This window comes from Myotis nattereri, assembly GCF_964212035.1.
Source record: "Myotis nattereri genome assembly, chromosome: 13".
Lineage (NCBI taxonomy): Eukaryota > Metazoa > Chordata > Mammalia > Chiroptera > Vespertilionidae > Myotis > Myotis nattereri.
The window spans coordinates 38,741,712-38,945,266 of NC_138088.1; the positions used below are offsets into that span (position 1 = coordinate 38,741,712).

The following is a 203,555-nucleotide window of genomic DNA, read 5'->3' on the forward strand; positions in this document are numbered from 1 at the left end:
CGTGCGGGCGCGCACGTACAGTGCGATTGAAACTTCGTGGCCCATGCGCAGAAGTCAGTATTTTGTGGAAGAGCCACACTCAAGGGGCCAAAGAGCTGCATGTGGCTCACAAGCGGCAGTTTGCCGACCACTGATCTAATGGTACAATGTAGACAGTGGAAACAGTTGGGAGGCCACGGGCTTGCCTGGTGCCTTTAACTCACTCTTCCTGCACTGGATCCAGGTCTGCATGGTGTGCATTCATTTCCTCGTTCAGCAAATATCTGTTAAAGTGCTGCTGCGTGCCAGGCACTGTGCCAGGCAGGAAGGAGTCAGGGAGTGGTTGGACCAGGAGTGAGAAAGAGAAGCCGTGAGGCATCACTGTCATTTAACATATTTCTTGTTTAATCCTCAGACTAAGCCTGTGAGTTCCTATCTTTATACCCATTTTGTAGATAAGGAAACTGAGGAACAGAGAAGGTGGATATTAAGTCAGGGCTCGTAATGGCAGGAATTCAACCTAGACAATGTGATGCTAAAACTCGTGCTCCGAGCCATTCTTTCATCTCTCAAAATTGAATAATTCGGTCCTGATAATTCAGTGTTGACTGGAGCACTTTCTTTTTATGCAGTTTTTCAAAATCTTTCTGGTGCACCATCAGGTGGGTGTGGGTGCTATTTTGCAGTCATTCTGTAATAGCCCTGCAGTTCTTGTCACATTTGCCCACAGAGATAAAAACTTCACTGTAAAGCCTGCAATGCTGCTATTAACGGTGTTGAGAATGCGAGTGGGTCCTCTGAGCAGGTTACCAGGGAGTAGTAAGACTTCAAAGTAAACATGGACAGGGATGGAAAATGTCGAGTTCCCTCGCTTGTAGTTTTTGGCTTATTTATTTTCATTTTATGGGAACAGGCCTGTCAACTCTAAATGCATCTGGCTCTAACAGAGGAAAAGAAAGGAAAAGCAGGAAGTCCATTTTTGGCAACAATCCGGGCAGAATGAGCCCTGGGGAGACGGCATCACTTAACAAAACATCTGGAAAAAGTAAAGTCACCTTCTTTCGATACCTTTGCTCGATTCCGCATGCTGGATAAGTCCAACATTTTACTGTCGAAGCACTTCCCTTGAACTTTTTCTATATTTTTTTTTTATTTCCATGAATGTTTATGTTATCTAAGTGTAGTAGAAACATTTTTCAATTTTACATGTTTAACTTCCTAAAAAATAGCACTTCACTGAAGATGTTCTAACAGTGTTTGCCTCAATAGGGAAAAATTGGAACCACCTTGGAACATTCTAGTGGTTCTTGGAACTGCTCTCGTCACCATTATAACTCCAGAAGATATATCCATTTTATTACTAATTACTTTTTATTATAAAAGTAATAAATTCTCATAGTTAAAAAAAAAAACTCAAACAATATAGGGTACGATTAAAATTCCTTTCTATTCTCAATGGCTCAGTTCTAGTCCCCTGAGGTAACCACTGTTAGGTTTATTGTGTTTTGTTCAAGAAGAATAAGATTCTTTTTAAGATGATCCCAATGGGATACAACCGAGCATATTTGTATAACTTTTATATTGCTGTAACTTTCCAAACAGCTTTCTGAGCATATATCTACTTTATTCTCCTTATGCCTCTGTGGTTTTCCATTGTGTATATACTGTCATTTAACCACTTCCTCACTGGTAGAACATTTGGATTGCTTCCTGGTTTTTTTGTTGCTGTTTTTTCCTTATAACAAATGCTAAAGTGAATACCCTTGTACATATATTGCCATGTATTGTTCAAATATATCCACAGGATAGATGAGGCAAAGGATTTCCAGGCTTTTAACTTAAATTGGTGCTTCTGCACTCATTTTAAAGCTCAATAACTATCATTTTGTTTCGAGGTGGTGGACTAACTCAAGTATAGCATAACACTACTGTAGCGTAACTGAATAGTGTAACACCATTAAGATCTACTCTGATGTGTTACATGGTTATAATTGTTTTACCCAGATGTTGTTCAGATTTATCTTTCTAAAACATTTAAAGTGTCCTGCACTAATCTGAGGCTAATCTTTTGGGGGGTTTAGGTTCCTATGAAGGAATGCGACAGGCCTGGGAGGAGTCTTCTTCCCCCCTCAGCCCAGCCACGTCCCTCAGCGCTATCATTAGAACTCCCAAATGTTACCATATCTCATCGCTGAATGAAAATGCCGCCAAACGTCTGTGTCGCAGGTATTCTCAGAAACTGATCCAGCACACCGCCTGCCAGCTGCTGAGGACTTACCCGGCTGCCACCCGCATCGACTCCTCCAACCCCAACCCTCTCATGTTCTGGCTGCACGGGATACAGCTCGTGGCACTCAACTACCAGACAGATGGTAACGGCCTCTCCTCACCTCTCTCCTTCTGGTCTTATGTTCCAGGAAACATAGTTCAACAAACAACATTTTAGTTAAGAGGGGCAAGATGCCAGACTGGGGCACCCCATATGTAAGAGCAAAAATACCGGTGCATTTGATACTGAATTGTGCCCTTGATGTTTCAGAGTTAAGGTGATAGGAAAGAACCTTAAAGAGGTCCCTAGTAATCTCTTGTTCTTGCTCCCTTTTTAAAGCATTTTTTTAAACATAAGGCTACTCTTTTGTGTCTTTAAATAAGACCCTGTTTAGGGCCGTGTCTAGTTTGTGTCTAAAGACCTTTTGGGGCAGAGAGTTACTAACACCCTTTGGTAAGCTGTCTTGCTAAGCTATTCCTTGCAGTGGATAAGTAGTTGTCACTCCAAGCAAATTGCATGTTAGCTTCTTCTTACCCATTGAGATTGAAATGGAGAATAATGGTCATTGCTCCCAGAGTAGCTCACATGGAGAAAACAAGTGTGCGAACCAAGAAAGCAGTGTTAGTTTTTCTCCACTGTTGAGGAAACTCTCTTAGCAGGAATACCTGATGAGGCCTGACGTCCAGAACAAGAGCTACCATTCATTGCACACTTACCGTGCGACAGACACCGTGCTGAATTTTCCTTGACCCCCTATTATCTGATTTAATCTTTGCAACAGCCCTAAGTGGTGGACACCTTTATGATCCCCATTCCTCAGATGAGCAAACCAAGGCACAGAGCAATTGATTTGCTCAAGGTCACAGAATGACTAGTAATAATAAATTCAAGGACGCTGGGAGTGGAGAGGATAAAGTATTTTGCTTCTACTTGGTTATGGGGGCAGGAAGGGAGCTGCAGAAGATAAAGAAACAGTCGATGAGGAATGTTTCCTCGAAGCACCTTCAGAAGCCACAGTCTTTCCTTGGGACAGCCAAGCGGCCTTCCCGTTCCTCTCGCGTCACCTGAATCAGATCCTAAGCAACTGTGCTGACCCGCCAGCCACAGCATAGCCCTGTCTCCAGCCAAGGTCAAACCACCTTTCGCTCTCGAACCAGCTAGCCACCTGGTACTGGTGCCAACAGTGCCCATGTGTGGCTGACCCTGCCGACGCATTTTTATTTTTTGTTTGCCCTTGTTATATTTGCTTCTTTCCATTGAAATTAAATAACACGATGCAGGTGAAGTACCCTACTTAGCATAGTGGCTGGCACAGAGAAAGCATTCCACAAACGTTAACGATGATGAAGTGTTTTTGATAAGTTATGAAAACAGTAGGATTTGGACTCGCAAGTGGAAATAATAATGAAATATTTTCAAAGTTGTAAAAGTTTCTTTTCAATCTGTCCCAAGTGGCTTGCGGGCTCACATCTCTGACCCTGTCTGTAGCCCTTCGGCGCCCTTGGTTATTATGATACTGAAATATTTTAAGTCAAGTGAAATCACTAGCAAGATGGTTTTCTCAAGGAAATGGAAATGCGTTTGGTTTTGGATGTGCCCGCTCTCCTGGGCGTGCCAAGGCTGGTGCAGACACACTGGCTCCACCGATGGCAGAGGGAGCCGCCGCTGAAAGGAGCTGCCCCTCCTGGCTCCCTCCACCACCACACTGAGGAAAGGTCCCGAAGCACACACTGAGGCTGCAGCTTGGCCTTCACTCACCCCTGAAGGCTTTGCCTCTCTCCCAAATCAATCTGGGAGTACATGTTCGAGCTCCCTCCTCAGGGGAGACAGATGGCTCTATTGATGGTTCATCCTCAAGTTTCTCCACAGAGTCTTCCAGCCCAAGAGAGAGTGCTGCCATAACGCCTCTCGGGTCCAGTGCCGCAGGCAATGATTACACGCATCCCCACGCTGGACAGAGCACAAGCCACAGGCAGTTTCACCGTGTTCACCTGTAAAAATGGTCTTCATTTGCACAAACTGGGCATAGAGCCTGGCTAATATCTTGCACGCAGTAGGTGCTCAATAAATGCACGCTGAGCTGAAACAGACTATCCCCCTCTGCCCTACTGCAGTCTGAGCCTGTGGTTCTTGGGTTTTTAGGTACTTTTCTGTGGATTGCAAGTCCAAATAGATCAGAGTCTATTGGACTCATTATCTTTTAATTTTTACAAAGAATTCCTAGATTAGGGAGCACTTGATTTTCCATGAAACATCCCAACCAAGTAACAGAACCCTCTCCCAGTGTCCCTCTAGCCTCCGACTGTGTTCCATGGATCATCGGCCTTGCCACTTCCTGGATGTCAGAGGACCCTGATGCCCCAAAGGAGTGTCCATTGACTTAGGGTCATCTCTTCCCAGAATTTCTAATGGCTCCATCATGTTTAAGAAGGTCTGCGGTGATCTGGAGCCAGGAATAGCCCAGGTCTGCACTCAAGGAAACCAACTCTTGAGTTTGGAAACTGACTTGAGCCTGGTATGCAAACCTGGTGATGGCTGGCACCTGTCCCTCGGCATTCTTTCCACCTAGAGCAGAACAAGTGTAAGGACATGCGACCCCATCAAAAGAAACGCTGTTAATATGGATCCTGCTTTCCTGAGTGATTGTCAAACTCTTTATGATGACTTTTTTAGCCCCAAAATATAGGCATCATTATTATGGGAATGGTGCCTACGTAATACAAGGTTTTTAAATAAATAGGAGACCATAAAGGTACTGATAAGCCTGACCTGCCTCACAGGCATTGACTGAGATGGGCAATCAGGTGACATGGAATCATGCACCCTCCTTCACTTGCTGACAGCAGGGGTTTTACTAGTAAAACGATAGCCCCAGGTGGAGTCCTGGGGCCACACCTAGGGGCAGTTGGAGGGCTAGATTTGAGGTCCCAACTTTATTCCAAAATGAGCAGCTCCGCCTGCATCTGGTTTTACCTGTTGGATTACTAAATGAGATTAGCCTCAGCTGGTTTGGCTCAGTGGCTAGAGCAGCCATGGGCAAACTATGCCCCTCGGGCCGGATCCAGCCCGTTTGAAATGAATAAAACTATTGAAAAAAAAGACCGTACCCTTTTATGTAATGATGTTTACTTTGAATTTATATTAGTTCACACAAACACTCCATCCATGCTTTTGTTCCGGCCCTCCGGTCCAGTTTAAGAACCCATTGTGGCCCTCGAGTCAAAAAGTTTGCCCACCCCTGGGCTAGAGTGATGGCCCATGGACTGAAGGGTCCCGGGTTTGATTCCAGTCAAGGGCACGTACCTCGGTTGCAGTCTCCATCCAGCCCTGGTCGGGGCCTGTGCAGGAGGCAACCAATCAATGTGTCTCTCCTCTCACATCAATGTGTCTCTCTCTGTCTCTCCACCTCCTTTCCATTCTTCCTTAAAAAAAAAAATCAACAGAAAAATATCCTTGGGTGAGAATTAACAGAAAAAGAAAAAGTTTGGGAAAGTACAAGGATAGACATAGACCTCCTAGGATCAGACTTCATACCCCAATGGGAGTTGACATCATAATCATAATTTATTACCTACTGTTCATTGAGATCTTCTATGTGCCGAATGCTTGGTAGAGACTTACACACGTTTTCTCATTTATGACACGCCTGTCGGGTGTACACTGTGCGGCTCAGTTGTTGAGATTGGATCAGATTGCTGGGGTTTAAGCCCCAGCATCCACCACTTAGTAACTGTGTGCCTTGGGTTCTTTCACTTCTTGTGCCTCAGTTTCCTCATCTATAAAATGGGAAGCACTGATGTACGTCAAGTGCGTGGAATGGGGCCCGGTACACAGTAAGAGCACAGTAAGGGTGAGCTGCTATAATTTTTAGTAATATATATCCATTTCACATTCATCATCTCTGCATGAGCTAGCCTGCTTCGCTCTCTTAGCCATCCTAGCCCAGGTCTATGTTCCTCTGTCACAGGGTGGCCTGAGAAGAGAATTCTCTCGTCCTGCAGGCAAGACAGCCTCAATGAATCAGTCACATCAGGACTGGACGGACCTGAGAGGTGGGGTCCAGGGCACTGATTTTATAGATAAGGAGACCGAGCCCACGTAGCTTTCCTATGCCTTAGACATCTGACCCCAAGGATTCCTGCCTACAATCCCAGCCAACCCCACGTATACGGAAAAAATTTTACACACGAGACATGTGGAGGCTAACTTCTTATTGCTCCGTGGTGCTCACCACACTTTTCCTTGATGTCGGTCCATGTAGCACAGTTGGCTCTGCACATGGAAGGAATCTATCAGAGGGAACATTTGTCAGGTGTGCCTCATAAACCCTGTGTTCATCTGGGCAAACTTTCTACAGACTTGCGCCATCAGATGAGCATTCATGTGTGTCAGAGCCCAAACCAGTGCGGGAGTCCAACGTTCATCCAAGAACCGTGCCAAGTAAAAGCTGGCCACAGACGACTGGAAGCCGTTATGAGGGTTCCCAGGGTTTACGATGGAGGGGATGGATCATGGACATGATGTGAATCACATGTGATAATAATTTTTTTCATATTTAACTGCAATTAAAAAGAGGTAGAAGTACTGTAATTTATGGGTTGAAATTGAGATTTCATGGAAAGATATATTTTTCTGGCTTTTCTCCCAGTCTGTCTTGGATTATTAAGATTTTTATCTTATATTTGCAAAGGCAAGAATTGGCCATACAGTTGTCTGCATGGTTTAGTGTTCGGGGATAAGAAAATGCCATGACTATTCCTTATTAAAATTCTGTATAAAATGAGGTATTGCAAAGATTTTTTTTTTTCAGATGGATGTTGTAAATTTTGATTTGCAAAAGGAGTTTTTAAAAGGCAGAACCTGGGTGGGAGTGAGACACTGGGCTTATCCCATAGACTGAACCCCGAAAAGACAGGGATCTTGGTCATGTTACCTGTTGTATCTCTCGTACCTAACAACCTGCCGCATGGTAGCCACTCAGTCAGTCCCTTCTTCATGCTTAAGCTTGGGGAAAATTGATACAAAGTTCTTTTGAACTTTACTTTTTTTAAAATATATTTTTTATTGTTGATAGCATCACAGATCTCTCCCATTTTTCCCCCGTCACCCCACTCCTTCCCCCATGTCTTCACTACCCTATTGCCCATGTCCATGGGCTATGCATATAACATGTAAGTTCTGACCTTGACATTCATAAGCGACAGAGTAACAAGCCATGCTGACTTTGTTTTGCAGATCTCCCTTTACATTTAAACGCTGCCATGTTTGAGGCCAACGGTGGCTGTGGCTATGTGTTGAAACCCCCAGTTCTATGGGACAAGAACTGCCCCATGTATCAGAAGTTTTCTCCCCTGGAAAGAGACCTGGACAACATGGAGCCCGCCGTCTACTCTTTGACTGTAAGTGTGGCGCTGTCTCCAGGAGATGGCAAGGCGCTTCCGCCTTCCTGAATATGCGTTGGTTTTGGATTCAGGGCGTTGCATAGTTCTCGTGTCACCGTTCTGTCTGTGCAGATTTAGTTCCCGGAAGGATTTCTTTACCTGTCACAAGCGGTGGCTGTGGCTGAGGTATGCTGTCACCAGGCACTGCATTTGCCAGTGCCCCGTAGGTGGGGCTGCTTCCCCTGCATGCTGATGGTGGTGATTCTGTCTTCCAGGGCCCACAGCACCATCATTCTGATTTTCTCCCATAAAAGTTGAGCTCCTTGTTAGAGCAGGTCATCTTAAACTCGAACAGGCTCTCATAAGATCAAACGGGCATCAATATACAAATCAATTAAATATCTTTCCTCCTTGCAATTTAAACTGTATCGTTCCTGGGCCTTTCCTTATTTCTTTTATTGCCTAATTAACCCCATGTCAAAACACCACAGACTGCCCTTAACAACAGCCCCCGGCAGCTCATCATTCAACTTTATTTCCCCATTCTGTCGCTACCTCTTAGCGGACAGAGAACAAGACCTCTGTATGGCTAATCGCTGCCCTCCAACCTTAGAACTTGTCCGTTTCCCTCCAAAGGAAGAATGCCAAGCAGCCTCTGATTACCCCTCTCACACCCTGGGAGAACCACACTCCGGTTTTCCCACCACCTCTGCTGTCTCCTTCCCGAAGACCAGGGCAGGGGGCCTCCTCTGGTTGACCAGATTAGCTAGACTCGAGTAGACGTTTAACTGTGTACAGAAGGCTGTGGATAAATTTTTTAAAACATTCCCTGTGACTTGCTGGAAAACTAAACCATTCAAGAAAATAGCTTTCGCCAAACTGGTTTGGCTCAGTGGATAGAGCGTCGGCCTGTGGACTGAAAGGTCCCAGGTTCGATTCCGGTCAAGGGCATGTACCTGGGTTGCGGGCACATCCCCAGTAGGAGATGTGTAGGAGGCAGCTGATCGATGTTTCTCTCTCATTGATGTTTCTAACTCTCTATCCCTCTCCCTTCCTCTCTGTGAAAAATCAATGAAATATATTTTAAAAAAAAGAAAGAAAATAGCTTTGAAGTTATAAAATATACACCTAAAACATCTTGAACAGAATGTTCGCAACCAATTTGTGATTGCATTCCGTAAAGTCTCCCCATTTCCCTGTGCCTTCTTGCGAAACTTGATTTCATCTTAATTGCTTGGCTTTGAAGATACTTGAACATTTTGACAGTTGAAAGTGACAGGTGAATGCTGGTGACAAAAGAAGCTTTTCCCATGATTCCAGGCCTGTGGTTGCAATCACTTCCTGCTTTGCGGGGGTGGGGGGGGCGGGGGGGGCGGGGTAGGTTAGCAGATTTATTCACCGTGGACCTCGTCCATTCCAGAGTGTTCTTTGTGGAGGGAAGCAGTGAGGTGCAGAGGTTGCCTTTGTTTCTTTTTCATCTTCAGTGACCTGGTCCTTGCTTCCTCCCTCAGATTGTCTCTGGCCAGAACGTGTGCCCCAGCAACAGCACAGGAAGCCCGTGCATCGAGGTCGACATCCTGGGCATGCCGCTGGACAGCTGCCACTTCCGCACAAAGCCCATCCACCGGAACACTCTGAACCCCATGTGGAACGAGCAGTTTTTCTTCCGGGTTCACTTTGAAGACCTCATATTCCTTCGTTTTGCAGTTGTGGAAAACAACAGCTCGGCGGTCACTGCTCAGAGGATCATCCCACTCAAGGCTCTAAAGCGAGGTAGAGTAGCATCATCATGCTGTTAGTAATTACTGTAGCCCAGCCCGCGTGGCTCAGTGGTTGAGCATCAACCTAGGAACCAGAAGGCCACAGTTCAATTCTCTGTCAGAGCATATGCCCGGGGTTGTGAGATCAATCCCCAGTAGGGGGTGTGCAGGAGGCAGCCAATCACTGATTCTCTCTCATCGTTGATATTTCTATCTCTCCCTTCTTCTCTGAAATTCATAAAAATCTGTAATAATAGCATAATATGCTAATTAGACTGGACAGCCGAACAACCTTCCAGACGAAGACACAGCGGCGGGGGCCGAGGCAGAGGTGGTTAGGGGCAATCAGGCAGGCAGGTGAGCAGTTTGGGGCAATCAGGCAGGCAGGCAGAGTGGTTAGGGGTGATCAGGCAGGCAGGTGAGCAGTTAGGAGCCAGCGGTCCCAGATTGTGAGAGGGATGTCCAACTGTGGGATCGGGCCTAAACCGGCAGTCAGACATCCCCCGAAGGGTCCCAGATTGCAAGAGGGTGTAGACCGGGCTAAGGATCTTCCCCCCACCCCCTGCCCATGCACAAATTTCATGCACTGGGCCTCTAGTATATTATAAAAATAAAAAATAATTACTGTAGCTCAGTGACAGGTGTCATAGAGCTCTTTAGACCATTCTCTCTACTTTTGAGTGTATGTTTGAGATTTTCATTTTTAAAAAGTTGAAATAAGAGGCAGGAAAAAAATAACACAAATTTGAATACTATTTAAGTACATTTCATAACAGGTTTTCTTTTACGTTATCCTCAAATTCGAGGTATTCACATTTCTGAGGAAGTATGGCCTCCCCCGCAGCTGCTGATGTTGAGAGCTTGGTTGGTCCTTCTTCCCTCACATCCCTGCCCAATAGTACCCACTGCACCCCTGGAACTTTTTTTTTTAAGTAACTTCATTTTTTTTTTATTCTCACCCAAGGATATGTTTATTGATTTGAGAGAGAGAGGAAGGGAGAGGAACATCGATGTGAGAGAGAAATATAAATTAATCAGTTGCCTCCCATACGTGCCCCAACAACACCCTGATGGGAGATGGAATCTGCAACCTTTGGTGCACGGGACGAGCTCCAGTCAACTGAGCCACTGTACCAGGCCCCCCTAGCACTTTCCAAGCTGAGACTGAAGTGAGCAGAGGAAACCAAGAGGAGGACGGTAGAGGTAGTGGCTCACTGGCCGAGAGTGGAATCAGTGCCTGGCAGAAGTTCAGTGTTGGAAGCCAGGGATGGGTGCTGGGGACAGAGCAGGGAGGATGGAGAATCCTGAGCAGAGGCGGAGCTGGTGGCTGGTGGACTGGCTTTGCTGTGGGCCTCCGGGGAGCTTCTGTGGCCGCAGCTGTTGTTCCACTTATTTATGCATTCATTGGTTGATTCTTGCATGTGCCCTGACCAGGAATCGAACCCGCAACCTTGGCGGATCGGGACTATGCTCTAACCAACTGAGCTACCCAGCCAGGGCCTCTGCCTACCATTTTGCGGCAGAGCTCCGCAGTGCATGGCTAACAGGCTTTTCCCAATTCTGCGTTATTCCAGGATATCGACATCTTCAGCTGCGAAACCTCCACAATGAAGTCTTGGAAATCTCTAGTTTATTCGTAAACAGCAGAAGGATGGAAGAAGTCTCCTCTGGCAGTTCCGTGCCGGCCTCTTTGGTAATTAAGCTCTGTTTCACTCAGCATGTCTGTGGGGATTGCTGTGCTGGAGGTAGGCTTGCTCATGATACAGGAAGGTGATCATTAGGTAGCTATGGAAATAATAATAATAACTGGCATTGGCACATCTAAGCACTTTACATATATGAATTCACCTAATCCTCTCAATAGCGTTTTTATGAAAGAGCTTTGAATATGGTCTCCGTTTTACAGATGAGGAAGCTAAGAGCTAAGTACCTCGAGGTCACACAGCTATAAACCCAAGTTCACCTAGTGCTAAAGCCCATACTCTTTTTGTTTCTTTTTGTGTTTGTTTTTTTAATATGTTTTTATTGATTCTTAGAGTGGAAGAGAGAGGGAAAGAGAGATAGAAACATTGATGAGAGAGACATCAATCAGCTACCTCCTGCATGCCCCTTACTAGGGATCAAGCCTGCAACCTGGGCATGTGCCCCTGACCAGGAATTGAACCCAGGACCTCTTGGTCCATGAGACGATGCTCAATCCATTGAGCTACAGCAGCTGGGCCAAAGCCCATTCTCTTAATATGAGTCAAAAATAACGTGTAGGGAAGAAGTTAATTAAGCAAACCTGCTAGGGAGCAGTCAGTTCTCCTAGAAACTTTAGGTTAGACCAGGAAAATCTTTTGCTTCTTCAGTGGTCCAGGGGTGGGTGCCAGGTGAGCAGGGTTGGGGTGGCAGCCAGGTGCTGCTGTTGATACATAACTGCCCCCTGGCAATTGGGGAGATACGGAATCTGCACTCGTGGGGATGAGAAGGGTACACTCTAAACAAAAGGTGCCATCACTGCAGAATCAGCATTTTAACAAGCTCCCCAGGTAAGGTTCTTGTCCATTGAGATTCGAGAGCCATAGGACCTGCACTCACTCCAATAATCCAGGGTTGATGACTAAACCAGTGACCCCACTTTAATAAACTGGTTCATTCCATTATGCTTACTCTTTAAAAATTAGTTTAAAGGCTGTTCATCGATCCCTCTTTACACACTTAACAGCCTGATCACTGTCATATCAACCTTACACTTTAACGTAGTCCTAACAACCCCTGGAAAGGCACCTTCTATGCTCACGGTGGCGCTGACTCGACCACCGCCGCTGCCACCATCAGTTAGCCGGGCTTTCTTCTCCGTTTCTCTTTCCCTCCCCTCGTTAGTTTCTTCTCTCTCTGTCTCTGACCTTGTTTCCCTAACTTCTCCACCTTTTCCCTTCAGTGTGTGGCCAAGGTTAAAAACAGCACTTTGGCCAAAGTGGAGGGAGGTATTGCCTGCCTTGTGCAGAGGACTGGGAACCAGGGACTGGGCTGCCTGGCATCTAAGAGCAAGAGCCAGATGCTTTCAGAAGGCAAGGCAGGGCTTCCTGCACAATCCCGGGTTGGTCACCCTCAGTACCTATCAGAGCTGCAGATGCCACACGTGCCATGAAAGAGCCGTTTTTCCTCGCAGTACTTCTGCTGACACCAAATGTGTCGTGTCTTTTCCAGCGTTGCTTCTCCAACTCCCCGGCACCAGCTGGCTGACCTAGCTTTTGGTTCAATGCTGACACTATCTACCTGGAGTTAGATCAGACGCTACAAGTTAAGGGCTCAGTCCTGCAACAGTACCCACATTTCACATGCCAGTTGCAAGTCCCTCCTCCGGTTCCGTAATTTGCTCAAATGACTCTCGCAGAACTTAGGAAAGTGCTTTACTTACTAGAATATTTTGTTTATCATCTTACCATCCAAAATTCTTGTCCAGCGCCCTCAAGAGAGATGGAACTCAATAACACTGTTGGATGTCAGTTCAGAAATAAGGACTAATGTACATTTTAGATGATATCAGTTCCATACTTATGATGGAAAGAGATAGTGTTTTGTGAAATAAATTAATAGTTTGGTGGTATGCTGCTACACATCCTCACTAGACTATTAAAGAAGACACACCATCGCTTCTTCAACCACAAAACGATGGGTCAGGGTGGGAGGGATGCTAGAATGGCTCTGTATTGACATGTCCCTGTAAACACCTCTAAGAATGAGCACCTCAGTGGTGAATATAGCCTAGAATTTGCATCCGAATGAGAATGAATGAGAAACCATGTGATCTTCCTTAACAGATGTTTAGTACAGAAGAAAGAAAATGTCTGCAGACTCACAGAGTCACGGTGCATGGGGTCCCAGGTCCAGAGCCCTTCACAGTTTTCTCTATTAATGGAGGCACCAAGGCAAAGCAACTTCTCCAGCAAGTAAGTGCACTGAGCCTGCATGTGTGTGACTACATACACACAAATACACAAAAGTCCACATTGACGATTTGCCTTTTGATTATTTATGATATCCAACCTCGAGATCCACCCTACAGGTGACCTGAGAGGTCTCGGTACCTCTAAACAAGCTACCTTAACCTGTAGAGAAGAATTTCTAAGACTTCTTCAGCCACATGCAGAACACTGGGCTCTAGAAGGATAAAGACCAGGATGAGTGGCTCTCCAACCTTGTGTACTGTTTCCCTCTGAGCCTAGATTCAGGCCTCATAGTCCCTCTTAATGCAGAGCTTACTAATCAACCAGAATTTGCACACGAACTGAATGAAGTCTGCTTGTCATTCTAGGAGTTGGGTCAAATTCTTACAGCATCAGGATGGACCATATAGGCCAAGACATCTTCTGCCCCTCCAGCCTCAGGCCTCCATTGCATGTTGATCAGCCACCTTGTCCCCCTCCCCTGGCACTCGATCCTGACTTTTAAAGTTATACCCCTCTAGTGGTACGAAGAGGCATGCAGGTCCCAAAACAAGAGGATGAGAGCCTGTTAACCCAACCCCCATAGCAGAACTGGCCTAAGTCCTCTCGTGTTGGGCTTCTGCCCTGGATCCCCTGGGGATCTTGGTGGCCTTCTGCTGGCAGAGACAGTGCCCCTCAGGAGGACTTGTAAGAGGGAGAGAGCCAGACACACAGAACAGCATCCTGAGAGGTAGGCAGCCTCTTAAAAGAGCAAGTGCAATTCCTGCTCTCTTCTCACTAGGAGTGCCACTCCTATGTGGTACAGTAGCCCAGTATCCTTGCAGACTGTTTCATCCTTAGCCCATTTCAGAATCCCTTCTTCTTCTTGGAGGTAGGCCGAGGGGAGCTGCGGCCGAGGGACCAACTGTGGAGCCCCCTCTGAAGTGAGGGCATATGACGCACTGCCCCTGCGATCATGGAAGGGTTGGGGGTTAAAAACCCATTGATGAACCACACATACTAAGTGTTAATAAGTAGTTCTGTCCTTTGAGGGGTAGTCTCTATGGACAGGCCCACTTCCCCCAAGATCTTATAATTGACTTAGATTCAGAGAAAACAGCTCCCGTGTCAAATGTCATAGACTGTCTAACAGAAACTACTCCCAAGTTGGGGTTGTTTTGGGATTTTTGTTTTTTAAATCAATCAGTCTATGAACTTTAGTGTCTGCTATCTCAAAGCACTGTTGGGGTTTGGGGGACTCTATAAAATATGAAGTTATAAAGCAAGGAGACATTTCCATGGACCACCCATAAAAAGCAGCCCATTACTTCGTTGCCACCCCATATAAAGCAGCAGTGGGGAGGGAGGGACTGCTCCCGGCTCCTGGGAGCCTTGCCCCCGTGGAATCCAGAGCCGAGCACCTGTTCCCAACCAAGGGCTCGGGGGAAGGGAACAGCCTTCCTGAGACCCTCCTGCCCCCTCCATCCTCAGCTCGTTCTTTTCCTCCAAGTGAGACGCAGCAGCAACAGGTGTTGAGGAGAAAGGTGTTGACTTCACCAGGCCAGATGGTGGCAGCCTTCTCTTGGCACCCACTTTGCCTTTAGCCTTTTGTCAGGAACCTGTGCGATGTGAGCGTGAAAGGGCACATCAGCAAGAGGAAGTGCAGTGATGGCTCAAGGCTATTGAGTTCTCATGCTGTGCCCACGCTCTGCTTTATAAACAGTGTCTCGATCATACAACAAATCATAAAATGAAGAGGTTGTACTGTGGAAGCAGAAAAATAATTTTCCTCCCACCTCCTAAGTTCTCCTGGCTGGACCTATAATCAAATTAACATAAGACTGATTAACAGGAGAAAATAACCAATCTATCACGTATGTACACACGGGGGTTCTATAAGAATATGAGACCGGAGGACAGAGGGGACTGTGAGGTGTATATGCCATCGTGAGCTAAGGAGAAGGCGGGTTAAAGTTTGGAACTTCAAAGGGCAGGAGGGCAATCCACATGGAGATGGAAAAGCCAGAGTTTGATAGAGAAATGTTTGCTGGGCCATCTTTACCAATGGGACACAGAGAGGACTTTGGATCCATGGGCCTTCCTGGGCTCCTCCCCATCACCTAGTTCATACTAAACTGTAGTTATCTATGATGATACCTCCCTCCTGGAGCACATCCTCTATCTACATTCTCTTAGGCAGTAAGGGGGAAGGTTGAAGGGTCTCTCTGAGTCTTTTTTATTTTTTTTCTTGAAAATAACCAGTCTAAAATAATCAGTGTCCCAAAAGTCATGTTTGGGGGAGGCACATTCTGCTTCCCCTCAGTACTCTTCCTGTTCCCCCTTTATAGAGGGGGAACTGAATCTGCAACAGGTTAACTATCCTGCCCAACACCTCGCAGCCAGTAGGTATTGAAGGCGGGCCTCGGACACAGTCTGCCTGGCTCCCCAGCCTTGTCTCGGTCACGCTGTTTGACTGCCCGGGTCAGGAGCCAACAAAGAAAACGGGCCTCTAGACACACAGTTAAGACTTCATTGGAAGGAGAATTACCAGGAACTTGGGTCAGAATAGAGTCAACAACGGTGGAGGGATAGTTCTCGGTAAAAGCTGGACTGGGTTCCTTATCCTCTTGGTCCCGTGTTGCAAGATTACAAAGAGGTAAATTCGTAGATTTACAAACCTACAGTTTTTCAATTGGTAGGAGCTCTCACTCCAGCAAGCGGGAAAAACAGTACGCTGTCTGGTGATGATGAGTACATTGTGTTGTTGCCCAGGATGCACATAAACAATTCTTTTTGGACTTAAGAGAATTCTTAGACCTTCCAAAGAGAATTATGCAACACTCCAGAGTAGGTTTCGCTTATAAATTACACATCAAAGCTCCCTGGGCTCCATGAAAACAGGCTTGTTTTGAATTACCGTTTTTGTGAAATGTGCCTTTGCTTTATCTTTAGATTCTGACCACTGAACAAGACACCAAACCTATTGCCGCAGACTACTTTTTGATGGAAGAAAAATATTTTATATCTAAAGAAAAGAATGAATGCAGAAAACAGCCGTTCCAGAGGGCCATTGGTCCCGAGGAAGAGATCGTGCAGATTTTAAGCAGCTGGTTTCCAGAAGAGGGCTATGTTGGCAGGATTGTCTTAAAAACCCAGCAGGAAGTAAGTGTGTCTGAGTGCAGCCTACAGGGTAACAGCTCTGTGTGTAATTCACCACCCGCCACTGGCCGACTCCCTCAAAATCAGAATTTCTTCTAATTCCCACTTGATTTCTATTCTTCTTCTGAAGTGTATGTGGAGAAATGATTTTATTCTTTTGCACATCTTTAGAATGTTATCTCTTAAGTTACAGAAATTCAGCCTAAAGGTCATCCCTTCTAAAACAAAGCGAGCAAGAACTCTGTGGATTCCTTATGCATGTCATCAGCTATTTCGTCGGCTGTTTTATTTGTATGTGTGAGAAAACATTGTCGTGAGGGTCACAGAACTGGGTAATTCGAGGCCTGTAGGCATTGTTGTGCATTTTGGGGTTGGTTGTGTTCCTATTAGTGCCTACTAAAGTTGTAGCTAATAAATGGCTCAGCACTTATAACTAAAACAACAGTATTTTTTTTTAAAAAATATTTTGTAACTTCACATAAAGTAAGAATAATTTCTCAGCTTTGATCAGAACTCGTACTAAATATCGTTATGTTCGCTGATACTCCCATGATAGCTCCCGAGAAGGAAACAACACAGCACCAACTCCAGACTGGTTGGCTTCTCTTGGGGTTTGTTGATGAAGCCCTTTTTTTTTTTTTTTTTTTCTGAATAAACCAATAGAAGCCCAGTAACTTCCTGCCCAGTGCACAAAATTCATGCACAGGTAGGGTCCCTAGGCCTGGCTGGCAATCAGGGTCAATGAGGGCCTGCCTTCCGACTGCTGGCTGGGGCCTTCCTTTGTTTCGTGCCGCCCCCTGGTGGTCAGCACACATCATAGCGAGCAGTCAAACTCCTGGTCTCCCAGTCGAACTCCCAAGGGGATACTTTGCTTATTAGCCTTTTATATATATAGATATCATGTGAAATACCACCTACCCCCATTCTCCGATTGGTTAGATATATCATAATCAATGCCATCACATATGCAGCAAAATCTCTAGGAATTAACAAAATGTAATGGCCACAATCTTTGAAGTGGAGGAAAAGAGTGGTAGAACAGTGTATGTAGTAAAGTACAGTCTCATTTTAGGTAGTAAACATAGACAATAACTCTCCCCCACCAGTCCTTAATAGAATGAATGGAGTCCAAAAACTTCAGTCATGTAAATTCCATGACTGCAAGGTTAATGCAATGATTGGGGCAAGCCTGTGTGGGTGGTTGGCAAATCTTTTCTGGTCCTGGCTACAGTTTGGTGCCATCTGGTGGCAGTTACCCATTTGATTTTAATATTCATGGGGACAGTTCTGGGTCCTGTGTGGCTGATTTTAACTTTCAGGATAGTGACAGTGGTCTTGGGTTCTGGCCAGTTAGCACCATTTCAGTGGCCTGGTCTGAGGAGATTAGGCTTGTAGAGTGCTGGAGGTCGGGGAACTCCCTGCCAAATCCTCCCTCCCTGAGATGGGTTGCCTACTGTTTACTTGCTTTGTCTCGCCTTCCCCTCCCTGCCACTCCCTGCAGAAGGTAACTGTAAACTACCCTCTTTGTTAGCGGGACTAACAAAGAACAGGAGTCATTTGACAATCATATTACATTTAAATTCACATAATTCCAGGGTTTCCTTGTATCTGTCTATTCACATATACAAAAATACATCTATATAGCCATAGCAGATGTTTAGAACATATGACCTAACAACAGTGGGTTTTTGTGTTTTTTGTGGAGAATGAGATGGGAGAGAGAAGGAAAAAGGGTGACAGTGGGAAAAGTTTGTCTTTTTATCTCTGTGTTTCTGTACTATAGATGTCTCTAACTATATAGGTAATATATATAATTACATATGTAAAGTTCACTGGAAGCCAATTCACCAAAAGCCAATCAACCTGATAACTAATTATCATGAGTATTTAGTATTTTGTTGATGTTCGTTTCTTTTTTTTTAAGAGATCAAATCCTAATTTTTATTTTATTATATTTTTAAATTTTATTTTTTAATTGCAGTTTACTGTCAATGTTATTTTGTATTACTTTCAGGTGTTGCAGCATAGTTGTTAGACTATTGTACACTTTACAAAGTGTCGATATTCATTTCAGTGTGACTTACCTCCAGCCATCATGTCCACCTTTCACTCTGGATTTTGTTCATTTAAGCTGAATGTCAGTTTCACGCTTCACACTGTAGATGTCTAGCATTTCTTAAATGCTCAAGCTCTATGCGAGATTGGGGGGTGGGGGGCTTTCTCTTAAATGTAATTTGCTGTGTTCTTATTTGGCTTTTGGTAATTGGCAAAATGGTATATTGTCTTTTTACAAACTTACCTACAGTTGATTGGGCTCATAATCCACAGCTAATAGGAGCAGATCTACTAGCTTGTTCTGGGCCAGACCTTGTCAGTCTGTCTGTATCAGCAGAAACAGTACTTTTTTTGTCTAAGACATGTATGTCCTTCTAGAATAATTTATGAAATATTAACTAACATACAAACTAGGAAGCTAAGAAGTTATTTCCACATTACCAAGATGCATTTCACATTTTTGTTCGATGTTTCTTTCCTTACTCTACATCATCTCCCCATTTACTCACTCTTTTCTTCTCTTTTAATAAAGAACCTGGAAGAGAAAAGCATTGTTCAAGATGACAGGGAGGTGATCTTGAGCTCGGAGGAGGAGAGTTTCTTTGTCCAAGTGCACGACGTTTCTCCAGAGCAGCCGCGGACAGTCATCAAAGCGCCGCGCGTCAGCACCGCACAGGACGTCATTCAGCAGGTGGGAGCCCTCCCTCACCTCAGTCCTGTCCTCCGTGTACATTATTGGGACAAGTCAGATGCCAGCCCGTTCTATTAATGAAGTTCCTAGACCAGTGGGGACCTACAAAAGGAAAGTGGGAAATAATAGTTTATTCCTTCAACAGATAACTTGCCTAGTATCTACATGAGTCAGGCCCCGGGTGAAGCACTGGTGAAAATGTTGTAGGACGTGGCTCTGCAGAGTAGTCATTTCATTTTCCCAGAAATGCCGAAGCCAATACCGAATGGCCATCTTCAGAGGGCAAGCAGGCCTACTCTGACCCTCTCCCACCTCTAGGTCCTGCTTCCCTGTGTCCATGGTTTCAGAAACTGTATTTCCTTCCTTCAAAGCCTTATCCTGGTTTGCATTCATCAAACACCCTTGAGAAGTAGGATAGTATAATGGTGGACGGCACAGACTCTGGGTTAAAAGGCTCGAGGTTCCAATCCCAGCTCTACCTCTTACTAGCTCTGAGACCTTGGGCAAGTTATTTAACTATCTGTGCCTTAGTTACAGTGGTATGCTTAAAAAAGACACTCTGATTTGTAGCATTTGTTGATTTCTGTTGTATAAAAGCTCCCACCATATCTGATTTTACTAGCCTGTTTCATATGGCTCCCACATACCACCATGTGGTAAGTTACCACTTAGATAAATGGTGATAGCATAATAGTATTTCGCTCACGGAGTTGTTGTGAAGATTAAGTCAGTAATATATGTAAACTGTACAATGTCTAGCACATGGTAAGCACAATTTAAGTGCTACTCACTATTATTGGTGATTTGGTTGGTATAGACTTTGAACTTAGCTTCTTTTGTTGACCTTTGTGCCCCCAACGTATCTGGGACATAGTAGGTCCTCACTAAACATTTTTTTTAATGTATTTTATTGGTTTTCCACAGAGAGGAAGGGAGAGGGACAGAGAGTCAGAAACATCAATGAGAGAGAAACTTCGATCAGCTGCCTCCTGCACACCTCCCACTGGGGATGTGCCCGCAACCAAGGTACATGCCCTTCACCGGGATTGAACCTGGGACCTTTCGATCCACAGGCCGACGCTCTATCCACTGAGCCAAACCAGTTAGGGCACTAAACATTTGATGACTGAATAAATGCATAAATGAAAGATAATCTTGCATGAAATGAAAAGTGAGGCCAACTAAGTTCTAAAATGCCTTAACATCCAAGATTCTGTGGTGAAGAGGCAGTCCAGTGGGACAGGGAGTCGTCTGAGGGTCTGGGGTCTGTCCCTCACTGTCGCATGACCTTCATGTCTATGAGCTTTGGTTTCATGCACACAATCTGTTTCCAGTATTTATTCTATTGCTTCTTTGCTTCTCATCCTCTGGAATCTGCATAAGTTCCTCATCTGAAAGGGGGGGAATAATAATGACTAAACATGGAGTGTTGTGAAGCTAAACCATAATGTGGGAAAGCATGTCATAAGCCACAACCATACAGATGGAAAGTGAGGAGTAGGATAACATGATCTGAAAGATCCCCATCGTCTCTAAAAGCCTGTGATTGTTTGCCACCTTCGAGTTTCATTTATAATGAATGCAGGAGTTGGAGACACTGTCTTTATCCAGTTGATTGTAACTTATCTTTCAGACCTTATGCAAAGCCAAGTACTCCTACAGCATCCTGAGCAACCCCAACCCGAACGACTACGTACTTTTGGAAGAGGTGGTGAAAGACACAGCCAACAAGAAGTCTTCTACCCCCAAGTCCTCCCAGCGGGTCCTTTTGGATCAGGAGTGTGTGTTTCAAGCCCAAAGCAAGTGGAAAGGAGCAGGAAAATTCATCCTTAAGCTAAAGGAGCAGGTGCAGGTAAACTTCAAGGTTATTTTACTCTCTTCACCAGTTATTTGATATTCATAACTAATTTGTAATCAAATTTGAGAGATAGTGAAATCTAGGAGAAAGTCAAGAAATTTACGGGGAGAAGATTGTTTGGCTTTGTTTTCACTGCAGGAAATGTGTTCCCCTCTGTGGTTAAGCAATCCTGAGAGGGAAGGCCCTCAGTCATAGACGGGGAAGCGAAGGGGGCCCTTTCTGATATACTGCTCCCTGATTGAGGATGCCAGCTTTAACTTAATACCAATGGAGAGTTCTTTCTTCTCATAGGCATCCCGAGAAGACAAGAGAAAAGGCATTTCTTTTGCAAGTGAATTCAAGAAGTTCACCAAGTCAACTAAACAGCCCCGAGGACTCACATCACCTTCTCAGGTCTTGGTTTCGGAAAGTGTCCAAAACAAAGAGGAGAGACCTGTGGGTGGCAGCGACACGATGGACTATCGACAGTGACAATGGGCAGCGTGTTTAACCAGGTACACTACGTCTTTGCACCATTCTGAACCAGAGGCCCACTTACACTACTTTGTAAGGCATAATTTGTACAGTATCTTTTATCTTTTCCAAATGAGGTGTCCCCTGCGGGAGGGAGGAATGGTACCACAAGAGGAAAAGGGCTCTGAAGATATACGTACCTTCAGAAGTTATCATTGTAGACCTCCTTTAAAAAAAAAAATTTTATATATATATATATAAAACTTGATTTCAGAGAGGAAGGGAGGAGAGATAGAAACATCAATGAGACACATTGATTGGCTGCCTCCTGCACGCCCCCTACTGGAGATCAAGCCTGAAACTCAGGCATGTGCCCTGACCAGGAATCAAACCTGGGACCTCTTGGTCCATGCGACGACACTCAATCCACTGAGCTATACCAGCTGGGCAGACCTTATTTTATATAGAACTCAACAAAGGATCTAAGAGGACAACCAATTTTCCCAAACTACATCAGCCATATTTCATCAGCCATAGAATTGTTTTGATTATTGGTCACTCAAACACTCTTGAAGGGCTGCTGTGAGTCATCCAGCTTTCCTTGCTTTGGCTGTCCAGTTTTATGTTATTCTAATTGAGGTTTGATTTGACCTCAACAAACTCAACTCCTTCTGCCTCATTTAAAAACTTAAACTCTGGCATTCGGAGTGTGATGATTAAAAAGAAAGCAAAATAACGTAACCGGCTCCATCTTGCAACAGCAGTAAATTACACCCTCAGTTGCCAGCTCCCTGTGTGGTATTCACATGCAGAGTACATTTCATATAAATTATTTATATGGAACCTGAATTTTTTTAAAAAAAGAAGCATATGAGGAAACCAAACGCAGATCTCTTCTTTTAACTTAGTTTCCTAATGAACCGAAGGGATTGTCAAAGCGCACTGTTCACCTGTTGGGTTGTGGTTCTCAGAGTTAAAATTCACCAGAGACCACATGAAGGCGCTGCTGGTTGTACCGCAAGGCTCCCTCGTTCGTCTCCATCACAATCAGGACCTTCTTATATTAAACTGTAGGCGCTCACAGTTGGCCTCTCTAGACAAGGCCAGCTTTGATGTGTAACAGCCCAAAAGAAAGCCTGACACAGAGAGCCCACGTTTTCACATTCAAGGACGAACTCCTACAATAACTGGTGTCTCATACCACTTACAAAGCTCTTTCAAAACCACAGACAAGGCCAAATCCAGGAAACCTCTTCCTCCAGAGTATCTGCCTACCCCGCTATTCCCAGGGAGGCGGGATTGTTCCAGTTAAGCAGACTCATTGGGAAGAAATCTCCAAAGGATGGCAGCGTCCGTGTCACATAGCGTCAGATAACGGCGGATGTGCACAGAACAGTAAAGCTCTGGGCTGTCCCATTTCCTGTTGAGGTACAGTTGGTATCCCAATTGTTTAAAAGTTCCGGACTCACTTCCTTTTCTGTCATAACCAGCGCCTTCTCCAAAAGCCAAGTGAGCTTTAGGATTAAAGCACCGGTGTTGAACCGCCCCAGCTTTTAGGAAGTGACTCACTGTGGTAGTGGGTCTTTGAGCAGGCCCTAAGGACAGATCGAAATTTAAAATACTGGGCCCTGGCCGGTTGCTCGGTTGGTCGTGATGCACCAAGGTTGTGGGTTTGATCCTTTGTCAGGGCACACAGAAGGATCAACCAGAGAATGCATAAATAAGTGGAACAAAAATCTCTCTCTCTCTCTCTCTCTCTCTCTCTCTCCCTCTCCCTCTCCCTCTCCCTCTCCCTCTCCCTCTTTCCCTCCTTCCCTCCCTCTCTCTTCCTCTCTCTCTCTAAAAATCAATCAATAAAATTTTTATACTGTTTTCTGTATATCAAGAAGTTAGCAACAAATAAATCATAGGTGTGATGTTATACATACCTCTCTATTATAACCTCTGTGACAATACAGCTAAATTACACTCTGCACATAAAGAGCCCTCGTGCTACAAGATTACATTAAGTACCGAAGAATACAACTCCACTAGAAATTTGACTTAAAAATGACATGCTTGGCCGATCAATGATTCTCTCTCATCATTGATGTCTCTATCTCCCTCTCCCTCTCCCTTCCTCTCTGAAATCAATAAAAAATTATATATTTAAAAAATGACGTGCTTGTATCCTAGCAGGTTTGGCTCAGTGGATAGAGCCCCAGCCTGCGGACCAAGGGGTCCCAGGTTCAATTCTGGTCAAGGGTAGGTACCTCGGTTGCAGGATCCTCCCCGGCCCAGGCCCTGGTCGGGGTGTGGGCAGGAGGCAACCAATCAATGTGTTTCACATTGATATTTCTGTCTTTCCCTTTCTCTTCCACTGTCTCTAAATATCAATCAAAAAATATTCTCAGGTGAGGATTTTTTAAAAAATGATGTGCTTGCTATAGTGAGCATTACTGATTTCTCCTATTTGAGGAGAGTAGGGAGAGTGGGGGTTTAGATAAATGTCTTTGGGCTCAGTTTTCAGCAGACATTCAGAATCATTCAGTTGACTGCAGCTTTACTTGAACTTGGGGAAGCTTCTCTTTAAAACCTGCCATCGGTGCACCTCTGGGAATCCGTATTCCACGTCATGAGCTCCTTTATGAATGGTGCTCCGAGCAAGAGCACTTGGAAAAAGAAAGGGCCTTTCTGTCTGTTCTCATCAGAAAACAAGCTTCGTATTTTCAATGCATTCTGCTGACATATTTCATGTTTGTTCTAAAATTTTCCTCCCTCAAGTGTCGAGTTCCCCCTTAATAAATATTGAGAATTTTTACATGAGTATTTACCTACTCTTATCCGAATAAGTACCGTTGTTGAAGGAATTCCACCTTTTAAAAAAAGTTGAATAGTTTGATTGTGATTAAAAAAAAAAAAAAGAAAAATCTTTGTGAAGAATGTGGTGTTCTGGGACAGAAAAAGCCTCATGGTCCACCTCCTGGGGACATCATGTTATAACACTGAGTGTATCAGACGTAGTCTGTCCCCCAAATACAGCCACCAGAGCTGTGGGTTTCTGTTGAACACTACACGCTTGCTGCACTGTAAATGCTTCTGCTCCTCCGTTCACAATATACTAACTAGCCTGTGGATGCAACTTCACAGGTGAAGACCTTTTGGCAAGAAGTTAAAGTCAAGAACGAGCGTGGTGGAAAAATACGTATTTTCCTTGCTTTCATTCAACTTAAACTGGAAACTGATGATTTCTGGACTGAAGCTTTCATCACACACGATGTGAGGTCCACATGGAGGACAAGCGAAATGGCACAGGGCTAGCTACCAACCATTTTCCTGATGAATGAAGCAAAGAAGCCCAGGAGAGTGTCCTTTTATAAATGTCAACAGTTGTTAAAAAGGAAAAAAAAAAGAAACATGACTAAGCTTGCAATAACTTAGAACAGGGGTCAGCAAACTTTACCTGCAAAGGGCCAGATACTAAATATGTTGAGCTTTATGGGCCATATGGTCTCTGTTGCAACAACTGAGCTTGGCTGAAATAGTGCAAAAGCAGCCGTAGGCAATACATCCATGAATGAGGGTGGCTGGGCTCCAATAATACTATTTAGACACTCAAATGAATTCCATATAATTTCATATGTCACAAATGTTCCTCTTTTGTCTTTTCTCAATCACTTAAAAGTGTAAAAACTATTCAGGAGCCATAAACAGGTGGCAGGCTGGATTTGGCCCCAGGCCATAGTTTGCTGAACTTGGAAAACTGGGAACAAGGGGTCTGAAAACAAGCAAGCTAGTTTAGTCATGCATTTTATGCCTGAGAATTGGAAGCTTGGGGGCATTGCAAATGTAAATATGTCCTATAAGATTCATTAAAGAGGAATTCAATTTAGTTTCCATATTTTGTACCATAATGTACTCTTCTTTAGGATTGCTTTTTACTTATAGAATGATGTTGGGGTTTTTTTTTAAGTTTATTGCTTGTATATTCACAAACTATTCCACTTTTGGTTTTCACAGAATGTATTTAGAATGATGTGTAATTTAATATCTACTGAGTTGTGACATCTTATGAAGAAACCTAACCATTTTTTAAAGCAAAAGTAGATTGAGTTGGTGTTTAAATTTATTTATTTTGTAAGGTTTGTACTGACACTGTACTTACATATTTATTATACATAGCTTTCTTGATATTGCTTATGGATTAGAAATATTAGTGAATCTCTCTCACTATTTGAAGACAAACCTGCTAAAGAGAAAATGGACGCTCTGAATACCTGAAGTAGTCCAGAATTTCATGTTTGAAAAGCTCCATTTTCCTTTCTGATTAACTGAAGATCTGTGGACCCAAGTCATACTTGTCTCTTAATGTAAATTATTTTTAAAGCCTTGCTGTACAAAACTATCATGTAAATGTAAAGGTTGCTTATTCTTGGTGTGGAGCAAATTACAACTTTTAAAATGAAATGTGTGTTCCTCTAAAGTAAAATCCAAATTTTATCTTTCTATTGATACTAAAATTTGACATTTTTCTTCAAATTATAAAACACACTAAAAACCCTAAACTTTGCTTTGAGAATTTTTTTTAACCAGTTATGAAAAAGAATTAAACAACCTCAAATCCTTCACATATTCTAGAAACAGAAGTGTTCAAAATATACTGCACAGCGTTCATGTTATTGGCTGTTCTGACTCAGCCTTCACACCAGCAGAACCTCGTCTGCTGGTCAGCAGAATTCAGGCTGTTGCAATTTGATGTCTTTTGCGCAGAGCTACAGGTTTCTTTTTAAATCACATAATCAGTCTATGGCAAATGCACAACGCTGTCCATTTTTTAAAATATTCCAGAAATACTTTATCAAGCTTCTATAAATTAATAGGCATTTTTTTCCCTCTGGTTTGGCTTACCATGTATTGAAAACGGAGTTACTGGCCTCACGGGCTAGAGTTGAGTAAAACAGCAGAGTAATAAAATGAGAAGCAAACTAGTCTCCCTAGGTTTCCTACTGGGCCTTGACTCTCTTTATCTCCACCCCACCCCAGCCCACAACCTTTCACGTAGTTGATTTGGCTGTAGCACAAAATCCGACACACCATGACACTGAGCATGGGTTTCAGCCAGCGAGTGAACCGGCTTATGGCCTGTGCCGCAATTCAACTTGGTGTTCATTCCATTTTGAGGTCAAAGCACATAATCTATTGTATTGCATCTTTGGGATTTTAGGAAGGCATACTGTTCAAAAATGTAAAAGGTTGCCTGGCTGGTGTGGCTCCTTTGGTTGAATGTCATCCTGTGCACCGAGAGGTCGCTGGTTTAATTCCAGGTTGTGGGCTCAATCCCCAGTAGGGGGCGTGCAGGAGGCAGACTGTTTCTCTTTCATATGGATGTTTCTCTACCTCTTCCTTCCTCTCTCTCTAAAAATCAATAAAAACACCTTTTTAAAAAAATGTAAAAGGTCTCCTCTACTATTAAAACTAACCAGCACCTACCTGGTGTTTGCCAAAAACATGAAATTTTTATTGATGGCTTATCTGAATTATACAGCTATATTAGTATACCAAGTGAAACTATCCTATTATGTAGAATGCATCTACAATAGCCACACAGACTATACCCATTACCACTTCATACTTTCCAGACTAAAAATTTCAGTACAAACTTGTATCAGTAAAGCTGATATGGAAAAGAATCCAAATATGCAAGCTGGGTTTATTTGAGGGAGAAATATTTGAAGTTGCTTCACTAAAAACGAAAGGAGAATGAATACAGTCACTCTGTTAGGTAGCACCAACTTTAAAGCAAATCTATAGCTGGCAAGAAAGGATTCGAGTAGAAATCCACTATGATCTACGATGCTGGGAGAAATAACTTCCTCTGTCACCATCGGGAATTAGTTGCTTTGCAAAAAATAAAATGATGCAAGGGTGGTAAGGAATTGAGGGTAAATTTGCATAAATCCTGTAGGAAGTGACACTTGGGGCAGGAAGAGTCCTCTTGAGGGAATACCTCTTTTCATGTCATCCTTAGTAAGTATCAGTTACTTATAAAGATTCTCCAGGTGGGGGTAAATATGGGGTCTAGACTTCACAAAGGTGAGTTACAGGTACCTTGTTCTTCATCAGATTTTGCCTTCATAGAAGCCTCTGAAGACACTGGGGGCTCATTCATGAAAGTGGACCTCCCCTACTGTAATATATGTACATCCTCCCTCCAACATTCCTGTTGACCTCTCCTTGCTCAATTCTGAAAAGTAGTCGGAGCTTGCATACTGGTCTGGTAAACTTGAGTTAACTCTAAGACAAAGCTGCACAGCTCTGTTCCCAGGCAAATGTAAGAGCAGTTTTCCTGGCTGGTGACTGACCTTGTACGTGGCAGAGAGGCAGCCTGTAGGGAAAGTGCTCACTCTCCAGTGGCTGCCTCCGACTCCTTTCAGCGGCTTCTGTCACATCAGCAGTGAGGTGAGAAGAGGCGAATGCCGGCCCTTCAAAGGTCATCAGAACCTGGAGATCGCCTCTTACACAAAGTCCGCACTTGGGTCAACATTTCCCCCGACACAGTGGCTCACTAACAGTTTGTGTGTTCTCTGCCACCTCCATGCATCAACTTCTTAAAAGCAACTCTGGATTGATGGCTAGGTATTCTGACAGAGGAATACCTGAAGTGAATATTTCTGAAATACTTGCTGAATCTCCCTGATTATCCAACTATTCATATAGGTCTCTTAGATCCAGAATATACTGTGCTCAAGCCTGCCACCAAGCAGGCCTCTGAACCCCCTACATCAGATGACACAGGTCTCCGAACTCTGAAACAACTCTGACACTGAACTGGGTAATGTCGAATTTTGTGCATGTGGATGACTTAACTGTTGCAAGGTCATGGGAGACAGGCTGTCTGACTCCATTACCCCACTTCACCTTTATGTGCCTAGCAGTGCTAAGCACATACTAGGTGCCCAATGTGTCTAGTTTAAAAAAAAAAAGAATAAGGCTGTAGTTTAGTATAGCCTTAAGGTGTCTGTTTGTGTGTGCCTATGTTATTATTAATGACTGACATTATTCAGTTCTGAAAATGAAACTCAATACAAGGCTATGTAAGTAAATGCACAAATATTTTCATCCTCAAATTCATATAGGATATTCACAACCTATATATATAACTTTATGGTCCTGTGAGTCTCTAAATATGTAACAAAAGGCTTAAAAACATAATACAAGTGTGAAATAGTTGAATTTCTATTTTAAAATTTACTTTTCACCTAGTTTCTACTGCCAAAGTGAAATATAAATGTTTGTGTCTATATTTGGGAAATAAATAATTTGTGGCCTGTATTGGTGACTTGTGCTCTGATATGGAAAGATGCTTTGGTCATCCAACTATTCCTTAAATTCCTGAACTTTGTGCTATGTCTAAAAGGTGGGTTAAAAGCAAATATTTATATGTTGAATCATACATTTCTCATCATTAATCAAGCTTAAAAAATCTGATCTTAGAAAAGCTTTTTAAAACCACATACAAGAACATGCTAAGAGATTATATGCACTGTTAAAGCTAGATTCCCACTGCAGGAATGATAATGCAACTTTCTATTTTCATTACTTCATGACAAAAAAAAGAGCATTAAGCACTAGACCAAAATCATTGGCTTCTATAGCTCTGAAGCAGTAACTGATCTACTCACTTGGACTGCTGTGATTTTTTTTTTAATTCTCATATTACAAGACTAGGAAGCAGAAAAAGCAGCTGTTTTATTCAATTTTTCACAGGAGAAATTTTTATAACCTGGTCATTAAACACTTATTTCACAGGCCATTCTTAGAATATGGTAACAGCTGTATTATATTGCTTTATAATTATAAGAATAAGGCATTTTACCTATACAGGGACAAAAGAACAAAAAAGCCCTTCCCTGGGTACCCTTAATCCTTAAAACAGAATGGTAAGATGTGGGGCAGTTCTTCCCCTACCACCCTCCAGAGCATGCCAGAAAATGCAAAGAACTCTGAAGACCAGAATCACATTCAAACTTTCTTTGAAAGTAGCCAGAATGAGCACTCGTCCTTTTTTCAAAGGTCAGGTGAGGTTCCTTCTTGAAGTGTACCTACCATCCAGCAAGAGCCAATGAACCTGGTGTCCAATTTCAAGCTATTTTTTCTTTTCTCAAAAATTTTCATAGAAACATACTCAAATTTAGAATTTTTTCTCACTTCCAACTATGGTGGTGTAATAGTAATAGATTTATTTAGTTATAAAGAGTAGCTAGCTGAACTGTAAAAAACAATCTCACCGTCTTATTCTGTGTTCTCTGCCCTCCTTTTAATCTAGCAACTGCATCCCAATAAATTCAGTGCAAAGATTTTTAAAAAAACTAACTTAATATGTATATCAAATTTCAAAAAGGCAACATCATTAAGAAAGAAGTTTCCAAACATTAAGGGAGGAAAAGGCATTGGATTCTCCTTTCTCAATGAAAAGATGTTTCGGAATTAGGGCAGAATCCTGGACCACACAAAGGGTAACTCTTCCTCCTTGGTGAATTTCCCTGGGAAGTTTCCCTGTACAAAAAGAGAACCATTATCTTAATGTGCGTCTGCACAAATACACAAGTGCACAGCCAAGTCCACTGGCTTTTCATCCTTCTGCTACCGTAGCGATGTCTTCAGATATTTGGTGAAATCCAGAGGCAACTGAGTATCGGCTTCATTGCAAAGTCTTTTGGTTAGCTGATTTAAATCTTCATTCAAAAATGAATCCCCTTGTAAAACTTTATCCTGAAGAAATATTGAAAGTATGAGTTAAAAGTTCTTATGCCAACAACAAAAGCCAAGCTGTCAGCAGAGCTAAAAATGGCAACAGCTAACACCAAACCAACCACATGTGAACCGTAATAATGACGGGGCTGTTCCAGGCGTGGACATACCCTACACTGAATGAATGAGACAGTCCCATGACTGTCCCTATAGAATTCCAACCCCAGAGATCCTTCCTACCATCACCAACTACGCATGAAAACAAACAAAAAAATCTACCTATAAACACTTAGGCAAATTGGAATCAGTTATTAAGAGATATATTAGTTTAGTTTTGATTTCATCTTCTAAAAAAATAATGAAAAGTACCACGTACCTTCCTTTTGGAGCTTGAAGTTTCCACAGGAGGATTGAATGTCATTGCTGCCATGCTGTAAGCCTCAAAGAGTTCTATAGCAGATCTACAGTCACAAACAGAAACCCACAGTCACAGAGACACCACCACACTGTGTACCTTGAAAATAGTGAATCGTACCCAGAGAATGACTCACTATTCTAAATCCATCCATTAAGATACAACATGAGCCTGCTTTTGAAACCAACAAATCAACACACACAAAATAAATCCTAAATTCCCAGGTGTTGACAACATTATCCAACGAACTCCACCTCCCAGGGGTCTGGTATACATTTAGAAACACGGGCCTGAACAGAGAAGGCTGAAAGAAGAGCTCAAACTCAATGTGACCAAATCCCAGCTCAACCACAGTTATGTAAACAATATGCAAGGAGTTTCACTCCGTCACAGGAACCAGAAGAGCAAAGCACGGAGCCATCCTCCTTGGATTCCAAACAGCTCAACCCTTCAGTTGTTGGCCTGGATTAAAAACCAGGAGAACCACTCTCCAGAGAGAATAAATGTCTATAACTGTGGCATGTAAATGAGTCCTTAATGATTTGGGGTTGGTTCAGGCGATGAGGTGATTAGGGTCACACCCCAAGCTCCACATCTGGGGAAAAAACAGCAGGAGTCTCCTTTCTCAAGCCTTTGGGATGAACCAGTTGCTCATCTTCCTCCAGAAAAGGAAACCTCTGGCATAAATGAAGCAAATGTTCAAGAGCTCTGACCAAAACTTGCCATGGGGGAAAAAAAGTAATAAAGAACTGTTTTCTCCCTTTTGAAAACAAGGCTGGAAGACCGGTAGAAAGAATGAAGGAAGAAAGTAAATGGCCATTTTTATGACCAAAAGTTATCTCTATCCTACCCAGAAGTAAAAGGATTTATGGAAAACTGCAGAGTTTAGCCTCATTTAGAGGGGTAAGCAGCTAATTACTGCCATGTAAAAACAATATAGCCCCATCTGGCCAAACCTCCCAGAGTGGGATCCAAGCTTCTTGCAGGTCAGAAGGCCAAGAATAGAAACTGCTGCCTCCTGGGCGAAGCGTTTCCAAAGCACTTTCCTCAGTTCTCCCTCCCTGGCCCTCCCAGGACCATTCAAAAGAAAAGGAATCGCACTGTATTGGACTGATGGATCGTCACATATGCGAATACAGTACTGTCTTACTAACAGTTGAACTGGAGTCATGGGCATATGAGGATTCACTATTCTATCTACTTATCTGTATGTGTGAAAAAAAAAATGTTGTGATTACCTGAAACAAACAAATAAAATCAGAGTCAGCATGTTTTCTCTCTAGAACAATTCAGGAATATAAGTGAGACCTAATCCAGATAACCAGCTAGCACTTTACATGTTAACTCTATTACGTTATAAAATAGACTTCCCCCAGTGCAGAGCTATCAACGGAAATGTATGGTTCAATAATAAGGCGATGCTAGCTACTACCTTCGGCTCAACTCTGGTTTGAGTGCTTCAGAGCCTTCCAAAGGGGCTCCCGCGATCAGGTGAGCTGCCAATCTCCGCACTATGGGATGGAAATGCCGCTAAAGGGGAAACAGGACAACATTTGTACAGGTCAGTGTTTTATAAAACACTAGCTACAGTGAAGATTTTATTTAATAAGCACTAATTTAAAAAAACTATAGACGTATATAGATGTATATAGGTGATTCATATATGTGAACATAACTACGGGAAAACACTGCCTTTGGTCACAGGATTACAACACAAATCTGATGAGCAGGTCACCAGTGACGCAGCAGTGTCTCCCTTTGACAGTAGGAAAAGGAAAACCAAAAAGCAACTTCTCTTTCACAGGGAAAAAGTGCGTTTACAGCCGGCTTCCTGAACCATATTTCCTGAGTCTCACTGTAACGCCGGCCACACCACAGGGCCACAGCGGAGGTGACACCCTATCGACACTGGCGGGTGGGCCTGTAACGTCTCCTTGGATGGGAGCCAATGCAAATGTGTCTGGGACGGGAAAGATTCCAACAGATTCTACCCCACAAAACTGTCGTTTTCAGCTTCCTTAAAAAATGTATTTCAACATCTTAGAGTAGGAAAAGCAAAGTGAAATGTAGGCTATTAAAACACAAATTCTAGGAAAGGCGGACCCAGAACAAAATAAACTAAGTACTCTGGCAACAACAACTCCTGGGAAAAGCTGCACACAACTGCTCGCACAGTGAGAGGGAGGGGCAGGCTTACCCGCAGCGCGTGCAGCTCCCACAGAGCCGTGTTCTGGGCATTGCAGTACTCGGGCTCGTCCAGCTCAGGAAGGAAAACCCCGCTTCCCTGAGACTCATTGTCAAGCAACAGGTCTGTTTTGGGGAAAGTCTGCAAAAATGTCACATAACAAGGATTAATTAAATTAATGTTATTAGTTTAAAGACAGTTACTGGGTTCTGCACATTTATTTATACTTAAATTTGATTTGGTTTTATGGCTATAGAAGAGCTATAAGCCCATGAACTTCATACCCAGTTTTAACTTTGTAAATTTAAGCTTATACCATATAAGAACAAAAACTGCAAAAGATTATTTTCTTGGCTTGCTCTGAAAAGAATTTATTTTATTTTGCAAGAGAAAATAGAATATTCTTTTCACCCAGCAATCCCACTTTTAGGAATCTTTCCTAAAGAAATAATTACATTAGATGCACATAATGCTATTCACTATAGCATTATTTGTTAATAGCAAAAACAATCTGTATGCCAATGAAAAGAAAAATACAAAATATAAAAGCCAGACTGTCTGAATTTGAATCCCACCTCTGCCACTTTTTTTTTTAAATATATTTTATTGATTTTTTTACAGAGAGGAAGGCAGAGGAATAGAGAGTTAGAAACATCGATAAGAGAGAAGCATCGACCAGCTGCCTCCTGCACACCTCCTACTGGGGATGTGCCCGCAACCAAGGTACATGCCCTTGACCGGAACTGAACCTGGGACCTTTCAGTCCGCAAGCCGACGCTCTATCCACTGAGCCAAACCAGTCAGGGCCCACCTCTGCCACTTCTTAGTAGCAGCATCACTTTAGGCAAGTCACTCCTCTGGACCTCACTTTTCCCCATCTATAAAATGGGAACAATAACAGTAGCTACTTCACAAAGTTCTCATGAAAATTAAGCAAGTTAAGTTTTGTAACACATTTTCACAGTGGCAGTCACATAGTAAGAACTATAGATGTTAAACAAACAACCTCATTTACTCATTAAAGAGACAAGGTAGTTATATTTGTACTGATACAAAAATGTGTTCATCACCATTAAGTGTTAAAAAAAAAAAGCTCTGTTGTTTGTGTGTGTTTGGTGTGTTTATACATGAATTTTTTAAAAAGTCAGCAGAGCCCTGACCAAACCGGCTCAGTGGATAGAGCGTCGGCCTGTGGACTGAAAGGTCCCAGGTTCAATTCCGGTCAAGGGCATGTACCTTGGTCGCGGGCACATCCACAGTAGGGGGTGTGCAGGAAGCAGCTGATCAATGTTTCTCTCTCATTGATGTTTCTAGCTCTCTATCCCTCTCCCTTCCTCTCTGTAAAAAATCAATAAAATATATTTAAAAAAACAAAAAACCTCCCATTAAAAAAAAAAAAAAGAAAAGTCAGCTGCGATACCCACCAAATGGTAAAACTTGTAACCTCTGGAGAGTGTCAAAAGGGGCCGAATGCTTTCCTTTTGTAACTTAACGGACTTCCTGTATCATATGATTTTGTTACAGGTGTGAATTACTTTTTTTAATGTTTTTATTGATTTTAGAGAGAGAAGAAGGAAGTGAGAGAGAGACAGAAATATCAATGAGAGAGAAATAAACATTGATCTGCTGCCTCCTGTATGGCACCTACTGGGGATCAAGCCCATAAGCTGGGCACGTGCCCTGACTCAGAATCGAACTGGTGACCTCCTGGTGCATGGGTCAACACTCAACCACTGAGCCACAATGCCCGGGAAGGTGCGAATTACTTCTACCTAAATAATAATGTAACGGGGGAGTGGAACGGATGGACATACACATACACCAAACAAAACACCATCGTGGCACTGCCAGAACTTAGCTCTCTTCAGTGTATCACCACTCACATGCATTAATATCCTGTTAGTTGCTAAAATGCCAATGCTTGAATTGGGAAGGACATGAAGACCAAGGGTGCAGAGGCGCTTGATGAAGGCCAGGGCTCGCTGCTGAGAAACCTGCTTTCTGCGCTTGGTGAGCATGACATCGAGGCACTGGAGCACAATCTCAACCCCTTCATTGGTAGCACCTGAAACAGCAAGACAGACCCTTCATTACTTCTCCATGATCCAAGTTCACCTACCCCAGAGACCCAAGCTCAACTGTCACAGGTCCCACATCAGGCCATGACACAGGGCTGTACTGCATCTCCAGTCAATTCCCCCCGGTTCTCGCTCTCCCCGTCTTACATGAGGTTACATACACGTGTGGCCCTGGCAGGCCAGCACTTCATACACCAGTTCCTATTTCTCATTGTTCACTGGCTATCACTCTGGTCACAACATATTCTTAAAGGAGCTATTTATTAAAGACACATTATCTAAACATACGTACCTGCATGTAACTTGAACAGTGTTTTGTAGAGATGTGTATAGAACTTCATTGGATCAATATTCAGAACATCACCTTTTGAAATGACAACAAACAACAATTAGAAATGTTACAGCCTCCAAAGCTAAAGCAAACAAAACTTGATTATGAAGATATCTGACCTTGCCCAGAAAGAATATGAAAAGCGGTCTGGACACAATGAAGACTTTCTTGATAGCTTAGGTCCTTAAAAAAAAAGAAAAAAAAAGATATTAAGAAGAATAATACCATTTATATCTTAAAAAGTAATTCATTAATAGAGATACTTACACCAGACTCAATGAGACTATGTAGAACTACTAATAAATCATCAAAAAACTCCACATTTATAAGGTGAGCAAACCTAAAAATCAAACAAAACATAGTTAAAAGGAAACCTAAGAACAGAAATAAAGCAGCCACAAATTAAACTTGACTTTAAATTTGAAATTTTAATATTCCTTATTCCAAATGATAGCTGATAGAGATGATGGAGAAGACTGTTACTTCTCATTCATTCAGACTGACCTTTTGACAATCTATAGTTGGACACTATACTCAGCAGGAACATATGAGGCACTAAACAAACTAATACAGTATTTCAAAAATACTTCCGCCCTGGGGAAGAAGTTGCTAAGAGCAAACAACTTCCCCGAAGAAAATTTACCGGGCGTCCAGCACTGTTCTATGCCCTAAGAGCGCAAGCAGCATCAGCTTCCAGGAACACGGATGGTGGGAAGAAGGAAGGAGGAAAGATTCTGCTATTTATCAGAATATGGACCCCATGAAAGCTTTAAAGGCAAAGAAGCTGGGGCTGGTGTCAAGTTCAGGCTCTGCAATGTATTACCTTTATGATCCTAGGTTAAGTCACAGGACTGGCCTGGGCCTCTATTTCTAGAAATCACTGAGATCACCCACTAGAGTTAAAGAGAAAGAATCATGGGAGCTACTAAACGTCAGAGGACTCTACACATTACAAAAGAGTAGGCCCTGAACCAGTTCAAGGATGTCTCTTCAGTATTAATGCAAGAGCCTTTGACACCATGTAAATCTTAGAACAGGAAAGGACCTAGAGGTCACACATTCCCCGTCTACTGGTACAATCTTTTCGGGATGCAGTTTGGTAATATTTATCAAAATTTAAAATGAACATACCCTCTGGTTTAACAATTATATAACCCAAGTAAATGAGAATCCTTCCAGAGCAGCCAAATAAAAATAAAGCAAGGAAAGGCTGGTGACGAAGAAAAAGAGAACTGAGAAGGACACGAATCATCATTAGGAAACCCTGACCCAAACTCATGGTTACTTCGTTCTTATTTACTTAGAAACAATCTAAAAGGTTTCAACCTACACAGCCCTTACTTGGCAAGACCTTCTAGAACTGCTGGCAGGAGAGGGGACCTCTGGGCCTTCTTCAGTATTCTGAAGTAAGTTACAAACACAATATTCAATGTCTCCGTGTGCTGGCCAAAGGAACAGACAACATGTCGTCAGTACAACCCAGTACACTTTCTCCTGAATTACTGTAACTATCATCAAAGCTCAACCTTTTTACCCCTACCCCTCTCTCCCAACAATGCAATCTTAGCTTTCACAAAGTGAAGCTTTAACAGAATGAAGGTACACATCCTGTGATTTCATAAAACCAGCACTGATCACATGATAATTTCTTGTACATCTCATATCTAAGTCTCATGAAATAAACCAAAATTATATAACCATAAGTTGAAATAATAAGTCCCTAAAGTAGTTTAACAAAACATTTTAAAAAGCACTGGACAGCGATTTTCAACCTTTTTTCATCTCATGGCACATATAAACTAATTACTAGAATTCTGCAGTACACCAAAAAAATATATCTTTTGCCAATCTAACAACAACAACAAAAAAAACACGTATAATTCTGATTCATTCACACTGGATAGGTACTGTTTTGCAGGCTGCTGTCTTTTTTTTTTTTACAGTCTAAGGCAGCGGTTCTCAACCTGTGGGTCGCGACCCCTTTGGCGGTCGAACGACCCTTTCACAGGGGTCGCCTAAGACCATCCTGCATATCAGATATTTACATTACAATTTGTAACAGTAGCAACATTACAGTTATGAAGTAGCAACGAAAATAATTTTATGGTTGGGTCACAACATGAGGAACTGTATTTAAAGGGCCAGAAGGTTGAGAACCACTGAAAGGGAAAACAGGTCAGTGCCCCTGACTAAATAGTCAGGTGCTGCATGTTTAAAGTTTCTTGCAGACACCAGCTGCAAGTCGCTGGTCTAGGGGAACTGCCTACCAGTTTCAGTTTTTTCTCAGTACTCTCTGAAGCTTCCGCCTCCCGAAGCTCTCGCTCTAGTTTCTCTTCTGCTTTTTTCCACTGAAAATAGATTGAAAAATAAAGAGTATATATTATCCCATTGAGTGAAAACAGCAACCTTCAGAGAGATAAAATACGGGAGTACTGTGAAACATACAATAATACCACAGATTCTCTATGAATGCAAACATAAGCAAAAGCAGAAAAGCATGGATAGGAAGCATACACCAACCAAACTTACGACAGTGGTGGCCTCCTGGGAGGAAGGCACTAGAAAGACATAGGGAGACCACAGGGGATTCTAACTACACAATGGTTTCTTTCTTTTCAAGAAAAAAACTGAAGTCTTCATATTTGCTCATTCAGAAAGGGGAATACATGGGATGTGCTATATTATTCTCTGTAGTTTTCTATAATTTAATTTTTTTCAAAAAAGGAAGAATATGCTGAGCCCAGAAATAATTCTGATTGTTAAATCATCTACAACACAGAAGCAAGTCATCACCAAAATTTCCCAAACTCCTTTATCTACAATGCGTAAAGCCAGATACTATATAGAAATTCAACAAAATATCTATTTGTTTCCACTTCCTTCCGCTATAAGAGCAGCAAACAATGGTTGCTAAGCTGCCTGAGCCATAGAGGACTGCCTGAGAAACAGTTTCCTTCCCTCATGTGAGGCTGATAAAGAGCTGGGTCTTTGTTTCCCCACCATAGTTATGTATCCAACTTCCGTTAGGATAATATGGTATAAATAATGAAAACATTTACCTTCATTTGTTTAGTGATTAAGTCTAATTTGATATTTCTGTCATGTTTTCAAAATTTGTAGACACATGCAAAAATGGATATCCTGGAAATTACTTTTTATTTTGTTTTTATAAGCAATTTGATAACCCTAGTAAACTGTTTAGAAATGTTGGAGAAACGATAACAACAGATAGTGGTAGTGGTAACTAACGTTTATAAAGCATGCCGGGCTCTGCACGCTGCCTGGTGCTTTACATACATTATCTTATTTCAACTGCACAAAGACTCGGCAAGACAGGTACTATTAATTAGCTCCATTTCTCAACATTAAAAACAAAAAAATGTGTCCAGGGGCTAATAGTAAATAAACAAAGGTTTCAAATACAATAAAGAAACATGATTCAATGAACAAAAACCCACTTTGTTGCTAACTTCCCCAGAAGACATCCTGTCTGTTAAGGAAAGACCCTGGTGTGTCACAAGGAATCTCAGATGAAGGTAAACGCCAGCATGGCAAGAAAATCTTTTTATCTATTGCTCTTCCAGTAAATTATCAGTTTAAATGGATTTAATAAAGTATTTCTTTGTAATAACTGGGAAAATTAAATTCTTTAAATAGTTATAATTATGATTTTACTTCTTATAATTTTAATCTAAAATCAAAACAAAAAAAGAAATAAATCAAACCTTTCTCTGCATTCTTGATAGATTTTTTCTCTTTTCCTTAAAAGTCATGAACTTTTTTGGTTTATTAATGTCCTCTGTATCTTTTTTCACTTCTACTTCCTTGATTCTTAGGCACAAGAATGTTTTTAGCATCTAATATTGAAGAAGACACAAATGTAAGTATTAAGTTTATATTGCCTTAAAAACTATTTTATACAGAAAAATATGCACTTAACAATGTTATTTTCTCCCTTCGTGCAAAGATAGAGAAAAAAAACACCTTTGAACTATCTTTTATCACATTTCACATAAACATGTTATCTTTTTGCTAAATATATTTGATAACTTGTGTCTATGAAAGCACAACTACTATTTGGCTAAATACAAGTAATATTATTCTGCAGTTTGATGACAACAACGAAGAGAGAGCACATTCCTTGGTATTGACAGACAGGATTCAAAGAGTAGACAGGCTAGAAAAAGGTTTGAACCAATATTGGACGAGGGGATATAAATTAGGTATTACTTTTTATTTTCTTTTTTAAAATATATATATATTTTATTGTAGAGTGATCAGATCATATATATATTTTTATTGATTTCAGAGAGGAAGGGTGAGGGAGGGAGGGATAGAAATATCAATGATGAGAATCATTGATTGGCTGCCTCCTGCCCGCCCCCTACTGGGGAACGAGCCCACAACCCAGGCATTGTGCCCTTGATTGGAATCAAACCTGGGACCCTTTAGTGCACAGGCTGACACTCTATCCACTGAGCCAAACTGGCTAGGGCATAAATTAGGTATTTCTAAACCAGCTTTAATTTCCCATTTACCAAATGGAAAAATGTTGATCACATGATACAAACTTTCAGTTAGAAGATATGTAAGTTCTGGAGATTTAAAGTACAGCATGGTGACTACAGTTAGTAATACTGTGTCATATACTTGAAATTTGCTAAGACAGTAGATCTTCAGTATTTTCACCAAACAGGAAAAAAGGTAACCATGAAAGGTGATGAATGTCTTAATTAACTTGATTGTGGTAATCATTTCACAATGTATACGTATATTAAATCATCACATTGTACATTTTAAAAACCCAAATTAAAGAATGCAGTTTATAATTCTAACATCACTAAAATGAAAGTGTTTCCCTGTGACCAAGTTTCATGTTCAAGCCTTATGATCTGATCACTCTACAATTCTGAATAAAGACACCAAATATGTTCTCTACTTAAGTACAATATTTATAATTTTCGCAGTTCAACTAAAATTATCAGCTTTAATGAAAGGGATCTGATGGCAAAGCAAGGCTGAAATTAGGAACTAGAACAGTAGAAATTGTGAGCTAAGCAATCAAAACTATATGACGAGATTTCATTTGGGGAATTAAGTATTTTCCCTTTCTACTTTACACACTTCTATAAATAAATACCTCATAGCAACTGAAAATTAACTTTGTAATTTAAAACAAACCGTGTAAAGTAAAATGCAAAAAACTTACCTCTGGCCTAACGTCATAATTTCTGCCCTTCACAAATCCAGAAATCACTTTGATTACTCCAAGGGAAGCTTGGCCTAATTTATCTTGCTTAAAAAGTTTCTTAACTGCCTCGCAGCACATTTCAGATATCTGAAAAACAAAATGTCACACTAAACTGGCGTTTCTCAGCCTCAGCACTCCTGACATTTGGGGCCAGAGAATTCTTTGTTGTGGGGAGCTATCCTGTGCATTGTGAGATATTTAGATGTCTGGCCTTTATCCACTACAAGGAAGTTAACACCCCAACCACCACAGTCCTGACAATCAAAACTGGGGGTCGGCAGAGCCTGATACTCCCTGGAGGGCAAAACTGCCTCCTATTCAAAGCCACTGCACTAGACTTACAGGGATCAAATAGTTTTCTTAAAGAAACACTGTTTAGTAAAGTGATTCTATTTCAGCTCCAAAAATTTTTTGAGAGAAAAAAAGCCATAAGGTCTATAATTTTCTGTTAAGCCCAACAGCAACAATCGTTTAGAGCAGCCCACCGATTTTGACAGGTCATTCATGAGAGGGACAATCAGGACGATGATGTTGTTGTGAAAGTTGAAATGAGGCAGTGCCACCAACAGCTCACACAGGCTCTTCACAGCCACTTCTGCCAGTCCTTTGTATGCCTTTAAGGAAACTACATTACTTTTCTTCAGCTTCCTTTGCTTCCAGTCTAATAAAAAGATAACTCTAATTACTTACTTTACTCATTGGTCAAAACTTCAGCTAATTACCTTTCTTTTACAGTAATATGTGATAATATTAAAACTCAACCTACGACGCAAATTCTTAAATATGAGTTGTATCTATCCTTAGACAAGACAAAGGTCATCATCAAAATGTTTCTACACCATCCACCCTCTGACTCTAATCACAATTACCAGAGTCTTGGCTTTCCATGTTTTTTAAAAGATACATCTATCAGCCAGCTGGTGTGGTTCAATGGCTGAGCATCGACCCATGAACCAGGTCACAGTTCGATACCCAGTCAGTGCTCAGGCCGGGGTTGTGGGCTTGATCCCCAGTAGGGAGCGCGCAGGAGGCAGCCGATCAATGATTCTCTCTCATCATTGATGTTTCCATCTTTCTCTCCCTCTCCCTTCCTCTTTGAAGTCAATAAAAACATATTTTTTAAAAAAAAACCACAATAAATTCCAACCATTTATGAATTAAGACACATACAACTACTTACTAGGTAAAGGACTGCAACAATACTAATCACTGACAAAATACAGTCCTTAATACAGTCTAGGCATAGTTGTAAGCACTTTGTATCTATTAATTCATTTGCTTTTACACAACAATCCTGTGAGTTAAGGACTAGTATTATTCCCACTTGACAGCTAGAAAAGAAGAAGCACAGAAAGATTAAATGATTTGCACATGCCCTGACCAGTTTGGCTCAGTGGATAGAGCGTCGTCGGCCTGCGGACCGAAGGGTCCTGGGTTCGATTCCGGTCAGGGGCATGTGCCTTGGTTGCGGGCATATCCCCAGTGGGGGGTGTGCAGGAGGCAGCTGATCGGTGTTCCTCTCCCATCGATGTTTCTAGCTCTCTATCCCTCTCCCTTCCTCGCTGTGAAAAATCAATAAAATATATTTTTAAAAAAAAATGATTTGCACATCACATAGGTGTTAAGTGATGAGCCCAAGATTTGAACCCAGAAAGTCTGACTCGAGACTCTGCTCCTGACCATACACTATACTGACAGCCAATACACAGCACAGGATAGAGAATTCACCTTCCTGACCAAAGCTAAGTATGTTACATGCTTTCAAGATGTTTAATATACCTTTAACCATTTGCTCCAGATTTTCCAAATAAAATTTATATTGGCTAACAAGCCCTTCTTCAAATTCTCTTAATTTTTGGGTTTCTTTGCGGATCTGAAAAGACCAAAATATCAATCACGTTTTAACATCAAAATATTGAAATCCAAAAATTAGCACAAAATGTTGAGTGCCTAGTATAGTAGGTCATGTAAAACCAACCAAACAATACAAACAAACCAAAAAAAAAACAACCAACCTATTTCTCCCATCTCTAGCTCTCCAAACTTTTCAGCTTATTTTCTATAGTACAGTAATTATAGTTAGCATACCTTGGTAGATTTTTCTGCTTCTGTTAGGGGCCGAATTTTATATGAAGGAGTAATGTCTTTAAATAACTCCATCAGAGAAATGACCACCAGCTTTCGAACAGTAACAGCCACATCAGGATCCTGTTCCATCAGCATGGAACGTAATTCTTTCAGTTTTTTAACCTGTTAAAAGAAATTACTCATCAGGCTAGAGAAATAATAACAGAACAATCGTGAGCAAAAGCAAAAGCAACAGTTCCACATCTGGCCCAGTAACTAGAATTCACACAATGACTCCAAGAGTCTAGTCAAGCCATACACAACTCAACACTGCCACTACTGACAGATAAGTCACTGAGGTTACAAAGTAACCATGTTTTTGTTAAACAAGTAGTTAGAAAAAATACAGACTTAAAAAATAGTTTAAATTTGTTAATTTACCTGTTTTAAGAAAATCTTTTTTTTTTTTTTTAAATATATTTTATTGATTTTTTACAGAGAGGAAGGGAGAGAGATAGAGAGTTAGAAACATCGATGGGAGAGAAACATCGATCAGCTGCCTCCTGCACATCTCCTACTGGGGATGTGCCCGCAACCCAGGTACATGCCCTTGACCGGAATCGAACCTGGAACCTTTCAGTCCGCAGGCCGACGCTCTATCCACCGAGCCAAACCGGTTTCGGCAAGAAAATCTTCTTAATTGGATTTTCTTAATGCAAGTGTGTCCTATTTCACTAAAAATACTTTTTGAAATATTGTTATATATGCACACTAATCATATGTTGTATAATCACACATATACAAGTTAATCAGGAATTAGTACAATGTATCCACAGGTAATTAAGCTTCAGAGTTACTCATGTAACGATATTTGTAGATGCAATGCAGAAGTAAAAAATTGATTTCAACTAATGTGCCCATTGCTTTGATGAAATACTATTGCCCGCTGGAGTGGTATCTTGAGAAGCAACACTGGCTGATTAACAATGCTTGCCATAGCAGGGAGCAGGACAAGTATGTCACCTCCATTTGCTCGCCCTAACTTTTATGAAAAGAGCATGAGGCTCCAGAGTTAGAAGACCTGGGTGCCAATCCAGTGGCTGTTAAACTCTGAAAGAAATCACTTGAGGTTTTAAAGGATCTATTTTTCAGCTGTAAGATGAGATCAATAGCTCTTGTCTCCATGGTTTGACAATAATTAAATGAGATGATACAGATCAGAAATATCCCAAATCCCCCTCCCTGGTTCTGCTCTCCTGGCTTTGTTAGAAAAGGACCATTACTGCTCCAAAGCATCCCCACAGGAATTTTTTCTATAAATGTAAATAACCTACTTTATTGTCCAATAAACAAGTATTTGTCATAGGAGGATGCTGGGGGCACCAATATAACAAAAATAATAGTATCACTTTATATAACTTCATGTCTATCATATCATTCAATCATCACAACAATGTTTTAATATGGATACCATCCCCCTTTTAGAGATGAAGAAAATGAATCTTGGCAAAAAAACTTACCCAAATTCTAACACACCGTACTTACAAGAGCCAAGACTACACCTTGGATTTCTTGAGTTAACAAGTTATAACTATCATCACCTTCACTACTGTACTCATGGCCAACGATAATTCATTATAACTTTCTGATCCATTTCACTTAAATATTTTATACTTATAAGTATTCCTAAACTACTCTTGTCTTTTGTGTGCATGTTTCTTACTATAAACTCTACAGTCAGTCAAGCAAATTTGTAAGTAGGTTCCTCCTCCCTAGTATAATTAATTTGTATAGACTTACCACTATGAGTTACAACATTAAATCCAATATCTTCATTTAGAGACTCAGAGCATTTATGAAACTTTAGTGAGATTACAAAAGAAATGAAGCTCAGATATAGTATTAGGCTAAGGTTCTGTCTGCTCTCTCATTCTAACTCAGTTACTATGTTTTGCTAATGCTTTTCCTTTTTGTGTGTACTTTAGGTAACAAGAGAATCTTAAAATATTAGACATTTAGACCATATCTGATGTGAAGAACCTAAGGAAATTAAAAGTGCTTACATTATTTTCTGGGTCTGATAATATGGCAGATGCCAAGGCTGCAATATGCAGTTTCTTCTCCTGTAGCTTCTTCTTTCTCTCAATTAAATGCTCTTCAATGGTCAGCTCGCGAATAGGATCTTCAATAATCTCTGAAACAGATTAGGTTTTCCCTCTTAAACATTCCTTTATTTACAAGTGTCCAGGAACCTTATTTCATATTCTCTCAACAATCATAAGGCATGTACTATCAATAGCCCCATTTTATAGGTCAGGAAACTGAGGCAAAAGAAAAGTAACTGGCCTATCCTCATAAACCTAGCAGAAATGGGATTCAAATCCAGGCAGTCTGACTCCAGAGCTCATATTATTAATGACCATGCTAATGAACCCACAAGAATTCATATTAATTAAGGAGAAGGACAATCTGATTCAGTTGTTTTAAAAAGTACAGAAGAGTCTTTTTTCAACTCTATTCAGTCCTTTGCACTACACAAAATATGTTCACATTAAGAAATTCATAGGGAACTAGTATTTAATAAACACACAAGTATAATCGGCAACAAGTCTATGAAGGATGACTGAAAACCGTAAAATAGTTGACTTATAATGTCATTTACACTATCAATGAGGTTCGCGAACAGAAGTAAAATTTAACCAGCTTGTTCTGTCATGAATTTCAAAGCAATATAGTTTCAAACAATAAAACATGTTCTTTCCCTTAACTTTAGATAGAAGTATGCTAGCTTTTAGAAACCCACATGTAATCAAAGCAAAATGATTTCATACCACAGAATCCATTTTTGTAATTTAAAGCTAAATAGTTAATAGTTATTTATAGGCAGGTCCTTCACTTACAACTAAAAAGAATTCAAAACAGTTCAATTAACAAGACCCTTCATGCATGCCTACACATTACAAATATTAATTGCATAAATTTTTGCATAATAAAAAGCAACAGCCAAACCGGTTTGGCTCAGTGGATAGAGCATCGGCCTGCGAACTCAAGGGTCCCAGGTTCGATTCCGGTCAAGGGCATGTACCTTGGTTGCAGGCACATACCCACTGGGGGGGCGTGCAGGAGGCAGCTGGTCGATGTTTCTCTCTCATCGATGTTTCTAACTCTCTATCCCTCTCCCTTCTTCTCTGTAGAAAATCAATAAAATATATTTAAAAAAAAAAAAAAGACATAATGATCATTTAAAAAAAAAAAAAAAAGCAACAAATTCCACCAGATAAAACTTTCAAAATGTGAAAAAATGTTCACAATGACCTTGAAATAATCAGTACTTCAAAATGCACATTCCAGATTTTACCTAAAATTGTCTCACTTCTATTATACAAAAAATGTAATTCTCAATTAACAATTTAGCAGCTATAAAGATGTATCCCATTACCTTCCTCAAGTTCCATCTCTTCTTGATCCTCTTCATCTTGGTTAGTGTCAAGAACTATGGAAAATATGTATATTAAAAATGTGATAATATAGTTAAGTGGTGAAACTATCAAGAAAAGCATAGAAGTGATTAAAATAAAACTCAGGAAAGTAGTTATTTTTGTGAGGAGGGAGCAATTAGTGATTGAGCGGAGCACAAGGGAAGTTTCTGAGTGCTGGCAGTATTCGTTTCTTCCCCAGATGGTAGCTTTATGGGTGTGTTTTTTGTGATAAACCATGTAACTTCACATCTTTGATTTCTGGATTTTTCTGTGTGTTGTATTTCACAAGAAAAAAGATTCATATAAGAAAAAAAGGCTAATAAAGGAGGACTAATATGCTCTAATTTTAGAAACAAGAGAATTTGCTAAAATACTCTAAAATCACCTTAACCATATAGCTTCAGTTATACTTACAGTACAATAGACACCTGAGATAATCAACTGTATTTCTGGCCAAAATCATCAGCTTGCTATATGACTAACTGTAGCTACTTCTATTTTGTAGATATAGGTAAAAGTCAAAATTAAATTAAATTTTTATGGAAAGAAATGTGATATTTTTAAGGAGCTAAAATTGTAACTGATTTACCTGGCTTTTCCCTGGTCTGTGGGATTATACCACTTTTATCTTTGATAGGAAGCAAGTGAATCAATTCCTTCTCTGGTGTAGTTTGCAGAGATCGTGGTATTTTTTCATATTTATCTATGATGTTCTCATGCTTTCGTTTCTTGGCGTGAACAGGTTCACTGTAGAAAAAAATTTAATTTTCAGTTTCAATATTTTAAAAAGGAACCTAGAGACCTACCATTTTTAAAACACAGAAAAATTAACCACTAGCCAAACCTTCACTAGGTATATAAATATTAGCACCTAAACCAAGCACTTAAATAGTAAATGAATAAATTAATTTTATAGTCTATCACAAAGACTCAAACTATGGCTATATCTAGTTTTCGCTTTAGATGCAAAATTAAGATGAAAGCTACAGCAGATTCTTTTTGAAGAATATGCCACAGAGTTAACAGGGACATCATGCTATACTGCGTTCCCCAAAACTTTCAGAGCACAGCACAGACTTAGGAGTTAAAAAGATCTAAGTTTAAATTTCAGATCTACGAGTTGCGGGGAAGCATCAGTTTCCTCTCTGTAAATGGAAATAATACCCACCTCACAGAGTAAGGAGGATTGAGATCACTGCCATAAAGAACTCGGGAATGTTCTGCCAATTCCTCAAACAAAGAATAGCATTCTTCCCCATTCACTATTCAGACTCAGACGAAATAAAGATGTACACTAAATAAAATCAGCTTGTTTTATTCATGAACGTCCTTTATTTAGGAAATAATCTGAATAATAAATAGGGTTTACTCTTTGTAAACATTGTGTTCAGAGCTGAAGTTCTGCACTAACCACCTAAGTAAAATTCAGAACCAAGTTTTTAATGCTGAAAGGATGTGAATGATTATTATCTAAATGAAGTATTACCTAGAAGAAAGATCTCTTGTTAGAAAAGATGCTCTTTGTCCTAAATCCTTCATTAACTGTAAGTCATCTTCATCCATCATATCTAAAGGTAGGGCTTCCTCTTCTTCCTCCTCTTCCCTCTCAATCCTTTTACCTGTTACACACAAAATCAGAAATATGTATTAGAGATGTAGAAATTCTCCATTTTTGTGTCTACAGCAGGAAAAACGTATGCTTTTCTAATACCTTAGCCCAGTATTTCTAAATGGGAGCACTAGTCATGTGATGGGCAGGACAATTCTTTGTTATATACAAGAGTATCGTGGGCTAAGCAAAATGCTAGCATCTTTGACCCCTGAAACCTAAATGCCAGGATCATTCCCAGGTAACTCTAAGAATAAAAAACAAATGTCTCCACACTTTCTACAATGTCTTCTAGCACATTTGAGAACCAGTGACTTAGCCCCTTAGCCTCATCTGATTGCCAATGACTTTCACTTCCATTCCACTGCAGCTGCCCCCTCCAAAGGCCACGTCCCTAATCCAAGTCCTCACCCCCCTCTCTGACCACACAACCTTTTGTTCTTCCAATCTCATTCAGTTACTTCCACTGCACCTCTTTTGGCCAAATACAATTATTAACACATCATGCTTTTTATTTTTAAAATATATATATGTATTTAATTATTGATTTCAGAGAGGAAGGGAGAGGGAGAGAGAGATAAAAAACATTAATGATGAGAGAGAATCATAGATCGGCTGCCTCCTGCACGCCCCACACTGGGGATCAAGCCTGCAACCCAGGCACATGCCCTGACTGGGAATTGAACTGTGACCTCCTGGTTCATAGGTCAATGCTCAACCACTGAGCCACGCCGGCCGGGCCCACATCATGCTTTTTAAATTCTACAGAAATTTAGATGGAAGAGATATTTAGAAGTATCTAACTCAACCATCACAAGTTTTTACAGATTAAATACCTGGAGATTAAATACCTGGCTAATTTAGGGTCACATTGCTATTAAGTAACAAAATCAAGAGAAAAAGCCTGAGTTTCCTGGCTTCCATGCCCATGACCTTTTACATATCACAATAATATGTTGCCAAAAAATCAAACTAAATAGGTCAGGATTCAGAGAATGAGAAGCACATGGGAAGACTGAATATTCCGGTATAGTCAAATATAACTACTCTGAAAGCATCAGTAACACTGTAGAAGAACTGGTCTGACTAAAAATGGTCATATTCCCTACCTGTTTTGAGTACTTGGAGTTCTTGGGCAGTTTTACCAAAATAACTCCAACATTTACAGCTCAATTTTACTCCAAGTTTCCGAATGAAAAGAAAGCCAGGCGTTCAGAATACGAAATGAATTTCGGCAACACTGAAAAACACACCGGAGAAAAGCAGTGTTCTTACCTTAGCTAACTGCCAGTGGATGGGAAAGTGGCATGGCATGCTGCCTGGCATTCACTAGTATTTATTTACAGGGCCCTTCTGAGTTTGTGATCCCAGGCACTGTATCCTCAGATCTGCTTTCTAGACATTCCACAAGCAGAGGCTAGCCTCGCTCTTTCTCACAGGGAGTACTATATTGAAATGTTTTCCTCTGCTGACTCTAAAATTAGAACGCATATAGGACTACTATCCTTACCTACTCTTAAGAAGGATGTGTGACCAAGAGTGATTAATAGAATGCAATTATTGGAACATTTTAGAAAAGCACTTTAGAACAAATCAATGGAAATTAGAGCACACGAACGCTATCACAATTACCTGGTCGTTTTTTCTTCGGGTCCTCCAGTGGAATGGGTTTCTTAGACACAGCATCTTTTACAGCTTGCCTTAGTTTCCTCTGTTCTTTTCGGTACTTCTTGAGATTGCTTTGTTGTTTAAATTGCTTATTTTTTAGCTTGTTTTCAAGTTTGACTTTACTAGTTTTTAGCAACTTCCTAAAGCTTGGGACCTGTTTTTTATTTCTTCTCTGGAAAACAATAACAGGAGGAATGCTGCATAACCAATAATTTATTATTATTTTAAAAATCAGATTAAAGAGAATTGATTATAAATTTCATTAGACCAATTCCACAATTCTAATGTCTCACAGCCAAGATCTTGCATTTAAGAGCTAAAACCAAACTAAGGCATTTATCCGATAGAATGGCACTTGAGCCTCAGTTATTCAACCATGGGTCTTATTGTGACCAGAATCCACAGCTGCTCAAAAGGGTCTAAGACACCACCCCCCACCCCACCCCCAAAAAAAGGTTAAGAACCATGGTGTAATTGCAAATGGTTATTCAAGGCTATCTTAACTACATTAGCATACTCAGAGCAAAATGCTGGCTATCTTTAACAATAACTGACATTTACATATTACTTTACTGTTTACACTGTTCTCCAACATTCTACCTCCAACAGCCTAGTTAAGCAATGATTGCCATTATCCTGACATTACTGCTGAAGCTATGGCTTAAGGATTATTCGACGTGTCAAAGACCCTTAAACTAAGAAAGGCAATACTGAATTCCGGTCTTTGGGTTCCAACTCTCTTGATTCAGAAATCCAAACCCTAGGGCTAATTTTCTGCAAGAACCGGAGCAAAGCACTTGCTTTCCTATCTTCTTACCCTTTGGGGGGAAGGACTCGTTTCGAATCCTATGACTCACACTATAACTCCACTGAGAACAGGACCCTGCTTCTCATCTGTAAAATAAGGGGTTCGAAACACAGTCTTGAAGGAACCCTTCAATGTCTGACATCCTAGGGATGCAAGACTCGGTGCTCGTCTCATCGTGGCTACCGAAGCCGAGCGTGATCACAATGGGCAATGAAGGAAGACGCAGGTGTAAGGGCCGGGTTGCGGACGACGCCCTGCACCAAGAGGGAGCCCCGAATCTAGGCCACCGCCCCCTAAACAAGAGCGAAAACCGCCAGGAAAGCTACACCAGGCAGCGACTCTCAGCCAAAGGGACCCCTAAACCGCGGGGGCCGGGCTTCTGAGGACCCTTACCGCCTTCATCCTTAAAGCTGAAAGGCGTTCCGGCGCCACAAACTCTCCAGGGGTAGGGATGATCCAGAAATCCTGATGGGGAGACACACGTGCCGCCGCCGCGACACTGCAGAACGGAAGCTGCTGCTGGCCCCGCCCCTTCTCCGCCGGAAGTGGGGGCGGGACTTCCGTGGACCGGCTCGGGCGGACGCCCTCTCGCGGGGACAATCTCACGGTCCGGGCCAGACATCGCCGGAGTGTCCCGGGGCGGATAATCGACTGGCTCTGTGAATCTAAGGGGTCACCATCGAGAGTCCTATAGCCACCTGGACTCTTTCCGGATTTCCTTAAAAGTGGGAAGTTGGGCTCCTCATCTGAGAACGAAAGGACTCGATGTGTCAATCACCTCTCTGCATTTTGTGCCTCTCCTCACGTAGGTACCTCATTGTTGTGTTAGACTGTTTTTTTGGGGTGTTTTTTTTTTGTAGTCTTCTTCCGTTAAGTCTTGAGGGCCGAGAGAAACTTACTCTTTCTGTGTAATGCCGGCGCTTTCCTGACCCTTGACCAGCTCTCCGGGCGTGTTTGTGCAATGCCGAATTTCCCAGGACCTTCCGGCGCTCACAAGTTGGTGATTCTTGAATTTTTTTTTTTTAAACACTTTTGCCTTCATAACTATTGCCTGACAGGTTACCTCAGTGAGATTCATGTGCATTTCAGTATTTTGCAACTACATTATTACCTTTGTGTAAATGGTATTGCCTGCTTAGCAATTCCGCCAACATTTTAACAGGTAGGTTTATGCACTGCAAGAAGAAGAACGTGTTTTTCAAAATGACTGACTCTAAGAGACCTTTCTTCATGCATAAGTTTAAGAATTCCACTTCGGATTATTAAAAAAAAAAAAAAAAAAAAGACCAAAAAGAGTCTATGGTTCTTGAGCACATTTTGGACACTGCGTCTGGCCTGGCCATCCTGAGCCAAGTGGGAAAAGCGAGCAGAGGCTCAAAAGATGCTAAGCTTCCTGTGGGGGTGGGTCTTAGGCTGAGAAGAAACCTCCCACTTTCTGTATCCCACCCCAAAAAGCAAGAATCCCATCTCTTCGGAATTCTCCCCATGCCTTCCAACCTCCCCAATTTCCCCCATGGCTCTCTGTCCCGACACCTGTTCGCAGCAACAGCAGAGCCTGTCCCAATGGAGCATTACTTCATCAAGCAAATTGAAAACGTTTGCCTGTGGTCTTCCCAAGTGTCTGAATTCCTTCCCAAACAACAACTTATCCGTGGTTACTCCCATCGTTTTTGGCCTTCCCTGCAGTCTCACCCATGGAGAGGCACCTGCATTTCAGTTCAAAACCAAATACCAGCTTTATCAGACTCCTTTATCACTAATTATCCCTTCTTTCCTATATTCTTTCCCTCCCTGATGGGCCCTTCCCCTTGGCCTATAAACATTCAAATCTCTCCCATCCTCAATTATTTTTATTTAAGGACCCTATCTCCATAGATAGATAGATAGATAGATAGATAGATAGATAGATAGATAGATGATAGATTTATTTCAGAGAGGAAGGAAGAGGGAGATAAAAACATCAATGATGAGAGAATCACTGAGTGGCTGCCTCCTGCACACCCACTACTGGGGATCGAGCAGCAACCGGGTGTTATGCTCTGACTGGGAATCCAACTGCGACCTCCTGGTGCATAGGTTGATGCTCAACCACGGAGCCACACTGCCCGGCAACTGTACCTCCTTTAAACTGTTTTATCTTCCTCCTTCTCAGCTTGTCCTTACTTCCAAAAAATTAATATTCTCCTGGTGTCTCCACTTCCTCTTTCCTATTATCACAGTCCAAGCCTGTCCTAGCTTTTTGGGAAATTAAGTCATACTTTTGGCCCATTTTAAGTTTATATAATCAGCTAAAATCTTTGGATCATTTTAAAGCAGTTGTTGCCAAGCTAAATCTCTCCCATCTTGAATTTGAGCAATCTATTATTTGAACACAAACTTAAAAACGGAAGTTTACTAACTTAATCTTACTGTTTTTTCAGCTTTGTCTCGTTTCCCATTCACTCAACCCATTGCTAAGCTAAGTTTGGGCTGTAGATCCTCTTGGTTCCTCCAGAGCTTTCCTGGACACTTGGGCTGAGAGGGATCACTGGGTTACCCCAAACTAACTTCACAGGGATTATACCCAGAGGTTCCAGAGAGCCCTTTTCTTTCAGAGGTCTGTTAACCCATCTGGCTCTATTGATAACATCCCACTGAAACTGTTCTCATGAAGGTCACCAAGAGCCTCTACGTTGTGAATTTTTTCTTTTTTACGTGTGCATGGAATCACGTCATTTGTCTCCCTTCCTTTCTTCCTTCCTTCCTTCCTTCCTTCCTTCCTTCCTTCCTTCCTTCCTTCCTTTTTTAATCTCTCAGATCTCTCCGTGCCATTTCTCCCTTCTCACATTGGATTTTTGACTCCCTTCACTCCCCTCACAGCCCCTACTCCAGGTTCTCTTACCTCCATTCCTTCCTTCTCTGGCCTCTTCAATGTTGACTCTCAAGGTTCTACCCTTGGCACACTTGGCTACTTCTCTTCTTGTGCTTGCTCTCCCGGCATGATCTCACCCATCTACCTCAGTGGTTCTCAACCTTCTGGCCCTTTAAAACAGTTCCTCATGTTGTGACCCCCAACCATAAAATTATTTTCGTTGCTACTTCATAACTGTAATGTTGCTACTGTTATGAATCGTAATGTAAATATCTGATATGCCAGATGGTCTTAGGCGACCCCTGTGAAAGGGTCGTTCGACCGCCAAAGGGGTCTCGACCCGCAGGTTGAGAACCGCTGATCTACCTATTGCAGAGATTCTCAAATCTTTTGTCCAATTCATATCTCGTTCTCAAGCTTCAGTCTTCAAAGTTCAGTCCTATAGCCACCTGCTTCCTGGACATCTCCACGAGGTAACCATAGAACTTCAATTTATCATGTTTAAAACCAAACTCCAAACTACTTTTTCTCACTTGTCCCTCTTCCAACATCCCCTATTTCATTCATTTACCCACACCTAAAATCCCAATATTCCAGAGATCTTTGGAAACAAGCCAGGGATTTCTTGGCCACTCACATATTACAATTCTTTCATTTTCTGTAAACAAACTGGATTCAAACTGTCACTAAGTGGAATGGTACATTAAGGTTGCTAATGTTCCAGTCCCATAAGACAATTTATATGTTATAACAAGGGACCTTGAGGAAACTAAAAATGCATAACAGGCGTGAAATAGATGCTTTGTATTTCCTGGTGAAAAATTATCAAATGGTGCCAGATTATAAATGTAGATATCCAAAATCACAACATTAAGAATTTGAAAGTATATATGTCATGGTCTCTACCATTGACATTATTAAAATATACTTAAGAAAAATAGACAGTTGAGAAAGATAATTATGCATGCCCAAATAGAGATTAATAAAAGAGATTGCTTAGGTGCCAAAAAGATAAAGAAAAGGTGTTTTGGAGGAAATAACAGAGCAGTGTATGCTTAGGTGTACCCTTATAGAAAGAATCAAGTTCAAATATTTGGGATAGCATTTGCAAGTAAGGTCACACAGGTAGTACAAATAATTTATATTGTGGTCCATCAGGAAGTTAGATTAAAATAGCTAGTAACAATTGTAACTAATGATTAATTGTTAAACTAAAATTTTTAACAAAAAAAACTAATAACAAAAGTAATAGTAATATAGCACATGTTATTGGTGTCCCATTGACATCCTGTAGGGACTTTCCATTCCATACATGCCTAAAAATCCTTGCAGCTTTCAACCTGAGAACATTTTCTCTTTTTCTCAACCCTGCAGGACAGGGCATAGTGCCAGGAAATTTTCACCTTCAACCAATGACAAATGTAAGTAGAAGGGCAAATATACCAATTATGGTAGACTGAAAAATGCCCTCCAAAGGGTTCAGGTCCTAGTACCTGAAACCTGTGAATATTACCTTGTATGACCAAAGTTGTAATTAAAGATCATGAGATGGGGAGATGATCCTGGATTATCAGGTGGGTCCTAAATGCAATCACATGTGTCCTTATAAGGGCTGGGGAGAGGGAGATTACACACAGACAGAAGAAGAGTAGGAGGCAATGTGACCACAGAAGCAGAGATTTTCATAATGTAGCCAGAAATCAAAAAATGCCAGTAACCACCAGAAGGGGGAAGAGACAAGGAACAGATTCTCCTCTACAGGCCCTGCTGACAGCATGGTTTTAATGATAATGATTTTGGATTTCTGCCCTCTAGATCTGTTGTCTTCAGCCACAAATTTGTGGTAATGAGTTACAGCAGCCATAGCAAGCTAATACACCAATATTTATGCTAATAAATATACCAGGGTCCTCATTCCTCAGAGGTAGCACAACTCTATGGTGCCTTCACTACACTGTCTCCTGGAGATTCACAAGAGGATGGAGCCCCACCTGCAGAGGTAACCTAGTCAACAGCCTACTCTATTACTTCACTTCCCAGTCTCACTTCTACATCCTGCTAGCAGAAGTTCCTGGACTCTTCTTCAAAGTAAATCGCTTGCACTCAGGTCTTTGTGTATTGGTTTCTAGAGTCACCATAACAATATATCACAAATTACATGACATATAACATAATTTTATTTTCTTACAGTTCTGGAGGTTAGACATAAAGGTGTTGGCAGAGTTGATTTCTTTTTAGGGAAACAGTTACATTTTCTCTCGTAGCTTCTGGTGACAACTGGCATTCTTTAGCTGGCAGGTACATCACTCCAATCTCTGCATCACTTTCTTAGGCATGTATGGAATGGAAAGTCCTTACAGGATGTCAGTGGGACACCAATAACATCTGCTATATTCATCTTTACATAGCATTCTCTCCGCTCTGTGTCTTTACATGGATATCTTCCCCTCATGTAAGGACAATCGTTATATTGGATTAAGAGTCCACTGTAAAGATCTCATCTCAACATGACTACTTCAGCAAAGATCCTCTATCCAAGGTCGCATTCTATCCTGACCAGTGTGGCTCAGTTGGTTGGAGCATTGTCCTATGCACCGGAAGGTCATGGGTTCAATTCCCTGTCAGGGCACATACCTAAGTTTCGGGTCCGATCCCTGGTCAGGGCACATGGGAGATGCAACTGATCAATGTATCTCTCTCACTGATGTCTCTCTCTCTCTCTCTCTCTTGGATCCTCCCTCTATGAAATCAATTTTTAATAATTAATAAAAATAAATAAGATAATGACGGTTAGGATTTTTAACATTTGGGGGCAGTACACAATTCAACCCATAATACCTTGACTCAGGGTCATATTCAGGGGTATCCAATGTAAGTTATCATTAATTAAACACTTTTTATAGTTCACTAAATTATTTCATATTATCCTCAATACTCCTATGAGATAAGTATTAGCTTCATTTTAAAATTCATGAATCTGGGGAGAACCAAGATGGCGGCATAGGTTAACGCCAGAGTTTGCTGCTTTGAACAACTACTTCAAAAGTGAAACCAGGAAACGGAAGGGACATCACCCAGAACCACAGGAACGCTGGCTGAGTGGACATCCTACAACTAGGAGGAAAGAGAAACGCATACGGACACTCAGAGGAGGCGCAGTGCTGAAGTCAAATTCTGAGGTGCGGAGTGCGCACGCGGAGCGGGCTGGCGGCGGAGGGCGCGGTTGGTGTTTTCAATCGGGAGGGAGTCGCAGACTCTGAGCTCCAGATACGGGCGAGTCTTTAGGGACCCAGACTCAAACGGGAGAAGCGGGACTGTCTGGCTTCGGTCAGAGCGAGTGCAGCTTTCTCTCCAAGGTTTGCAGCCATTGCTGGGACTCAGAGAGGCAGAGCTCCTGGGGACAGGACTGAGAGCCACCATAACTGCTCTCTCCGGCCCACCCTATTGATCCTGTGCGACCCGCCCCGCCCAAGCCCTGCACAGAGGCATTTGCCGGATAGCCTCAGGCAAAGGCTAGATTAGCACCTCCCTAGAGGACAGAAGTTCTCTCACTGCAGACACAGCTGATTCTCATAGCCACTTGGCCTGGAGGTCAAACCCTCCCTGGTATTAGCTACAACAATCGTTTAACTATAAGACTGCGCACAAAGAACACTAGGGGGTGCACCAAGGAAGCATAACAAAATGCAGAGACAAAGAAACAGGACAAAATTGTCAATGGAAGATATAGAGTTCAGAACCACACTTTTAAGGTCTCTCAAGAACTGTTTAGAAGCCGCCGATAAACTTAATGAGATCTACAAGAAAACTAATGAGACCCTCAATCGTATATTGGGGAACCACCTAGAAATTAAGCATACACGGACTGAAATAACGAATATTATACAGACTCCCGACAGCAGACCAGAGGAGCACAAGAATCAAGTCAATGATTTGAAATGCGAGGAAGCAAAAAACACCCAAACGGAAAAGCAAAATGAAAAAAGAATCCAAAAATGCGAGGATAGTGTAAGGAGCCTCTGGGACAGCTTCAAGCGTACCAACATCAGAATTATAGGGGTGCCAGAAGATGAGAGAGAGCAAGATATTGAAAACCTATTTGAAGAAATAATGACAGAAAACTTCCCCCACCTGGTGAAAGAAATGGACTTACAGGTCCAAGAAGCGCGGAGAACCCCAAACAAAAGGAATCCAAAGAGGACCACACCAAGACACATCATAATTAAAATGCCAAGAGCAAAAGACAAAGAGAGAATCTTAAACACAGCAAGAGAAAGAAACTCAGTTACCTACAAGGGAATACCCATACGACTGTCAGCTGATTTCTCAACAGAAACTTTGCAGGCCAGAAGGGAGTGGCAAGAAATATTCAAAGTGATGAATACCAAGAACCTACAACCAAGATTACTTTATCCAGCAAAGCTATCATTCAGAATTGAAGGTCAGATAAAGAGCTTCACAGATAAGGAAAAGCTAAAGGAGTTCATCACCACCAAACCAGGATTATATGAAATGCTGAAAGGTATCCTTTAAGAAGAGGAAGAGGAAGAAAAAGGTAAAGATACAAATTATTAACAACAAATATGCATCTATCAACAAGTGAATCTAAGAATCAAGTGAATAAATAATCTGATGAACAGAATGAACTGTTGATTATAATAGAATCAGGGACATAGAAAGGGAATGGACTGACTATTCTTGGGGGGGTAAGGGGTGTGGGAGATGCGGGAAGAGACTGGACAAAAATCGTGTCCTCACCTATGGATGAGGACAGTGGGTGGGGAGTGAGGGCGGAGGGTGGGGTGGGAACTGGGAGGAGGGGAGTTATGGGGGGGAAAAAAGAGGAACAAATGTAATAATCTGAACAATAAAGATTTAATTAAAAGAAAAAAAAATTCATGAATCTGAGGATTCGATATTATAGGTTAGCAAAGTCTGTGTTTACACCAGGCAGAGAATATAATAGGTTGTCCATCCAACAGTAGAGGAGTGTTTTTCCAGCAAAAAGGATCAAATGCCTTAAGCACGTTTCCTAATCTGCAATATTATAGATTGGGGAAAAATTAAAGAGGGATTTTCCTAGGGTTGTAATGCATGCTATTTTTCATTTAAGAGTTTTGTTGATGAATTAAACTTCTGAGACATGACATTTCCTCTTTTTTTACTTGCATTGGCTGTTCAGAGCCATTCTTTATTCATTGCTTTCCAAAATCTCTAAGGAAGGAGAAGTAGATTCCAAGCACAAAGTCATGTAGTTTCTGACAGCCCCTTTGGCAGCAGTAGTTCCTCACTCTCCTCTCTGTACCAGACTCTGCTAGGAGCTCTCTAAAAGAATGTTCTATAAAACAAAGACACAGTGTCTCCAGGCCTCTGTTCTAAAGCTGCAGGGAAGTATAGCTGAGCAGGGAAGAGACTGTACAATGAAACTAATGTAAAAGCGTGGTGTATGACATTCTCACATCTCCACAGTGCTGTGCCTGCTTATACTAATGTTCTGTACTCCATCATCACCAAAGCTCCAGTCTTTCCTCTGGTTACAAGTTTGGGAAAACTTCCACTCATGGGCTAATGTACATATACTCCCAAGACCTCATTTTCCAAGCTGATGCTACTGGTTATAATAAAAATCCCCTTGGACGAATAAATGGACATGTAAGTGAAATAAGTAGTCTGTCTATGCATAGATAGATGAGAGGTCTGGATGATTCAAAATATCTCTTCCTACACGTATCACACCAGGAAGAAGGTAACAGTTTGCCCCTAAGGAATGTCTTTTTGGGGCCCACTAGGGTAAAAGGACTTCTTAATATTCTTTTAAGGCCTTTTAACTTTCAGGGGAGAAAAGGGAATTGATGGCTTCTGGAGCTGGCAAAAATGGGAAGTGGAGGAGGGGAAGGATGTAAGTGAAAGAGACAGGCTCCAAAATAGCTAACTTTTAAACATCATGATAGTTTCAGTGGGCATACGAATGATCTATTTCTGCTTCACAAATTACCCTAAAATCTAGCAACTGAAAATAATAAGCACTTAGTATTTCACACAGTTTCTGTGGGTCTGGAATTTAGAAGTGGCTTATCAGGATGGTTCTGGTTCTGGGATTTGCAGTCTAGATGTTGGATAAGGCTGTGGTCATCAGAAAATTTTCCTGAGACCCAGGATTAACTTCACTCATATGGCTCTTGGTCAGGGGCCTCAATCCTTACTGGCTGTTGGCAGGAAGCTTCAGTTTCTCACTATGTGAACCTCTCCAAACGGCTGCTTGAGTGTCTTCATGACATAGCAGCTGGCTTCCCCCAGAGCAAGTTATCCAACAGAGTAAGGGGAAGGCTAATGCTTTTTAAGATCTACTCTTGCAAGTCATCACTTCCACAGTTCAATTTATTAAAAGTGAGTTACTTAATTCAGACCACACTCAATGATAGGGGTATTACAGTTTACTTTTTAAAGAGTATCAACGAATTTGTGAAACATTTAAAAACCATCAAAGTTGGGTTCAATGAACATTTTTTAAAATTTTTTATTTTTAGAAAGAGACAGGAAAGGAGAAACATCAATGTATTGTTCCACTTATTTATACAATCACTAGAGGCCCGGTGCACAAAATTCATGCATAGGGGTGGGGTCCCCTCAGCCCAGCTTGTACTCTCTCCAATCTGGGACCCCTTGGGGGATGTCCAACTGCCAGTTTAGGCCTGATTCCTACGATCGGGCCTAAACTGGCAGTCGGACATCCCTCTCACAACCCGGGACCACTGGCTCCTAACTGCTCACCTGCCTGCCTGCCTGATCACCCCTAACTGCCCCCCCTGCTGGCCTGGTTACCCCCAACTGCCCCCCCCCCCCCCCCCCGCGGGCCTGGTCTCCCCATGCAGCCTGCTGTTCAGTTGTTTGGTCACCCCTCACTAACCCCCCTGCCGGCCTGGTCGCCTCACGCAGCCTGCCGTTCAGTCATTTGGTCGCCCCTCACTAACCCCCTTGCCGGTCTAGTCGCCCCATGCAGCCTATTTGGTCATCTGTTTGGTTGTGATGGTCGCTTAGGCTTTTATTATTATAGATTGCTTCCTTCTTATATGTGCCCTGACTGGGAATTGAACCTTCAGCCATATCAGGATGACACTCTAACCAATTGAGCTACACAGCCAGGGAGTTAGTGTGTGTGTGTGTGTGTGTGTGTGTGTGTGTGTGTTGGTGATTAGATTTTCTAGCAGATGAAATAGCGTGTCCAAAGCCCTGCAACCAAAGGGTCAGAGTTTGCTGCCTGCTCAATTTCTCTCTTTTCTGACCTCCCCCTCCTTCCTTCCTTCTTTCCTTCCATTCTCCTTGAATGTAGAGAGTTAACACCTTCCTCAGTTCTTGACACATCATTATTCATGCATGTAAAGACTGTTCCATGTTTTATTTATCAGTATATTCAGTTTTATTCCCTTTTAGTAATTCTTTCTCCTCTCTTCCATAGGCAAACATTTTTTTTCTTTATTGATTAAGGTATTACATATGTGTTCTTTTCCCCCATTGCCCCCCCCCCCCCCCCCCCCGCCACTCATGCCCTCACCTCTCTGGTGTCTGTGTCCATTGGTTAGGCTTATACGCATGCATACAAGTCCTTTGGTTGATCTCTCTCCCATACCTCCACCCTCCCCTACCTTCCCTCTGAGGTTTGATGGTCTGATCGATGCTTCTGTCTCTGTTTTTGTTCATCAGGTTATGTTGTTCATTATATTCCATAAATGAGTGAGATCATGTGTTATTTATCTTTGTCTGGCTTATTTCACTTAGCATAATGCTCTCCAGTTCCATCCATGCTGTTGCAAATGGTGAGAATTCCTCCTTTTTTACAGAAGCATAGTATTCCATTGTGTAGATGTACCACATCTACACTCATCTGCTGATGGGCCGTTAGCCTGTTTCCAAATCTTAGCTATGGTAAATTGTGCTGCTATGAACATAGGGGTGCATATATCCTTTCTGATTGATGTTATAGTTTCTTGGGATATATTCCTAGAAGTGGGATCACTGGGTCAAATGGGAGTTCCATTTTTAGTTTTTTGAGGAAACTCCATACTGTTCTCCACAGTGGCTGCACCAGTCTGCATTCCCACCAGCAGTGCAGAAGGGTTCCTTTTTCTCTGCATCCTCTCTAACACTTGTTGTTTGTTGATTTGTTGATGATAGCCATTCTGACAGGTGTGAAGTGGTACCGCATTGTCATTTTGATTTGCATCTCTTGGATGATTAGTGACTTTGAGCAAGTTTTCATATGTCTCTTGGCCTTTCTTATGTCCTCTTTTGAAACGTATCTATTTAGGTCCATTGCCCATTTTTTGATTGGGTTGTTTATCTTCCTTTTGTGAAGTTTGTATGAGTTCCCTGTAAATGTTGGAGATTAAACCCTTATCAGTGATAACATTGGCAAATACGTTCTCCCATGCAGTGTTGATGGTTTGTTGTTTTGTTGATAGTTTATTTTGCTGTACAGAAGCTTTTTATTTTGATATAGTCCCATTTGTTTATTTCCTCTTTAGTTTCCATTGCCCTAAGAGCTATATCGGTGAAGATATTGCTTCGGCATATGTCTGAGATTTTGCTGCATAGGCAAACATGTTAATGCATTTAACATAAATTTTAAAAATTTCTGTCCTTTGAAAATATATATTTTTCAAATATATGGTTTTATATATGTACATGTACTTTTAAAAAAAAATCCTTATTTGTGGTTATGTTTTCATTGATTTTAGAGAAAGAGGAAAGGAGAGAGAGAAACATCGATGTGAGGAAATTCCTTTGAAGGGTATATCCAGGAGTGGAATTGCTGGTTCATAGGTTATGCATGCATTTGATTTGACTACGTCATGCCAACTGGGTCTCCAAGTAGCTGCAGTCATCAGAGGTTTTCTACTACATCCCCAGTCCTCCTCATAGAGCATCCTTGATTCTTCTTTTCAATTACTTTTTCTTTCTACCCCTTTTATAGCTCACAAACCCATTGTGAGCAAGCCACCAGGGTTCTGTTCTTCCCCAGTAGCCTAGATCCAGATCCAGTTTATCACATCCCCTTCAGGAATTCACAGTACACAGTTATATACTAAAGATAATGGCCATCTTTTAAAGGAGATTTCTGTTGTCTTTTACTAAACATTTAAAGTACTGTAAAATGATCTCTTAGCCTATAGTTGTACACTTTCAATTCACAAATATTTCTTAGGATTATCTAGTCATTAAACTAGAAGCAGGTTGAGCCAAAGAAATTTTATACATATTCTCAAAAGAAATATAAATGGCAAAAAAAGGAGAAAAGAAATATAAATGGCTATGTAATATGGAAGCCAGGTGGAGGAGGGGGGAGTTCAGATGGGCAGATGGGAAATGTAAAATTGCACAGTTTTCCTGGAGAGCAATTTGAAAATATGTATCAAACGACAAAATAGTAACTTACAGTGCAGAAACCTGACAGACATTATTTTGACTAAGTTATTAAAGTTAGTATCACCAGGATTGGAATAAACCAACATCATGAGCTTCCTGATAAAATGCACTGAGGACACAATGTCACTTTTGTGGTGTTCTTACCAAAAATGTAATACCTGAATTTAATTATGAGGAAGCAATTAGCCCAACCTAAATTGAGGGACATGTTACAGAAGTGTCAGGGTCATTCAGGATCAGCTGCATAATTTACAGAGCCCAGTTCAAATTAAAATATGAGGGTGAAAGGAACATTGGCTGCCTCATGCGTGCCCCCTACTGGAGATCCAGCCTGAAACCTGGGCAGGTGCTGGAACCCATGTGCCCTGAATGGGAATCAAATCGAACCAGTAATCTTTTGGTGCATGGGACGATGCCCAAATTTGGTTTGTGGCTGTCTCCCTGTGGCTCACCAAACAGCAGCTGCTCTGTGATCTTATATCATTCATTTCCAACGTATATCTCATCCTGTTGAGTTAATCTGCAATATTCATCCTTTCAATACTTGTAATCTAACTATAATCCACAACCTTAGTCCTAGTCATCCTTTTACCAGCTAAGGCTTTATCAGGCATGCATGGAATTTTTAAACCATTTGTGGAAGTTGAAGATGAAACTGAAATTCAGGGCATCCGGGAGAAAAGTGGGAGAGGAGACTAGACAAATAGACCATGAAGAGCTTAATAGGTCATGAAAAAAGATTTTGTCTCTATCGTTAAGAAAATAGGAAGCCACTACATTTTAATTAAGAAAGAACCCTCCCAAAGAGAACTTAGAAGAAACAGCCAAAAATGTAGAAGAAAAAAAAGGAAACAATAGAGTAATGGAAAACTAAGGAAAAAGTGTTTCTTTTAAAAGGGTGAAAGGTTAATATAATGATGGCTAAAAAAGCAGGGCACTGACATGATCAGATTTGTGTTTGTAAAAAAGTCCTTTGGCTGCAGCATGGAGAATTATTTGGATGTGGCCCCTGGTGAATGTGCAGAGAGCGACTGGAGGTTAATTCTGTCACCTGGGAATGAAATTATGGTAAATTAGTCTGGGTGGGTGGAAATTTAAGACATTTGCATTAGATCCTCAGCCCTTATTCATCTTGCAGCTGAAAGTTGGTAAGCATCTTTCAGTTATCTCATTTCAGAGGAGCTAATGTAAAAAATGGTTAGCATAGCCGATAACAGTATTATATGATTAAAAATAAAGATAGGGATAAAGCAGACTTCAATAATTACTTGGTGTGTTAGTTTCCTACAGCTGTGATAACAAATTACCACAACTTGGTAGCTTAAAACACCTAATTATTAGCTCCATGAGGAGAGGGAGTATGTCCAATCCAGGATTATCTCATTTTGAGATACTTACCATAATTACACTTGAAGAACCCTTACAACTTGCACATATCTTTTTGAGGGACAAATTCAATCCACTACACTTGGCTAATGAGATAAGATGATATAATACTGTCATTCAGTGATATATGGAATGCTTCAATAGGAGCCGATTCAGAGGAGGCATTTGTGAGTTTACACTTGGACATATTGAGCTTGAGGTGACTGGACATCCTTTTTTTAAAAGCATATGTACTAGTATTACCAGTCATATATAGGTTATATTCACTCTTTTTGTGTATATGTATATCCTATCTAATAAAAGAGTAATATGCAAATTAACCATCACTCCACAACAAAGATGGCAGCACCCATAGCGGCCGGGGCAGGACACTGGCGGCATAACCCAGGCAACACAAGCCCGGCATCCGCTCCTCAGCCGCACAGAGGGAGGGGAGGGGCCTCTGGCCAGAGGCCGGGGCAAGGGATGCTGGAGTCGTTGAAGGCCAGGCTGAGGGACCCCCGCCCCCATGCACGAATTTCGTGCACTGGGCCTCTAGTATATTTATAAGAAAGTCTTTTACAGATTGATAGTGCTGCTCCCTCTACTACTGCATTCTATTTCTGCCCTCTTTCATTGACATATTTTTAGAATGAGTGGTCTATATTTGCTGCTTCATTTTATCCACAAGTAGTGCCTCTTTAATCCTTTGCAATACAACTTCTTTGTTTATCCTGAAATCACACCTTTGAGTCTCTTCTGTACCTCCATCTTTATTCTTTCTTCCTAGATGCTATCACTCATTATGCTGATGACTTCAATTTGCATGTCCATCTAAGTTCTAGCTCAAGTTTAGACCTCTAATTAGTTGCTGGATAGTCTCAGCCTTTTACTTTACCAGATATAGTTCCCCTATTAATAAACTTTTTCCAATCCCTATTTCTTCAAACCACATCAGTTTCAATCTCAAAAGGTTTTGTAGTAATTGCTGGTTCCTCCCTCTTCTTAAACACCTCATTTCCACTCAGTGATTGTCACCCCATTTTAATCCGTTTTCACAGGGTGCTGGAATTATTTCAATAGCCCCTCTCTGCCTACTTCCTCTCCCTCCTTGAGTGATAAAGGAAATCTTTAAGAAAAGCTATGCGATGAAGTGTGGTGCTAGATAAGATAACTTGAGTAGTATTGGGGAAGATGAAGTGGAGACCGGAGGATGTTGACGTGAGGAGATGAAGCCCTAACTTGTAGCAATGGTGATGGAGAAGATGGATGTAAAAGGGTAATTAGAGCTGGAAGGATCTAACACCCTGTAGTCTCCTATCAATTAAGTACGTCACGTGCTCCTCTAAGAACTGTCATACTCCGAGGGGACCAACCAACCTCCACCATCCAGATGGCGGATCCCAGATTGGCCGCCGGAGTGGTAGGGAGAGGGCCTCTCTAGCTGGCGTCTCTATGGTTCGCGGAATCGCCGGGTCCGGGCTTGACCGGTCCGGCTTTTGCGCGTGCGCAAACCCGGGCACTGGCCCGCCCCCCCCGCAACTGCCCGAACCCGGGGTGGGAGGGGTGGGTCTGGGAAGGTTGCGGCGGTGGCCGCCGCGGCCCCGGCTCCGAGGGCGATACCCGGGCCGAGCCTGCGCCGCGGACTTCGCCGCCGCCTCCTCGGGCGGCGCTCACCCGGCCCGGATGGTGGGTCCGGAGGATGCCGGAGGCTGCTCGGGAAGAAACCCCAAGTTACTCCCTGTGCCGGCGCCCGAGTCGGCGGGCCAGGACGGGAAGATGATCCGGGCCACGGGCGGCTTTGGCGGAGGCGTCGGCGCTGTGGGGCCGCCGGAGGAGGGGGAGGAGGAGGAGGAGGAGACGCCGCCTCAGCAGCTCTTTCGGCGCTACCTCGCGGCGGCCGGGGGGCAGCTGGAGCCCGGGCTGTGCTCCTGTCCGCTCCCCGCCGGCCAGTGCCGCGCTCCAGCGCCCTCGGCAGCCCCGCACCCCGCCCCGGGCTCCAAGCACCGAGGCGCGGAGGCGGCGGGTGCCAGCGCGCCGCGGCACGGAGGCATGACCAACGGGGACTCGGGCTTTCTGCCGGGCCAGGACTGTCGCGACCTGGAGGAGGCTCGCGGGCTGGCGCGCGCCGGCGGCCGGGAGCCACGCCACCACCGCCTCCGCCTGGAGGGGCCCGGCGACGAGGGCGCGGACGCTGCGGGCCGCCGGTCCGACTGGGCCGCTCCGCTCGAGGACCCGCTGCGGAGCTGCTGCCTGGCGGCGGCGGAGGGCGCGGAGGACAGCCCCGCCAGCGCTGGCAGCGGCAGCGAGGACTGGGAGCCGCCGGGAGCCGGAGCCGGGGGTCCCGAGGAAGGCGCGTCCCCCGCCGCCCCGGCCGAGAGGACTAGAGGGGGCACCGGCGCGGAGCCGCGCTTCGGCTTCTCCGACGTCCACTTGAACTCTCGGAACACGTTCGAGGTGAGCCGCCGCCAGAGCGCCCGAGACCACCTGCCCCCGGCTTCGTCCGCCGCGGAGCCGGGCCCCGCGGGGACCTCGGCCCGGGCTCGACGGAGCGGCGGCTTCGCCGACTTCTTCGCCAGGTACAGCGCTGGCCGCGCGGGGCTCGGGGCGGGTGGGGGCCGGGCGGCGCGGGCTCTCGCTGACGCCCGGACTTGGCTTTGATTTGTCGCCGGGGGGAGAGGAACTGGGTCTGCGCGGTGCTGCCCGCGCCGGTGAGCTCTGGGGAGCGCGCCTTTCCGTTCCCCTGCGGCCTGGAGGCTCGACACCTGCCTTTCATCCTGGTTTTGTTATTCGGGACCTGCCAGCCTGGTAGTGCAATCTACAGTTTCGCCTCTTCTGAGGAAGCAGACAGCCTACTCCGTCCCCAATTTTTTTTTTTTTTATTGTACTACAAGGATGTGGGGGAAGGGGGGCAGTGTGTGTAGGGTTGTGATTGTGATAGAGAAAGGGAAATCATTTTGCAAAGCTGTCTCCGTGGAATCAAATCCATTCAAATAGTTTGGGAATTCTTGAAATTAGAAGAGGTTGTATTTCACAGCGCTTAACCGTTTTCCCCCAGTGGCCTTTATCCAAATGTAGTTTGGTGTTTAGAATTTAAAGCCAAATTACGATGTCAGTTTAAGCTAGAAAATCCCTCTTCTCGACCCTGTCAGATAGCCCTCCACTTTTTTCCAGCAACTTCATTTTAAGTTTTTACAGTATTTTTTATATCATTTGACCTGCTTTTCTTGAAATTAAATTATGGTCCTGGACACTCCAGATTTCAGAATGGGGCCTTCCTTGTTGATTTGCCAGGGATAAGTTACTAGTCAAAAAGTACTCATCTTAATGCACATCAGTGAAGCGCAAAAGCAATCTCCCTTGAGTCAGATTTTGACCCGCTTTTTTTTTTTTTAAATCTATAAGCAAATGGGAAAGTATTCCCAATTTGTAAAACCCCCTCTTTCAGAGTTCTCTCTCCTGTGTTTTTGTTCCTTTTTCAGGGATCTTCACAAACAGCAGAAATAAACAAATTCTACAGCTCAAGTTTTAGAGGATTATACAATTGGTGTGCATTGTAGACACAGTCACAATTTTCTGATTGTAATTAATATTTCTTATTCTTTTTTCTATTTTATTATCCCTTATTTTCCCAGCTTGTATAAATTTGCAAGTAAGTTATAAAATTGTTTAAATCAAGATTGGGAAATCCTAATTTTGTGTTACTCATAGGACAAAATATATAGAGTAGTAAGATCTGCATTTGTGCCTGTAGTTGCAAAAATATACTTAAAGCTTGTAGTGGCAGTATTTTAAAAGCTCTCTAGATGAGTTAAGTGTATATATTTGTGACCTTGTGTGGCCTTTATGTGCTTATTGGTCATGTTTTGATGTCAGGTGTCAGGTAATGTTAGACCTGAGAGGGGCTTTGGGGACCACTAATTCAACCATTGTACCCAGAGTACTTGCTCTACACCACCCATTGGGAATAGCGATGGTTTGGACAATGGTTATGATCTTTAACTTGGAGGTGGAGTACAGGCTAATGGGGATTATGCATTGCAATTAATGAATAATAAGGCACATCTATTATAAGAGGCTTTTATATTGTTAGCTGTAGGCAGGAATTTTGTTATAATTTAAAATTTTTCCTTTATCCTCTAGGTTAATAGGATTTTAGTTAATGTAGCTAGTTGACATTCATGTGGCCACACGGATGTGTATCAGACCACTGGGTTTTAAGTTAGAACTTAGTACCCTGAAGTTAATTTCTTTAAGCCTCATTTTTCTTAATTGCAATTTGTGAAGATTCTAGGTGTCCAACCAAAGGACTTGTATGCATGCATATAAGCCAAACCAATGGACATGGACAACAGGGGGATGAGAACATGAGTTGGGGGGGGGGGGAGGTTGGGGGTTAATGGGGGGATGAGGACATCATTTGTAATACCTTAACCAATAAAGAAATTTAAAAAAAAAAGATTCTAGGTGTCATTGCTTCCTTTATATAACCTTGATGGGAAAGGAGAGAGTCAGACAGGCACAGTTTTTCTCCTAGCGTTTGACCAAAACCTTAACTGGATTCTGAACACATTAAAGGCAGAGACTACCACATTCATCTCTGAATCTATAATACCTAGCCTAGTATAAAGAACCCCACTCAGGTTGTGTTGAATTGGCAACTTGCATGGACTCTCCCTCTACTGTTCTATAGGTAATAATTTGTACCTAGTAATTTGAACAGTCTTCCATCCCCAGGCAGAATAATCAGAAATTTTCCTTGCTCCTGCAGCCTAAGAGGCTTTTTTCTTCCTGTGCACAGGTGTTATTCTCAACTCTGAAGCTCTGAGCCAGGGCCTCCTTTGGGGACATCTTGTTCTAGGATGTATTCTCATTCTGGGGTGCAGCCCTTACCCCTACTTCATTTTTTGATGAGGAAGCTCACTGTCTAAATAAGGTAGTTTACTCAGCTAATGGCAAATCTGGGATTATAAACCAGGAAACCAGGATTCCTAGTTTTCAGTTCAGGTTTACATTCCATCACAACTGCTGTTCACCTGGGGCTCTTTTCTCTCCCACCTGATTATCTTCCATCTTTTCCTTCTTCCTGCTTCCTCTCTTTCCTGTAACAGAAATACTTCTAAAGAATAGCTCAGGTTTGTTTTACCTTAGTTAAGGGGAACATTTTACAGCAATATATCTATTACTGTAAAGTTATGTTCCATTATATACATCATTGGCAGGATATTCATTGACTGGGGCAGAAATCTTATGGGAGAGAAAGGAATTTGGTTGAGGATGGGACCACTGTCATGATCTCCTGCTTCCTCTCCCTTCCAGATGAGGTGAATTGTAGTTCTTTCCTTCTTGGGGGCTTGCCTCACCTTCACAGGGGCATCTCTGTGTTTATGGTGATTTGACAGTGGGAGACCTAGAAGTAGTAACATTCCTTCTGATCCTTAGCCCTTTCCTGTCTATAAAAGTTTTGAAATGCTAGGTAGGCACTACTACCCCCACTGTCATCATCTCATCAGTGAGGAAGAGATGAAAACTTAAAAAAAATATATTTTCTCCGTGTCTGACTCCCATCCCAACTCCTTCCCCGAGATTCAGTATTTTCTTTAATAAAAAAAAAAAATGATAATAAATAAAACAACCAATCACAAAACACTATAGGGAATAGGGACCTACATTAAACCGTGGGAAGTCCAGCTTTGGTTCAAGGAATTCATTCATGGTTTTAAGGTGGATGGTTAGAGATATGATAATATGAATATATATACAGTAGAATGGTTTTGGGAAACTCCAATTTTTGTGGGACTAAGATAATTTTAAGAGCTCATACATATCATTTTGACATGTTAAAGTGTTAATATTTTAACATTATACCCCAGTAAGCAAAGCAGACTATTCATCCAGTATTAACTTGGAGTTACTTGTTAAGTAGAAATTTTCTGTATTATTCAAAATGGACATAGATTTTTTTAAATATTTTTTATTTTATAATAGTTTTAGATTTGCAGAAAAGTTGCACAGATATTACATACAGAGAGTTCTCCCATACTGCTCACCCTTTCCCTTATTGTCAACATCATATTACTGTAGTACATTTGTCACAACTTAGAAAGCAGCATTTGTACAGTAAGTCCTCACTTAACAGCTTCAATAGGTTGCGAAACTTTTAGTGAAACGGTGCATAACAAAACCAATTTTACTATAGGCTAATTGATATAAACAAGAGTTAAGTTCCTACAGTATCTTGGCATCTCATCAATGTTATAATGAAACGACGTTATTCAAGGACCTGCTGTATATTCTGTTACTTAAACCTCACACTTTGTTTGGCATAGAGTTATTGACTAAAAGTTTTTTATTTGGGGAGAGTTGTGTTTTACTGTAAAGTAAAAAATGTTTAAAGTAGAAGGAACTTCAGGGATCACTTTATGCATTGTTTGATACCCTATGGAAAACCGACAGTGCTGTTGCCAGTGAAATATTTAAAAAAAAAATTTTTTTTAAATATATCTTTATTGATTTCAGAGAGGAAGGGAGAGAGATAGAAACATCAGTGATGAGAGAGAATCATTGATTGGCTGCCTCCTGCACGTCCCCTAATGGGGATTGAGCCCGCAACCCAGGCATGTGCCCTTGACCGGAATCGAACCTGGGACCCTTCAGTCCACAGGCATCAGACGCTCTATCCACTGAGCCAAATCAACTAAGGCGCCAGTGAAATATTTTATTTGCTAGCAGCTCTAACAGCGGTTCTCAACCTGTGGGTCACGACCATCAGAAAACACATGTAGCACATCAGATATTTACATTACGATTCATAACAGTAGCAAAATTACATTTATGTAGTAGCAACAAAAATAATTTTATGGTTGGGGGTCACCACAACATGAGGAACTGTGTTAAAGGGTCGCGGCATTAGGAAGGTTGAGAACCACTGCTTTAGAAAATGCTAGATTTTTTTCTTCTTCTTTGGAATGGGAGGGGGTAAAGGAGGATGATAGGTGTAGTAAGTAAATTCTAGTTAATCAGTGAACTAGAATTTGAGACTTGAACTTTATGACCATGAGTTATTTCTCAAAGGTGGCCAGTGCTCCACTTTGGTGAACTAATAGCCTAGTGCAATAGTTCTTAGCCTTTGTTAAACTTCAAAATCTCCTAAAAGCATATTTAAAAAAATTAAATTCTCCAGAATCCACAACCTCTACCTAGTCGAATTCAGGGTACTTTCTTTTGGCAGGTGACATCTTCAAACTACAGGAGATTGTAGTGGCTAAGAATTCTAGTTATGAAGTTAGATAAGTGCCTGGGTTTAAATTCGATTCCTAGTTGTCTAATTATGGACAAGTTACTTGACCTCTCTGGACCTTAAGCAACTCATCCATAAAATGGGGATGATAGTGATACCTACTGCATGGGATTGTCATGAGGGTTAAATGAGGTAATATTCTAAGTGCTTTGTATTTATTATATGGCATATAGTGAGGATTCAAATGTCATTATTTAAACTACAGCAAGACCACCACTGTCCCTTCCCCAATCCCATTGCTAAAATCCACTGGTTTTAAGAAAGGAAGAGCTGAAACCGGTTTGGCTCAGTGGATAGAGCGTCAGCCTGCGGACTGAGAGGTCCTGGGTTTGATTCCGGTCAAGGGCATGTACCTTGGTTGCGGGTACATCCCCAGTGGGAGATGTGCGGGAGGCAACTGATCCATGTTTTCTCTCATCGATGTTTCTCTCTGTTTCCCTTCCTTTCTGTAAAAAAATCAATAAAATATATTTTTAAAAAAAAGAAAGGAAGAGAGGAATGAATTTTATGTATACTACCTGAAGAAACATTACACAGTTTGTGTAGTAGATTTTTAAACATAATTTGTATTTTGGATTAGATGGGTGTTAAATTAGACTCTAGTGTAGTGATATAAAATTTCCAGAAGTCTTGAAGCTTTGACTAAAACAAATTTGAGAAGGAACTAAATGGAGGGAATGTTGAGAAAGATTAAACTATTTGTATCTTTTATTGTTTTAAGGACCTCTCTTAGACAGGCAAAGCCAATTTTTAAGTTTAAGTTTATGAAATGTTTAACTTGGCTTACTCATACATTTCATACTTAGTATGTTGTGGTAGGAAAGCTTTGGGGGGAAATGGAAACATTCGGAGCTTTTGAGGTGATCCATCGGTTAGCCATCTCTAAATGTGTTACTCAGAAAGGGAGTCTACGGCCATACCACCCTGAACGCGCCCGATCTCGTCTGATCTCGGAAGCTAAGCAGGGTCGGGCCTGGTTAGTACTTGGAAGGGAGAAAGGGAAAGTCATTCCCTTTGGAGGCTATTTTTCCTAGGAACTCTGTTAGCTACAGTAAGAGTTGTCCCCAGGTTGTTCTAGTTAATAGTTGCTTGGACCCTGCTCCAGTAATTCTTAAACTTTAGTGTTTTAAAGAGGGGGAGGAAGGGGCAGGTTAGGAATGCAGATGCCTTGAGCCCCCCATCTCCTTTGATTGAGTACATCTTGGGTGGGGTCCAGCAGGAATCCAAATATGTACCAAGTAGTACTTCCAAATGATTCTGATACAGGTGGTTCACAGACTATAATTACTGAAATAATTGTTGATAGGCAAGTCTCTTCAGGTAATTACTGAAAGAAGTTACAGCATATATTTCTATCTCAAATTGCTTTGTTTATTTAAAATTGGGTCATTGTTATGTACAATGTAATTGATGAGTATAGAGATACAACAGAGAACAGATACAAATACAAATGTAGAAGTATTTTCCTAACCTTCACTAGTTGAGAATTTATCTCTGCCTAATTAAATCTGAGCTTCCTTTTTTTTTTTTTTTTTTTTTTTTTAAATATATATTTTATTGATTTTTTACAGAGAGGAAGGGAGAGAGATAGAGAGTTAGAAACATCGATGAGAGAGAAACATCGATCAGCTGCCTCCTGCACATCCCCCACTGGGGATGTGCCCGCAACCCAGGCACATGCCCTAGACCGGAACCGAACCTAGGACCTTTCAGTCCGCAGGCCGACGCTCTATCCACTGAGCCAAACCGGTTTGGGCCTGAGCTTCCTTTTTATTAGTGGGAAGGGTCTTTTACTTTCATTGTATGCTGTTTAGATAGCCATGCTTGCCTGCTGTTTGATTTTAGCCCACAAAACTTTACTCAGGTCTCTTTAATGTGGAGTCATTTACCTCTCCTTATTTACAACCTAGCAAAAAGGGTGCTGATTTTCCTTCCTTCTGCTGCTGGTTATAATTCTTTTCCATGCCTTTAAAAAAAAACTCCCGCACATTACACATGGCTTATTCCCCTTTAGAATTTGCTGCTTCAGCCTTTCTTGCACTTATTTCTGTGGCTAAAAGGAAGAGAGGGAAACCCATGTGACTCTCTTGAGTTTTCAGCAGGCTCTTTCTTGAAATTAAGAGTTTACTTTAGGAAACCAAGCTACAAGTTATACACCTACTTACTTAGAGCTAGTTTGACAGTGAACTTGGTAATGTGTTTAGATTACCTTTGAATTTTGCTGTTGACTTCTCTCTCTTTTTTAAATGTTTTTATTGATTTTAGAGAGAGAAAGGGAGAGGGAGAGACAGAGACATCAATGATGAGAGAATCATCGGTCTGCTGCCACCCACCCCCTACTGGGGATCAAGCCTGCAACTCACCCCCCCCCTCCACCCCCCCCCCCCCCCGCATGTGTCCTGACTGGGAATCCAACTGTGACCTCCTTGTTCATAGGTCAGTGCCCAACCACTTAACCACACCAGCCAGGAGGTTTCTTTTTAATTTGAATTTTATTTTGGTATACTTTTCTTGGTTAAAAAATATTTCATCTGCCTGTTTCTAATCCTATACAGATTAAAACATTCTAAGTTTGGAACTGAACATGTAGTTTCGAAATCTAATTATGTGCTATTTTTTCATATTTTTCCAAATACTGTAATGTACAACTACCCATTATTTAGAATTTCCAAATCTGGTTTTCATCTAGATTATTGGTAGTCTTCTTTTTTTTTTAATTAAATCTTTATTGTTCAGATTATTACATTTGTTCCTCTTTTTTCCCCCCATAACTCCCCTCCTCCCAGTTCCCGCCCCACCCTCCGCCCTCACTCCCCACCCACTGTCCTCATCCATAGGTGCACAATTTTTGTCCAGTCTCTTCCCGCATCTCCCACACCCCTTTCCCCCCAAGAATAGTCAGTCCATTCCCTTTCTGTGTCCCTGATTCTATTATAATCACCAGTTCATTCTGTTCATCAGATTATTTATTCACTTGATTCTTAGATTCACTTGTTGATAGATGCATATTTGTTGTTCATAATTTGTATCTTTACCTTTTTCTTCCTCTTCCTCTTCCTCTTCTTAAAGGATACCTTTCAGCATTTCATATAATCCTGGTTTGGTGGTGATGAACTCCTTTAGCTTTTCTTTATCTGTGAAGCTCTTTATCTGACCTTCAATTCTGAATGATAGCTTTGCTGGATAAAGTAATCTTGGTTGTAGGTTCTTGGTATTCATCACTTTGAATATTTCTTGCCACACCCTTCTGGCCTGCAAAGTTTCTGTTGAGAAATCAGCTGACAGTCGTATGGGTATTCCCTTGTAGGTAACTGAGTTTCTTTCTCTTGCTGCTTTTAAGATTCTCTCTTTGTCTTTTGCTCTTGGCATTTTAATTATGATGTGTCTTGGTGTGGTCCTCTTTGGATTCCTTTTGTTTGGGGTTCTCTGCGCTTCTTGGACCTGTAAGTCTGTTTCTTTCACCAGGTGGGGGAAGTTTTCTGTCATTATTTCTTCAAATAGGTTTTCAATATCTTGCTCTCTCTCATCTTCTGGCACCCCTATAATTCTGATGTTGGTACGCTTGAAGCTGTCCCAGAGGCTCCTTACACTATCTTCGTATTTTCGGATTCTTTTTTCATTTTGCTTTTCCGGTTGGGTGTTTTTTGCTTCTTCACATTTCAATTCTTTGACTTGATTCTTGCGCTCCTCTGGTCTGCTGTTGGGTGTCTGTACAATATTCTTTATTTCAGTCAGTGTATGCTTAATTTCTAGTTGGTTCTTTATCACAACATCGAGGGTCTCATTAGATTTCTTGAGGATCTCACTACATTTATCGGCAGTTTTTAGAAAATTATTGAAAGACCTTAAAAGTGTGGTTTTGAGCTCTATATCTTCCATTTCTGACATCTGCGTCCTGTTTCTTTGTCTCCGCATTTTTTATGCTTTCTTGGTGCAACCCCTAGTGGTCTTTATGCGCAGTCTTATTGTAGTTAAGCCTAGATTGTTGTAGGTAATACTGGTGGGGGTTTGACCTCCAGGCCAACTGGCTGTGAGAATCAGCTGTGTCTGCAGTGAGAGAACTTCTGTCCTCTAGGGAGGTGCTAATCTAGCCTTTGCCTGAGGCTATCCGGCAAATGGCTCTGCACAGGGCTTGGGCAGGGCGGTCGTGCGGGATCAACAGGGTGGGCCTGAGCGAGCAGATATGGCTGCTCTCAGTCCCGTCCCCAGGGGCTCTGCCTCTCTGAGTCCCAGCAACCGCTGCAAACCTCAGAGAGAAAGCTGCCTTCAAGTTCTGACCGAAGCCAGACAGTCCTGCTTCTCCCATTTGAGTCTGGGTCCCTAAAGACTCGCCCGGATCTGGAGCTCAGAGTCTGCGACTCCCTCCCGATTGAAAACGCCAACGCGCCCTCAGCCACCAGCCCGCTCTGCATGCACTCCGCACCTTAGTATTTGACTTCAGCACTGCGCCTCCTCTGAGTCTCGGTATGCATTTCTCTTTCCTCCTAGTTGTAGGACTTCCACTCAGCCAGCCTTCCTGTGGTTCTGGGTGATGTCTGTTCCATCTTTTAGTTGTTTTTTTTGAAGTGGTTGTTCGAGGCAGCAAACTCCGGCATTAACCTATGCCGCCATCTTGGTTCTCTCAGTAGTCTTCTTCTAGTCAAGTCGGTGAAATACTTTTTTGTTGTCCCAGGAAAAAGTTATTTAAAGACTATAACAGTTTAATTTTTTTTGTTAAAAAACAACAACAAACATAATACCCTGGCTGGTGTTGAGTGTAGTAGCATGCACCGAAAGGTCACCTGTTTCATTCCCAGTCAGGGCACATACCCAGGTTTCAGATTTGGTCTTCAGTCAGGATTCATGCCGAAGGCACCAGATTGATATATATATATATATATCTTCCCCTCTAAAATCATTAAAAACAAGCATAAAGTGATCATGTTACCTGCTTTTGAAAAAAAGGACAGGAAATATAAAATAAAACTGAAGATAAATACTTTGTTTTTATACTATTCCAGTTAAGGTGGTAAGAAAGAAGATAAAAGAAAATTGGAGAGTGTGGAGGTATGTAGAGGTATGGTCAGAGACAGGAGAAACTGTTAGAGAACAAGTTTAAAGAGGTTTGTACAGAGAATAACTATAGAGAATAATTGTTAGCTGGAATTTAGCTCTGTACTTTGGCCTGTGGGCTTCAGGGTGTTACAGATTATCTCCATATTTGTTTTTCTGCTTACCTTAGAGCCTTTGTGGATGTTTCTGGCAACCTCTTTCCTTAAAAATATCTGCTCTGCCTCACCCCTCTTAACTTCTCTAATGCCCTCATCCCCTCATGGCCTTTTAGTAGGCTAGATCGTGCAAGTGAAATGTTTTTTTGTAACCAGTTGTATATAAGGTTTAATTTAGATTTAAGAGTTTAGGTTGTATGATAGACTAACGTATTATTAAAAAATACATGTATCAAAGGGTAAAATAAATGTAAATATACAGCTTTACCCAATGTTTTCTTACTTGAGTTCCAGTGCTGAAAGGAAAATTTCTCTTCCAATCACCATGGTAAATCTAGCGAACAGAATTAAAATCTCTCACCCTTGAGGAAAAAAAATAATTGTTCATTACTAGGAAGATATATTGTAAAAAATTAAGTTCTGAAGTAAGTTATTGAAGTTTTAAATTAGTAAAAGGTCTCAATTGAGTAAGTTTCTGTGTTTTTGAGGAGTGTTAAAATTTATTTGTTTTTTTAAATAATCATTGGGTGTTATTTAGAAAACAAAGGATTTGTTGTGATTCAGAATTGGGTGTTGATCACCAAAATTTGTTAAATAAAGACTAATAAAATAAAGCTTTTGATGGATAAATTATTATATAAAATAACTGGCACAACAATTGAACATATAACCAGGGGATGATGTCCATCTTTGTGATATACTCCCGGAAGCATATTAATACAGTCAAGAATAGTAGGACAGTGATTGACTTTCAATATTGGGCATACTAATAAAACAGAGAATTATACTGCCTAAAGGAAAAATTTAGAGGATAATCACTATAAAACTTTCTTGAATAAAATAATAACTAGGTACATGTTTTAATAAGGAGATGTTTGTTTTGCTCTTATATGAAACCACCAAAATACATTTTTTAAATTTAGTTGTCCATTTGATGGAAACATCATAACTACCTGTAGAAAAAAAAAAGACAATTGCCTTGGTTGAAAAGAAGGATTTCAACTTTGCTCTGGATATGGTAGCATCTATCATAGATTGTATCATAGGTTCTATCATCAGTTCAAGAAGTACTTCTAGGTTAGGCTTGCACAAAATGTCAACAAAACAAAACAAAGTAACAACAACCATAGAGCTAAGTTTCTGCCTCTTTATTCTTAGTTTTTAGACACCTGATGGGTGTTATTGTTTAGTCTCTGCTTGAATTCTTTCACTAAGTAGGAGCTCAATTTCCGCAAGGCAGCCTGTTGAGCAATGTTATTAATTGTTAGAAGGTTCTTTATGTGGAAGCACAGTGTAGCTCTTTGTAATATTCCTGGTCCTAATTTTGCCTTGTAGAGCCACAAAGAGTAAGTCAGGCCTTTTACATAATTTCCCTTCAGAAATTTAAAGATTGCTACTGAACCTTTTTGGTTTTGTTTTTGGAGCCTCCTAGCTAACCATATACAGTTCTTATGAGTTAGTTTGCAATTTTCTTATCATTTATTCATTCACAATGCTGTTGAGCCTTATTATATAAATGAAGCACTAAGGGAATTAGATAAACAGGATACTAATAAACAAGATGGAGGAGTCATATAAATCAGTTCTTACAGTATTACCTGGTTAGTGTAAAAGAAGCTACAAGGATGCAGTAGTAGCACTGAAGAAGGCGTGGTTAACTTCACGGTGGAAGTTAGGGAACTCTTCTCGGAGATTAAACATGAATGCTAACTCTTACTAATGAGGGTTTGGATTGGAATGAGGCTGAGGACAGTACAAGCACATACCAGCATATGCAGAATTTATTCGTGAAATAGCACAGCACTTTTGGGACTGCACATGCTCATTAATATGACTGTCTGGAATATAGCATCTATCTGGAATATAGCATCTATCATAGATTGTGAGGTATAGTGCCAAAAACTGAGTCATAAAGGTTAAGGCTAAATTATGGAATTTGTGTGACAGAACTATAAGCAATTTGAATGGATCCCATAAGGTGTGGCAGTGCATAGGACCGTTGATGGCTTTTAAAAATATATATTTTTATTTATTTCGGAGAGGAAGGGAGAAAGATAGAAACATCAATGATGAGAGAGAATCATTGATCAGCTGCCTCCTGCACGCCCCTTACTGGGGACTGAGCCCGGAACCCAGGCATGTGCCCCGACCAGAAATAGAACTTTGACCTCCTGGTTCATAGGTCAACACTCAACCACTGAGCCACACCTGCCAGGCCCATGAATGGGTTTTTAAAGCATGGGCAACATACTTTGAATTGTGTTTTAGAACAGTCACTCTATTTTTTTAAAATGTTTGTTTGTTTGTTTGTTTTGTTAATCCTTGTTCAAGGATATTTTTCTATTGATTTTTAGGGAGAGTGAGAGAGAGGGGGAAAAACAGAAACATCAATGTGAGAGACATTGGTTGGTTGCCTCCTGCACCCACCCCGACCAAGGCTTGGGTCGGGGCAGAGCCTGCAACCAAGGTACGTGCCCTTGACTGGAATCAAACCTGGGATGCTTTGGTCTGCAGGCTGATGCTCTATCCACTGAGCAAAACCGTCTAGAGCTAGAACAGTCACTCTTGTAGCAGTGTGGCACATGATTTGGGACTTGAAAAACTGGGGCTTGGATACATGTGTGGTATTTTTTAAAAATACATATATTTTTATTGATTTCAGAGAGGAAAGGAGAAAGAGAGAGAGATAGAAACATCAATGATGAGAGAGAAATATTACTGATGAGAAAGAATCATTGATTGGCTGCCTCCTGCACACCCCTACTGGGGAGGGAGCCCGAAACCTTGACCAGAATGGAACCTGAGACCCTTCAGTCCACAGGCCGGCGCTCTATCCACTGAGCAAAACCGGCTAGGGCCATGTGTGGTATTTTTTGATTGCTTGTCAGACTCTTTATTAGAATGTAATATCTAGATAATTGATTTAAATAACATCAAATTCAGTTCGTGCCTGGAGGTATAACTAACAATGCAAATAACATGCTTATACGAGTAACCTTTTTGTAAAGCTTTAATGAAGGTAAACTTTGAATCTGATTTTTGTTTTGAGGGAAGTGCAATGATGTGAAAATGGAGAGTCACCTGAAAAATTATGTTTTGTGAGCAATTTGATGAGGGAGAAAAGAGCCAGAATGGCTGTTAGGCTGGTTGTTTTGCTGTCATGGATCAGAAAACCCTGAAAGTGTAAAATTGTGAAATCAAGTCTTTACACCCAATGCACAAGTTCTGTACATTGATTGCTTCATAAAGGTGGATGGTGGCAGTATACCCTTCAGCCATTTTTGAGGATTAAATGAGGTAAAGACAAAGTATTGGATTTCTATAATTACTTGTATGTGTATATATCTGTTCTTCTAAGATGCAAACTCCCTGGAGATGGGGAATATATCTTTTTTTTGTCTCTGCATAGAGACATAGAGCCTAATACGTAATAGGAATACAAAAAATGTATTGGATTAAACTCTTTTTTTTTTTTTTTTTTTAAGGAACTAGAATTTATATAGCCAAATGATTGGGACTTTTGAAGTTAGTCCCTTTGGAGGCTCTCTATTTGTTACTTTAATGTTGTCATTTCTCAAAGTATGTTTGGTATCTGTCTTTAGGAGATATTTCTGTAGGCATAAATGGAGTAGTATTCACACATGTGGTTAATTTTCTTCATCACTATCAGTCAGCGTCTTACCTTTATTCCCCACCTTTCTCTTAGGGTTAGAAGATCGCTTACGTCCTGGTGACTAGAATATTTTGCTCACATTTTGCATGTTGTTCATTGTTACTGTTTTTGTTCTTGTTCTAAAAGTTCTTTCCGCCCTAACCGGTTTGGCTCAGTGGATAGAGCGTTGGCCTGCAGACTGAAGGGTCCCAGTTCGATTCCGGTCAAGGGCATGTACCTTGGTTTCGGGCACATCCCCAGTAGAGGGTGTGCAGGAGGCAGCTGATCAATGTGTTGTTGGTTTTTTTGTGTGGTTTTTTTTTTTTTGTCTTACATAGTTTAGTCTTTTTTTTTTATTGCTTAAATTATTACAAAGAGTATTACATATGTCTCCTCCCCCCCCCTCCCCCCCCCACCCCTTGACATTCCCCCGGCCTCCCCTACCTCCCAGTGTCTTATGACCATTTGATCGATGTTTTTAACTCTCTATCCTTCTCCCTTCCTCTCTGTAAAAAAATCAATAAAATATATTTTAAAAAATAAAATAAAAGTTCTTTCCTATATTCTCTTTTTCTGGTGCTTTTTATCTTCCCTCTGAGTATGTTAGATACTATACTGGGCTTAGAGCAATAGATATTCTCTTAATGAAGCATTGGATAAATGGTGTAAATAGCATCCAGCACAAAATCAAGAATATTTTTGTAATTACTTTTTCTTAATTATATTTAGTTTTGTCCTCTTCCTGCAACAAAAGAATAAAAACATCTTAATCAGTAAGATATTGCCTGAAACTTATTTGCTATAACAAATAAGACATATCATAAGGTGACTTGCTGACATGAATCCAGGAGGAAGAAGAAAATAATTTATATTTTTGAACTGTTTAAATAAATATCAAGAGGCCTTTTGGCAAATGTGTATGATGAAAGAAATGGTCATGGAAGTTCTTACATCTTGATTGTTCTGTGGAGAACATGAACAAGATAAGTGTGATTAGGAAGAAAAGGATCTGTGCAAGAGACCTGGCTCAACACTAGTTAGTGGTGTGACCTTGGCAAGTGGCTCTTTGGGGGGGGGGGGGGGGGGGCACATTAACTCCTTGGAGAATTTGATGAAAGCTCTAGATAGCTGCCCAGGAAAAATGTTCATAAGCACAGTGTTTACTTCAAATTGTGCATATGGTATCAGGAGGCTTATGCACCTCCTCTAGCCCATTCATGTTGGTTTATTGATTCTTGATGAAAACCTTTGACCTGGTTACTCTCTAAAGTCCCTGGCAGCTCTAAATTACTTTTTTTTAAAGTATAACCTTAATTACTTTCAGTCTTGAAATTCTGTTTTTTCACAGAGTAAATGCTAGTGAATTCTGTTCTTTTTTAATAGTTTTTATCTATGAAAATACTTAGATTAGTTAAGCAGTGTGTATTAAATAAAAATCTGTTTGTTTTTTTTAATTTTTAGAATTTGTAATAGGGACAAAGACAAGAGCCAGAAATAGCCTGAAAAAGAAAAGAAAATTCTTAAAATTTAAAAAAGTTTAAAGTTATCTGGCAAAAAGAAAAAGTACTTTCTGTGTGTGTGTGTGTGTGTGTGTGTGTATAGTTAGCTGAAAGTCTTTTTCAAGTAAAAAATGATTGAGGTTTGGAAAGAATGTAAGTAATTTTCATGCCAGATCTTTAATCCAAAATACTCAAGGGTAGCCAAAGTACTGCATTTTAAGGCACAGTACTTAAACTTCTTTGAATTAACTGTGTAGTCAACTGTGGCATTCCATGATCACCAGATAATGTTTTCTTTTTGGCCTTCTATTATGCTTTGTGGAAACTTAGTACAAAGTCCAGGAAGTTGATGTGTTTTTAGCAGTGCAACTTCTTCTGAAACAGTTGGAAGATCAGCTCATGATTTCTAATTTTTTAAACTGATTTTACTCTTTTGATTGAAGTATGAGTTTTTCTTTCCTGTTTGGAAAAGTAAATATTTTGACCCCTTTTAAATGTACAATTCCATTTAAGTGATGTTCAGAATTTATCTAATGAATTTAAAAAGATTTTGCTAGAGCTGACATTGTTGACAGTAAAAAGTCAGCCAGTTTTCTGTAGTGTCAAATTTCAGTCTGAGAAACTATGGAATTTACATGGCTTTGTCTCATAAGTTAATAAGTGGGTTTGCCAATTCTTAAAGACCCAAGCACTGGAGATTGTGCTATGTTGGAAATCATGAGCAGAAAACTTACATGGTATAATAAAATTTGCCCCTTTAGGTTAGCTTTGGTGTAGTAGGCAAGTGGTCTGAGTCTTTTATATCATACTAGAGGCCCGGTGCATGAATTCGTGCATGGGCAGGGTCCCTCAGCCTGGCCAGCGATCAGGGCCAATCGGGGCCGATTGGGACCAGCAGGCCAGGGGGAGGGACCCGGGGAGGTTGGCTGGCTGCGGGAGGTTGGCCGTGGGAGCGCACTGACCACCAGGGGGAAGCTCCTGTATTGAGCATCTGCCCCCTGATGGTCAGTGCACATCATAGTGACCAGTCATTCCACAGTTCGGTTGATTTGCATATTAGCCTTTTATTATATAGGACTAGAGGCCCGTTGCAGGAAGATTCCTGCAAGCATAGGGCTTCCTCAGGCCTATTCCTGCAAGAACAGGGCTTCCTGAGGCCAGAGCAAAGCAGAAAAGGGAGCGAAGCCGGAGGCTCCCTCTCTTCCCCACTGCTTAGCTCCCTCCCTTCTCTGCCACCTCGGCTCCCTCCCTTCCCCGCCGCCTCGCTCCCTCCCTTCTCCGCCACTTCGCTCCCTCCCGTGCCTGCTGCCTCAGCTCCGCTCCCATCTCTGCTACCTCTGATCCATTCCCTTCTCCGCCGCTTGGCTCCCTTCTGCAGTGCTTGGCTTCCTTCTACACTGTCTTCAGTCTTCACTGGGCACCTGTGTATGCAAATTAACCATCTCTCTCTTGGGTTAATTTGCATACTCTTCTGATTGGCTGGTGGGCATAGTGAAGGTATGGTCAATTAGCATCTTTGTCTTTTATTAGTGTAGATGTAACTCTGTGTGTGGTAGAAGAAATCTTGGAAAAATGAAACAAGCCAAAACCGGTTTGGCTCAGTGGATAGAGCGTCGGCCTGCTGACTGAAAGGTCCCAGGTTCGATTCTGGTCAAGGGCATGTACCTGGGTTGCGGGCACATCCCCAGTAGGAGATGTGCAGGAGGCGGCTGATCGATGTTTCTCTCTCATCGATGTTTCTAACTCTCTATCTCTCTCCCTTCCTCTCTGTAAAAAATCAATAAAATATATTTAAAAAAAACAAAAAGAAAAATGAAACAAGACACAGATTTGCGAAGCAAATATTAACAGGTATTAACAAATAAGAGCCATTCATTCATTTATCAACCTTTACTATAAAAGTCGCTAAGAGAGAAGGTTAGGGCTTTTTTTTTTTTTCCTCTTTCTCACATCAGTTTTTTCTTGGCATGTCTCTTATTTTTTCCCTTTTTTAAGATGGATGACCATTGTCATTCCCTGCTTTCTATGTATACTGACAAAATGTGGTACAGAATGAGAAAGGAAAAACAAACTCAACTAGGAAACATTTGAAAATATTTCCTGCATTTCTGAAACAATAAGATACTTTACAACTTACAAAAACGTGACTGTTGGGTTTAGGCAAAACCATTAAATTACATCTCTCAACACTTCTGAGTTTGGAATCAATAGGAAAAAAGACATAGGACACAGACAAATGGGACCTCACAACATCAGCTTTAATACTGATGAAATCCGGATGGAAAGACATGCCTTTGGCTGCAGTGGCCTTCCTAATACTTCACCTGATTTAAATTTATCCAGTTAACACAGCAAGGCCTTTCCTGTGGGGATTGGGGACAAAGGAGTGCAGAGAAAACTACCTTAGCCTCATATTAGGAAAGCAGGACAAACTGATTTCTCTCTGCTGTTAGGCAGCAATGTCTGGCACCAAATTTCAGCTCCACAGATGGGAATGAATAGGGGGCTGAGAGAAGCTAGGGGTGTCCCTTCCTTCTGCCCCTACCCCGAAACTATAAGAATACAGAATAAGAATGACCCTTTCCTCCATCACTGCCATATAAGTCTCATTCATAGAGTCAAGCTCTATCTCTGCAACATAGAGAGAAAGAACTCTCTCATGGGTGCTTGAACACATTTGGTTTGTTTTGCTAAGAAGCTTTTAGTGTTGATTTAAATGTAAGAAATTTGAATATTTGAGGGGATAGGTAAAAGGGAAATGTGTGTGTCTGTCTTCAGTTTGAAAGGTGATGAGGAGGAACCTAGTCCCCCACATTTATTTGCATTGGAATCTCTACTTCACCAGTCCCCTGACAGTGGATAGGGGGTAAGGGATGGTGCATGAAAAGAACAGAGTATTACACATTACTGGCTTATTTATGTACCTTTTCATTGGGTTTTCCTCCTTAAAATGTAATAAAGTAGTAATTCCCATCCTAGATTAATCAGAGAAGCCCATTTAATCTGTAATATTTTATTTTTTATTAAATTTTTATTGATTGGTTTTAGAGAGGGGAGGGGGGAGAGAGAAGCATCGATTGTTGTTCCACTTATTTATCCATTCATTCCTTGATTCTTGTATGTGCCCTGACCAGGGATCGAACCCTGCAATCTTGGCACATCCAGATGACGTCTAACCAACTGAGCTACCCTGCCAGGGCCTGTAATTGGAAAAATATTTTTAAATTACTTTTTATTGCAGATGTATGCCAGTTAGCTACATTCTAAGTCATTTTTGTGGCAGGACATAAACTGAAAACCCAATCCAAAATGTCTTTGTGGCATAAGAAATTAATGTGGAACGTTATCTGATGGCCTTTCTTAGTAATTGGATACCTGTGGGCTCATATTTCTTTTATGGAAATTTCTTATAGTAACCAAAGTCTTTTAGATATGAAAATTTAAAGTATTGACTTTGTTTTGTTTTTATGATTTAATGAGAATTTAAACTTCATTCTGAACTTATTACGATTGTAATGGTGATGCATATTGGAACCAGGTTTTTATTGTGGAGGTTATTTATTTTGCTTTTTTCCCTTTATATCCTTTTCAGTAAGAGACACTTTCTTCTTAGTTATATACTCTTATGCAGTAAATTACCTTGTACATACCTTGTCCTAGAAGAAAACAATTTACGTATGCCTGTTTTATGACAGTGAAGTATCAGTAGATGCCCTTTTATTATAAATAGTAACAAATTATTACTGAAAATCACTGAATAGTATTTTCCCAAAAGATTTTTACTTAATCCTTTACATTTTCATACAGTTTCTCTTGAGCTTTGTTGTTCTCATTTCTTGGATTTTATTGTTAAGTGCATGCATGTATAGTCAATTCAAGTCACATTATAGGTGATTTTAAGCAAATATTTGCATCTTATTTAAAGCTTGTCATTTTCTCTCCAATTTATTTATCTCTCTAATATCTCTTTTGATGACTTTTCTAATATTTCTATGTAGGCAGGTATTTTTAATTGAGTCTTGTTAGTCTAATAAAAATAGAAATAGTAGAAATAATTTTATTTAAAATTATTTTGTGTTGTCTTGGGAGTAAACTTTAGAAATTATTATTAAGTAGTTCCATGGTTATCATAAAAAACATAATTCATGTAACTTTCTTGTATTTCAGAAACCTTTTTTCAAAAAGAACAAAGGAACTCAAATCAGTTGTCCATAGTGCTCCTGGTTGGAAATTATTTGGTAAAGTTCCTCCCCGAGAGAATCTTCAGAAAACTTCCAAAATTATTCAGCAGGTAAGTACTAACATAGCCATGTGTTTTGTCTTAGTTTTTCAAATATATTTTCTTGATAATTAACCATATCCTACTTTCATTTATATTTTTGTACATATAAAATTTTGGGATTATAGATATTTCTAGCAACCTTAATATATTTTTAAAACATGACACATTTTCAATTATCTTTTATGGTTGTGAAAATTCTTTAAAGTAATAGAATATTGCCCTGGCTGGCTTGGCTCAGTGGATAGAGCGTCGGCCTGTGGACTCAAGGGTCCCGGGTTCGATTCCAGTCAAGGTCACATGCCTGGGTTGCAGGCTTGATCCCCAGTAGGGGGCGTGGAGAAGGCAGCTGATCAATGATTCTCTCTCATCATTGATGTTTCCATCCCTCTCTCCCTCTCCCTTCCTCTCTGAAGTCAATAAAAATATATTTTTAAAAAAAGAATATTGATTTTGTTTCCTAGTTATTCCTTGGATAGCCTTTTGTTATCGTTGTTGTTATTGTTAGCTAACTACTCTCACCACAGATTTTGACTTCGAATTGAACACGGTAGCATTTGCCAGTGGCACAGATTTTGTGGATATAGGTAGTTGTGAACTTATGAAACAGTAAAATGAAAAACTGAGTAGAGTTTGAGGTTGAACTCTTTGATTACTTTTCTGATGTTCTATCTAAACCAAGGACTTTGTGAGATGCGTGTATATATAATCTTTTTTAGTACTTTGGAAGCTAATTCTTTTAATATCTGTATTAATATTTCTATTCTTGAGTTTTAAAGAATTTCAGATCTTAACTGACTCCTAAATTTGTGCTTCTCAGTACTAGGAGATTGATGAGACTGGAAAGCAGCAAGACTGGATCAATTTGTAGCGTTTTTAAATTAGGAGAATTTGTTGCTCGGGAGATATATAATAAATTTTCTATTTCTCTGCTTCCCAATTGTAGTTTATCAGATTCAACACAACCAGCATTATAAAAACAATGACATTAAAGCAATAATCATCATTCAAATTGGAAAAACATCTTCCTTTAAGCATTTAATAGTGTTCCTTTTATTGCTCAAAAGAAAGATTGTTCCCAAAAGTGATATAAGAAAACAATTTTTAGATCTTTAAAAACATTAGTTATAGTTAATTTTGTTTACAATTAATTAAAATGTTGAGTAGTTTAAATAGCTGCTGGAACTTAAAACTATGCTGATTCCCAAGGTGTGTACTCAGGCACCCAGGTGTTTCAGCTAGTGGGGGAACCATGGCAAATTCAGTGACACTCCATATCTATCAGATATGGTAGACTTTTAGCTTGAGGTAGTACACAATTTCAACATTAAATGCACTATATTATTTTCACATCTTTGTGAATCTAATTTTTCTGAGGTTTTGATAAAAATCAGATTATCTTGAAAAATAAGTGTGGAACAGGAAAAATGAGGGTAACAGTATCTAATTGGATTTCAAATTTTGAGAAATTGTACAGTATACAATTTCATGCTCAATTAGTAATTAATTGTGGTTATTTAGGAGTGAAATAAAACTTTTTCTTTAATTTATGTGCGTTATATTTTCAAATGGTTACTATGAGTTAGGACATTAATTCTATTAAATTGTTAGACATAACTGCTATAGTTATTAAACAGAATTAGAATTATTAGGTATTTTTGTTAGTTTGGGGAGGCTCGATGGAAAAATTACTGGGACACTGAGGGCACTGTTAACCAAGAAAATCTGGGAATCTTTGCTATTTTAGCATTTTAAGTTTTAACTTTTTTTGTAAAGTCTGAAAATCACTTCTGTCATTTTTCAGAAGACCAAGTTCGCCCTCTAGAGGCAAAACAGTGGTCTTGCTGTTGAAGGTTTTGTATTCCTCCTTTATGATAGTTTACCTTAAAAGTGCATGTGCGTACACTTCTATGTCTTTATATAAAGTAACATTCTGCAATATCTTCTCATAGGTGACTAAATTAATTACTGGGTGCATAATTACCTGCTTATTGATATTCTGTATGCCTTTAATTTGCTGTCTTTATTTTGGAAAGCCACATTATCTTTTGTATATATATTGTATGAACATTTGATGACTGGCCAGGAAAAGAACTCTTATTTTCATAGGGGAAGAAGGAGTGGAGTTGCTGTCCTCTACAGCCCCTTATCTGGCTTTTTATAGATGGTGATTTCTCCCAGCTACTACTTTTAAGTTTTGAACTTTCAGGTTGTGTGTAGGTACTAGTGTGTATTTGGTGCCTTTTTCATGGGTCTCTTTCTTTTGGGGAGGTGTGATAGATGGTGAAATTGTTCCTCTGATCCTTTCTACCCTCAAAATATGTATCTCTTTCACCATGTGATGGGACATCTTTCTGCCTCTCCCTTTCTGCTCTCTTTCCCTATTTCTGTGTGTGTCCTCTGCTCTCCATTTGTCTAACTTTGCTGTCCTCTTCCCTAAAGTTGTCATTTTCAAGAAGGGCATGATTTTCTTTCATTAATAACTAGTGGCCCAGTGCACAAATTTGTGCACATTGAAAGGAAATTAATTAGAAGAAATATTTTAATATTGCTGTTCGCCCTTTCTGTATAATAGGAGTGTCAACCAAATTCACGACAGATGACAGATCGAAACTTACCTATGTGATTGGCGCCAGTAAGAGCTTTATATGTATTGTGCATGCACGAGTCATTTTAGCCTTTTATAGATATAGAATAAACTTGCTTAATTAGACCTGCTTTCTGATTTAGCTAAACTTTTTCCAGCCCAGTGAAGCACCCCCAGCTTCTCTTTCAGGTAATTGTCAGAAACACAGCAGTGAATATCAACACAAAGTAGATTATTATTGTAGATCACACAGGGAGAACAAATGGTAAAATATTTAACTGCAGCACTGTTTGACTATATTCTTCACAGTGATTAAACCTGAAGTCATTATCAAGGTCCACCATGTCTTACTTCTTTTCAGTCAGGTCAAGTTTCTAAACTTTCTAAATCTCCATTTTCTGGCTAATGAAAAGAATATAGGATTCTACCGAGTCTCCTATCTACCTACTCCAGGACTTCTGTGAGGATGAAATGAGATGAGGCACAGGAAAACACTTCACAGACATTTGGTTCAAGTGTGAAATGTTTCCACCTGGCTATAAAGCAAGTTGTGTTCCTGGGCTGAAGAAACTGCAAGGAGGCTAGTTGTCACTAGGTAGAGGAAGCTGGGTGTTGCTACGTGGCGTCATTCCCCGGATGGACAGACACTTAACATATTAGCCTTTTACATATATAGACTAGAGGCCTGGTGCACAAAATTCGTGCCCTCAGGAGGGGTCCCTCCTGCACCCTCTTGCAGTCCGGGAGCCCTCAGGGGATGTCCAACTGACAGCTTAGGCCCGTTCCCCATGGGAAGTGGGCCCAAGCTGTCAGTTGGACATCCTTAGTGCTGCTGTGGAGGCGGGAGAGGCTCCCACCACCACTGCTGCACACGCTAGCTATGAGCCCGGCTTCTGGCTGAGCGGTGCTCCCCCTGTGGAAGCGCACTGACCACCAGGGGGCAGCTCCTGCGTTGATCATCTGCCACCTAGTGGTCAGTGCACGTCATAGTGACCAGTCATTCCACTGTTCAGTTGATTTGCATATTAGCCTTTTATTATATAGGATAGTAAATTTATAACTTTGTTTCTCTGTTCCTGCCTGAAACATTTTTGAACAGCCCTGGCTTTTAAACTCTGTAAAACATCCTGTCTAATAACACATTGTATGCGGGAAACGTATTTATACGTTTTACGTATTTATACGTTCTACCAGTGTAGTAGAGCGCGGGACACGTATTAATACATTTTTTATAGACTAGTGGTAGAATGCGGGTAACGTATAAATATGTAAACTAAAGTTATTGTAATTTTACTGAACGTTGCTATTTGCACAAAAAATTAGCAAAAATGGCCCGCGCCACTTGTTAGTGCACAATAAAAACTACCCGAAAACAATGTGTTAATAGACAAGCATGGTAATTGACCGTACCTTCGCTACACATCCCATTGGCTAATCAGTGTGATATGCAAATTAACCGCCAACAAATATGGCAGCTAATTTGCATACTGCAGGCTGCAATCCCCAGCCGCTGGCTGCCCCAGCAAGATCCTGGCCTGCGGTGTGCAGGGTGGGGTAGCCGGGGCGGGCGGCAGCGAGATCCCCAACTGCTGCCTGCCCCAGCGCAGGATCTGGGCCTGTTGTGTGCGGGCGGGGTGGGCGGGGCAGGCAGCAGCACTATCTGAGCGGCCGCCTGCCCCAGCTCGGCATCCAGGCCTGCCATCTGCAACCAGGGGAGACGGGGCAGACACCGAGGGATTGGGCATGCCATCTGCCACCAGGGAAGCAGGCCTAAGCCAGCAGGTGGTTATCTCCCGAGGGGTCCTAGACTATGAGAGGGCACAGGTTGGGCTGAGGGGACACCCCCACCCCCGCCAGTGCACAAATTTTTGTGCACCAGGCTTCTAGTCTATAATAATAAAAGCATAATATGCTAATTAGACCAGACGTCCTTCCGGACGACCTTCCAGACGAAGCCAGGCCTGCAAAGGAAGCCTGTGTCCCAGGTGCCTGCTGGCAGCTGGAGGGAAGCGGGTGCCGACAGCCAGGGGAAGAAAAGCCTACTCTTTTATGAATTTCGTACATTGGGCCTCTGGTTATGAATATAAAACTGTTTTTGAGATCCTTTACCACATACTCTTTTCAAATGGGTGTTATTTATTTGGAATCAGAAATTAAAAAATGACAATGTTGTTAGTAAAGCCATGAAGAATGTTAGGACACATCTGTCATGTTTTAGGGTAGAGTCTTAAGTTGGTAAGGCTGTAGAAAAATGAAGGTAGCTAGTAATTCCAGTATAAATCTCCCTGACAAAGTGAGCAATGCCAAAACTACCATGGAAAAGTAAATTCCTTTGAGCTTTTTAAACTTGCCTTACTTGCTTTTTGAGTGACAAAATAGTAAGATTTAATAGGAGATTAGAGTACTAGTATTATTTTATAGAATAATTATTTTAAAGCAGATATTCAGAAAGTAGTTATATTTTTAAGTATTTGTATGATTATGTATTGGGCCAGACTTTTTTCAGTGGAAAGACATAAGATTATAAACTAATATATAGAAAAGTAAGGTTTGCTTTATAAACTTTTTTCTCTAATAATTGTTAATTACACAAATACATGATTATATTTTCTCTGTAAAATGGAAAACAATATAGGAAGATATGTCTCATTTTACTTTCTCTTCACATTTTTAGACAAATGTATTTTTATGTGGAAAACGTAATTATTTTTATATGTGTATATTCTTTAATATATAGTGTTACATATATTTTTCTGTCACATTTCTAAAACAGTGTCTCTGTATTTATGTGTCTATATATATTTTGTTTTGCTTTACTTAACTTTACATTTTCTATATCTGTAGTTTTTCAGAGATACATGAAGTTCATAGGTGAAAGATAACTAAGTTAAATATTTTTAAATTGTATTCTCATAGTAAGTTTTATTAAAGATCTCATCAAGGTTAGCTCCCCATGTTAGCATTAAAGAAACATAAAAATTATTTTAGGATAAGAGCAAAATCGAACTGATTCAATTTTGGCATTTAACTTGATACTCACTTCCCAAATCACATGAATATTTCATAATGTTATTTTATGAGGATTATTGCATGTGTTCTCTTGCAGGTATGAAATTCCTGCTTGTGGCCTTTCAACCAGTTGGTGAGCCATGTTAAAAATTGCATCAATTAATTATAAATAGTATTTCAATTATATTGTAGTTCAATTGACCTAAGTTTTTGTTTTTTCTAAATTAATAGGCCAAAATTTGAAGATGGCTACATAGTTTATCTTGTGAGTTCCAAACTGCAAGTGAAATGATTATAAATGAGTCATGTTATGTATAACTGTAACATGATTTCATACGAGATTGAATATATACCCTATTTATGTCAAATTGACAATCTTTCAATAGAAAGTAATTTATGTTTTTGCTAGGTACTGCTTTTATGTTGACATCTTTTTTTGTTTTGTTTTTTGTTAATCCTGACCCAAGGATATTTTTTGACTTTTAGAGAGAGTGGAAGGGAGAGACAGAGACAGAGACATCGATGCAAGAGAGACATATTGACTGGTTCCCTCCCAGGTGCCAACCAGGGCTGGGGATGGAGCCTACAACTGAAGTACATGCCCTTGACTGGAATCAAACCCAGGACCCTTCAGTCCGCTGGCCAGTGCTCTATATATTGGCATTTTAAATGAGAAAATGAGATTGTAGTAATTAGATGATGTTTCAAGTTTTTAATTGTTCATGTATTTTTCTGAGTGAAGTTTTAGTTCAATGATTGAATCACTTTCATGTAACTTTTGACTAGCAAGAAGAAAGTTTTAAGACATTACACAGATTTCTTAATCTCAGCACTTTAAATTGTGTAAAAGTAGAATATGTTACCCTCCTCAGTTAAACCTTTGCTTTGGAAGTTTTTTACTGCAGGAACAATAACAGCAAGAACTTGAATACATGGGCTTTATGAGCAGCAGCTAAATATATAACATTTTGAAAGCTTTATATTTTGTTTACTAACTTTATTGGTGTGTATAGTATTAGAACATTTTAGTAGAGTTCATTGGCTTTTATTATGCAGAAATATATTATCTTGGGTGTTTAATTTGACTTAGTGACTTCCTTCATGATGGTTAAGTTGTGGAGGGGCTGGACAGTGTTCAGAATTTATTTTTGAAAAGTCCTTAAAAATGTTACAGCCTTACATGTTTATTTTCACTTTTATTTACCTAATGTATTGTCACCTTAAAAAGGTAGTGAATAACTATCTTTGCAGCTGCATGTGTGTTCTTTCTTTATAGTTCATGATAAATTATTGCCTTACCTATGTAAGAATAAGTTAATTTTATAAATGTTAATTTGTGTGATCTGAAGATTGAGAAAGGAATTTATAACACCTTTAGGCCTGAGCTTCTGGGAGAGGGAAGAAGTATGAACTTTGAGAGAGAAGTTTAAATTAGTTAAACTAAAAGAGTAAAAACAAGTTCTCAAATTGAATAGGATGGGATTTGGGGGGGAGAATTTGTTCCTTTTATACGAGACAAACTTGGAAAGGGGTTGCAATTTGAAAACACTCTGACTACCTGTGATTTGATTCCACAAATACAGTTTGAGTATCAAAGTTATAGTAAAAGTTGTATTCATTCTATTTTTATGTCAGTCAGACTTGTATATTATGTTAGGCTTCAAATTAGACTAAACAAAATTGTGCTGCCCAGCCGGTGTGGTTCAGTGGTGAGTGTCGGCCTATGAGCCAGGAAGTCATGGTTCCATTCCTGATCAGGTTACCTGCTTGGGTTTCGGGCTCAGTCCACAGTAGGGAGCGTGCAGGAGGCAGTTGATCAGTGAGTCTCTCTCATTATTGATGTTTTTTTTCTCTCTCTCTCTCTCTCTCTCTCTCTCTCTCTCTCTCTCTCTCTCCCTCTCTCTCCCTCCCTCCCTCCCTTTCCCCCTCCCTCCCTCCCTCTCCCCCTCTCCCCCCTTCCTCTCTGAAATCAATAAAAATATATATTTTTAAAATTGTGCTAATTTTTCCAAGATAAAGTTTTCTAGAGCACTCCTATATGCCAGAGAGATATGAAATGCTTCTCCTCAAGGAAGAAAATTTAGAATTAGTAAAGGCATCATAATCAGCATAACCTTCACGCCCCTACTCCAAGCAAGGTGGTTTCCCTGGCTCTTGGTTCAAGATGAGGAAGAGAACCTCTTTATCTTGAGCAGACGTGGTCTTGAGGTGGTAGAAATGTTCACATCGGCTATTTTGGTTTATATATATTCGGCTATTTTGGTTTTCATATTGTCTTTGAAAGAGACGTTCCTATTCTATTCTTTATTTCCCCAGTTCCATATTTTATTTCTTTTTTTTTTTTTTTATCCTCACCAGAGGACATGTTCATTGATTTGAGAGAGAGAAACGTGAATGTGAGAAACATTGATTGGTTGCCTCCCGCATGTGCCCCTACCAGGGATCAAGCCCACAACCCTGGCATGTGCCCTGATCATGAATCAAACCTGCAACCCTTAGGGACTACACTCCAATCCAATAAGCCACCTGACCAGAGCATATTTTACTTCTTTCAAAAGCTATTCAAAGACTCCTACTACCCTCCATTTGAACCCAGAGTTTGATCTTTTTTCATCTTGCCTCCTAGTATACCTTTTTGGTAGATCTCTTTAGCTGCAGATTCCAAGGTATCAGAATGTGGTAGCAAACTCTAAGCCTTTTCTCTGGCAGAAATTGAAGGACAAAATTCTTGAACTGACCCTACATTCTTCTCTAAGATTGTCTGGCTTTCATTGCAATGAATATGTAATTTATTTAACATACATTTACTGTGTTTAATACATTAAATCATGGTTCGGATTCTTGGGATATAAGTAAATATGATTCCTAACCTTTGAGTTATTCCAGTATAACTGTGTGTGGAGGATAGGGGATGGAGAGATTCATATATAATTTTAATGTGGTGAGTGCTGTAGCTGAGTTTTGGACAAAGTATGAGAGTATTGATGAATGATTAATTCTGCTCAGATACACCATGTGAGTATGTTGTGAAGTATACTAGTAGTAGTTCACCAAGTAGACAAGGTTGGGAAAAATATTCCAGAATAAGCAAACGAGGGATCACAGACTTGACTAGTTAGCAGACCAGTATATCAGGTCAAGGGTCATTAGCCACAATGTTTAGAGAATTGGGTTTTATCAAAAATACTATGAAATAAGGCACTGATATGTCAAATTCATATATTAGAAAAGTAATTATGGAGGTATTATACAAGCTATATTAGAAAAGGGTGGGTTTGCAAATGAGGACATTAAAATTAGTCTATGATTCTGGTTCCCAAACACAGTGGATTACCTAGAGAATGTGTTAAGGATATAGATCCTTGGCCACATACATTGGGTTCTTAATGTCAATTTTGTGTTTTTCAATTCTTGTTTCTAGTTGATTCTTTTTCATATCCTGCTATATCACTTTTTACAGTTCCCTGCTGAATTTCAAGCTTGGCCTTTATCTCCTTAAAACATAGTAAGTATAGTTGTTTCATAGCCTGTGTCTGATAATTCCAATGTCTGGAAATTCTGTAGATCTGTTTATATTGAATATTGGTCCTGCTAGTTTTTGTTAGCAGATGCTATTTTTTCTCTGTATGTGCCTAGTTACCTTTGCTTGGGTGCTGGACATAATATTTGAAACATTATATATAGAAAACAGTTTGAAGGCTAAGGTGATGCCATCCTTCATAGATTTGAATTTGTGTCTCTTAGGTGCCTGGTTGGCACTAGTTATATAGTTTTTTCATTCATTCAGATGAGGTAAAGATCAGATAAAGTCTGTTTGGCCATTTTTCTTATTAAGTTGTAAAAGTTTTTTACTGTTAAACCAACTTTGTGTTCCTTGGATAAACTTCAGTTAGTCATAATATCCATTTTGTATGTTGATGGTTCAATTTGCATTTGTGTGTATTTAAATTAATAAACTTTATTTTTTAGAGCTGTTCTGGATTCACAGCAAAATTGAGCAGAAAGTACAGAGAGTTTCTATATACACTATGTCCCTACACACCCACAACCTCCTCCACACAGTGTGGTACATTTGTTACAATCAGTGAACCTACATTAATACGTCATTATCACCCAAAGCCCATAGTTTACATTAGAGTTCACTCTCTGTGCTGTAAATTCTGTTCTATGGGTTTTGAAGAATGTATATAATGACGTGTGTTCACTATTATTCATATCATACAGAATCATTTCATTGCCCTAAAAATCCTTTCTGCCCTGCCTGTATATCCTTTCATATGCCCCTAAATCCCTGGCAACCAATTATCTTTTTACTTGGCTCCATAGTTTTGCCTTTTTCAGAATATTAAATAGTTGGAATAATACAGTATATAGCCCTTTCATATTGGCTTCTTTCGCTTAGCAATGTGCATTTGTTTCTTTTATGTCTTTTCATGGCTTGATAGCTCATTTCTTTTTAGTGTTGAGTAATATTTTAATGTTTGGATGTGCCACAGTTCATTTATCCATTCACATCTGAAGTACAGCTTGATTGCTTCCAAGTTTGGCAATAATGACTAAAGCTGCTATAAACATTTGTGTGCAGGTTTTCATATGATGTAAGTTTTTATTTCATTTGGGTAAATACCAAGAAGTCTGATTGCTGGATCATATGATAAAAGGATGTTTAGTTTTGAAAGCAGCAGCCAAATTGTTTTCCAACGTGGCTAGACCATTTTGTTTTCCCTCTAGCAAAGCATGAGAGTTCCTATTGTTCCACATCCTCACCAGCATTTTGTGTTGTCAGTGTTTGGGATTTTGACCATTCTATTAGATATGTAGTAGTATCTCGTTTTAATTTGCAATTTCCTATTAACACATGAGGTTCAAAACATCTTTTCATGTATTTACTTGCCATCTATATATCTTCTTTACTGAGATGTCTCCAGATCTTTTGCCATTTTAAATTAGATTGTTAATTTTCCTAAAAACAATAAGAGCAGAACTCAATAAACTTTTAGGAGTTCTTTGTATATCTTACAAAACAGTCCTTTATCAAATGTATCTTTTGAAGATATTTCCTCCCACTTTGTGGCTTCTTTTAATTTTCTTGACAGTGTCTTTCAGAGAGCCAAAGTTTTTAAAATTAATGAAGTCCTGCTTCTCATTTATTTCATGGATTATGCCTTTTTATCTAAATTCATTATCATAATCCAAGGTCAGCTAGGTTTTCTCCTATCTTCTAGTAGTTTTATAGTATTTTTATTTTACATTTCGACCTATTGAGTTAATTTTATGAAATATGAAGAGTGTAAGTTCTGTGTCTTGGTTCATTCTTTTTGCATATAGATGTCCAGTATTCAGCACCATTTATTGAAAAGACTGTCTTTGATCCTTTATATTGCTCCTTTGTCAAAGATCAGTTGACTATATTTATGTGTCTATTTATGGGCTTTCTGTTCTGTTCTATTGATTCATCTGTCTATTTTGTCAGTCCCATGCTGTCTTGATTACCGTAGCTTTGTAGTTAGTCTTGAAATTAGGTAGTATTCATCTTTCAACTTTATTCTCCTTCAGTATTGAGTTTATTATTCTGGGTCTTTTGCCTCTACATATAAATTTTAGAATCATTTTGTCAGTATTCACAAAATAACTTGCTGGGATTTTGATTGGGATTGTGTTGAATCCATAGATAAGTTGGGAAGAACTGACATCTTGACAGTACTGATCTATCCATGAACATGGACTATCCATTTATTTAGTTCTTCTTTGATATCTTTTGTTAGAGTTTTGCATACATTATTAGATTTATACCTATTTCTGTTGGATGCTAAAGTAAATATCAATTTATTTTAAATTTCAAATTTCATTTGTTCATTGCTGTATATAGGAAAGTGATTGACTTTCCTTGTATCCTGCAATGTTGGTATAATTGCTTACTCATGTTTTTTTTTGTTTTGTTTTATCTGTTTTTCTTTGGATTTTCTAATAAAACAAAGACAGTTTTATTTCTTCCTTCCCAATCAGTATATCTTTATTTCCCTTTCTCTTCTTATTGTATTAGCTAGAATTCCCTATACATGTTGACAAGCAGTGGTGGGAGAGGTCTTCCTTGTCTTGTTCTTGTTCTTAGCAAGAAAGTTTTAAGTTTTTCACCATTAAATTAGCTACAGGTTTTTTGGTAGATATTCTTTATCAAATTGAGGAAATATCCTTCTTTTCCAAATTAGATTTTTTGTTATGAGTGGGTGTTGAATTTTGTCAAAAGCTTTTTCTGTGTATATTAATATGATCATGTAGTTTTTCTTCTTTAGGGTATTGTGATGGATTACACTAATTGATTTTGTTTTGTTTCTTAATCCTCACTGAGGATATTTTTTCCATTGATTTTTTTTTTAAGACACAGTGGAACAGAGGGAGGGAGAAAAGTTGGAAAGAGAGAGAAAGACTTTGAGAGAGAGAAACATTGATGTGAAAGAGACACATCAATCTGAGAGAGACATATCAATTGGTTGCCTCCCACACACACTCCGATCGAGCCTGCAGCCCAGGTACGTGCCCTTGACTGGGATTTAAACCCAACACCCTTCGATAGACTGGCTGATGCTCTAACCACTGAGCAACAACAGCTGGGGCACATTAATTGATTTTTAAATGTTGAGCCAGCTTTGCATATCTGGTATAAATCCTCTTTGGTCATAGTGTATAATCCTTTTTATACATTGTTGGATTCACTTTGCTAATACTACTTTGTTGAGGTTATTTGCATCTATGCTTATGTGAAATACTGGTCTGTGGCTTTCTTTTCTTGTAATGGCTTTGTCTGTTTTTGATATTAGGGTAATGCTGGTAAATAATAATACATGAATAAACCCTGTTTTGCATGCTCGCAACTATAAACTTACTTTTGCTCTGCCCTGTTTATTCATGTTTTCATATGTTATATTCTTTCTACCTAAAAATTTTCCTTTAAAATAGCTTTATAGCCTTTCAGCTGGAACTGCCATCTTACAGTAATTCACAAAATGACTAACACAAAGGGAAAGAGGAGAGGCACCCGCTATATGTTCCTTAGGCCTTTTAGAAAACATGGAGTTGTTCCTTTGGCCACATACATGCAAATCCACAAGGAAGGTGATATTGTGGGCATCAAGGGAATGGGCACTGTTCAAGAAGGAATGCCCCACAAATGTTACCATGGCAAAACTGGAAGAGTCCACAATGTCACCCAGCATGCAGTGGGCATTATTGTGAACAAGCAAGTTAAGGGCAAGATTCTTGCCAAGAGAATTAATGTACATATTGAGCATATTAAGCACTCTAAGAGCTGAGATAGCATCCTGAAACATGTGAAGGAAAATGATCGGAAAAAGAAGCAAGCCAAAGAGAAAGGTACCTGGGTTCAACTGAAGCATCAGCCTGCTCCACCCAGAGAAACACACTTTCTGAGAACCAATGGAAAGGAGCCTGAGCTGCTGGAACCCATTCCCTATGAATTCATGGCATGATAAGTGGAAAAAAAAAAAAGACTTCTGTGCTGATAAAAAATAAATAAATTAAATTAAATAGTATAGTGCAGATCTGCTGACAACAAATTCAGTTTTTCTCTGAAAATTTTTTTATTGTACTTTCATTTTTGAAAAATATTTTTTCTTGGTATAGGATTCTTAGTCAGGAGGAGTTTTCTCACCTCATTTTTTTCTTTTCACATTTTAAAGATTTTTTCCATTACTTCTGACTTGTACAGTTTCGGATGAATCTGAACATTCTGGTCTCTCCTTCTGATGACTTTCTAGTTGGTGGGAATGCGAATACTTCTCAGCCCTGAGGGAGTTCTGGAAACTGTTTTGCTTATCACTCTCCAGTAATTGTTCTTTCCCCAGAAGTTTCCCCCCAGCTTTGTAGTGTTTTGCCTTGCACATGTGCAGATTAGTATTCAGCTAAAGACTCAAGAGGATTCTTACGCAGATTTCTGGAGTTCTTTCTCAGTGGAGTGCTTTCTTTCTACTACTCTGGCACACAAGTTCTGGCCCCGGTTGGCCTGTCCAAACTAATAGCCAGGCTTTCTTTGAGGTCCCCCGTCCTGTACTGTTGTCCAGAATTGCCTCTGTGCACAACACTGGGTGTTCGGTAGGCTCACCCTGTTTGTTTCCCTTTGTCAGGGATCATAGAGGTTGTTTTCAGCAAGAAAGTTGTATGAATTACCCTGTCCACCAAGTTCGAATCTACTCTGTCTTTCTGCAGAATTTTTGGCCAACATGTATAAATAACTTTTAGGAATATAGATGAAGATCAAACACTTATTTGAATTTCTAATTACATATTCAAATAATCCTATCTAATAAAGAGGTAATATGCAAATTGATCATCACTCCATCACACAAGATGGCCGCCCCCATGTGGTCAAAGATGGCCGGCAGGGGAGAGCAGTTGTGGGCGATAGATGTTTCCCAGTTGGGAGGGACCAGGCCTGCAAGGGAGGGCAGTTGGGGGTGACCAGGCTGGCAGGGGAGGACAGTTAGGGGTGACCAGGCCGGCAGGGGAGGGCAGTTAGGCATTGATCAGGCTGTCAGGGGAGTGGTTAGTGGGTGATCAGGCTGGCAGGCAGAAGCAGTTAGGGGCTGATCAGGCAGGCAGGCACGCGAGCGGTTGGGAGCCAGCAGTCCTGGATTGTGAAAGGGATCCCAGATTGGAGAGGGTGCAGGCTGGGCTGAGGGACACACACACACACACCGTGCACGAATTTCGTGCACCGGGCCTCTAGTATATTATATAAGATAATATATTCAGAAATAGTGCCTTTTTATTCAATACTGTTTGCATACATCTTGACATCAGTATGTTTATTATCACTGTGACCAGTTTTATAGTCTTCAACCACAAGCACATAATTTTCACTTTTGTCCAAGTTGTAGGAGATACAGTGCTTTTTATTTTTATGTATTACCTTGATACAAGAAATTTTATCTCACACAAATTTTCAAATGCATTGTTTTTTCTTTTATTTGTCCTATAGGTATAAAATTATCTACAACCTAGTCTCTTGATATGTTATTTTTTATTTTTCAATTACAATTTACTTTCAGTATTGTTTTGTATTGGTTTCAGGTGTACAACATATTGGTTAGACAGAGTGTGCCCTATGTTTTCAGTACCTACCTGGCGCCATACATAGTTAGCACAATAGTATGGACTATATTACTATGTTGTATTTTAAGGTAATATTTAAAGGTGTTTTTTTATGACAGTTTGCAATTGGATGGTTATATTTCTGGGAATCCTCACTTTTGTTCAGTTTCTTCTCCCCTATTCCAATTAAACAGCACCAAAAGAAAAAACCCACTGATCAAAAAGTAACCTTCCAAACTAGCACTGATTGAGATAATTTCAGCATAATGCATTTTCTCCAGATAGTGCTTTGTTGTTCAAAATTAATGGAGAAAAAGCACCCATAATATAAGCGATGTTGTTAAGCAAATGTATTTCCTCTTTTTGAGAGATTATTTTGAGGAAAAACCTCTTTTCTCTTTATGTGTATACAGTATTTCTTAACATTGGAATTGTAAGTCATTTTTTCTACTTTATGCTCATGAAGATGACAACCGTTGCCTACCATCTTTTGATTGGCCTTAGATTTAATTGCCTATTTGATTTACATTTTCTTATAGCAGCTAGAATAAATTATCCTACAGGTAATTACCAGCCTTCTCCTACTAGTTTCATCTGCTATTCTAGTGGAGAATGAAGAATAAATTAAATTTTTTTAAAAAACAGGCTTCATTACAACATCCTATAGAGATACAATCTATATGTTAAAACTAAATGCTTCTTGTGTTACACTTGGCAGGTAGCTAGCTCCCAATGACTCATAAAATAGGTCAGTTAAAACTGAGCTTTTTCCTGACCTGGTGGCTAAGTTGGTTGGGTGTTGTCCAGTACATCAAAAGGTTTTGGGGGGAAAAAAAGGCGGGGGGGGGCGGTTTTGGGTTTGATTCCTGATCAGTGCACATGCCCAGGTTGCAGGTTCAGGTTTGATCCCCAGTTGGAGTGCATATGGGAGGCAACCGATTGACATTTCTTTCCCCCATCGATGTTTTTCTCTCCCCCTTCCTCTCTAAAATTAATAAAAATATATCCTCAGATGAGGAGTAAAGAGAAAAAAAAAAAGCTTTGTTAGCAGAAAGTGAGGCATATTGATAAGGTATTTTCAAACAGTGAATGTACTATAGCTAGCATTATTTACTGATTTCCTTGGATTATGGTTTTTCTTGTTGCTTTTTTTTTTTTTTTTTTTTGTAATCCTTACCCAAGGATATGTTTTGTTTTTTAGAGAGAGAGGTTGGGAATGGGAGAGAAAAAAAGAGAAACATTGATATGAGAGAAAATCATTGATCTGTTGCCTCCTATACTTGCCCTGACCGGGAATCAAACCCGAGACCCTTTGGTGCACGGGACAGTGCTCCAACCAACTGAGCCACACCAGTTGCCACGACTTTTGTTGCCTTTTTATATTGTAAAGTGTGTTTTTTATAACCTACGAAATTATCAACATTTAGTTCATTATTAAACTTCTGTAAAAGAAACATATAGGGAGTTTTTGTGACATATATGGATTTAAAGTGAAATTGACTTCAGGAATTCTACCCATGAGATATTGTTTGGTTATATTTTTAAATGAACTCTTGTGTATTTAAACTACTTCTCAATAAGCACTGTTATCTCTCTTTACTGCCCTCAACTCAAGAGTTAACAATCATGTGATTTGCCTCAGCTGCAGAGATAGGCCCTGGTTGACTTTAGCTCATCTCTAAAGCTTATGATTGCTGTGGAATGGATTGCTTGTGGAATGGATATTTACTGGGAACTGCCTGAAAGAATGCTTTCGTTTTTGTGGGAGTTACTAGAAGAGCCACTGAAGGATCTTTGAAAATTATGCTATGAAAATGTGACAACTGGCATTGCTACAGATGAAACTAGCCTCCAGATGAAGCCCACACATGGAGGAGGGCATAGTTGAGAGAGTGGTAGAGAAGTGGAGTCTCTGACTAATGTTATGAGCCTTTTGGTCAGAGTCTAAAATTACTAAGTGCATGGAATAGTCAGTTCTGTCATGTGATAAGTTTGCCTAACCCTGTTTGAGTTGGGTTTTTGTTTGTGTGTGTGTGTTTAATATATTTCTTTATTGATTTCAGAGAGGAGCAGAGAGGGCGAGAGAGATAGAAACATCAATGATGAGAGAGAGTCATTGATTAGCTGCCTCCTGCATACCCCCCACTGGGGGCAAGCCCGCAACCCGGGGATGTGCCCTTGGCCAGAATCAAACCTGGGACCCTTCAGTCCACAGGATAACACTCTATCCACCGAGCCAAACTGGCTAGGGCAGGTTTTTGTTTTATATAATAAACACCCTTAACTAATAATTGGGATATCACCTTGTGAACAATTTTGAAAGTACTAATACCGAATATTTTACTATCTATATATATAGAAGCCTAAGCAACCATTCGACCATTCAACCAGTCTCTATGACACGCATTGACCACCAGGGGGCAGACAGTCTACGCAGGACTGCCACTACGCAGACAGCCACTCAGCTGACCGACAGGCGCCAGATGCCGGGCTCACAGCTGGCGAGCTCAGCTGCAGCGGCACAAGCCTCTCCTGTAGACACTCCCCCTGCGCACCCCTTCCCCATCTGATAGGGACCGGGACTGGCATCGGTACTGACTGGGCGCAAGCCCGCAGCCACTTCTGTCATGGGCGTGTCAGTATCGCCCTAGGACAGGTGCGCGGAGACCACAGCAGAGCAGCAGCGAGCCTACTGAGAAACAGTGGTGGCAGGCACAGCGGGGCCAGGGTGAGTGGGAGCGGTGCAGCACCTGGCCCAGGCTCAGGCTCCTGCCCGGCCGCCTGCCGCTTCACTCACTACTACATCCTTCAAGGGATGTTGGACTGCAGGTTTCAGCCCAATCCTCGCAGGCCAGGCTGGGGACCCCACCGGTGCACAAATGTGTGCACCAGGCCTCTAGTTTCTAATATAATTTGCAATTTTAATCATATTAGAATAGCATCTTTATTCAGCAAATATTTGAGTCATTCAGGATATATAAGTCTATACTATTTTCAGATAATGGATTGATACCATGTTTTTTAAGCTTTTTAAAATATTAACCTCTAGAAACTTACAGCACTTTAATGCTTAAGGGTCTATAATGGGAAATCCTAGAATACAACTTTTTTCTCATGTGAAAAATATTTGAGTGACAATTCTATATAAAGCTTATTTGTAAGGTAGATAAATGATATATAAATACCTCATTTTGTATTGCCTTTTATGTGTGTACTTTTTCAGTTAATTTTTTTTTAATCCTTACCTGAGGATATTTTTTCCATCAATTTTTATTATTTTTAAAAAATATATTTTTATTGATTTCTGAGAGGAAGGGAGGAGGGGGGAGAGAGAGAGAGATAGAAACATCAATGATGAGAGAGAATCATTAATTGATTAGCTGGGAGAGACACATGGATTGTTGATTCCCACATGCACCCTGACCAGGGCTGGGATTGAAGCTGCAACCCAGGTACATGCCCTTGACCGGAATCAAACCCAGGACCCTTTGGTGCTTGGGCTGGCACTCTAACCACTGAGAAAACCGGCCAGTGCTTTTTCAGTTAATTTTTCATGAAAGACTACTTTCATTAAAACTAGGCTTTGTCCAAACTTTCAGTGACTCTCCATTTTGTTCATTGTAAATTCCAGATATTTTTGCCAATGAAAAGGCCCCATAATTTCAAACTTTATTTTTCATCCTTTTTCATATTCAGTGAGATTAATATGTTTCACGGATCTAGGCCTTTGCTTGCTCCCCCTGGTTTGTTCCAGTCCTTTTTGCCTATGTAATTAATACCCATCTTTCTTGCCTCCAGTTCTGAATCAACTTCTTCAATAAAATCTTTCATCAATTATCCACCATGACTATACGTGATCTCACAAACTATTTTATTTCTTGTAAGAAAAGTCAGGCTGTAACCGGTTTGGCTCAGTGGATAGAGCGTCGGCCTGTGGATTGAAGGGTCCCAGGTTCAGTTCCGGTCAAGGGCATGTACCTTGGTTGTGGGCACATCCCCAGTGGGGAGTGTGCAGGAGGCAGCTAGTCGATGTTTCTCTCTCATCGATGTTTCTAACTCTCTAACCCTCTCCCTTTTTCTCTGTAAAAAAATCAATAAAAAAATTTTTTTAGAAGAAAAGTCAGCAATACTGGATACTTTAAAGTAAAACAAATATCCTTCATTCCTAGTTCAGCCCTCCAGAGGAGAACCTCTTAATACTTTTGATTTCTTGATATCATATATTTTAACATATATGACTTATTTGATTATCACTTGATTTTTCTTTTGGCAAGAATATTTCAGGAATGGTCAATGTATTTCATATTGCAACATAACAGGAAGCATATACTATCTGTGGTCTTTTCATATGATAGTTAAATGGATCAGTGATTGAGGTATTGTCAACTCATACCAAATATTTTACTATCTCACTGAATGATCTATCTCATTCTTTTAAAGTGTCATCAATTGCCCTAGGGAGTTTGGCTCAGTGGATAGAGTGTTGACCTGCGGAGTAAAGGGTCATGGGTTTGATTCCAGTTAAGGGCACGTAACTCAGTTGCACACGAGATCCCTAGACCCAATGCAAGATGCAACCAATGGATGTGTCTCTCTCACATTGAAGTTTTTCTCTCTCTGACTCTCCCTCTCTCTTCCACTCTCTCTAAAATTCAATGTAAAAAATTCCTCAGGTGAGGATTAACAAAAAATAAAATAAAATAAAAATGAATTGTCATAGATAGCTACTTGACTATTACCATAGTAAGATGACATGTAGGTGTTAAAAGGTTAGACTCTAGAGCAGTGGTTCCCAAACTTATTTGGCCTACTGCCCCCTTTCCAGAAAAAATATTACTCGGCGCCCCCTGGAAATTAATTTTTTTTTAATTTTAATAGCAATTAAACAGATATATGTATTAATGTTTCTACCTTTTTCATAAAATATAGTAAAGAAAGGTGTAAATTAGAAACATTGAAGTTTGAAATTATGAAACTTTATTGAACTCAGAATAGAAAGGTAATACAAAAAAAGTTAAAACAAATGCACCTGTGGCCATCACTGCCTCTCTGGATCGCTGCAGCGCCCACCAGGGGGCGGTAGCGCCCACTTTGGGAATCACTGCTCTAGAGCTACACTGCCTGCCATTTATGTCCTTTGGCAAGTGATCTTTTATGCCTCAGTTTTTTCTACTCTGAGTTAGGTGCCTCATAGGGTTGTTTCAAGGATTAAATATTTTAAGTGTTTAAAACAGTGTGTAAAGTATACATGGTAAGTGTCAGGAAATACTAGCTACTGACATTGATTTCGAAATTTTATTTTGCTGTTTATGCACTGGAATTTATTTTCATGGAAAATGCTTTATTGGATGATACTGTATTCTACCAATGAATCAAGGTCACATTGTAGGAAAGCAGTGCCATTTAAATAACAAATCTCATTTATATTTTTCATATCATATGATTTTTAATAAGAAAACATTACCAGAAAAGGGGATTTGTTAACATAACACTCGAGTCTATAATGAAGAAAATAAGTGTTCTAGAAACACTAGAAAATAAGTGTTTCTAGTTATTAGAAAGAAAATTGGTGAAAGAGAAAAAGAAACGAGTGACCCCATCAATGGCTTTTGATTCTGAAAGGCTGTTCAGTTCCTTGGCATGGGAGTTAAAAATGAGCGTACATAGTCCTATTTAATTTGAGAAAGAAGTTTCTAAAAATTCATTGCAGTTATGCAAACAAAGTAACTCTCAGATTAACAAAGATGTGGATAGAAGGGGAGATGCAGATATAAAATTATAAACAGCAGCAGGAACCATAAAGTAGTTTACAGAAACTACTGAAGTTTACAGAAAATGTGTAAGAAAAAAAATTATTTTTTAAGTAATATCTCAAATAAAATTAAGCTTTAACAGCATCAAATTTTTAAGAGGGATGGAAGCATCAGGTCACATTTTTGCTAATGTCTGATTTAGTATTGATAAATAATATTTGAGTTGGAAAAGCATATCTATAATAATAAAAGCTTTATATACTAATTAGACTGGACGTCCTTCCCTATGTCCTTCCGGACGAAGCCAGGGCTGCAGCCAGGGGATCAAGGAAGCCGCTGCGGCTGCGAAGGCCTAGAATTCTCTTTCAAGAATTTTGTGCATTGGGCCTCTAGTAATAATATAAAAAGAATCATAGGCATAATAAGAAAGCACAGCCATAAATGAAACCATGGATTACTCTAAAGTATATTGAATTTTTTTCATTTAAATTAATGTCTTCTCTAGTTGCCAGTGGGCTTGCAAATTTACTCCTGAAATCAATGAGTAAATCTTAGAATTTCATAAAAAATGTACATATGTATTACCTGGTGATGAGAAAGCAGTAGCTTGATTTTTTAAAATTTTTTAAAAATATTTATTAAATTGATTGGGGTAACATTGGTCAACATGAACAAATTAAATCATAAGGTCATAAACTTTTTTTAGAAAGGGAAAATGTGGGTTCTGGAAATTAAAAGTCATAATGGTTCCCTATTTACCCATGACCCCCAGTAGATGCCTGAAACCACGGATAGAACAGAACCCTGTATATATATTATGTTTTTTCTATACAGACATACCTATGATCAAGTTTAATTTATAAATAAGGTACAGTAAGAGATTAACAACAGTAACTAATGATAAAATAGAACCATTATAACAACCTACTATAATAAAAATTATGTGAGTGTAGTCTCTCTCTCTGTCTCAAAATACTTTATTATATTATACTTACCCTTCTTGTGAAGATATAAGATGATACAATAACCTACCTGATACGGTGAAGTGAGGTGAATGATGTATGCATTGTGCCATAGCCTTAGGCTGCTGTTGACTTTCTGACAATGGTCAGAAGGTGAACGCTGTGAACACACGCCCTGCCTTATTTATGATAACCTAGACGACTACTGAAAGACTGCTGTCCGACAGCCCGCAGGACTACTAGGCTAAAGGGATGATTCCTGTCCCACCAGGATGGCCTGAGATTTCATCATACTACTCAAGACTGGATGCAATTTAAAACTTATAAATTGGTTGTTTCTGGAATTTTCCATTTAATATTTTTGGTCTGCAATTGACCTCGGGTAACTGAAACCACAGAAAATGAAACCGCAGATAATGGGGTACTATGATAGTAACAGTTTGTAACTTTTAGTGAGGTCTTTAAGTCTTTGGACATATTATTGGATAAGATATAATGGTGATTTCTTTAAATTTCGAGTAAGTAGGTAGATTTATAAAAGCAAGATCCAAAGTAGGTTGGAATTCAAAACCGGCATTTGATTAGAGGTTCAGTGTCACCCTTGAAAGAGATCTTCAAAGCACTTTAATGTTGGTTATTTTGTGTCACCATTTCCATCATTGATTTGTGTGAAGGTTTTGAAAGTAGGTTTATCTGCTTGTAGATTATTCAGAGTTGGACTTGGACAGCTGGTACCTTAGAAGGCAATCAAGAACATCTTCCTAAAACCTTGCCTCATTAATCTAGTGCATTTCTATCTTCCCCTCTCCTACCATACTTTGATATGTAATAGAAATTCACAATTTAGTTTGCTTTAGGGAAAAAAGTGACTTTTCTTTCTTTTGTCTGCCTAATATTTTTACCAGATTAATGTATGAATCGTATGTGTCCCTTTTATAGCATATTCTTAATGATACAAATTTAAGATATTAAGAAAATTAGGAAAGTCTCTGAATAAAATATGTTTTTATCTACTCTAGGAATATGAAGCACGAACAGGGAGGGCCTGTAAACCTCCACCTCAGTCTTCAAGACGTAAGAATTTTGAATTTGAGCCACTTTCTACCACTGCCCTCATTCTTGAGGATCGACCATCGTAAGTAGTCTAGTGCTCATCAGGCACACAGTTTATATTTTAAACTTTAATTTTGCTTACTATTTTACACAAAATATATCAAGAAATTAGAGAAATTGATTTTAAAAAAATTTTAAATCCCAGAAACATATCCTAAAACTAATAAGAAGGACTATATTGTTGATGTTCAAGCTTACGCATACTTTCTAGAAGTCTCTATGAGCCCATGTCTGAGACATAAATTCTGGCTTTTTATATTTGTTTCCATTTTGACCATTCCCTCTCTTACCTTAATATGATAAGGCAATGTTTTTTCTTTCTTGACATTTAATATATACTTAAGGTATATTTGTCTTGCCTTTTGAACAATTTTTGAAATTGGAACTTGAAATGTTAACTACTGACTGTCAACCAGTTGGTTTACTGTTACTAAGAATACATTTTTAATACCCTAAAAAAATCTTAAATTCTTCTCTTCCCATTTCTGCCACAAAGTTGCTATTCTTCAAAATATTGTCTCTGATTTCTTACCAAACAAAGCACACTTTCCTAAAGCAAGACCTCTTGGTTCTTAACTCCTTTTCCCTTCTTGGGCTCTCAGAATCTGTTCTTTTTCTTTTAGGCTTCTCTTTCCTTCCAGTGTAATAATTTCTAACCCTTTTTATCATTTCCCTGCTCTGTAGCTTTTTCTATCCATTATCCTAAAGAGCATAATAAAAGGATCTGGAACCAAACAGTCAGAGGTTGAATATTTTTTAGACATTGTGAGAGAAGAAGTACATTATTTCTCAATTCTTGTTGCATTTATTTATGCTAAAGAATTGTGATCCCAGTGCTCCCTTTTTTTTTTTTGTAAGGATTTGGTGAATACATTCATATTATTTTTCCTTTGGTTTTATTTGTCTTGATGAGGCGAATGAATCAGGCCAATTCAAAGAGTGTTTGGATAAGCAAGAAAAGATCTTTTGACTCCTGACTGACAGCTGAGTAGGTAGATAACCAAGCTCCCAGAAGAGCTTTCTTAAACTTGTTAAAATTCATCCAAAATAGATTAAACTTTTTACCAGGAATGTTAATTTCTTCCCTGAAGGAGTTTATAAAAATACTATGCAAAAAGTTCTGTGCTAGATAGTCTTTGGGACAAATTTTTATTTACACCATCCTCTATTTTACAAGTCTCACCTTCGTGCCTTTGCTCACGTTATTGACTTCTATTGGAATACAGTTACCTTATTTTTACTGCTCACATACCTAAGCCTTTAGAGATTAGGCTTTATCTTTTCTGTCAAGCCAAGTCTTTGTTGACATCTTCCCTCTTACTCCTTTACTAGAGGCCTGGCGCACGAAATTCATGCGCAGGTATAGTCCCTAGGCCTGGCCTGTGTTTAGGGCCATCTTCCCCAGCTACTGGCAGCTGGCCCCACCCCCTGCCACCACCCACCCCTGGTTCCCCGTTTGCCATTGGGCGATCGGAGCCTGCCGACCAGCAGGGAGGGACCAAGAGGTGGCCAGTGTGCCTCACAGTGACTGGTCGAGTGGTCGTTCTGGTTGTTCTGCCGTTCAGTCAATTTGCGTATTACTCTCTTATATATATTTAGATGTGCTCCAATCCTTCCACTTCCGGGGAAAGAGGCAAAGGAGGGTTCCTGAAAGTGATAAGGGAGGCAGCAGGGTGAACTTTTTGGGGGGGAAGGGAGAGTTTCCTCCTGATGAGGGGCTTCAAAGGACAGCAGCCTACTTCTGCTACCCTCTGTCTCCAGAGACACAATTTCTGATTGGCATCTGGCAGGACAGAGCAGTTGCAGGTATAGGACTGGGAGTGCCTTTCTGCATGCAGTTCCCTGGAGAGTCTCTTCCAGCCAAGGAAAGCTTTGTTCTAACCATTTCTCCCAGAGCCAGGGCTGCTGGGTGGTCTGGGGCAGGAGGGCAAAATGGAGGTAGGGCAGGGCAGGAAGAAGTATAGGGTAGAAGACTAGGGGGTGAGGGAGGGAGAGGGTGAAATCTGTGTGTGGAGGGGGGAGGGCTGGTGCAGAAGGAGAGTTGGCGTCAGCACAGGAAGGTTTGGAGATACTGGGGGAGTAAGAGGGACCAGCAGATTCCAGAACAATGTAAAGGTTCTATGGAATCAGGTGGGGGTCCGCGAGGGTGAGTATAGACTCACCCTTCCCCAGACCCTGCCATCCCAGGTGGCTAGTGGGAGGGGTTCATAGCAAGGCACTGAGCCCCCTACACTTTGTGTCTGAGGCTCCAGAACATGTGGCCAACACGCCCCACCCCTGCCACCCCTGCCTAAGGGCTGCCATTTGGAATGCATTTGCAGACACATGGATTGTTGTTAAGTTAATGCTTTTTAATTCACTCTGTTTCCCACTTGTCATTTTTTATTAAAAAGGCGATTTTGCTGGTGTGTGTTCCTTTGCGGGGGTGACAGGGGTATTCTCCATGGGCAGAGATCCAATGAGAGACAGAGACAAAAGGCCCAGTGAGACATGCCCTGATGGGGGCCCCCCGATTAGGGAGGGGAGGCCCTGCTGGGGACAGAGCTGTCAGGGGCGAGGGGCCATGCTTCCACCGTTTCGGTCGCTGGGCTTTTATTATATAGAATGGTCTGAAGCAGAAGTCTTAACCATTATTCATCCTTGCTACAACATACCTGAAGAATCTTACTAACTTGAGAAGAGAGGAAGAGGTACAATATATAATTTGGAAATTTGTCACATACCTTTCCTCTAACCGGTTGAAAATAATTTTAAAAACTGACTCCAAAAACCAGATATTATTACATTATTAATATACATTTGGATATGTGATAATACTTAAATGTATTTTTTTTGCATATTTTTTCACTGACTGTGAAGCCATTAATTTTATAAACCAACTAGAGGCCCAGTGCACAAAAATGTGTGCACTCGGGGGGGGGGCGGGGGGGGAGGGGGGGGGGTCCCTCAGCCCGGCCTGTGCCCTCTCGCAGTCTGGGACCCCTCAGAGGATTACCACCTGCTGGCTTAGGCCCGCTCCCTGGGGGATTTGGCCTAAGATGGCAATCAGACATCCCTCTGGCAGCCCTCAGGGGATGTTCACTTGCCAGTGCGGAGGAGGCCTAAACTGCAGTCAGACATCCTTAGCGCTGCTGAGGAGGCAGGAGAGGCTCCCACCACTACCGCTGTACTGGCAGCCATCAGCCTGGCTTGTGGCTGAGCAGAGCTCCTCCCATGTGAGAGCACCCTGACCACCAGAGGGCAGCTCCTGCATTGAGAGTCTGCCCCCTGGTGGTCAGTGTGTGTCATAGTGACCAGTCATTCCCAGTCTTTCTGCTGTTAGGGTCAGTTTGCATATTACCCTTTTACTATATAGGATAGAGGCCTGGTGCACGGTTGGGGACCGGCTGGTTTGCCCTGAAGGGTGTCCCGGATCAGGGTGGGGGTCCTGCTTGGGTGCCTGGCCAGCCTGGATGAGGGGATGATGGCTGTTTGCAACTGGTCATACCCCCTTCAGGGTGGGGGTCCCCACTGGGGTGCCTGGCCAGCCTGGATGAGGGGATGATGGCTGTTTGCAGCTGGTCACACCCCCTTCAGGGTGGGGGTCCCTACTGGGGTGCCTGGCCAATATGGGTGAGGGGCTGAGGGATGTTTTCAGGCTGGCAGGTGACTGAAGCTCCCAACCTCTCCTTTTTTTCTTTTTCTTTTTTATTCTGGGATTTATTTACCTTCTATGGTTGTCCCTGGAGCTGAGAGCCGGCTTTAGCTCTGAGGCTCAGCTCCAGCTCTGAGACCTCGGCTGCTGAAAGCAGGTATCTGGGTTTGTTTGGGTTCTATAATTGTAACACTGTTGCAACTCCAGCTCTGAGGCCCGGCTGGCTGAAAGCAGGTTTCTGGGAATGGTTTAGCTTCTATAATTGCAACATTGTTTCTTAGAGTGCAGCTCAGAGGCCGGCAGCGGCAGGCAGGGAACCTTGGCTTCCTCCATCACTGGAGCAAGCAAGCTTCCTGTTCGCTTCAGCTGCCTGGCTGCCGGCTGCCATCTTGGTTGGCAGTTAATTTGCATATCTCGCTGATTAGCCAATGGGAAGGGTAGCGAAGTTACGGTTAATTACCATGTTTCTCTATTATTAGATAGGATACATAGCATATGCAAGTGATTAACTGATTATCAAATTATTCATAACATTATCTTGAAACTCTAAAAGTGCAAAGCAGTTTGTTATAAAAGTATACTGGCACTTACCATGTGATCCAGGAATTCTACTCTTAGGTATATATGCATAGAGAAATGATGGCAGATACCCACACAAGACTTGATATGAATATTTATAGTACCTTTATTCATAGTGTCCCCAAACTGGAAACAGTCTAAATGTTCATCCAAATGGATAAATGGAACACTGATCACCAATTAAAAGGAATATGTTCATAATACACAGAACAGCATGGGTGAATTTTTAAAATATGCTGAGCAAAAGAAGCCAGACAAAAAAGAATCTATGTGAAACTCTTTAAAAGGCAACCAACTAAGGTACAGTGATAGAAATCACAGATGTGATTGGCCAAGGTAGGAGTTGGGTAAGTATTGAGTGCAGAGGGTTATAGGAAACTTAATGAAGTGATGGGAATGTTCTGTATCTTGATTGGCATGTTAGTTGCAAAGGTATGTAAAATTGTCAAAACTCTTCAAACTGTACTCTTAAAATATGTTTGTTCATTTTAGCACATGTAAATTCTACCTCCAAAAAGTTTCCTTTAAAAAACCCTGTAGTAAGTGGGCTTAATAAGACCTAGAAATATTGGCTGAAATTTGACATTCAAAAATAATGAATAAACAAATACATATGACATATAAATATATATAACATATATAACAAATATTGGCAACTCGGATTCTGGTTCTTTTCTAAAATGCAAAGTTCTTTTCAACCTATTACTTTCTTAATGTATGAAATGAGATGAGGTTAAAAATTCTTGGTATCTGTAAAAAAAGAAGTTAATACATTTAAAAGTTAGTCTTTTGAAAAGTGACTTAAAAAAATTTTCCCCCCAGAAATCTTCCTGCCAAATCTGTGGAAGAAGCTTTACGTCACCGACAAGAATATGATGAGATGGTGGCTGAGGCTAAAAAACGAGGTATAACTTTAACTCTAGTTGGTAAATTTAATTTACTGAATTTCAACAGGAAGGTAGATGGTGAAATTGATGAAGTCTGTCTTTATGATGATGGTGATTTCTTATTTTTATAACTACATTTGTTCTTAAAGAGAGATAAAATGTCATACTAAGATCATAGTTCTTCTGTAAGGACTTTTACAAAACTAATAGGAAGAGAAAGGCAGCAGACTTATGAGAGATCTTGTCATTACAGTCATGAACCCTGGACTGCTACTAACTTATAAATGAAGATATTTATTCACAAAATTCACTTGTACAGTTTTTAGGCTTTTGATATATAATTTAATAATTTTAATGCTTTAAAATAACTTCCTATATGACTGTGAGAATGTGATTTGAAATTAAAATATGCTTTTGTGACTTCATGGAGTCTCTCTAGAGTCCCAGTTGTGTCATTTGGACAGTCACATAAATGTATACTCTCGTGTGCATAAATTCACACATTTATTCATTCTCTCTTCCAACCAAGAAGTATAGTGTAAGGATAATTTAACAATATTTATTTACTAAGTACTGTTCAGGATATATTTTTAGAAAATATTACACAGCTATGTTTGTGTAAACACACATACATGCACACTTTTTGGCCTATGCTTTTTTTAAAATATATTTTTATTGATTTCAGAGAAGAAGGAAGAGGGAGAGGGAGATAGAAACATCAATGATGAGAGGGAATCATTGATCAGCTGCCTCATGCATGCCCCCTACTGAGGATCGAGCCCGCAACCCGGCATGTACCCTTTACAGGAATCAAACTCAGGACCCTTCAATCCACAAGCCAACGCTCTATCCACTGAGCCATACCAGCTAGGGCTTGACATAAGCTTTTTTAACAAGTGATATTAGCTAGCTGATCTCTGAAGTTTGCACTGGTTCTAAAATTATATATAATTATATATGTATAGTTTACATATATTTTACTTCTCTATTTTTGATGCATTTCTTCTGGAATTGTGACTTCTGATTTTCAGAGGGGTGTTGTTTGCATGTTTGTGTGTATTAGAGGGATTTAAAAAATTTAATTAGTAAAGTGAAGCATCATACTCAGTTTTTAATGTTACGTGGTTTTATGTGAGGAAGTACATAAACCCCTTGTATGAAAAAAAAGGTGTTGGTTAGTTGCTCACAGTAGTTTATTTTTTTATTTTCTTTTGAATATATTTTTATTGATTTCAGAGAGGAAGGGAGAGGGAGACAGATATAGAAACATCAATGATGAAAGAGAACCATTGATCGGCTGCCTCCTGCATGCTCCCTACTGAGAATCAAGCTTGCAACTCAGGCATGTGCCTTGACCTGGAATCGAACCATGACCTCCTGGTTCATAGGTTGACGCTCAACCACTGAGCCAAGCCGGCTGGGCCACAGTAGTTATTTATTTATTTTTTTAATATATTTTTATTGATTTTTTTACAGAGAGGAAGGGAGAGGGACAGAGAGTTAGAAACATCGATGAGAGAGAAACATCGATCAGCTGCCTCCTGCACACCCCCTACTGGGGATATGCCTGCAACCAAGGTACATGCCCTTGACTGGAATCGAACCTGGGACCCTTCAGTCCTCAGGCCGACGCTCTATCCACTGAGCCAAACCAGTTAGGGCTAGTTTATTGTTTACATAGTTAACTCATGCCAAATTTTAGTTTATTGATTGTGTATACAGTGGGGCCTTGACTTACAAGTTTAATTCATTCCGTGACGGAGCTTGTAACTCAAATTACTCGTATGTCAAATCAAAAAGTGAACGAGTGAGACACTTGATGCTGGGCTGATGTTGTGGCGTTCACTGTGACGTTCGCTGCGCCAACTAGCGGTGGGGTATCTGAAGCTGGCTCGTAACCCGAATTTTAGCTCGCAACTCAAAGCAAAAAATCGGCCGAGAGACGGCTCATATCTCGAAAAACTGTATTCTATTTACAGTGGGGCCTTGACTTACGAGTGTCCCAACTAACGAGTTTTTCGAGATACGAGCCGTCTCTCGGCCGATTTTTTGCTTTGAGTTGCAAACTAAAATTTGGGTTACGAGCCAGCTTCAGATACCCCACCGCTAGTTGGCGCAGCGAACGTCACAGTGAACGCCACAACATCAGCCCAGCATCACGTGTCTCACTGGTTCACTTTTTGATTTGACATTCGAGTAATTTGAGTTACGAGCTCCGCCATGAAACGAATTAAACTCGTAAGTCAAGGCCCCACTGTATGTGATACTGTAATCTATTTAAATGATTTTTTTGGCCTTTGTTTCATTTTGTAGAATAGGAGATGTTATTTTAAAATTATATTAATTAAATTCTTTTTATTTCTCTTTTTTATCACCTTCCCTCACCCACCCTTTTTCCTTTCTCTCTTCTCCTTTTTTTCTTCCTTCCTTTTATTAAAATATTCTTTTTGAGAATGCCTCTTTTGTAAGCTGAGGTAGAAGGAAAAGGGAGTTTTGATCTAGCTCTTTTGTATTGAAATAATTTTTACTTGTTTAAAACAGAAATTAAAGAAGCACATAAAAGGAAAAAAATAATGAAAGAACGATTCAAACAAGAAGAAAATATTGCAAATGCAATGGTAATTTGGATCAATGAAATATTGCCCAATTGGGAAGTAATGTAAGTAAACAGACATTTCCTGAATTCCAGTCTTTCTCCAAAGATCTCATGTTTCCAATTCTCTATTTTTTTATTACTTCCACCATGTAGCTTATGCTTTGGCTAAATTATGCTGTTAATCAATGTCTGAAAATTTCATGCTTATTTCTGTGTCTTTGCTTTTATAAAACCGTCAGTTTCTGATACCTACTTTCTTTACTGATCACTATCTGCCTGTCAGAATCTTACCTATCCTTTGAGTCCCATTTGAAATGCTAGTTGATTCATGAAGCTTTTTTCCCCTTAGTTACCATATTTTCTTAATTCTAACATATCATTTATTGCAAGGTACATTATTGATGTCATAGCAGATTTTTGGAAAGAAAATACTAAAGCATGTACATTCGTTATAAGATGCATTTATTAACTATAAAGGTGATTTTTAATGTGCTTCTCAAGAGAATGTGAGATATATGTATATCATAAAATATATGATGTTTTCCATCTGTAACGTCCCATTATATTTCTAGACTAATGTACTTCTTGCTTTACTTTGTCTTTCATTTTTTTATAATATATTTGTGCATGCCTTATCTTCCCTCTAGACTAAAGGGTGGGAGATGTCTTCTACAATGTTTAATATAGGATATGCATGAGGAATTTGTTGAATATGCATGGAGAATTTGTTGAATATTGGACATGTGACATATTATATTAGGCTCTTTACATAAGTAATCACATTTGATTCTTACAACCTTTATTCCCACTTACCTTATAGGGAAGCTCCAGGTCAGACAGGTTAAGTGATTTGCCCAAGGTAATACAATTAATGAATAGTTAAATCAGATTTGAACTCAGGTCTATCTGACTCTAAAGCACACACTCTTTAAGCAGACTGTACTGCCTCTCAAAAGATGAGAGCCTTACCCGTAATAAATACTTTGTAATTTGGTTACTGAGTTGACAACAAATTTTTATGTTCCTTTTATTCTGCTTTTCATAATTATACTTCTCTGATTCTTTCATTTTATCAGTATAAATGGCAGCTATAGAAGGAGTTACCTTTAAATTACTGTTATCTCTCTTTAGGATACTATGTTTTAAAAAGTAACTTTCTCCTTTTTTTCTTCCCCTTTAATTCTAGGCGTAGTACAAGAAGAGTTCGAGAATTGTGGTGGCAGGGATTGCCCCCTAGTGTTCGTGGGAAAGTTTGGAGTCTAGCTGTAGGAAATGAACTAAATATCACTCCTGGTTTGTATTCTATATTCAGTTACTCCCACACATACAAATAGCCATCTCCAGAGTTACAAAGCAGATTAGTAGAGTAGCAATTTAAAAGGGCATTACCAAGTATAATGTGGTTTTAGGAGCATGCTTCATTCCCCATCCCTCTAAGACTTAATAAGTTTACTATATTTCATACTATCAAAAATAAGATATGTGGGTTTTCCTTTAATTTACAACCATAAATAATATTCTTGACACCCAAATATCTTAACTTCAGGTAACTACAAAAACTTCTGAGATTCTAGGTAGCACTGGAGATTATATATATATATATATGTGTGTGTGTGTGTGTATATATATATATATATATATATATATATATATATATAAAAAATAGTTCAGTTGTGGAAAGGTTTCCCCTTTATTTAAAAAAACATAAATATTGGGGGAAGGCTAGAAATTCATTTTTCATCTCTACTCAAACTAGTCCTTTTGGATTTGAAAATGTTAAGAGGAAGACTCTTAAGGAATTGTTTCATTTTCTTAGGTTTCTTAAAACTTTGAAGAGTAGGAGTAAAATGTAGAGTAGTTTTGATGAAGTTAAAAAAAAATAATAAAATATGCATAATATCAAATGGGGGAAATGTAAAATAATAATAAAAGGTGCTACATCAGTCTGAGTGATAATGATAAAGGTAGATAGGTAATGAACACACAGTACTATATACAGATGATGTATTATAGAACTGTACATCTGAAACCTATATACTTTTATTAATCAGTGTCATCCTAATACATTCAATTTTAAAAAAAAGAAACTTCAATTGAACAGTGTTTGAAATAACATCACTTATTTTTATATATTTTGTGGCACAACAACAAGTGCTGTCATGGCCATTTCTGGAAAAAAAAATTTACCTTCCAGCAAGCATATTGGTTCAACTTTGAATTTCCAGTGTCAAAACCACTATGGCCAATGAAGGTGTTCCCAGAGTGGGATTTAATTGCATAGCCTGCCCCCATCCTTATTTATGTATTGCTTACTCTTTGCAGCAATAAATACTAGTACATTCTTGGATTTATCTGGTAAAAAGAAAAAAGATTTAGGGAATCTAGTATAATATAAATAATATATTGTTACTATTACTTAAAATATTTATTTACATATTTATTGAAAAAGATTCAAGTAAAGTATAAACTGTACGTTTCTTCCCCCTCATCCACCTAGGTTCCAGCTTTCGATCCTACTTATAAGTACAAATAAGCAAATTGGGGGATATTCTTCCAGATCTTTTTCTTGCACATGAAAAAGTGTATTTCTACATATGATAAATTTTTAGGCTTCTCTCTATCTTCTTGTTATTTGTTTTCCACACAAAAAGGAGTTTATGTCCTGAGATTATTCATTAGCTTGCTTTTAAGCAATAATGTCTCCTGAATATCCTTTTATGTCAGCACATACAAATGTACCTTAAGCATACTACTGTAGCTGTACTGTATTCCACAGTGTGGCTACACTATAATTAATTTAGCCATTTTCCTAGTGATAATCAAATCAATGATATATACGTTAAAAGAACATCAAGGTACTGTTGTTTACCTTTCAAATCAAAAGTTATTAAAAAGAATAAAAATTACCACATAAATTGTGGCTGAAAATGATTTAGAATTATTTGACAAAAGCCTTAAAAAGCATAACTTTTGACCTAATTATTCCAGTTCTAAGAATCTGCTCTAAGGAAATAATCAGGATTGGGTGCAAAAGCTTTTCTGTAAGAATGTTCATTGCAAAAATCTGCATTATATATAACTGGACAGAATTATAACAAAAATATTTAGTTCTGAAAGTGTTGCTAACTTTGAATAGCATGATTATGTATGATTTTTAAAATTCATTTTCAGATATCCCATAATGAACACTTTTTTTAACTGGACTTTTATTTAAAAAATAGAATTTAAAGGAAGAATTAAGAGTTTTTAATTTAGCTTAGAAAAAGTTAGATCCTATGTGACTTAACTCTCCTTTCCAATAAAACAAAGGTTTCTTTTGCCTCCTGTGCTTGGAACAGATTAAAAGGAAATGTTTTTATATTGTAGTTAGAACTTTCAGTTAGATCATTAAAATCCTAAATATTAAGGATTGTTGAACATACTGTAATTGTTTAAAGTCTTAGGAATTGGTTTTGGACACAGATGAGACTATGAAGCATTGGTAGCTATTTGAAATTTTGTTTGCAGTCTTGTTTTCTTGAGAACTTTGGCTTTCAAATGTTAAGTAACCTGATAACTTAAACATTGAAATATTGGTTAAGTTGGTTTTAACCTTTTGTGTTACTATAACTCAAAATGTTTTTTTAAGCTGGAAATAACTGGGCCATTTATTTTCAAAGTAATTTTAGGTTTTCTCTAATAAAACAATTCAGGAATGGCCTGGGTATTCATCTCTCTCTCATTAGTGGTGGAAAGGAAGCTAAATTTTGATCAGTAAATTTACTTTATATAACCTTCTCTACTTTCAATGGCTATAATAGTTTGACTCCTTACCTATTGTATTTGTTTTAATCATGAAATTCATAACAATTAGGGAATAGTAACAGAATAAGGGTTCTAATGTCAGTCAAATGTGGTTCAAATCTTGGTTCTACCATATCTTAGATTTGTGACCTTGGGCAAATTACTTAACATCCAGTAGTCTTAGTTTTATTCATCTGTAAAATGGGGTTAGATTGTTAGCTATCTCAAAGAATTGTTCTAACATTTTTTTGTGATAATGAGTATAACATTATAGTGAAAGTGAAATTTGCCAAATATGTACAATATCATCATTGTCAGAAAATCAGAGTGAAATATAAACTGATCTCAAAGTATTTTCGGTTCCTAAGATACATCTCTGCTTCAGAACTCTACATTTGTAGATTCAAAATAAAATAAGTATAACATGCAGAGTCAAGCAAGGAATTGAAATGAGATGCAGGTCTTACAGATTAGAGCCCCAGTGCAGATTCGTGCACTGGTGGGGTCCCTCAGCCTGGCCTGTGCCCTCTCACAATCCAGGACCCCTCGGGGGATGCAAAGCTGCAGGCGGCCAAGGAGGAGCCCAAGCCTGGGCCAGGTGCCATGCTGCTCCCGCTCATCCCAACCCCACTGCGCCTGCCACTGCTGTTCAGTAGCGCTGCTGCGGAGGCGGGAGGCAGGAGAGGCTCTTGATGCCACAGCTGCGCTTGCCAGCACCTACCCTTAGGTCAGCTGAGCAGCACTCCTACTGTGGGAGCGCACTGACCACCAGGGGGCAGCTCCTGCGTTGAGCGTCTGCCCCCTGGTGGTCAGTGCGCATCATAGTGACTTCTCCAACAGTTGACTGGTCACAGGGTTTTTATTTTATTTTTTTTAATATATTTTATTGATTTTTTACAGAGAGGAAGGGAGAGAGACAGAGAGTTAGAAACATCGATGAGAGAGAAACATCGATCAGCTGCCTCCTGCACATCTCCCACTGGGGATGTGCCCGCAACCCAGGTACATGCCCTTGACCGGAATCGAACCTGGGACCTTTCAGTCTGCAGGCCGACGCTCTATCCACTGAGCCAAACCGGTTTTGGCCGTCACAGGGTTTTTATATAGAGAGGTAAGCACTGTAAATCTTCCCTTGAGAAATGTCCATTGATTTTTTGTTTTGTTTTAATATTTTTATTTTCTTTTAGAGAGAGAGGAAGGAAGAGGGAGAGAGAAACAGTGATGTGAGACAGAAACCTTGATCGGTTGTCGCCTGTACACACCCTGACCCATGACCCTTTAGTGCAGTGGTTCCCAACCTTCCTAATGCTGCGACCCTTTAATACAATTCCTAATGTTGTGGTGACCCCAACCATAAAATTATTTTCGTTGCTACTTCATAACTGTAATTTTGCTACTGTTATGAATTATAATGTAAATATCTGATATGCAGGATATATTTTCATTGTTACAAATTGAACATAATTAAAGCATAGTGATTAATCACAAAAACAATATGTTATTATATATTCAGTATGTATTTTCCAATGGTCTTAGGCGACCCCTGTGAAAGGGTCGTTTGCCCCCCAAAGAGGTCTCAACCCACAGGTTGAGAACCACTGCTTTAGTGCATGGGATGACCCTCCATCCAACTGAGCCATGCCGGCCAGGGCAAATATGACATGCCGAGTAAAGTAAGGAATTGAACTGAGATATAGATCTTCTTATTATAGATAAGTACTGTAAATCTTCCCTTGAGAGATGTCCTTTGATGTTTTCAGATGCATTACCACAGTTTTACTTTTGGGTCAATTTTGTAGATTCCAAAGTGATGGATTTGTTTGGTGAGCCTTCTTCCAAGACAGTTTTAAAAACTAAGTGCAGTAGTGAAACTGGACCTGGCTTGGAAGCAGTTGAAATAAAATGTATGAACTTCAGTTTGGTTCCTAATAACTGCAAAAAATTCTATATCTAAGTTTAAAACTTATATCTAGCTCTTATACCAAATGGAGTGGGGCACTCCATTTATTTTATTTTTTAAAATAATACATGTATTTTTTATTGTTACTAGTATTACAGATGTCTCCCCCCACGGATTTCTTACACTCCTCCCTATCCTCTTCACCTTAGAGATGCCTCAGTTTGTTCCAGTTAGCCAGGCCTCTGGTCCCATCTTGTCCCTCCCCAGGGACATTTGCTGTGCCACAACAGCTTTTTTTTTTTTTTGATATATTTTATTGATTTTTTACAGAGAGGAAGGGAGAGGGATAGAGAGTTAGAAACATCTGTGAGAGAGAGACATCAAACCAGTTGCCTCCTGCACACCCCCTACTGGGCATGTGCCCACAACCAAGGTACATGCCCTTTACCGGAATCAACCCTGGGACCATTCAGTCTGCAGGCCAACGCTCTATCCACTGAGCCAAACCAGTCAGGGCATAGAAATAATAGAAATTTTGAGTTTGATTTCTTTCCAAACCATTAGTAATAATGAAAAGTGAACAGAGAGATCAGAATAATGAGTCTGTTTGAAATATATCTAGTAAGTTATTTTATAATCTGATTCTTGGCAATATAAGAATACTTATTATGGTCTAGTCCAGTGATGGCGAACCTTTTCAGCTTGGCATGTCAGTATTTTGGAAATCCCTAACTTAACTCTGGTGCCGTGTCACATATAGAAACTTTTTGATATTTGCAAGCATAGTAAAACAAAGACTTACATTTTTGATATTTATTTTATATATTTAAATGCCATTTAACAAAGAAAAATCAACCAAAAAAATGAGTTCGCATATCACCTCTGACACGCGTGTCATAGGTTCACCATCACTGGTCTAGTCATACAATGGAATAATAATAAAAACATAATATGCTAATTAAACTGGACATCCTTCCAGATGAAGCCGGGGTTGCGAGGGAAGCCTGGGTCCCGGGTGCCAGAGGAAAGCCTGTGCCAGCAGCCAGGAGAAAGAAGGCCTACCCTTGCATGAATTTCATGCATCGGGTCTCTATATATATTCCAGTGTGTGTGTGTGTGTGTGTGTGTGTGTGTGTGTGTGTGTGTACACACACATATACATAAATGCACACACACATATATATTGGAATATATATATTTTTTTTTTTAAGTGATTGGGCTTTTAGAGTAAAAGATAGTGGTAGAGATGTTTGTATGTGACCCTTTGACTAAAGTTTATGTAGCTTAAGATAGCTGTATCATAATGGAGAAACCAGTTTCAAGAGAGAAGGAAGCAAGAACTAGCATTTATTGAGGGTCTTTAAGGTGTCAGAAGCTTTACATAAATGGTCTTGTTTAATCATCAGTAACACATGAATAGGTATTATTTTTCTCCATTTTACAGATGAAGAAAGCCAAGTTCCAGAGTTATAAATCCCACAGGTAGTAAGTGGCAGAGCCGGAGTTTGAATCTAGGTCTGACTGATTCCAAAAATCATGTTTCTGCTATTGTACAATGGCTCCTTTAGCAGAAGCATCTCTACCTGCCTCATACATACATTCTATATTGTAGCTATTTGGATGGCTGCTCTGGAATATTTTCATTTGCTACCTTTCTGGTGCGTAATAAATAGTTTTGGTAGAATTGAGTACTTACATTTGCTATTTTTTTATGCCAGCTACATAAGATATGCCTGACCTATAATGGGATCATGTTTTTCTATTTTTAAAAATAAAAATAAAAATATGTGAATATATTTCTTTCCTATTATTGATGAATTTTTGTTCTCCCTCACCCAGAACTTTATGAAATCTTCCTATCAAGAGCGAAAGAACGGTGCAAAAGCCTCAGTGAAACAAGTTCAGAGAATGATACAGAAGGTGTGATTATTACTCTTTTTCTTTTCAATGAAAGGGAAACTATTGAGGCCCCAGAGACAGGGGATTCAGGCAGAAGGCTACCCTGCGGGCCCGAGGAGGAAGTGGTGGAGGGGCCTTATTTAACCTTCTTGGGGCACAGGTTGTTGGTGTGGCTGTACTTCTTGCAGCACTTGACAGCAGGGGGTGCAAGCAGGTGTAATACTTGCGGCAGATCATTTTGTCGCAGTTATGCTTCTGGGCAAGCTGGCAGAGGGGGGGCTTGATGATACCATCCCGCAGGTGAAGCACCAGTGCAGGGTGGCCTCTCTGAATATTGTAGTCTGAGAGGTGTGGCCATCCTCCAGCTGTTTACCCATAAGAATCAGACACTGCTGTTCAGGTGGGATGCCCTCCTTGTCTTGGATTTTAGCTTTGACATTCTTAGTGGTTGAGCGCAGTGACAGGGTGATGATCTTGCCAGTCAGGGTCTTCATAAAGATCTGCATCTCTTCATCTGCTGGGGAGGCTGCTCCGACCCTCGTTGAAGAGAAAGGGTGTGATTATTTTTTGTTAACAAAAATTTTTGGATGGAAGTCCAGTCACTGAAGACTATGTCATGATTATTACCATGTGTCAGGAACTATAGAATTGCTTTATATATGTTATCTACTATAATGTTAATAACTCTTTAAGTAGGTGATATCCTGGATGATATAGGAGGAAACTAAAAGTAGTTAATTTATAAGCAATGAAGCCATGATGTAAACCCAAGCAGTTGGACTCCAGAGCCCAGGATTTAATCACAGCCATTAAGGGTAATGGGGGTGAAGTATTTTTAGGCCAACGTGTTTTTTTTAATCCCCACCCGAAGATACTTTTCCATTGTTTTTAGAGAGAGAAGAAGGGAGGGAGGAAGGGAGAAAGGGAAACATCAATGTGAGAGAGCTCTGTTGATTGGATGCCTCCCAAACGTGCCCCAACTGGGCCAGGGATCGAACCTACAACCCAGGTACATGCCCTTGACCAGGAATCAAACCCGAGACCCTTTGGTCACAGGACGACACCCCAACCATTAAGCAACACCCACCACAACCCAACATTTAACTTAAAGATAGATGATCTTTATACCTCATTTGTGACCTCCTGTCTCCTCTCTCACTGACTTTCACTCACTTCCTAATACATATTTTTCATAATTCTTTTTTTTAAATTTTATTAAAACTTTATTGTTCAGATTATTACATTTGTTCCTCTTGTTTTCCCCCCATAGCTCCCCTCCACCCAGTTCCCACCCCACCCTCTGCCCTTACCCCCCCCACTGTCCTCATCCATAGGTGCACAATTTTTGTCCAGTCTCTTCCCGCATCTCTCCCGCACCCCTTTCCCCCCCAAGAATAGTGAGTCCATTCCCTTTCTATGTCCCTGATTCTGTTATAATCACCAGTTCATTCTGTTCATCAGATTATTTATTCACTTGATTCTTAGATTCACTTGTTGATAGATGCATATTTGTTGTTCATAATTAGTATCTTTACCTTTTTCTTCTTCTTCCTCTTCTTAAAGGATACCTTTCAGCATTTCATATAATACTGGTTTGGTGGTGATGAACTCCTTTAGCTTTTTCTTGTCTGTGAAGCTCTTTATCTGACCTCTGACCTTCAATTCTGAATGATAGCTTTGCTGGATAAAGTAATCTTGGTTGTAGGTTCTTGGCATTCATCACTTTGAATATTTCTTGCCACTCCCTTCTGGCCTGCAAAGTTTCTGTTGAGAAATCAGCTGACAGTCGTATGGGTATTCCCTTGTAGGTAACTGAGTTTCTTTCTCTTGCTGCTTTTAAGATTCTCTCTTTGTCTTTTGCTCTTGGCATTTTAATTATGATGTGTCTTGGTGTGGTCCTCTTTGGATTCCTTTTGTTTGGGGTTCTCTGCGCTTCCTGGACTTGTAAGTCTATTTCTTTCACCAGGTAGGGGAAGTTTTCTGTCATTATTTCTTCAAATAGGTTTTCAATATCTTGCTCTCTCTCATCTTCTGGCACCCCTATAATTCTGATGTTGGTACGCTTGAAGCTGTCCCAGAGGCTCCTTACACTATCTTCGTATTTTCGGATTCTTTTTTCATTTTGCTTTTCCGGTTGGGTGTTTTTTGCTTCTTTGCATTTCAAATCTTTGCCTTGATTCTTGCGCTCCTCTGGTCTGCTATTGGGAGTCTGTATAATATTCGTTATTTCAGTCCGTGTATGCTTAATTTCTAGTTGGTTCTTTATCATAACATCGAGGGTCTCATTAGATTTCTTGTAGATCTCAATAACTTTATCGGCGGCTTCTAGACAGTTCTTGAGAGACCTTAAAAGTGTGGTTCTGAACTGAATATCCTCCATTGACAGTTTTGTCCTATTTCTTTGTCTCCACATTTTTTATGCTTTCTTGGTGCACCCCCTAGTGGTCTTTGTGCACAGTCTTGTTGTAGTTAAGCCTTGATTGTTGTAGTTAATACTAGGGGGATTTGACCTCCAGGCCAACTGGCTGTGAGAATCAGCTGTGTCTGCAGTGGGAAAACTTCTGTCCTCTAGGGCGGTGCTAATCTAGCGTTTGCCTGAGGCTATCTGGCAAATGGCTCTGCGCAGGGCTTGGGCCAGGCAGGGCTTGGGTGGGGCGGGTCGCACAGGATCAACAGAGCGAGTGGAGGGAGCAGTTATGGCTGCTCTCAGTCCCGTCCCCAGAGGCTCTGCCTCTCAGAGTCCCAGCAACCGCTGCAAACCTCGGAGAGAAAGCTGCCCTCGAGTTCCCACCGATGCCAAACAGTCCCGCTTCTCCCGTTTGAGCCTGGGTCCCTAGAGACTCGCCCAAAATTGGAGCTCAGAATCTGAGACTCCCTCCCGATTCAAAACAACAACCGCGCCCTCAGCTACCAGCCCGCTCCACGCGTACCTCCGCACCTTTGTATTTTCCGCACTGCGCCTCCTCTGAGTCTCGTGTGCTGTTCTCTTTCCTTCTAGTTGAAGAATTTCCCCTCAGCCAGTCTTCCTGTGGTTCTGGGCGATGTCCGTTCCGTCTTTTAGTTGTATTTTTGAAGTGGTTGTTCGAGTCAGCTAACTCCGGTGTTTACCTATGCCGCCATCTTGGTTTCTCCATATTTTTTATAATTCTTGTGCCTAATCTTTGTTTATTTAATTCACTCATATGCTCCTTTTATTCCTCCACTCTTATCAATTTTATTCTTGATCATTTTGGAAAAAATCTTTTTTTTTCTGTTATCATAATTTATTAAATTTAGGTAAATTTGTTCAACCATCTCTTGTCCTTAAATTTTGGAAAGCCATTTGTCTGCCAGTCACTTTCCTTTCTGTATTTGTTCTATGTAGTAAAAAGCAAACCCTCTTCTCTTGCCTGTATGTACAACTCTAAAAATGAACATGGCACCCTAACCAGTTTGGCTCAGTGGATAGAGCATCGGCCTGCGGACTCAAGGGTCCCAGGTTCGATTCCGGTCAAGGGCATGTACCTTGGTTGCGGGCACATCCCCAGTAGGGATGTACAGAAGGCAGCTGATCGATGTTTCTCTCTCACTGATGTTTCTCTCTATCCCTCTCCCTTTTTCTCTGTAAAAAAATCAATAAAATACATTTTTAAAAATAAAAATAAAATAAAAATGAACATGGCTTAGGATAGAGAAATGGTGCCTATCGCATAGTGGTTTTCTGTGAGTATGTAAACATCCCTGTTAAATTCGACCACTGGTATCCACTCACCTAGGAAAGGCTTTTCTCTTTCTAGGATTTAAATTCTCTGGACCTCTCTGTGTACACAACTCTGTTATGCCTTTTTTTAAAATGATACTTGAAATGTTTTTATCTAGTTGTTATTGTGAGAGTGATAATCTACCTACCCTCTATTAAAAAAAAACAACCAAAAATAACCCTACCTTTTTTTAAAAAAAAAAGGTAGTAGAAATCCTTCACCATATAACTTTCTGATAAATGTATAGATATATTCTTCACAGAAGAAGCTCTAAATTCCAGCAAAAGCTGTGTGGCATTTCTTTAAGTTTCTGGATTGTTCAGCTTTTAACTTTCCTTAAATAACATATATTCCATGTAATCATTCTGTGTTTATAAGATTGAACTGGATATAGCCAAGTAATAATTGTAACTTTATTTACCTGGCAAATATAGGTGTATCTATTGCTGATCGGGAGGCAAGTCTGGAATTAATTAAGTTGGATATATCCCGTACATTTCCATCTCTCTACATCTTTCAGAAGGTGAGGGTTTCTAACCAGGTTTTTAACTACTTCTAAAAAATCCAAGGGAACATATTCTCCAAATTCATAGCTATTACTATTTAAAGGCAAAACTATAAAAATTTGGGGAACTTTATATTAAAAAATGTGAAACTAGTAGGAAAATTTTAATGGAAATTTTATTACTTTATTCCACTGACTAAATGCATTGCAGTGTGCATAGCACATCATAATTTTATGTAGTAGGTACTGGATTAATTATCATCAAGGTGGATTTCTTTGTTTTACTTTTTATTCTGTAAAATATTTGAAATTTAACTGTTTTGCCTAGTAAATTGTGTAAATATAAAGGAATTTGTCCCCAAATTTAAATTTTTTTAGAATTACTATTGAAATGGGGTTGGGGGGTGGGGATTGTTTCTGCAGAGACTATTAAGAAGTTCCTTAAAAAAAAAAAAAAGTTTCTTACAGGGATATAAAGTACAGCATAGGGAATATAAGGAATAAAGTTGCTTATACTTTATGAGAAATCATTACATTTTATGTGTAGTTCATATTGACTCAAATCTTTAATATATGGAATTTCTCTATCTTTAGATTAATAAAATGACAAACATTTTTACTATTAAGATAAAAATTAATAGTAAACTTAATTTAGTGTAGCTTGATGGTATTTTTTTTTTTTTTTGCTGAAGTTGTATTATATAAAATGGAACATTCTGCTTTCCTTGTAATCTTATTGTACCAAATCCAGAAGTCTTTAAAATTGTACATAAGCTTTATAGCTTATGTCTCTCAAGAGAGTTTGACTTTTTGTTGTTTAGGATTACATATTTTTAAATTAATTATTTAGAAAGCATCTTGGCAGAGTGCATTTAGAATATTTCTGACAATGATTAAATATACTAACTAAAATTAATCTTTTGGGAAATGCTAAAGTTTATTAACATGATATTTGACAAGTAACTTAGAGACAATTATTTGTATAGTATGACATTTCATTTTTCTCTTCAAAGGGTGGCCCATATCATGATGTTTTACATAGTATCTTAGGGGCATATACATGTTACAGACCTGATGTTGGTTATGTAAGTATTTGTTTCCATCTGTTTTTTTTAATATAAATATTTTATTATATTGTAATCGCTCCAAAATGTGTAAATCTCTGTGTCTTTTTTCTTCGGGCCTATCAACTTATCTAGAGAGGAACCTTTCCTTCTCCTACCAGAGGTTTATGAGGCTGGCTGCCAGCTTTCTGGGAGAGCAGCTGGGGATCGCACCATGCAATTTGTAAACTTGCATTTATTGCCACTGCTGTTGGTCTGGTGCTTTCTCCCCTTCTCCCTAACCTTTCTTTCCGTGACTGTGCCTCCAGGTTGAGTGAAGCATAGGGGAGGGAATTTGCTCCTTTTACAGATTGTCAATCAGTTCTAGTTTTGTTTTATTTTATTTTATTTTACTCACCTGAGGATATTTTTTCCATTGATATTTAGAGAGAGTGGAAGGGAGGGAGGGATGGAAGAGAGTGACAGACGGACATCAATTCAAGAGAGACACATTGATCGGTTGCCTCGCACATGCGCAACAGCCAGCCCGAGGATTGTACCTGAAACCCACGTACATACCCTTGGTCAGGAATCAGATCCATGGCCTTTTAGTGCAGTGGTTCTCAACCTTCTGGCTCTTTAAATACAGTTCATCATGTTGTGACCCAACCATAAAATTATTTTTGTTGCTACTTCATAACTGTAATGTTGCTACTGTTATGAATCGTAATGTAAATATCTGATATGCAGGATGGTCTTAGGCGACCCCTGTGAAAGGGTCGTTCGACCACCAAAGGGCTCGCAACCCACAGGTTGAGAACCGCTGCTTTAGTGTGACAGCTGACATTCTAACCATTGAGCAACACTGGCCAGAGCAGCACTTACCACCTTTTAATAAAATAAATGATTTACTTGTTGTTTATTGTGTATCTTTTCCTTCTAAACTGTGAGAATCTTTTATTCACTGAGCTATCTCAAGTACCAAGAACAATATCTGTCATCCTATATAATATGCTAAGTGTTCAGTCGTCTGGTCGTCCATTCAACCAATCAAAGCATAATATGCTTATGATATGCTAAGGCTGCTCAACTGCTCGCTATGATGTGCACTGACCACCAGGTGGCAGACAGTTGACCAGTCGACCAGTCACTATGACGTGCACTAACCACCAGGGGGTAGACACTCCGACCAGTAGGTTAGCTTGCTACTAGGGTCCGGCCAATCAGGACTGAGCAAGACGAGCCGGACATGCCCTTGAGCTCTTCCACAGTCCCTCCACAGCTGGTCAACTTCCTGTGTCCCTCCCCGGCCCCAATCGTGCACCGGTGGGGTCCCTCCGCCTGGCCTGTGCCCTCTCGCAATCTGGGACCCCTTGGGGGATGTTGGAGAGCCAGCTTCGGCCCAATCCCGCAGGCCAGGCTGAGGGAACCCCACTGTGCACGAATTCGTGCACTGGGCTTCTAGTCTTATATAACAAAAGGCTAATATGCAAATTGTCCCCTTGACCTGGAGTTCGACTGGGAGTTTGACCAAGGGACAGGGTCAGCTGGCCAACCACCCGAGGCCCCACCCCCCAGCCGGCCCGGCCCAATCAGGCCCAGACCCCAACCATGCACAAATTCGTGCACCAGGCCTCTAGTATGGTGATAAGCACCTAATAAATATTTGTTGAGTGAGTGAATGAATGAACAAATGTACAAATGAACATACAACAAAATAGAGTAAATTGTGCCAGGTAGTCACCCTTTTGTGAGGTCTCTAAGATTCTTCTACTTTAAGACAAAGGTGAGAAGATGAAAGTTTTATGAAGGTTCTAGTTAAACATGGCAAATTGAACAGTCACAGAAGAAGCCAGAGAAATAAGAGGACAAATAATGGGTCACAGAAGCTAAAGGAATTCTGCTTAGCGGTTAGGATAGTGCCCATTGGGTTTTACAATGAATACCATTGGTCAACCTGGTTAGAGAAGTTTCAGATAGTATAGTAATGGAGTGGGAATTCAGATTGAAATGTGCTAAAAAATGTAAAGGTTGCTAAGAAGATTGAAATAGACAGAGGTATTATTGCAAATATTCTTAAGGGCCTCTCTGTGTAAGTATATTATACAAATCTCTACCAGAAGTAAGTACTTGATAAACTTTTTTTTAATGAAAGGATGAATATTTTTACAATAGCAGTTCCATGCCATTTGCTGCTCAGAAATGTAAAATAGCTCTGTATAACTCTCAAACAAGCACCTAAGATAGCTTAGCCTTTTACTCGAGGCCTTTTCCAATTTGTAAATATAACCTACTTTTTCTAATTTCTCCCATTATTCCCATTATAAGTCTTGTGTTCCAACCTAGCTGGTTCTATATGTCTTTACTCATACATCATTTTCTTTTCGGAATGGCTTTTCTCTTATTTCCTCCTCCTACTTTTCCAGGAATCCAGCCTCACTATCCCAACCTCCACACCTTTCTTGGAATTTCAGTGGCACTTCTCATAGATTGCTTTTATTCCTTTTTAAAAAATATTTTTATTGAGTTCTAGAGAGAGAGAAAGGGAGGGAAAAAGAGAGAGAAATATGGATGTAAGAGGGAAACATTGATTTGCTGCCTCCTGCCACAGGTATGTGCCCTGACCAGGAATCAAACAGTCAACCTTTCAGTGCCCTGAATGATGTCCAACCAACTGAGCCACACCAACCAGGGCAATCTCTTTTATTCTCAGTTTCTCACTTCCTGCCTCAGACAAATGTGTTATAACAATGAAGACCATCACCTCGTTTTTATTAAACTTTGTGATTCTATATTTTGAAAGACTTCAGAGGAAGATGAAATAAACTAGTACACTGAGATAGGCTATTGTAGCAAGTAAAAGCTGATATTTTTTCCAAAATTTTTATTTTTATTTATATATATATTTTATTGATTTCAGAGAGGAAGGGAGAGAGAGAGAAACAGCAATGATGAGAGAGAATCATTGATCTGCTGCTCCTGCACACCCCCTACTGGGGATCAAGCCCACAACCCAGGCATGTGTCCTTGACTGGAATTGAACCCGGGACCCTTCAGTCTGCAGGCCGACGCTCTATCCACTGAGCCAAACCAGCTAGGCCAGAAAGCTTTTCTTTTTAAACCATACCATATAGTCAAAAAATTTAAAATAGATTTTATAATTATTAATGAGTTCTCTGTATTTACCTTTGTTTGTTGTGGGGAAAAAGAAATCTTAGTTAATTTTACCTTATAATATTACTTTGTAATTTTTCAGGAATGCAATAAAATAAACACTATAGAATTATTATTATTATAAAACAATTTTGATTAATTTCCTTTCCCTTTGAAGGTCCAAGGGATGTCCTTCATAGCAGCAGTTCTTATTCTCAATTTGGAAGAGGCAGATGCCTTCATTGCATTTGCAAATCTCCTGAATAAGCCATGCCAGTTGGCCTTCTTCCGTGTGGACCACAGCATGGTATGGACATTGGGAATGAATCATGTTTTTGTTGATTGTCAGTTTCAGAGTCTGAATGCCCTTTTAAATATGTTTTTATTGATTTTTAGAGCTAGAGGAAGAAAAAGGGATAGAGATATAGAAACGTCAATCGGCTGCCTCCTGCACGCCCCTTTCTAGGGATCAAGCCCGAAAACCTGGGCATGTACCCTGACCAGGAATCGAACCTCAGTCTCTTAGTTCCTGGCTCAATGCTCAACCACACCAGCTGGACTGAATGCCCTTTTAGATTGTGAAAACAATAGAAGACTAATCTGATCTAAAAATAAGATTTTCTTATGCTGAGTGAAATAAGTCAGGCAGAAAAAACTACGAACCATATGATATTTGCTCATGTGAAATATAAAATTGAAACTCGTGGACACAGACAGCACTGGAGTGGTTGCCAGAGGGAACAGGAGATTGATGGGCGCCTAATATATAGTGATAGAAGATTATGTGACTTTGGGTGGTGAGCACACAGCGCAACATACAGATCTTGTAACATAGAAGCCTATATCTGAAACCTATATGATCCTATTAACCAGTGTTACCTCAATAAATTTAATAAAAGAGTAATATAAAATAAACTTTTCATTGAAGTATAGTTTTATGAATGCATGATGAAGACTCAGAAAGAGGTGCTAAGCAAGAGTTAATTTATAATTGAGGATTTATTTAATTTCTCTTTCTATAGCCTATTCTTTAATAATTTTATTGATATTTCCATTTTCAGATGTTGAAATATTTTGCAACATTTGAAGTATTTTTTGAAGAAAATCTCTCCAAACTATTTCTTCATTTCAAATCTTATAGTCTTACACCAGACATATACTTGATAGACTGGTAAGTGATAACTTATGAACATGAAATAAAATAATTAAAAGGAAACAAAGTATAACTTTTTGTGTGTTTTAGGAACTAAAGTAAACTCATGCAAAGGATCATGAATATAAAAAACTCTTCCCTTACAAATAAAGAAACTCACATATTTGTGGGGAAGCATTTGATTAAGAGCATGGACTCGGGTTGAAATCAGAATCTCTCAGTTTGTGTTTCAGTTTCTTACCTATAAAATGGGAATAATATATTTTGAGTTGTAGTGAGGGTGTTTTACATGGATTATCTCATGCAATACCTAGTTCATACTAAGCTTTCAGCGCTAGTTGCTATATCTTGTTAACACACAAGGGCTTGTGATAGTTATTATAGTGTGGTATTTTTTTCAAAACTGGGGGCTTTGTTTTTTTTTAAGGCTTTGTCCAGCTTTCTGACAGGAATGATGTCTTATTAAGGTACTAATGTCTTTTTTCAACTTTACAATTCCATCTTCTCTGTTTTAACTTAGAGGGTTTGCCCAAGACTTTGGTGAGCAGTAGCCAGTTGATTATAGAATGGCAGGTGAATTTTGCCAAAGAGATGGAAGAGTTGATCTTAAGATAGGTTAAGAGTACATATGAAACATTTAAACCTTAAATCCTAATCATTTGAAATCAGTGGGTTTCATGTGAATTTTTAATATAGAAAACGAAATTAGTGGCATTGAGCAAATATGACATCTTCCCAGTTATTTGGGCTTCTATATTTATTTAGACTTTTTTTTAAAAAAAAAAAAAGTTATTTTTCAGTGTATTCTCTTTCATTCCCACTAGGAACATTAGAGTTCCTCTGGATTATGTCATGGGACCCAGAGGACCAAGATCAAATATTAAATTTGTAAAGAAGGGGGGGGAAATAACTCAGTTGTCAGTCTTGATGACTGAGCATGAGGCACATCAGGGTCACAACTGATATAGGGAACAGGATGGAACTGATAATGAGCGAGTACCACATATTAGAAACTGCCTAGGCACTATGTGTTTCTACTTTAAGAAGTAGACATGGATTTTTGTTTCACTGCCTCTTTTGAATTTGTTATATACAAATCCTAGAATCAATTGTGTGGGAAAAATAGGAATAAAAAAGTGGCAGTGGTAATAAGTTTTTTGTTGTTGTTTGGGTTTTTTGTTATTGTTGGAGTTTTATTTTTATTTTTTTTATTTTTTTAATATGTTTTATTGATTTTTTACAGAGAGGAAGGGAGAGAGATAGTTAGAAACATCGATGAGAGAGAAACATCGATCAGCCGCCTCCTGCACATCTCCTGCTGGGGATGTGCCCGCAACCCAGGTACATGCCCTTGACCGGGATCGAACCTAGGACCTTTCAGTCCGCAGGCCGATGCTCTATCCACTGAGCCAAACCGGTTGCTGCTGTTGTTGGAGTTTTTAGTTCCCTTTCTCAAGTTTCATCAGCCCTAACCTGTAAAACACAGTCTATGTAAAAACTGTGTACTTTCTTTGCCAATGCAATTTAAAGGAGAAGTTCTCTAGCACCTATTCGCCCTACTTCCCCAACCAGAATGCCACCCTGAAGCACCACTGAATAATAAATTTACATGATCAGACATTGTCAGCAAGGAGGTGAAAAAACCATTTTGGTGATTCTGTTGGAGCGTATACATTGCTCCAAAAGAAGTAGTAAGTAAAGTTTGGTTAAGGGGGGGAAAAAATAACCAGTGGATGTTTGTGGAAGGAGAAGAGAAAAGAGAGAAGTAAGGCTTTATAATTTTGTATTTAGGTTACTAAAAGATGATACTTGGGTTTCTTATATAATAACAATAACTAACTTTTATTGAGTATTTCTTATGTGCCAGTCACTGCTCTAAAAACACTTTACATATGTTAACCCCTTTATTTTTAAAAACAATCCTAAAATGTAGGTATTATCTTTTGTTTACTAATGAGGAAACAGGTACAACAAGAATAATCTTGCTCAAAGTAACACAACTAATAAGTTGCATATCTAAGATTCAGACTCAGGCATTCTGGTTTCAGAGCCATACCCTTAACAGCTAGGCTGTTCTGCCACTCTAGTGTGTATTGGGCCATGTCTCTACATAAGGTTGTAAATTCACATAATCTACTTATGTATTACTTAATTTTGTTTTACTCAAGCTCTTTGAGGGAAGAAGCTGTATTTTATTTGCCTTTTTTATCCCTAATTAAGCACTGGGTTTTTTTAAATATAGAGATTCCTAATGAGTGAATGAATAAATAAATGAAATTTTTCAATGACTATTTTTCCCGCTAATTTTAGGATCTTCACCCTATATAGCAAATCACTACCACTTGATCTGGCATGTCGAGTCTGGGATGTATTTTGCAGAGATGGAGAAGAATTTTTATTTAGGACTGGATTAGGGATCCTGCGATTATATGAAGATATTCTCCTGCAGATGGATTTTATTCATATAGCACAGTTTCTAACTAAATTACCAGAAGATATTACATCAGAAAAGCTGTTCAGCTGTATTGCAGCGATTCAGATGCAGAATAGCACCAAAAAATGGCCTCAGGTAGAGAGACATTTTTCTACTTCTAAAAGATGTGTTAAAACAATCAGTTGACTTTTTACAAAAAAAAAAAAAGAAAAACAATTATGTATTTCTCAAATGTTAGTGCTTAAATTAAAAAAAAATCTTTTAAAAATAATTCTTGACTTTGAAAGAGCAAAAGTTGAAAACAGATTGCTTCTCTTTCACCTCTCCAAATTTATGGATTTATTTTTCTGTAAATTCAGTAATATTTTATGATTTTAGTGAAGTATAACCTACAGTAGTCTTTGCCAAAGCAAATGTATTATTATTTCTGTATTTCAAATAGACAGCAATTGTATTAAGCACCTGTTGTGTACTAAGGATTTGCAATAGAAAGAAAATAATGGATGATCCTGGCTTTTTAGATGCTTAGACTTGTTAGGAAGCAACCATTGGCAGTATAAGTAACATAAAAGATAGTAGTATTATTTGCTTCATGAATGATAGACAGTAGGCATTATAAATAAGCTCAGTTTTATTGCTTATGAAAATGAAATGTAAGGATATTGGTCCAGAAAATGTTCTGTTATTAAATAGTAATTTAAGACTACAGGATGGGGCAAAAGTATGTTTACAATTGTGAGAACACAAAATACAGAGTTTATTCTTGTTTTATTATTTATTAATTATTATATTATTTTCCATATCAACAACTGTAAGCCTCCTTTCCCCCACCCTGTATTTAAGAAGTGATGAAAACTGGAAACTAAAATATATATCATAAAATTGGGTTAAAACAAAAGGATTTGAGAATGACAGTCTCAAACTTAAGTGTTGATATACTATAGTTATTTAATTCTCTTAAATCTACATGGTAGTTTTTTGAGGATTAATCTTTACTCTGTATAATTTCAGGTCTTTGCATCTGTAATGAAGGATATTAAAGAAGGAGACAAGAATAATAGTCCTACTCTGAAAAGCTAATCTTCAAAATTAAGAGACTAATTGGAATATAAATGTCTTTTGATAAAAGTTTGTTGTTTCCTATGTAAAAAGGATGGAGAAATCAAGAAGAGTCAAGACATGGAAAACTGCTGATTTTGAATTCCATGGCTGAAGTAAATGAAATAAGTAATCTATTGACAGTATTAATTTTTTTAAAAGTATTTTGTAGGGAGCGTCATTTTACAAAAGAAAAAGTTTAAATGACTAGTTCATACTCCATAATTTGGAGTGAACAATAATGCAATAAAAAATTTTTAACAGCTTTGAAGATACTTTAAACTTTACATACATCTTTTTTCTTTTTTTTTTTCTTTTTTATTAACAGTTACCATACAAGCACTTTGGAGGTCAGAGCAGGATTGTTAAATACTACTTTAACTTCCAAAATACTATTTGAAAGTACAGATATTGTCTATCTCAGGTTCTGACCTTTTAAAATTTTATAGACCAAAAATAAGCAACTTTGGTTGTAAATTATTTAAGTTACTGAAGTTGTTTATCTTCATTCACAGGTTGGGGCAAATCTTGGTTATCTGGGAACTGGAAATACTTGGAAAGTTGATTTGCATATGTTTTTCCACTGTATCATGTCTATTTGTTTTTTAAAGAGAATTGTTTTTTTCCCTTAAGTAATCCCTATTAAAGAAATTTAGCCTTTCTGTTTCTAGTTTAAAAAATTGTTCATCTAGTAATTTAAGAAAGCTAATTGGTAGAATCTTTGCACTTTAGTGGACTGAAGACTTGATTTGGGGAGTAAGTCCATAAATATAAATGAGATTTTTTTTCCCACTGGTAAGAGTAAAAAAGTATGAATTCTGACAGTTCTTGGCAAGACTTGATATTTTTTAGTTAAAATTCCTTCACTGTTTGTAGAAATAAAATGTTAATTTCAGTTTGAAATTTGAAATCTTAATATGTAACCAAGTCTATGACTTGTAAAATACTGTGCATAATTTTCTAATCAAAGTAAATAAGAGTAAAAGATAAAGTGAACTTTTTTCTAATGAGTCTAACTTTGATGGTATAGTGGATAGACAAATTATTAATTATTGGTAAATCAACATTAAATTTATTATAATATGTTTAATTCTTGTACCTAAAATAAATCACTTGAATATTATGAGTGATATATAGTATGTTGTTTGGTTAATAATTACATTTATAGTGTGCTTTTATGTTGCAGTTTGGTTTGAAACAACACAGCACACTATTTCTGTTAGTGGTATATTATCTTCAAACTAACAAGCCTGAGAATCTTGTTAGTGTAGTGACTGCCTCTTTAGGAGTATGGGACCAGATGTGCCTGGATATTTCTACCCCATGGGTCATTCTAGCCTAGGGACCATTAGTGGAACCCTCGGAAGTTAATTCCTGTCATAGGAGCTTCCTTAGTAGAAACTAGTAGTGTAATAAAATATTGAGGGAGTACTCAGGGTCTTATAAAAGGTTTTACAATAACATTTTGACTCTGGTAAATACTTCCTTCACATTGGTGACCCTGATAGAGGGAATGTAAGCCCTGGCAGTAATCTCATTGAGGTTATTCTACCTGCCTGAGTTTAATCTTCCTTTGTGTATTTCTTTCCTGAGTTGGACCTAAGTTACTGTATTTCTTTTTCTCATTTTTATTATTGTACAGTTTCTTTACCTTTCAAGTATAAATGTATATATAAAATGTAAATACAAGGAAGTCACTAAAAACCACTATTAACAATTACTGTGTAAATAAAACTTGTAAGCAGAGTAATTATGTGAAATGAGTCTTCATTATTTTGGGGATATCTGGTTTATGTAACCACATTTGGAGGAAATAAAAGGAATAAACTTTTTTAAAAAATATATATTTGATTTTTTACAAGGAGGAAGGGAGAGGGATAGAGAGTCAGAAACATGGATGAGAAAGAAACATCGATCAGCCACCTCCTGCACACTCCCCACTGGGTATGTGCCCGCAACCAAGGTACATGCCCTTGACCGGAATCGAACCCGGGACCCTTGAGTCCGCAGGCTGACGCTCTTTCCACTGAGCCAAACCAGTTAGGGCTGGAATAAACTTTTTTGTTGCCAAATTTTTCTTCCAAGGGATATACTAGGCCTTCAGTCTCTTAAGACTGACAGCACTGGCAGCTAAAATATTGTATTGTATCATGCCTTGTACCTCCCATAGGAGTTATTTACATAGTCAATATATGAGAGTTTTTCTTTTGGTTAAAGTATATTTTCAATTAGAATAAAACTTTTCCTACAGCCCCCAAGATACTGTGAAATTTAACATGATGTTTCATTTTGTCTATATCTACACTAATAAAAGACAAACATGCAAATTGACCATACCTTCGCTACACCTTAAGCCACGCCCACCAGCCAATCAGAGTGACTATATGCAAATTAACCCAACCAAGATGGCGGCCGGCAGCCACGGAGCTGGAGCAAGCAGTAGGCTTGGTTGCCCCAATGATGGAGGAAGCCAAGCTTCCCACTTGCCGTGTTGGGCTCTGAGCTCCACTCAAAGCAACAGAGTTTCAATTATAGAAGGTAAATAAATCCCAGAAAAAAAAAAGAAAAAGAGAGGCTGGGAGCTTCTGTCGCCGGAGGGCTTGGCCAGCCTGAAAATGGCCGTCAGCCCTTCACCCAGACTGGTCAGGCATCCCAGTGAGGACCCCCCACCCTTAAGGGGGTGTGGCCAGCCTGAAAACAGCCATCAGCCCCTCACCCAGGCTGGCCAAACCTCCATGGGGTGAGGGTCCCCACTTGGGGGGACTTGACCAGCCTGCAAACAGCCATCAGCCCCTCACCCAGGCTGGCCAGACACCCCAGTGGGGACCCCCACCCTGAAGGGGGTGTGACCTGCCTGCAAACACCCATCGGTCCCTCACCCAGGCTGGCCAGACACCCCAGTGGGGACCCCCACCCTGAAGGGGGTATGACCAGCCTGCAAACGCCCATCGGCCCCTCACCCAGGCTGGCCAGGCACCCCAGCGGGACCCGCACCCTGATCCGGGACACCCTTCAGGGCAAACCAGCCGGCACCCACCCATACACCAGGCCTCTGTCCTATATAATATAAGGGTAATATGCAAACTGACCCTAACAGCAGAAAGACTGGGAATGACTGGTCACTATGACACACACTGACCACCAGGGGGCAGACGCTCAATGCAGGAGCTGCCCCCTGGTGGTCAGTGTGCTCCCACAGGGGGAGCTCTGCTCAGCCACAAGCCAGGCTGATGGCTGCCAGTACAGCGGTGGTGGTGGGAGCCCCTCCCACCTCCTCAGCAGCTCTAAGGATGTCTGACTGCAGCTTAGGCCTGCTCCCTGCTGGCAAGTGGACATCCCCCGAGGGCTGCCGAGCTGTCGGATGTCTGCCAGCTTGGGCCCGATCCCCCAGGGAGCAGGCCTAAGCCAGCAGGTGGCCATCCTCCTAGGGGCCCAGACTGCAAAAGGGCATAGGCCGGGCTGAGGGACCCCCCCACCCCCCAAGTGCACAAATTTTTGTGCACTGGGCCTCTAGTATATATGTATTTGTCTACTTAATATGTATATTTCTCACTTCATTGTCTTTTTAACCCAGGTCTATGTTGTATTATTTAGTGCTACTAGAAGAACCCAGTAACTATCATAGTTTTCAGAAATCACAGAACATAGTCGTAGTTTTTGCTGATTTATTCTGCATTGATGACCTTCATATAATGTTCATGGTTTGAGTATATTTGACTTACAAAAGTTAGGTGACATTTGCAAAAAAGCATTGAGATTTTCAAAGCCTCTGACTTGAAGATAACGGCTTTCATTGTAACTTAGGGATTAATGCTATTTTTATCTAGAAAAGTAAACATTTTAGGGTCTATACTGCTGGAGGGTATAATTCTAAATCATATACTCATGGAAACATTTACATAGCTTCATAATGCCATACAACTTATTTTCATTTTTTCATAACCTATTTTTGTTTAGGTAATATAAAACTATTTTGTATTCCAGGAGTATATTCAAATAGAGATTGGTATAAAAGAGGCAAAAAAATACGTGAGGTAGCACTGAAAAATTAGATTTTAATTTGCCATGACTAGTTGACATAGTATCAGTAAACAAAGTCTTGCCTAAGGGGAAAAATTGATTTTTGTATCAAATTCGTATTATTTTGATGTCAGAGCAGTATCTAAAATATGAATTCCCAAATGTAATAAAATTTAATTAATTAGAACTTCACTGTTTCATAACATGTAAAGACAAAAATTAAAGTTTTTTTTAAAAGATTTCAGGGAAACTAGCCACTTCAGAGAGATAAGAAAGCCTTGGCCTTCAGATATATCTCATATATATATATATATATATATATATATATATATATATATATATATATATTCAGTATGTTTTTAATTGATGTCAGAGAGGGAGAAACATCAGTGATGAGAGAGAATCATCAATTGGCTGTCTCCTGCACGCTCCCTATTGGGGATCGAGCCCAAAAACCAGGCATGTGCCCTGACATGGAATCAAACCGGGACCTCCTGTTTATGGGTCAACGCTCAACCACTGAGCAATACCAGCTGGGCTATATAAATATTTTTTTGATGCTCACCGGAGGATATGTCCATTGATTTTTAGAGGAAGAGAGAGAGAGAGAGAAACATTGATCAGCTGCCTCCCGTAAGGGCCCAAACCCACAACTCAGGTATGTGCCCTGATTGGGAATTGGGCACCTCCACCTTTTTGATGTACGAAACAATACTCCAACCAACTGAGTCACCCAGCCAGAGACTTGCAACCAGGGAGCAGAATAGGCAGCAGCTACTCATCCCAGGCTAATCACCTGAACCAGGTCTTTAAAAATATTGTTTGCTTGCTAACAGTTTAATTGCAATGGAAGTTAATTACTTGGCACTTTGATGAATGCAGGAGCATTTGTTAAGCTCTGATTATTTACCAAGTACTCACTTTAATATTTTATTTTATTATTTTTAAATATATTTTTATTGATTCAGAGAGGAAAGGAGAGGGATAGAGAGAGAGAAACATCAATGATGAGAGAGAATCATTGATTGGCTGCCTCCTGCATGCCCCGTACTGGGGACCAAGCCCACAACCCAGGCATGTGCCCTTGACTATAATCGAACCCAAGACCCTTCAGTCCGCAGGCCGACGATCTATCCACTGAACCAAACCAGCCAGGGCTGACTTTAATATTTTAATAAGCGAAATAAAGTTACCAGGCTTGGGAAGTTAGCAAAATTGCATTTCTTTCTAAACATTCTACCATTCATATTGATCTGCCCTTGATTCCAATTAATGAGATTTTACTGTGTGTATTTCATTCTGTGCATTGGGTTTATTTTCTAATAAACCCCAGGAAGGAAGTCTGAATTTTTAAAAAATTGCATTGCAAAAGTGTTTAATTTGTTGCACATTTAAGTAAACATTAGTTTCATGGTTTTATTTAAGGTAAAATGACTTGTACTATTGTAATGTATTTGGAAAATCACTTTGTAACAAAAATGTAAATGATAAATACAGACTCAATACATAAAATTGACAACAATGGTGTATATATACATTTGTTCTCATTCTCATCTGCCAGCATAATACTCTGCATAGTGGTGTTATAAAAGCAGAAAGTAAAACTTTAAATTTTTCTGGTCTAGGCAGTATTGATAATCAACATTGTAAAGTAGTTGATGTATTTTGATTATCACCTAATCACATGGCTTTTAATTTTAGCATCTATATTAAACTTTGAAAGGGAAGTATTTACAACCTTTGTAGATTGTAAAAGGCTTTGAGTGCTATGTTTCAAACACTGGAAAGTGTTCTATTCTCAATATACTAAGTGATTTTTAAACAAATTATGCTGCAATAAGGTAATTTCTCATTATTTTGTTTTAATATTTCTTATTCTATTTTTAAAGCCACTTATGGAAACCCATGAAAAGTAAGCAATTCTCATCAAACTTAATTAGGCATGTTTTATGATCTTTGAAAAGATCATAAATCCTTTCATTTCCTTGCTTAAGACCCTCCAGTGGCACTCCTTATAACAAAAATCCACTCTTTATCCTGCTCAATAAGGTCCTATCTGTTCTGGCCTCTGCCTGTCTCTACAATTCCAACTACTACTCAACCTCATTAACTCAATTGTAGACCTAATTTATTTATTGTCATTTCTCCATCTGCTAACCTCCTACTTACCTTAGGACTTTTACTCTTGCAGTTTCCCCTAAAGTGTTCTTTGCCTAGGTCTTTGTATGACTTACATTCTCTTTCATTCAGGTCCCTGCTTAATGTCACTTACTCAGAGTTGAGTTTTGTTTTGTTTTTTGTTTTGTTTTTAACTTGCTTTTTTTAAAAAATATATTTTATTGATTTTTTTACAGAGAGGAAGGGAGAGAGATAGAGAGTCAGAAACATCGATGAGAGAGAAACATCGACCAGCTGCCTCCTGCACATCCCCCACCGGGGATGTGCCCGCAACCCAGGTACATGGGTGGGTTCCTTGACCAGAATCGAACCTGGGACCTTTCAGTCCGCAGGCCGACGCTCTATCCACTGAGCCAAACCGGTTTCGGCCAGAGTTGAGTTTTATGTAAATATCCATTTATCATTCTTATTACCTTACTCTGCTTCATAGTTCCTTATAGTATTGAGCCAAGCCAGTAAGCCAGGAGAAGTGGAATGGGGAAACTGAGACAAATAGCTGAACAAACTGGCTGAGCAATTTATAGCCAGATATAGAAGGTCACCTCCTTAGAGAAAACATCTAGGCCACAGTTTGTTTTTTCCACTCACGACCGGCTGACCCTAGGCAGACCCACACAGCTCCAGGCCTAGAAAAGGAGCAAACCACCTCCCCATCCCACCCCCCTCAACTGCAATGACTTAACAACCCACTGCCCTGGCACTGACCAATCAGTAAAGAACACGACCTGAAAGAACACACCTGGAAAACTGATGAATATTCTGCTAAAACCTTTCCAAGACCTCCCCTAAGATTCCCGCCTGCAAAAAAGAGAGAAAATCCTCTAGACAAAGGACCAGCACGCGCTCTCCCTCTGGCAAGCAGCCTGAATCATTCTGTTTTCCCTCTTCTTCCCCCACAGGCATGCATCTCCTAAACTCTTACTAGTCCCCACCAAGACTTGCAACCAGGGAGCACAAGAGGCAGCAACAGCTCATCCCAGCCTAATCCCCTGAACCTGTCCTCAACACCCCCTTTTTTCTGACTTCCCAGAGAGCTAAGGCAGCCCAGCCTAGCGCTTACCTGCTTCTATGCTAGGCCCTTTCATGTTTTACTGTCCCCAGCTTTAATAAACATACGCTCATCGTCACCTAGACTTGTGTTGTGAAATTATTCCTACACAAATTCAAGAATCCACTCACTACCGGCTGACCCTAGGCAAACCCACACAGGGCCAGGTCCCCTGTCTGGTAACAGCATCGATTATCACTAGCTGACATTGTTTTCTATAGTTGTGTTGTATTGTTTCCACTACAGCATAAATTCTGAGGTCAGAAACGCTGGTTTGTTTGGTTTTTAAACCACTAAATTGCTAGTGCCCAATATAGTACTGGGCACTCACTACCCATGATGGAAATGGATGAGTAGGCTATTATTTTGGCCATTCCTCAGTGAACTTCCCCTTTATTTAGAGTATTTCTATTAGAGACATTATGCACTTAGCCAGAAATTCAACTCAAATATTTATTTTTATTTTTTTAAAAAATATATTTTATTGAATTTTTACAGAGAGAAAGGGAGAGGGAGAGTTAGAAACATCGATGAGAGAGAAACATCCATCAGCTGCCTCCTGCACACCCCCCACTGGGGATGTGCCCACAACCAAGGTACATGCCCTTGACCAGAATCGAACCCAGGACCTTTCGGTCCACAGGGCGACGCTCTATCCACTGAACCAAACCGGCTAGGGCTCAACTCAAATATTTAAAGGTTGAGTAGAAGAGAATGAAATAGGAATCAGAAGGATGTGGTGTCAGAAGGAACAAGTGTTTTTCCTAAAGGAGTGACTGATGGTGTTATATGGCAATGAGGTTGAGATGAGGACTAAAAGATGTCCATTAAACTTAGCATCATGTAGATCAGCGGTCACCAACCAGCCACTGTGAGGTCCGAAAGGTTGGCGACCGCTGGTTTAAGGAAATTTGGAGCAGCGGTCGCCAACCGGTGGTCTGTGGACCACTGATGGTCCGTGAGGTCTGAAATGTTGGCGAACGCTGATGTAGATCATTGGTTTCCTTATTTACCTGGGTGTGTATTGAGTGGGGTGGCCAGACATGTGATTGAACAATCGGTGGGAGGCAGGGGAATTAAAGATTGCTAATGTAGATAATTGTAAAGTTAACTAATTGTAAAAGGGAATGGAGCAGGTAATAAATAGCTGGTGGGAATAAAGAAGGTTGTCTCTTAACTTTTTTAAGATGGAAGAGTTTTGAGTATTTAAATGTGAATGGAAAGTATTCAGTAAAGGCTTAAACAGAGAATGGGATAATGTGTAATCGAAGATTCTTGCATAGGCTGTAGGGAGATGGATCCAGAGCAAAACTGGAGGGAAAGTGGAAAAGGTGTTCAGATGCAGACAGATTTGTAAATTTGGTTTCAAGAATCTGAAAGTCTGTCTTGTAAATATTGTTTAGTTTGTGAGGTAGGCAGAAAGTGGAGTCATCTAATTTAAGCTAGAGGGAGCAGTTTGTGTGTGTGTGTGTGTGTGTGTGTGTGTGTGTGTGTGTTCCTTTTGTTTGGATTTTTTTTCACTTCTATGATTGGATGGATGGTGAAGTCACTAATATGAAAAGGATTTTTAGAAGAGGAAGACATAAAAAGCAGTGTTTCAAAAGTCAGGGAGGAAGAAATTTTGGAGGATGGTTTGGTGAAGGTCAAAAATCTTATGTAGCCCTGGCCGGTGTGGCTCAGTTGGTTGGGGCGCTGTCCATGCACCAAAAGGTGGGGAGTTTGATTTCAGATCAGGGCACAAGCCCAGGTTCCAGGTTCGATCCCATCCCGGTGCATGCGGGAGGCAGCCAATCAATGTTTCTCATATTGATGTTTCTCTCTCCCTTCCTCTCTCTGAAATAAAATTTTTTAAAAAGAAAATCTGATGTAGAGTGACTGACATTTAATTGTATTTGAATAGAAGGAGGTAGGATTTAAGAGCAATTATTGAGATTACATTTTATCTTAATACTGAACTAGGAGAAAGACAACTTTCGATGGTGAACACAATACAATATACAGATGATGTATTATAGATTTATACATTTGAAACAATCTTATTAACCAACTAGAGGCCCGGTGCACAAAAATTTGTGCACTCAGGGGGAAGGGGAGCCCTCAGCCTGGCCTGTGCCCTCTCGCAGTCTGGGACCCCTTGGGAGATAATGACCTGCTGGCTTAGCCTGCTCCCGGGTGGCAGAGGGCAGGCCCAATCCCTAGGTGCAGCCCCTGGTCGGGCTCAGAGCAGGGCTGATTAGGGAGTTGGGGCACTGCCCCCTGTCATGTACAGAGCAGGGCGAATTGGGAGGTTGTGATGCCACCCTCAGTCACGCTCAGGGTAGGGCCGATTAGGGGGTTGGGGCACCACCCACTGTCACACTCAAGGCAGGGTCGATAGGGAGGTTGTGGCGCCACCCCCTGTCACGCACAGAGCAGGGTCGATCAGGGGGTTGGGGCGCTGCCCCCTGTCACTCACAGAGCAGGGCCCATCAGGGGGGTTGGGGCTCCATACCCTGTCACGCACAGAGCAGGTTCGATCAGGGGGTTTGGGAGCTCCCCCCTGTCACGTACAGAGCGGGGCCGATAGGGGAGTTGGGGCACCGCCCCCTGTCACACTCAGGGCAGGGCCGATGGGGAGGTTATGGCTCTACCCCATCACACACAGAGCAGGGCCCGTGGGGGGGGGGGGGGCGTTGGGGTGCCGCACCCTGTCACTACAGAGCAGGGCTGATCAGGGGGTTGGGGTACCTCAGCCTGTCACACACAGAGCCGCAGGGCGATCAGGAGGTTGGGGAGCTCCCCCGTATCAGGCACAGAGCAGGGCTGATCAGGGGGTTGGGGCACCTTCCCCTGAAAAGAACAGAGCAGGGCGGATAGGGAGGTTGTGGCCCCGCCCCGTCATACACAGAGCCGCAGGGCGATCAGGAGGTTTGGGCGCTGTCCTGTCACGCTGACCCCAGTGCCGGGAGGCATATTACCCTTTTACTATATAGGATAGAGGCCTGGTGCACGGGTGGGGGCCGGCTGGTTTGCCCTGAAGGGTGTCCTGGATCTGGGTGGGGGTCCCCACTGGGGTTCTTGGCCAGCCTGGATGAGGGGATGGGATGATGGCTGTTTGCAGCTGGTCACACACCCTTCAGGGTGGGGGTCCCCACTGGGGTGCCTGGCCAGTCTGGGTGAGGGGCTGAGGGCTGTTTTCAGGCTGGCGGGTGACTGAAGCTCCCAACTGCTCCTTTTTTTCTTTTTCTTTTTTTATTCTGGGCCAGCTTTAGCTCTGAGGCTTGGCTCCAGCTCTTAGGCCTCCACTGCTGAAAGCAGGTATCTGGTTTGTGTGGGTTCTGTAATCGAAACACTGTTTCAACTCCAGCTCTGAGATCCTGGCTGGCTGAAAGCAGGTTTCTGGGGTTTTGTTTAGCTTCTATATTTGTTACAATGTTCAAACTGCAGGCTCAGAGGCCGGCAGCGGTAGGCAGGGAACGTTGGAGTCCTCCGTCACTGAAGCAAGCAAGCCTCATGTTCGCTTCAAACTGCCTGGCTGCCGGCCGCCATCTTGGCTGGCAGTTAATTTGCATATCGCCCTGATTAGCCAATGGGAAGGATAGCGGATGTACAGCTAATTACCATCTTTCTCTTTTATTAGATAGGATATCATCCCAATAAATTCAACAAAACATTTTTAAAACACTGGGTTTAAGTCCTGTTTTATCCAAAAGTAACTGCAAGGTTTCTGGGCGAGCCAGTTTTTCTCTGAGCATCAGTTTTTTTCAGGACAATGTAGGAATAAAAGTATTCTCTGCTAATCTCCACGTGTTGTGAAGGTTGCTGAAGATGGTTCTGATAGCTGTGCATTGTAAATCCTTCAACTTTGTACAAATACAGTTACTGAAGTTGCTGGAGTCAGAAATGGTATGGGAGGCATGCCGCAAATTCTGAGGCGGGGGAGGGAAACAGGAACTGTGGAAAGGGACTGCAGACTACAGGGGGAGGGCAAGCTTGAAGGCTGAAAAAACAAAACAAAAAAAACAGACAAGAGGAGCCCTACGCTTTCCTGTGGGCGCCACGCTCATTATTGGTGTATTGAATTACTGACTCTTTCCTACCGGCCACAACACTCGATATATCACTGCATCCAGGTCTCCCTTATCCTGAAACAACTTTCTCAAATTCCACCATAACCTTAATTTACTATTTTTCTCTCCCACTCACAAAAGAGCCCTTTTCTTGGTTATTTCGGGGAATTTTTTTTTTAAATATATTTTATTGATTTTTCACAGAGAGGAAGGGAGAGGGATAGAGTTAGAAACATCGATGAGAGAGAAACATCAACCAGCTGCCTCCTGCACGCTCCCCACTGGGGATGTGCCCGCAACCAAGGCACATGCCCCTGACGGGAATCGAACCCGGGACCCTTGAGTCTGCAGGCCGACTCTCTATCCACTGAGCCAAACCAGTTAGGGCTATTTCGGGGAATTTTAACTCAAAATGTGAGGCGCGGATGGCGGGCGAGCTTGGCAATATTTGTTTGACACCCTCACCTGGGCACCCATCGTTAGGCCCTAAGGATCGGCGGCTGGCGGGGTTTCATCCCATCAGCCGGGACGGGATGGTGCCTTGCAAACAGCTAAGAGCGCCACTGAAGGACCAGACGGCGCGTGAGGACGCGGCTCCCCGCGTGGGCAGGCTCGCCCAGAACCTCAGGGCGGCTAATAAACGCCGACTTCCGCGGCAGGACCCCGCGCCCCAGAGGTCCCAGGGAACGCTCACCAGCAGCCAGGTGCAGTCTCTGCGCCAAATCTCGCGCCGCTGGGGGCGGGGGCGGGGGCGGGACGAGGAGCACGAAGTATCGCGAGATGACGGTGTTTTCCCGCGAAATAGAAGCGCGCGTTTTTCTTTGGCCGGGATTTGTGGAGAGGACCGGGACCGGCCGTGGCTGGGGGGACGGCGCGCGGCGTTGCAGCTTCTTAGAGGAGGGGACCTGGCCCCGGAGAGTGCGCAGCCATGCCGGCGCAGCAGCCCGCGATCAGCGACGGTGAGTGAGGAGAACCTTCCTCTGGGCTCGGGCGGCGGCGTTCCGGGCAGAGGGGGCCGCAGCATGGAAGCTGCAGCCCGGCTTTGGGGGAAGAGCTGACCCCGGGCAGAGGTTGAGGAGGAAAAGGGGAAGAAGCTGTGCGGAGTGAGTGGAGGGTGCCCGGGATTGCGTGTAATTGCACGACGCGGGGGGTTTTACTCTCGGGAGCCGCATTTTCTTTACCCAGCGCCCCGACTTGTAAACGGGGGTTCAGGCAACTTGCTGACACTGAAGACGGAGGGCGTCTCTTCCCGAGCGGATGCCGGCCTCTCCGCGGGTCACCAGCGTTTCCCTCGAACGGGTCTGGGAAGGAGAGAAAGGCTCGTATAGGGAAGTTGAGTAGTTGGTCATCTTTTCCAAACCGCCACTTGGAAGTCTTCTCCCCTCCTAGGGTGCCGCGCCCCCGGCGGGGCCGCCCAGCCGGAGCCCGCGGTCATCACCCCGGCCATGCTGGAGGAGGAGGAGCAGCTGGAGGCGGCGGGGCTGGCGAGGGAGCGGCAGATGCTGGAAAAGGTAACTCGGGGTCGGCCCGGGAGCCGGCGGTGGCCGGCGCTTCCCCCGAGGGGGTCTGGGTCCGTGGACCAGCCGGCCGCGTCAGCTTTAAGCGGGTCTCGCTGTCTCTCCTCCGTGTGTTTATGATGCTTATCTGTGGGGAACCTTGGCACGTGCTCCGAATGATGCTGCTGGGAGGTCGTTCTGGCATCCAGCGTGGCCCCTCTCTCTTGTGAGAGCCGTTCGCATTGCTGGGTTAGCGTTTTAATGTTCCCAGAGTCGATGGGGAGTGCTTTTTCAGGGCTGATGGCCACCTGAGCCAGCGGTTCTCAACCTGTGGGTCGCGACCCCATTGGCGGTCGAACGACCCTTTCACCGGGGTCGCCTAAGACCATCCTGCATATCAGATATTTACATTACGATTCATAACAGTAGCAACATTACAGTCATGAAGTAGCAACGAAAATAATGTTATTGCCCTGACCGGTTTGGCTCAGTGGATAGAGCGTCGGCCTGGGGACTGAAGGGTCCCAGGTTCGATTCCGGTCAAGGGCATGTACCTTAGTTGCAGGCACATCCCCAGTGGGGGGTGTGCAGGAGGCAGCTGATTGATGCTTCTCTCTTCGATGTTTCTGACTCTCTATCCCTCTCCCTTCCCCTCTGTAAAAAATCAATAAAATATATTAAAAAAAAAAAAGAAAAAAAAAAAAGAAAATAATGTTATGGTTGGGTCACAACATGAGGAACTGTATTTAAAGGGCCAGAAGGTTGAGAACCACTGAAAGCGACCCGCTTGCGTGTTGGTACTTTGCGGGGGGGCTACCGCTTGAGACTCTGCAGGGAAAAGTGTGGTGTGCTTTTCCCGTAAGTTATTCTCCTGGTGGTTTTCACGTACGGAGTATCTATGTTGTCGGCGACTAAAAAAAGTTTTTAACCTCTTGAAAATTCAGTTCCGAAATACATTTCCCTCCGACAACGAAGTCCCGCCCTGCTGCTTAATTATGGCATAAGCAAGAAAAAGAGTAGCCAGCCACCAGCTGCGAAGTTGTTTTCTCGCAATGATTCACCTGGCGCTCCCACTGGTGTGCTTCCTCCATTTACATAAGACCCCGCAGGTGGTGGGGGCCACGCACTAACAACTCGGATTTGAACCGCGTGTGGCTCCAGCGTTCTTGTCCTTAACCCTATCCCCCTCTAGGGAAATACACATTAGTATTGAACTAACTCCATGTCATTACAAAACCACTTATCCTGGGAAATGGTGGACTCCAAAGGCAAATACTCTGTGAGGTAGGTTCTGTTCTCGCCTCATTTTCGGGATTGCCTGGGTCCCCGCTGCCTGTAAATGGCAGACCATGCTGCACTTGCATGCCAGTAACAGGCTCTGTCTTTCTGATTATCCATAGTTGACCAGAGTCGGTTAAGGTAATATGTTCACAGGTTCTGATAGAATTGGGAGCTTGATCTTGAACCAACCACCTTTCCTCATTCTCTGAATTTCCGTAGTATTTTTAAAATCACTTACATGACTCTTTCTCACTTTTTTTATTGAGGGCACATCACTTTCGTTTTTGTAGACTCTGCATGTGGCAATCAGTAAATTTCATTGAATTTCTAAGTATGGTAAAAGAATATTTTGTAATTTATCACATAACACAGATAATAGATTATGTAAGTGAAATAAATATACTTATTAGGTACATTTTACAGGAGGAATCCTGGGACAAGTGTCCAAAATAGATAGTATAAACTTCAGATGTTGTAAGAGTGATCAATCCTTCACTTTTGTATAGTATGTATCTTCAGTTTTACAAAGATTGTTGGGTAAGGAACTATCATTTCAAGGAATACAATAAGAATGCATTCCCAGAATGCATAGTAAGAGGAAGAAACATTTTTACATTGGAAAACAAGCTGTCAAAATTTTAGTATCATGAGTATTAGCTGATGAAACTAGCTATCAAAATGATTTCTGCTTCCAGTGATATTTTTAAACTTTTGAACATTTTGCAATTCTAAACTTTTTTTAGAATTGTTGTTAAGAGATAAGTATAGTACAGCTAGCTCTTTTTTAAAAGCAGTTATACAATTAAAATAGCAATTTTTAATCCACTTTAAGTTCTATGAATAAAGCATATAGTTCTTTTTAATCCTAATACAAGGGTATAATTTGTTAAAAGCCTTGTATTGTGCTCCATTGTTATTACATTGTTTTTTTATGTAAGTATTGAACTAGTTTGATTAATTTTTGCACTTGACATTTATAAATTATTTTCTATGTGATTTTGGAGAAAGTTATAAGAATGAGTCTCTACCTACAAGTCTTTGGAGGCCAAAAACCTCACTGTAGAAGAGTAAAGATCTTTTTCCTTTCCAGAGAATACAGTATTTATGGGCATATATTTAGAAGAATATACTTACTAGAGGAAGAGCCAGCTTAAGTCTTAATGAGAAGCATTTACTTTGCTTTAGGAGATTTTAATGTTTGTAAAGTGCCTGGACAATGACTTTGACATTCATGTGCTACAGTTATTTTCTTTTGAGTTTAACCTGCATTTCCTTTAGAAAGAAGCCATTGTTAGTCTAGAATACTTAAGTGTAGCAGTTAATGTGCTGAAGTGGGGGAGGGAAAAGGTGAGATCTTGGGAGAGGTAAAAGGAAATAGTTTATATTGTGTAGACTGAAATATAACTCCTCCCACCCCCAAAATCTGGGGTTGTGTTGGGAGAGACTGTGGGGTAGACAAAGGGAATTTATTGATGCCTTTGGTCTCTTGTTAGCATACACTTTCACTGTACTCAAGATTCACTCCCTGCCTGGTTCTCACCTTACTATAACATAATAAAGTTAAGTCAAGAAAAAGTAATGAGCCCTAACCGGTTTGGCTCAGTGGATAGAGCGTTGGCCTGCGGACTGAAAGGTCCTAGGTTCAATTCCGGTCAAGGGCATGTACTTTGGTTGTGGGCACATCCCCAGTAGGAGGTGTTAGGAGGCAGCTGATCAATGTTTCTCTCTCATCGATGGTTCTAACTCTATCCCTCTCACTTCCCCTCTGTAAAATATCAATAAAATATATTTTTAAAAAAGTAATGATAAGATTTGCTGCAAAATTATCTTGAAATATTTAAGACTGGGTTTAAAGGTTAACCATTGGCATAGTATTCTAATTACATTAATTGTAAATTGTTCATGATGGCATCTTAAAGCTTCAATTTTATTTATTTTTTATAATATTTTCTTTCTTTTTTAAAAATATATTTTATTGATTTTTTACAGAGAAGAAGGGAGAGGGATAGAGAGTTAGAAACATCGATGAGAGAGATCGATCAGCTCCCTCCTGCACGCCCCCCACTGGGGATGTGCCCGCAACCAGGGTACATGCCCTTGACCGGAATCGAACCCGGGACCCTTGAGTCCTCAGGCTGACGCTCTATCCACTGAGCCAAACCGGTTCGGCCTTAAAGCTTCAATTTTATTTTTTATTTTATTTTTATTTATTTATTTTTTAAATATATTTTATTGATTTTTTACAGAGAGAAGGAGAGAGATAGAGAGTTAGAAACATCGATGAGAGAGAAACATCGATCAGCTGCCTCCTGCACATCTCCTACTGGGGATGTGCGCGCAACCCAGGTACATGCCCTTGACCAGAATCGAACCCGGGACCTTTCAGTCCGCAGGCCGACGCCCTATCCACTAAGCCAAACCGGTTTCGGCAAAGCTTCAATTTTAAAAAATGGCTGCTAATTTATTGTGAACAGGATTTAAGCTAGCAAATATATGTAAATTACGCCCAGAATACTTTTCACTAAATTTTTAAACAAATATATAAAGTTAAAAATTTAAGAATTCATTTTATAAAGTCCTAAGTAATTTCATCTCCCCATTTGTAAGACCCACCTCATTCATTGACTGCCTATGGTAATCACGGTAGTATATTGGTAATAGTAAAAGAAAGGCTGTTTTAAAAGAACTGAAAATCGAGTTTGATAAGATATTAACAGATTAACTGCATGGGTAAGATTATGGGCGATTTTAAAATATTTTTTGTGTAATGTGTTACTTTGGTTATTTTTATCCATAAGTGTCTTATTGTCATTGGTTTTGTAATAGAGAATAAATTTATTTTGAAAGAAACTCTAGAGCAGTGGTTCTCAACCTTCCTAATGCCGAGACCCTTTAATACGGTTCCTCATGTGGTGGTGGCCCCCAACCATAATTATTTTTGTTGATACTTCATAACTGTAATTTTGCTACTGTTATGAATCGTAATGTAAATATCTGATATGCAGGATGTATTTTCATTGTTACAAATTGAACATAATTAAAGCATACTGATTAATCACAAAAACAATATGTAATTATATATGTGTTTTCTGATAGTCTTAGGCGGCCCCTGTGAAAGGGTCGTTCGACCCCCAAAGGGGTCACAACCCACAGGTTGAGAACCGCTGCTCTAGAGAGATCTAGGAAATGCAAAAGCCAATATTTAATGGTGCCTGATTTATAAGGTCAAGCTTTAACCCTTAAATTAAAATTAATTAAATTATGCTACCTAGGTCCATCTCACACACTCACTCACTCTTTGTCTTAGGCGTGGAATTGATGATTCGTTTCAATAGGTGAAGTCAACTCTCAATTGTTTCACTTCAGCCCCCCTAATGCTTTACTCTGAATTCAGATTACACTGGCGTGGCAAATTATGAATAGCATTTGACCTGTTCCTATTGACTAAATAGTTTTATTGAAACACAATTATGTTCATTATTAACATACTGTACATGAATGCTCTTATGTAAAAAGGCATAATTGAGTATTTGTGGTAAAAACCATATGATACTCAAATATTTAAATATTTATGTTTTGCCTTTCACAGAAAAAGTGTGTGGGCCACTGAACTATAGTATTTGTTGCCTTTATGTTTTCTGTCTTGTGCTGTTCTTTTAAAATATTAAACATTTATCATTGTGAATCCACTATTGTAGATGCTTAGAAATCACTCAACAAATGGTATGCAAAAGTAATATGCAGTAATTTAAAAAGCAGTAAAGTAGAACTTTGAAATCAGAAGTTGTAGAGAGGTGAACGATAAAGTAAAAGAAAACTAAAAAGGGGGAAACTGGGGAACACAATGCTGCAGGAGGATAGAGAAAAGGCTTGAAAGAAATCAATAGATTTAACACGTTCCAATATTTTAACAACACAGTTTTACGATTCTGAAATGTTCTGTTCCCTCACCAATGGCATTATTTTGTAATTCCAATGTTCTTTCAATTAAAACTGGTATATAAATTTTTTTATTTGATTTTTTAAACACTAAATTCCAACTAGAATTAAATACTCACTTTCTAACTTTAATTGCCAGTATTTTTAAAGGGACCCTCAACTTAGTAAATGACAGTAACTACATGTCCAGTGTCTGAAATTTCAATATTTTGGTATCCATGCTTTCATATTACCAGATTGCCTGTTGAGCCCAAGAATCATATTTTTTCAGCTATTCTAGTTTTTGGTTTGGAAAATAAAATCTTTTTAGTAAATTATTTAATATTTTTTTAAAATTTTCATTAGTTACATGAAATATATTAAATCTAAAGAACATTTGTTTAGCCAGTATTGTTACACCTTATGCAAAAAGTCCATGTATGACAATAATTATGGAAGCTTTTCCTTTGGATAGGCTCACAAGTCCTGGGATAGAGAGTCCGTGGACATTCGGTACCGTAGACTTCAACATTTGCTTGAAAAAAGCAATATCTACTCTAAATTTTTATTGACTAAAATGGAACAACAACAATTAGAGGTATGTATATGTGATTGATGATGACTTTTGACCAAAGTATAGTTTTGTGTAACTGTCAGCACAATCAAGATGAAAAAACATTTCTGTCATTTTTAAAAGTTCTCTTGTTGAGTAATCCCTATTCCTCAGTGACAGCCATCACTGATTCTGTTTTCTGTCACTATATATTAATATTCTTTCTTCTAGAATTTCATATAAATGGAGTCGTATGGTAAATATTTGTGTCTTGCTTCTTTAGCTCAGCATATTTTTGAGATCCACTTATGTTTACTCAGTAGGTCATTCTTTTCATTCCCGAGAAACATTCTATTATATGAATATACCACCATTTATTCTCTATTCACCTGTTAACTGACTTGTCCTGTCTAGTGATTTTTTTGGATGTTGGAAATTGTGAATTTTGTTGTTGACTTTCTTAATTGCTTTATTGAGATATAACTGACATGGACAAAATTGCACATTCTTAAAATGAATAATTTTCTAAGTTTTGACTTACATATGTGTACACCCATGAGGCCACAAGTAAGATAATTAACATAATCATCAACTGCAAAAAATTATTCCTGCCTGTCCCCCTTTGAGGTATAATTGACATATTAGTTTCCGGTGTACAGCATAATGACATACTATTTATATATTGCAAAATGAACACCACAATAAGTTTAGTTAATATCTATCACCATACATAGTTAACAAAATGTTCTTCCTTTTCATTTAATCCTCACCCGAGGATATGTTCATCGAGCAGTTACACACCCCGAAGTTCATCGACCTTCCATACACACCCCAACTGGGGATTAACCCACAACCTGGGTATGTGCACTGATCAGGAATTGAACTCGCGACCTTTTAGTGTATAAGACAGTGCTCCAACCAACTGAGCCATGCTGGCCAGGGCCAAAATTTTCTTTCTTACGAGAACTTTTGAGATTTACTCTTCTAGTAACTTACACATATACAGTACAATATTAAGTGTATTCTATTTTATAACTAGAAATTTATACCTTTTGACCTTATTCACCCATTTCTTCCTCCCCCTCAACTACCAATCTGTTCTTTATATCAATGTGGTTTTTGTTTTTTAAGATTCCACACATAAGTGAGATCATATGGATTTATCTTTCTCTGTCTGACTTGTTTCACTTAGCATACTGCCGTCAAGGTCCATCTATGGTTGTCACGAATGGCAAGGTTTTATACTTTTTCATGGTTGAATTCCTTCCCCTTTTTAATTCTCTTCCATACCTCATTTCCTATCTTCATCCCCTCACTTCATCACCAGAGAGGCATTGATCTGCTTTCTGTATTTAGATTAATTTGCAATTTCTGTTGGTGATAATGGTCTTTCAGCTTTTGTGTGTCTGAAAAAGTCTTCAATTTGATTTCACTTTTGAACGATATTTTTACTGGGTAAAGAATTTTTTTCTTTGGGACTTCCTTCCCCATACAGTTCTTTAAGGTTATCACTTGACACCTCTACCCTCACACTCCTGATCTGCTTTACCTGGTTCTATTCTTCTTACTACATTTGCTAAGGGGTTTTTTTTTGTTTTTTTTTCTTTTCCTTGCTTGTAGCCCCCTTTTAAACCTTTATATGGTAAAATGAAACATAGAAAAACAAACCTTGAAGCCTTTTTACTTGGTTGACAGGAATATAAACTATTCCTAATCAGTAGCAGTGTAGAGGTTGTTGCAGCTGCTTCTTTCTATTGGCTTTTCCTGGCCTTGGTATTCTTAACACTCTTATTAATCAGTGCCCAGCAAATACTTGACTGCTAATCTTCAGAGCTTTCTTTGTATGTAACTCTTCTCTCCATTACTTTACCCTGGGTGTGCTAGCACTCTGTCTCAACTCAGATTGCTGAGCTGTGTTTGGGTTCTCCATCTATTATTTACTCTTGGAAATTGCCTTCAGGCAGTAAACTGTCATCAGAAAACACACCTCATTTATTTCCTGTTGGTCATTGTCCACTGTCCTTTGCTGTATGTTGTTTGAAAACCATCTATACTAATTATATTAATAAAAGGGTAATATGCAAATTGGCCACGATGCCCTCAGTCACGACCAGATATGCTAATTAGTCACGACCAGTATGCAAATTGACCATCACTCCAACACACAAGATGGCCGCCCCCGTGTGGCCACAAGATGGCCTGCAGGGGAGGGCAGTTGGGGGCGCGTGGGTGTGCAGGGGAGGGCAGTTAGAGGTGACCAGGCAGTCAGAGGAGGGCAGTTTGGGGGGATCAGGCCAGCAGGGGAGGGCAGTTGGGGCGATCAGGCCGGCAGGGGAACAATTAGACGTCGATCAGGCTGGCAGGGGAGTGCTTAGGGGGTGATCAGGTGGGCAGGCAGAAGTGATTGGGGGCAATCAGGCAGGCAGGCAGGCGAGCAGTTGGGAGCCAGCAGTCCTGGATTGTAAAAGGGATGTCCGACTGCCCGAGGGGTCCCAGATTGGAGAGGGTGCAGGCTGGGCTGAGGGATAGCCCCACCCCCACCCCCCCACTCAGGGTATGAATTCCGTGCACCGGGCCTCTAGTTGTTTAATATTACTATACTAGAGGCCCGATTCACAAAATTCATGCAAAAGTAGGCCTTACTTCCCCTGGCTGCTGGCACCAGCTTCCCTCTGGCCCCCCAGGACCTGGGCTTCCCTCCGACAGGACATCTGGTCTAATTAGCATATTATGCTTTTATTATTATAGATTTTATCTGGATTTTTGTTGTTTAAGGCAGGAGGGCAAATCTTTTCCCTGTTTCATGAAGTCTTCAAGTGCAAGTTCTTTTTTTTTTTTAATTTTTTATTGATTAAGTTATTACATATGTGTCCTTATCCCCACATTACCCCCCACCTCCCCCCACTCATGCCCTCACCCCCCTGTTGTCTGTGTCCATTAGTTAGGCCTATATGCTTGCATATAAGTCCTTTGGTTGATCACTCCCCCTTACCCCCACCCTCCCCTACCTTCCCTTTGAGGTTTGACGGTCTGATCGATGCTTCTCTGTCTCTGGATCTGTTTTTGTTCATCAGTTTATGTTGTTCATTGTATTCCATAAATGAGTGAGATCATGTGATATTTATCTTTCTCTGACTGGCTTATTTCACTTAGCATAATGCTCTCCAGTTCCATCCATGCTGTTGCAAATGGTAAGAACTCCTTTTTTACTGCAGCATAGTATTCCATTGTATAGATGTACCACAAGTTTTTTAATCCACTCATCTACTGATGGGCACTTAGGCTGTTTCCAACTTTTAGCTATGGTGAATTGTGCTGCTTTGAACATAGGGGTGCATATATCCTTTCTAATTGGTGTTTCTAGTTTCTTGGGATATAGTCCTAGAAGTGGGATCACGGGGTCAAATGGGAGTTCCATTTTTAGTTTTTTGAGGAAACTCCATACTGTTCTCCACAGTGGCTGCACCAGTCTGCATTCCCACCAGCAGTGCACGAGGGTTCCTTCTTCTCCACATCCTCTCCAGCACTTGTCGTTTGTTGATTTGTTGATGATAGCCATTCTGACAGGTGTGAGATGGTACCGCATTGTAATTTTGATTTGCATCTCTCGGATGATTAGTGATTCTAAACAAAATTTTTTATCTTTAAAAATTCTTTATTCTTAACATGTTATTTGAGTTTTGTTTTTTTTTTACTTTGCATTTCTGTTTGTGACACTAAGAAAAATTATTTTATAGGAACTGAAGAAGAAAGAGAAATTAGAGAGGAAAAAGGAATCATCCAAAGTTACTACGGTAATATATAGTAATCTAGATTATATTGCATATGTTACCTTAAATCAGTGGTTCTCAACCTTCCTAATGCCGCAACCCTTTAATACAGTTCCTCATGTTGTGGTGACCCCCAACCATAAAATTATTTTCATTGCTACTTCATAACTAATTTTGCTACTGTTATGAATCGTAATGTAAATACCTGATATGCAGGATGTATTTAGGCGGCCCCTGTGAAAGGGTCGTTCCACCCCCAAAGGGGTCGTGACCCTCAGATTGAGAACCGCTGCCTTAAATATTGAAGAAAATCTTTTGTATTCTTTCAACTTTATTGATCATATATTTACTTTGATAATTTGTCTTTGTTTTAAACTTCATAGAAACATGTAAAACTGTTTCAGTATTTTATATATGTAAGGAGAGCTCTAAAAAGCATTACCTCTTCAGTTTTTTATTCTGTGGACTATATTTCATATATGCAAAATTTTACTTTCTTATGAGGAAAATCTGCAAGTGTTTTATACTGCAAGGCATTTTATAAGTGGCCAATACTTTTGGAGCCAGTAATGATCACTTTCTTTTTCATGTCTTCAACCTCATCATGTCAACTTATAGCCATAACAGGACATAATCAAAATTTTTAGCTTATGTATAGCTGTGACAGTGGACCAGATAGTCTTATAATATTTCAGATGATAAAATACTCATTTTAGGGTAGCATGAATTTTATTTTTTTATTTTTTTATATATATTTTTATTGATTTCAGAGAGGAAGGAAGAGAGAGAGAGAGAGAGAGAGAGAGAGAGAGAGAGAGAAACATCAGTGATGAGAGAGAATCATTGATTGGCTGCATCCTGCACACCCCCTATTGGGGATCGAGCCCACAACCTGGGCATGTGCCCTTGACTGGAATCGAACCTGGGACCCTTCAGCCTGCAGGCCAGTGCTCTATCTACCGAGCCAAACTGGCAAGGGCTATATTTTTATTTATTTATTTATTAATTTATTATATATTTTATTGATTTTTTTTTACAGAGAGGAAGATAGAGAGATAGAGAGTTAGAAACATTGATGAGAGAGAAACATCGATCAGCTGCCTCCTGCACATCTCCCACTGGGGATGTGCCCGCAACCCAGGTACATGCCCTTGACCGTAATCGAACCTGGGACCTTTCAGTCCGCAGGCCGACGCTCTATCCACTGAGCCAAACCGGTTTCGGCATATTTTTATTTTTAATATATCTTTTTATTGATTTCAGAGAGGAAAGGAGAAGAGAGTGAGAACATCAATGATAAGAGAGAATCATTAATTGGCTGCCTCCTGCACACCCGCTACTATGGATTGAGCCCACAACCTGGGCACGTGCCCTCACAGGGAATCGAACCTTGACCTCCTGGTTCCTAAGTAGACGCTCAGCCACATCCATCCATCTAGCCTGAATTTTAGATGTGATCTTTTTGAAGATTATGTTTCAACGTGAGGCTGTTTAATGCCATAATGATGCGAAATTATAAAAACAGCTGTGCTAATGAAAAGAGGAATAATGAGGGTGACATTTAGTGAGTACTTTTATGTGTTAGTAATTCTCAAAACAGCTTTTAGGAAGAGATACTGTTATCGTCCCTGTTTTACTTATTTGAGAGAGAGAGACACACATTGATCATTGCCTTCTGCATGGCCCCTACAGGGAATCCAGCCTACAACCAGGGCATGTGCCCTGACCAAGAATCTAACCTGCACCCTTTTGGTGCATGGGACATTGCTCAACCAACTGAACCATACTAGCCAGGGCTCCATTTTACATTTAAAGAAACTGATGCAAGGAGATTAACTATAGTCCATCCTCATTTTCAGATTATGTATTTGAAAATTAGCGTACTAACGTTTATTTGTAACCCCAAAATCAACACTTGTGTTTTTATGGACATTCATAAGTATGCATGTGCAGAATTGCCAAAAATTTGAATCTCCCAACACACGTTCCCTGCTAAGGTCAAACAAAGTGGTGATCTGCCTTATTTAAGCCATCACACTATAAAAAGGTGTTCTTTTCGTGGTCTATTTAATGCTGTGATTTTTGTTGATTTTGCTGTTTAAAATGGCCCGTAGCCACATTGTGCCAAAGTGCTTTTTGGTGTTTCTAATGTGAGAAGGTTGTGTTGTGCACAATGGAGAAAATTCCTAGATTAATAAAGTTTCCTTCAATAGTTACAGTGCTTTTGGCCCCGAGTTCAATGTTATTCAACATATATGTTAAGATAAAATAGCAACACACAATAAAACAAGGTTATATATTTCATCAGTTGATAAAGATATGACTAGAAAATGCAGGAACCTAAATGTGTATCTCTCCTAGAGGCAGTGGTTTAGTGTTCACCAATTTATTATTTGCGGTGACTTTATAGAACCTAACTAGTGAATGAGAATTCACTGTAACTTGCTGAAGATCACAAATCTGATACATAATAATGCCAGGATCAGTTTCAAGCCCAACACTTAGTTCCTATTCCAAACTGCTTTTATTAGGAAATATCACAATGCCAATAGGTAGAATAGGAGATAATTTTACTAGCGTAACCATTTAATCTCTACCCTTCAGCCTGTTGATTTAATTCACTTTTTTTCTAGCTAAGTTTTTATTACCAGGGTTTTGTGTGTGTCCCTTGTCCCCCCATCTCCACTTTGTTCTAAAGTTACAAACTATTAAATTCTGTCTATTCCATCTCACCAGTCCCTTTTGGTATTTTCATTTTTAATCCTCTTTTTCTATCATTTAATTGAGCTTATTGGTCATTTTCATTTCTCATACATGTTTACCTGTTCTTAATTTTTTCCAACTCTGTTTCAAACTGTGTTTAAACATCTCTTCCTCTCCCTTATCTTCTCTTAGTATTTTAGTCAGTATTCTTTCTACTTTTCATTGTATTTAACTTTTAATTTCACTGAAAATGAGTACTACTTTTATACAATACCAGTTGAATATCTTTAGCATAAGCATAGAAGATGTGCGTGGTAATTTCAAAATAAAAATGTCTTTTATGGTTAATTTTGAAATTTTTCTTGTAAAATAAAAAAATGAGGAAAGTAGAGGGTTCTGGTTACAAATAAGTTATAGCAGGAAAGTACAGAAAAAGGTTATGAGTTGGTAAGTATAAAAGTAAAGAGTTGTGGATGTGGTTCAACTACAAGGAACATTTACTTAATCATTTCATTTTAATATATAATACCATAGCAGTCCTTAAAAAAATAATGTTCTAAATCCTTGTTCTGTAGGGTAAAGGTTCCATTGCTGCAAGTGAAGAGAATCCAGGTAAATTTCCTTATTCTGGTTTTGAGAATATGTGTTTATATTTTTGCATCAATTGCTATCAAAAATAAAATGAAATTTTTTTATAGTTGTGAGAAAGAAAAGAGGAAGAGAAGATGAATCATACAATATTTCAGAGGTCATGTCAAAAGAGGTAAAAATAAAGGGGGAAGGGCACATTAGATTCAATGTTCAGTAAAAACTTTTTGTGGGTTTTAAACTATATTAAAGCTGAATGAATTGTGGTTACCTACTTGGCTTTTGAGCCTGTTAAGTGTTTGAGGGAAGAAGATGGTATCATATTCTTGTTTGTTAAAGGAGCATGAGCTTGGCCTAATCAGAAATTATTATAATATATTGAAACCTCAAAACCTTAAGAATTTTGTTCTTGTTCCTTCTTGAAGACCGTTAGGGGGAACTAAGATCACATACTCATTTCTAAAACCAGATCCTTTTTATACCTTCTCACTTGTGAACTCATAATAGGAATTAATAAAAGAGCATCTTCATTTATGACAAACCTTAAATGTTCCTTAAGCATATTTTAATGCATCACATTCTTACATTAAAAAATTTTAACTTTATTAGCTACACACTTTTTCTTTTATCTGAAATTTAAAAATTCAAGTTCTTCACATGTTCATAAAGTGTAAAATTTTAAATTTCACATAATTCTTGTCTACAGATATTCTTCCTTACCCTGCCCCCATTTAAAAAATAATAGTACCCACTTAGTTGATTATGGAACACACTCAACCTGCAGTTGAAAAATGCTATTACTGAGGTTTATTGACCTTTAGCCAATCACACTGTTCTAAATTTAATTCATCAAATGTTTGTAATATATCTGAGGTCAATCACTAAAGAAAGATAATGATTGTCTTTGCCTAAGTCTCCAGGTGACACTAGGTATTGATTGTCTCCACACCCTTAGCGTAGGAACTTCAAAATCAGAACTCTTTTATTCTGTATTTTCAATTTATTTGTCTTTGGCACTTGCGCAGAATTGCAAATTCAGATGTCTATGCACAGAGGCCTAAAGTGTGCCAGAGTTGAGATTATAATACTTTTGGGAGTCAATTCTTAAGTAACAGTAGTAGCCTCAAATTAATGGGTAACTACTCAACCCTGAATTTGGCTGTTGTAGCCCGAAAGCAGGCATAGATACACTGTAAACAAATGAGCCTGACTTTGTTCTAATTAAATTTATAAAAACAGGTTGCCAGCTGGAGTTGGTGCACAGGGTGTAGTTTGTCAGCCTCTATACTAGAGGACTGTTGACCATGTGTGAATTTGGACTTCGTCTATTCAAACTTTAAAAAATGGAAAATTCAGGAGTAAATATCCTAATTTATGTGTTGTTACCTAATTAAGAATTTTATAAGACACTAAAAGCTTAATTTTGCCCGAGGTCTTTCAATTTCAGTCCTATTTTAATTACCATGAGGGCCTTAACCCCATTTCCTGGCATAAAATCAGAACAGTAAATGTTGATTAAATATATGAATGAACCATATACATTTTTCTTATTTTGTTTTCTCAATTTTCTAGGAAATTTTGTCTGTGGCTAAAAAAAATAAAAAGGAGAATGAGGTAAGAGATTTAAAATAGGTATTAAATTTAGGAATTATATTTGCTTCCCTGATTATTATCCTTTTAATCATCAGTATACTTTTTTCGCACCATTTCTATTTCTTAGCATTTCAGAAAAGTGTCCATTCACTTTTCTTGTTGCATGCCCAGTGGTGGCATCATTTATAAGACTTTTCCTATGAATTGACTTAATCCTCATTTTCACATTCTTAAAGTAGAGTTGTGGCGGTCCCAAACCAGTAAAATCCATCATTGGTCATAGTTGGTGTTGAGTGTCACAGATACCTTTACATTCTTGAGTGTGATATAGTGAATTTTAAAACTTTACCTACTTTGCCCTTTTCCTGCAATGAAAGTAATTACTTATTTTGAAATAAATGTTTCTGTGTTCCTTGAAAGGAAATTGTTTTTTCTTCTTTTATAGTCATTATCAATTATATTATGTGGGTGAAGGAAATTATTAAGGAAATAGTTAAATTGGGTAGTACTTAGACTTTTGGAAAGGAGGTACAATTGTAAAAGTCATTTCAAAAGTGTCTTCCCCCCACCCAATAGCTTTGCATTTGGGGGAAAGGAAGTAACTCTCTAGGGTTTTATTCAACATAAGGTTTTATTTCTACATACCTAATGCTTATAGCACTGGGTAAATTTTAATTAACAGTTACATTTTTTTTTATAAGTAGAGGGTACCAGCATTGTGTATCAACCTTCTAATTAAAACTTTTTTCTTTATAGGATGAAAGCTCCTCTTCTAATCTCTGTGTAGAAGATCTTCAGAAAAACAAAGACTCAAATAGTATAATTAAAGATAGATTGTCGCAAACAGTTAGGCAGAATACAAAACTCTTCTTTGACCCAGTTCGGAAATATAATGGACAGCCAGTACCCTTTCAGCAACCAAAACATTTTACAGGCGGTGTGATGCGTTGGTACCAAGTAGAAGGCATGGAATGGCTCAGGGTAATGAATTCTCAATCTTTTTTTTTTTTTTTTTTAATATATTTCTTTATTGATTTCAAAGAGGAAGGGAGAAGGGGAAAGATAGAAACATCAGTGATGAGAGAGAATCATTGATTGGCTGCCTCCTGCACACCCCACACTGGGGATGGAGCCCGCAACCCACGCATGTGCCCTTGGCCGGAATCGAACCTGGGACCCCTCAGTCCTCAGGCTGATGCTCTATCCACTGAGCCAAGCCGGCTAGGGCATGAATTCTCAATCTTAATACAAGATAGCAATTCATTTCCATATAATAACCAATTAACGTAATGTAACATCATTTGAGTTGTTCCATGATTCACTATTATATGTAAAACATTTGTGTATAAATATTTGTTTTCCGATTTATTCACCCAGAGTAAACGTTTTCTTTCATATTGATGTTTCTCTCTCCCTTTCTCTCTCCAAAAAAAAATATATTTAAAAGTGAACATTATCTGCCCTCCTGGGAGTGCCTCAGTGGTTGAGCATCAACCTATGATCCATCCAGGAAGGCATAGTTTGATTTCCAGTCAGGGCACATGCCAGGGTCGCAGGCTCAATCCTGGTGGGGACAAGCAATATTTCTATATCTCTCTTCCTCTTCCTCTTTGAAATCAATTTAAAAAAAATTTTTAAGTGAAAATTATCTTATTCAAGGCTACCAACACATTTATGACTTTGATTACCCTTCTTCCCACAAGTATAACTTATAGTATTAACTAGAGGCCTGGTGCACAAAAATTTGTGCACTTGGGGGAGGGGGTCCCTCAGCCTGTCCTGTGCCCTCTCGCAGTCTGGGACCCCTCGGGGGATGTCCACCTACTGGCTTAGGCCCACTCCCCAGGAGGGGGATCGGGCCTAAGCTGGCAGTCAGACATCCCCCTGGCAGCCCCAGAGCCCTCAGGGAATGTCCACTTGCCAACAGGGAGCAGGCCTAAGCTGCAGTCGACATCCTTAGCTCTGCTGAGGAGGCAGGAGAGGCTCCTGCCACCACCCCTATGCTGGCAGCCATCAGCCTGGCTTGTGGCTGAGCAGAGCTCCCGCTGTGGGAGCGCACTGACCTGGTGTCAGTGTGTGTCATAGTGACCAGTCATTCCCAGTTCTGCTGTTAGGGTCAATTTGTATATTACCCTTTTATTATATAGGATATGTCAGTCTCATAATTATCTTTGGGTAAAAAAATTGCTAATTCAGTAGGTGATTGTATCAGAATTTAAATGCAGTGTATATTATTTTGTCCAGATGCTTTGGGAAAATGGAATTAATGGCATTTTAGCAGATGAAATGGGATTGGGAAAGACAGTTCAGTGCATTGCTACAGTCGCCTTGATGATTGAGAGAGGAGTACCTGGACCTTTTCTTGTCTGTGGCCCATTATCTACACTTCCTAACTGGATAGCTGAATTCCAAAGATTTACACCAGAAGTAAGACATGTTTCCTTTTGTATCATTTCAAATGTTTGTTTTGTCTGAATTAAATTATAGATCTCTTACTATAATTATATTGGTTTCTGTGTAAATACTACATGTTATTTGCCTTTCAATCTCATCAATACCTAGTTTAAGTTCATAAAGATGAATAGGTACTAGTAATATTGGACTTGTTGCCCAAAAGAATCTATGGATGATTTTCGGTGTATTGGATAATTTGATTCACCTGAAATAGACCAAGGTAGATTTTATTTTTTAATTCTATTTATTCTTATGGTTGTTTACCTTCCATATATATTTGTTGTTGTCACATTTCTGCCTCATAAGAAACATATTTTAGAAGTATCTTTGTAATCTGCATTGGTTTACATTTGATTGACTCTTACAACTTTTTTTTTTTAATATATTTTATTGATTTTTTACAGAGAGGAAGGGAGAGGGATAGAGACTTAGAAACATCGATGAGAGAGAAACATCGATCAGCTGCCTCCTGCAAACTCCCTTCTTGGGATGTACCCGCAACCAAGGTACATGCCCTTGACCGGAATTGAACCTGGGAACCTTGAGTCCGCAGGCTGACGCTCTATCCGCTGAGCCAAACTGGTTAGGGCTCTTACAACTTTTTAATTCTCCCACAGTAGTCTACTAATTTATTAGAATTGATTGACTATAAGTATTTCTCTCTAAAATGATGAATGTTGTTATAGTTTCATTATTTTTATATAAAATCTTTTAGATTCCTACTATGTTATATCATGGGACCCAGCAGGAACGTCGAAAATTGGTAAAGAAGATTCACCAACGGAAAGGAACTCTGCAGATTCATCCTGTGGTGATCACTTCATTTGAAATAGCCATGAGAGACCGCAGTGCATTACAGGTGTGAATAAACTCCATTGGATTCTTTGTAATTCATAAATCACATTTTTATAATACTCATCATCCAGTAGTGTTTAAAAAATTTTTTCTGATGGAAGTAATAGATTCTATTATGCACAGCCCCTTAGAAGCTGAAGGGGCTGTTTGTTTTAACAGAAACATCAGATAAAGATTGGTTGTAATCTCTAAAAAAGAAAATTAAAGTCTATGGCACTTTATACCATAACGCCATTTTAAATGAGTTAGCATCCACCAGATATGGACCTAATCTGTAAAAATATTACAGATATGTCTTGGACATGTGCTTTAAATAGGTAGAACTTACTTAAATTTAATCAAATAAGAATAGACTGTGGCCCAAGCCTAGGGTGCTCACTTGTTTAGAGCATCTTTCCAGTAAGTCAAGGTTGCAAGTTCTATCCTGATAGAGCACATACTAGTAGAAGAATTAATGAATGAATGCATAAATAAGTAGAATAGCAAATTGATGTTTCTCTTCAAAAATTTTTTTAAAAAATAGGCTATTATTAAGACAACTTCTTTTAGACTTATGGATCTATAGCATAAGATTTCCATATCTGGTTTTTTAAATTTTTTTAAATATATTTTATTGATTTTTTACAGAGAGGAAGGGAGAGAGATAGTTAGAAACATTGATGAGAGAGAAACATCGATCAGCTGCCTCCTGCACATCTCCCACTGGGGATGTGCCCGTAACCCAGGTACATGCCCTTGACCCGAATCAAACCCGGGACCTTTCAGTCCACAGGCCGACGCTCTATCCACTGAGCCAAACTGGCCTCGGCATATATCTGTTTTTCTTAGTGTTGAAGCTACTTATTTATTAGTGTCAAAGTTATAACAACTGGAAAATTGACCTTCCCTTGTCTAATCACCATGAAAACCTTTCTAATTTATTTTTTAAACTCCTCATCATTTCCATTGCATTAGGTTTTCTTCCCCTTTTTTTTTACCTATTTATAAAGGATATTTTATATTCTGTTTGGCTTTATAAAGTAGATGGCTTATAGTGAGAACTTTTTCATGTTCTCTGGTTTGCCAAATTACCAGAAAAAGAAGTCCTAAGTTATTTTTATTAAAGTCATAATAATATTTAAAATTTTTTTTAATCTTTTCATTCTATGAATGTATACAGTAAAATACTAAAGATGCCTCATTTTACACTCTTCACCTAATTTGCCAATCCTTTTATCCGAGGATATCCTTGCCAGTTTGGTTTTTATACTTCCAAGAAATATTGCCTATTTCTTTATTTTACAAAATAAAATGGATGAACTTTAAGTTGACCTCGTCAAGGTAAAAGAAAAACACAGGTATTAAAAATTACAAGTTGCCGAAACCGGTTTGGCTCAGTGGATAGAGCGTCGGCCTGCGGACTGAAGGGTCCTAGGTTCGATTCCGGTCGGGGGCATGTGCCTGGGTTGCGGGCACATCCCCAGTAGGAGGTGTGCAGGAGGCGGCTGATCGATGTTTCTCTCTCATCGATGTTTCTAACTCTCTATCTCTCTCCCTTCCTCTCTGTAAAAAATCAATAAAATATATTAAAAAAAAAAATTACAAGTTAAAACAATTTTCATGACAACGTAGTAAAACTGAATGGATGGCTTTCCACGAAGATACAAATGAAAGGGGAAATCTCAGTAAACCAATAACTATGTAAAAACTTACACCAGCAGTTGATAAAGAGTGTCAATCTTTTTTTTTTTTTAATTTATTGATTTTTTACAGAGACGAAGGGAGAGGGATAGAGAGTCAGAAACATCGATGAGAGAGAAGCATCGATCAGCTGCCTCTTGGACACCCCCCACTGGGGATGTGCCTGCAACCAAGGTACATGCTCTTGACTGGAATCGAACCTCGGACCCTTCAGTCCCCAGGCCAACGCTCTATCCAGTGAGCCAAACCGGTCAGGGCAAGAGTCTCAATCTTAAAAACAAAAAGTCTAATGCTATTTAATTTTTCAGAGAAACGCTTTCAGTTCTTAGTTATCTAGTAGTAGAGGCCCGGTGCACAAAAATTAGTGCACTCTGGGGAGGGGGGTGGTCCCTCAGCCTGGCCTGCGCCCATTTGTAGTCCAGGACCCCTTGGGGGATATCCACCTATCGACTTAGGCCCACTCCCCGGGGGACCAGGCCTAAGCTTGCAGTCAGACATCCTTCTGACAGCCAGGGAGCCTTCGGGGGATGTCCAACTAAAGGCTTAGGCCCCCAAGGGATCGGGTCTAAACTTGTAGTTGGACATTCTTAGTGCTGCCACGGAGGTGGGAGAGGCTCCTGCCACCACCTCTGCACTGGCCAGCCATGAGCCAGCTTCTGGCTGAGTGGCACTCCCCATATGGAAGTGCACTGACCACCAGGGGGGCAGCTCCTGCATTGAGCATCTGCCCCCTGGTGGCCAGTGTGCATCATAGCAACCAGTCATTCTGCCGTTCAGTCAATTTGCATATTAGCATTTATTATTATTACTAGAGGCCCTGTGCACAAAAATTTGTGCACTCGGGGAGGGGGGTTCCCTCAGCCCGGCTTGTGCCCTCTCGCAGTCTGGGATCCCTCAGAGGATGACCACCTGCTGGCTTAGGCCCGCTCCCCGGGGGATTGGGCCAAAAATGGCCATCAGACATCCCTCTGGCAGCCCGGCAGCCCTCGGGGGATGCCCACTTGCCAGCAAGTAGCAGACCTAAGCTGCAGTCAGACATCCTTAACGCTGCTGAGGAGGCAGGAGAGGCTCCTACCACCACTGCTGTACTGGCAGCCATCAGCCTGGCTTTTGGCTGAACAAAGCTCCTCCCATGTGGGAGCACCCTGACCACCAGAGGGCAGCTCCTGCATTGAGCGTCTGCCCCCTGGTGGTCAGTGTGTGTCATAGTGACCAGTCATTCCCAGTCTTTCTGCTGTTAGGGTCAGTTTGCATATTACCCTTTTACTATATAGGATAGAGGCCTGGTGCACAGGTGGGGTCTGGCTGGTTTGCCCTGAAGGGTGTCCTGGATCAGGGTTGGCTGCTTGGGTACCTGGCCAGCCTGGATGAGGGGCTGATGACTGTTTGCAGCTGGTCACACCCCCTTCAGGGTGGGGGTCCCCACTGGGGTGCCTGACCCGTCTGGGTGAGTGGCTAAGGGCCGTTTTCAGGCTGGCGGGCAACTGAAGCTCCCAACCTCTCCTCTTTTTCTTTCTTTCTTTTTTTTATTCTGGGATTTATTTACCTTCTATGGCTGTCACTGGAGCTGAGAGTCGGCTTTAGCTCTGAGGCCGGCTCCAGCTTGACACCTCAGCTGCTGAAAGCAGGTATCTGGGGTTTGTTTGGCTTCTATAATTGAAACACTGTTGTAGCTCCAGCTCTGAGGCCTCGGCTGCTGAAAGCAGGTATCTGGGGTTTGTTTAGCTTCTATAATTGCAACATTGTTTCTTAGAGTGCAGCTCACTGCCTGGCCACGGCAGGCAGGGAATCTTGGCTTCCTCCATCACTGGAGCAAGCAAGCCTCCTGTTCGCTTCAGCTGCCTGGCTGCCGGCTGCCATCTTGGTTGGCAGTTAATTTGCATATTTCCCTGATTAGCCAATGGGAAGTGTGTTGGAGGTACAGTTAATTACCCCATTTGCTTTTTTTTTTTTTTTTTTTTGCTTAAAGTATTACAAAGGGTATTACATATGTGTCCATTTTATCCCCCCGCCCTAGACAGTCCCCTAGCCTCCCCTATCCCCCAATGTCTTATGTCCACTGGTTATGCTTATATGCATGCATACAAGTCCTTTAGTTGATCTCTTACCCCCCTACCTCCTGCCCCCCAACCCTCCCCGGCCATCCCGCTGCAGTTTGACAATCTGTTTGAGGCAGCTCTGCCTCTGTATCTATTATTGTTCAAAAGTTTATAATGGTCTCTATTATCCATGAATGAGTGAGATCATGTATTTTTCCTTCATTGACTGGCTTATTTCACTTAGCATAATGCTCTCCAGTTCCATCCATGACGTTGCAAATGGTAAGAGTTCCTTCCTTTTTAGAGCAGCATAGTATTCCATCCTGTAGATGTACCACAGTTTTCTATTCCATTCATCTACTGATGGGCACTTAGGCTGTTTCCAGATCTTAGCTATGGTGAATTGTGCTGCTATGAACATATGGGTGCATATATCCTTTCTGATTGGTGTTTCTGGTTTCTTGGGATATATTCCTAGAAGTGGGATCACAGGGTCAAATGGGAGTTCCATTTTCAGTTTTTTAAGGAAACTCCATAATGTCTTCCATAGTGGCTGCACCAGTCTGCATTCCCACTAGCAGTGCACAAGTGTTCCTTTTTCTCCACATCCTCTCCAGCACTTGTCGTTTGTTGATTTGTTGATGATAGCCAGTCTGACAGGTGTGAGATGGTACCTCATTGTTGTTTTGATTTGCATTTCTCGGATGATTAGTGACTTTGAGCATGTTTTCATATGTCTCTTGGCTTTCTGAATGTCCTCTTTTGAAAGGAGTCTATTTAGGTCCTTTGCCCATTTTTTGATTGGATTGTTTATCTTCCTTTTGTTGAGTTGTATGAGTTCCCGATAAATTTTGGAGATTAGGCCCTTATCAGATATGACATTGGCAAATATGTTTTCCCACACAGTGGGTTTTCTCGTTGTTTTGTTGATGGTTTCTTTTGCTGTGCAGAAGCTTTTTATTTTGATGTAGTCCCATTTGTTCATTTTCTCTTTAGTTTCCAGTGCCCTAGGAGCTGTATCAGTGAAGAAATTGCTTTGGTATATGTCTGAGATTTTGTTGCCTTTGAATTCTTCTAGAATTTTTATGGTTTCCTGTCGTACATTTAAGTCCTTTATCCATTTTGAGTTTATTTTTGTGTATGGTGTAAGTTGGTGGTCTAGTTTCATTTTCTTGCATATATCTGTCCAATTTTCCCAACACCATTTATTGAAGAGACTATCTTGGCTCCATTGTATGTTCTTGCCTCCTTTGTCAAATATTGAGCATATTAGTTCGGGCCGATTTCTGGGCTCTCTATTCTATTCCATTGATCTATATGCCTATTCTTGTGCCAGTACCAGGCAGTTTTGAGAACAGTGGCTTTGTAATACAACTTGATATGTGGTATTGAGATCCCACCTACTTTGGTCTTTTTCAGGATTGCTGTAGCTATTTGGGGTCTTTTTTTATTCCAGATGAATTTTTGGAGAGTTCGTTCTAGATCTCTGAAGTATGCCGTTGGTATTTTAATGGGAAGTGTGTTGAATTTATAGATTGCTTTGGGTAGTATGGACATTTTAATGATGTTTATTCTACCAATCCATGAACACGGTATGTTCTTCCATCTGTTTATGTCTTCCTATCTCTTCTTTCAACGTCCTGTAGTTTTCTGAGTAGAGGTCTTTTACCTCTTTAGTTAAGTTTATTCCTAGGTAGCTTAATTTTTTTGGTGCGATGGTAAACGGGATTGTTTTTATAATCTCTCTTTCTGAAAGTTCACTATTGGTATATAGAAATGCCTCAGATTTCTTGGGGTTAATTTTGTATCCTGCTACATTGCCAAATTCATGTATTAAGTCTAGTAGCTTTTTGATGGAGTCTCTAGGGTTTTGTATGTATAATATCATGTCGTCTGCAAATAAGGACAGTTTTACTTCCTCTTTTCCAATTTGGATGCCTTTCATTTCTTCTTCTTGCCGAATTGCAATGGCTAATACTTCCAGAACTATGTCAAACAGGAGTGGTGAGAGTGGGCATCCCTGTCTTGTTCCTGTTCTTAGGGGAAATGGTGTTAGTTTTTGTCCATTGAGTATGATGTTGGCTGTGCGTTTGTCATATATGGCTTTTATTATGTTGAGGTATGATCCTTCTACTCCCACCTTGCTGAGAGCTTTTATCAAAAATGGGTGTTGAATTTTGTCAAATGCTTTTTCTGCATCAATTGATATGACCACGTGGTTTTTTTCTTTCAATTTGTTGATGTGATGTATCACGTTTATTGATTTGCGGATATTGTACCATCCTTGCATCCCTGGGATAAATCCTACTTGGTCATGGTGTATGATCTTTCTGATGTACTGCTGGATCCGATTTGCTAAGATTTTGTTGAGGATTTTGACATCTATGTTCATGAGGGATATTGGCCTGTAATTCTCTTTCATTGTTTTGTCTTTACCTGGTTTTGGTATTAGGGTGATGCTGGCTTCATAGAATGAGCTTGGAAGTGTTCCTTCCTCTTGAATTTTTTGTAGTAGTCTGAGGAGGATAGGTTTTAGTTCTTCCTTGAATGTTTGGTAAAACTCCCCTGTGAAGCCATCTGGTCCTGGGCTTTTGTTTGATGGAAGCTTTTTGATGACTGCTTCAATTTCTTCCATAGTTATTGGCCTGTTGAGATTTTTAGATTCTTCCTGATTGAGTTTTGGAATGTTGTATTTTTCTAGGAATTTGTCCATTTCCTCCAGGTTGTGTAGTTAGTTGGAGTAGAGCTGTCCATAGTATTTTTTAACAATCATTTGTATTTCTGTGGGGTCTGTTGTTATTTCGCCTCTATCGTTTCTGATTTTGTTTATTTGGGTCTTCTCTCTTTGCTTCTTGGTGAGTCTGGCTAGAGGTTCATCAATCTTGTTTATCCTTTCAAAGAACCAGCTCTTGGTTTCACTGATTTTCTGTATTGTTTTTTTGGTCTCTATGTCATTTATTTCTGCTCTAATCTTTATTATCTCCTTCCTTCTGCTCACTCTGAGGTTTTCTTGTTGCTCTCTTTTTAATTCTTTGAGTTGTAGAGTTAGCTGATTTACTACCATTTTTTCTTGTTTTTTGAGATAGGCCTGTAGAGCTATAAACTTCCCTCTCAAGACTGCTTTCATTGTGTCGCATAGGTTTTGGATTGTTGTGTTTTCATTGTCATTAGTTTCCAGGATGTTTCGAATTTCTTCTTTGATTTCATTGGTAACCCAATCAATATTTAATAGCATGCTATTCAGCTTCCAGGTGTTTGAGTATTTTGGGTTTTTTTTATTGTAGTTTATTTCTAATATGCCATCATGGTCTGCGAAGACGCTTTTTATGATTTCAATCTTCTTGAATTTGTGGAGACTTTGTTTGTGACCCAATATATGGTCTATTTTTGAATATGTCTTATGAGCATTTGAGTAGAATGTATATTCCCTGGCTTTGGGGTGAAGTGTTCTGAAGATGTCTATTAAGTCCATCTGATCTAGTGAGTCATTTAGGATTGCTGTTTCTTTGCTGATTGTTTGTCTAGAGGGCTTATCCAGTGTTGTCAGTGGTGTATTAAAGTCCCCTACTATGATTGTATTGTTGTCGATCTCTCCTTTGATATCTTCCAGGAGTTTTTTTATGAATTTGGGTGCTCCTGCATTGGGTGCATATATGTTTACCAGAGTTATATCTTCTTGTTGTATTGATCCCTTTAGTATTATGAAGTGGCCTTCCTTATCTCTTGTTATGGCCTTCACTTTGAGGTCTATTTTTTCCGATATAAGTATTGCTACCCCAGCTTTCTTTTCCTTTCCATTTGCCTGAAAGATATTTTTCCATCCTTTCACTTTCAGTCTGTGTGAGTCCCTTCTAATGAGGTGGGTTTCTTGTAGACAGCAGATGTATGGGTCATGTTTTTTTATCCATTCAGCCACTCGATGTCTTTTGGTTGGAGCATTTAGTCCGTTTACATTTAAAGTTATTATTGAAAGGTACTTGTTTGTAGCCATTTCTGTTTTTGTGTGGCTGTTTTCTTTCTGAGCTTTTCATTTCTTATTTTTATACCAGTCCCTTTAGCATTCCTTGCATTGCTGGCTTGGTGATGATAAACTCCCTTAGCCTTTTTTTTGTCTGAGAAGCTTCTTATTTCCCCTTCAAGTTTGAATGATAGCCTTGCTGGATAGAGTATTCTTGGATTCAGTCCTTTGCTTTGCATCACTTTGTAAATTTCTGTCCATTCTTTTCTGGCCTGATGTGTTTCTGTTGAGAAATCATTTGACAATCTAATGGGAGATCCCTTGTATGTAACTTTCCGTCTCTCTCTTGCAGCCTGTAAGATTCTCTCTTTGTCCTGAACGTTTGCCATGGTAATTATGATGTGTCTTGGTGTGGGTCTTTTCGGGTTCACCTTGTTTGGGACTCTCTGGGCTTGTGTGACTTTTTTCTTCCCCACCTCAGGGAAGTTTTCTGATATTATTTCTTCTAATAGGTTTTCTAATCCTTGTTCATCCTTCTGTTGTTCTGGTACCCCTATTATTCGTATGTTGTTTCGTTTCATGTTGTCCCAAAGCTCCCTTAGGCTCTCCTCCTGTCTTTTAATTTTTTTCTCCAATTGCAGTTCAGTTTGGGTGTGTTTTGCTTCCTTGTCTTCTAATTCACTAATTCGGTCCTCCGCTTCTCCTAGTCTACTGTTGATACTTTCAATGGAGTTTTTCATTGCAGCTATATCACTCTTCATTTCTTCTTGGGTCTTACTTAAGTTGTTGATTTTTTCATCTGTTTCTTCTCGCTTCTTGCAGAGGTTGTCGATTTTTTCCTCCATCCGGTTTATGCACTCTAGGACCCTTATTCTGAATTCTTTTTCTGTCATGTTGCATGCCTCTGTATTACTTAGCTGCTTTTCTGGAGAGTCCTCCTTCTCTTTCCTTTGGGGGCTTCTTGTCTACCCATGTTTGATCTCACTGACATATCTAGACATTGAGTCGTTCAGTGGTTGCTCTTAGTGGCAGTGACTCCTTGGTCTGTGGTTGCTGTTCGGGCGGTTGCGGTAGCAGCTGCTCTTCAGTTGGCAGCAGCTCCTCTGGTGGGTGCTGTTCACAGCTGTGGTGGCTCTTCTGGCTGGTGGGGCGAGGTTTCACGTACAGCTGCTGTTCCTTAGCAGAGGGTGTTGGTGCTCAGGAGGTTGCTGTTGCTTGGATCTGCTGCGTTGATTTAAAGGCACAAAATACAACACAACAAGGCACCATGTACCAGGCACTATACACAAATATATTCACGATATTAATAACCCCAAATAAAGGTGACCACCTGAATTAAGAGAATTAGGGGATAAGGAAGAAGGAAGAGAAAAAGATAAAGGAGAAATAAGAAAAGAAAAGTAGGGAGCGGAAAGAGAGAATGAAGTGGAAGAGGGGAGGAGTCTTATTTTATATGAGGAGAACACTCCTATAGAACAGCCAATAATCCCAACAAATTCCAGCAACAGCTCCCTGGAGATGAATGCAAATTAGAAACAACCAATAATATAACGATGAAAATAGAATGGAGAACACTAATCCCAAAATAAAATAAAGAGAAAATAAAATGGCACTTTAAAAAAAAATGGTAAAATGGTAGCAGTAATAATACTGGTTAAAAATAAGAAGGTAGTAATTAAAAGGGTAAAATCAGGTGATGGAAAAAAGAAGAAAGAAAGAAAAAAAGAAAAAAAAGAAAAAAATGGGTTTCGTAGTTAAAAGGTGAAAAAAGAAAAAAAAAATTGCAGTAGTGAAGGTCCTTCGGTTCTTCTATTCTTCAGTGTGGCTCGCCTTAGACCTGCCAGGTATTCAGGGGAGTGTTGAGTTTCCCTGCGATACACTGTTCCTCTGTGTTGTAAACCACAGTCCTTATTTTAAAGCAAGCCGCATTTGTTTCCCAGACTGCCTTATTTTGTGTTTAGCAAAGAGTCAGTTTGTGGGTCAGCCTCTGGGTGGCCGTGTTCTGGGGTTGGCCTCAGAGGCTATAGGGCCTCTCTGTCCAGTGGAGGTTCACTGCCCAGAGCTGGCTGCGTAATAGTTAGTTACCGGGGCTGTGTTGTTGCTGGGATTGAAAATCCCTCTATAGGCCAGACCCTGTTAACTCCCAGGGACTGATCAGGTTATTTTAATCCTTGATCTCCTACAGGGTGGAATCTGGGTGTGGCTGTGCTCCTTGCCTGGGGGCTGGGGGGAGGAGTCTCACTCTCCGGAGAGAATGTCTGCCCCAGACCTGGGCTCTGGGGTGTCTCAGCACTCAATTCGCTGCCACCTCTCCCGGCCCCCCTTCTCTCCTCAGTCTCTCCCCAGATTCCGCTCCTCCGCACACTCTCCCTCTCTTCAGCACAGGTGAGTGTCTGTATCCGAAATGTCCCATGAACAGGATTCAGTGAAAACAAACAAACAAACGCTGGCCGCGGAAACCGGAAAGGCTTGGTTTCTGTAAGCTTCTTCTCTTACCGGGACTGCATGGTCTGGTCAGCTCTTCAGGCTGCCCCCTTTAGGCTCAGTCCTCTGTGATCACAGAACCCAGCTCTCAATTCCCCCGGCAGCGCCAGGAATCCCGCGGTTCTCCTTTCCCCCGTCAGGGGCTGTGCCTGTCCCAAGGGACGCGGCTGTCTGCCACGCGGTCTCCCTCCAACTCTCTGGGTTCAGAGGTCTGGCAAACTTTCCTGCCCAAATCCCTGGTTTTTTTACCTTTCCAGGGGAGTTCTGCTCTTCCCAGCTGCAAACCGTCTCACCAGCTGAGCAATTTCGCCAATTCGGGGTGGATGTTACTAGTTTCAGCTGCTCACTCCATTTGCTCCGGGACACGACCTGGGACGCGTCTGCCTATACCGCCGCCATCTTGCTCCTCCTCCACCCCATTTGCTTTTATTAGATTAGATATAGGATGTTCCCATTTCCCCCCTTTTGCCCCCTCTACTCAGCTCTTGTCCCCCACTTCTGTCTGGCCATCACCATACTGTTGTCTGTGTCCATGGGTTGTGCATATATTTTCTTTGGCTAATCCCTTCTTTAAATTCACTTCTTTAAATTTTTATTTTCAGATAAGTGCTTATAACTGCACTATTATATATTTTCTATTATATCATTTAGAATTAAGATATTTTTTAATTGAACACTTGTAAATTTTAGCACAATTCAATAAATTATGCTAGAAGCAATTAGGAGATTTTGCATGTAATGGAGATACATTTCAATTAATATTTTATTAATTTTTAACTTTTTAATATTTTAATTTGAAATCTCATACATGTAAGAAAAACTATAAAATACTACAGCATATTATATGTACCCTTCACCCAATTTCTTAGGTGTTAATAATTTAAACATAACCATTATACAACTAACAAAATTTGGAATATATTTTTCTTATAATCTCTTTAATGTTACTTAATCCATTTACTCTGTTTTTGTTAATCTTCACCCAAGGATATTTTTCTATTGAATTTTAGAGAGAGGGAAGTGAAAGAGAGAGACACATTGATTGGTTGCCTCCTGCACATGCTCTGATAGGGATTGGGATCGAGGCAGCAACTGAGGTACATGCCCTTGACTGGAATCGAACCTGGGACCCTTCAGTCCTCGGGCTAATGCTCTATCCACTGAGCAAAACAGGTTGCAGCTTAATTCATTTACTTTTAATATATATGTGTCTTTATATTTAAAGTGGTTTTTGTTTTTGATTCACCCTCATAATCTGTCTTTTAATTGGTACATTTATGCCACTGACTTTCAGAGGGCTGATAGTTACTGGCATATCAGGTGGCTTCTGGGGCTGGCCTGCGGCCCGGGATCGCATCCGATCATGAGAGGCAGGCAGGCGGCTTCTGGGGTCGCACCCGGGGGCCTGGATGGCGGCTTGCACTGGCGACTTGTGCTGTCCCGCCCTGCCTGCAGTATGCAAATTAGTCGCCATCTTTGTTGGTGGTTAATTTGCATATTGTGCTGATTAGCCAATGGGAGGCGCAGCGAAGGTATGGTCAATTACCATGTTTGTCTATTATTAGATAGGATAACAATCAAAATTCGACAATGCATTACAATGGAAAACTACCGGCTGCTTTGGCTATAAAATGTGAATGGAAAAATCTTAAATACTTAATCGCAGGTAGGCTTTAATTTTTAGTTCATGGCCAAGTGAGGTCTATTTCAGGAACACAAGTATGCATTAGTTTAGGAAAATTATCCTTTTAATAGATCATAGGAAAGCATTATCTCAGTAAACACAGAAATGCAATTTGATAAAATTTAACATTCATCTCTAATAGTGGTTTTATTTTCAGAATTGTTTTTAGGAAAAATTGCAGTATCATAAAACATTTTTTACCGCCGAAACCGGTTTGGCTCAGTGGATAGAGCGTCGGCCTGCGGACTGAAGGGTCCCAGGTTCGATTCCGGTCAGGGGCGTGTGCCTGGGTTGCGGGCATATCCCCAGTGGGAGATGTGCAGGAGGCAGCTGATCGATGTTTCTCTCTCATCGATGTTTCTAACTCTCTCTCTCCCTCCCTTCCTCTCTGTAAAAAATCAATAAAATATATTTTAAAAAAATAAATCTTTCTAAAAAAAAACCAAAAAACATTTTTTCCCTAAATTCTTTTTCAGCATTGCTATTGGAAATACTTAATAGTAGATGAAGGACACAGGATCAAGAATATGAACTGCCGTCTAATCAGGGAGTTAAAACGATTCAATGCGGATAACAAACTTCTTTTGACTGGGACTCCCTTGCAGAACAATTTATCAGAACTTTGGTCACTGCTTAACTTTTTGTTACCAGATGTATTTGATGATTTGAAAAGGTAGGTAAGCCAGTCATTTGAACTCTTTCTAGATTTCCCTAACCTTTCCAAATACTCTGTTCTGGTATATATTGTATATTTTACTGTTTGTGATGTTTTATCCCCAGGTTTATTGCAAAGTAATAGACATACTCCACTCTAAAAGTTTAAGATGATAGCATGATGACTTGATTTACATATTTGTGAAATGATTGTCATGATAGATTTAGTTAATATTTGTCATCTGCAATAATAAGGAAAAGTATTTCTCCTTGTGATAAGAACTCTCAGGGTCTGCTCTCTTAACTTTCCTATATATCATACAGGAGTGTTAATTGTAGTCATCAATTATAGTCCTATTCATTTATCTCATAACTGGAAGTTTGGACTTTTTTATCACCTTTCACCAATTCCTTTCCCTATATGTTCCCCTCTTTATTTAAAATTTATTTTTATTGATTTGAGAGAAGGGAGAGAGAGACTGAAACATCAGTAATGAGGGAGAATCATCGATAGGGTGCCTCCTGCAACCCTGGCAGGTGCCCTTAACCGGAATTGAACTCGGCACCCTTTAGTCCGCAGACCAATGATCTATCCACTGAGCCAAACTGACTAGGACTAACTAGTAAATTTACGCCAGGGTTTTCTTGTGAGATAGGGGATATATTTAACCTCTATCCCCTGAATTGTTTTGTACGGATAAAATGAGGGAAAAGCATCTGAATGTGTTTCACAAAGTTAACAAATATTTTAATTGTTCTCAATTTAATAGTTTTCCTTTAATCAATGCAAAATTTTTTTTTAAAAAAACCTTTAAAATATTTTGTTTGTTCACACAAAATTTGTGTCAAGAGTGGAACATATGCCCTAGCCAATTGACTCAGGGGATAGCATCTGCCTGCAGATTAAAGGGTCCTTCCTGGGTTCGATTCCAGTCCAGGGCACATACCTCAGTTGCAGGAGGCAACCAATAGATGGGTTTCTCTCACATGGATGTCCCTCTCTGTCTTTCTTTCTGCTCTCTCTAAAAATCAATGGAAAAATATCCTCCAGTGAGGATTAACCCCCCAAAATTATTTATTTATACACGCACACACACGTGTCACTAGTTAACACCAGAGCCAAAAGTAAAACCAAGATTTCCCAGTTTCAACCTAGTGTTTTTTATTCTGTAAACTTTGAATCTTATATTATGAAAACCAAAAATTAGTATGCTCAGAATGGATAAGAAAATAATCTTAACAGAAGTTAAAAATAATTAAGATGGAAATATCAAAATCAGGAGGGCAAAATTTATTTTAGCATCAGTGAGGGAAGGTTAATTTAATATAGGAAAATAACTGAATATTTCATTTTGAGAATAAATTTTTCACCTCTGGTTTCCAAAGGCCAGGCTATCTGATTGTTAGTACAGAACATTGATTAAGGACAACATTTTCAGGTCATACACATTCCTACTGAGTTAAAACCTGGTGGTAGAAATCTGAATTTATAAAAAACATCAGTTGCCTCAGATTATATGTATATCTTTACTGCCTTAGATTTCAAAGATAGTTTACATTTTAATCACTTTATTAAAATGTTTAAAAAGGATGTGAGGCTGATCTGGCTGCAACATCTGTCACCCCATTTGATTACTAGGTTGATTCAGTTAGGCGGTATCCCCTTCGTCCCTCACCACTCCCTGTGCATTCCTCCTGACGCTGTGCGCTAGGCTGAAGAAGTGACCAGTCCCTGGGCAGGGTGTTTTTCAGTGAAGATGCAGCAGTGGCTGCACTCCCTTGTTAGACCTGCCACACAAGCTCTCAAGGTCCATTTGTAGGAGAACATAGGGTGGTCAAACTTCCAAGACTCCAGACACATCCAAATGAGGTGGCAGTCTGCATTTTTAAAAGGAAAAATATATATATTCCTTATTGTTCATTTGATTTTTGTACTATTGTAAGGTTATGTTAATGTATGAATAAAAAATAGGCCCACTTAAAGAAAATACCTGCTTAAGAGTCAGGTTAATATAAAATTAAAAATATGAAACATCATGTTAGTGTAATTGATTTATGTGATAACTGGTAATCATTTCTCTTACAGCTTTGAATCTTGGTTTGATATCACTAGTCTTTCTGAAACTGCTGAAGATATTATTGCTAAAGAAAGAGAACAGAATGTATTGCATATGCTGCACCAGGTTTTGACTTTTTCTTATTTTGCTTACTGTAGACTTAGAATAAAAAAGGAACCCTAAAGATCAACTGTTCTCAACTCATTGTAGATTTTGAAAAATGAGGATCCTCCCAAATTTAATATATATTCCGCCACCCCCAGAGATCACATGGTTTTACCGCAGAACTCAAGTGCTCTGAAATTTTGCTTTTTTTTCATGTATAGTCATTTGACCCCTAACAGTTACTGATATGTTTGTCAAAAAGTAAAATTAAATGGTTTTTATGCAATGTTTGCCAGTAATATTTGCATAATTTACTTCTTTGCATGATCCTTTATTAATGTTTCCCACAGTCTCCACCCATCCAACTGTCTTTACTTCAGGCAAAATAATCTTTCAAAGGTCTCCAAATTATATTTATATGTGGGCCTGAAAAGCTGCTTAATCGTGTTTTGACAATTTCATTCAAAATCCTTATATGTATTTTTACTTTAAAGTTTATACATATTTATGGTAACAATCTGAAACAGTATAGAAATGGAAAGTAAAAATAATCACAAATCATACTTATCCTATCAAATCTTACCTTTTATCTGGCTAATTTTCTTTAAGTATATTTGTTTCTGGGCTGATGTCTATACATGTTTGTTTTGTTTTATTTTTTCTTTTTTTCTAAACACACACTACTGGTCATGTTCTCTTTCTCATAAAATCTCTTAGCTGTCTACCTCTGGGGAATTTTTTTTTTTATTATTGTCTAAAGTTTTACATATGTCTCCCTTTTCTCCAATTAACCCACCACCACCACCACCAGCATTCATTCCCACCCTGGGCAAGCCCCCACCATCCAGTGTCTGTGTCCATTGGTTATGCTAATAAGAATGCATACAAGTCCTTTGGTTGCTCTCTAACCGCCCCCTCTCCCCTACCATTTGTCTCTGGATCTATTCTTGTTCATCAAATGGGGAATTTATTTTAAAGATCTAAGAAGTTTAATAATGGTATAAGTACCTTTTGCTTCTGTGTTTTAAAAATGTGAAAATTAGTTGTCATCACATATCTAATGAGAGAGAGTAATTTTAAGTTAAAGCTTTAGAATTTATAGAAGGTTTTCATGTCCACATCTCTGGGTTGATTAGTTGATTCATTGATTTTCTACTAATCCAAAACCTATATTGGCTTTTTATTTTTTTATTTTTTTATTTTTATTTTTTTAATATATTTTATTGATATTTTACAGAGAGGAAGGGAGAGAGATAGAGAGTCAGAAACATCGATCAGTCGCCTCCTGCACATCCCCCACCAGGGCTGTGCCCGCAACCCAGGTACATGCCCTTGACCGGAATCGAACCTGGGACCTTTCAGTCCGCAGGCCGACGCTCTATCCACTGAGCCAAACCGGTTTTGGCCTATATTGGCTTTTTAAAATATTCAGTATGTATTAGGAAACTAATAAATTGTGAATACTATATTTGTCATGTGGTGACCTGGTCTGGGAAAATCTCAAGGAGACATTTTACCTCATCTTTTGAGACTTTATAATATTTACATAGGAAGAAAAGCGAAGGGGGAAAGGAACCTGTTGGGAAAGTATTCCCCAAAATAGGAATGTACAGTATTCACATGTTTATTTATGTTTAAATTTTAGATTCTAACACCTTTCTTACTGAGAAGACTAAAATCTGATGTTGCTCTTGAAGTTCCTCCTAAACGAGAAGTAGTCGTTTATGCACCACTTTCAAAGAAACAAGAGACCTTTTATACAGCCATTGTGAACCGTACAATTGCAAACATGTTTGGATCCAGTGAGGTAGAGTGTGGATTTGAAATAAACTGTATAAGACAGCTGGCATAGAAAATTTCATGGTTGATTTCAGTCTTAGGAATCATCACCTTTTTTCAGGACTTGTGAATTTTTAACTGAAGTGAAAGGCAAAAGGCCAGTAATGCTATGGTCCTAAAATTTAAGTGAGTCTCATACATTAATTCCTTTTTTTTATATATAATTAAATCTTTATTGTTCAGATTATTACATTTGTTCCTCTTTTTCCCCCCCATAACTCCCCTCCACGCAGTTCCCACCCCACCCTCCACCCTCACTCCCCACCCACTGTCCTCAATCCATAGGTGCACGATTTTTGTCCAGTCTCTTCCCGCATCCCTCTCACCCCTTTCTCCCACAAGAATAGTCAGTCCACTCCCTTTCTATGCCCCTGATTCTATTATAATCACCAGTTCATTCTGTTCATCAGATTATTCACCTGATTTTTAGATTCACTTGATAGATGTGTATTTGTTGTTCATAATTTGTATCTTTACCTTTTTCTTCTTCTTCCTCTTCTTAAAGGATACCTTTCAGCATTTCATATAATCCTGGTTTGGTGGTGATGAACTCCTTTAGCTTTTTCTTGTTTATGAAGCTCTTTATCTGACCTTCAATTCTGAATGATAGCTTTGCTGGATAAGGTAATCTTGGTTGTAGGTTCTTGGCATTCATCACTTTGAATATTTCTTGCCACTCCCTTCTGGCCTGCAAAGTTTCTGTTGAGAAATCCGCTGACAGTTGTATGGGTACTCCCTTGTAGGTGACTGAGTTTCTTTCTCTTGCTGCTTTTAAGATTCTCTCTTTGTCTTTTGCTCTTGGCATTTTAAACATGATGTGTCTTGGTGTGGTCCTCTTTGGATTCCTTTTGTTTGGGGTTCTCTGCGCTTCCTGGACTTGTAAGTCTATTTCTTTGACCAGGTAGGGGAAGTTTTCTGTCATTATTTCTTCAAATAGGTTTTCAATATCTTTTTCTTTTTAATATTTTATTGATATTTTACAGAGAGGAAGGGATAGAGATAGAGTTAGAAACATCGATGAGAGAGAAACATCGATCAGCTGCCTCCTACACATCTCCTACTGGGGATGTGCCCGCAACCAAGGTACATGCCCTTGACTGGAATCGAACCTGGGACCTTTCAGTCCGCAGGCTGACGCTCTATCCACTGAGCCAAACCGATTTCGGCTAGGTTTTCAATATCTTGCTCTCTCTCTTCTTCTGGCACCCCTATAATTCGGATGTTGGTATGCTTGAAGCTGTCCCAAAGGCTCCTTACACTATCTTTGTATTTTTGGATTCTTTTTTCATTTTGCTATTCTGGTTGGGTGTTTTTTGCTTCTTCGTATTTCAAATTGTTGACTTGATTCTTGCGGTCCTCTAGTCTGCTGTTGGGAGTCTGTATAATATCCTCCATTTCAATCAGTGTATGCTTAATTTCCAGGTGGTCCTTTATCATAACATCCAGGGTCTGACTAGATTTCTTGAGGATCTCATTACATTTATCGGCGGTCTCACCAGTCTTTTTGAGGGTCTTACTAAATTTATTGGCAGCTTCTGGAAAGTTCTTGAAAAACCTTAAAAGTGTGGTTTTGAACTCTTTGTCCAGTAGTTTGCTTTCCTCCATTTCTGTCATTTGTGTCCTTTTTCTTTGTCTCTGCATTTTTTATGCTTCCCTGTGTTGATAAAGTGGTTTTCTGTGCTAAGTGTCCTCTAGGGCCCAGTGGTTCAGCCTCCCCAATTACCTGAGGAGGACACTCTTGGTGCACCTCCTTGTGGTCTTTGTGTACAGTCTTGTTGTAGTTAAGCCTTGATTGTAGGTATCACCCGGAGGGATTGACCTCCAGGCCAATTGGCTGTGAGAATCAGCTGTGTCTGCATTGGGAGAACTTCTGTGCTGGAGACACCCTCCGGGGCAAGACTTGCTTCAATGGGGCTTTGGTGCTCACTGAGTCTGCCCCCTCCCTGAGTGTGTCCTTTATGTATCCAAGGGGCTGCAAACTGGATGGTCCCAATCTGACCACTGGGCACACTAGCTCCTGGATCTCTAAGGAGGTGCTAATCTAGCCTCTGCCTGAGGCTATCCAGCAAAAGCCTCCCTGCAGGGCTTGGGCGGGGCAGGTCCCTCGGGATCAACAGGGCGGGGCTAGCAGTTATGGCTGCTCTCAGAGGCCCCACTTCTCAGTGTCCCGGCAATCACTGCAAACACCTCCGAGAGAAAGCTGCCCTCGAGTTCCAACCGATGCCAGACAGTCCCGCTTCTCCCGTATGAGTTTGGGTCCCCATAGACTCGCCCGGAACTGGAGCTCAGAGCCTGAGACTCCCTCCCGATTGAAAACAACAACTGCGCCCTCAGCCGCCAGCCCGCTCCATGTGCGCCTCAGTACCTTAGTATTTTACTTCCGCACCACACCTCCTCTGAGTTTCGGTATGCTTTTCTCTTTCCTTCTAGTTATAGAATTTCCACTCAGCCAGCCTTCCTATGGTTCTGGATGGTGTCTGTTTCGTCTTTTAGTTGTATTTTTGAAGTGGTTGTTCGAGGCAGCAAACTCCGGTGTTTATCTATGTCACCATCTTGGTTTCTCCTAATTGCTTCTTTAGTCACCTACCATATTTTAAGAAATGAAGTGGAATGTGATTATTTATAAGTGAAAATTAGGAGACCGTTAAATTTTGCTTAAATGCCTAGGTTTTTTACTGTGTCTATGTATTTTTTTCTCAAAATACTTAAGCTTATGCATTTCTCTTTTGTACAACCAATAGACTCTGTTCTCCTATTTTCATCATAATTAAAGGGAAGATCTGAGTTTTAGCTATTTTATTTAGAGTTTAAGGGTGTAGCTTTTTAAACAGATATTCCTTTCATTTGTTCTCTTTTAGAAAGAAACAGTTCAGTTAAGTTCCACTGGACGACCAAAACGGCGAAGTAGGAAATTAATAAATTACAGCGAACTAGATGATTCCCCTAATGAATTGGACAACTTGATCAGTCAGATACAGCCAGAGCTAGACCAAGAAAGGTGTGAATTTAAAAATTAAGTATTCTTTAAACTGATATTTTTTCATATTTCTTGTATTCACGGATTACATATTTTTGATAGACCTGTTGTGGAAGTGAATATTCCTGTAGAATCTGAAGTTGATCTGAAGCTGCAGAATATAATGATGCTACTTCGTAAATGCTGTAACCATCCATATTTGATTGAGTACCCTATAGACCCAGTCACACAGGAGTTTAAGGTAAATACTATTTAATAATGCCCTGTTTTGATTTCTGTGCTTTTAAAATGTTGGGTGAAAGTGTCATTTTCCATATTGGAGAAACTAGAAATACAATTGTTTAGTAACACAGCTGATTTCCCTCTGTTTCTATTTTAGAGACACTTTTAGTTGTCAACCTTTGCAGTAATACTTTTAATTGCTATTCAGCCTGTCAAAACCAATCTTGCTGCTCATTTACATGTCAACAAAGAGCCACAGAAGAAAATCAAAAAGTTGATATTAAGTTGCAGATTTTCAGATTAAATGAAATTGCTTTCTTTATGGTTAGCTTTCCTATGGAAAGGGTGTTGGGAAGTTGTGCTGGGCAGTTGATGGAAAAACAGCTTTTATTCCCTGAAGGAATATTAGGAAATCAGTTCTAAGTAATCCTCAATACTCTTTTTTTTAAATATATTTTTATTAATTTTAGAGAGGAAGGGAAGAGGGATAGAGAGAAATATTAATGATGAGAGAGAAATCATTGATCTGCTGCCTCCTGCACGCCCCCTACTGGGGATCAAGCCCGTAACCCAGGCATGTGCCCTTGGCTGGAACCGAACCTGGGACCCTTCAGTCCCCTGGCCAACCCTCTATCCACTGAGCCAAACCGGTTAGGGCAATACTTTTGTTTCACAGTAGTTTACAGCAGAGTTTCTCACCCTTGGAAATACTGCTTTTTTGGGCCAGTATATTTCTTTGTTTACGCGATGCTGTCCTGTGGACTATAAGCCATTTGGCAGCATCCCTAGCCTCTAGCCACTAGATGCCAGCAGTATTTCCCTCCCCGAGTTGTGACAACCTGAAATGCCTCCAGACACTGCCAAATACACCCTGGGAATGGTAGGCAAAATTTCCCATATTTGAGAATCACTGCTTTACAATTTTTCATTCAAGTAAAAAAGATAATCTAATGTAACTAATGTTAACCAGAAAGTGAATAATTTCTTAATCTTCAATACTAAGTGTGTGTATAAGCTCCTGTGTTTTAATTTCTACTGAGAGTTCTACCAGTGATTTTCATAAATATTTTCTTGAAAATATACTCAATTATAAAAAATAAATCTCAACTTATATATATGTTTGACCTTATTCTCTTATGCAAAGCCTTTGGGAAAGGGGTAGAGGGAATAGATCAAGGTTCTACTTAAACTAAATTTTATTTTTGTAAAATCATGTGTTTTAAGTTTCAGAGCATGTCTTTCCTAAAGAAAGAATTATCTTAAAATTTTTTTGACTTTGTGTATTTTTTTTAAGTTTTATAAGGTTTTTTCATTGAAAATTGAACTGTCCACATTGCTTTTATTTTGACAAAGCCAAATTATTAGTACATGATAATTACTTTTTGATAATTATTTTTTTCTTCCTTTGCCCCCTTTTAAGGTTGATGAAGAATTGATAACAAACTCTGGAAAATTCTTAATTTTGGATCGAATGCTGCCTGAACTAAAAACCAGAGGTCACAAGGTGGTACTTTGGTTGGATTTTTTTATTGTTTAATTATTTTTTATTAATCACTATAGCTACTAAAATATATTTAAATTTCAGGTGCTGCTTTTTTCACAAATGACAAGAATGTTGGACATTTTGATTGATTACTGCCACTTCAGAAATTTCAACTTTAGCAGACTTGATGGATCCATGACTTATTCAGAGAGGGAGAGAAATGTAAGTTTTCTTAATGTCATCATACCAAAGTGTTATTTTTTTTTAACTCTTACCTGGATTTCTGAAGTACCAAAATAGACCCACAAAGTGATAGATCCAAAAGAGCAAAAACCCTTCAGTCTTCAGCAAATGATATAGTATATCTTTTGTTAATATCCTACTTAAACACCACTATACCTACTATAGGATAACATAATTTTTTCTCCATTTTGGCTCTTTCCTTCACTTCTAACATTTTACCCTGAAATTTTCAAGAATAGCAGTTGAAAGAATTTTTTAGCTATCTGTAAACTAGAACCTGCAGTTGAAACTTTACTATTTTTTTATCACATAGCTAGAATACAGCATCAACCTATTATTACCCTGTCCATTTAACGTTCCATCCTTTCTTAGTGTATTTAAAAATAAATAATAGCCGAAACCGGTTTGGCTCAGTGGATAGAGCATCAGCCTGCGGACTGAAAGGTCCCAGGTTCGATTCCGGTCAAGGGCATGTACCTGGGTTGCGGGCACATCCCCGGTGGGGGATGTGCAGGAGGCGGCTGGTCGATGTTTCTCTCTCATCGATGTTTCTGACTATCTCTCTCCCTTCCTCTCTGTAAAATATCAATAAAATATATTTAAAAAAAATAAATAAAAATAAATAATAGGTGATAGTCCCTTTCTAATTACTTCAGCATATTTTGTCTTTTAGGGTGATATTTACATACCCTGAGGGAATAAAATTAATTATATATGTGTTATTTTGATTACTGCATTTATGAGCGTGACCTCAATTATCAAGATATAGAACATTACCCATCTGCTCAAAAAATTTCCTCATGCTCCCTCAGAGTAATCCACCTTTCCTGCTTGCCCCATCTCCTAGTCAACCAATTTTGTTTTTTACCACTTTTTTGGGGGAGGGGGGAGGAGGGTGGCCTAGATTTTTCCCTCTAATATTTTAAAATTTTCTAATATCGTTTTCTAATAGTAGATGGTCTCCTGTAAACTTCCCTTGTGGTGGGGATTAAGTTAAGATCTCAGATCTTAACAAAGTATACGTGCTCAGAAAATAAATGAAGTGAACAACATCGGACGTTTTATTAACATCACATAATTGTTGTGTTTGTTTTTTTTATCTTTATTGTTCAGATTATTACATTTGTTCCTCTTTTTTCCCCCCATAATTCTCCACCCAGTTCCCACCCCACCCTCCACCCTCACTCCCCACCCACTGTCCTTATCCATAGGTGCACGATTTTTGTCCAGTCTCTTCCCGCATCCCTCTCACCCCTTTCCCCCACAAGAATAGTCACTCCCTTTCTATGCCCCTGATTCTATTATAATCACCAGTTCATTCTGTTCATCAGATATTCACCTAATTTTTAGATTCACTTGTTGATAGATGTGTATTTGTTCATAATTTGTATCTTTACCTTTTTCTTCTTCTTCTTAAAGGATACCTTTCAGCATTTCATATAATACTGGTTTGGTGGTGATGAACTCCTTTAGCTTTTTCTTGTCTGTGAAGCTTGTTATCTGACCTTCAATTCTGAATGATTACTTTGCTGGATAAAGTATTCTTGGTTGTAGGTTCTTGGCATTCATCACTTTGAATATTTCTTGCCACTCCCTTCTGGCCTGCAAAGTTTCTGTTGAGAAATCTGCTGACAGTCGTATGGGTACTCCCTTGTAGGTAACTGAGTTTCTTTCTCTTGCTGCTTTTAAGATTCTCTCTTTGTCTTTTGTTCTTGGCATTTTAAACATGATGTGTCTTGGTGTGGTCCTCTTTGGATTCCTTTTGTTTGGGGTTCTCTGGGCTTCCTGGACTTGTAAGTCTATTTGTTTCACCAGGTAGAGGAAGTTTTCTGTCATTATTTCTTCAAATAGGTTTTCAATATCTTGCTCTCTCTCTTCTTCTGGCACCCCTATAATTCGGATGTTGGTACGCTTGAAGCTGTCCCAGAGGCTCCTTGTACTATCTTCATATTTTTGGATTCTTTTTTCATTTTGCTTTTCTGATTGGGTGATTTTTGCTTCTTCGTATTTCAAATCTTTGACTTGATTCTTGCGATCCTCTAGTCTGCTGTTGGGAGTCTTTATAATATCCTCCATTTCAGTCAGTGTATGCTTAATTTCCAGTTGGTCCTTTATCATAACATCCAGGGTCTGGCTAGATTTCTTGAGTATCTCACTACATTTATTGGCAGTCTCACCTGTCTTTTCAGGGGTCTTACTGAATTTATCAGCGGCTTCTAGACAGTTCTTAAAAAACCTTAAAAGTGTGGTTTTGAACTCTATATCCAGTCATTTGCTTTTCTCCATTTCTGTCATTTGTGTCCTATTTCTTTGTCTCCGCATTTTTTGTGCTTCCCTGTGTTGGTGGAGTGGCTTTCTGTGCTAGGTGTCTTATAGGGTCCAGTGGCTCCGCCTCCCCAATTACCTGAGGTGGACTCTCTTGGTGCACCCCTTTGTGGGCCTTGTGCACAGTCTTGTAGTTAAGCCTTGATTGTTGTAGGTATCACTGGGAGGAATTGACCAATTGGCTGTGAGAATCAGCTGTGTCTGCATTGGGAGAACTTCTGTGCTGGAGACACCCCTCGGGGCAAGACTTGCTTCAATGGGGCTTTGGTGCTCACTGAGTCACTCTGACCACTGACCACCGGTATACTGGTTCTTGGATCTTTCAGGAGGTGCTAATCTAGCCTTTGCCTGAGGCTACTTACTCAGCCAGAGCTCAGCTGTGAAGGAATGCAAGTTGCCCTGGGGCCTTGGGCCAGCTGCAAGTTTGTTAGGTAATTTTCAGATTGCAGAAGCCTCTGTGCAGCTTGGGCGGGGCAGCGCCCCAGGGGATCAATAGGGCGGAGCAAACAGGTATGGCTGTTCCTCAGTCTTTCCCTAAGAGGCCCGGAGTCTCAGTGCCCGGGTAATCTCTGCAAGCACCTCTGAGAGAAAGCCGCCCTCAAGATGCAAATGATGCCAGACAGTCTACCTCTCCCTGTATCAGTCAGGGTCCCCAGAGACTCGTCCAGAACTGAAGTTCAGAGCAGTAGGGAGCTTGAGACTCCCTCCCAATTGAAAAAGCCAACCGTGTCCTCAGCTGCCAGCCCTTTCCGCATCCGCCTCCGTACCTGTGCACTTAACTTCTGCACCGCAGCTCCTCTGAGTCTCGGTATGGTTTTCTCTTTCCTTCTAGTTGTAGTATTTCCACTCAGCCAGCCTTCCTGTGGTTCTGGATGATGCCCATTCTGTCTTTTAGTTGTATTCTTGAAGTGGTTGTGCGAGGCAGCAATCTCTGGTGTTTACCTATACCGCCATCTCGGTTTCTCCGTTTTTGTTTTTTTAATCCTTACCCATGGATGTGTTTATTCATTTTAGAGAGAAAAAATTTTGTGTGAGAGAAACATTGATCAGTTGCCTCCCATGCACACCCCAATCAGCAATCTAACCCGCAACCTTTTGGTGTACAAGACCTTACTACAAACAACTGAGCCACCCTGCCAGGCCTAACAGTTGTTTTTTAGATCCAAGTGATTGATTTGACCTCCCTTGGATACACCTTTATTAGTTGTAATTAAAAATAATCTGTGTTTTTGTTTAAAGTGTTTATATTTTCCTTAATCTCTCTCATGGTTATGGTTTATTACAGTGAAAGGATACTGATTAAAATTGGCAAGGAGAAAAGTTACATAGGTAAAGTCCAGGAGAGAGTAGATGTGAATTTCTAATGGAGTCACACAGGCAGCTCTTAATTATCCCAGCAACAATTTATAATAACACATGTTAAGTAAACCAGGGAAACTCACCTGAACCTTGATGGCCCAAGTTTCTATTAAGGGTCAAGTAGGCTTGGAGCCCTGTGTATCTGGCCTGCGTTATTCAGTTTCAAGCCCCTGTGAAGTTCAAATTGATCAGTATATCCTAGGGTCCCTAGTTTTCTGCCACAATCTGGAAAATAGGCCTATGATTTCTGTGTGTTGTGAGAAGTATGTCTTCAGCAATTTTATCTTTTCAGAAAATTGGTCTTTTTCACCTTTTATGGTTTGGGGGTTTTCAGTATATACCGCTCATCAAAAGTCCTTTGGATGCTGAAGAACTCATACCCAGTTTGAAGAGCCCACCTGACCTCCCCCTTCCTTTCCTGGTAAACACATGGCTGTGAGATGCTCCACATGCAGCACCCTAACCTCTTTCCAGACAGAAGTTGGTTTCTTAATTCCTGTGTTCACATCCTGTTTTGCTTTTAGATGCACAACTTTAACACAGATCCAGAGGTGTTTATCTTCTTAGTGAGTACACGAGCTGGTGGCCTGGGCATTAATTTGACTGCAGCAGATACAGTTATCATTTATGATAGTGATTGGGTAAGTTGCAAGTATAATAAGTGCTGATTATCATTACATTCTGAATTTTTTAAGTCTTTTATTGTATGCTTTGCAGTTTCATTTATCTGGTTTGAAAAGGTATCCATTTTAAGTAAATAATTTATCCGGTGTCCTGTGTGTGAAGGCTTGAACATTCTCTATCAAGCCATTGTAGAAGTCTAAATTAAGGCACTATTTAAAAGTTTTTTATTAGATCGTGCATGTTGACTTTATCCACACATAGTACGTATAAATTTAAATAATATCAACCTTACATTGTTCAATGTTATTTTTCTTTAAGAACCCCCAGTCTGATCTTCAGGCCCAGGATAGATGTCATAGAATTGGTCAGACAAAGCCAGTTGTTGTATATCGTCTTGTTACAGCAAACACTGTTGATCAGAAAATTGTGGAAAGAGCAGCTGCTAAAAGAAAATTGGAGAAGTTGATCATCCACAAAAGTAAATGCCACTTTCTAGTATTTTTTGCTTCAGTTGTTGTGTGTTGTGGATTTGTGTTATTTTCTTTGTAAAAGAAATGAGTGAGCTTGGTTAGTGCAGGATTTATTAAACAGGCAGAAGGAAATTTAAAGCTGTAAAGACCTAAGTTGGTGACCATAGACATAAAAGGAAAACATTAGTGAGTTTCTAGATGAGGAACAAAGGGATAATTTCAAAGTGCCTATCTGAAATATGTCACAGGGATTTGAAATGATGTTGATGCTTATTCTTTTTATTTTTTCTTTTAAATTTGTTTTGATTTCAGAGAGAGAAATATCAATGATGAGAGAATCATTGATTCCCGCTACCCCTTACAGAGGATCGAGCCAGCAACCCGGGCATGTGCCCTGACCTCCTAGTTCGTGGATCACATCAGCCGAGCATTGATACTTAATTCTTGATAAGAGCTTTGTTTATCAAAAGGATTAAGAAAACTTGCTGGCCTTTTCTTGCAAGTTTAATATACTAAATTCTAGGATGTTAAAAGTATATTGAAGTAGTGCTATAAAGAAATCAATTTACTTTGTTGAACTACTAGTTCAAAAAATATTTGACTCCACCATGCCCTTTTCATACTTTTGATTATAGTATTTTTAAAAAGTGTTTTTTAATCTAGAAAAGATTTTGAGGAGTAGGGAAAATGAAGTTAGTGAGACATTGGCATTCTTTGTTCTGTTCCTTGAGATTCCTTGGAGAAATTCTTTCATTCAATATAAAATTATCTTTGAATAAATGACTTGATGGCTACCTTAAGAAAAGTAGAAAATTACCTGTTAGTTGTGAAGCCTAAAGAAATGTTGAAAATTACTGTCAGTTTATATTATGCTACTTTCCTACTTGCAAATACAGTTAAGTTCTCACTTAAGATTTTGTACAAATTAAATTTTTGCCTGTGCTGCTTTAGGAATTTGATGGGAATTTAGTAAAGTTTATAGTTTTATTTCCCTAAGTTCTGTTTTCAGTACATTGAAAGATTAAAATTTAAATGATTTGAAATTAGTTTAATAAGTATTGACAGTGTTTTATTGAGGTATAATATACATACAGAGTTTGAATATACAGTAATGAATTTTGACTTTTATATACTCATGTAGCAATCCTATAGTCCAGTGGCCGGCAAACTGTGGCACGCAAGCCACATGTGGCTCTTTGGTCCCTTGAGTGTGGCCACGAAATTTCAATTGCACTGTACGTGCGCGCCCACACGTGGTATTTTGTGGAAGAGCCACACTCAAGGGGCCGCAGTTTGCTGGCCAGTGCTCTAGTCTAGGTCAAAGTCTCTGACATTTCCATGTTCAAGTAAGTTTCCTACTGCATCCTTTGTCTATGTATGTTCTTTACCTACTTTTGCTCAACATAATATTTTGAAAATCATCTGTTGTGTGTGTGTTAGAAGTCTGGTATTTGTTTAAATGATTTCTGAATAGTTTATCCATTTTTCAGTTGATTGGTGTTTGAGTTATTTCCAGATGTAGATTCTTATTCATAAAAATCAGATGTTTGGCCCTAGCTGGTTTGGCTCGGGGAGAGCGTTGGCCTGCGGACTGAAGCGTCCCAGGTTTGATTGTGGTCATGGGCACGTGCCTGGGTTGTGGGCTCAAGCCCCAGTGGGGGGCATCCCAGGAGGCAGCCAATCAATAATTCTCATCATTGATGTTTCTATCTCCCTCTCCCTTCCTCTGTAAAATCCATAAAAGTATATTAAAAAAAACTCATTGCCACCCTGACCACTTTGGCTCAGTGGCGAGAGCATGGGTGGGCAAACTTTTTGACTCGAGGGCCACAATGGGTTCTTAAACTGGACTCAGAAGAAGGAGCTGCGGCCGTGTTTCCCAATGTTGCCATGTTAACACTGCTGCTGGTGAAGGAGCGGAGGGGAGAGCAAGAGAACCCGCTGCTCTTTCGGCTCCGCGGGCCGTAGTTTGCCCATGGCTGGGCTAGAGTGTCGGCCTGTGGACTGAAGAGTCCCAGGTTCGATTCCGGTCAAGGGCATGTACCTTGGTTGCAGGCACATCCCCAGTGGGGGGTGTGCAGGAGGCAGCTGATCGATGTTTCTAACTCTCTATCTCTCTCCCTTTCTCTCTGTAAAAAATCAATAAAATATATTAAAAAAAAAACACAAACTCATTGCCTACCCCAAGGTCATAAAGATATATTCTCTTTTTAAAAAAAAATCTGATATTTGTACAGGTATTTGTGGACATATGCATTTATTTGTTCTGGGTCTTAGGATGGGTATACATTTACCTATAGGAAACGATCAAACTTTTCCCAAGAATTTCGGTTGCTTTTCCTTTTTACCAACATTTGGTCTCGTCTTTTTTAATGTAAGCCACTCTAATTGCTTTGTGATGTATTTTTGGTTTTAAACACAATATTGAATTTCTTGAATACTTTTTCTAGATCATTTCAAAGGTGGTCGATCTGGATTAAATCCATCCAAGAGTTTCCTAGACCCTAAGGAATTAATGGAATTGTTAAAATCTAGAGATTATGAGAGGTACGATTTGTTGTTGTTGAGAAAAATGTAATTCATGGTTTTGATTTATCATATAGATAAAAATTTTTGCTTTCTATTATAGGGAAGTAAAAGGATCAAGAGAGAAGGTCATCAGCGATGAAGATCTAGAATTGTTGTTAGATCGAAGTGATCTCATTGGTAAATATCTCTTATGCTTTTATTTTCATGGAAACTTTAAAACATACACATAACCAGAGAGAATAGTATAATGTGGCTCTATATATAATTCATCCTCAATAGTTCATAACACTCTCATTGCTATTCTTTGTCAGAATCTTTAAATTATGATGTTTTACCCATCTTTCTCATGCATCATTTACTAAGAAGAACATGTTCTCAAACATAGCCATTATGTCATTATTACATTTAAGAGAATTGGCACTAATATCCAACCCATACTCATATTTCCTCAGTTGTCTCAAATCTTTTTACAGTTTGAATCAGGATCCAAAATTTCATTGATTGTTATGTCCCATTATTTCTATCACACCCTCCTCACTTTTGTTTTTTTAATGCCACTAATTTGTTGGAGAAACTGTTATTTATTCTATAAAAATGACCTATATTCTGAAATGGGCTAATTTCCCCCCGCACCCTCTGGGCTGTCCTCATGACTTTTTTTCAGTCTCCATATTTTCTGTAAAGTGGTAAATAGCTTATGTAAAGAGTTCTGTATGAGCAATTGCATCCAGGTTCCATATCTTAGGAATACCAGTGCTTTCTTTGTTCTATTTTAAATCATACCAGGAGGCACATAATATGAGTTTATTTTCAATGAGCTAACATTGATGAGCAAATTCAGTCTGTGGTTTTCTGTCAACCTTTTCTTTAACCTAATGGTTTTAGCATCCATTGCTGCTGATGATTTTGAACCTATATTCCTTAAGGATGGCAAAACTGGGGGTTTTTCCCCCCTGCCATTTCTTTATTAGCTAGAATTATTTTTTAATGTGTTTTTATCAGTTTCAGAGAGAAAGGGAGAGAGAAATATTAATGATGAGAATCATCAATCAGCTGCCTCCTGCACACCTCCTACTGGAAATTGAGCCCACAACCTGAGTATGTGCCCTTGACTGGAATCCAACCCGGGACCTTCCAGTCCACATTCCAACGCTCTATTCACTGAGCCAAACCAGTTAGGGCACTTTTTAAAATACATCTCTGAGGACACAATTCAAATAGATATTCTGTTTATTTCTCTGGATATCTTAAATTTAGCAGAAGTTATTTTAATTAGCAAACTTATGTTTCAGTTTGTGTTGTGTGTCCCCTGGAGTCCTGTTCTATTTGTAATAAGAAAATTGTAACCTTAATTCTGATTAAGAATAAAGGGGCCCATATTTATTTCTATGTGTTTCAAATTTTTCAACAGGTGACTCACATCTGATAGCAACATATTGGACATCTTTTTAAATATTCCTCTTTAGGTTCTTAACATGTTTTAAAGAATAAATACTTGTTCTAATATTTTTCTCTTAGATCAAATGAATGCCTCAGGACCAATTAAAGAGAAGATGGGAATTTTCAAGATATTAGAAAATTCTGAAGATTCCAGTTCTGAATGTTTGTTTTAAATTGGAGCTAAAGAATGTCTTTAAATTCTTATTTACATCTACAGATTTACCTATATTGGTGTTAAAATGCAGAATGCCTACTTAACTTTTTGATTTATATCATTATATCAGTTTACATAATGTAACATTGCATAATTGATAAGTGGTAATTTTCTGAGCCTTATTAAGAACAAAGAAGTATTAAGTTTAGATTTCCAGTTAAGTTTTCAGACTCAGTAGTGCCCTTGGGTACAGCCTGATGTGTACTTAACCACTGCCAGAGATAATACAGTCTTCCTATGGAAGTTCGATGTCTTTCTCCCTCATTTCCCCTCTTTAGCAATACAGTTTCTGGGCTTTTGGTACTTCATTTGTGGAGTAGGCTTTTAATGGGGGAAAGATTGGGATTGTGCTGTCCGTTTAAGAAATTGTTTGATTTTAGGGTCTATTTCTATAAAATGTTTACCAAATAAATATTCATTTTTCAGATGATCTCATTAAATTATTTTTTCAGAAAGAATGGCTCAGGTGAAATAGCAAGAGTCTTGACATGCAATGTGATTCATTATTTACCTGACCTGGTTTCCATCATTAAGATTATACATATATGGCATACAAAGATTTCATCTGCTATTGGGTTAATGCAGAGGAGGCTCTGGAATATAATGTAGGGTCTTGATCAGCGACCTGAAACTGGAGGTTGCAATATATCATTCAAAAGAATAGAACAAAGAGTGATAGGACCCTTAAAATCTATAGTAATTGGGGGTGGGAGTAGTATCAGGGAGAAAATAAGACCTAGGAATATAAATAATGCAAGATTCTTAATAGAGGAGCATAATGTAATAGTTTATGGCCCTGTCTGTATATCAGGCTATGAGGAAGAGGAATCTTGAATGCTCTCTGAACCATACATTACTGTGTAGATTATTTCATGGGAGAATGTTATTGCTGCCATGTATCTTTAAATGTAGATCAGATCAGATTATCTCCATCTTAAGGTAGTGGGATTAGGAATCCCAGAGAAATCCTGTTTTGAGAAAATATTAAAAGAACAGACTACAGAGCAGGTTTTTGTGGGCTTTAAAAAAAAAAAAAATGTTTACCAATTACAAAACCATGGTTGCTTAGTAGTTCTAAGTCTTTACTCTCCCAAGTGAGAATGTGATAGTAGGTTCGCCTCTGTCCTCACATCTCTAACCTCCCTTTGTACCTTGCCCATGTTGACAGTAAGATAAAAACAATTAGAAAAGAACTTTTGAACGTTGCCACCACTGCATCTCTATAAGTCTGTCAGTATCTGCCAATGTATCATCCTTTCTTATTACTGTGGACATATTGTGTGTCCTAGCTAGAACCAAAGAAGCACCTCCTTTCTTTTATAACAAACTCCTTGAAATGTTTTCTATGTGCACTTTTTCTTTTTTCTCCTTTTCCTCTTTTCCCCCCTGGACCCATTCCAGTGACCTCTATGACCTCATTTTACTTGGTATTTCCCCGTATTTCTTTTTATTTTTTATTTTTTTTATTTTATTGATTTTCTACAGAGAGGAAGGGAGAGAGACAGAGAGCCAGAAACATCGATGAGAGAGAAACATCAATCAGCTGCCTCCTGCACATCTCCCACTGGGATATGCCCCCAACCCAGGTACATGCCCTTGACTGGAATCGAACCTGGGACCCTTCAGTCCGCAGGCTGACGCTCCATCCACTGAGCCAAACCGGCTTCGGCTCTCCGTATTTCTTATATTTAATCTTATCCAGCCTCAAAATCACAAAATTGAGCACCTGTTCGTTCTTAATCTGATTTGTTCACTAAGCGTGTTGGGAATATGAGACAAGAATGAATTAACAGGAACTAAGTGTACACACTGGATAAATACTCCTAGAATTAAGGAAAAATGAAAGACCTCATAGTGGATTAGTTTACCAAGTGCTATGCAGAAAAGATGAAAACTAACCTTGGTGCATTACAGGTAACAAAGGCTAAAACTAGATTACCAACAAAGGAACGAAGATCAGTTACCAGATGTTTTAACAGTGAAATAAAACAGCAAATTTCCAATGGGCTTGAGCAAAACAAATTCCAACCTAGAATTAGAGCATCTATAATACTTAAAGGTGAAGGAACAGTAAAGAAAATTTTAAGCATACAAATTTTGTCCTGTAAAACTACAGAGAACCAAGATGGTGTAGGTAAACACCTATACTTGCCCCCCTACCACAAACAATCAAAATTATAACTAAAATATAGGACAACCATCAGAACTGCCTGAAAGCTGGCTGGGTGGAAGTCTTACAACTAGAGAAGTAAAAAAGGAAGCACAGGGTAGTAGGAGAGGTGGAAGAGCACCCACATGTGCCACTTTTTTTATTTTAAGGGAGAGAGAGAAACATCAATAATGAGAATCATTGATTTGCTGCCTCCTGCATGCCCCAACTGGGGATCAAGCCTGCAACCCAGGCATGTGACCTAGTTCAGTGGTTGGCAAAGTGGGGCTCAGCAAACTGCGGCTCGCGAGGCACATGAGGCTCTTTGGCCCCTTGAGTGTGGCTCTTCCACAAAATACCGACTTCTGCGCATAGGCCACGAAGTTTCAATTGCACTGTACGTGCACGCCCACACCTGGTATTTTGTGGAGAGCTGCATGTGGTTCACGAGCCGTGGTTTGCTGACCACTGTCCTAGTTCATAGGTCCATGCTCAACCACTGACCCACACTGGCCAGGCATGTGTATGCTACTTTTTTTTATCTAGAGGGATAGTCTCTGTGAAGGCTGCCTGTGAGGAGCAAGGGGTCCCATCCTACACCAGGCTCCCAGAGCTGGAAAGAAGTCTCCTTAACTATGGGCTTTAAAAACCAGCAGGGATTGGGGCTCAGTGACAAGGAGGCTGCTGGTGACCCAGCTATTCCTCTTAAAGGGCCTGCATGTGAACTGAACTAACAAGTTCCCACTTCTTCTGAGCCCCAAACCTATCAATAAAAGGCCCAAGACCTAGCACTATCAACAGCCTGCTTTGCTTTACAGATGGATCTTGCCTGGGCACTTTCTAACCTGATACAAATAGGAGGAATCTGCAGATCTCTTTGTAGCTACTGCCAGGTGGCCACAGGCAGTGGCCGGCTTTGCACCTCCCTGGAGACCCAAGAGCCAGTGCACCCAGTGGACAGCATCAGATCATACCAGATTACAACGCTACATATCCATAAGTGACACACTCAAGGGGCAGATTCAGCACCAAAGCCCCACTGAAGCAAGTTCTGCTCCATAGAAATGTCTCTTGACAGCAGCTCTCCCACTGTAGTTGTAGCTGGGCCTCACAGCCTATTGGCCTGGAGGTCAATTCCTCTCAGTGACACCAACAGCAATCAAGTCTCAACTACAAGATTGTGTACACAGCCCACAGAGGGACGCAACTAGAGTGCCCAGCTCATAACGGGGAAGGCTAAGCCACTGGGCCTATAGCACACCTACTACACAAGTCCACTCAAACAATTTAAAGAGACATAGCAGCTCTATCCAATACGTAGAAACAAACACCGGGAAGCAGCCAAGATGGGGAAACATGTCACAAATGGAAGCAAGCAAACTTTAGGATACAGAGTTCAAACCCCTGGTTATAAGGTTAATTGAGGATCTTGGTGAGAAAGTCAAAGACATGGAAAAGGACCAGTCAGAAAAAAAGCATACACTAACATAATTTACAGGGATTCAACATTAAAGTTGAGAAGTCCAAGAATCAAATCGATGATGAGGAAGCAAAAAACACCCAATTAGAAGAGCAAAATGAAAAAAATCCAGAAATAGGAAGATAGAGCAAGGAGCCTCTGGGACAACTTCAAGAATATCAACATTTGTATTATGTGAATGCCAGAAAGAGATGAGAGAGAGCAAGATATTGAAAACCTACTTGAAGAAATAATGACAGAAAACTTCCCATACCTGGTGAAAGAAACACATATCCAGGAAGCACAGAGTCCCAGACAACAGGAACTCAAAGAGGCCCACACCAAGACATAATTAAAATGTCAAGGGCTAAAGACAGAATCTTAAAAGTAGCAAGAGAAAAGCAGGTAGTTACCTACAAGGGAGCACCTATACAACTGTCAGCTGATTTCTCAACAGAAACTTTGGAGGCCAGAAGGGAGTGGCAAGAAATATTCAAAGTGAAAAAAAATATTCGAAGTGATGGATATCAAGAATCTACAACCAATATTACCCAGCAAAGCTGTCATTTAGAATTGAAGGTCAGATAAAGAGCTTCACAAACAAGAAAAAGCTAAAGGAGTTCATCACCGCCAAACCAGTATTACATGAAATGTTGAAGGGTATTCTTTAAGAAGAAGAGATAAAAATATGAATTATAAAATGCAGCAAATAAATACCAACAACTGAATCTAAAAATCAAAATAAATAAGAAATCTATGCCTAGCCGGGTTGGCTCAGTGGATGGAGCGTCGGCCTGCGGACTGAAGGGTCCCAGGTTCGATTCCGGTCAAGGGCATGTACCTTGGTTGCGGGCACAGCCCCAGTGGGGAGTGTGCAGGAGGCAGCTGATCGATGTTTCTCTCTCATCGATGTTTCTAGCTCTCTATCCCTCTCCCTTTCTGCAGAAAACCAAAAAATATATTAAAAAAAAAAAAGAAATCTAATGAACAAAATAAATTGGTGAATAAAATCGAATCAGAGGCATGGAACAGACTGACAACTCTCAGAGGGAAGGGAGGAGGGAGAATTGGAAGGGATTAACCAAATATCTTACCTATGGACACAGATAGGGGTGGGGAGTGAAGGCCTAGGTTGGGGTGGGAACAGGATGGAGGGGGGCAGTGTAGGGGAAAAGGGGGATAAATGTAATACTCTCAACAATAAAGATTTTTTAAATATAGTTTTATTGATTTCAGAAAGGAAGGTGTGCCATGCCAGCACAGCCAAGAGTTCGGTTAGCCCGAGAGGGGTGCATGGTGGCGAAGGATATAGAAAAGACAACGAGAATAAGCTGTGCCTGGCTAAGGCCACAGAGAGGGATCCAGACAGCAAGCTGAGCCTTTATTTTATAGCCAGAGGTAAACAAGGTAGTGGTAACCATAGTTACAATGTTCTTGTGAGTTTCATTTGTTTTGGCAGCACATGCTCCATCTCCCTCAGCCCATTAGCTACCCAGATAAGATCTAGGGAGAGTCATAAGGTCAAGCTTAATTATGCTAAGAGGGCTGTGCCCTCTAAGCTGGGACTGGTTTGTGGCTTTGCCAACAGGTTAGTCCAAGGCTTAACCCTATAGCTGCTCCCTACAAGAAGGGAGAAGGGGAGAGAGAGAGAAACATCAATGATGAGCGACAATCATTGGTTGGCTGCCTCCTGCACACCCCCCACTGGGGAATCGAGCCCGCAACAGGGGCATGTGCCCTTGACCAGAATCAAACCTAGGACCCTTCAGTACACAGGCCGACATGCTATTCACTGAGCCAAACTGGCCAATAAAGAATTTTTTTAATAAATAAAAATGAAAAATAAACTTAGGTTGTCTGGAAAAAAATAAAACAAGCAACATCTTCAGTGCTTTTTTTCTGTGTTTATTGTTTTATAACAGTATTTATTGATGTAATTTAGTCTCAATACTGTTTTAGCTATATCTCAAATTTTGGCAGGTAGTGTTTTCACCGTTATTTAATTCTGTTTTCTAACTTTTATGATTTCCTCTTTCACCCAGGGGTTCCTTTGTATATTTAGTTTGCAGGTATGAATTTTTTTAAAGTTTCCTTTATTATTGCCTTCTCCCTGTATTTTGTTATAGCCAGAGAACATCATTTGCATGAAGTTAACTTTTTAGAATATGTTGGTACTTTCTTTGTGGCCTAGCACATAGTCAGTTGTGTAAGTATTTCCATTTGTACTTGAAGAGAATGTATATTTCCTGATTGTTGAGGATAAATTTCTCTGCAATATGTTCCTGTTGACTAAATACTATGAAAATCTAAATATTTGCTTATTTTTCAACTGTTTGCTCTGCTTAATTATTTTCTGAGAAATATATGTTAAAAATCTCTAATGATAGTTGCAGATTCAACAATCTT

The 203,555-nt window shown here is 40.0% G+C and overlaps 4 protein-coding genes and 1 pseudogene across 5 annotated transcripts in view; 4 read left to right on the top strand and 1 right to left on the bottom strand.

Annotated features, from left to right (window-relative positions):
• The window catches only part of PLCE1 (phospholipase C epsilon 1), a 260,258-nt gene extending 234,198 nt beyond the window's left edge, over positions 1 to 26,060 (top strand). The window contains exons 23-33 of the mRNA XM_081104349.1: positions 893 to 1,024; positions 2,061 to 2,351; positions 7,484 to 7,647; positions 9,141 to 9,402; positions 10,964 to 11,082; positions 13,196 to 13,324; positions 16,253 to 16,462; positions 19,047 to 19,205; positions 20,839 to 21,057; positions 21,355 to 21,557; positions 24,646 to 26,060. Coding sequence (XP_080960475.1) covers positions 893 to 1,024; positions 2,061 to 2,351; positions 7,484 to 7,647; positions 9,141 to 9,402; positions 10,964 to 11,082; positions 13,196 to 13,324; positions 16,253 to 16,462; positions 19,047 to 19,205; positions 20,839 to 21,057; positions 21,355 to 21,534 — 1,865 coding nt within the window. The 3' untranslated portion in view covers positions 21,535 to 21,557; positions 24,646 to 26,060. The remainder of the gene's footprint in view (positions 1 to 892; positions 1,025 to 2,060; positions 2,352 to 7,483; positions 7,648 to 9,140; positions 9,403 to 10,963; positions 11,083 to 13,195; positions 13,325 to 16,252; positions 16,463 to 19,046; positions 19,206 to 20,838; positions 21,058 to 21,354; positions 21,558 to 24,645) is intronic.
• A 3,141-nt stretch (positions 26,061 to 29,201) lies between these two features.
• Positions 29,202 to 50,669, bottom strand: NOC3L (NOC3 like DNA replication regulator). Its single transcript, XM_081104350.1, has 21 exons — positions 50,531 to 50,669; positions 49,294 to 49,501; positions 47,539 to 47,671; positions 46,642 to 46,799; positions 46,013 to 46,066; positions 44,637 to 44,767; positions 42,595 to 42,756; positions 42,286 to 42,379; positions 40,992 to 41,167; positions 40,465 to 40,593; positions 38,981 to 39,112; positions 37,523 to 37,603; positions 36,597 to 36,697; positions 35,523 to 35,595; positions 35,375 to 35,438; positions 35,217 to 35,288; positions 34,730 to 34,911; positions 32,859 to 32,987; positions 32,094 to 32,191; positions 30,623 to 30,707; positions 29,202 to 30,267 (listed from the first exon to the last, which is right to left on the bottom strand). The coding sequence occupies exons 1-21, from the start codon at positions 50,537 to 50,539 to the stop codon at positions 30,139 to 30,141; spliced, it is 2,400 nt and encodes a 799-aa protein (XP_080960476.1). The 5' UTR covers positions 50,540 to 50,669; the 3' UTR covers positions 29,202 to 30,138.
• A 14,676-nt stretch (positions 50,670 to 65,345) lies between these two features.
• TBC1D12 (TBC1 domain family member 12) lies at positions 65,346 to 138,397 on the top strand. Its single transcript, XM_081105332.1, has 13 exons — positions 65,346 to 66,355; positions 85,602 to 85,725; positions 108,152 to 108,267; positions 113,281 to 113,363; positions 115,887 to 116,004; positions 117,128 to 117,234; positions 123,464 to 123,544; positions 127,698 to 127,786; positions 128,782 to 128,853; positions 132,143 to 132,271; positions 133,026 to 133,135; positions 135,428 to 135,686; positions 136,563 to 138,397. The coding sequence occupies exons 1-13, from the start codon at positions 65,463 to 65,465 to the stop codon at positions 136,629 to 136,631; spliced, it is 2,250 nt and encodes a 749-aa protein (XP_080961458.1). The 5' UTR covers positions 65,346 to 65,462; the 3' UTR covers positions 136,632 to 138,397.
• On the top strand, positions 98,314 to 98,804 carry LOC308529310 (large ribosomal subunit protein eL21-like; annotated as a pseudogene). Its single transcript has one exon. The product of its transcript is annotated as a large ribosomal subunit protein eL21-like (transcript).
• A 10,942-nt stretch (positions 138,398 to 149,339) lies between the features above and the next one.
• Positions 149,340 to 198,564, top strand: HELLS (helicase, lymphoid specific). Its single transcript, XM_081104353.1, has 21 exons — positions 149,340 to 149,455; positions 155,115 to 155,237; positions 158,930 to 158,986; positions 162,241 to 162,277; positions 162,364 to 162,428; positions 163,826 to 163,867; positions 164,603 to 164,827; positions 166,091 to 166,273; positions 167,016 to 167,159; positions 179,477 to 179,673; positions 181,741 to 181,837; positions 183,462 to 183,623; positions 186,514 to 186,653; positions 186,735 to 186,873; positions 188,275 to 188,358; positions 188,440 to 188,559; positions 192,789 to 192,905; positions 193,207 to 193,366; positions 195,809 to 195,905; positions 195,988 to 196,064; positions 197,406 to 198,564. Exons 1-21 carry the CDS (start codon positions 149,390 to 149,392, stop codon positions 197,498 to 197,500), a joined length of 2,427 nt encoding a protein of 808 aa, XP_080960479.1. The 5' UTR covers positions 149,340 to 149,389; the 3' UTR covers positions 197,501 to 198,564.
• Positions 198,565 to 203,555: the final 4,991 nt, after the last annotated feature.

Bases quoted from the DNA above. Each gene is read 5' to 3' on its own strand.
- NOC3L (XM_081104350.1), bottom strand. The intron at 35,439-35,522 runs GTAAGTATCTCT...TTTTTTTTTAAG, and splicing joins ATAGTCTCATTGAGTCTGGT to GACCTAAGCTATCAAGAAAG. The intron at 35,289-35,374 runs GTCAGATATCTT...TCATTTCAAAAG, and splicing joins TCATATTCTTTCTGGGCAAG to GTGATGTTCTGAATATTGAT.
- TBC1D12 (XM_081105332.1), top strand. From the start codon at position 65,463: ATGGTGGGTCCGGAGGATGCCGGAGGCTGCTCGGGAAGAAACCCCAAG. The intron at 113,364-115,886 runs GTATAACTTTAA...TGTTTAAAACAG, and splicing joins GGCTGAGGCTAAAAAACGAG to AAATTAAAGAAGCACATAAA. The intron at 116,005-117,127 runs GTAAGTAAACAG...CTTTAATTCTAG, and splicing joins TTGCCCAATTGGGAAGTAAT to GCGTAGTACAAGAAGAGTTC.
- HELLS (XM_081104353.1), top strand. From the start codon at position 149,390: ATGCTGGAGGAGGAGGAGCAGCTGGAGGCGGCGGGGCTGGCGAGGGAG. The intron at 164,828-166,090 runs GTAATGAATTCT...TATTTTGTCCAG, and splicing joins AAGGCATGGAATGGCTCAGG to ATGCTTTGGGAAAATGGAAT. The intron at 181,838-183,461 runs GTTTTGACTTTT...TTTAAATTTTAG, and splicing joins TATTGCATATGCTGCACCAG to ATTCTAACACCTTTCTTACT.